Raw genomic sequence first — 288358 nt, forward strand, 5'->3', positions numbered from 1 at the left:
AAAAAGAGTCTGAGAATGTATTGTCTTGTTAATATGATGAAAATGAAGAATTTAAAGCCAGAAAACATATGCTCAAAAGCCTTTCATATAAGATACTTTGAAACGGAGTCATACTGCTTAATTCTAAAGTTAACTTGATTATTGACAGATTTTGGATGAAGATTTCCATCCTACATGCACTGACTACAGCAAGACTTGCTTTCAGTTTGAGCCTTGAAACTAATAAAGCAGACTGTTGCTATTCATTTCTATAGAAGCAAAAGTGAAGTAAAAAAGGTAAAGGGACCCCTGACCATTAGGTCCAGTTGTGGCCGACTCTGGGGTTGCGGCACTCATCTCGCTTTATTGGCCGAGGGAGCCGGTATACAGCTTCTGGGTCATGTGGCCAGCATGACTAAGCCGCTTCTGGTGAACCAGAGCAGCGCACGGAAACGCCGTTTACCTTACCGCTGGAGCGGTACCTATTTATCTACTTGCATTTTTGACGTGCTTTCGAACTGCTAGGTTGGCAGGAGCAGGGACCGAACAATGGGAGCTCACCCCGTTGCGGGGATTGAACCGCCAACCTTCTGACTGACAAGTCCTAGGCTCTGTGGTTTAACCCACAGTGCCACCCGTGTCCCTAAAAGTGAAGTACATTGACTTAATTGGGACTTTTCTCCAGGAAAATTCCATTCAATCCTTTCTTGGGTTAGAAGTCTAAGTGAAATTGGTGGGATTATCAACTGTATGGGATTATAACAGAGTTGTGTGTTATGGGGACATTAGCATTGAAATACAGTACAAATTCAGTTATCTTCCCAGTATTGCCAAATCAAGAAATTCAGTAGTTTTCTATTATGAAAAATACTTTCTAAAACCAGAACTGTTCCCAAACTACTTGTTTTGTTTATGAAGTTACTTATGTTTATAATTCTATTCATGTAGTGTTTTCTTAATTCTCAATATTCAAATACTGCACTACAAACAATCCCCAACCTTTTTTCAGTTCTACCTACTTTGTAGGACTAAGAGCACTGCTATGCCATTCGTTTGACCTGTTCCCCCCCAGGGCACAATAAATTGCTAAGTGATTTTAACACTAACCAGAAAATAAAGATAAATCTTTTCGTATACAGCACTCCTTACACACGCTTTCCTGGAGTAAGCCCCTTTAAACACTACATTTTCTTGACGAGAGCAGTAAGAGGTCGCTGTAGTGCCGCAGTCTCTTATCGGTGGATGGAGGGTACAATTCCGTTATATAAAAAGGCTTACAGTATATAATTGCGAATTTAATTCTCTCTAGTGCCTGCCCGTATGAAGCCGAAGCTACAAAAGAGAAAGGCGTGGGAAGACTCAGGGTTTGCAGAAGTGTGTGTATATATATATGAGGTTTGCAGATGTATAGACATATACATTATACGTATGTACGCCGGGACCCCAGGCTCCCACAAGGAACAGTCCGAGTGTGCACAGTGTATTTGGAACACCGAGCTTCGGAGGGAGATGAAAAGGAACGAACAGCCAACCGAACAAGACAACTGCCTTCAACTGCTCATGCGCAGGTGCTTCTTAGAAAGCTCGTCGCCGGATATCCGGCCCAGACGCTACGAGGCTTTTCGGGCAGCAGTAAGCGTGACTGTCAGGTGTCAGCTGGCAGCGCTTTGGGGGCGGGACTAAAACGGTGTCTTCGCAAAGGGAGGCTAAAGCAACAAGACTTTCCCGCCGCCATCATACTTCTGGTTTCTCAACGCAGTCTTTCGACTCCTTCGGCAGTAGGCGGGGCCGGATTTAGGTTTGACGAGGCCCTAAGCTACTGAAGGTAATGGGACCCTTTATATGTCCAGTTGCCTTTTGTCAACAACAAATTGTCGTTCTATTTTGTGTTGAATATATGCTATATGGTAATTTATGGACCTAATAGGTATCTAAAGCCATTTGCACATGCAGAATGTAGGCCCCCTATATATAGAAATGAGCAAACCAGTGATATTTTAGGAAGCAGGCTAGCAGGCAGGGGCCATTACTTACATCATACTACAGTACACAAAACACTGTTGCTGTATGTAGGTTTTATTTTTTACCTTATATTTTGGAAATGTACCTCCAGGATTTTTTTCCTTTACATTTTTTGGGGGCCTCCAAGTGAGTGGGGCCCTAAGCTATAGCTTGTTTAGCTTATACCTAAATCTGGCACTGGTTAGGGTAAGAATGATGGAGGTACACTCGGCAGCGGATGGTTGTGCTTAGGCAGCCATAACCCACTCCTCCACAACAAACAATACTTTTTCTTGATTGGTTACTCGAACAGAACTCTGGGGTTTGGAAATAGAATTGACTCTTGTCGGGTGCAGTAGAAGGCAGAGAAATGGTTTTTGCATGAATGCAGCTGGGTGGTTATTTCAAAAGAAATAAACATTTTACTTTTTCAAAAAAACAAAAACACTCAGTGCGCCTGGTTCTTGTGAGGCAGTTGGCGGAAATCAGTGGAACACTTTCGCCCGGCCTTCCTCTAAGCCGTTGCCCTTCAGTTGTTGCTTTTTGGCAAGGATGTAATCATTTGCCGGAGTCAAAGACAGAATTATTTCAAAGCAGTGCAGCGGAAAGGAAAGGAGGGCTCGTAACCTTTCACTCTTGAATGGGTTTTTCATAAGTAAATAGAAGTTTCGCTTCCTTGCCCCGCACATGGAGGATTGTGAGCGCTGTAATCGGGAACCGGAGATCCTCCTGGAAAGCCATTCTGCGAGCGCCCTTGGGCTGGCGTGATACCCGGATATGAGGAGGCGTTCTAGTCGCTTCCCTTTTCTCTCTCTCGCTCAGTGTTATTCGGCGCCGGCCGTGTGACATGAGGAACCTGCACGGGTGACACCGACGCTGCCTCGAGCGGAGCCCTCCCCCTCCCCCCCGCCACTTTGTTCGCGCGCGCCGCCGCCTCGCTCGCCCACCCGGCGCCACGGCCCCAAGGCGCCTCGTCCTGTGAGGGGGGCAACTTGGCCGACCTCCTCCTCCTCAAGAGGTAAATGACAATCCTCCTGCCCTTCCTCAAGCAGCCGGTGGGGAGGGGCGGGGATAAAACCAGAAAGAAATATACGGAGGCTGTGGCCTTTCCCCGCCTGAGTCTCCCTCTCCCCCTCCACCTCCCACCCCGAAGCCTAGTTCGGCTATCGGGACCCCGAGAGAGAAGGAAACCAACGGGGGTGCGCCGGTTTCTCGACTATGGGAATTTTGGCTTTGTTGTAAGCGCGAAACCGCCTTGGGGAAGAGGAGCAACGCCTCCCCCCACTTATTCCCCCCCCCCGCGCGCCTCAAAACACCCCTCACATTCTTTGTATTAACAAGCTCGACTCCCCTTTCTTTTCCCCGTGGAGCCCCAAAGCGGCGCATAGCGGATTAGGGATTTCTGGTGTCAGAGGCAACATGGGCTTGGGCTGCAGTCTTTTAACTACGTACTTAGGAGGGAGCCCCATTCAGTTCAATGGGGTTCGCTCGCAGGTAACATGGCCTCCCTCCAGCTCCCCGCCTCTCTCTCTTTCTCTCACGGGCAAATCTGGCTATTGTTCTGCTAGGTACTAGCCAGGTGAGGGGGAGGGGGAGAAGGGAAGTGGCACAAAGCCACTTCTTTGGATGTGTTAAACTTCTTTGGATGTGCTAAATCGTACCCATTGCATTGATAAAGGAACTGGTTTGGCAAGCTCCTCTTTACGGTCTACCATCGTAAGACAGCACAACCCAAGATTTTGTAGGAATTCAGGATATCACCTGAACTGACCACAAACAGTATCCGATGTTGTGTAAGTGGCACTTACTTCACACAACAAGATTTTGCCTTCCTCTTCTCGCAGCCCCCTCCCCCCATCCCTCTGGGTCAGATTTTAAGGGTTTGTGGGGAGATGAGGGAGAAATCATAGAATTGTAGAGTTGAAAGGGACCACAAGGTTCATCTAGTCCAGCCCCCTGCAATGCAGGGTTCTCTTTGCCCAACATGGGACTCAAATGCACAGCTCTGTGATTAAGTGTCTTGTGCTCTACCGAGTGAGGGAAGTTCCGTTGTACAAGCGGGGTGGCTGTGTTGAATACAAATCAAAGTGTGTGTATGAAAGATACAATATAATGTCCATATGAGGCACTTGATGATGAAAATGTTTATAATGGGCATAAATCTATGGCCTTGTGTACAAAACCTGGCCTTTGGTACAAGTCAGGTGGTCTCACAGTTGGGGTAGTGTGGGCTTTTGTGATAACAGGTAAAGGTAAAGGGACCCCTGACCATTAGGTCTGGTCGTGGCTGACTCTGGGATTGCAGTGCTCATCTCGCTTTATTGGCCGAGGGAGCCGGCGGACAGCTTCCGGGTCATGTGGCCAGCATGACAAAGCCGCTTCTGGCAAACCAGAGCAGTGCACGGAAACACCGTTTAGCTTCCTGTCAGAGTGGTACCTATTTATCTACTTGCACTTTGACGTGCTTTCGAACTGCTAGGTTGGCAAGAGCAGGGACCGAGCTCACCCCGTCATGGGGATTCGAACCGCCAATCTTCTGATCGGCAAGTCCTAGGCTCTGTGGTTTAACCCACAGCACCACCCACGTCCCTGTAGCCATAGGCAATATTGGAATCGCTAATGCTCCAGAGATAGCTTGATCCAGGACTTGAGAAGGAAGCTTTATGTGACTTACTTTTCAGTTCAATCTGAGATATGCTACAGATTTAATTACACAACAAAAACATTACTTCTTCTTGTTGTTGTTGCTCCCAGCACATACCTGTTTGCCATTGCTCTGTGCACTTACAGGAACTATTTGTTTCAACTATCAAATAAATACTTGCTATGAGAAAAAAACCAGATACATATTGCTATCTGTCTATCTTGATCCACCATGCTGCCAGATAGCTAAAGTAGCTCTAAAGATATTAGAGATAACCAATTAGGTTTCCCCTCAGTAGTACATATACCTCTCACATATCCTTTTTTTAAATAAAAATTTTTAAGGAAGTTTGTACTTGTTCTCATTTCTTGCTATTGTAATTAAGAGAAACTTACACAGGAGACAAATTATCAATTTTTCCTCTTAAATATGGTGACACTAATAGTTTGAGTCTATAGATTTGTTCCTGATCAATCAGTGGTAAGAAAAACATAGGTTTCAAAAGGAGACTTGATAACACACAGTATTCCCCCCCCCCAAAGCATGCGAAATGGCAAAAATAATAGAAATTTCAAAATAACTTGTGCACGGTAAAATGGCATTATTAGAACCTGAAGTAGGATAAGGCCGGGAGGAGTCTGAGATGGTTAGAAGGAATGCTTATTCTTAAATGTTGATGCTGTGCTCTTCAAGACAAATCCTGTTAAAATTTCATTTACTTTAGAATAATTAGAATCAAATCAAGAGTGCAACATACAGAGCAGCTTGAAGCTGAGTCAGGCAGGGGAAAGGAACCTGTGATCTCCAACTCCCATCAGCCTCAGCCAGCATGACCAGTGGGTCAGGGATGTTGGAACTGTAGTTTAACAACAGCTGGAAGGACAACAGCTCACCATCCCTGGAATAATTTTGTGCCCTATTTAATTTGCATAAAATGTGTATATTATTTATTACCTGAAACTCTTGCTTATTTGCTATATGGTTCACAAAATATCTGCAGCTTCCCATAGAATTAGAAAACTAGTTGAAAATTTGAACGCATGTTCTTGGAAATAAGTTTCACTACTGTAATGAAATACGACTGAGGGATAACTGTAAAACACTGTCATTTCCAATAATATTTTGTTGTTTCTGTGTTTATAGGAGATATGTAATGCTCTCCTTGGATGCAAATTTATAAGGAATGTGTTTTTCACAGATCAGCACATTTCTTCAGCTGAGACAGAGTTTATTTATAAAGGAGTACCTGTGAGTAAGCCAAGTCATCATGTTAAAATTTGCATTTAAGTTCTATTTTTTGCAGAAATAGTTGGAAATACTGCATAAATGACTTAATACTTGTCTTTTTCAGAAATGGCAGCACAGAAAAGAAAATCTGTGCTGGTAGAACCCCCTGCTAAGCGGCAGAAACTGGATAAGAATAGTAAATCAGTATCAACTAGCAAAGGAAAAAAAGTGCTTCATGCCAAATCAAATAAAAATACTGTGTTGAAGAAAGAAATGCACAAAGTCTCTACAAAAACTAACAGGACAGCTGTCAATAACTCCATCAACAGATCCTCTAAACCATCCCCCCAAACTAAACGAGCACAGAAGTATTCCAGACAGACTTCAAATGAATTAAAGAAGAAAAGTTGTAAAGCAGTACGTGTGAAACAAACTTCCCTAAAGCCTATAGGAAAATTATCTTCTACGAAAGCATCCCTAAAATCTTCCAAAATAAACCATGGTAACCATCTGAGCTGTACAAAGACTTCCTCCAAACGCACTTCTACAAGGAAGGAAAAATCCAGTGCTGTCAAAAGTAAGACTTCTCGTGAAACCAAGAAGCAAAAGAATTCATCTGCAGATATTAAAAAGTGTTCTACTGAAGCTCTGTGTAATAGACGTTTAGCATTGCACAATAGAGCTACTCATAAGAACTTGTCCTCTGAATCAAAATCGAGGGTAGAAAATTCCAAAAAGGGTAGAACTACTAAAGCCACTAAATTCCTTAAAAGTAACAAGGTTAACTTTGAGGTTCAGAATTCCAAAAAATCTTGTGCAAAAAAATCAGCTTCTCAAAGCATTGAACAGATGCGGACTAAAACTTTCAGTGATAAAAAAGCTTGTGAATCTGACAAAGGGAAAAAAACTACAAGGTCAACAGATACTAATTCTAAAAAAAGTACTGTTAGAAATACAGAAGAGCAGTTGCATGTCACAAAAGCTAAAGATGTGTCTTGGAAGGAGACTGTGCAGGATGTTCCTCAGTCACAACCTGCTGTTTCACATGATGAGCATCAAACTCGAAGATCACCAAGATTGCAGCAAGCATCTAATGTGCCTACCATATCTTTGCGCAGCAGAAAAATTGAAGGAGGACGTGCTTCTACTCGAAAGCAATGCACCCAGATGAAAAAACAGGTTCCATGTATTAAAAATGAAAAGCTGGACTCTGTCCAGCCAATAATGGAACAAAAAATCATGAAAAGCGATGAATATAATAATGGAGAAATAGAAATAACAAGTTTTGAGAAAATTGATTCTCTGAAACAGAAAAAACATGAGGTGGGTTCTAAAATCCGTGATTTGACCACATCTGAAGAGAAGGTAAGAGAATCAAGAAATAGTCCTGACTGTAGCCTTCAAGAATCTAATAATGGGTCTGTCAACACAACTTCCTGCTCTGTGACATCAACATGCAGGGTAATAAGTAAAGAAAAGGAATCTGTGCATAGAAATGGAAAAATCAGTGTAAAAGCAAAGAGAGGTTTTTCAGACTCTTTGAGTCAAAAGCCTGCTTATCAACCAGAGGATGTGATGAAGTCAAAAAAGATTAGCATTCTTGAGCTATGTGAGGAAATTGCAGGTGAGATTGAGTCAGACACTGTGGAAGTAAAAAGAGATCATCCTAATGCTGAATGTGGAAAAGAGGAAGAGAGAGATACTGTAGTGGAGTTGCCTCAAACTGCAGTATCTACTGAAGAGGAAACTAATCAGAACTCTCAGTGTAAGCGATTTTTCCCCAGCAAAAAAGGAATGTCTGTCAAATGTACTGTGAATGGCAGACATAGTACTGCAAACAAAAACTCTAAATGGACCAAAATAAAATTAGCAAAGGTTAATCACGTGAACCAAAGTCCTTCAAATTCCTCAAGTACACCAGCACTTGGTTTGTTAAAGTGCAATATTCCAGAGAAACAAAAAGAAGCAGTAGTTGTAGAAATGCACCTTCCAGAAGCCCAAAGGAAACAGGTACAATCAGAGGACAATGGCAACGCAGCACATGAGCAGAAGTTAAATATACCTTGCTCTAAAGGAATCCAGGCTAAAGACAGGGTGGCTATAGAAAATGGTCTCTCTACCCTGAGCCAACACCATTGCCCTGAGCCAGCCCCAGATGAGGTAATCAGTTTTTAATATTATTGTATGATGATTGCACACATTTATTATATTTCAGCGTCAGATTAGAAATGTTTTGTGAGGCAGTTTGTGCAGTTACTTTAATATACCATGGTGCAATCTGCTTAAAATGGGTCATTTCATCCCATTACTGCTACTTTTTCTAAATCATGTGAAAAAGCTATTCTGGTCAATTTCACTTTAAGCAGGTGTGCATGGTTGGCTGCCCATAAAATCTTCTAGCACATCCATTGTTGTTTTACAGTACAACAGAAGCTTTCCAAAGCTTCCCCTCAACAGCAAAACCAGACATCTCTGCAGTGTACCACAGCATAATAGCTTTCTGTGGTCAATAGAATCATGTGCAGGGCAGCACCAAGTGCAAAAAGTGATCCGCAATATTTTTGCCACTAGATTTTTAAAAGCTAATTTGTGTAATTCAGTTACTAAATTAAACAGGAATAAATAACGTGAATGATTGTTGTTTCCCAAGTGCTGTACTCTTTTTGTCAGTATTGGATCTATTGTCAGATTGCTAATATAGTCAATCCATATGGGTTTTTCTAATATGGTCAATTCATATGGGTTTTTTCTAAGTCTGGTTTGGCAAGACACATAGTGGAATAGTTTGTCTAAAATGCTATGTTTCAATATTTTCTTTAGGGCTTCAATTTACATTTGGACTCAAGTCCAGAAAGTACGCCAAGGAAAATAATTACAGCACAGTCACCAGTGAAGGAAGTAAAAAAAGAAAGAGCAGAAATAAAACCTCAAGGTGAATCTTAAAATACAAGTTCCATACAGTTTAACAACTTTATAACATTTGTGTGAATTATCAGTAGCTGAATTACAAGTTGTATTACAGGAAGCTTGACGGATTTGTTCATAAAACTGTAGAAGCAGGAATTGGAAAAGGCACCGTGTATCATCCATTCCAGCACTATGCCCTTGACAGGCTAAGCTGAAAGTATCATGGCAGCTGACTAGCTAGACCACAGCTCATGGGTCTCAGGCTCTCCTTGCAGGAATTACACGCAACTTTCCATGTAAATTGCTCTATATGTCCTGCAAGGGAGGCAAGTGCCCCAGATCCTTAGGGCTGGACCATCAACATGATCCAAGCACTGTTTGAGCCCTCAGCTGTGACTTTGTGGTGGTGGTGCAGAGATGGCAAGGAGCAGCGCATCTGGCCTCAACTAGGAAGGAGAGCTGTAGCACACCAGATTATTATTTATTAAATTTCTATACAGCCCTACACCTGCAGGTCTCAGGGTTGTTACAGCATAAAATCACAATATAAAAAAACAAATTAGGTAATAAAATAAAAACAACCCAATAAGCTCCAGTTGGCTTCACATTTTCAGGGCAGCTGGAGGGCCACAGTGGGTGTTGCAGAGAGAGACCTCTTGGTCAGCAAGACCCTCTGGCCTTTTGGCTCCCAGTTGCTGTTGAAAATAAAGAGGTGGAGTTCATCTAGTCCAGAAAGGAGCTCAGAACTGTGTAGCTAAGTGATAATGACTCGCTTGGAGGCAAAATGAGATTGGTGTCGTACCAAATAAACCTTAAGCCATTTATACGTGGAAGAGCAAGCCTAAACACAATCATGTGCTGTGTGCGTGAGAAAATATGAATGTATGTGTGAATGGCCCTACCAACCACTAGTCCAGGCCCTAACCATCACTGGCTTTGGGCATGCTGACTAGCATGTGATTGCCAACTGCACATCCACTGCTATATGTCCTTGGGAATGAAAGGGTTGCCCACCCTTCCAAATAATGACATGCAGCAGTTTATCCCATTGTTCTTATTTACCAAGTTCACATTTCTTTGAATGGACGCCCTGGTATGTTCAAAATTTGTTCGCCTCAGGCTATGCCATTGCTGACTAGACTACTGCTTTTACCTTAGTATATCACCTTAAGTATAATGCTGGTCTTAGTACTATATATTAAGTACTAAGCTCTTTGGCTACATGCTATATACTGCAATTCTTGAATCATTATTAGAAGTGCTGCTGTGTTGGTAGTTGTTCCTTAATGTTGAGTCATACAATAGTTCTGACTAGCTTAGTGTTCTCTGCTTTCACGGGAGCTTTTTTGGTGAAGCTTCGGATTAGGTCTTTCTTAGTCATGTTGCCTGGGATTCTTAAGATTGGAAATGCCAGGGATTGAATTTGGCATCCTCTACATGAAATCTCTCCCACTGAGTTGTGCCCTCTTCCATTTTTTTCCATATGCAGACCACACATAGCAGCTGTAATGGTTCCTATTGTGTTCAGTGTACAGTTTAAGGGATTGTGTTTGACTATTCTGAATCCAAAATTGCATTTGGTTACAAAAGTGGCCAGATATTAACCTTCAATAATATAAAACTGTATGTTGTAAGGCAAAGTTACACAGAAAATCAATTTATTTCAGGTTAATATTTGTGTTTTATTTCTGCATGTCTGTCATTCTCTGCCATCAAACAGATAAAATCTCAAATACTGGGTATACATGGGAAATTATATATATATATATATGTGTGTGTGTGTGTTCATGTAAGTAAAGTAACACATTTATTCCTTTATAGATGCAGCTCCCAAGCAGTTGGTTCGGACTCTGTTCACAAATAAAACCTCTGAGACAAATGAGATCAGGTATCAGTTAGTTGCATTGCTTGTTGCCTTTGTACCTGCAGTGAACCATTTAAAGCGTGCATTAAGCCCTTCTCACCACAACTAGTGAAATAGAATCATAGAATTGTAGAATAGTAGAGTTACCGGGGATCACAAGAGTCATCTCGTCCAACCCCCTGCGATGCAGGAATCTTTTTGCCCAGCGTGGGTCTCGGACCCACAACCCTAAGATTCTCATGCTCTACCGACAGAAGCTGTTGATGCAAGAATACCTTCCTTTTTGTATTGCCCTTGGTTTTGGAAAAGAAACTTTTAAGTGCCTGCAGATCCTGTATGTTCAGGCCTCTAAACTCATGGGTATTCTTTCCTCCTGGTATGATCAGGCTCTGCCAAAACTAGTACTTCCCCCTGACATTCCTATGAAGACTCTGAAACAAATATTGCTGCTCCCCATACTTTTTCTTATGCAAGCCTTGGTTCTTGCCATACGCTATTCTGTATATCAAGTAATTAGAGGTTTCAAATGCTAGAGGTTGCTATCTTTTTATTATTGAAGTATTAAACTTTTATAGACTTAGTTATGGCTTCCAATTAGCTTGTTAGCTTATTGAATATAAATGCAGTTATTCCTTGTGGGAGTTGTATGCAATTTGTATTGACTGAAGTCCCGAGTGATGATATAATTAAAAGATTGCTATTGAGAATTCAAATGTTCATAACTGTATGCAACCATATTGTTAGGATAAGCAGGACATGCTGAACGGTGCCCTCTCTAGATAGGCTCCACTATACTTCTTCATCATTCATAGTAAGGAAAGCCCCCCCCCCCATTTCCCATAGATATTTCTGATAGTCTGCCATGCAAATGACATATTGAAGAGAAATCATTCCTCCTTGCCTGAGTTTCATCCCACCCTTTGTCCATGTCTTTTTTCCTAAGGCTACATTTTCCACCACCCTTGAGGACAAATGGGAAGCTGCATAGAACAACCTCCATTAATGTTGTACTGCTTGCACAACCCACTGTGAAATCATAGCATGGTAGTAACAGACACTAGTGCAGCCTCCCAAACCCAGCAGGCTGGCTTCTCTCATTGAACTTTTAGAAAGCCAGTAAGTTCCTTAAGGCTCAAGGGAGAATCATGATGGGGTTGGTCAGTTGGGTGGTCACCTGGAAGCAATTCTTGGTTGGTCAAGCAAGTGGTTATTTACAATCCTGGTCTATCAGATGTGTAGGATTTGCACTTGTAGATTTTGCTTGTTCTTTAATATGAACCATATTTTTTCAACAAAGGATAGCTAAAGAACTTTGAACAATTAAAGATTTTTTTTGCATTAAAATAGGTTCCAGTCACTTCGGTTTAATATTTGCATTTTTAGCTGAATTTAAGTTCATATTAAAATATATAGAGAAATAGGCAACATTTTGTTCATTTGAACTGTTTTTATACTTAAAGGACATGTTTGCCAAAGATTGCATTAGCATCAAAATGTGGTGGTATCCTTTCATCTGAAGAACATATCCGAAAACCAAAAGATGTAGCAAAAGATAGCGATAAGCAGCTGATCATAGTAAGTATTGTGCATTGTAAGTATGTTATGTTGTTCTTGTGCATAATTTTAATCAAAGTACATCGCGTCCAACTAAGTTTCACACAGAGTAGACCCATTGAAATTAATGAACTTAAGTCTACTTTGCATAGGACTAGCGTTGGCTACAGCCCACTGACTAAATACCCACCCACCAATGTCATGGATGGCGCCCACTTTTATTCCTCCTAAATACATTGATGGTTATTATTTAATTATATAAGGAAATGTAAAGTGGAAATTTGGGGGTTTGGTCACAGAGAGGAAAATCGTGCCTTGTATTATTGACTCTGGGTGCCCAGATCACTACTGACAGGTATTGTTCCATGAGTGAACAAAAGAGAAACTCACCTCCATACTCTCTCTCACATTAGCATTTTGCTGGTTTGTGTATGAAATACAGAATTCAAACAAATCACTTGACTGAGAAAATCTTGTCCTCATACTAATGGAAAGTAGTGTAAATTTGAGCAACATGGAGTCAGCAGGGGTTCATGTTTTTGTAAACTGCCTATTGTGTTAAGAAACTTTGTTTAATGTGCATATTACTGCTCCTGAATGAGCACTATATTTACTTTTTAATATAGGACGCAGGACAAAAGCGATTTGGAGCCATTTCCTGCAACATTTGTGGGATGCTCTATAGTGCTTCAAATCCTGAGGATGAAACTCAACATCTACTCTTCCACAACCAGTTCATAAGTGCTGTAAAATATGTGGTAAGAACATTTCTTTCATATAACATTGTATGTTTTGGAGCTTTTGCTATGGATTAACCAGAACAGCGTTTACTGCTGGATACAGACTATTTAACAATTACCCTAAAAAGGTGTAGGAAAGTGTTAGATCCATTTAAATGTGTTTTTGAATGCTAGTCAGTTATTAATGTATCAATGCTAATTCATCATACCTTTTCAAGTGTTTTTTTCTGGTCCTGGTATTTTTTCCTATGCATCAATACAGTATTACAGTATATGACTTAGCACTCAAGAATGGACTAATCTAGTCAGTAGTTTCTCTATTTGCATAAAACTGTAAATATGTGTAAATTAGGTATGGCCATATTTTCAAGTAACTTGGCTAATAGGAAATGCTAAACTTTGCGTAGTCTGACTTTTAATTTCAAAAATTGCACACCAAACAAAACTGCTATTAGTCTAAATATAATATGCCCCTGTAACTTCCGTTAAAATCAGTGAAGTTTGTTTTCTTTATCACACATGTTACCTTCCGTACATTGACATTGATAAGACCTCCAGGACCACTGAACTGAATTCACCAAGCTACTTAATTTATATATGATACAAAATCAATCTTTGGTTCAAATCTAGCTTGGGATGTAAGAATCTTTTGTATATCATTATAGTTGTACAATTCGCAGTCATATAATTTTTAAAAGAAGTAATCATCCACAGATATATCACAACATTTATAGCTAAAAGAGAGGCTATCTGAAAACGATCGGACCCGTATTTGTTGCCTACACAAGGTAGTTAAGCCATTTTAGCTTTTTTTAAACTACTGCTCTCCAGGGTTGCCTTCAAAATGATCACAGCATAGCAATTGATATTACTAATAAGGCTCTTGTTTCTAGACTCTTTGATTGTATGAAAGTACAGGACTAAATTAGTTTTTTTAATGACTGATATAAACTGAAAGCTAAATTAAGGGTGCATGTTGGAGGTTTTGTGACCCAGAAATGGAGCAATAGCCCCTGAAGTTGGCAAAGCACTGGCTTCTGTGCTCATAATGCCTGGTCACAGCTAGCCACATTTTGAACTAACTGCAGTTCCCAAACTGTCTTTGGAGGTAGCCCAATATGTGATGCATTCCCTAGTCTAATCTTTTACAAATTCTACCCTCATTTTGTGATGCCCTGTATCGCTATTAGTAAGGGAGGAAAAATAAATCCAAAAATGGCGATGAGAATGCATATTAGTAGACTTTGAGGAAGTTTATTTTAATATTTCTGGGTTTCTAAAATTGAAACCTACCTTTTGAATAGGGTGGAATAGAAATCTAAATACCTTGATGAAATGAATTCTTACTGCTAGTGCTGAAAAGGATCTTCAGCACTAGCAGTAAGAATTAGTTGCTTTAGTACATTATTATTATTATTATTATTATTGTTATTATTATTATTATTATTATTATTATTTGTTTGAAAAAAGAGCATGTAGTACTGAAAACAACAGTTCCAGATTATTATTTTAAAGTAATGTTTTAAATTTAGAAGACAGCATATCTTCCAGGGAGTTCCCCTTTCTCCCTCCTTCAAAGTGTTTTGTGTTTCAGAGATACGTCACTTAGGCTAGTGAAATATACCATAACTTTCTGCATCCTTTCTGAGCAACTTAAACTCTAATTTCTGGCTAAGTCCCATCTTAATAGACTTAAGTGGCTTTTTGTTTTGTTTTTCCATGCAGGTACTGCTCATTAATCACCATCAGTGTGGATCTGAAGAAGACTTAATTACCTAATTTTTGAGTATGTTTAACTTCAGATACACACAGCATAGCAACTTATCCCTTTAGGTTCTTAGAAGGTAGTTATTCTTTTTATAGCCTCATTTTTGTGACTATGATCGTTATGACCAGTTACAAAATGAATGATTCCGTATTTGAACCATTGCATGCCACTCAGTTCATGGAAAACCTCCTGGAGGTCTTTTGCATGCCAAGATGTTAAAATGTAATATTTTGTATTTATGGAGGTAACAATGTTTGTTAAAGAAACTCAGTTTTTAAAATCTGCTCATTTCTGCTCACTAGAGACTAGAATGCACCCACCTGCACATATAGTTGCTCTACTTTGGTGTTTGGGCTATTGGCTCTGATAACCAAGTTGTACCAGTTCTCAGCTAATTTGTCTTAGAGTTGTTTGGGGCAGCCACAGAAAAAACGAGAGGAAATTCTGAAGTATTAAAACAGTGTTAATATGAATAAATTAAACCACAACCCAATTGGGTTTGTTGCCTACTAAACAAGATGCAGAATTTAAGGGTGTGCTGCGGTAGGGGAAAGTGAAGTCCTGTTGTACAAGCAGAAATCCATTCCTCTTACATATAGATCATTTTGCATAGTGCTACAAGGAATAATAGTTGCGAACATTGGGTTAAGCAATGTAAAAGTGTCTATTTAGTCAAGTATTTATTATGTGCTTTTTTAGGGCTGGAAAAAAGAGAGAATTTTGGCTGAGTATCCTGATGGCAAGATAATAATGGTACTTCCTGATGATCCAAAATATGCACTAAGAAAGGTAGAACAAACCGTTAAAAAAACCTCTATTCTCTTCTTTGTTTTTCACATGAGCAAATAGCTTAGTTAAGCATTTGTATGAACTTGGCTCATAATTTCAGGTGCATTTAACAGGTTGGTTCCTGTGTTAACATCAGCTGTCTGTCTCCTAATCAGCACACAAATCATCAACCAGAAAGACCTGTTACTAGAAGTGTTATTTTAGTGCTCTCTTTTTGGGTCTATATGTAGATTAGAGAAACTTGAAAATAAAGTGAATGCATAGGGGCTGACTGTTTATAAACCTTTCCCTGAGATTAAATATCTGCTGCCTTTGACTATCCACATGGACCTGTGGCATGTAAAGGTACAGATATAATAGATATGAATGGTCCAGGTATTTTTGATAACATCATGTTTGCTAAAGTGCCAGGCCAGAGCTTGTTATTGAATAGAAGTAGATAATTATCCTGACAGGCCACTGCTGACCTCTGGAAGGAAAAAATGTAGGGAAAAAATTCTAACTTACAAGGCCAAGCTGGAACTTGCTGTACTCTAATGTAGAGGCTACTTTTTTGATAATAGAAAGCAAAAACCTGCAATTGAGGTGTGATGTCTTTCCTCCATGGAAGAAAAACATGTCAGAACTTGCAGAGAAGATCTGAATGAGAAATAGACTCCGGAAATATAACCACTCTTAGTACTGATTCTGAGGAACTAGGTAGGAAAGCACATTAAACAGCCTTGTCATAGGCAATTATTTATTTCCTGAAACTTTTGCAAGTAGGAGGTTTACTAAGAGATGAAACAATAAAATCACAACCATACTTTAAAACCTACAAAAGTGAAAATACTAAAACAGATTAAAATTGCCTCATAGGAAATATGCAGGGTTTGTGCAGGCACAGTGCCTGAATGTAACAGGATCTCTATTGAGCGTAACTGAACCCTGTTCTTCTAAACCAGTCTTTCTCAACCTGTGGGTCCCCAGATGTTGTTGAACTACAACTCCCATCACCCCTAGCTAGCAAGGCCAGAGCTCAGGGATGATGGGAGTTGTAGTCCAACAACATCTGGGGACCCACAGGCTGAATCTAAACCATCTTTCTCACTGGTGTGTGTGAAGTGGTGTACACACAGGAACTGTACCAGGCCATGTCAGGAAATAGAAGGCACATCTGCCATATCCCCATCTAGCCCACCTCATTTGCCAAATCAAGGAAGGGGAAGCAGCAATATTGCTTTCCTTGACTGAACAGATTGGGTGGGAACGTGTGTCTAAGTATCCCTGTGTATGCATGCCAAAGAAAGGAGTGGGAAAACAGGGATCCTATGGCTTATAGCTGACTGTCTGTGAAAAGACAGCATTCCTGGTGGAGCACATTGAAGCTATTTCCTTTTTAAATCTTTAGATTCTTCCTAAACCTGTAGTTGAAGTTGTTATGTTTTGGAACTTTTTTTCTAGATGACATTATTCACTATATTAATCAGCTAAAGCTAATTGCTTGACTAGTGTGGCTCATTTTCATTTTGTTAATGGCATTTCATTGGCATTTCTGAGTTCAATATAACATATAATCACTTGATAAATATAAGTATTTATGTGGCAGGGCTGAAACTCAAATTCCCAGAACAATGAACAACTTGCTTTGGAGTTCTGTTGAGTTACTGTAACAGGGAACAAGGAAGAATTACTGTTGTTCATATGTCCAACTGTGGGTGGTTATTTTTAAAATAAAAAGTTTCCATAGTCCCTTTTAATATTTCAACAAAGACACAAATTGATTTTTTTGCGCAGTAACAGAAACAATCATTGTTCTTTTCCAAGATATTCATTGTTACACTTTTCTTCATTTCTTTACAGATTATTCAGTAGACCTAGAACTTATTTTTTAAAAACATTTTTCTTACTTGTGAATATACTGGGTATAATTATATTATGCAATTTTTGGCAGGTTGACGAAATCAGAGAGATGGTAGATAATGATCTGGGATTTCAACAAGCTCCTCTTACATGCTCCAGAACTAAGACACTGTTATTTATTTCTAATGATAAAAAAGTAACAGGATGCTTAATCGCCGAACATATCCAATGGGTGAGTAAGGCTGTGTCCAGAACAAGTTTCTTCTTCATTCATTGGGTGGTTTTTTAAAGCTCTCTTCATTTTTGTAGTATTTTCTGTGGGTAGGCTATACTATAAAGAGCATTATTTGCAAGTGGCTCAGTCTTCTGAGTTACGTTGAAGGCTGGTTTTTGGCTTTTGTTCTGTTTTTAAACTTCCATATGCTTCTTGACACAGCTGGCAGTAACCCTTTCTGTAATGGGCAATGTGAACTATTTGCGGAGGGAAGGAGTAGCATATGTGAACTGTTTTCCTTTATAAAATGAGCTGTTAGCTTTATGCCTGAAGCAATCTGGAATATCTTCTATAAGTGGGTTTACTCAGAATTCTGTCTGTCTGTTGCAAGCTCCAAGCTGTCTGAAGACAATGTTCTCTAGTTCTGCTCAGATATCATAAAGAACATAGCTGGAGGGTGTTTTTTTAATGAGGTATTTCCTTCTACCCCCAAAAAATACGTCCGAATGAGGGATACTGTCAAGATGAATTGTATGCTGGCCCAGCTGGTCAAAGGACAGACACACCCTGAAGGGGACTGGTGCAGACCATATACCCTAATTAACTTCTAAAGTTCCACATTGTAGGGAGTGACTGTTGACTCTAGCAGACGATTTCTCAGTTTGAAACACGAAAGCTGCCTGCTTTTTGTTCTTTTCCTTGCAATAAAAATGGCAACGGTGTGATTGAACAAAATTCTGAAAGGAGGTAGTGATGAAAACATCTATAATAGACAAGTTCACCTTACATTAGCTGTTTTAGTGCACTTTGCATTGGTAAAGTATGCTGAAGCTAGGTTTGTTCTCTAGGGATACAGAGTTATCGAAGAAAAGATACCAGAAGTTAGTTCAGAAAACGAGAAAGTCACATTTGAAAGGCAAAAGGCTTGGTGCTGCTCAACGTCTCCTGAGCCTGCTATCTGTGGAATTAGTCGCATCTGGGTGTTTAGCATGATGCGTCGGAAGAAAATTGCTTCTCGGATGTTAGAATGTTTGAGGTAAACATTTATATTATATTTTAGTATGAAATGTGTTAAGTATAGGACTGGAGTCCCCACCATGGTGCCAGCAGGCACACATACACCATCCCTGATACCCACGAGAGGATCTCAGTCCTTAGAAACAAACAAAAACTAGTTGGTTGAAGGCTTTTTCCACCTCTGCTGTCTGTTAAGAATAGTTCCACTTTCTTTGGCCTCTGTACAGAGTTTTTAAATGCCCTACAATCTTTGCCCTTCGCTTCTCAATTCTAGCCAGAGGTATGGAGAGAATGTGCTGCGATGGATGTGTCAATAAGGAACAAAAAGATAGAGTGTTTGTGAAAGGGAAGTGGCAAGGCACATTTTTAGCAGCAATAACCACAGGGTTCCCCCCCCTTCTGTGGGGAGGGAGTGGGAGCTTTTTCGATCTCCTCCCCAAAAAAAGTCCCACGAGAGAGGGCTGAATGACTGGGGAGCAATTCTGTAGTTCTCTCCATCCAAATAAGCCACAGGCCTCAACAGCACCCCACAGCTGTGGCTTTCCCAGTTGGGTGGACATATCTTATAGTACTGGATAGACTATTTTTACAGAGCAGTTCATGGACCCAAAGCCCAGTTCCTCATAATTTTCACAAGGTACCAGCTGAAAGCCAGCATCAAATCACAGATCGCATTGACGTCCACCAGATTTGTGGAACATGGCAGGTGCTGCAAGGGGTAGATTTTGGAGGAGAAAAGGGGGAATCTCATTCCTCTTGGGCAGGACACAGTTGAATAGTGCCCAAAATATTTAGCATTTTATACAGTCATCTGAATACTCTAAAGTGCTTCACAAATCATAATATTAATCTAAATATTTACTTTTTATGTTTGCAAGCATGCTTAGTCAGCCAGTCACATCTTTCACTTTATTTGCTATTATTGGAAGCCTTCTGTTTTATCGTAACTATGAGTCCAGAGAGTAGATAGTCATATTTCAAAAGTTGTGTGAACTGCTGTAATTTCTCTTCTTCTTACCCTCTCCTCTGGTCTTTAAAACTGCTTTTTCAAAAACATAGAATAGGGTAGCATTTGATGGTGCCAGTTGTTTCACTTGATTGATGGGGATTACGGTATTTGATCAAATAGCATGGTACCCGTATATGTTATGTTAACGCTATTCCTTTTTAAAATATCTTTAAACAGGAGTAACTTTATATATGGCTCATATTTGAGTAAAGAAGAAATCGCCTTTTCTGATCCTACCCCTGATGGAAAACTGTTTGCAACACGGTACTTTGGTACTAGTCAGTTCCTGGTATATAACTTTCTCAGTGGACAACAACCTGCTTAGAGTGGAAATTTTATAGCAAAATTATTGCCCAGCTGCAGACAGAGAATGGGGCACTTCCTAGCAGTTAACTCAGGAGTAGTAACAACCAAAATGTGGTTGCTGTATTTTGTTAACTGTAAACAGTACAAAAAGTAGGGTAATTTTTTTAAAGGCTATTTTTATATAAAGAATGTATTGTATCTATAGTAACTTAGTCATGTTTACATGCAGTATCTAATTGTTCATAGTGGACTGTCAACTAGTGCAAGAACTGTGGTCGCCTTTAAAGTACATTTTGAAGTTCACAATGAAGTAATATACCAGGGCAGTGACAGCATTTCTTTTCAATAAGAGCCTATACATACATATCACCGCTAAAAGATGTTCTACAGCATGACATTGTTTAGTTTCCGTATACACTTTGAATGGAAAACAATGTTTAAAAAAAGACAGTGTTGAATAGATTAGCCTGAGAAGAAGGAAGCCCTGACTTTTTTCAGCAATAGCATACTTTTTTTGTGGACTTCACTTTGATACTTTATCCAAAATCCCTCCAATTTCAGAGGGTGCATATGTTGAAAAACTGCTGTGGCCTTTCTTGACCTGTATATAATGTAGATTAAAAGTAAAGTATTTGATAATTTTAAAATAATGTACTAATGCTCAGTAAATTTAATCAATGCCTTTGATATGGTTGAATATTAAAAGTTGATTGAAACACTAGTCTGATTATTATATCAAAATGATGGGGTGATTACCAACTATGCTAGCTAAATTTTGAAGACCTAATATATCAGGTTCCTAGTGTCACTATGGAAATTTTCAGTCTAAAATGAGACTGACTGACAAGAGTCTATCTCATTTCCAATAGTAGCTGGTGAACTACCTCTAGGAAGCCCTACAACATGTAGGTGTCGCAGCTCAAAACACCACTTACCTTTACATTGTTAGTGTAACACTGGAAACACAGATTTAAAAAGTGCTGCTTTTTCACCAAATAAAAGTTTGATGGCAGGAGATTTTCCACAATTTTAAGAATAAGACAGACTCTTGAATGGTAATGTGATAACATTAATTGAATTTAATGAAAGAACATTATAAACATACTATAGCCACAATTGCAGACAATTTCAATTCAAACAATAAAATGTGAGGTAGACTGGCTAGTGAAGCTAAATTCACCAAGCTTTGGTTAAGAGAATTTTACATCAAGGATTGCTTCAGACCTGATGAACTTCTTACACAGAGAGACTATGTACCCCTACATAGAGAAAAAGCAGGCAGACAATGCAGAGCAACATATATGATGCCTACAACACAGATTTGTTATATATACATATATTGTAACAAATCTGACATGGGATAATCACACTTATGGATTTACAGTTTGCATTCCTTTCACCCTAGAAATAAAAATTACCAGTATAGGAAATTGGTCAGGAGTGAAGCAGTCCTAAGAAAAATATTTAAACCCTTTTCAGAGGTAACACAAAACAACTGCATAAATTACAGATATGAGTGATTTGTTTTATAATTACAGATTACATTCAATATTAACCGGTGTCTTAACTACTTATATTTGACAAGTCTACCGGTAAAATAATGCTGGCCTCTTTTAATACATTCATGTCACTGCCTTGCTGGCAAGGCTTGTAACCAAAATATTAGATTGTAGCATCTGGTATCTTTTTCTGATGTACTGTCCTGTAAAATCATTTAGAGAGCTTGCATTATTAAAGCATATGGATGTCAGTAATTAATTTCCGAATACATTTCAGCTGGAATTCAACCAAAACTCTTATTTCTTTGCCTAAGTGACAATGCTTTGAATGTGCTCTTGTCCAATACAGAAAGAAAATAGATGTAACCAGAATCTTTCTACACAAAGCATTCCCCAATATAACAGAGTAGTTGAGCTTCTTTACTTCCAAAAATGATTTAAAATATTTCTGCACGTGTTGGTCAGTGGAGTGCACTAGTAAAAACCCTAACCAAAAACTGCGTAAGTGGGGTAGCAATGTGAGGGGCAAGAGCTTCACGCAGTTACTTTGAACTAATACTACTGAAAACCATGTTCAGAAAGCAGTGTATCAAGTAAGGATAAGAATATGCTGTCAAGGAGATAGTACATTTTTCTAGGTAGAGAATATAGTGCTTAGAAACTGATACCCATAAACACAAACTGTTCTGAGATGGTATGTAGACAGTCTGCTACAAATATGGCCAAAAAACCCTGATTGTGTGAAAAGGCGCTTAGCCTCCTCCAAGTTCTCAACTTACACATATTCTTGTACCTCTTTACCAAGGGTATAATCACTCTCAGCACATGGAATTTTAAGAACTTAGTGCAAACATCATATATACAAAGATTTTTTAAAAGATTTTTTATCTGCAAAGTTTGCATTAAAATGGAAACTTTCACAAATTCACCTTATGCGGGTATTAAGTTCAGCCAACGAAACCAGAACAAGACCCTAAAATGCCAGTAATTCTACATGTGTCTTAATAGGCTACACAGTGAATACACCAGCCTTGTAGTTCCTAACTGCAGTTCTTACATAACCTCCTACCAAACAAAAATTAAGGTACTCATTAAGTATAAGGCAGATTTTTTATGGGTACAAAAAATCCCAAATAACCTACACTAAAGTAAACAATCGTTCATTTGAAACATGCTACATTTACATAAAGCTATAATAAAATGAACAGGTATGAAAACCATTATTTTCCTTTTCAACTTCAATCAATATATTATGCTTTTCATTATTTGTAAACAGCTTTTTCACAAGGTTAAAAAGTTGTACAATTAACACTTTTGTTCTAAATGCAGTTTGGCAGGTGCTTCTTAATCGACTTTTTGTGTTCTTAATTATATTTAGATCATAATAAGTGTAATGCACTGAATGAAATTCTCACTAACAAGATGAAAACGGGCTGCATATAAAATATTGGTGTGACAAGAAAAAGTGTAAGAATAGCAGTGAAGGAAGAACCACCACCACAAAGCGTAACAGTAGGAAAAGCTGGAAAAAGCAGAGTAGGAAAAAGGAAGTGAATTCTATCCATAAATGTTAACTGCATTATGAAGCCCTGATTGTACCGTACTCATTTAAACTCTCAGCATATTTCACAGCACAAAGTGCTGGTATAAAGAAACCCACTCTTAAAACAATTCACAGCCTATTTAAAAATAGTGTTATTTTAACACCTCTCTAATTCAAACAAAGCACAGAGCTTGATCCAGTTAAGCACACGCATTCAGTACCTACAGATGAAAGAATTCTACGGACCCCAGCTGAGTTCTGCTGTATCTGTTTCCATCAAAACAAGCATGTACTGAGGCATTACAAGGGCACTTCCAGCGACAGGAGATCTGTGCCCACCTCCTGTACCACCCCCTTCTATTTCTGTGCCTTGTATGCTACTTATGTTTAGGACCAAAAGGAACTTGTATGGTGCAACAGTAAGAATATGGAAAGTGCTCTCAGACTTTCCATTCCTTCCACTGTCTTTTCATGCTACCTGTTTATGCCGTTTATGCCCATGTGCTTGCATTGGGGAGTTGGAAAAAAACAGCTCTATTGAACTCAGTCGAACACAGGTGCTGGAGTTGTGCTCCATTAGATCAAGCCCTAAATAGTTAAAATGACCTGGCCAACTTTTCCAGGTGTGCTTAAGACCTTTATTTATATGTATGTATGTATGTATGTATGTATGTATGTATGTATGTATATAAACACACAGCTCCTGCTGTTGGTCCCAATTCAGTTAGAAGTTATTTTAATGGACTTTATGGCTCTCAGAACTTGTGGCTCAGCTTGCTTCAGCCATTAAATACTTCACGCTTCTGGCCTATGGTTCATCTGTTTTTCATGGGTTAGTAAATGCTCTCCATAAAAGCACACATATAGCATTTTCTACCCAAAAAACTATAGAGAAAGTTGAAGCAAGCGAGACACCGACTGCAAAAAGAAATAAAGGAACTTCTGCTGTGTGAGAACAAGCTAGAAGGCTGATTTGTCACCTCAAAATGATTTCTGATAGTACTGAGGATTACATCATTTTGGTGGAGTTTAAGCACACCGATGAGACAATATGAATAAGCAGGCTGGTTGTCAAGATTGATCCATGTGCAAAAATAGGTTCTTGCACATGGCTTGGCATGCTACCAAAGAGAAAAGGCTGATCACCTACTGAGTTGAAGATCTTTCCATTCAGACCAATATTTCACCCCAAAAGGTGAAATAACAGCTGTTCTGACAAACCAGCATGTGCACACAATGCCTGCCTTACATTCATCAATTTGTTCAGGCTTATGTAGTAAACTTTAACTTTTGTGGAAATTTTGCCAAAAGTTTCAATACATATAAAATTACAAACCTTAAGCTAACACTGCACAGAAAGTGAACAAAAAATAATCTTTCAAACACACAATTCTAGGTTACTTTTTGTCTTTTCAAACCCCTGAGTTATACCGTACCAAAAGTACAGATATGAAGAGAAATGGACAGCATTCCTCAGCATATTATCTTCAAATAATTCCACATTCTTACTGTGAACCGCATGTAACACATTCAAGCTGATAGATGCCAAAAGTCTGTTTAATTCTCCTTTAGCATAGTATAAAGCGATCAGGAGAACTTGCCATCTGCCAAAATGTTATTCTCCACATCATGGGTCATCATGGGTATGCCATTACGTAACAGTGACTCACGAGGAATCAACTTGAATCAATTCACTTTTCAGTCATAAAAAATAAAGTCTGGGTTAGAAATTTGGGGGATCCTTAAGAGTAGTGAACATAAATATTGGTTGCACTTTGCTCCACAGTGATTGTACTTTCAAAGAAAGGGGGGAAAAGACACAATCCGACTTCTCAGGTTCTGTTCTTTTCCTTTGCCATTTGTTTCCTCTCAAACTTATATATGGCGCCCAGTCAGAAAATAGAGTGGCTTATCATCGCTACTATTAGCAGTCTGAAATTCATCTCTCAGACGAAACTGCCATTCATCTTCCAGCTCTAGACGGACTATTGTTTGCCGCAAGGAGCTCCTGTCTTGGCAAATGACACACAGGGTTGCACCTTAGGTTAAAAAACAAAGGACAGTTTATACCACCATTTCCATGTTTGTTTGTTTTGTTAATTTTCTTATATTTCTCCCTCCTCCTTGGAAATATTACATATACACAAGTAAGGTATGCACCTTTTCCAGCCTAATTTCACTGTATACAGTACACAGCACTCCCTCAACCCACGTTTTTCAGATTTCCACTATCCCCTTCAGGAAACAGCTTTCACTGTTTCTAAGAAAGCCAAAGCCACCACACCGTTAATCATAAGATTGCCCATAATATGCCACTAGTGATAATGTGATGTTTCTTCAAACACGGTCTGTCATCGTAACCTGTAAAACGATCAAGCTCCAACAAGGTGGAACTGCTTTTCCAGTTGCAACTGTAATGCCAAGTCTTAAATGGGAGTTAAGTAACCATATTATACCTAACATTAAAAGGCCTAACATGCATTTTTACTAATATTTTACCATATTTGTAAGAAGAATTCCCACTTCACCTTTAACCAGGCGTCAAAAGCAAGTGGAACAATCAAATGTTTTTTCTACCCTTAGAAAAAAGTACAAAAAAGTAGTTACAAGTAACGAAGCAACTCAAATTAACTAACTCACAAAAGGGATACTTCCTGAGTTGCCAGGAGATTGTGCTTCCCTAGATGTGTCTGCAATGGATTTGGCTTGCAGAGCCTCGATATTCCCACCAGTCTTTTAGGCTCCTGCCAACTACCATGGTTCCCAGTTCTAAAAGGCCCCAGAGAAAAAGGAAGCAGGCATGGATGGTGATATCACCTGCCATTACCCTGCAACGAGCTTTACAATTCCTGCATGTAAGGACAATGCCATCCCAATCTACTCTGCTAGAAAACCATTAAGCAAGCACTAGACACAAAAGGTCAGAACAGAAATCACATTACCTTTCAGGAACTTGAACCTCTTAAGAAAATCTGCTCCTACAAAGGAGTCGCAAAGATATAGAAGTAGTCCACTGAAAAATACCCCTTCACAGTTGACATTGACAGAGTGCGGCCGTGAACTGACATAGCAAAGAGCTACCTAAATCAGAAATGAGAAAAAATGGTTATATTTGTTTGAGTTGTTGTTTTTTCTTTAAAGTTTTATGCTCTAACTTACCAACAGGAACATCACCACAACAGTGAATAAATTGCAGTTACTACCCCCAACATCTAAACAGTCAACTCAGGAGTAACTGCATAAAATAAAATAAAATATTGAAGTAGTCCACAAAAAATGTAAAAGCATCATCCTGCCTACAAAAGGGCAGGAGTAGAAATGTATGAGCAACTAATGTCAGTTTTCATGGGTCCCCGGTTGTAGCAACTGAATACAACAGTATCAGTACATCAGCAACATAAACGGAAACTAATGACCTAAGAAAATCACGGCACAGTTGCCTTGCAATCTTTCGTTTTTTAAAGGACTGGAATCCCCCTTTCCAAAGTTGAGTATTGGTAAGATTCATAGATACATACTTCAGGCCCAATGTTCAGATAGCAGTCAATCGCTAATACAGGGTTTCTGAAGTTGTGGATAGCCTTTGGGAAAAGCTTGTATGTGGCATGTTGAAGAAACTTTTCCAGGAGAAACTGAGCTGGAGCTGCCAAGAGTGTGTGCTCACTGTCTGGAGCACAGACATACTGAAGAGGCATTATGGGAGTCAAGCTCTCAGATACCTGTGAAGGAAATATACATAAAAGTGAAATGTAATGAGCAGCATCTCAATCACCAGGCAGCTGCCTGAGGATAACGTGTGCCAATGCCAAACTTGAGAAGAATCATAAGACTTGAAGAACACTTACTCTCTGGAGTTTTAACAAGGTTTTCATTACTTCAAGAAAATACCGGCTAATACTAGAGGCCTCCATGCAGCTATATTATGCTCCTCAGAAGCATGTACTGACTGCTATGAACAGGTGCGAAGGCAGCACACAAAATATACACAGCTACAGTATACACTAAATATAATGAGTTGGATATTTTTGCATTTTGGTTATGTGCCCAACGACTGGCAGCAGAGCAATGGTTAAGATAGTACTTGGGTGCAAGGGTGGGAAGACTGTGGCCATGTCATTTGAGACCAGGCAAGGTAGAAAAGGCCAGAGTCAATTCTGAAGAGATTTCTTAACTTCTCTTATTGCCCTGCTATGCAATGAATGTTCTGCTACATATGACGACTACACAGATGGGAAGACTGCAGTAAGCTGTGTGCTGTTGGGGAATCAGGAAGTGAGTAAGGACAGCCTTGGAGAGCAAAAAGGAGGCTCAAGAAGCAATGGTTTAACAGGCATGGCCAAACTTGGCCTTCCAGATGTTTGGGGACCACAATTTTAATCATCCCTGACCACTGGTCCTGCTAGCTAGGGATGATGGGAGTTGTAGTCCCAAAACATCTGGAGAGCCAAGCTTGGCCATGCCTGGTTTAGGATGTATGGGGAACAGAGGTCTAGTATGCACACATAAAGGTCCTCAAAGGCTCACACCCCCTTGATGTATCCCATCTTTAGTAGCTTAACCCTGTTGACAGGGCCTTTGTTGTCTTTTAAGCCATTTGCTTAGCATTTTTTAAATTAACAGACTACAACATAAGAAGAGATGCCTCACTGTTAAATTATTCCCAGAGCCCCACTGGGAATGCCACTATTAATTAAAAAGAGAGAAAATAAAAAAATGAACAAATTTAGTTTCAGAATGAAACGTCACAAACTAAGGCCAATGGAAATATGTAAAGGTAAAGGACTCCTGGATGGTTAAGTCCAGTCAAAGGTGACTATGGGGTTGGGGCGCTCATTTTGCTTTCAAAATGAGCGCCCCAATGTGGCGTTTGTCCACAGGCAGCTTTCCGGGTCATGTGGCCAGCATGACGAAACCGCATCTGGCGCAACAAAACACCGTGACGGAAACCAGAGTGCATGGAAACACCATTTACCTTCCCGCTGCAGCGATACCTACTTATCTACTTGCACTGGCATGCTTTCAAACTGCTAGGTTGGCAGGAGCTGAAACAGAGCAATGGGGGCTCACCCCGTCGTGGGGATCTGTACCTTCCGATCAGCAAGCCCAAGAGGCTCAGTGGTTTAGACCAGTGTTCCCCAACCTTGGGCCTCCAGCTGTTTTTGGACTACAACTCCCATCATCCCTCGCTAGCAAGACCAGTGGTCAAGGATGATGGGAATTGTAGTCCAAAAACAGCTGGAGGCCCAAGGTTGGGGAACACTGGTTTAGACCACAGCACCACCCATGCCCCTAATATGTAGGAAAGGAGTGAAGAACCTAGGGTCTCCAGATATTGTTTGCCACCCCGATTTAGGGCTTATGACATGCCAGATATTGTTTGCCACCCCCAATTTATGGGCTTATGACATGCTATAAAGACACCTCCCCCCCACCGCCCTACAAAGGACCTTCCAATTAGCTTCTAGCACCACCAATGAGCTCACAGACAGAGCACAAGCAGTCAGGAGTCAGTGTTTGGGAGGACAGAAACATGCTCTTAAAACAATATGCCAACATGAAAGGAAACACCTTGAATCATCAAGTTTCCCCCAAACAGGTGTGTGCCTGCCTTTATCATTCACCTAAAACAGATAAAAAAGGTTATGACTGGAAGCCAGGATTTGTATGCAGACCTGGATTACAGTTTCAAGTATCAAATAGATTAGTATACATAGGAGTCAAATAATGCATTTTAATTCTTGCAAGTTATATTTGCTCCCCTGCAAACCCCTCAGAGTACATTATTAGGAGGCTCCAATAGCCAAAACAGCTTCCCCTTGAGATAGCTAATCACTCAGCTATTAAAAATCTTCTCCCTTCACCAGAGATTTCACCACAAGCAGGTCGTATGCCTCTGAAGGCCAGTTGTTAGGAATCACAAGTGGAGAGAGATCAATGTTGCTCTTGGGTCCTCCTGCTTGCGGGCTTCCCATAGGCATCTGGTTGGCTACTGTGAAAACAGGATACTGACCAAGATGGATCCTGTGCCTGATCCATCAGAGTTCTTCATTTCTTCTTATGAGGTAAAATGAAACTGTTGTCATTGAAGAAAGCAAAGGCACTGTTTTGTTTTCTTCTTATTGTTCAACGATGGTACTCACCATGATTTTAGGCTTAATGGCAAAGTCCTTTTGACCTCCAACCTGGATGTGTTTCTTCATGAGGCTGAAGTTGTTAAAGCAACAGATAAGCAGGCCGCTACTGTTTGTTCTCAGATTAAAATCTACATCTTCACAGAAATACCTAAAAAATGGATACAGATTTACTTAACCGGTCATGTATTTGTTCAAGTCACTGATCTCTAGTTCATGGTATGCACCTTCTGATTACTTACCATAAATTATATTGAAACCAACTCTCCTATAATCCTAAATTGTGACAAAAACACTTATCTGTAAGTGTTGTTCCTCATGAATGGCGTTTGCAGTCACACATATAGATGGTTCACCTGACTAGTGACTTGGAATTTCTTAAATGCAACAGCACACACTATATGGATTTTCCCTCCCCTACCAGGTGGTAGCCTGAGACAACGGAGGATTGTTATAGTAGGAAGGAATAACACGCTTTTGTCTCAGGTTACCACCTGGAAGCTGCCCAGTATGGAAAGTGGGAAGAATGGAGAAAGGGACAGCTCCACAGAAGCATGTCTGTAGGGGTTAAATTCACACTTTTCTTGAAAAAATGGCATTTCTGCACTAATATATTTATATTTAATGTATTACATCTAAAGTCCAATTTTCCTCCAATCAACTCAAGTCAACATACATAGTTCTTTATCCTTCCCTTTTATCTTCAGGCCAAAAGACAGTGACTGGTACCAGCTATATGGCTGAGTGGGGATTTGAAACTGGGCCTCCCCAAGGCTCCCCACAGACCATGCTGTGAGCCTGCCCTTTACAGGGAAATAGCTTAAGTCAAAGCTTTACAGTAACCATATTTCTGAATTCTAAATGTGTCTGTATAGGGCCAAATCAATAAAAAAATCATATTCACAGCGGTCAGAGGCTGCTCTTTCAATCACCAGTTGTTCTGTCCCTTCAGGTTCTAAATAGGTCAAACAAACATATTAAGACACTTGGCTAATCAGCTTAAGGCACATGTGCAAACTGTCCTTGATATGGCATTTTAAAATGTGATTATCTGTGCTCCTATTTCAGTGGGGATTGTGCTGGGAAAGGTCTCAAAGACTGTATACTTTGGTCCAACTGGAGTCCTACTAAAATGCCCTAAATGAAAAAAAAAACACAAAACACACACACACACACACACACACACACACACAGCCACCTCCATTTCTTGTTGGTTTCATATACAAGTGGTGGCCATTTCCATTCCTGCCTCCTGCCACCCCAACCCATTCTCCCCTTCCCATCCCTGTTCCGCCTTTGCTTTGACCTCGTTTTGCCTTCTTCCAGGTCCAAAAGGAACCACGCATTGCTGATCTCATGTCAATTGGACACACCTAAAATGGTCGACACCTGTATTATTTTCAATCTAGTGTTCAAGCCACCAACTTGTATATGGCAGAACTACAATCTCAGAAATAACTCAGCTTATTTTCTTTACTGGGTTGGCTTCCTTTAAGCCTCACTGACACCTGTACATTCAAAATTAGTATAGCATCTGACAGCAAAAGGGTTGCATTTTCCTACCTGTTTAGATCATATTGCACATTTTGGGTCAGGTCTACGTTGAGTAGTATAAAGTCATGTATGTGGCACCTGGAGAAAGGAGCTTTGGGAGCTCTGAAATTCAGTTTGCTGTTCCATTTCTGAATGCCCAGTATTGCATAATGGACAATTTTTGGTGTGGCTTCAATGTGCTGTAGAACGCTCTTCAGAGACACATTTTTACTCGTTGATCCTTGATCCATGGACTGACTATGAAACGCAAAATATTTTTTATTGTACTGCATCACAACTCCACTCAGAGGAACAAATTATGACCAAGCAATCTGACTCTACTGCAGCTTTGTACCTCACAGGGTTGTTTGGAAATTATTGTGCTTGCTTTAAGAGATATTAGGCTGCATGGAATTATCAGTCTTATACTCTTAGTCTCTTTTTCATGTTGCTCATCTTTAAAAAACTAGGTCTAGAACGTAGAAATACTAGATATATTAAAAGTACAGAGCAGTGTTGCAAATCAAATCAGCAAGAAACACACATGCTATCCAGTTACACGTGTGAGAAGGGGCAGTTTGGCCATGCTGCTGCTGGTCTTATCTCAACATCACCCAACACTGCTGCCCCGTCAAAGCATGGATAATGTGTGAAGGGGCTAACAGTGTAGTGATCCAAGATTCTGCTATAGTTCCTAGTCTCTAATTTTGAGACACTGACTTACCTGAACTGTTCTTGGATGACATGGCTGTTCCATAAGACACAAGAGTCATCCATAACCACAATGAATGGCCAGACACACTGACGCTTGACTCCTAGCTCCTCCAAGCGATTTCTCTCCAGCTCCAAGTTATGGTAAGAAAGCTCTTTAATAAGGAATCTGGCAGCACCTGAAAACATGTAGCATAGAACTTTACCATTTTGGGGGAAACAGAGACCTCTAAATTCCACATAACAGTTGGAAGTTTGTGAAAATAGACAGTATGGAGAATGGCTTTTATGAACACTAAGGGGTAGGAATCAAGTGCAATTATGCTTTATGAAATGGTCCAGAGACAGACTTTGAAGCTAGGACTAATGGGAAACTGGCCGACTATCCAATGAGTATTGGCTGCAGAGTCAATCATGTCTTCTAAGGTCAAAGAACCACCATATGGCATGGCATTGAAGAGGAAGTCACCATGCTAGGTCCACTAAATTCTAAAGCACTGCCAAAGCTTTAGCTATACTAATATATTTAAACAGTATTCGAATCTCTGAAAATATTCAGTGAAGCTGAATTATGGGATCTTATTCTTCATGTAGTCATGAATTAAACTGGGAGGCCCCAAGATGAACCTAGAAGAGTGGCCGGATTTTACTTCCAGATTTCTGGAATAAGCATTCTGCACAATTTCAGTTCTCCTAATGAAGCTCACAAGCTGAGCTTTAGTCAGTCACTATCTCTCAGCCTAAACTACCTCACAGAATTGTTGTGGGGATAAAATGGAGAAGCTGGGGTGGGGGGGTGGGAGGAGAAGTACTGTATGTATGCTACCATTATCTGTCTGGAGGAAATGCAGGAAATGTAACCAACAAACAAAAATATTATCAAAACTTCCTAACTTCCAAAATTCCCCCCACATTTTGCTAACTGCCAACAAACACCAAATACCCAATGTGAGCAAGACCATCTTAGATGTGTCCATTAACATGCCATACAGAACAGTACATGTAAGTGAAATTGTAGTGGAAATCAAAGAGAATAAAGGGAGGGAGGGAGGGAAAGTGCCTGCATGTGCATAGATAAGAGAAGAATTATAAACAACAAAGAAATCTCTTCACTACTTACCCATTTAATGCTAACTGGATACTGCTCCCTGTAATTATGTTTCCATGTCATTAACTGGTATGTTTAGAATCAAAAAGTTATAAGACTATATAAACGCTTACCAACTCCAGCATTGTTGAACATTCCTGGCAAAACCAGCATGATGTGGTTGGGCCAATATTTGCGATAAAGTGGCATTTCATATTCCTTCACCACAAGCAGATGGAGGTGGCTGATGCCTTCCATAGCATGATATAGATTCAAGAGGCCATGCTCATGGCGTCCACTTGAAGGAGTGAAAATAGGACTCTTTACTGTATTCATGTTCTGTTAGCAGCACAAGAGAAAAGAAGAGTTCATATATGTTGGGCACAACACATCTCTCTTTGCTTCTGAGGTGATATACCCAACTTTCTTGTAGGGAGAACATGCACACTGGTAGACCAAACTTTGCCAATCAGAGGGTTCTTCATATTTCTCACTTGTCCCATCCTCTTCCTACAGAAATTAATTACTCCAACTGACTTCTATAGCAAACAGTGATGGGTCTGCTAAGGCTGGGTAAAAAAAATTAGCCCGTTCCCTAAACTCTGCAGGCCACAACATAACAGAGAGAAAGTTGTTTTGCTCTCACTTCGTGCTTTCAATTAAAATGAAGTAGCTTGCTTCAATGACAACTAAAAAGAGCCACAGCATTCTGTAAAGGAATGGCAATCAATAACATTTGAGGGGTGTGTGTGTGTTAAAATAGTCTGTCATACTGATAGGCCTTTGCTAACATTAATAATAGTTTTCACTTGCAGCTGACATCTTACGTCAAAAAGAAGTGTTTCTTTACAAAGCCCAGTGTTGAACTATGGAAGATGTAGTGGTGGCTTTAAAAGGGGATTAGACAAATAGAGGGAGATTAAGGCTGTCAATGACTACTACCGTATTTTTCGCTCTATAACATGCACCCGACCATAACACGCACGTAGTTTTTAGAGGAGGAAAATCCGTAGGCATGCCACCCGTAGGCATTTCCTCCATAACACGCACAGACATTTCACCTTACTTTCTAGGAGGAAAAAAGTGAGTGTTATGGTGCAAAAAATACGGTAGTTATGATGAGTATGTTCTACCACCAGTCAGAGGCAGCATGCCACTGACTGCTAGTCACTGGGGAATAACAGCAGGAGAGAGCTATTGTCCTCATATCCTGCTTATGGGTTTCCCACAGGCATCTAGTTGAGCACTGTGGGAAACACATGCTGGACTAGGTAAGGTTCTCAGTGCTCCAAACCACAGTTTGGAAGCTTAGAAACAGGTGCTGGGCAAGCAAGCTCCCTTATCTGTCCTCTTTACCCCTTCTAGACATGGGACTCCTCTTCCCTTTCCTGGTTTGCATCCTCTAGTTTCTCACAATGAGATCCAAATTAGACAAGCTATGCTTAGAGCTAACAGGAATTACTTCCATACCTTGATGATGAAATGTATAGTTTAAAGCGGCTTTGGGGTCAATTTTGTTTACTATTAACCAGAATTTTCCTAATTTGGATGTCACAACAAACTATGGTCATGCAAACTAGGAAATGAAATGGAACCCATGCATGAGAGATTGTAAGAGAATGTTCATGAGCTAAGAGCATATTCCTAATCTTCCAATGCGCAGTTTGGGGCATTGGGAATGTGGCATATGAATTTATCCATGAAGCCAAAGATTGTGTGTGTGTGTGTGTGTGTATATATAATATAAAATTCACGACAGAACAACAAGCAGAAGATCAGCAAGCTTCTAACAATATGCAGCAAGAGTGAGGGGTGTGGATTCACTTGAGCACCTCTTGTAGCTTCGTTGGGTTGCGGTAACTCTACTGATGTGAAGACCTAGTCATCCATGGCCCATAGTAACTCAAGGCTTACATTATGGCCAGAGATGCTTGTGATTCTTGAGAGGGCGGAGCAATGTAGAGGGGAACTAACTTCAGACTCTAGATCAGTTTCTCAGAGCTGAGCTATACTGAAATATTATGCTACAACAGGGTGTGTTTTTACATAGCTAAGACAGATTTCACCCACCTTATCAGATACAAGAGGAAGCCGCATGCTTTCCAAATGCTTGCCCTGCTTGCTGAAGACAAAATAGCTCTCTTTGGATTTGGGAATGATAAAATGAAGCTGGATCTCTTCTCCTAACATTGAGGATGAGAATGTAAATGCATGTAGGGTGGAGTCAGACATCTGCATGCAAGGAAGAGAAAGAAATTGTAACCTACTAGAGAGGCCACATGCCAATGCAATTCCACAAGTGTGGGCAACACAGTTGGATAAATCTTGCACAGAAAATAATCTACTAAGTCTAGGAACACAGCTACAGTGGCTCAGTCTTCTACAGTTTTATTATTTGCAAGGTTACAGTATAGGGCATTTGTCATTCTCACTTCTTACATCAGGCTGCTTTAAAACTCCTGTTGTTTAGTACAAGTTGGTTACTCTACACATCGTTGCATACTAATGGAAAAAGAGAAGCACCACCACATTTTCTGAACTGAAGAAGGTTTTTTGTGTGAATGTTGCAGAGCAGATGGGCAAGGAAGCCAATGGACAAGGTACACCTTACACCTCTTGCACTGCATGTGTGCGATGGCAGAGTAATACATCTTACAGCTGAACAGATGGATCGGGTCCCAGAACACAATTCAGCAAACCTGCATGCCCTTTAAAGATCTACAATGTTATGTTGATTTTAAACCATTATGCATCATAGCTTCTCATTAAAAAATCCACAATTTGGGATTTGGTAAAGCTTTAAGGCATTTCTGCTAGATCAGATCTCTTTATCTCGCCCTCTGAACTCTCCCAAAGCTACCCTCCTGAGTCACACCCCTCTTTAGTCCTGCTGGAATGTGCCTGATAATGCTTCTTGCTTACCTGGATGGAGGACAGAGGCAGAAGGCTGAGTGTGATGGAATGTCAAGGGTGCTTCCCAGCCAGAGGAATGTACATGGCAGATAGTTAACTCTTTAGTGTCCAAGATAACACATACGGTCGCTCCTAAAGTTCTAGACCCACCCCCAATGTAGCATCTGGGCAGCAATTCCCAGGTCTGTGCTCTATGGAGCAGTTGCAGCAACAGGGGACCACTCCCCCTCAACCAGTTTATGTCCCTCCCCCTGATGGGCTGCGTGCATGCAGGCTGAGACATTGCCTGCATGGCAATGTCCTCTGCTCATCCCTTTTCAATCCCTTCCTGGTTTTGGGAGACAGTGGTGCAGAAAAGGGTGGGGAAGCACCTGGCCCTTCACTTGCCTGACCTGCCTCTTTCTCCTCTTCTTCCAACCCAACCTGTGCTCCACCTTCCAGCTCTGGAGCTTCCCCTACCTCTGACCCTTGCCTTGTGGCTGGAACAGTTCCCCACAAATCACTGACTCCCTCTTCCGAGTCATACTCCAGCCCTCCTTCAGCCCTGGTGCACACTCGTCCGCGTTCTGCCAGTCCCTGACACAGAACTAGCCTAGCAGATGAAGGAAAAATCCACATTTATTGTGCTGCCTACATTTGCCTCTGGTTCTGCCCACCCCTGGAGCATGTGGCCCTTAGGAGGCTGCCTTAGAATAGGGTGTGGACCTCAGGCTGGAAAAAGGTTCCCCACCCCTTGTACTAGAAGCATTCTTGTCTTCTACTCTGAAAGAGTGATCTAAAGCAAGGATTGGCAGAAGGTAGATCAGAAGGTCCACCAGCAGATCTCTGGGTGCTTTTCAGCAGATCTGTAGAGGTTTCTAACTTGTTCCCAAGATAAAATGAACGATTGTTAATGTGGTTGTGTGACTTGAAGCCCTGCGTACCGGAGCTGAAGGGTTTATGTCCATATATTGATGGCACTGTTCACAGTGATGGAAAGTATTGTAAGCTGCATACTTTGTCAACATCATAGACACAGTAGCCCGCTTTCTGTGTTCCTCAGCTTTGGTTTCTTTGCTTGGTTCTGTGGACGGAGACAATGAAGGAACAAAGGCAATTCCTGCTAGTTATTTAAATGTTCACAACAGAACTGAAAGATCAATTGCTTTCTAAAATGTTTCAAATGGCTAGGAAGAAGAAAGCAGCAAAATCAGTTTTCACTTGCCTTGTTTTATTCTTTGTAGCTGGTTTGTATATACCAGACTCATGAGGAAATATTTAGGATCATGCACACTGAGGTCAAAAGGCATTTTGCTGATTATTTCAACATCAGGCCACTGATCATTGCTAGGCTGGACAATTTCTTTGTCCTCTGTATGACCTGAAAAAGGAATCTTATGAATACTGATACCAAACAAAATCTTATTATTTATACAGTACTTTCCCACTACCTAAGTTCTCCAGGCACATCAACATACATTTCAGTATGCTGCTGTCACAACTGCTCTGACAACAACTCACAACTCGCTCCCATTTTTACAGATGAAGGTCTGGGGCTGAGAGGTTGCATGCACATTCCATCTTTAAAGCACATTCAAAGCACATTCTTTCCCTCAAAGTTATAATCCCCAGCACCCTAAACAAACTAGATAGTAGCTTTCCTAGGAGTAAAACAAGGCCAAGAATAGTTTTAAAACTCCAGAGCTTGGGCAGTTCAACTTAGCAACTTTAAAAGCTAGGCAATTGTGTCGAAAATATTCTTTATAGTTACATTATGTACATTATTTATGATGATCAAGGAGAATGTTGGACAAGGAGAATGCAAGTCTAACACACTCATGCATTTCTAGTCCAATATTCACTCATTTGTACAAATTGCAGAATGCACAAAAAGTATACATTTCCTACAGAAGGTACACAAATCTTTGATAGCAGTATTTAAAAAAATGATAATCCCTCTTCCCAGGGCACTCTGAAAGCTTCACCCCTTACAAAAAACTGGTCATAAGAAATTATAACTGGACCTTAGTACTTACTAGTATTAATATCTTCCTCATCATACACATCCACTTCCAACAACCTGATCAGCATGCGAAAGAGAATTCGTAGGAACTGCAAGTAAGAACCAGTTTTCCCAACCTAAACAAAGAGGGGAGGGAACTCTCAGAAAAATGTATAATCGGAGAAGTATTTTTGTCTGCTATGAACTTTCATTTGAAGATCTGCTAAAGTGGCCCAGCATGGCCCAAGAACCATCACCAGTCACTATGCAGTTTAAGTCCCCATTTTTGTATTTGTCCTTTTGCAGAGAGAGCATTATGTGATCCTATGTCACATAATGCAACATCATCTTATTGTGATCAAGGGGGAAAGAATTAGAATTAGATAGATATCTAATTCAAGAAGGCTGCCCTTCTGCAGCAACGCCGATACAGCAATACTGTGATACAATACTGGCCCTGTTCACAGTAAACCAGTTGGTGGCTTACCATATAGGCAGCTTACTGGGCTTTTTTGTCTCGCTATCACCTGCTTGAGGATGAAGCAAGCCATGATGCTTGAGGCTTAGCATTACATTTGAACCAGGAATCATAGTTTGTTTCACTCCAACAAACCACTGTAAGTAAATCTAGAGCAAACCTTTGCTACAATGATCACACTAGTAGTTACTTTGCTCAGTAGCAAAGTAAGGTCATATGCTACTGATATTAAGTCAACCCACAGATTTGCTCTCACTTTCCAAAGTGTTCTATGCAGTGGTTTGCAGGATTATGCAAGCACAGGAATAAGGAAGCATGGAAGTAAAACAGTTGACTTCTCTCACTGGCACACTTGTGTGTATCCTAACACGCCTTTCTATACCCTAAAGCCCAGCCCTTCTGAGCTGCTAAAACATTTTGACCCACCCCTAATGACCCTGAAATTTGAGAGCTGCCACAACAGTCCCAAAGAGGACATTACCTGCGGAGGTCCCGTTAGAAGCAGCCGCCGTGGGTGAAAGTTCCTGCCGCCGGTGGTATCCCCGTGATTATTGTAGTCCACATGGTGCTGTCGAGCTGCAGTCCACTGTCTGTAGTACAAAGACTGCTCTTCACTGGCCATATCCTTGTGTATCAAAGGCCTCAGAGAGCTCACCCAAGACACATCGGCATGAGGCAAGAGAGAAGAGGAGAAGGGATGCTGCCCACTCTTCTGTGCACCAAGAAGGCAGTAGGCGGCTTTGGATAAGATCACAGTCCGGGGCAAGGACACCCGCAAAGCCTTGCCTTCTTTCACAGACTGGCCTGGCCACCGGAATGACTGGCTGACGGAGGAGGTTGCTGCTGACAGTTTAGAAGTGGTGCTGCTTGCTACCTGGTTGCCAAGAGAGTCACATTCTTGTTTCAAGGTCTCCCCGGCAGCAAATCCTTCATCAACTGAACTCTGGGCCACATTCTGGAAGTTCAGGGGTGGCGGCAGCTTCTGAGACTTGTCCATAGCACTGGAGGAGCTCACACCATTTTCTGCTATAGAACCTGAAAGAAAGAAAGAAACTGAAAAACACTCAGTAAGCTAAAGTATGTCACACACGTTTTCTGCTTACAAGATTTATACAGTCACACCTCTGTTTACAGATGCTTCAGGTTGTGTTTTTTCAGGTTATGGACCAGCCAAAACCCGGAAGTACCAGAACGGGTTACTTCTAGGTTTCGGGGGTCGTGCATGCGCAGAAGCGCCGAATCGCAACCCGCGCGTGCACAGACGCGCCGCTGCGGATGGCGAACGTGCATCCCCCACGGATCACGTTCGCAACCCGAGCATCCACTGTACTGTAAATGACTTCATTCTGTTTATGGACACCACAAAAAGGCAGGAGATGAAATGGTTGGTGAGTTAGTGAATTAGACCTAACCAGCCAGATCTTCTTCTGCTACAAATCTGAGAATTATCATTTAAAAGTCTGATGACTGGCTGAAGTGTTAACAGGTGTGGCTGGCCCTATCACTGTATTCCTGACTGTCTTGACACAGGCAACAACCTACAGGGTCTAAGACGGGCCAACTCTGACAGATGAGCAGGACTGACTGATGGCACTAGGGAAGCCTTGAGGCAACATACACTTTTTTTGCCCACGTTGTCTGATTTAAAACCACACAGGTAAAAACGGGCCACCTGGCGTTACTATGCCCCATCCACCTATCAAACTCATCCCTCAAACTCATGGAGATTAGAATCCAAGCATGCTGGCTGGCTGTAGCTCCCTACCCCTGTGCTAAACCATGGTTTGGCGATATGTCCGAAGTATCTTTAATCTGCTCCTGATTATGATTAAAGGGATAGCCCACATTTGTCATTAACTGATCATAGTTAAAGGGTTCAAATGTCTCCATGAGTCCAGAAAGGAGCATCCTACCACGCACAGCTTCTCCTGTTTTTATATAGCACTATGATGGGAAAAGCCATTACATCAATCCTGGTACAACTGCACTGACTGCCAATTTGTTTCAAGTCCAAACTGGTTTTGACCTATAAAGCCTTAGGCAGTTCAGGAACACAATGCCTCAAGGACCACCTCTCTCCATATGAACCTAACCAGACTCTGCGATCATCATCTGAGGCCCTTCTTTGTGTGCCTCCTCCACCAGAGGTCCGTGACATGAGAATGGGCCTTTTCTGCAGTGGCTCCCCGCCTGTGGAATACTCTCTCCAGGATGGTTTGGCTGGTGCCTTCATTAAATACCTTTCAGAAGCAAGCAAACATGTTCCTCTTCAACCAGGCCTTGGGCTAATTAACATCCTATACCCTTTGAAATATGTTTGCAGAAGGGGTTGGGGAGAAGGAGCTTATTATTTTGTGTTGTTTTGTTTCTTCTTGTTTTTATTATGTAGTTTGTGTTTTTAGCTTGTATTTTTAATGTTGTGAACCCCCCTGAGCTCTACAGATGAATGGTGGTATACAAATCAAATCAAATCAATCAATAAATAAAAGTCTGATTTTACATCACTTCCTTTCCACTTCCCCTCTATACCATCTTCCCCTTGTCTTCCTTCCCACTCTGAGATCTATGCCTCATTCCCATTCTTCTATTTTCTCTTATAAAAACTGAAATTGCTTCTTACATTCCTGCTTGCTTAACTGCTGACTATTCAGCACCTCCACAAAGTCCAATGTCTAAGAAAAAGGACACTCATTCCCAAGCAAGGACCGTATGGAATGGTAAATACACAGCCAACCTGAAGTTCCAGTCACAGCACTGCTGTTACTCTGAGGTCTCTCCAAGTCAATCAGCAGCTCATCCGTATCATTCTCACTGACACTGGCCTTCTCCTGCTCCTTTTCACTAAGGTCTAGAGCTACAATGGGTCCTCGGATTGCTTCCTTTGAAACATAGCAGCATGCCAGGCCCACTTCTTGTTCTAAGGCAGTGCGAGTTAAATAGCTTGAGTCAATCAGCCGAAGATCACAATATTTCAGGGATCTGGAAAATCAATATATAAGGATTTAACAAGGGGTGCATTATTGCATTATTATTATTATTATTATTTCAATAAAACATTTTGGGCTGTGGTTTAAGCAATACACATGCACTCTGAAACGCATCAATAACCTGTACTGGAAAAAAGGAGATGCAGTTTTTAGTTCACAAGAAACATACTGCTTTCTCAAGTTACACTAGAAAGCAGATGACTGGAATGCGGGAACGAGGGAATCCATAGAACTATGGGATAGAGTCTTCATTTGATCTTTTATTTTTGGAAAAAGCTGCTGTTTCGGTCTTTTACTTTCTGATTTGACACAGCAAAATGTTTCCCCCTTTCTTGGTACCAACCCCCCTGGCCTCAAGAGAGCCAGTGTGGTGTAGTGGTTAAGAGCGGTGGACTCGTAATCTGGTGAACCGGGTTCGCGTCTCGGCTCCTCCACATGCAGCTGCTGGGTGACCTTGGGCCAGTCACACTTCTCTGAAGTCTCTCAGCCCCACTCACCTCACAGAGTGTTTGTTGTGGGGGAGGAAGGGAAAGGAGAATGTTAGCCGCTTTGAGACTCCTTTGGGTAGTGATAAAGCGGGATATCAAATCCAAACTTCTCTTCTTCTTCAAGGCCCCAGTGTTGGCCTGAGGAGGACTCCAATTCAGATGGCACCCCAACAGCTCCACTTGAGGAAGAGCCCTTAGCACCCTCCTTCTACACTGCCCCAGCTTGAGGATGTGGCTCTTCCATAATTCCCAGAGTCTGAGAATGATTCCGTTGCAGCTTCTCATGCTCCACAACCACACAAATCGGAATGTAAAAGACCAAAACAGCAGTTTTTCAAATATAAAAGTATGCAATCATGGTAATCAAACCCTCATATCAAAAGTAGAAAACCAAACCTAATTAACAGGAGCAGAACAACGGTTTGCAAAAATTCAACATAAAGCTTTGGCTACGGAGTCAAAGCCTTCATATACATTATAGTCTGTGTTTAAAAGCCTGACTGTGTCTATCCATGTATCCTGTGGCCTGCAGAAGAAGTAGCAATGAATAGTGGAGCCTCAGCCAGGCCAGGTGAATCATGACCCTGGTCTTTTCCCAGGCTGAGAGTTAAATAAAGCCTTAAGGCTAGCATGCCCCTGTTGAATTTTTTAAAACCGTTGTTCTGCTCCTGTTAATCAAGTGTGATTTTCTACTTTTGATATCAGTGTTTTATTACCATGATTGCTGTCAGGGAACTGCCATCGGAGCCAAGAGTGGATGTAAGGCTCCCCAACGATGCAGGAAGAGAGAGAACACTTCCTTTGGGGAAGGAAATCGGCGTGACACCAGGAAGAAAGGGGAGCAGGGAAGGACTTCGGAGAGATGGCTCCAAGACTCTTCCACAGAGACCAGCGGGGAGAGCCCAGGACCTCCGCTGGCCACGCCCACTCTGCGCAGAAGACTTCCGCGCAGGGAGGCTAGGCGGAGACTTGGCGTCAAAGAGCTTTTATGTTGGAAGAAGTTCAGGAAACGCCCACTGACGGATTCTGCCAGTGACTGACACAGCCACGGAGAAAGGGCTGTCCAGCCAGGGAAAGGTTTAGCCAGACAACGTTGCCTAGAGCAGCAGCCCCCTTACGCACGAGCAACCCCCAATTCCCTTTACAATTGCATACTGCCCTGATAACTCTGCTGAAAAGCAGAATAACTGCTTTTAAATAAAATAATTGTGAAACCCTTGAAATGAATAAGCAAATAAATAATTGAAATATTCATTTCAGTCAAGAACATATATTTTCACAATGAGATTGTGCATTTTACAATGAGGGTGTGCGAGAGACTAAAAAAGTGTTACCTTTGCAAATAATCACGTAAAATAAGTGGTTAGAAGTTATGCATATATTTTAAGATGCTTTTGAAATAACATTTGCACTGTAGAATTCGGAGCATACCTGGGAAACGTTTCCCCTAGCGGATCCTTGCCAGTTAAAACAACAATGCAAGGCAGACCTTCTAAATCCTGGTAAGTATGAGGAAGCCAATCCTCCCGCTCATTTCCTCTCCAGGCCTGTGAGAAAAGAACAAGAAAGCTTGGGATCCATTGCATATGTATTCAAATTAAGTCATTCTCTGAGGCCAGCTGAATGCTGACGGGTTTGTTGCATCTCTCTGAAGGACACCAGACTTGCAAAGCTCATTTTTTCTGGGATGACAGCAAGCCAGATTGGACTGTGGCTTTGTGGTATAGGTTAACCCTTTGCTGCAGTCCCAGCTGGAATGGGGGAGGGAGGAAGCTGTGTGTGCTATTTATTTTGTGAATAGCTGGCACGGGTGAGGAGCAATTCCTTTTTTTAAAAAAAAATATTCATTTTTATCTTTAACAACTATCATCACAAATAAATCATAATCATGTATACACAGGATTCTCTGAATAACTGGACTTCCCTCCACCCCTCCATGGTTTCCATCATTATTCTTTTCCAACTGCATCTTATAATGTTCACCATACTTTCTTACTACAGCGGTACCTTGGTTCTCAAACTTAATCCGTTCCAGGAGTCCGTTTGACTCCCGAAACTGTTCAAAAACCAAGGTGCAGCTTCTGAATGGCTGCAGGAGCTTCCTGCACTCAAGCGGAAGCCCCGTCGGACATTTGGCTTCCGAAAAACGCTCACAAACTGGAACACTTACTTCCGGGTTTGTGGCGTTCGGGAGCTGATATGTTCGAGAGCTAAGCCGTTTGAGTACTGAGGTACCACTGCCTATGAATTAAGCAGTAGACCACTTTCTTTCCTTGCAATTCAATGTGTTTAAAGCTGTATTGTGCTTCGTTACCTGTTCCAAATAACTGGGCAAGTTTTATTTGATATTTTGCTGCAAGAATGTACATTTTTATTTTTGAAATTTCCTGATTAAAACAATCCATATCTGCAATCCGTATGCATTTCCTCCTTCTCTGCTTGCTGAAGTATATGTGGCTTTGGAACTGTACAGTATTTTCAAGGAAATAACAAAATGCAGGACTCTCTCTGTCACATACTCTGTCCCAAGACACACCCCTCACCATCCCTAATTTATACCCTTGAGTGGTTTTGCCTGGCTGGAATGTGTCCTTGAATTCTGATAATGCTTCTTACTTGCCGGGATAGAGGGTAGAGTAGGATGAGGGATGTATGCTTGTGAAGGAAACAGGCTACTCTGCAAAGGTAAAATTCAATTCACTTTTACTACAGGCCCTGCCTGCATATGGTCTCAAGAAGCTTTCTCCAGAAGGTGGCCCTCAAGCTGGAAAAAAGCTTCCCTTTCCCTACTATAATGGCTAACATTTGCAGCTAAAGAATCTAACCATGACCATCTGAATGAAGAGGAGAAGTTGGGGCCAAACTAGGCTTTATTTCACCCAGTTTGGCACCTCCACAACATGCATTTGTGTACACACACACAAAGAGAGAGAGGCTTGGAGCCCCAATGGTGACCGGCTGGAGCATTGACCTGGGGCAAAAAAACCTGGCAAGCCCCCCAACCCACCCCGTAGCTACGGCTCTGAGAAGAACATATACTTTCAAATAAGAAGCAGAAACACAGCACAAACCAACAACACCCAGTGGTCAATAAAAATGAGGTGGAGTCTCTTTCAAGGGTGTTTATCTTAAGAAAAGCTGTCTTGAACATGTGTGCACAGTAAGGAAGAAACTTTCCACAACAGCTTCCCCTCTACTATTTGCTGCTCTCTATCCAATGTTTTTTACCTCTGCCTCCCTCATACATATTCTGCACACGAGTATTTTCGTTCGATGCAAAAGAATAGGTCAGAAATTAAAATACTTCAGTGGATAAGTGAGTCAATATGGGGCTCGGCTTTTTGGTAGTTTCCACTGTGAAAAGGCCTGTGACTAATTCCTTTCTCTGACCTGGGGCAGAAGCCATTTCTTCTATTAGAGATCTACTTCCTTTCTCCACACAATTCAGCCTCTGGTGCTATGCATAACTGGAAATAATATAGTTATGCGCAGCACATAACTGGAAATAATACAAATTGGGCCGTGCCCACTGGGGGAACTCACAAAGCTCCCTGCTCAAGAGCACATCACAAGCTTCTATTATTCTGCTCCATTGGCTGTGCTCAGGTGTATGAACTAAAATACAGTGGTACCTCGGGTTTCAAACTTAATTCGTTCCAGAGGTCCATTCTTAACTCAAAACAGTTCTTAACATGAGGTACCACTTTCGCTAATGGGGCCTCCCACTGCTGCCGCTGCCTCCGCTGTGCAATTTCTGTTCTCATCCTGAGGTAAAGTTCTTAACCAGAGGTACTCCTTCCGGGTTAGCGGAGTCTGTAAGCCGAAGTGTTTGTAACCCGAAGCGTTTGTAACCCAAGGTACCACTGTATAATCATCCTGAATGGCATGTATGTAACAGCAGGTTATCTGTCTCAAGTGCAGGCTGATGCATCACTTGAGACTGAAATGAGAGGAAAAGACATGAATAGGAGTTTTGGCTGCCAAATCACAGACTACTTTATCTTCAAACTGGCTTCTTCCCTAGTGATAAATTGATAATCCATCCACTCTTTGTACCTCATTACTTGCGAACACAGCATTTTGTTCTTCAGTGTTTTAAACACTGAATTATTTTGTTTTTAACAGAAAAAAGTAAGTTGCATAATGCTACTTGTTATGAACAGAAAGCTGCATGATGCATCCTGTTCTACTAAGAGTTTGATCCAATGAATGTCTACAAAAAGCCGTTATAGCACCAGCACTCGTACCAATGCAAGCTAGTTAGCAGTCCAGTTTGCACATAGCACTAAGCTAAGTGACAACATAGCACGAACGAGAAGGCTCCCAGTACTGCAGTCACTGCCTTTCTCTCCAGACTTCATTGCTACTGCTCTATTATTATTTATTGACTTTATATACCACCCTATACCCGGAGGTCTCAGCAGCTCACAGAATAAAATCAAAATAATAAAAACCACATAATACATAAAATAAAAACAACAACCCAATAACCCTACTCCAAAAAACCCCACATTTTAAAAGGGCATAGGATGTCATTCAAATCAACCAAAGGCCTGTTTAAAATGGAATGTGTTTGCCTGGCGCCTAAAGGTGCAAAATGAAGGTGTGGTTTTACCATTGCCTCCTTCCAACAGACATAACACTAAGCCAAACTATGGTTTAGCCCTCAGTAGCATAGCAGCCATAATCTTCAGTCCAGGAACCTACACATATGCTCATTTGCACTCAGCGACTAACCGGCTCAGGTGCCCGGTGTGGCGTGTGCGTCCTGCAGCCAGGGGTGGGGCGCGCTGCATGGAGCCTCTCCACCACCTCCCACTCAGCTGTAGGGCGGCTGAGGGAGAGGCGGTGGGCAGACACAAGCCCCACGTTGCCGTTTTAGGCAGCGCGACGCCTGCAGCGCCCAAGCCACCACATCACTCCCAGGAGAGTGTGTGACGCGCAGTGCCAGCTGTGTTTTGTTACGTTTGTTGACTGAACTAAAAAGTTTCGTGAGCCCAATTTTATTATTATTTTTTTAAAGTCATATTTTTATCATTTTGTCACACACACCCCAGTGATGCCACCCAGGGCGGCCCACACACACCTTCCTCTGCCACTGTTTGCACTAAGCCAGACATAGGTAAACTCAGCCCTCCAGATTTTTGGGATTACAACTCCCATGATCCCTAGCCCAGTGGTCAGGGTCGAAGTTGCCTATGCCTGCACTAAGCCATGGTTTGGCTTAATGTTATGTGCAAATAGGGTCAGTATCCTATTCCCAATACTGTGCCCTATCTGTACAATGGGTCTTCATGTTTGTAAGTTAACATTAGATTTTGTGTCTGCAACTGTGCAAGAGTACACAGCAGGGGAAGATCCTTGACTCTGTCACTATTTGTTGACTCTTGTCCACCATATCCCCTTTCTCCCCATGTTACTTCTCCCAAGACTTTCCATGGTCTCCTTTGCTAGCACAGTTGCACTGGTCTCATTTTGCAAAATCCTGAATGTTTTGATGTCTCAGCAAGTCCATGTATGACATGATAGCTCAAAACACCTGCAACTATGTATTTTTTTTCTTTGCAAGTGGACTGTATGAAATCATTCACCAATGACTTTCACATGAGTTCAATGGTAACGGGTCTGTTTTTGCTTACTCAGAACATTGTAAAGCACGGTACAGTAAGGCAGTATCTGAATGAGTCCGGTCAAAAGTAGCTTATTACATTGTCTCTTCTCCATGGGAAATTTAAACACACATCAACAAATGACCATGAGTACACTTATTGCATGCAAACCTGTAAGTTCTATGTAATATGTAACAAAAAAGCAAACAAGCCACCTAAGCTAACCTTTAATCGCTTCACAAAGTGCTTGGCAACAGTAAGTTCTGAAGCTGGGTTCCCCAAGATGATCTCAAACCGATACTGCAGGCCTAGTTTATCTCGAGCTTCTTGCAGCCTCTCTTTTGCCAGCATTGCCAGCTGCACAGAGGGAATCCTGATGACAAGCATGTGGCCACGGCCATTCTTATCCTTGCCGGGTGCAGTGATGATGTCATCCATTATGCTGAGAGTCTCAGGTGTGCTGTGGTCCCTGAGGGAGGCTATGGTGGTGAGGGCCATCAGTGCTTCCAAATACTGCTGAATAAGCAGATAGCAGCGAATCACCATGCTGTGCAGCCTGGGGTACCTTGAAAAGAGCACAGCTTAGTTTTAATTAGTCAAGTTAGTATGTGCTGGTCTGATGTTGGGTCCAAACATCAGACAAAAGAAAAGGAAGAGGCATAGCCTGGGACTCTTAAAAGTATTCTCATTTTAATTATATGATTAATCGTATAAGCGCTGTGTTTGCATACATTTCTATACTGCTAGCAGAATTATAGACAGACCCTAAACATCACAGTCTAATCCAATCCAATCCAATTCAGAGGTTAAGTCCCACTATGTTCAGTGGAGATTATTCCATAGCATGTATCTGAAGGAGTGTCTCCACCCTCATCGTTTTACCTGGACACTGAGGTCCAGCACCGAGGGCCTTCTGGCAGTTCCCTCACTGCAAGAAGCCAAGTTCCAGGGAACCAGGCAGAGGGCCTTCTCTGTAGTGGCACCCACCTGTGGGACGTCCTCCCACCAGACGTCAAAGAGAATAACAACTACCAGACTTTTAGAAGACATCTGAAGGCAGCCCTGTTTAGGGAAGCTTTTAATGTTTGATGCATTACTGTATTTTAATATTTTGCTGGAAGCCTCCCAGAATGGCTGGGGAAGCCCAGCCAGATGGGCGGGGTATAAATAATATATTATTAATATTATTATTAAGGACTGAATATCCTTTCCTGCTCACTGCTCATTAGGATGGGGAATTAGACATTCCTCTTTCTAGACAGGCATACTCATGGACTTAGCTAAATACTATTCCAAAAGCACTTACCTCTCTAACAGTGTATTCACCATTTTTTCAAAGGTTTCATCACATCTCAGAAGAGGGCTTGTGATTCCCCACTGCAGAGATTTGCTGTATTCATTCAAGCCAAAATACAGCTTCTCATCTTGGCTCAGTTCCTCCTGCTCCAAACAGAGATAAGTAATGTGCAAGTAATGTGATTCTTAAGAGTGTATACTTGTCCTATATACAAAACATGTGTTTTTCGCTTCCCCTTGAAAATTATCATTATGTTCATACATCTTATAAATGGCCTTTTCCCTTCATAAACAAGGTTTGAAATAACTTTTGTTCAATACAGCCACAACCATATTGCCCACAGATTCTGTAGCTGAATGAAGAACTATAATAGTCCCAAATAATGGATTATATAGATCTCCACATCAGTTAGTTTACCCTAAAATCCCTTTATGAGGGAATTAGTTTAATGTAGGGCTGTCTTCAAAGACAGACCCAAAGCTCAAATGATTTCAGAATGCAGCAAGTAGACTGCTAACATGGACCAGGAGATGGTCTCATATTGCACCTCTTTTGAAACAGCTTCACTGTCTTCCTTTTTGTTTTCTGGCTCAATTCAAAGTGCTGGTGCTTACTTCTAAAGTCTTACACGGCTTAGGACACAGGTATCTGCTGGACCATCTTCTCCTCTTACAAGTCACCTGAAATCTAGCTCTGAGGCTCTTTTCTGGGGGCTCCCAATATCAGCAGTAAGGCAGGTGGCAACCAGGGAGAGAGCTTTTTTGGAAATGGCACCCTATCTGTGAAGTGAGGCTTTCCCAGTGAGGATTTCTGCTCCCCACTTCATTATCATTTTTGGTGCAAGGCAAATACCTTTCTCTTTCCTCCCCCCTCCCCTGGCTTTTAAACACTGCTAACATTTAAAGTTATTAATTCATTTAAGTTGCTGTGAGCTCTTACTGGCTGGAGGTGGAGGTTTTTTATCCTACGTATAAAAAAACCCATTTATTATTATTCTAATGCAAATATTTAAGTGTCTTATGAATGGTGATATGTTTTGTACTATGATTAAATGCTTAATTCTAGTAGCTGTAGTTTATTTGTTCGGAGATGCCCTATTCCCCTTCCAGTGTGGTTTAAGAATCTCCTCACAGGGCACTCAGAATTGTAACTCTGTAAGTAGAATAGGGGACTCCTAACCATTCTCAGCACCTTTAATAAACTACAGTTCCCAAAACAGCCATGACTGTTTGAAGTGGTATCTTAGCACTTTAAATGTAAGGTGTGAATGTGGCCAAAGCTGGGAAGGAGGGAAACACCTTTGGCAGCTAGCAGTACTGTACTGGAAGAGAATGTCACTGGTGATCAGAGCCATTAGAAGGGGCTAATCCAATTGGTGTTTTGAGAGTTCTTGGGTAAAATCAAGGGGGTCCTGTGAGGTGGCCACAGGGGCTGTGGACAACAAAGCATAGAAAGCCAGATGAAGCGTCAAATAATTTGTTAGAGGTGGAGTCAAGCAGAGGACAGCTTAAAGGGGAAAGACAGAAGAGGAGGCATAACTGAAGAGACAGAGACTTCCAGAAGCTGAGGAGTCTGGTAAGCAGCTGAGTGTGAGAGGCTGAAGAAAGTTTAAAATGGGAAGGACCAGAAGTGCAATAAGGGGTGGAAGGTTCCAGAGTTGTGCTTAAGAAAGTAGAGAGACCAACAAGCAAGCAGCTGGAAAACTAAAGCCAGTCTTCAGGGTGGTGGTCCTGACCAAAGTGAAAGATTCTCTTCAGAAAGAAGTCTGCAATGTGGCTGAAGATCGATCAAGTCCATGAGAAGCAAAGCGAGGGCTGGGCCAGAGAGAAGACTTCAGTCCAGAAACCAACTGTATTCTGTGAGTACTAGCTGGGGTAAAGAGACAGAGGAATTAGGCCCTTAATTTAAATAGGGCAGTGGTGGGGTGTTTTAGTTGTTCTATAATATTTGTATTTTTGAAGTCTTTTGTAAGCACTCTATGGATGTCAATTGGCTGTTTAAAGATGGGCTATACATCACAGAAAATAAATGAAGTTGGCACCACTAACAACCAATTTCTGGGATTTACCAAAGCATATGAAGCAATTTGTAGGCGAGACAGCAACCAAGTTGAGCATTATATGAATCCTATCCCTTCTTAGATGCCATCAGAGCTTGACTTTAGACTTGATTAGATCAGCAGACGAAATCAATTCCCACTTTATGATAACAGCAGAGACAAAGACCAAAGATGCTCATAAAAGCACATAAAAGCTTCCTAAAAGCTATTATAACATTTAGACCTCTTACCATGTTGCCTAACTGTATCCAGTGTACCTCATTGGCGGAGCTGATTCTGGATTGCAGAGTTTGAAGAGCGTATGGGAAAGAACTCACTTGGAGGACAAGGAGGTTGAAAGCTTCAAGTACCTCTCTGCAATTTATCATTCTGTCAGCCAGTCCATGACTAGGCTCCCCATGGGATAGAGAACTTGAGATGGCACTAGGAAAAGCAACAAGACATTTCATTTTTAATGTCTGCTTCATGTTCTGTAGATCAAAACAAAAAGAAAAAGATTACAACAGGAGCTACAGAAGTCACTTAGGCCACAAAGAATCAGGAACTACTTAAACATGGGGTTGGTGTACAAATATTGGCTTTATGTCCCCTACTCCACTCTACAAATTAAGGTTTCACGTAAATATTTGTGGTGCAGTGCCTTTTTATAAAATTACTAATTGGTGGTACCAGTTATATAAAAAGTGGTTTTGTGTTTTTCAGGAGGTTGGGGAAGAAAAGAAAAAGCTAGTAAGTTTGAAGCAGAGGTGAGCAGCATGCAGGCCCCAAAGTGGGGAATTTAAAGTGTAGGTCATGCCATATCATATGGCCTATTCTGAATCTCTGGTACCCATTGTCAGCATCCTAATGCTATGAACACCATGACTCTGCCCATTTTGCAAAATCTGGTCTTAAGGCAGGCAGTCGCAACAAAACATAGTACAGATAGAACAGAGCATACCACTGTCACTGGGCAGGATTCTTGAAACCCATGGCGGTATAAATGAGGGAGCTGCTATGGAAGTGATCCAATTGCCATTTATCTACAATATTCCATAACACAAGCCTTTCACCATGTAGAGCCATAATCATTTTGGGTATTTTCCTGTGTCCTTAACAGCAGCATGTGGCAGGAAGGTGTCTGACAGATATGGTTCATTCTGTACTGCAGTGACGGGTGCACTTGTTTCAACTTACTAAAAACCTAAGAGCTGATACTTACACCTACAATTTGAATGAAAGCCTACAGTATAATATTAACTGTTAATATATGCTTTACTTTGAAGGAATTACCTTGTTAAATCCACATGGGCATTGTCATGCACCAGCACAAAAAGGGTATACGGATTCTGTTTTACCCGTCTCATGAAAACATCAAACTTGGTTTGAATATCATTGTCTAGCCGCACCACATATTTTTCAGCCCGTTGGTAAGCTGCTCCAGTTTCTTCAAGTCCCAAGTCTACAAGGACACCTGGAGGAAGAAACGGCAGAGACGGGAACTTTGCTTTTGCCCAGTAAACAAACAAATAAGTTCTGGAGTTGCCAAAAACAGGCTACAGAACAGATCAAATGCCAACTCAGCCATGAAACTCAACATACAGGAAAAACAATCTGTTAAGTGTTCACACGTCATGCATGGTAAGCTAGGATTCCTGGTTTAGCCTGGGTTGTTGTGACTAAGTAGCACACTGTCACACAGAGATAATTTTGTCCAAACCTCCCTTCATGTGAGTAAGTAAAACAAACCAGGAAGCAACAATTAACTTGGCTTCCTGTGATGTGCCCTGGGTTATTGCTCCCAAACAAACCAGGATTTGTAATTCAAAATTTGTTTTATGATCCTGCCTTGTTTGGGAGCATGATGCCAGAATGCTGGGTTTGCACATGGCGGGAAGCCAAGCCTAACTGAAGCTTCAGAACAAACTTTCTTCACTAACAATATTATCTATATATTAAATATGTGTAACTTCTGTCAAATGCCCTAGGCTACATTTCGGTGCCAGATTTGTCCAATGTCACTGTGTGTATTTTGTAAAACTATGAATGTCAGAAATTATACTGTGCACAAAATTCAGGAACCTAAAAGGCTAACAATGAAGACGAAATCTTAAATCCCAAAAGCAGAAGCAAAGAGACAGGCAAAGTTTCCATTGGGGCACTATATCAGTTCCATAAGAATCCATGTTCCAGCCAGTGAGTGATCAGGTGAAACAGAATTATGAAACAATAAGGAAATGCTTATCGAGATGCCTGATTTGCGTAAGATATATAAGAAATGGGCATAATCTTCTCTTTGATGCAGAATTCACAGGAATACAGCTACAGATTACATCATGATCTTTTGTATTTTGGTTTCATTATGAATTCAGTCCAGACATATATAAAACGCTTTGTTGGATTCAATATGCTGCTTTTTCCCTTGCTTTCTTTTACCTGATTGTCGAATCCGTTGAATGGTCTGTTGGACCAGCACCTCTGAACGAGGGACTACAACAATGAAATCTACTTTGCTGAAGTGACCGAGATCCAGGCTTTGGTTGCCACTGTCTGCAATGGCGCATACCTGTGACAAGAGCTTTCTGGCAATTGTGAGTTGTGGTTGATAAATTTGGAATGTTTCAGTGTCCAAATCTAGGAGAAAAAAGAACTATAATTTAGCTTCTGGGTGCCAGAAAATAGTCCAGAGATGCCCATTAATTATTTTCTGTTTCTGAAGCTAAACAGGCCTGGTCAGTACATGGAAGAGAGCTGAATGGAACTTAGTCTCAGGTGAAGTGTGTAGACCAGCAGTAGTGATTTGGATCTGGCAGGCAGGCCAGATCCTGGGTTCTGCCGCACTCAGTAGACCACTTTGACAAGTGGGCGTGTCAGTCACCTGGCACTGCCAGGACATCAGGTGACTCAAAGGAAAATCCATGTTGAGTCAAGCATGGCTTGAAGTCACCACCCATAAGTCAGTAAGTGCTGACTTTAAGCTCCCTTTTTTGTGAATTTTGCTACACTATGAAATTCCCTATGGGGAAACTGATAGCAGAGCTGACTCAAGCAAGCTCTCAGCTGATCAGGTGGGACAGCAAATCTGCCTTGCCATTGAACACTCTGGAGTGCACCTTAAGGCTCCTAATTGTGCACTGACAGCCTCACATATGATATCAGATACATGACAGGTGGGGTTGGTGTACATGAAAAGGCCTTGCAGGTCAAACTGGGACCCACAAGGTCAAACTGGGACCCACAAGCGGATGGTTCCTCATGCCTGGTAGATAAGCAGTAGGCTAATTACACAAATCATTTTTTAAATTTTCTGGAAGGAGAAATTCCATTTCTGTGTTGGGACAAGTGTAGCAATATAGACCTTGTGACCCAGCACTTTTTAATCCAGAAACAGTAGATGAATAAATATTAAAAAATTAGTAATATTACATAGTGACTGCGACTTTTTTAAAAAGCAGCTTCATTCAAGTGTTTGTAGCTGTTTTGGTTGCTAACGCATAAAACTGCAGTAGATGTGGGCTGTAACACATTCTGAATCACTTTTTAAATACCCTCCCTGGACCCAAACCACACAGGAAACTTTTTTAACACCCTTCTCGCTTCATTCATACCACACTGGAAACACCTTTCTAAGATTACAATAGGTGGTTACTGTTATAGCATTTTGTTATCAGCAGCCTGCTATGAATTTATTTGTCATACTTGGTTTATTTCATTTTTTGGTGATTCTTCGAAAGAGCTTACAGTTAACAGAAAATAGTTGTTAGCTTTACTCGCTAGGGCCCCAATAATGGGCAGAAGACCTGGTAGTTGTCTGGACCCTCTCAGCATTATTGAGCCCATTCCTTGTCCTCCACAGGTACACACACACACACACACACACACACACACCCCACCCTGCACATTAGTGCAGCCAGCCAACTATTCGCAAATTCAGTATAAACCTGGTAGAAGATACTACAACTGTGGAACTACTGACACCACTTCTCCTTGGTTTTCCCCCCCAGAATTAGGATGCGGTGGCAATATTTCTATGCCGAGCAAATACCATGTTTTCTGTGGCTTCATAGTCTGGGCCAGTGTAATGAGAGCAGGATAGAATCTTAATAGAGCAATCTTTTATATTCTCCAATTCCCAGGTGAAGGCTAACATTTGGTTTCCACATAAAGTGTTTTGTTTTTCATAAGGAAGCCCTTACCTAATTCTTGGGTGGAAACCATGGCAGCTGCTTCTTGAGATGAAACACATTCATTGACATCCCCATTGAATGGGATTACGACGTTATCTCCTCGTCTCTGTTGTATTGTCTCTAACAACTTGTCCAGTTCATCGCCTAGTAAAGAACTTTCTTTTAGAATAAGGTAGATTAAAAGGTATACCACATCCCTATGAAATCTTTCCAAGAAACGGTGTAAGGAAACACCATGCCACTATTGAACACCTATCCAGCATTTCCCCATCCAAATACTGCTGAACAAATGAAGATTAACAAAAAGGTTAAAAGGCAACCAGAGCTGTCCAATCTGCTCTTTTAACATCAGTGGTTAGGTCATATAATAAGTAACATTTGCAATGGAATTGATGGAATTGCTTTGTGATGGTTCTGTTTCTTCTTCACAAGCAGGTTCCAGAATTAGTGCTGAGAAGACTGCTCCCACTCTGAGTTATACCCTACATATTTCCACTAGGTTCAAGCTTATATTCTATGCTTTTTAAAATCCCAACAAAACCACTGGGAGAGTTCATCCAGATGGAGGCATCACAAAAATGCAGATTATGCTAAATTCTATTTCCCCTTTTCACTAATGGGCTGAATGATGGTTCAGTCAAGACAAGAGAAAGCTATTTACAGTGGAGGACTTGAGAGAATGGCTAGCTGGTGAAGTCCTTGCGGTAGACTGGCTCATTCTCTCCACTAAGGAAAAGAATCTTCTCTACACTTCTCTAAAGATGTCTGTTCCCACATGAACCTGCTGAAATGCTGAGATCAACTTCAAGAGCCCATCTCCAAGGACTGCCCACCTCTGGAACTGAGGCAAGTGACAACAGGAGAAAGGGTATTTTTAGAAATCCTGAAATGAATCGGTTTCTTTTATTTGTATAGGACTTTTAACTTGTTTCAGTGCTGTTTCTTTCTAGGCTTTTAGTTGTTCTTGTTTGTAGCTGCTGATTTTTCTATTGGTTTTACTTATAAACTGTGAGTTGCTCTGAAAATGTTAAATATTTTTAAATCAAACAAAACAAATTAAGCAAACTATTGGGCTTGACATCGCTCTAAAGTGTCTCAGTTTGCTTCCATGACACAGAATGCCTTTTATAAGCTTTGGTTGATTGACGGTTGTGCTAGAAGAGAGAGACCTGGGTATTGGCCTTGGAGACCAGACTCTATACAGGGCATTCTTTGAAAACTGTCCAGAAACTTCAACCGATGCCCATTTGTTAATAGGTGTGAGCTATTGAGAACTTCTCACGCTAGCTCTGAAAAATTTCCATTTGCTACCAGTTTATTTCCAATCACCATTCAAAGTGCTGATTTTGCTCAGTTAAACCCAACATGGCTTGGGGCCTCAGCTATCTCAGGAAATTTAGTTTCCCATATGAAGCCCACAATTTAGCATTTTTAAGAACTGCCAATGAGGCTCTGCTCCAAATGCCTTATTTCCAAGGACTGGGACTTACTTCCACTAAGAGCAATTATTTTTGTTTGTGGCTCCTGAGCTGTAGAACATATTTCCTGGAGAGATCTTCTATATGTTCTTCCTTGGACTCATTTTGAAACAAAGTGAAAGCGTTTTTTTTCTTCCAGCCACTTGGGATTTCCCTGGAAGTATGCTTTTAATGTTGGCTTCTCCACCCCCACTAAACCATTTTATAATGTTAAATTTTCAAATTGCCTTAAAATGGCTCTAATTGCTTTAAAATTTGCCTTGGGGACATATGATGTAGAAATGTGGTAAACAAACGAAACTCAACCCCTCTAATGTTGTGGTTGCTCCAGTCTAGAAAGCGGCAGTGAATGCCAATGATTAATGTTAAATGAAACAGGAGGGGGAGCCCTCACTTCATAAAACAAGCATTAGGAGGCAAGAGATGCTTTTAAGCTGAGGATGGGGAATAATATTATCTGCTCGCTTCCTTGTATGTTGGCCTCCTATATTATACATCTACCTCCTATACTAAACGTTGAGCTTTCCTGACTCAAGAGATCTCAAAAACTCTACTATTATTATCTTATATGAGAGAGAGAAATGGACAGATCTTTAAATCAAAGAAGTAACAACAGGAATTTTAATTCACTCACCTAAAGATGTGTTTTTGAAATGTGACGCCAGATAACTAACTTTTCCCGTAATGAGCTCATAACTGATTTCCTTTAGAAACTCACTGGTAGTAAGCATACTCTCTGCTAGAGCTCTAGACTGATACTGACCTAGAGAACAGAAAGGGAAGAATCACAGGATGTTGTTTGATACAATGGTACTGCCTTCATAAAGAACATTGTGTGTCACAGCTCCAGTCTTAATGATCTATAAGCAGTTTTAGCCTAGAACGTTTTAGCCTAGAACCCCAAATGCATGACCTTCAATGACTCCCCTTCATGTATTTAGATCCTTGTGCATCTGTCTGAACTTCTATCCAAGCATTTAAAAAGCCCCTGTACATAAGAATAAAAACAGTTGTACATCATTTTACTACACAATAAGTGGCCTGGGTAGCTCAGTCAGTACAGCATGAGAGTCTTAATCTCACGGTCATGGGTTTGAGTCTCATCCTGGGGAAAAGATTCCTGCATTGCAGAGTGCTGGACTAGATGACCCTTGTGGTCTCCTCCAACTCTATTATTCAATGGCAGGAGCTGATACGCAAATGTTGTTTTTAACAGGTATCCGTCATACCTAATGGTAGTTCATATTTTGAAACAGAAAAAATCTCATTAGTAAGAAATATTTCCTGATGTGCAAATGGTGGTCTCAGTCCCACAACTACTCTCAACTTATTCAGATCTTCTTCTTTGTACTTTTTTGTGCTTTGGAAATGTTATGTACTAAGCTTGGCTCCTAGAACAATAGGCAGGTAGGATCCTAGAATGCAACAACTGATTGGCTTGCAGGAGAAGACCAATCAGGCTCCAGGAGGGAAGCAGAATCAGCCAATCAGACGGGACTCATTGTGTAAATAATGTATATAAAAGCCTGAGGTTTGTGGGGAAATTCAATCACTGTTTTACAAGCTGCAATAAAGAGCATGAAATCACTTCAGGACTCTGAGTATATTTCAGGAAATATTTGTATTTCTGGAGTTGGAGCCATAGAAATGTCTGCAGAAGTGGGTGGGAATAATTTGATTGGCATGAGAGTGCTGAGGAGGACAGAAGCCCTGAAAATCAGACATGGTATTCCACCCCTTCTGCAAGCCCTAAAACACAGAGTCTTTAAAACAGAGAAGAAAAAAGAAAAAAAGGCACATAGGGTGTACTTTCCCAATATTGCTGGAATGTGTACATGCAAGAATTAGACTGCAAGTGTTAAGAGCACTCACATTAGTATTAGAAAAGTGCATTTCTGAATATCCACGTCTGGAATGCAAATATAACAACAAGGGCTGGAATATGCAGTCAATTAAAAAATTAGTTCACTCCTACATTAACAGCAATCATACATGCACATATTTAGTGTAAGGGAGGTTCAAAGGTGCATTTAATGCCATGTGAAAAAGGCTGCATATCTGCCAAAAACAGCATTTTAAGTTCCAGAGATAACAGCACAATATCCCGTCACAAATTTAGTATTATGTGAGCAAGTGCTTCCCTCCACTGAGAGGGGAAGGGAGCATTGAGTAGAAGGAGCAACAAGAGAGTGCATTTTCACATCAATTCAGCACATCATTTGCCTGCTGTTCCTCAAGGTCAGGCTGGCCCCTGAATCCTGTGAGTGCTCTTCTTGTTAAAAGAAGTCACACAGAGGAATAACTTGCTCATAAAGAGCAGAGAAGCCAAGTAAACACAAAAGAATAACTATGTATATAACCGTAATGTCAGACAAAATTGTCTGCATTAAAAAGGTGGGCTTTTTTTAAGGGTACAAATTAATCTCTCTCAAACTGGAATTTCTCTTAAACAAGACATTTATGGAAGATATTTGCCTGGCATTCAGTATTATGCAAGGAAATAAATAAATAACCTTAACCTATTATCAGAGCTGAGCTGAAACTCTATAACCAGTTTTGGTTTAGATTTTGTTTTGTTTTGTTTTCAAAAAGCACCTCTGATTTTCATCAACATTTTAAATAGATTTTAAAATTGTGTTACATAATTTCCAAGCAAGTATCATTCCTAAAAAAGGTGCCCAATCTTATAATATTTAAAGGCTATTCTGTAGGATGTTCCCAAGTTCTGGAAAATGATACTGTATTCCAGTGGTTGCTGCCACGATACCCACAAAGATTTTCATAGATACCCCAGTCTCTCAGCTTTCATTTTTTAAAAAGGCAAGTCTCTAGCCCTCCTAGAAACAAGGTTATGGGGCAAAATGTGCTGGTACCTTCTCTATTTTTCTAGAAAAAGAGGTGCCAAAACTCACCATTAACACCTCCCTTGTTCTCTTATAATGGCAATGGCGCCCACCTGAGAGGTGCAACATGCTGATGACTTCACTAATACCGTTTTTGGGTGGCTGTGCACAAATCAATATATACCGCAAATGAATTAAAGACAAACTTATCTGGCTCAAAATGGAAGTGGTTACAACCCAAGGGTGAGAAACACCCCAATTCCAAAGATTAAAGAGATACACACTAACAAAAGGGATACTGAAATTGAGAATGCTGGGTAGAAATACTATCAATGAATAAATAAGCCAAACAGTGCATGTTTATCCATGTTAACATTGTGCCTGTGTCTTCACTCTTCAAGAGATCTCCAAGAAACACCTGCATTCCGTTTTGCCAGTGAAATCCGGTTGTTAACAAGGCATCACCTTACCAAAGTTGTATCTATATTGTTTTATGGGGGAAAGGTACCCACCTAAAACTACCACACAGAATTCGTTCCCTCTGGTCTTTGATGCGCAGATGGCAACAACATAATCTGGCAGCCTTTGTTGGTGTTTCATTTCACTGAGAGATCGCAGTGTTTCTGAAATACCTTCGGCCAGGGAATTCTGAGTAACCACTACATGCACCATTTCCTGGGAGACGCTGGCAATTAGCCTGGCAAGCCACGGGAGTTGAGCTGGCAACAAGATGCCCTGAGCACTCGTTTGTTGGGACTGCTCTCTCACAGTAAACTCTTGCATAGCTTTCAGTACGATCTGTTCAAATTCTTCCCTGAGTGGTATTTTATCAGGACCTGTAATTTTTGATAAATTAAATGATCAAAATAGGTAATCAAAAAGTCTCTTCCTGTGGTAGGAGGAGAGGATATATTGTTTTGATATTATCCCTCCTCACTCACGCTAGTGAGGAAACAGCAGAGCACATTCCCTTTGCAACTTATTGGAAGCAAGTTGATTATTCGTTAGAATCCTTTAATTAAGCAATCCAGTCTGGCTTGTCCTGTCTAGATTGTTCCTGGTGAGTTTCCCCTTTTATTTCCATCTTAAAACAATAATAACACAACACAGTCATCTTTAAAAGTAAGAATAAAGTTTTACTCACATTCAGTTCACAGCAGTAAGCTGAAGGCAGGCTTTATCTTGTGGTTACAGTGAAAAGAAGTCTGAGTTACATCTCAGACTTCCTGCTTGTGAAGATTGAGCTATGCGCTGGCTAAGAGCCAGGAGAGAGAGTGAGAGAGTCCAAGAGAGAGATGGTTGCTGGGCCAGCCCTTTTATCTGGTCAGCTTGGGTCACGTCCATCTACCTGGTCACACACAGAGGTAAGAAGCTCCAGAGCAGGTATATCAGTAAGTCCTCCCTCTCTGGAGCCACATTCCCCTGTGTGTCCTTTCTAGGCAACAGAAAAATGTTGTACCTGACTGCTCTAGTAATCATACATCCCACACTTCCATCAGACTGTCTCATTCAATTACTAGGGAAGTGTGCTGAGATATCTAAAAGCACAGGACTCAAAGCACAAAGTTGGCCACAGCAAACATCTCCAGTTTTGTTTTGTTTTTTAAAGAACATGGATACAATAAAATTAAAGGCAAAAAGTGGCTGGCACAGATTATTACCTCAGTGGGGGGAAATATGCAGACTTCTCTCCTGCAACCTGTAGCTTGGCTTTGATTGCAACAGTTTCAAAAGGACCTTTTTATGCAAGCCCCTTTAAGCAGGTGGCACAAAGCAGTTTGGGTTGCAAGGGGTGATAACGACCTCTAATGAGTGCAGAATTGCTTGGTGGATGGTTAGAGCAGAAGGCCTTTCACTTCCTTCAATTTTGTCAACTCTATGACAATGTTATTTTAGGCACCAGAGACAAGGCAGTTGGAGATCGTGAGGGAAGCAAGCAACTGTTCCACAGGCCTAAAGCATTAGCACTAATCAGAAGTGGGATTCTGTAGTGCTCACATTTTTGTTGCTGATGCGCTGAAGGATGGAGGAGGCAACCACATTCTCTTTTCATCTCATTCAACATTCACTCAAAAGAAAAGCAAGAGATGTAAGAGGGAAAGACACACTTTCCTCAGCCGATCTGTTTGTCTGTCAGGAGACTTGCCTCATGCTTGACAGTCATACATTACAGCCATTACAGCCTCCATGTGGAACTGGGCAAAACTCATACAAGTGTGCTTCATGTAGGGGTTGTTTGGCTCATTAGCTTCTTACAGCACTGAGGTCCAGTAAGGTATTAGGGTTGATAGCATTGAAAGCAGAAGGATTAATAGAGTTGTACTCCCCCTGTCTGACAGAGGTGATCCATCAGGGCAGGCATGTCCCAAGTCATGTGCTCCTTCGGGGGGGGGGCTGTGCTGCTTTGCTGGTAGCCTCCCCCCTTCCTTGACACCTCAGGGAAGGCTTGGGAGTTCTCGGGCTGCTTGTGGGGGGGGGGAGCCACAGTGCTTTGCTGGCAGCCTCCCCCCCTTCCCCTTTTGTTTTGACAGCTCAGGGAGGCTTGGGAGTCTTGTGGGGAGGGGGGACAGCACGCCATTGTCACGCACCCACAATGGTTCTCCTGGGCATCTGTTTCAGCAGCAATACCGCAAGGTTCCAAATATAAGCCGCACTTTAACTTTTCACAATCGGAATTTGGGGGGAAAGTGTGGCTTATATTTGGGGCAATATGGTAGTAAGCAGCTGTATTGGATTCTTACCTTACAAATTCTGAACATTTCATAAGGACAGTAAGTTGCACTGACACAGGAGAAGCATGTGCTTGTCTTAGTCCATCCTGTTTTCCTACCTTCCCTCTCTCCAAAATCCCTATGTGACTACATAGGAATGGCAGGAGATAGAGAAGATTCTTAATCTTCCCATAGTTAATTGTGCGTTGCTTACTATTTAAACAATAGGTGTTGCTTTCACATAAATGGTTGTTTGCTGTTCCTAAAACAATAGCTACAAACTACAGCTATAAGCCTTTCTGAATGAAAAGGATTTGCTGTAACTGAAGGTTTAACCAAAGCAAATGTGAGATTTTAATAGCAGGATAAAAAAGGGAGGTACTCTGAAAAGGGTAGCAGAGTGACCAACTTCTAAAGATCCAGCAATTTTAAATTTACTTTTTGGAGCACTGAGCATAGAAGTCTTTTAACATACAAAAACAAGTAGCAGAAGGTTTATCACTAGCAAAAACAGTGATTTGTTACACACACACACACACAGACACTTGTAATGACTTACCTAGTCGGACAAGATACTGTATTGTTAAAATAATCATGTTTTCCACACTTAGTAACTGACTCCCAGTCAAACCAAAAAGTTCCAAATCTTTGCTTTCCAGCTGAGGCATCTTGTAGCAATTCACTAGCAAGGGGCTTACTACAATATCTCCAACATTCCCATAGAAATAAGGTAAAGTGCCATAACCTTAAAAAAAAAAAAAAACAAAGACAAAAACTCTAATCAAGTTGTTTCAAAACAATTTTGCAATAACGGAAATTTATTCAAAGCGATATTATTATAACTAATAAAAGAAGGGATGATGGCCTAGTGGCCCTCTGGATCCCTCCAATGTGGTGAAGAGGCTTTAAACTTGGTGAGAAAAGTCTTTGAATCCTTGCATCTCAGGGCCAAACTCCACATTTTTTAAAGTAAGATAAGCCATAAAGTGTGGGAGGTTTTGGGGTTTTTTTAAACACAACTTGCCAGTGTGGGAGTTAGGGGCTTTTTACGTCTGTGGTTAGCATGGGGGGGGGGAGTGCGCTTCCATCAAGGTGACTGGGTTCCCTCCCCCCAATGCAAATTTCAGTCATAGAGTCCGATTTGGATTGGGTCTACAGCAAGAAGTAAGGCTCTTACCCTGCATGTGAAGGTCCCAATTCAGATCAAGGGCCCCATGCTAGCAATTTGTAAAAAACAAATTGCTGTACTTAAAGGCGGAGCTATGTAGCTAATGTAATATGAAGTTTAGCCCTTAGAATATGCACAATGAATGCAGTGTCCTACTGAATAAGCCAAAGGCCTATTTAATCCACTCTCCCCCCCCCCCCACTGGGCAATCAGATGTCATGGTACACCCAGTAGAGCAACAGCACTCTACTTCTCGCAGGAAGAGAGACACATATCATTATTTTGCCCCAAAACAAAATGTGCTTAACCATAGGCGTAGCCAGTATTTTTGTTAGGGAGGGCCAGGATTTTTGTTATAGAGGGGGCAGAACTGATGTGATTGGTCAAGTTAGTTAAGTATTTCTACTGTTTTACTTGATCTGTGGGGGCAACTGCCCCCCTGCCCATCCTTGACTATGCCCATGTGCTTGACAGTCCTTCTGAAACCACATTTTAAGCCTTTTAACATGTGCCTAATTCTTCCAGAAGTGTTGTGGGAATGTCGCCAAAAATGCAGTATGGAAAAAAATGAATATATGTAACTAGTGGACAAACTACACCTTATATGCCAGCATATGTGAGGAAGCCCCTCAGTGCAGCTTTGAGAAGGTGCAGTTTAACTTTTTCGCAGCTGTCTCCCACCCCTGCAATATGAGGGAAGGGAACTCAGATGTTGGCATCCATCTGTCATGAGAGGCAATGGAATGAATGCGCCTCTGGGGGCGAAGTCAAATCACGGCATTAGCAGAACCAAAGTGATCTCCTTGGGGAGCAAGCCTGGGCAGTGTGTCTGGAGGTTCTGGGCTGCCCAGATGACAAGACCCCAGTCTCGGCCTTACTGAAACTGGTCAGGCCCAACACAACTGAAGGCTTGCCTCATTTAAAAGGTAAAGGAAAAGGACCCCTGACAGTTAAGTCCAGTCGCAGACGACTCTGGGGTTGCAGCGCTCATCTCACTTTACAGGCCGAGGGAGCTGGCGTTTGTCCACAGACCGTTTTTCCGGGTCATGTGGCCAGCATGACTAAGCCGCTTCTGGCGAACCAGAGCAGTGCACGGAAACGCCACTTACCTTCCCGCCAGAGAGGTACCTATTTATCTACTTGCACTTTTTGGCGTGCTTTCGAACTGCTAGGTTGGGAGGAGCTGGGACCGAGCAATGGGAGCTCACTCCGTCGCGGGGATTTGAACCACCAACCTTCTGATCAGCAAGCCCAAGAGGCCCAGTGGTTTAGACCACAGCGCCACCCGCGTCCCTGCCTCATTTAAAAACATGAGTTAAAATATTGTAACAGCAGTATTGGTACTGTTCTGTTGGTTACTATTTCTATGCCCAAGCCTGGAATCCTAGCTCCATAAACTTCCCATGCTAACAGTAGAGCTCAGTCTGCAGGGTCACAACACACCCAGAAGGCCTCAAGCTCAGTGGTAGAACCCATGATTTGTCTGTACAAGATCCCAGATTTGATCCCCAGCATTCCCAGATAGATTCAACACTGAGCTAGATGTACTAATGATTTGATGTAGAGATGTGACCCACTGTGAGACAATTTCCTATACTCCTATGCCACACCTAATTCTTTTTCAGAATATTTCTTGGTGCAGAGTGTGCTTCTTTGGTTCTTTAATGGCCATAATTTTTGACATAGGGTACGCCTTTATTCCTTTATTCCTGTTGTGACTATTTTGCTCAAGGAAAACACCGCATTGCTCAGCTGAAAGCTGGAATGGCAAGTTTTAGGCAAAGTTTTGACAGCCCTCAGGTGCTTACTTATAACCTCTTCCAGTGTTGGCAAGTTTCTATAGTTCTCTTTGCACTCTACAGGGCCAAGTCAACATCAATGTCTTGCCAATAAGTGTTCCAGCCTAACAGGGGTTGCCCATGTCTGCCATTTGATGTGTCAAAGTGAAACCCCACAGGCAAGAAGCAAGCAACTGGTTTGTCCACTTGGCTCTTAAAAGAAAATAAGTAACTAGAGGAAATTTTTATCTTCACCCTCACCCAATTTAGCAATGAAACTGACTAAACACAGAAGCTGCCAGCCAGGTTCTGCTTGCAACCAAGGACCCTAGCCTTGGAAGAGCTCCCGCCACTTCATGGGAGACGTTTGCTTGGGCAATGACCAAGCAATGTTTGCTCAGGCATACTGCCAGGGGAAAATCAGTTATAATGAGGTGCTCCCTCTCTAGCTTGCAAAACCCAGAAGCAGAGCTCTGATCAAGGATATCAGTGGGAATGTGATGCAGGATGCATGCAACAGCATGCCAGAAAAAACAGTTGGCATGGACACACTTTTAAGAAGTTTAACAAGTGAGAAACCTGGACATAATTTTGAACAACCTAATTCACAACTGCAAAAAAGAAAGAAAAAACCACCACCAGAAAGATAACAGGGCCATTAAACTAATCACATTTAAAAGGACTACATTTCCCCTGAAGTAAAGAGGGGAGGAAGGGATGTGAGTGAGCCGAAGACACTTTGCAGTTGACATTTCCAAATTAAATAATACAACAAAGTGGGCCCAATAGGGTCACATGCACAATGTATAAAGTACATGGCTTCCACTGAAGAATTCTGGGAAACGTAATTAACCTTATGCATAACTACAATTTACAGCACCCTTAAAAACTGCAGTTCCAAGGATTCTTTGTAGGAAGCCATATGCTTTAAATGTATGGCATGAATGTAAAAGGTATTAAACTCTTAATGGCAGTCATCTACATTTAACTAGGCAACATCCTATAAGAAGGAGTTGGAGTATTTTATACAAGTACACTTTTTAAAAAATATCAATTTTTTCATTTAGTTGTTTTCAATTTTTTCATTTAGCAAATTAAGGTTTGAGAGCATCAAAAAGTAAGAGTTGGGTTTAAGTTAGTTCCTCTTTTGATTCTTACGTTGCAGCTTAATGCTGCTTTTCAATTATTAAATTATCTGCTAATTAAAGCACAGTTCTGATGTCAAGGATAAATTATCTCACAGGCTACACAAATAGCTTATTTCCTTTAGTTCCTCACTCAAGAGCCAAATATGACGCACAGATAGCCTCTTTCACGTTAGGCTTCAGCAATGGGTTTCAAATGATAAAACATTCTTCAGTTAACACAGAACATCCCTGGGATGACACATTTGGAATCCTTGGAAATGGTCTGGCTCCTTTCCAGCAAGAAAAAGGAGTGAACTGGATTCTTACTGTGTTTCACAGATGAATAACTGCAATATTTAGATTTCAAAAGTGTGTGTTTTTAATAAACAAAAAACCCCAAAACATAACATCAGATGGTTTTATTTCATATTCTGAGCTTACCTATCAGTATTACTGGCCTGACTCCTGAGTTATTCAGCAGATTTTCAGGAACTATTACAGTCTCCCCTGCAGGGATGGGCTGAGGCTGTAAAATTCCAGTTAACATTGATTGAGGAACTGGGACTGACAAAAGAGGCTCTATAAAATACAGAAGGGGAAAGAAAACTCCCATTACTAAAAGACTCATACTGTGATTTGGCCCTACGAACAATTTAAGGGGAAAGAAAACCCCTCCCATTTCCACTGATCATTAATCACAATAAAATTCAAAACACTTCTGCGTTTCCTCTAGCAGCTATAACAAATTTAAATAAAGAACCAAATACCCTTCCTTAACTCCACCCCATAAAACAAATGACCGTTTTCTATATATATAAAAAAGGAGTTAGTGTATTGTTTGTAGCTAAGGGTGAGGGGGGGACTAAAGGGGCCAAAGAGGAATATGCATCTTCTTACAAAGCCAGGTGCTGGGCTAGGAGCTGTTCACTGGGGCCACCTTTTACGGCTACCTGTCAGCATAAAGAAAGGATGAGAGTCCATGCTAACCTATGACTGATGACATGCTGATTAGAGAACTAAACACAGTCTGCCAATTGAATATTGGTTTACATTATTCTGAAATCACAAACATTAAAATTAAGCTTTCCTCAGGAAGGAGCCACAGTGGTTTTTAAAGTAAAAGAAGACCCCAAATGCATCTTAAGAACTAGATATAATCCTTATATTTTATGTAATTGTAAGGCTTCCCTAATGATCTGCAGTAATCTAGAAGTTGCTCAAAGGTAAAACAAGGTTGCTGTTTTGAAGCTACAGGTATCTTCCTTGATTTATACAAGGGTTTTTAATCAACCAGGAAATGGATTATTTAAAATTAATACCCTCTTAGTATGGACTAGTGTTATCCATTATCAACATACTTCAAAGTTATCCCACAGAAATGAGGGAATGGCTTGAGCCTTCTCATTTTCTCTGTATAGCAGAATTTAAATCCCATGTGTGCCCATAAGGTGCATGATATTCAACTAAGTCCTACTCAGAGTAGACCCATTGCAATTAATGGACCTAAGTTAGCTATGTTGGTTAACTTCACTGGATCCATTTGGAGTACAACTAACACTGATGATCACCCACTATATTTCCAAACCACAATACATGATTTGAAAAATACATATGCAATTTTACGTACATGTCAATTATGTGCAATCTGAATTTTAATATTCTAATAGAGAGAAGTGTCATTATAGAAACTCAGACTTTAAAATTACCAGCAAAAAATGGCACATGGAGCACATTTCATAGATGCACATGCATACTGGTTTTTGGAGCTGCTGAGTTGTGAATGGATTTGTACGTTGCCCCTTAGGAAGAGAAGCATGGAACTTAAACCCATATTTCCATCCAGAATGTGACTGCAACGTTCTGTTATAAAAATGCTCTTGTTAAATCAGACTGTGGTCCAGAGTACATATAAGGGTTAATAATTTTTAAATATGCCACAGATCAGAAAAACTCAAAAGACAGGGAATGCACAAGTACTAGTAATAAGTAGTGGCAGATGATGGGTGAATGACTGCATTAAAATACTGGAAGGCAGGACTATGAGACAGCTGATGTGTGCAAATATGCATGTAATTTTGCATTGGATTCAAATGGAGTATTTGACTTATAAATGCATTTAGCTTTATTGATAGCACAGTAAAGTAGTAACTACACAGAGAGGAATGCAATTTTAAAGTAATGGGCTACATCCAACTAACAAATTCATGGAATCATAGAGTTGGAAGGGACGCTGAGGGTTATCTAGTCCAAACCCCTGCAACGCAGGAATCTCAACACACAGTCCCCCATCCAATTTAAAACCATACTGGACCCTGCTTAGCTTTGCAAAGTTTTACTACTGCACTATGGAGCTAAGTTAATTGTGTCCATGGATTTCAGTGGGTCTACTCTGAACGCAAAAGACAACTGAACTTCGCCAATTATGAAGTGTTGACATTTGGGAGTAAAGTTTTCCACGTCATGGAGAAGAGGGCACGCTGACATACAGCTGGACATTGGGGGTACCCAATTATCTCATCTAATTCAATAATGTATTTGTAAATGCATTTGAAAACACTTAGTGATGGGTTTAAGCCAGGTGGGTCACAGTGCTATTAGTTCTTTTGGTTGCAGAGAAGTGAGACAAATCTAGTGTGGACAAAGGCACATCTTAGGATCTTGCCTGATCTCGGAAGAGGTCGAATGGCAGGAACAGGCACAACTAAGCCAGGAGGAGGAGGCGGCGGCGGCGGAGGAGGAGGAGCAGCTGGTGATCCAGGGGACCATCCCCGGTGTCGTTTCTTGGGGGGCCCAGAACTGGACATGGATGCTAGGTTGAAACAATGCACAAACGAAACAAAGAAGAGAGAGAGATGAGAGCTTGCGCTAATTTAAACAGAAACCCAAACAAATGTGCAACGGGAGCTTGACAATAGGTGATTTGCCCAGTAAGGTCCAGTGATCCCTTAACACTTTTAATTGCCTCAGAAATGAGCAAGTGTTCCAGTTACGGGGAACCCACAATCAGGCAAGGAGGAAAAGACAGAGCAATCCTAATTCTCACCTGGGTTTGCTCAAAGCAACAGAATCACCGCCATATATGAATGTATTTCCTGTCAGGGAAGAAGGAAGTGGAGAGTTTTTGCTCCCTTTTAAAATTTTTGCTGTGTCAGCTGTAGGCTAGCGCAGCAGAGGGACCTCAACTCTTGTTCAGAAAATGAGGTGACTTAAAAATCCGGCTGATCTTGGACTGACGCACTTTGCTTCTGAAAGGCTCCCATTTCAGGGCCTTTTACTGGTTACCACTAGAAAGAACATTGTTCATGCAAATCAGCTCAAGTCTTCTGCAGGTACAGCAGGGGCTTCCACAGCACCAGTATCCAGAGGAGGGACACTTCCACACCACTCCCTCAGCATTGCAGATCAGGGATTAGGATCACCATTAATTTATTAAATTTACATCCTGCCTTCCCACTCAAAAGCAGCCCCCCATGAAAAACATACCAAAGTGATAAAACAACCAAAGCATCTACAAACACAAAAACATTTAAGAAGCAATTCCAATACAGGTGCAGACTGGGAATGATCTGAACTTAAAGGCTTGTTGAAAAAGGAAGGCCCTCAGTAGGCACCAAAAGGACAAGCAGAGACGATGCCTGTCTAATATTTAGCAGGAGGGAATTCCAAAGGGCAGTTGCCACTTCCTGTATTGTGCTGAATGACTTCCTGATCAGGTACCATCTGGAGGCCCACTCCTGCAGAGTGTAGTGATCAGCTGGGCTTATAAGGAAAGCAACCCTCTTTTTGGATCATGCAAGGCTGGGAGGTGTGGCCACTGTAAGTGGGAGCATTGAGGGGCAGCCCAGAACATTATTACAGGCACTAAATGTCTGAAATGCCTCTTGTTTCATCCAAACAGTGTTTCTTTTGCACTCCATTCCAATATGGTGCAGCACTCTTATTCATTCAAAACTCTGATTATTTGAATGTTAACCACAGACCCACTGAGGCTATATTGAAATAATTACAAATTCAGAGGGTTTTGTGTTGTTGCTGTTTACCTGGCTCCCCAGCCGCATTGCTAGGGCCAGGAGACATCGAGTGAGGCACAGGTCGGGAGACTGTAGAGCTTATCACATTAGTCCTTCCTCCATGGTTGTTTCCACTAGCAACATCAGTGGCACGCAGAGACAGGGGAGCTGAATGTAACAAAATACAGAGTACCCATTAGGTGACTGTTGGCAAATGAACATGCATATTGAAGAACCTAGAAAGGCTACAATAAGCTGATAAAAGCAATGTGTGCACAAATTGCGCCCTATGCATTTGAACCGTTGTGTAGGGCTTCTATATTTTCTAGCATAAACTATAAAGTTAAGAACAAAGTGGGATCAGCACAATCCTATACAAGTCTACCCAAAAGTGAAATCCCACTCGGTTCAGTGGAGCTTACTCTCAGGTAAATCTGTTGGCAGTCCTAGTAAAAAGGCATCTGATCATTTTAGTTTGCCTTGACTAGATCCCCCAAGAATTGTTAGTTTTTTAAAGTGTTTTAGTCTCTTTTTATGAAACACAACTATATTTAGAGCCTTAATGACTGAAACACTATTTTCCCAGAAGGTACATTAAGTACCTGGACAAAATGCTCAGATATGAATTTGGATACACAAAAGAAATCTATGTACTAGGAAGGGGTGAAATTCATCAAGCACAGTTCTATACAGTCTTTGTTCATGTCAGAGTGCCCTGAGCAGCTAGATGCAAAAGAGGACAACACTCCTGTACCTTTAATAGTTGCCTAGGAGGAGGAATTTTCACAAGCCCTACGTGAGATTATTTATATCCATCATTTTTATCATGGGAGGGGGGTATGTCGAAGGGGAAACAGCATGGGCGTAGCCAAAGCAGCTGCCACCCTCCCCTAGATCAAGTAAAACAATATAAGTACTTAACTGACCAATCAAATTGGTTCTGCTCCCACAACAAAAATCCTGGCTACACCCATGGTAGCCTTGCATGTTTCTAGTAGGAGTAGGGCTTGATGGAGGGAGTCTGATCTCCCCACTCCTCTTTGGGATGACAGCAGTTGTTGGATGTGAAACTACGGCTTCACAAATCAGAAGGTTTTCCAACCACTGAACATTTTGGAAAGAGGGGCGATCCCGACGTGCTAATATTCTTCCAGTCATAGGATTCTGGAAGGGTCCCCTATTACAAGAATTAGCAAGCCTGATTACCAACTAAAGGTAAAGGTAAAGGTACCCCTGCCCATACGGGCCAGTTGTGTCCGACTCTAGGGTTGTGCGCCCATCTCACTTAAGAGGCCGGGGGCCAGCGCTGTCCGGAGACACTTCCGGGTCACATGGCCAGCGTGACGAAGCTGCTCTGGCGAGCGAACACCAGAGCAGCACACGGAAACGCTGTTTACCTTCCCGCTATAAAGCGGTACCTATTTATCTACTTGCACTTAGGGGTGCTTTCAAACTGCTAGGTGGGCAGGAGCTGGGACCGAAAGACGGGTGCTCACCCCGCCGCGGGGATTCAAACCGCCGACCATACGATCGGCAAGTCCTAGGCACTGAGGTTTTACCCACAGCGCCACCCGCATCCCTGATTACCAACTACTACAAACCAATTGTGGAAACCAGGTGTTTGGGCAGTGCCCATGCTGCTTTGACTTTGTGTTTTAGTTAATTTATTATTTACTAAATGAATAAATTGGTGCACAGCACTGTTAATCTGTTGATGATGAGAGTCAGATTATCAGACTAGAACTGGGAAGACCCAGGTTCAAATTCCCACTGTGATATGAAGCTCACTGAGTGGCAGTGGGCAATTCACTATGACCTGGTTCGCATGTCATGCTAAACCACATTCTGGTTCAGCAGCTTAGCCATGGTGTATTAACCATGAACAAACCATGTTTTTAAGTCACAATATGTTGTTAGTTTCTAAACATTGGCTAATGTTAACCATGGCTTAGTGTTATGTGCAAACCCGGCCACTATCTCAGCCCAACCTACATCATAGGACATTAAGATAAAAAGGGGAGATATGACACCTTCATCTCCTTGGAGGAAATGTAAATCACTGTGATCTGTATGCAGTATATAACTATTTTTGTAAACAAATACATAAACAGAATAAATAAAGGTCTCACACACATCAGTATGATTATTATGAAAATAATGTGTGGATAACAGCAACCTTTAGAGAGATATCAAACATTTGACTGTTGTGGCATCTTGTTTCAGAAAGAAAATTGCATAGCTAATAGATCTATGTTTTGAGAAAATTAACATACAACTTTATAAATTTAGGTGAATGCAAGCTGACTCCGTTTCCTCACACAGATAACTTTATATCAGCCCTCCTGAACTCAGGGAAAGACATGTTACCTGTTGCAAATGTGTTTCCTACAAGTTGTACCGGCAAAGCAAGTGGTTTCACTATGTTCTTATTCCGAGACAAATCTTGAATTCCACTTAAATTAGCAGACGAAGAGGGTGCTGGACTGAACACTGAGGAGTCTGTCAAAGAGATTGTTGAAACTACTTTACAAAATCTACATTATCTTTGAATTTTCCTAAGATGTCACTTACATGAGCTCATTGCAAATGCTGATTATTTACAAACATATCATATACTTACCGCTTATAGCACATTCAAGGCAATTGTAAACTTATAACACATTCAAGGCATTTATATTTTTTAATACTTACTATGAAAGTGGTTTAAATCCTGGAACAAGTTACTAATACATACTCTCATGTATGCAACTAAGGTTACTTCCAAGTAAGCAGTTTCATCTTTTACGAGACTTACATACAAGTCTGTATATTTCTACTCGAAAATAAGCCCCATTGCGTTAAATGGAGTTTACTCCTAGGTAAGTGGATACAAGCCTGTAAATTAAACTCATAGAGCTTGCAAGTAGGTACACTTTCCATTTATCAGATATGCAAAGCAGAAATAAATCACGAACGGCCCAATTAAATAAAGCCAAGATCAGAACTGAGTGACTCATGATCCTATAGATTTGTTGTTGTACTTGACCATAGCATATACTAACCATCTGAAAGAAAAAAATAGCTTCCAGAAACCAGAGAATTTCAGAAATAACTACCGGTATTTGCCAAAAATTACACTAGACACAGGTGTCAGATATGGTATGATATAGAGAAGGAGCACTGCCCAGGGAATGGGTGCTTATCCCACATACTTTATTCTTTGGTAGTATAGTTGCTTGTGGTGTTTCAAAAGCCTCTCTGACCAGACTAGGGTAGAACGAAAAGTTTATACAATGCTCAAAGCTACCAGAATTCAACAACTGCTGCATAAGCACAGAAAATCAACTATGAAAGCTGCACAGAAGATAAAGAGAACCTGATTCAGGAGAGTACGGAAGATTTTCATTAGTATTTGCTAGGGCCAGTAGCTTAGCTCACCCAAGTTATTTCACCAGGTTTTGGGGACATGTGCATTCCATCGAGTTCTGAACGTCAATTTAATCCCAGGATAAGCTCCTTTTAGCTTCTCTTCCCTACTGCCAGCTAGGGTTGCCATATGTCTTCTTTTCCCAGGACATGTCCTCTTTTGCATGGGTATGTAAAATGAGAGTCTGCATAGCGATTCATAATTAAAAGTAGAAGTTGGCAAATGTGTCCTCTTTTCTGCTCTTTGAAATATGGCAACCCTATCACGCACGCACCAGATTACTAGTGGTTGCTGCTGCCTCACTTGCCATAGGGGATGTCTTAGGTCATCAAGCTCAGAATCACGAAGTTGGTTCTGGGGGACTGGGAAAGCTCCAAGTTAGAGTCCACAATTATGCTGGCCATGGAGAGGGGTCTACCACCTTCTGGCAAATATGATAAACACACCCTTCCTTTCAACCTAGGAACTTAGGAGGGATCTTCCCAGGGTTGCACTAGATTTGGAGGCACTTGGGAAGCCGAAGTTGCAGCACAACTGTGTGAGGATGATTTCACACCTAGGCAGGCTTCATTTCCAAGGCGTAGTGTCACTGCAAGAACAGTCTCCAACCCAGAGAGCCACCCCTGACTTCATGATCAATTTTAGAGGTGCATTACTTGATACCAGGACTCTTATGTGGATATAAAGCACCTCAGGCAATATCCTGTTGCCCCATTTTCTCCTTTTAAAGTAAGTGATGAGCTCAATAATGCTTAGTTATCATTCAGAAGGGTGCCCCATTAACAGCAGGTAAACTGAGACATGCTCCCATTTCACGGTGATAGCCCATAATTCTTCTCCAGTCCTCTGAGTCCTTGTCAGACTCATAAGCCATCAGCAACAGAATGATTCAGTCTAATCATGATTTCCACATGGAAAGCCCTGGATAATTACGACCATAGCCTCCCCATAATTAACAGAAGCAAAACAGATTACGCAACATGCATTTAATTGGAGTGGACTTTTCCTTGAAAACAAAGCATGCTGGATTTCACTGTGCAGATGAAGAAAGTAAACAGGGCCTGTTTGTTTCAGCCTACATCAGCCCCAGTGAAAATAACCACTTAGAAAAAGCAGAAGGCAGAAATTAAATACCCCAGAGATAACACAACACTCTGAGAACAACCAGTGCAGTGCTGGGGAGGGGAAGAGAGGTAGAAGGGGGCTGTTTGCCAGCTGGAATAATGACGGTGAGGAATAGACACAGGAATTTAATATCATTTGCCAAAAGCCTGACTGCGCTATAAAACACTGATGCTTTTTGAGAACGATCAGTGCAGGGAAGCATGGCAAAGAAATTTGGAAGAGCACCCTCTTGCACTACCATATCTTCCAGAGTCACTCAATTGTGGGCTAGTATAGGGGCTTGATGGGCTGGATATATCCCATTCTGCTTGGAAAAACTAACAGCAGCATGACAAAGATCTACATATCATGGTTCCAGTCACCAAGGTAGCTAGACGCTGCAATATAAGGCAAACCAGTGGTCATATTTTTTCATATACTATACAGACTTATATAGAGAAAGTGACTAAAACGACAACAATAATCTCTGCGGGTTAGTTATATTCAGGCAACAGTCTTAACTCTGTAGCTACAAAGAAACACAACAGGAATTATGTGTAAATATAAAGCCCAATACGAAACATTTCTAAAACAGAAGCTCTCAACTTATTTTTCACTTCCCTGCCCTTCCCCTATTTCCTTTTCTGCTATGCGTTTTAGAGCGCAAGCCTTTGGGCAGAGGCCGCCTTGTTCTCAATTTCCACATTTAGTAAATTTTAGGAGCGTTAACATATAAGTGATAAAATTAAATAAATAAGAACTACAATGTTAAAAATATACAATGCTTAGAAGTTGGTTAGAAAAACAACCCTAACACACACACTGATGCACAAGCACTTGGTGTGAGGACCCCAAAAGAAAATGGTGGTTTTCATTTGAAAACATGAGTAATGTATCCAGATTCAGGGACCGGATGTTTTCATAGGACTCCTGTGCATTTTATAGTTATGTAGAAGAGGCAACAGGAACAGTTTTCTTACCCCTGCATGACAAGTTGCACCTCCAGAAATCCCCAACTGTTGGAGGAACAGGAGCCTTGTCATCTTGTACATCCTACATATATATACGTTTGCCAACCTGGTTCCCTTCAGATGTTTTGGACAACAATTCCCATCAGCCAGCTATATATCACTGTCAAAAACGAAAGTTGCAAAGTGGTATTCTGTGTACTCCAGTTCCTCCTCCTTCCTAACAGACTCATCTTGTGTATTTTCTAATCCCATTGGCCTTGTCTACAATGAGCATAGTAGAATGCACCTGAAAAAGGGAATTGATTTCAACACATGGAATCTATGAACTAGTCACCCTCCAAGTGGCCTTTTTTGTTTCTGTACTCCATTTTTTTGAATGACAAGGAACTGGCCTGAGACATTGTTAAATTCTCTTTTAGGCACCAGGCAAAGACAACTCAAACATTTGTCACTTAACTTTCTTATTCTTCTGGTCTGCTTTTGGTGAAGCTTTGATCTGACTGGCCTGGTGTGCTGGTAAAAGTGAGCTGAATTGTTTTTAAATGTGCTGTAGCTTGTTTTTTCCAGTTATGTACTGTGAGATAACATTTTTCTGTCTGTTTCCTTCAGTTTCATTTCTGCGATTGATTTAATGGTATTTTAACAAGTTATTGTTAGCTGCCTTCTGTGGCTTACTGGGGAGAAAATCAGCATACAAATGTTCTAAATAAACAAATATAAATCTCATATCCTATCAAAAGCCATGGCTCCTCAGGATTGGTGTATATAATAAAACTTGCATTTTTATTATATTAGGTGGCATTTGTATTTATTGATGAAGGTAACATGATAAGTGTCTTCATTTAAAGATTATAACTCTGGCAGGAGGTAAAAAGGGTTTGACAGCTATGACCTGACAAACAAACAGTGATCTGGAAGAACAAACCAAATGAAAATCATGAAGAGCTGATAAGGCAAAAGAAGAGCATAGAAGGTATGTTTATTGACTTGGCAGGTGTAATAAGATTACTCATTATTCTAGGTCAAGCACGTCCAACAGGTAGATCGTGATCTACTGGTAGATCACTGGACATCTGTGGTAGATCACTGGCTCCCCCCAAAGAAGCTCAACAAGTTTGACCTGAACCCCTAAAAAATAGGCTTTCCTCCTCCCCCCAAAAATCTCACCAACTTCTGCCAGAACCGCAAGAAAACGGGGCTTTCCTCCTCCCTAAAAAAAGCTGAACAACTTTGACTTGAACCCCCCAAAAAGGGGGTAGATCACTGCCAGTTGTTAACTCTGTGAGTAGACCGCAGTCTCTTGGGAGTTGGTCACCTCTGTTCTAGGTAGAATAGCTTCTCCTATGACTACATATTTCTATGCCAAGAAGCCTCAAAGCCAATATTTCTCTCTCCCTTCCCCCTGCTCTCTCTTCTCTCACACACAAAACACAGAGAAAACCTTCTTTGCATTGGGTTTGGGGCTTCTTACAGTAGAGTCACCCAGAAATAATTCCCACTGAAATCAATGGGTCTTGTTCCCAGAAAAGTGTGGACAGGGCTGTAGCCTTAATAATCTGGTCTAGAAGTTTCAAACACAATGTAAGAATGATTTACATTGCTTTAAGTGTGTCAAAATACAGACTCTTGAACCCAGTATTTTTTTATTGTTGACATCACTGGAGAAAAAATGAAGTACAGTTGTACCTCGGAAGTCGAATGGAATCCGTTCCGGAAGTCCGTTTGACTTCCAAAACTTTTGAAAACCAAATTGCGGCTTCTGATTGGCTGCAGGAAGCTGCGGAAGCCCGTCAGATGTTCGGCTTCCAAAAATAGTTCACAAACCGGAACAGTCACTTCCAGGCTTGTGACATTTGGAAGCCAAAATGTTCAGGAACTAAGCTGTTTGAAAACCAAGGTACAACTATCTTGGTTTCTGATCTTTTTGTTGGATACAGGCACAGTTACAATGTAAACCTTTATGGCCAGTGTTGTCATTGGCCCAAACCAGTCTTCCCAGGTCAGCAGGCTGGGACTGATGGGAGTTGTAGTTCCAAACATCTGGAGGGAACCAGGTTGGTTTCCTGCCATGTGGTCCCAGAACTCCTATTTGGCCAAGACATATGGTGTAGTAGGAGAAAACAAACTTTCCAGTGATTAAAAACGCCCCCTCTTCATCAGGATTCTGGCCAATAAAGAATTCAATTTACCTTCAGAGCTTATATAAATTCTACATAGACTTCAGACAATTCAATAGAACGTACCAACTCTGTTCTACCACTTAATGTTGAACTATAGGTACCCCAAAAAATAAATACATTTATATTTATTTATTGAAGCATGCCATTTAAAAATATGAGCCTGTGCAAAAGAACTCTTAACCATGGCTAACAGTTGCAGTCACTTAAATACCATTAAAGCAGGTGGGTAAAATTTGAGCTCAATAATGGAGAGGGGGAATGATGTGTGTGACCCCTTGGCCTGCTCTCAGTCTTTTAACCAAAGTTAAATGAATCATCTGCATTGGCTATATGTGGTCTTTTTAGGATAACTGAGGCTACATATACTATTTTTTATGAGACGCTGGACTCAGACACACCTTCTTCATCCTGTCTCTTTCGCCCCACACTGCATGTCAACTTTGGTGCAAAGATCCTGGCTTTTATTAAACTAGAGTTTAATACAACCAGAGGCTTAAGATTAGAGGCTGAATGCTGGTTAACCAGCACATGACAGGAGCATGGAGAGGCAGGCCAGGAGGGTAAGTGCACAACTCCAGTGCTCATTCGTAGCATTATAAAACAGTTTATGAAGCATCAGATTGTCATCCAAACAAAGCCTGCAACTCACTTTCTTTAAGACACCACTGGCAATTTAAAGGAGCCTATGAATTTATTAAACACAACATAACCAAAAATAAAACAAGAGTTTTCATCCAAACAGCTGTTCATTGAGATCCTAACTGAAGTGTTACCTAAACGATGGACCATTTAAATGCTGGAAAAACATTTCTTCCCAGTTGATCTGTCTTTGGCATGAGAAACACATAAGCTGGAATCTCCAAAGCACAACCTTGATTCATTTCAGGGGGGCTTTAGAAGGTCTTCTGCACAAGCCACAGTGAGATGCATTGTGTGCTGAAGACTCCTCACACTTGGATGGCTTGTGGCTTTGGCTTCCGGCAAACCCCCAGCCATATGATGTGAGTCATAACAGACAGCACAGTCACTGCTTCATCAAGTGTCAGCTCTAGGATACAATTAACTCATAGTGTTTACCTGTCTGAGTGAACCCTGGCTTGTATCCATTAGCTGTTCCACTCTCAGGGGTCACAGATGGAGACGCTGAAGAACTAGGTTTAGCAGAATGGCTAGCAGAAGAAGATGGCCTGCTTCTACATTCTGCAAGTGAAGTAGCTACAATACATATTAAGGCAGCCAGGTTTCACAATTCAGCAAAAAAAGGAAGTTTGTAAACATCAACAAATCTTTTTAAACATTTTTGAAATGCTAGATATAAAAATTCATTCAAAAGCAACACTTGGAATTTTGTAAAAAAAAAGGGCTGTTTTCAGCTAAGAAAGCTGTTAAATTCCGTGCAGCAAATATGAGCCTTCTGCTTTGTTAGGGAAACTCAAGAGTGATTTAAGAGAGAGAACATCTTCAATCAAAGAGAGCTCAATACACGTGGAGTATGTGAGCCCAGGGAGAACATTGTTCCAGCATGTGCACATCACAGTAAACCATGTCAATGTGGCTACTCTCTCTCAGCCTAACCTACCACACAGGGTTGTTGTGAGAATAAAGAAAGGAAACCATGTTAGCTGCTCTGAATGCTTTGTTGGAAGGGTGAGATATAAACATAATAAATATTTATGAACAGGTATCATAAAAGGTGTTGTTGTTGTTAACATGGTGCTCTACTTCCTTTAAACTGAGCTCTAAACTCTAACCTGAGCTGAAGTTGTAGCTCAGTCTTCCTCAACTTGGTGCCCCTCATATGTTCTGGCCAATAGATCCCCATCGACCATGCTGGCTGGGAGTGATAGAAATTGCATTCCAAAACATCTGGATCATACCAGGTTAGGAAATATTGAACTAGTCTATCAAATACTTTCACTTACTACATTGTCATCAATTGTTCTGAATATTTCTGCAGCAGTTGTTCATGGACGTATGCAAACAATCATGCAGGGATAGCGAACTTTCAGGGCATCTTATTATGTTTCTGGGTCTTCACCCAGAAATGTTAAGTGTGAATTTGTTTAGTATCATGATAGGAACCTTCTCTTAAAAAAGGGGGGGGGTTTCCAGCAACTTACTATTTAGTCAAGCTGCATTTAAAGTTCTCTAAACCAAAATAAAGGGTATGTATCTAACAGGATGCTTGTTACCTTTCCAGCATATTAAAGGTCCCTTTGACAGCACACCTTGGGAGCTCCTTACTAGGTAGTACTTTAAGTGCTTCTGCTTCTTTGGCTGAGTGGTGAGCTTCAAGTTAATGTGGTTGGAAAATTCAGTGAAATATCGAAATCCTCTTTCTCCACAGCCTATACAGTTCCCAGAAAAACCTGAGGAGCGGTGGGGAAAGAAAATACAAATCAAATCCTTCCCAATATATTCTGTGAAGTAAAACAATTCCATCCCAACTCTTCATTTTGCTTCTACTAACTGTATGCACCAGATTCCTGCTTGGAAACAAATATATTCCCAGTTGCACACAAATAGCTTGAAGAACAAACAAAAGATAAGAGAGACATCTAGCTTCATCATTACTCCCCAGGTATCACCAGCCTTGATTCCACCTGTTCTTGTACATTCTAGAACATCAACACTACAGTATTAGGAGGAGCAGATAGTTCTATTAAGATCCTCAGTATCCTTCCACAAAACAATATTTCTTTGCCAGCTTTAGAATGCAAAGATCATATTTTCTACCCAGAACCCAATGTTCATCTCAAGTTTTCTGTTAATGCTGCCTTGGTTTCCCTTGGATTTATTTTATGTGGAAAAAGGATTTAAAGTAGTTACAGTGGATGGGAGAGAGAAATCAATATTCTCTAGTCCACAGAATTCCCTGATGTAAGAAGTAATGTTTTCACAGCAGACTTTTCCCTTTTACAGGGGGTTCTGACAGGACATAAATAAGTAAATATTTGAGGCAAGGCACTTAGTACCATTGAAACAGAAGTTGAAAGCTCAGCACTCCAAAGAGTACTGTAATCTCTTCTAAACATAAAAGACTTGGGAAGAAAGGTCATAAGGTCAAACTAGTTTCGCAAGGTGGCCTAAATTACATCTTTAATTGGGCTCTACTGGATAAAGTTAGGGCTATATATTATCCTTGACCCATTGTAGATTTCCTACTGATTTCAAAGAGGACTTTGCATGACGACAGAAGGCAAATGACAATCGGCCAGTGAGGTGTAACAAAACCATCTCCTAAACATTGTCCCCTGGTGATTATAATCTGCATTTAGACAACGTGTTCAACAGCAGGACCCACACAACACATGAGCCATGAGCTAGTGACTCAGCTAGGGTTGTTTTAGCTGCCTAATCAACAGTTCATTTTTTATTTCTTGAATCTGACAGAAGGCAAGCTACAATGACCACAACTAATGTATTCAGCAGTATTATTATTTGAAAATATTACACTATTATGCTCCCAGATGTAGAAAAAATTGGTTCAGAACTTGAAATCGTGAACCACATTTGTGTGGGGATACTCTTCCATCCTTGCTTGCATCCAGTTCTTGGGAATTTGTACCACCACCATGTCAAACCTAATTCTTCTGTAACGACTAGAAATTCACTTTTTGTTGAATTAAACAGAAAATTTATGAGGTTTCTAAAACCCCACAGCCCAATCAGAAGGGTCCAGTGAATTGCTCAGCCCTGTTATCTATAAGCTATTCAAGAAGTAATATTTATAATTTATGTAAGGATACTTGGAAAACATTGCCAAACCAGCTCACACATTCATTGTGGGTTTCAATATAGAAAATTGAAGCTTGGTGCATATGAAATGTAAGAAAACTCTGGAAACAGCCAATTTCTTGCCTCCATTCCTCAAAATGATTGGACATGGAGTGCCTTATAAGAACATCCAGCACTCCAGCTCAGAGCAAGCCAAGGCACAGATAGGATGGAATTTAGGGCTGTAGGATTTCCAAACCACCCCCAGACAAGCTGATGTAGGGGGAACCAAGAATGTAGTTCTGAAAATGGGACAGGCCACACATGTGGAATTTGTCTTTACATGTTTTAATAAAACCTCAAGATGCTGGTGAGGGGAGAAACTCAAGTGACAGCTTAAAATGCATGTAGGATGCATTTGCTTCTGATTTCCACTAAACTCAGTCTAGCATGTTATCTGAACCCCGATCTGTGGTTAATATTTGTATGGTTTATTTAAACAAACCAGCCTCATAAACCATGGTTTGAAGTAGGCACCTTGTGGGGAGCTGCAGTCCAACAATATCTGGAGAGATATTTTGTCACCCCTGGTGTAAGAAATTAAAAGCTGGTGGTTTCTGAGTCAGCAAAAAGTAGGCACCACCACCACCCAGATTCCAACCACATGCAATTCTTCTCTGTATAACTGATGTCCCAGTCTGAGCAACTTGTCATGAAGACCTGGAGCTCCTCTGTTATGATCCAGGCATCATCTTTCCCAGGGGTCAAAATACTTGTCCAGCGTGTTCCAGACTCCAGAGCCCTTGTCTTCCCTCTGTGTCCAGCAAACCAAATTCCTGCCTCTGGCCTTGGACTATCTCAGATTCTACATTCCTGTCACAAATAGGCTCTACTGAATCACGCCTATCCTCACTTGATAAACCTGATCCAAGCCTAGAGAAACTCCACCCAAGAGCTGAAACACTCATCTGGGGCAATTGCTTGCTGCCCCTATTAAGCAGAAAGTGGTTATTTAAACCTCTGGTCAACAGACAATGGGCTGCACATAATGGGGCATGGACTTCTATGGCAAGTATGAGAAACAATCAGGGCAATCGTTTACATATGTGCTCAAAAGTCAGTCCCACTGATTTCCATGGGCTTAAAACCAGGTTAAGTAGGTACAGGACTCCAGAATATTTTGAGGATTTGGGAAATCTTACACAAGTGTAAGAAACCTCTTATCTTCCAGATGTTGGTGGACTACAACTCTCATCATACCTGTCCATTGGCCATGCTGGCTAGGGCTGATGGGAGTTGGTCTAATGACATCTGGATAGTTAGAGGCTCCCCACCCTTGCTTTAATGATATTAAAATTGAAAAACTGGATTCATGCTTTGTTTATAAAAAGCTTTAAAAACGAATGTCTGCATATTCCGGTGAGAAATCCATGTACTGAATTGGCCTAGCCTACCATTAACCCAAACCTTTGGTCAATTATACATTTATGATAACATGAAGAATAATTAATGAAAACCTTTTACCTAAAAGTGCATTTTTTCCATGGTCATCTGGCAAAAACCTCTTGTCAACAGCACAGACTAGAATGTGCTCGGGAAGGTTTGGAGACTTGGCTCCTACTAACAGGAATCCTGCTGGGATATCGATCTGTTCCATACACAGCGAAACTAACCTCAAATCTTTGCCTGCTTGACAAAAACCTGAAAAGAAAGAATACATCATGAAATATCTACAAGTGATTTACTGTCATCTTGTTCCACTTACTCAGAGCAACTAAGGAGAACAACTAAGCCTAATACTGCCACACCCTCCATGCAAAAGATCTCATGAAACAATTGCCTGCCCTGGTTCAATATTTCACCAAGCCCTATAAAGTCTATGGACAAAGGGCACTAGACAAATTAGTAATTTATGAAACAAATGTAGACCTATGACAGAAGATAGCAGTTTGTGTGTTAAGCATCTACCATGAAATACAGTAATATTTGTGCTATTAAATTTTATTCCACATTTTTGTGAAAAACCTGTTGATCAATTAACAGTGAGGCTTTCTCAGAGTATCTCAGAGGAAGGCAAGGCAGGCGCAAAGAAAGAGTACAGGCCCCTTTCTCTCTCCCTTTACAATTCAGTCTGACCCACTGAACTGTAGGGTGATAGCTCCTGGCATGAAGCAGACTTGTTTTGCCTTTTAAACCAATATTTATACTGGAAATTTTAGCAATATTGAAATATTTCCCCAGGTTTTTATTTCCCATAAATTGGGGTTACAAACCTGAATATTTATTATTTGCAACTATCATCTTTCCGAAGGACACGATTTTTTAAAATCCATTTTTCCGGAGGAGGGAATCAAACTGACTATAGTGTTAGTTACAGATAGGTAGCCGTGTTGGTCTGCCATAGTCAAAACAAAAAAATTTTTTTCCTTCCAGTAGCACCTTAAAGACCAACTAAGTTAGTTGTTGGTATGAGCTTTCATGTGCATGCACACTTCTTCAGATGACTATAGTGTTGTTTATATTTAACTCTCTTATGTTTTTATATATTGTAAGTTGCCTCAAAGTTTTGCGATGAGTTGGGATATAAATATCTCAAGTTAAATAAAGTTATGCACACATTCAGAGTTATCTTTGACAGCTGTTATTGAAGATACTGTCTCAGCATTCTTGCTGGGACTTACAGTAGTGATTACTGCTGTGTTATATAAAGAGCATTGCCATGGCCAGAATTACCCAGAGATGACTGATAAGGGAAACAAATACCACAAGTGATAAGCAAGCAGCTTTGATGTCTTATTTGCTATCATCATTATTCCACGGTATGTGGGTGTGCCTGAATGAGTATTAACTCTTGAAAGTTCAAATACTGTATTGCATTTGACATTACTAAAGCCATCTGGTTTGAGTAAATTTTAAGCATAGTATGTGAACAAAGGCTCCCTGAACCTGTCTGCAAGAAGCTTTTATCAGCACAAAAGACTCTCTCGGCTATTATGATCAGCAGTAGGGGTGAGGAGAGCTGCTCCTAGTTCCACGGCTCTCAGAAGTTCAGGGTTGTGTATGACCAAGGCCCTAACCTGTGGAATATCTCCCCTCCCCACGGATGTGCATCTGGCACCTTCATTATGCACTTTTTGGCCTATGCTGAAGATGTTCCCTCTTTACCCTGGGACTTTGTCTCCTGATGTTTATTTTTTAGGATATACACTATTCTGTTGATTGTGGTTTTACCTGATTTTATTATTGTACTCTTAAATTGTTGTAGCCTATTCTGGATGAAGAGTAGGTAAGTAGGTAAGAAATAACAACAACCACCACCACCACCACCACCACCACCTGATTTTAAAATGTTGATTCTATTCTATTACATAGAATCACAGAATCATAGAATCATAGAGTTGGAAGAGACCACAAGGGCCATCGAGTCGAACCCCCTGCCAAGCAGGAAACACCATCAGAGCACTCCTGACATATGGTTGTCAAGCCTCTGCTTAAAGACCTCCAAAGAAGGAGACTCCACCACACTCCTTGGCAGCAAATTCCACTGTCGAACAGCTCTTACTGTCAGGAAGTTCTTCCTAATGTTTAGGTAGAATCTTCTTTCTTGTAGTTTGGATCCATTGCTCTGTGTCCGCTTCTCTGGAGCAGCAGAAAACAACCTTTCTCCTTCCTCTATGTGACATCCTTTTATATATTTGAACATGGCTATCATATCACCCCTTAACCTCCTCTTCTCCAGGCTAAACATGCCCAGCTCCCTTAGCCGTTCCTCATAAGGCATCGTTTCCAGGCCTTTGACCATTTTGGTTGCCCTCCTCTCGACACGTTCCAGTTTGTCAGTGTCCTTCTTGAACTGTGGTGCCCAGAACTGGACACAGTACTCCAGGTGAGGTCTGACCAGAGCAGAGAATACAGTGGCACTATTACTTCCCTTGATCTAGATGCTATACTCCTATTGATGCAGCCCAGAATTGCATTGGCTTTTTTAGCTGCCGCGTCACACTGTTGGCTCATGTCAAGTTTGTGGTCAACCAAGACTCCTAGATCCTTTTCACATGTAGTGCTCTCAAGCCAGGTGTCACCCATCTTGTATTTGTGCCTCTCATTTTTTTTGCCCAAGTGCAATACTTTACATTTCTCCCTGTTAAAATTCATCTTGTTTGTTTTGGCCCAGTTCTCTAATCTGTCAAGGTCGTTTTGAACAGTTACAACATCTACAACAGTTAAGTATTGTTAATTTTGTGGTTTAAAAACCCCCAAAAACTCATCCTGCCAACAATTTCTTCTCCATTTAGGAAAGAATAGTAATACATGTTTACTTGTGTAAGCTCTACTAATACTAGATTTTCATTGCAACTCTCAGCAGCTCCAATCAGAAAAGCTAATGGTCAGGGATTATGGGTGCTGTAGTCCAGTAACAGCTAAAAGGTAGCTTTTTGCTACCCCATTAGAAGGTAGAAGCAGCTGAAAAACAGCTTCTGGTCTTCCTGGTCAGAAGAAGCTGTAAATTTATTCCCATTGGTAGATTTAATTTATCTAAGGGCAGATTAAAACTTTCACATGAAGAATCAGCAAAGAGAATAGCGCAGGACTTAAAACAGTTGACAATCCACCATGGGCGTAGCCAGGATTTATGACAGGCATAGGCAAACTCAGCCCTCCAGATGTTTTGTGACTACAATTCCCATCATCCCTAGCTAACAAGATCAGTGGTCAGGGATGATGGGAGTTGTAGTCACAAAACATCTGGAGGGCCAGACGCAACTCTTTACAATGGGTAGATATCCCTTCCTACTTGGGACATTTTAGGTAAGAGGGAGGGGAAATATGGAATAGAAAGAAAAATAAGCATGTTCAAATTAAATGCATCATTCCAAGAGAAAATACACCAAATATATTTATTACTTTACTCAAAGCATTCTTACTCTGCTCTGCGGTCAATAAAAAGCTCCCAGACAAGCTCACATATATTTATATAACTAGAAATTAAAGATTAAATATATGTGAGCTGCTGTTTATTTTGTATCTACAGCTGAAGCTTAAACTTGGCCTCTGAACTCCCAAGAATATAAGAGTTACAGCATTTAATGATATTCTTAACATTTGAAAAGTTCTGAAGCTAGGCAACCTGTTCCATTTTAGCTGACACAAACCATTAGTGGTTGTTGTTTTAACACAGAGTTCATTGTTATTTTCCTTAAGTACTCAAGAGTTTGTTTGCACTTCTGGTATTGTCTCAGCAAAGACAATAGCATTTTGGACCAGGAATGTCAGTGTTAGCTCAAAGCAAGAAATCATTAAGGAATGCAAATCTACTTCTCTGAAGTAAAAAAAATCTTACATTTTCTTCTAAAGAAATGCAGATGGGGTTGCCCCAAGAGCAACTGAATCAACATCCCCCACAGTTTAACAAGAGTAATCTCAAATTGTGTGTAAAACTATGGCCAGGCTATCTATCTTTATTAGGCCTGAACATGGATTTTTTTCCTTACGGATCAACACAACCACCTTTCCTTTCTGTTTCACAAATTATTTAATCTAAGACATCTGAAGGCAGCCCTATTTAAGGAAGTTTTTAATGTTTAATGCTATATTGTTTTTGGCACTTGATTGGGAGCCACCCAGAGTGGCTGTGGAAGCTCAGCCAGATGGGCGGGGTATTAATAATAAATTATTATTAGTAGTATAAATTATTATCTGAAAAAGTGCCCCTCCCCCTTTCCCCCAAATGCAAGATATCTATGACAACAAAGTATCTCACTAAATGGAAACGAACTTTGAAAAAGACAATGAATTGAAAGTAGAGAGTGTAGATACACTTTTCTCTGTTTACCCGTTTGTTTTGCAGCACAAAAAAGTTTAATAAAAACTATATTAAAAATGTATCTTAAAAAAATTTTCTTGCTTAAAACCTATTGAAGTTGATGGGACACAGTTTGATTTGAATCCCAGTGACCTAAGGAGTATGCTATTGGAGTGAACTTTTGCTAGATCGCAAACAATGTAACTGACAGCAGGTGTTTATTACCTATTTTGTCCAATATAACTGACTGGTGGCAATATGCTTACATTCACAAGGGGCATACACATTTATACTATCCATGGTTACATTGAATGCATGTACACCATCTAGACCAGTGGTTCCAAATTGGTTGTCCATGGACCCCTGGAAGTCTGCATAACCGTCTCAGGGGTTTGAACCACCATTCACATAACAAAAACTACAACAGAGATATTGAAAATTTCAAAAGTAGGGGGTCCATTGCTTGACTTTTGAAAAACAGGGGGGTTGCAGTACTCAGCTAATTGTGAACCACTAAACTAGACCAATCATGATATCCAGAATGTAAGGTTAAGGGCTCTCTGTCATTAACAAGTCCTCTCTGTCATTAACAAACTTCTTTTGAAAAGACAAGCATTGGTTCTTGAATGTTTACATTTGTTGGTCGACTTTAAAGGCATGGAATATAGAATTTAAAATTAACTTGTAAGCAACTGAATAATTAAACTTCCACATGGTTACAGTTACCATTATATAGCCATATCCATTGTCAAATACCTTAAATTTTACTACTGGTATATATATTGATTTTATTATTTGTTCTTGTTTTAAAGATTCCTCCGCCTTTTTGGATATTGCTTTGCCATCCCTAATGTAAAACAATTAATAAATTCTATAATAAATGAATTCAAATGGGAATTATTATTATTTTAAACACTTTACAATACACAATGTACTTGAACTTTGCCACTTATTTCATGGGGACTTGATACACACACAAAAATCTGTGGAGGGATGATGAAGTGAAGTAGCACCTTATGTAAATTTCAAGGGGTCACCACTCAATGTATGAATCTTTGCCTCCAGTGTGGAGCACTGAAATACTAAATCCCTCAGTGTATTCTGCAAACATGACTGTTACTTCCCCAGGCCTTGAGAAAACACACCGGAAAAGTTTGCTGAACACTTCAGTAATGCAAAGCAACACGTTAATGATAAAGCAAAATGATAAAGACATTAAGAATGAACAAATTGCTAAAATATTTCTGTCTTTCCAAAAAAAGTCAGTGCCTGTTTTTTAGCCAATGAGAGACTGCATTCTACAATCACCTCATCTAAAATAAAATAAAAACCTCACAGAACTCATATGCTAAAAGGAAAGGAGTTTGGCCAACACAGCTGTGAAAATAAAACAAAAGCTCTGATGCTGTATAAAGCAAAGATTGCATCCCTTTCTCCACTCCCCACTCCTCTTTTCTTAACACTAACAATTAACATCCCCTCTGTGGGGTACAGACCTGTTATTGTGCTGCTTTAAGATAAGGCATAAGAAAAAACCCACCAAGATCTGCATAAGAATTGCAATTCACAGTCTCTTCCACTTTTAACTTCACAGCAGCTGATCAGGTATTAAATACCTGGCTACTTAATTGGTGCTGAAATTAAGGTGTCAGCTCTCACACAGTGCAGAAAAATGGCAGTTTACAACCAAACAACTTGACTGCTATTATTTGTGCTTGACACATATCCTGGATGCTCTGTTAAGGACACTAATCATGAAACCAGCAGCTATTAAGGTGATGGGAAACTGAACAAAGGTGTGTGGGTAAGGGAAAAAAACAGCATTTGCCCACATCTTATTGCAACACTCCAGAAAGTCACAAACTAAGGCAGCCTTGGTTATAAAGAAGCTGTCCATAGATATTAATTTCATTTATAATTTTATAGGAATATTACAAATGCTCACTATAGCCTATTAAAGTCTTCTTGTTAAAGCATTTCCCAGCTTTAATATAAAATTTTGGATTTAAATAGCAATACATTCCTTGGAAACGGATTTGCTCCACCTGCAGATCCTGCCACCTCACCTTGCCTCATGGGCAGGCTGGCCCTGCTACTATGGACACTAAAATAGCCTCAAGCAATACAGCGTTAACTATCACAATTATTGCTTGCAATTCAAAGTCGTATGAATTACAAAAAGATCAAAACATTTTGCATCTACTTTACATACAGTGGTACCTCGGGTTACATACGCTTCAGGTTACAGACTCCGCTAACCCAGAAATAGTACCTCGGGTTAAGAACTTTGCTTCAGGATGAGAACAGAAATCGGGCTCCGGAGGCGTGGCTGCAGCAGGAGGCCCCATTAGCTAAAGTGGTGCTTCAGGTTAAGAACAGTTTCAGGTTAAGAACGGACCTCCGGAATGAATTAAGTACGTAACCAGAGGTACCATTGTACAACAAAAGCTCATTCACACTGAATGGAAAGCCACTGACAATTAACTGAGCACAGAATCATAGCTGCATACATTAAATTAATGCAATTCAGAGTTTTGTGGCAACTTGAAGACTAAGAAAATTATTATGCAAGATGGAAATCCTATATCTATTTACTCAGGAGTAAGCCTGTTGAACTTAGTAGAACTTTGAAGTAGACATTTACATAATTGCATTGCTAACTCCAAGATGACACACAACTCTGTTGCTTTTGCTGTAACAGACTAATATGGCTATCCTTCGGGAAAATGCTATACATTAATGCTATCATAACTGCCTATGTGTAGCCTTTTGCAAAAGAAACATTCTAATTCAAGTTAAGTCTTAGATAAGTAAGGCTTAAACCAACCATCAGTAGTGCAAGACCCTTCTGGGGCAGGTTTTTGTGAATATGGGATTGGTGGACTATTGGAATCAGACATGTCTTCATCCTCCTCATCTTCTTCCATTTCATTAATTATTTGGCTAGTAGAAAAATCCAAAATTCCATTCTGGGTGTAACGTTGCATCAATTCTTTGTCCAGCTCTTCCACTTTTGGTTTAATGTCTAGAAAGCATTATTTCAAAAAAGACAAGAGGCCTGCATTTAAGTGACGGTAGAAGATATTTAGGCAGTTATTTTCAACGAAAAATATGCAACGTTTTATCCAGGATAAGAAGGGCAACTAAAATATGCCATACTTGCTTGGTTACCTTCCGGCAAAATAGGCTGCTCAGCGTCAAGATACAGCTGAGAGAAGATGGGGCGAGGAACCACACTATTGCATCTTAGAGAGGCCTCTATCGAGTTGTGCAGGGCTTCTTCAAAACGGGCAGATTTCAGTTGCCCTGCATACGAATTCCCCATGTTCTGAAAAACAAATTTAAAGGGTTAGTAAGAGAGATTTAGGGTTAAATATGCAGACACACATCCCAGAATTACAGGAAACAAGAAGTGATGAATGAACAAATGTTTTGCATAGTGCACACATGAAGGATAAAATATTAGCAGTGGCAAAGAAAACCATAAAAACAACATAATGGAAAGCACAGACTGTTCTTGTTTTTGTTCAAGCCGGCCAATCTGCCTTTCACTGATAGAGTTCTTCCTGTCACTGAAAAGTGCTGCAATATATCGGCTTGTACATCAGTCTCCATGTAAAAAAAGAAAGAAAAGAAAACTGCCATTTCCAATTTCACCTGGGGTAGAGGGAGTGTTCAGCAAAAGATCAAGGCCAGCTTTATCTTATTTATTTATTTAATTTATTTATTTATATCCCGCCCGTCTCTCAAACTGGGATTCAACCTTTAAAAACATAATTATAGAATACAAAGTAACAAAAACCAAATAAGTTAACAACAACAGTTAAAATGCAATGACACACACATTTAAAACCAGCATCCAAACACAGTTTGCCCTGATAGCAGCTCAGTTGTAAACAACACCTGCCCCTTCGTTTCCAAAGGCCTGAATAGGAAGCTTATACAGTAGATATATTCAAGGTTAAATAGTGAAAACAATGTATTTCGGGAACACTTCTTGTTTTATTATTTTCTATCCTTCCATAGCCTAACAAAACTTGATTAGAATTCTGTTTTGACAGGAATGGCTTGCTGTGCAAAAGGAAGCGCGGCAGAAATATCTATGAGAGAGAGGTTAAGCAGGTGATGTGTCTGGCAAAGTACAAGCTATAGGTCCTGTTTAATTCTCCATCCTCACTTATGTGCCCAAGTAGGAGGTGCTCTTGCCTCCCTCCTTATGAAGTAGAAAGAAATGCGAAAGAGAAAAAAATGGGCGGAGGAAGGTGAAGATGTCAAATAAGCCAGGAACCATGAAGCACGTCCCTAGGATAGATTGTCAGACAACTCCCAGTGCAGAGCCAATTTCTAGTGCCAATATCTTAACCCAGAGATCTGTATTTTTTGAAGTTCCTCCCCATTAATATTACCTGATCGACTTTGAAAATATGCATTAAGGGTAGGCTCAATGTCATGCAAAGTGAGCTAAATCAGGTCTAAGCACAGAAGCCAGCAAAATTGTGCTTGCAGGGTTCTTACTGTTTTGAAGCAGAGGCAATCAGTGAATTAGAATGAAATACATAGATAGTGGCCTAAAACTGATTCCTGCACTGCTCTAATTATCATCTAAACTTAGGAAAATTGGTGTTAAGGCATTGGCTTGCTAGTAATTCTGGATATGATCATGATAATTTAGTTTATTTTAACAGAAGTACTACAAGCACCTGCTTAACTTGAAAATTTTAAAATAACTTAGCTTAGGCTGGCTTTTCTGCCCAAATTGCCATTATTAAACATTCAGCAACTTTGGAACAGGAATGCTTCTGCTGTTTTTCAAAGATCTAAGTGGAATGCAAACTGTTAATGTTTTGGCTACAACTGTATCAGGTTGATAAGAAAAAACTAAATTTAAACCCAAGGAATTTTTTTAAACTATACATATCATACTTTCATGGTACTAAGGAAACAACATGAATTATGGATTTTGATGTGTATACAGTATATACACACATAAAGGATTTATGTAATAATTTATGCAATAACTTATACCTTTAGCCTTCCACTAATGAAGGCTTCGCCTTTACAAAACAACTTGCTTTGCATTTCTAAATAGCCAACTTTGAAGATAGGATCTACTGCACCTCCTGTGATAATTAATAGGTAAAGCCTAGTAAGTCTTCACAATGTTACTAGAGATGACAGCATACTGAAAATAATTTATTAGTATCTGATTCATCTACTGAAATATACTATACGTATTCCAGCAAAATACTGTAACTGTAAACCTCAGGCAGGTTTTTTCCCCAAGTGCTCTGCCAGACTGCCATGGCAAGACCCATTTGTTTTAATCAGACACAGGATTATTAGATAACATGGGTGGGTCATTTTTTCACTCCCAGCAAATTTACAGTAGGTTAGCCTTTGTCTTCAATATAACAGAAAGTACAGTTTTTATCATGGACAACAATAATCTTGTATCCAGCTTAATGCAACTGTGATCAGAATTTACAAGGATTTTCTATGCCTTGTGAAACCCAACAAACCTTACAGATCCACCTGCCTGGCATCTACACCTGAGGAATTAGTTCTTCCCCAGCTTCCCAGATGCTAAATCCTCGATATGATTCCCACATGCTTCTCTCACACCATTTAAGCTCTAACTTGAGGCTCAATCCTTCCATTTGGCAAACTGAGGCCCAAGCTTCAGGCTGTGTGAGTGTCTGGAATACCCTGTTCTGAGGAACACACACACACACACAAACACACACACACACACACACACACACAGGGTCCTCACCATTAACACTGCAACATAATGGCCACATTCACAGAAAACACTGAAAGCTCTATGATGCTACTTTAAACAGTACAGTGGTACCTCGGGTTACATACGCTTCAGGTTACACACTCCACTAAGCCAGAAATAGTGCTTCAGGTTAAGAACTTTGCTCCAGGATAAGAACAGAAATTGGGCTTCGGCAGTGCGGTGGCAGCAGGAGGCCCCATTAGCTAAAGTGGTGCTTTAGGTTAAGAACAGTTTCAGGTTAAGTACGGACCTCCGGAACGAATTAAGTACTTAACCCGAGGTACCACTGTATTGGCTTCCCCCAAAGAATTCTGGGAGCTGTAGTTTGTTACGGGTCTGAGAGTTGTTAGGAGGCCCCTATTCCCTTCACAAAGCTACAATTTTTAAGAGTTCCCCGTCATGAAGGATTGATTGTTAAAATATTACGGGAAGGGTAGCTCTGGAAGGGGAATAGGGGTCTCCTAACAACTCTCAGCACCCTGAAACTACTATTCCCATAATTCTTTGGGGAAAGCTATCACTGTTTAAAGTGGTATCACTATGCTTTAAAAGTACAGTATGAATGTGGACAGTGCAAGCTGGGTTCTGCCTGCTTTTGAAGCAGCAGCAAAGGAAACAACAAGCTAAAATGTAAGCCAAGGAAGAAAAAGAGGAGTGCCGCAACTGCTACCACCACAGCAGTAATTCTGAGGAGGGGAAACAGAGTTCGGGGCAATAAAAAGCAGTAGGGGTGGCAGCAGATTGGACAGCAGTTCAGGGGGTGCAATGTATTGCAGTCATCCTGAATGTATGCAACTGAGCTTGCATCACACAGAGATCCACAACCTTTCAGAAACCCCAGTGAACCCTACTTTGCAGAGAGTATGAAAACTTTACCAATAAAAACAAAAGAACCATTTTACTGACTCACATCATAGGTCCCTCTAGCCCAGATATCCATCTCCAGCATTATCCAGACAGAAGGCTCTGGGGAGTTCTCTAGCAGGCCATAATCATATTAGTCTTGCTTGTCCTCAGGAGCTGATACTCAGAGGGATAGCGACTCTCAACATAAATGTTCAATTTTTTTTAGTTTACATGCTGATAACTCAATAAAGCTCTCCACCATGCTTCTGTCTAACCACTTTATTTAAAAAAACCACTGTAATGTGCCAGTTTCTGGTAACAAATTTTGAAAATTACTTTTTCGATTTAATGATTTAGAAGATTTACAAACTGCATTTAAGAGCAACTGTCCTCATGGAGTAAGCTTTAATACGGTATTAATATATATACTTTAAAAAATTAGACACATTAAAATACCATCCTACAGTACAAGAAAAATAAATGATAAAATGAGCCATAGTAAAAGACCTAATCAAAATAGCATAATATAATTTTAAAACAGCTAACACTTAAAAGGGCTTACTCTTGATAGTTCCACAACCTTCAGAAGAGTGGGGAATAGCAGCCAAGAGAGGGCATTCTCTGTGACAGTCCCTAAGTTGTGGAACTCCCTCCCCAGATGTCTGGCATCTTCACTGCACAGCTTTCACCATATGCTGAAGTCGCCCCTCCTTACCCTGGGCCTTTGTTTTAGGACAGTGGTGTCCAAACCTTTTTCAGAAAGGGCCAGATTTGATGAAGTGAACATGCGTGAGGGCCAACCATTTTGCCTGATGTTCTTTGAACCATTAAAATTAAATGCAAGTTAAATGCAAATTAAATTAAATGCAAATTAAATTAAGATGGGGGGGAAAATCCAGGAAGCTGAAATAGGTCAGGAACATTGTAAAGTACATTACATATTAGTGGTAATAAAGGTTGTCTGTCAACCTTTAAGTTCAAAAAATATGAACAGGAACATAACACCAAGTTGGCACAAACCTCTTGATGAGGGTAGTAAACAAACCAGCAAGAAAAGGTTAAAGGAAGTGTTTGTGTTTGTGTGTATGTGTTTGTCTCCCCCTTTTTCTTCCCTCCCTCCATTGCTGGGGGAAAGACAGTATCTGTATGTGTCTGTATGTGCATGTTATAGTTTGCAACACACTGTATTAAGCTCAGTTTGGGTACCCCTGTCCTAGACACATTAGGAGCCAATTATGCAGAAGGTTCATTGACCTGAAATCTGCTTTGCTACAATACACTGTGAATGTGGGCTCAACTGGCATCTACAACCATGGATAAAAGGCAGTTCTTTTAATTAAAAAGCTTTATACTGAAACTTCACTTCATGTTTGTTGTGGCATAGATGGGTGTGTGGCCACCCCAGTTAGTGCTTCTCAGGGCACAAGGCTCTATACTGGCACAGAGCCTTTTTAATTTGCATACTAATGATCTAGTGCCAGCTCTTGTAGTAGTTGCTCCTCCTAAAATTGCATCTAAACATGCTCATCATGCAGTCTTGCTCTCAGGGACGTGGCTTGGCCTGAAAAGGCTATTGCAAGACATTTCAACTTCTTGTATTAGCAGTGTTTCAACAACTATGATAAAACTAAAAAAAAATGAACTCCTCCAAAAGGAATTTGGTTTATAAATAGGTTTTTAAATAAAACGAGATCAAGCAAATTAAAATTGTTAAAAGCCACAGGTTTTAGTTCCACAGGCTCCAGGATGTCGTAAATATGTTTTAGTTTGCGGAGAGGAATGTCGTGCTATGCCGGGCTACTCTGGAGTCACCCCTTGCCCACCTCCCTCCATCCGTGGCTGTTCACCATGGGCCTGGGCTGCTCCCACTGCTGTCTGGGGAGCACAGCACGCTGAGCAAGGAGCAAGCAAGCACTGGCCTGCGAGGGGGCAGGGCTCAGTGCAGCCTGGCCTGGAGACTGAAGGGCGGCCTGGCCTCAGGAATGTACCCTTGAGAGTACAAGGAAGGGCCTGCATGGAGCCTCTGTGGCCAGGGCATGAAGGCCAGGCCAGGCTCTGGGTCCAAAGACGCCCAGTGGCAGGCAGGCAAGGGGGCCGCCAGGACATGCCTGTGTGGCGATGGGAGCAGCCTCCTGACAGGCTGTTCTGCCACCTCCACCAGGGCAGAGCAGGGGTCCCTGAGGGAGCGAGCACCTGCATAGGGGTGCTTGGTTGCACCCCCTCGGAATTTTTGCCCAGGGCCACGGCTCCCCTGCCCTCCACGCTACACCACTTAGTAGATGAGAAACTTACTTCACAAAGAGAATAAAGCAGACAATTCAATGGCTATTTCCTAAGACCAGGAATGGGATGCTTCAGGCCTTCAGACGTTGGGCCATGCTGGCCAGAGTTTATGGAAGTTATAGTCCAACAACATCTGGAGAGCCACATGTTCCCCCATCCTTGCTCTAGATAATGGGAAATGATTATTTTCCTTAGACTCACACATACCCTTGCACTATACAAAACTGTAGCCAATTTATTATAATAAACTGATCATGTAACTGCACGTGCATAGTGATTAATTACTCCATAGGCTGCTCTATCAATTATGTAACTATTTTTGCAAACATATCCTCCTTACATGTACAAACATGTAGCACTCATAACCTAGTTTTCCATTAGTCTAGAATGAAGTCTAGAATGAGATCGTCCTTCTACAACATTTGATAATTATTTGTTGCACAGAAATTTTAAAGTCGTGGAAGCCATGCTTAATTTAATTCATGTAATCTACTTCTTATTTACCTCAGTTATGGAAAACTCTTAGTTATTCACAGAAACCGCAGGCAAATCAGTGCTGCTCTATCATCAACATAGGGATTTCTGGCTTACATGCTGTAGCCGTTTTGTAATGTAGTAAAGACGGGCGCAGGTGGCACTGAGGTCTAAACAACAGAGCCTAGGGCTTGCCGAACAGAAGGTCAGCGGTTCGAATCCCCGCAACGGGGTGAGCTTCCATTGTTCGGTCCCTGCTCCTGCCAACCTAGCAGTTCAAAGGCATGTTCAAAAAGTGCAAAGTGCAAGTAGATAAATAGGAACCGCTCCAGGGGGAAGGTAAACGGCGTTTCCGTGTGCTGCTCTGGTTTGCCAGAAGCGGCTTAGTCATGCTGGCCACATGACCCGGAAGCTGTACACCGGCTCCCTCGGCCAGTAAAGCGAGATGAGCACCGCAACCCCAGAGTCGTCCGTGACTGGTCCTAACGGCCAGGGGTCCCTTTACCTTTAAAGACTGACCATTTGCATCGAGCAGTGCCTTACTCTTGCATGTCAAATAATGAAGTCAACTTACCATACTTTAACTTACTAATTGAGCTTATTGGGGCTTTACCACAAAGGCCCTAGTAAACAGAGGGCTAGGAAAAGTCCTAGGCCCATTTCAAAATGAATTTTCACTGGGGGGTAGGGGAACTCAAAAGGACATTTTAAAATCATGCAAAAAAAGAAGAAGGCATTTTTAATCTTCAATTAAAAATAATTAAACACATATTTATACAGGATTGCAGCCTGAATTGGTTAAAGGTGCTCACAAGGGACCTCATAAATTTCCAGGCGTATTAGAAAAGTTTGTCCCATTCTCCTAGGCTTGACAAGATCAGAGGAGCCGCAGGGGTTTCCCAGTTTCTCTCCATAAGCTCAAGTAGAACAAAGGAAAGAATGGAACAACTCTATATCTTAGGTTAAAGGGAGACACGAAACAGAGGAAGGATGTTCCCTCTTATTTATCTTATTCAAATATTTATAGGCATAAAGTAGTAAGTGGTTTGCAACATAACATCAATATAAGTGACAAAAGATTACTAAAAATATTTGAATAACAAAAATACCATGGCTAGCCAAAATTCCTAATAGAGGCAGCACTAAAAATCAGTGTTCCAGAGTTCCGTTGTCAAAACTTCTTTAGATAACCATGTTTTGTAACCAAATGTACGTATCTCTTAATTTTCTCTCATCTGCCTCCAGCACCAAAATAAAACCCACCAGAAACTGCTGGTTTTAAAACCACCACTCTCTTATTTTCTAAATGTTAATATTTTCCAATGCAACTGAGCACTTGTGCAAAACGACAAGCAAGGCACAGGACTTATTTGGCTGCTATAGGTGGTGAACATGTCAGGCAAATAGTTTGATTCCAGATAAAGCTATCGTTCTCATTGATGAGCACATTTCAACATTTTGGGGCAAATGTCAATAACTTAACCCCCTTGCCTTCCTCTTGGTCTTAGCACTCTTCGCTTATATACTGTACATACAAAAGCTTAGTTGTAAATTGAAGAAAAAATGGCTATTTGGCGGTCCAAATGCAGCACTCTGAGGAAAAGAGCATTTTTCTTTTAGAAATGCAAGCTCTTCCTTTCAACATCTTCTCAATGAGCACAATCTAGCCATAGCCAGTTCCATTCATGTCAACTGAGAGAAGCAAGCATATTCTCAACTCTCCCATTGAACTCAATTGAGTTTAAAGTGCTTAATTAATCTGGACTGCAGAGTGTCCCAAGTCGTTATGAGAAGGAGGGGAAAACCAACTTGAAAGTAAAACTTTAGGAAGTGAAAGTGAATGTCCTTCAATTCTGTAATCATGCTTTCCATTCCTACATCGACTGCACTACCACAGCTGCAAACATTTAGGAAGGATTATCCTTTAATTTAGACAAAAGCAAGCATTCCTTAGGTAAATCAGCACTTCTTCTTTTCCACCATCAGACCCATAAAACCTTTTCACGACACAGATTTCAAGAGAACCCTTTAAGGTTTTAGGATGTCTCCCCTTTTACTAAGTAACAAAATACACCCCATGGTGTCTCATTGACCCCACTCAGCTGTCCTTTGACCTCTTCAATTGTTGTAACCTAACTTCAGGGGCCACAGAACTTGCCTCCCATATCCAAAAAGGCTAATGTTGCTTCCTCCTAGCACCTGGTGAAACAAAATGCAGGGAGCCTTTCTCCCCACCCCCCACCCCACACCACAGCTACTATGCTCCAGATGTTCGCTTCTAAAATCTTTCTGAGAGTTGGCTTGCTGTCTGTGTGGTAACCAAGAAGCAACAATTAAGACCTGGACTATGGCAATGACCCTCTTGTTCATTTGGGCCTGAATACTCTGTTGGGCCTCCTGCCCCTAAGGATACAACAGGTCATAAAACAGGAATAGATCTTTGGCCTCTTGGAAATACTAGGGTATTTAAGTACAACAAGAGACAATAGGAGTCCAATGTTCCATATAAACGAAATCAAGCCTCTTCAACTGACCCATAACAAGGAAGAGGTCAGTGGATTCCTCTTTATTTTCCTTCCACATATTAAAATATCAATCACATACTTTCCCTTCCGCTTCTTTTACCCAGCTCCCCATATCTTTACATATTTTATATTTCTGAGAGAGCAGAACATAAATCTTGTTTTCATTAAACATTGGGCTGAAAGAACCCACAGCTTATGGATTATAGCATGAATTTCTAGATAGAAGGAACAAGTGGTGATCTCTATCACAGAATCTCCCATCCTCTTAATACACTAAAAAAAGCCTACCAATGTAGCGTTTGCAGTTGAAAGAATATATCTGATTTCAATTTGCAAAAATGCAGTTACAGTTTTCAAATACCATGCCAACTGTTTTTAATTCTTTTCTCGTAGTGTAGCAGACTAGACATAAGTAAACAAAATGGAACTTAAACTAGACAGGAGAGCAGTGCTTCTAGTCAGAAAGCTTGCTGACTCAGGCTCAGCCCATTCTGGGTGGAGCTGCACTCACCTTGAAGAAGCAGGTTAGTTCAGGACATCTCTCAGATAAAGCTATAGTGTTGGATGCTAAGGGAGTGGTAGTGTTTTTGTCCCGCTTCAGCTGATGTGCCAACTATGCCCATTACTGGGGAAGGCAGACCCAGCCATGGTCTTACAAGACCTGGTTGCAGCAAGATTGGATTACTGGAATGTGTTTTACATAGGGTTGCCTCTGAAAACTGTAGGTGGTACAAAAGATGGTGGCTGAACTGTTGATGGAGACTATCTTTTCGGAGCAAATCAAGTGCACTGGCTGTCAGTTTGTTCCCAGGCCTGGTTCAAAGGACTGAACATATATCTTATTTTATTCCTGTAAATCAATTTGGGGCACCTCTGGATGCATGAAGAGATCTATAAATACAATGGGTTGTACAACTAAGTTTTACTCAGAGTAGGTGCACTGAAATTAATCAACCTAAGTTAGTCATGTTTAATAATTTCAATGAGACTGAGTAGGACTAGAATTGGACAAAATCTAATCTTCCCTAAACTCAGCTTGACATTTTTAAACAAATACCTTTGGACTTGTATAGAAGAGCAGGCCTGTATATTCCTGCTCAGATTCTGAGAGCATCAGGATATGCCCTTTTAGCTGCCCAGCTCCCATCTGAAGCACAGTGGGGCATTCTCAAGGGCAGCACTCAAATTGTAGAACTCGATTTTACTCTAATACTCCCTCATCTATGGCACCTCTCTCCGCTGAAAACATTTTGAGTTTGGCAGGACTTTTTTTGAATGCTAGTTCTCCATTTTGTTACTATTTTCTTAGTTTGCTTCTGTAATGATGGTTTGGGGTTTTTTATATATGTATGTGTGGTAATAGTTCCCCTTTTGCACTAGGAAGGCAGCATATAAATGTTTATACAGTGGTGCCCCGCAAGACGAACGCCTCGCAAGACGGAAAACTCGCTAGACGAAAGAGTTTTCCATTTTCGAGTTGCTTCAACCATCGGGACCATCCTGAAGATGAGGGAGAAGATCATGGCGACTGATGCAGCCAAGGGAGTCACCAGGATTGTGAAGAACCGCCCAGCTGTTCTGGAGGAGGTCGAGAAGTTGCTGCTCATCTGGTTAGAAGAGAAGCAGCGTGCAGGGGACACAGTGACTGAGGCCGTCATTTGTGAGAAGGCCAAGGCCTTGCATGCAGACCTCGTCCGGGAACAGCCAGGAACCTCAGGCGAGCCAGAAGTCTTCAAGGCAAGCAGAGGTTGGTTTGACCGGTTCAAGACAATATCTGGAATCCACAGCGTGGTCAGGCATGGAGATGCTGCCAGTTCTGATGTTCCTGCGGCTGAAGACTTTGCAGCAGAGTTCCTGGAGGTTGTGAAGATGGAGGGCTACGTTCCACAGCAGGTATTCAACTGCAATGAGACCGGCCTGTTTTGGAAGAGGATGCCCAAAAGGACTTTCATCACTCAGGAGGAGGCCAAGTTGCCTGGCCACAAGCCCATGAAGGACCGTCTGACCCTGCTCTTCTGTGCCAACGCAAGCGGCGACCTGAAGATCAAGCCCCTGCTGGTGTACCACTCGGAGAACCCACGGGCCTTCAAGAGACACAAGATCGACAAGGAGCAGCTGAGTGTCATGTGGCGATCCAACAGTAAGGCTTGGGTCACACGTGTGCTGTTTGTGGACTGGGTCAATCTTGCTTTTGGCCCTGCTGTCAAACAGTACCTGCTGGACAACGACCTGCCGCTGAAGGCTTTGCTTCTGATGGACAATGCTCCTGCTCATCCTAAAGGCCTTGAGGTGGACTTGTTGGAGGAGTTCAGCTTCATCAACATCATGTTCCTGCCGCCTAACACCACGCCACTGCTCCAGCCGATGGATCAGCAGGTCATCGCCAATTTCAAAAAACTCTACACCAAGGAGCTTTTCAGGCGATGCTTCGAGGTGACTGATTGCACCACCATCACCCTGCGGGAATTCTGGAAGGACCACTTCGACATCGTCACCTGCTTGAAGATGATCACCACGGCCTGGAACGGGGTCAGCCAGAGAAATTTGAATTGCGCTTGGCGCAGCCTGTGGCCGGACTGTGTGGCACCAAGTGACTCTGATGCACCAGAGTCAACAGTGGTGCAGGACATTGTTGCCTTGGGGAGGACCATGGGCCTGGAGGTCACAGAGGAGGACATCTGCGAGCTGGTGGAGGAGCACGACCACAAGCTGACCACCCAGGAGCTGGTCGAACTGCAGGCAGAGGCTGCGCAGGAGCGGGCCTCGCTGGAAGAGGAGGAAGCAACTGAGGAACGGCTGTCCTCCAAAGAACTGAGGGACATTTGCCTGAAGTGGAAGGAGGTGCAGGCTTTTGCAGAGCGGCACCACCCTGACAAGCACGTGGCACATGACCTTTGGAACACTTATGATACGACGGTCATGTCGCCTTTCAGGGAGGTGCTGAAAAGGCGGATGAAGCAGCAGACTATGGACAGGTTCTTGAGCAAGAAGCAGAGTGGAAGAGGAGCCTTCTTCGAGTGGTCCCCCAGAGTCTTAGAAAATGTACTGTACACTTTGTTGATTTTTAAATGTTTTTCTGTCATGTTTATAAACTTAATTTATTGTTCCTTCAATTTTCGAAATGCTCTTTACAGTATGTGTGACTTTAAGGAGCAGTTAATAAACTCTTGTTGCACCAAATTTGGCTTTGTTTGGACTTTTTTTGACCATAGGAACGCATTAATTGATTTTCAATGCATTCCTATGGGATTTCGTGCTTCGCAAGACGAAAAATTCGCTAGACGAAAAAACTTGCGGAACGAATTAATTTCGTCTTGCGAGGCACCACTGTACAAAATAACTGAACCAATATTAAGATAAAGACTAATAATATACAGTGGTACCTCTAGTTGTGGACTTAATCCATTTCGGGGTGCCATTCACACTCCGAAAAGTCCACAACTAGAGCGCCTCTTCTGCGCATGTGCGCAGCGCAATTAAGCGCTTCTGCGCATAGCATGCAGATGGCGTCTGCGCATGTGCGGGCGACGAACCCGGAAGTAAACATTTCCGGGGTTGCAGTGTTCGTAAGCTGAAAGTCCGTAACAAGAGCGGAACACAACACAAGGTATGACTGTATATTGTGTGATAGCAAACATTACTCATACGCAGAATACTCACCAGAGACCCACTGAAATCAATGGCCTTAGGTCCTTAAATCCATTCATTTGTGTGGGTCTGCTTTATAACTAACAATGGATACGAACTGTATCTTGCTTAGTATTGGTATTACACATGATTAAAAATATACAAAGCCCATGTTTACTGTCTTTTGTCTAGTAGTTTTGAAATATAAAATGAAAGTTTTGTGTGCAAGACAAAAAAAACACCTTTTAGTTTGACATTTCAGCAAAAATATTTATGCTTTTTTTAAAAAAAACCCCAGCATATTCAAAGTTTCAAGACATTTATTGCAACAAATAAGTAACTTGATTCAATGACTAATGGTTTTTACCAGAGTGTAAAGTAACTAGGAATGATACAAAGTTCCACAAGGTCATAAATAGTGATGTTTATGCTCATGTTACAATAACGTCATAGAGGCACACACTAACCTAAGAGGTATGAATTCATGTGCAAATTAAAACTTTGAAATTGATGACTTCCGGGTTAGCGCCATCGGCGAATGGCGGATTCCCTCCGAGCTCCGGAGGGAATCGGCTCCGCAGGATTTGGGTCTTCCCGCTGCGGCGATGCCTGTGAACCTGGTGACTCGGCGGGCACCATTTGCGCCCCCCCGACCTGTGAAGGAGCCTTTTTAAAGGCTTCAGAACAGGGGACGGGGTGAGCGGCACGGTGCTGAGAGTCGACTGCTTCTCCTGCGGAGTGAAGCCGCATTGCCATGGCCGGAGAGCGCTGACTTCTTCTTGTGAGTAATTGGACTTTAAAGCAACAACCCGTGAGTAGTACGGAAATTGGATTTGCAAAGAAAATTTTTTTTTTGAATTAGGCACGATCGGGGAAGGCGCAAACAGGAAGTCCGTCTCCCCGTCTTGTAAATAATCTAAAGCAAGGACCTGCTAACTAAGGTCGATAGAATCTTTTCTTTTTTATTGGGTAAAAGACATTAATTTCACGATTTGGCAGTATAAGAAATCATACTGGAGGATAAGAGCTAATTTTGGGAGCTGAAGTGCCACCCCCCCGGACCCGGGAGTGATCCGCGAGAGAGCCTGTTGAAGAGGTATTGAAGAGTTTGACAGCTGTCAAATTAGTTGTCAAGACTGAAAAAGAGAACTTTGTTTCTGTTGTCTCTGCTGGTTATATTTATTACAATTTGGTTATAATTTGTTGAAAATAAGGAAGAACTGATACAAACTAACTTGACTTTTGGATTTGAACTGGAAGGAATATTAAGTAACCAAAATCCCTCTAGAGGGGTTTTTGGGACATTACAAGAATGGCTGAAGGAGGGAAAATACAAGCTAAATTGGACAGAGTTTTTGTTCTCTTGGGAAAGTTACAAGGCCAAATTGATGTTTTGGCTACAAATGTTGCAACTCTGGATTTAACAGTAAATAAACTCATTGAATTTGATAAGGACTTGACTCAGGAAGTCCATGCAGCCGGACAAGAAGAGAAACTTCAGAGCTTTGAGAGTGTGGAGAAAGAGATATATGTTGTTCCTGAGGAAAAGGAAGGAGGAGCTGTAATGCTGCAGATGACAAAGGAGAGCCAGAGGCCTGACATGATGGCTACAAAGGAAAATAAGAACTGGATGTCGAAAATCTGGTTTGAATTGGAGATTGAAGAATGGAGAGATCTCCTTATGTGGAGATCTGAAGATCCAAGGATTACAAATCTGATTAAGGTGGAAGTTGGAGCTTTGGGGACATTTGGACTTGAAAGGAGTAAGAAACAAGATTCGGGCTCCACTTTTAAGTATGGAGGTCTGGCTGGAAGAAACATGGATCCCATTGGGCTAGAGCTTCTCCGAGATCTGGTGTTTAATATTAAGGACCATCAAAAAAACCGGCAGAGAGGAATTAAGAGAGAATTAAGAGCCTCGGACGTGAGATCTCCAGGCTGATAGTAGATTAAGACTGATGGACATTTGTTGGGGATTGAAACCGGGAAAGGGGGGGTGGAGTTTGGGAATCTAAAGGGTGCATAATTATAATCTGTTTTTGTTTTTATTCTGTTTTGTTATTTATATGAAGATTGGGGAAGTCGTGGAAGGGAATTTGGGTCGACTTTAGAAAAAGGTTTTAAGAATGAGTACTGATGTATAAATATTGATGTTTATAAGGTAAAATTGGCTTTTTAAAAATGAACTAAATAGAAAAAGGCAAAAAATTAGGGATAAGAACTTGCTGAACAAACAATTTGAATTGGAATATAAGAAGGGGAGGTGTGGGGAAGTCAGGGAAATATGTTATAGAAAAATAAGGATTGTGAACTCTATGTGTTTTTAAACTTTTTTGTTTTTTCTTTTTGATTTTTTTTAATGTATTAAAGTGGAAAACTTCAATAAATATCTTTAAAAAAAAACTTTGAAATTGATAATGTAATTGAATGCTTCTGAGGAAAATGTCTATGTTAGAAGGCTGAGGAAAAATACATCTTTGTACTTCTCTCGCTGCTATTGAAGACGATGAAGTCACCAATGATAAATGCATAATTATACAAGCTGCATTCTGAATGTGAAAATAACACTACCTTTTTGTATTCCTTTCAACCTTTTCTAAATGTATTCATGATGGACGATTGTTCAAAGGTATTCTGCCACTTGATCCAGATTGGCGAAAGTTTTAAAAATCTGTAAAATAAAATAAAAATAGTTTAAAATCATTGAAAATGGCAGAGAACGAATAATATTATTTGTAGCAACAAACAAGCCTGAAAACAAAATTCTCATATGGCAAACCCACTTAGTAGTTGCTCAATTTTTTTGCTATAGATCTAATTATAGTATAGATCAAACACATTTCTGAGAAACAGCAAAACTCCAGAAACTGCTGCTATCATAAAATATTGCAATCTCTCACGTTTGAAAACTACTGAAAACACTGAAAAACCAAATATCAAATAAACCACTTCATATAGTAACACAATGGATCATCAAGCAGTCTCCAGGCCGTTTGTATTTCAATTGAATACAATATGGATACTCCCTTGTGTCAATTTGGCCTAACACAGGGGTGAGTGGTTCTAAATCTAAAGTTAAGAAATATGAAATGTGTGTTTTCTTTTGGAATCAAATAAAAAGTTTTCATTCTCCAGATTTGCTATAGTGAAGACATTTGCTTAAAACATTTTCTAACACTGATGAGCAGGAGAACAGTTTTAATATTTGAGGAGTTACTTTGCTTTCTAATACACATTCGTAGTTATAATTCCATTTGCTACAGCAAAATCTGTTACTTGAAATAAAACCACCTAATTTTACTCATAGAACTAAAGTTCTGTGCCACTAGCAGAGATGCCTGGGTTAAGGTGCATATTATATGCATATTAGGATGATTGAGAGCAGAGTGAAATTTTATAAATATTTTAACTTTAGTACGCTCAAAAGATTTGTCAGGCAACATTTCCCCTTCATAAAAATACCCAAATTTTGGGAGCATAGGCCCAGATTCGGCACCCTCTGTCCACCAGTGCAAGGGCTGTTGCACTAGCATAAGGGCAAAAATTAAGGTTGCACGATATCAAATACAGCACCACAGTTGTAGTACCAGAAGCTTGTTGAGCAACAGAAAGGACTGGTACTACAGCAACAATCTGTTATGGAACCAGAGCAAGAACCATAGAGGCGGCTTCCTGAGGCTTCTCTAGGGCAACTAGTATACTGCTAAGTGACCTTAGTGTGACATCCATTTTCTCCCATAGTTTTACAGAAAGAATATTGTTATTTGTGATAAAAAGGCAACCACTAATTTAAACAATGTCAAAAAACACAACATTCAAGACCTGTATACAGCTGTCATACTGATGCCACTGTTGTACTGTTTTCACATGCCATGAGTAGAAACTCTGCGTAAGAGAAGCTTTTCATTTAAGAGAGAATACTAGAACCTGGAAATCAAATGCTGAATACCAGTGACAAGTTCTAAGAAGTGTGCCACAGAGTGAAACTTGCTTTGGAAAAGCCAGTGTGGTGTAGGGGTTAAAGTGTCAGGACCTGGGAGACCAGAGTTCAAATCCCCACTCAGCTATGAAGCTCATTGGGTGACCTTCAACCAGTCACTCTTTCTCTGTCTAATCAACCCCACAGTGTTATTGAGAGAATGAAATGGAAAGGAGGTGAGTCAATGCTACTCCTTGTGCTTCTTGCAGAAAAGGTTGGATGAAAACTCAGTAATGAAAGAAAAAAAAATAGAAGTCCATCACTAATCTGCATTCATAGACTGCCGACACAAGCGTAAGCATACTTGCATTAAAATGACTCTGATTAAATCCTTGGGAGTGGGATATCACATAACCATCTATCATGTGGTAACATAGAAACTCCCTGCGTGGATGGTTTTAACCACATGGAGAACCAATTGTCTGTAGAAATCAGCTACACTCTCTGCAAAGCTTTGCCAAGATTTCTGAGTGGTTGCAGAAGTGTGGGAAAACCCAGCTTAAAAGTGTGGCCAGCCTACATGGTTCAAGCCATTAAACAATCCATTTTTAAGTCACCATCACCATGTGGTCATGTAATTTCCCCCTCCTTTCCATGAAGCATGGCATATTGGGAACATTATTATTATTATTATTATTATTATTATTATTATTATTATTATTATTAAAATTTGTATACTGCCCTTCATCCAAAGATCACAGGGTGTTTCACAACATAAAAATACAAAATGAGAATACAAAATACATAATAAAACAAACACCAACCAATAACACCCTCCCACAAACACTATTTATTATCTAATCGAGCAACGTACAGCTGTCTCCAGGAGTCCAAACACATTTCCTTTTGTCTTTCAAAGTAGTTGCTGACAATGGAACATGACCTTGAGATGCAGTTCCATTAATTATATCTTATTGGGTAGGTTTTCTATAATTATTATTTTTGGGTGGACTGTGTCCTATAAGCAGAACAACTTGATTTTCAAGCAGCACACAATTTAAAAATCATACCAATAGTATAGTGCTGAGGAACTGGAAGCAGAATACTGTAAAATCAGATACTTTAACTGCTTTCCACAGCTTCCCAAAAAGTATGGTGCTAAGAATAATTTAAGACTCTAGCTTCCCAGTAGAGTAGGAGACAGGTCTGCCACTATCACACAAAAGAGCCTGGGATCAAGTCAGTCACACTAAACTCTTTATTTGCCCCATTTCCCATTTGCAGCACTCTCTCTCTCTTGCTCTCTCTTGCTCTTTCTAAGGTGTACCAACTTTCCACACTGCCAGTTTTTAAAACTACTGCAAATGCGAGACGGACATCGAAGTCAAGCTACATGGTTTTTGACCAAACTGCAGAACCCTGCAAAGACTTTACTTATTATTATTTACTATTTTTGAAGTCCACAATACAGTTTCTTCAGGACAGAAATCACTATTTTTGGGGCCACGTGCTGAACATTTCACCTGCTAGTAATGACATCTTTGTATTTTCTTCTAATTACACTCAAAGCTAAGACCTTTGGCCCTGGGCCACAGACCTCTATTCAAGCTGCACACATTCTCTTAAGCACCCTGATCCTTTGTTGTCATTCTCTGTCTTTCATCTATTATTTACATCCATTGAGAAGGGAGCTACTCTACCATTTGTGAAGCTTTAAAGCTTCTAATCATCTTAATTTCTTTGCCTTTTCTACCCCTGCTTCCCCCACCCCACAACACAGCAAGCAATTTGACAGAGTCGTTTATTCAAGCCAACAGTTTTGACACCTCTGAAAGCTTGTCAAAAGCAGAAGAGCACTCTCATCTGTATAAGTCTGCTCTTATGAGACAGCTTCAGCACCAGCAGTTAAAAAAATAAATAAAATCATTTTCATTCCGTAAGACATATCAAACACAATTAAGCTTCACTAAGAAATCATGGAGCTAGCTTTTGAATTGAAACAACGGGGAGTAATTCCAAATGTTTACAATTTAAATGCTTTCTTTCTTCTGAAAGCACGAGTGCTAATGATATAATCAGGCAAAACTTCCTATTAAACTAAGCAACTAACAAAACCTGATCGCTTTTTTCACGAGGAAGGAAGAAAATCAGGCAACAACAGTTTGAACCACAAAGTAGAGCTGTCTGGGCTCTTTCTTTCCTTCTTTTTTTTTTGGAAAGGGCTTGAAGAGTATGGCCTAATGCATATCACACATGCACAAAACACAACATTAAAAAATACCATGCTGTTTCAGTGCTACAGAATAAAGAGGCTATTTTCCTATACAGAGAGACAATCACCGTTCTGACTCTCCTGCTGATGGCAAAATACAAATAAAAAAGCTGATGAGATGTGTTTTACCATGATTTTGATGACCAGCTCTGATTCTTACACCTACTAAAAAGTCTTGATGACAACAAATGATCCATCTTGGTGCTTTCTTTTGGTACTGCCTTCCTTCCTAACTGTGCTTCCTTGTTGCTCTGAAAGCCTCCAGCCCCTTTGTCTTTTCTTATTTTCACCATTTGCTTCAACTAGCAGTCCACTTGAGACTCATCCATCTTATACATCCTCAAGTGACAGATGCTCTTAGAAATGACCATACTGCTGCATGAACAAAAGATAACATCACCTCTAGGAACTCAAGGGAGAAATACAACAGCAACCTTAACACTGCGTTCTTCTGAGGGTTGCCACATCGTAAACCTCTCTGATGTGAAACAAGAAAAGCAGTTACAGAGAAAACAATTTAGTAATAATTTGAATGACACTTTCGAACTTTGCATTTTTCATACACTTATGTTGTGCAGTTTATAAGCTAAAGGCTGAGACCCATGCAATTCATCCACTCTGTGAATTGAACTTTAAAACAGAGAACAACCTTAATAGGAACCCAAATACACATTTTCAGGTAATCACTTTGTTTCAATGCAAGAAGTAATGAAGAATGATGTGTATTTACTAATATGCACACAAAGTATGGAGATTAATAGTAAAAAAACCAAACTTTAAAATAAAATTTATTTTTATTTAAGAGCTAGAACTGTTAAATACGTTTGCAGTATGGTTCAGCTGACATTTTAGAGCAGATTTGTTTGTTTTTGTTTGTTTGTTTGTTTGAAATTAAAGGGACAACAGCAGACCCAGAACATAATAATACCATGTACATTCACTCTAGTCTTTAAACGTTTACTCATAAGTGCAATTAGTCATTACACAATGTGTAGCTTGGGATGCAAAAAAGAAAGATAAAAGAAAGAAAAGGATGCTGTGAATAGCTATAAATCACTTCTCTAACAAAGGAAGGTCATATTAAGATCTCCCAGCAACAAACTAATGAGACGCCACATATGAAAACAGTCATTCCTCTCTACTAAGAGAAAACTATGGACTGAAAGTACTCATTTCTTCCTAGGGAAAGGGTAAATTTTATTTCCTCCCAATCAAATTATAAGTGCAGAACAACCTTTGCTAGATAACAGGGTTACTTACTCCTCAAAACAACAAAGGGGAAAAAATCAATATTGATTATGATGAGGAAACAAGGGGAAAACAGTATTGTTGAAAGGAATGGATCAATTGGTCCAACATTTTTAATGAATTATACATTTGTGTGATTCCAACATACCATTTGGCACCATATGCATTAGTTAAGTCCCTAATGAGTTACAAACAGATAGCAAAGTAAGAGCCCTAAACACATGGTCAAATATTAGCCTTCTTCAGACATAATGCTAAACCATAGGCTTGTTAACTCTTCCTCCCCTGCCAGTGCTCCTATGAGGGAGTTTGGAAGTCCCCCCCCCAACGTAGATTAGCTGCACGTAGTTTATCATGACATCCAGAGCTCAACAAAATGCAGTGTGTTCAAGTAAGCAAACTTCAAAGTATTAGTTATGAAGCTGTCTTGTCTCAACAAACTATAGTTAAGATTAACCATAGTTTAGGGTCCAGATGATATGATAAACTGTGGTTAATCTAAAAGAGAAACAGAAACTTCTAGTCTCCTCCTTGCATCCTGAAGAGGGAAGGGTGGCTTGCATGAATCTGAGGCACACTTGATGCTAATTTTTATTACATCTCAATGCAGCCACTAAATTTAAAGATTTCTTTCATTCCAAGCCTTATAAAGAACAAGTATAACAGCAAATTACACGTTCATAAATGTTTTGGGGATCAAAAACATCTGCAACTTAAGCGAATTGCAAAGTAAAGTAGGAGTGGAGGGTATTATGAAAACTGTAATTTTTAAATGAATTTTTATTAAACTTTCCAAAAGAGAGAGAAAATAATATCAGCAAAAAAAACCAAGGAAGCATATATCAGTAACATATGCTAACATATACAACTACATTAATGGAGTCATTGAACACTGAACACTAAGGAATTGGACCAACCAGGTAAGGACTAAATAAGCAAAGAAAGACATACAAGACATGATCTCCATATTCCATCTTTTAGCCTGGCAGCACCTACACTTTGCAATTCCCTGCCTATTGATATCAGGAAGGGGCCCCTGCTTCAATCAAGGCTTCAAGCAATACTAGGGAGTTAAATATCACTAAGTATTTTGAGTGAGTTCCCTTCCCCTTATATATGCACCAACAGAGGAATTAGCAAATTATGTCCAATTATGTGCTATATAGACCTTTGTAGGCCTGCTTCCCATGCAGAGATAGCATGGCATCCTTCAAAAGCAGAGGTAGAAGAACTTGTTCCCTTAAAATAAACAAGGCAGCCTTTGGTTGACAGAGTGCAAATATCCAAACATTTTAGATTAATCCAGAGAAATTGTAGAAACTAAGTGGTCACTGGCCAGTTACTGACATGTTCAGATTAGACTGCCATGCAGAGCAAGTTTACTCAGAAGTAAGTATGAGGTTCAATGAGATTTTTCCCCTAGTAAATGTGATTAGGTTGAAGCTGAAGTTTGCCAGTAATTATATGGGTAAGTAGAGAGACTGGTTCAGCTTCTTTCTGAAAGTAATCACAGCAGATTAGCACTTCTTGGTCTAAAAAGTCCACCTTTTATGTATTATCATGATCCAACATAGGTAGAAAACTTTAGGGTTGTTTCATGACAACAGAGGCATAGTAAACACTCAGTATCAGTAGCAAGAGACCCAGGCTAAATTAGTTTCTCCAGGCAAGTGAAAAGCCTTTAAATTAACTTCCCCAGGCAACAAATATTTAATTAGACACTCTTTGAAACAGGAGAGGTTCTGAAACAGAACCCCCCCCCCAAAAAAAAACTTTGACCAGCTATGGTGGTTTAATATTTTAAAACAGATTTAAAACCGTACACTGTACAACATAATCCTATGCACATTTGCATGGAAGTAGCTTCCCTTATGTGCCCTATTAGTGTGCACAGAATTCTTCAAAACATAAATTATGTTATTTGCATTTTAGTTTATTTTTATAGTTTACGTCATAAACTACCATTGCTTTCCAGTTAAGTCATACACTACTATCTCTGCAGAGGGAGGTGAGAAGAAATTTGATTCAGTTCACATTTCACACTGTTTGAAAGAATATTTGAACTGAAACACAGCCAGTCTTGGAAAGTCACATTTCTCTGAACTTTGCAATGCAGCTTTCCAGCCATGTAATGTGTACAAAAAGCAACGTCCAGGGTGAAGTGTGCATACAAATGTGTATGTTAGTGAAAACAACATACATTAACTTACCGCTTTAAAAAATGCATATTAGTCAAAACTGCATATAAAATGTGCAGATTTTGACACATGTGTATGGATAAATTTGTACTAAAATGTTGATGGATTTTCATGATGATTTTTTAAAAACAAATAAATTCCACCTTGTTGCAAAATTTAAGACTGAAAAATGAGAACTGAAAAGGAACAGGTTTGTTCATTCCTCCTGGGGGACTTTGGTGTGTACATGATGCTCTATGGAAAGCTGAGACTTCCTCATTTCCTTTGATATCAAGGAATACTCTGCAGAATATATAGGACTTAGTAATCACTGACATTGAAGAGAATGGGTCAGCCGTTTCTTGCACATAGTTCAGGGTGCACCTTTGAAGTCCCACATTAAGGATAATGTTAACTTACGAACCTTTAAGAAATACTACTCTATCCGCAAGTGCCTCTTCCTCAATATCACAGAAGTCTACAATTAACATGGGTATCTTTTTTAAAAAAAGAAAGATGTTAGTATCTATTTTGTTATAAGGTCAACAATGGCGTAATATTTTACTATGCTATTCTTACAAACAACTCGGCTTAAAGTTAGTTTTGTCCTGATTAAAGTTTCCCATTTCTTTGGTGCCCACTGTAACCCTAACCCTAACCCTATTTCTGGTGTTCATAGTATTTTATTGCATTTGCAACAGCTTCTCAACATATATTCAAAACATGGATATTGATTAATTATCCCCACAGCCAAAGAAGGCACAATCAGCAGGCTGAACCAAACTCATTTCTTTATTCTACAGGAACCTTTTATTCAAAAAAAAGAAGTTGCCAGAACTGGAACATGACCTTGAAACGACAACTTCCATTAACCGATGTCTTATTCGGTGGTTTTTTAAAAAAAATACACCACACACCCAACAACAGCCCATTAAATTAACTACTTTTAAACACAATAGGATCAATATGAATGCAGAAAAAGTACACCCCATGGCAAGTTCTTATTGCATGATTGATCAAAAACAAAATAAAAACACCCTGTAGCTTTCCAGATCACAGTCAGTGCCAAAAAATCCACCCAGGAAAAAAATCCATCAAAATGAAACTCTGAAAGGGCTTTCCCTTCACCAACGTATTTGCACTTCAAAAACTCCTTAAGTCCCTTCAGCTAAACCCCAGGGTTTAAAACATTGCAAAAATACAAGAGGGTTTGGTGTCATTTATCTTCCTTTTGGCCTCTGGTCAGAGCTGTAAAGTCTGCCAACTTCGGAAAAGAAAAGAGAGAGAGAGAGAGAGAGAGAGAGAGAGAGAGAGAGAGAACAACAGTCTTTGTATATAACCCATTTTGTTTCAAAGAAAAGTTCCAGACTAGAGTCTTGCACAATTTGTCTCTTTAAATCTAATCTACAATTAAGAGCTATTTGTAAACCAGAATGTTCCTAATTAAGCACTGGAAACCCATAGAATTAAAATTGTGTAACATTTGTATACGTGAGAACAGATTCTTTCCATGTCCTACATATTATGTTGTTCTTGTTTAGTCGTTTAGTCCGACTCTTCGTGACCCCCAGTGCTTTTTTTTTCTGGGGGGATGCAGGGGTATGCATACCCCTAAACATTTTGTGAATCTAAGTTTGGCTTCATTGAGGGGCAGTATTTCAATATGAGTAGGAAAATGAGAGTATCCCTAAACATTTCTTTAAGAAAAAAAGCACTGATTATATCGTAGAATGAATCAGATTTTTAGTACATACAAAGTCACTTAAACTAACAACATGCCCTATACTAGGCAATGCACAGAATGCATTTCAAATTTTTGCTAAGATGCACATACAATTTCAAGGGAAATGGAAATTTTATGCACCGCAGGCATCTTCTTAAACAACTGTCAGGGCACAACAACTCTATTTATATGTCTTACCCATATTATCAAATATATCCTATAACTGAATTCTTTAGAGTGGTTTTCAAAGCAAAGCACTGTGGTTTGACCAAAATCTAGCTCTAGTGATTAATGATGATGCCCAGTAAATACAGTGAATATCAAAGTTACATTCTTTCCAATATGAGAATTAAAACAAGCAACAGCAAACCTTAAAGTTTATTTTCACTGAAGCCACCACTTTGCTGTAATTAACCCCCCCAACTCTTGAACCACCTTAACCTGGAAGTAAGACCCGCTGATTTCAATAGAATTTGCTTTCAAGTAAACACAGTTTGAATCAGTTTTGCGTTAGACAAAAGTAATTCCCAGTGTGATCAGTGGTCTTACTCCTTAGTACACAGGATTGCAGCTTCAGTATGTGATCCAAAGGTCACAAGAGTCAAATTCAAAGTTTGCCGCTGCTAAAAACACCAAACTGGCATCAATAAAAGAGTAAAATGATTCATTTTATCCATCTTGCTGTAAAAGTGCTTTGAATGGCTGATTATTCTCAAGATTATTTTCAAACTGGATTGCTACATTCACCTTCTTTTAAAAAGACCACATTTCACAACCAATGTCCCTTATTTCAGAAAGCCACAGCCTGACAAGGGTCCTAATTTTTGAAAGGGAAAAAATCCTATTGATTGCAAATGTGCAGTGTAATTACATATAAAACAAGATTCTCAAAACAATGACAAATCTCTATACAGGAAAAGTGCCCCAACTTGTAGGAATAATAACTCAGAGACAGAACCACATAAACTGTGGTGCTGTGGAAATTTCCTCAGTTTTAGAGGTATGCCTTTTGGCTAATAAATTCTAAAGAGTTGAGAATCAAACACAATGAGAAGGAACACACAGTGTTTAAGTTCATGTTTTTCAAAATGTGGCAAAGAAAACACACAAAAAGCTATCCTGCAGATTCACCAGCGACTAGGGTGGCAGGCCCTGGTCTAATTCCCTAATAAAAGCTCATGACAACCTGCAGAGCCCAGGAGTGCAAATCACATTAGTAGGAGATACCAGATGACCAAAGAAAAGCACTGGGGGCCTGGTAAAACTAGTAAACAAAAGGCAACATTCCAGATAAATACCATTGCTAGAATTAGCATTGTGAGATCCCTGAATCTGATAATACAAAAACAGATTAGGTGCTGGCAACAAAAGAATAAAATTGGGAACAAAGGGGTCATTCTGACACATCAAGAAATGATCTTCATTAACCCAGCGCACATTTACTGTGCAGCATTAGAAGCAATGAAACTGTGATGACACCAAGACTCATGAGACATTACTGGAGGTAACACTTTCTTTACTGCATCCAATTTACCAGGCAATTTGGTCCCTTTCCCTTTTAAACTTTGTGACAATTTAAAGACCTGTAATGATTTTAAGATTTGCTGTCCAGCTCATTGCAATTTACTGTCTGACACTCAACTGTGCAGTTCCAGAATGAGGTGATTTACAAGTCTCACAAATAAACCTTTTGCCATCTTACAGTATAAGTTAATAACACTGGTTGTTGTTATATAAGCAAATTATCCTTCTACCATTCATGGGGCATTTATGTTTGACTCCTATAGAAATCAAGCATGCTTAACCAAGCCTTCTTCTTCTTTGGTGATCACTCGTAGCTGAGTAAGATTGTCTTCCATAAACACGGTTTTAACAATGAGTCTGTAAGTGACTGTGGAGGCCAGTTCTGGATCCACACGTCCTTCCACAGTGGGGACATTGGTTTCCAGACAGAAGTTTATCATGGTGTGGATTTGCCAAGCGTGCCTTCCTCTTACCACGTTTCTCGCTTGTGTCCTGAGTTCAAGTGTCTTCAAAGCCCATGACACCTTTGGTAAAGGCTGTTCTCCAACTGGAGCACTCGCAGGCCAGTGTTTCCCAGTTGTCAGTGTTTATACTACTTTTTATATATCTATAGATTTGCCTTGAGACAGTCTTTAAACCTCTTTTGTTGACCACCAGCATTACACTTTCCATTTTTAAGTTTGAAATAGAGTAGTTGCTTTGGAAGACGATCATGCATCCACACAACATGACCAGTCCAACGAAGTTGATGTTGAAGAATCATTGCTTCAACACTGGTGATCTTTGCTTCTTCCAGTACAGTGTCTCCCAGCCTTTTAGACATAACCAAAATGGCTTGTTGTGGTGTGACGCATAAGAGTTATTGTCGCTAGAAATACAGACCTTAGGTCTTTGGCTGCCATCAGTTTCATACATTTTAATGGCAAAAATTTGCTCCAGACCACTATTCATGTGGACCTCTTCACCGTTTTGCTTATGGGAATGCAAGAACACCAACTGTCTGTTTTCAGAATATTGCTTTATAAGCGATAAAATATATTATAAAACATATTGTAAAAACGCATGGAGACACAAGTGTGTAGTTTGTGAAAGGTTCGTAGAGTTGTTAGGAGAGCCCTATTTCCCCTCACAGAGCTACAATTCCCAAAGGGGTTTAACAACCTCTCTTCCCAGGGAACTCTGGGAATTGTAGCTCTGTGAGAAGAAATAGGGCTCTCCTAACAAGGGATGCGGGTGGCGCTGTGGGTTAAACCACAGAGCCTAGAACTTGCCAATCAGAAGGTCGGTGGTTCAAATCCCTGCGACGGGGTGAGCTCCCGTTGCTCAGTCCCTGCTCCTGCCAACCTAGCAGTTCGAAAGCACGTCAAAGTGCAAGTAGATAAATAGGTACCACTCCGGCAGGAAGGTAAACAGCGTTTCCGTGCGCTGCTCTGGTTCGCCAGAAGTGGCTTAGTCATGCTGGCCACATGACCCGGAAGCTGTACGCCGGCTCCCTCGGCTAATAAAGCGAGATGAGCGCCGCAACCCAAGAGTCGGCCACAACTGGACCTAATGGTCAGGGGTCCCTATACCTTTACGTTTAACAATCATTATAGCACGCCAACGAAAGTTGTCAGAGGTATTCACCATACCAGTTAAGGACTAAAAGTTATAATTATTTTGGGTTTACTTATAAAGCCAATGACCCACTTGAACAGGCTTTGCAACTCATTTGTGGATCACGACACATAGGTTGGAAAACACTGCCTTAGGGTGTAGTAATAATTTATGTAGCAATCAGGGCCAACCTACGCATGAAGTGGAAGTGGGGTGAAACAGCTGCCTCTGGTGGTGGAAGCCCACAAGGCCCACAAGCCCCACCTGCCCTTCTGCTTCTGCTGCCAGAAGCAGCGTTGGCACCAATTTCCAGAGCTATCTTGCTCAAATCTTATGAGAGGTCATGCAGCGCGAGAGATCTTGCAAGATTTTGGCAAATTCACTCACATTAGGAATTAATATTTTATATGTCAGCAATATTTGCAATAGAATGTATAATTTTTCATTTCAGGGAAACTTGAGATAGATTTTGTTTTGGGCTTTTAAAAATTGCCACAAGGACATAAATCACCTATTCCTGTTAAACTAATTAAAAGCAATTAAACTCTAACAGTGTGTTCCTAAAGAAGTAACTTGAGGAAGCAGCCATATCTCAATGGTAGAACACATGCTTGGCATGCAAGCAGGGCCAGTCAAAGACAGTTTGGTGCCCAAGGTGAAACATAAAATGACATCCCCCTTCCAGGGAAAACGGGGTGAGTGAAGATCTATATCAGGAACAAGGTAGAACTAAAGATCTACACAGGGAACAAGGGTGGGAAGAGACCAGCAATGCCCCCTATTCGCTGAAAGGCTGCTGTAAAGGCGGCGGCAGCAGCGGCAGCGGCAGCAGCAGCAGCAGCAGGCAATGCATTCCTCAGAGAACAGCTCTGCTGCCCCTATGAATCCTGCCACCCGAGACAGGTGCCTCATCTTGCCTCATGTGTGAGCCGGCCCTACATTCAAGTCCAAGGAAAATCCCTGATATCTCCAGATAAGGTTATTGGCAATCAGCATAGAGCCTTCTGCAGATAATACTTAGCTAGATGAACCAGGGGTCTGATTCAGTATAAAGGCAGCTTCCTGGATCTCTTGTGTTATTCCTTGTGTAAGTACCAAGGATGTCTATTCTTAGGTAAATTGATATAGGATTGCAACCCAAGTGGCTTATTTTAAGCATATAGCAATCTTTTTCTTAAAAAGTTAGTTCAATATTTCTTAATATAGAATTGGATTTTTCTAAATAGCTAAACCAAAATCAATACATAGGACTACAACAGCTGAACTCAACTGCTAACATCCTTAGACGAAGCTGGATCTGCTTCTAATTTAATTTGCGGGATAAAAATAGACAAGCATAAATATTTTGCATCTATATACCCATACTATATATCCAACCCACATCCTGTCTGTCCTTACAATATGAAATACAAGCTGTCCTAATATTCAGAGATGCAGCTGGTTGTGGGGCAGAAATGGAAGCCAAGAGAATATAATTGTTTATGTTGTTAGCACCAGCAACCTTCCCTTTCAGATGTTTGCTGGCAATGTTTGCTGGCGCTCACCTTAGCTTGGAAGCAATTGTTCCAAAAGTAATATCAACCTTAACTGCAGAACCACCCACTGTGTTGAGAGTGCCATTTTTGCTGGGCTGGCGGCGGGAGGAGGGCAGGTAGTGAAGAAAAAATAGTGTATTCCATATCTAAAGCAAGGAAGAGAAACTTCCTTCAATTCAAAGTCAAACTTTTCAAGTTGGTGACACACTTTTTGGACATGCATTATTTCACGATACAGTAATTCAGTTTTGCATCATTTAGCGACACAGTAATTCAGCTTTACTAGCAAACCAGAAGTTAACCTAACCCTTTCCAGCCCCAGGAAGAGTGTGGGGAGCATTTGTCCGACACATCTACACACTGCAGCCGACACACTAACGTGTCACAACAGACAGTTTGGAAAGCTCTTGCTGTAGCCTGATCTAATATGGCCTCTAAGAAGCTGCTATTGGTTAGTCCAGGTACCTTAGTGCCTTGTTAAAGCTACTGAAACATCAATAAGGTTCAAAACAATTCATTCTCCTCTCAGACAGCAAATGGAATTGACATTATTTTGTTGTAAAATTGTTGCATTCCGTGGCCTGGTAAACACATAATGGTAAGCTAAACTATGGCTTACTGGGCCTGTGTAAAGGGGCCATTTCCTCAGATAGGAGCTCTTACCCACTTTGCGCCTCCCTGGTTCTTTATGCATGGCAGCTAAACCAAGGTTTGCCTAAGCATCTTGTCCGAACCAGATCATCATCATTTTTCACCATCATCATTTTATTTGTATACCGCCTTTCCATATTTAAAACAATGCTCAAGGCAGCTTACAACATTACAGGATTTACATAATTACCAATATAACAAAAGTCATAAGCAATAACTAAAACACATCAAAAAGTACACAACCAAATGGAAAACAATTTCCACATAAATCATAAAATCTAAAACTAATACAGCATTAAGATCAATCACAATTTAAAATGACATAGATAAAAAAATAAAAGCAATTTAAAAAACAAAAACGGAGCCCTCTCTGCCCAGCAGCAGCAGCAGCAGTCCTTTATGGAGCCTGTGAGGCCCCACCGCAAGCCAGGTGGAGAGATGCAGGTCAGGGCCTTCAGGCTCCCAGCAGGTCAGTCCTCTACTCTGTAACCCAAGGTTCATCCTATGGTTTCAGATCTTGCTTAAGAATGTAAGATCTTTAACCACAATCTCAGGTTTGGACAACAGCAGCCAACTGTTATGCTTTCTATAACCATCCAGTGTTTACCGACTCTCTAGACTTGCACAGTTGACACAGTAAAGCAGGCAGTGCTCAGGAGAGAGCTGGCACTCAGGAACTGCCAAAGGTCTATCAACGGAGTAAGTGGGTGCAGCCAAGTGCTATCCCGGTTGCCTCAGGCTTGATTTATGAAACAGAGCTGCCTCCAGAGCCAATTGCTGCTGCTGCTGCCTTCCTGCGGCTCACAGTGCTTCTCAACCATCAGTTTGTGTAAACATGACCTAACATGCCTGCTTTGACACACATTAATATTTTAATTGCACCATTGAAGCTAAAAAGCCCTGAGCGCTCCTTAGGTATCCTGTTCAAAAGGTATCAGCTACTGGAAGTTACAATAAAACACAATTTTACACATGACTGGTTTGTTTGTATGTTTATATAATGTATCATTAAAATATATCAATATTTTTAAATAAGTAAAACAAAACATAAAGCAATATAATAAAATGCAATAAAATACAAAAATGCCATGAAAACCGCAAAAGGTTTAAAATAGGCATCAATTAACTATTGTGGAAGGATGTACGCATATTTGCCTGTGTAGACCTGTTGGAATAGAAAAGTTTCCAGCAGGCATTTAAAAGTTGGCACAGAAGGCACCTTCTGAATCTATTCCACAGGACTGGGCCAATGACAGTAAAGGTTCAGTTTTTGCTGTTGTCAAATGAGCCTCACCAACTCAGGTGACCAATGACACTCCTGCATATGATCTCAGGGATCGAGCTGGAATATAAGGAATCAGGAGGCTCCTGAAGTACCCTGGACCTAAGTTGTTCGGGGCTTTAGAAATTTAATACAAGAACCTTCAACCTGGGTCTGTATTGCTAGGCAGCCAGCACAGCTGTTTTCAACAAAGTCTGACTGCCTCATTTTGCACCAGCTGGAGTTTCTGAAACAGACTCAATGGCAGCCATAGAGGCCAGAGCTCATTATTGTAATCTAGCTTCCAAGTGACCAATGCGTGGACTTAACAGTGGTCAGGATATCTCTGTCTAGGAATGGCCGTAAATGGAGAGCCAGATGAAGCTCATTAAAGGCATTCCTAGCCACAGAGGACACTTGGACTTCTAGTAACAAAGAAGTCAAGCCAAGCACCTGCTCCTTCGGAAGAAATACAAATTCAGCAAATAATAAAACAAAAATCATTACTACACTAGCAAAAGAGTGAACATTCTCTCCCTCTTAACTCAATGGACACCAAAACTGTTCTAACTCTTTATCTCCATCATGGACTATAGCCTTCTTACTAACTTTGCTAAATCGGGTCACAATCTCATCAATTTTTTCTTAATTCAACATTCCTGAAAACACACACCACTGCTTATAGGCGCCCCAATGGAGAACATGAACCCCACCACACAATGGGAAATCCCAGGCTGTTGCAAATCCAACTCTCATGTTCTCTTCCTGAGCCACTTCAGTACTAAAAGTTCTGGGAGAACCACAGGGTTTCCCAGTCAATGAATCCAGATGCAGCTGCTTGGCCCCTTATGCCAAAGTCTTTCACTGGCAGCACACACAAAAATTGGGGGGCAAGGGGATAGTGCAATAAAATAATCATAATAAAATTGAAAGGGGAGGGAGATTTTAAAAATGCTATTTGTGTGTCCTTTGGTGAGTACAGGTCCCTCTTCTCTCTTTTTCTGCTCAATTTGTCCCTGGTACAACTGACACCCATTTTTTAAAGTGAAAAAGTAGAAAGCAGGAAGGCAACGGCAGGAGGCCCCTGCCAAAGAGAGCACTCCTGGATATTGCAAACTGCAGTGTGGTTTGGGAAAATGCCAGTGTGCAACTGACTACATTTCTACCACAGTTAGTTTAACCTTTGAAACATGTCAGTCAGTGGACAGACCTCTAGGTAAGGTCAACACAACCTTGCCCATGCCAGCATTCTCTCTGTATTTGCTTGGGAAACGGTAGTGTGTTCAGTAACTTGTTCTCCATGAATTCAGAATGTAGCCAGCAGATCACAGTCAATCACCATTCTCCCTGTAGGAAGCAGCCACAAATGGTTTTTCAAAGATACATATGCATTAAAACTCTAGCCCATTTTTAAGATGACGGCCCTTTATTCAGTGACACCACTGCTATTCAGGCCAAGATTTATTAAAATAGCAGGTTTTTATTTACTGTTTGCTTATTAATACATTTCTTAGCTGCTTTTCAGCCTCGGTGCTTGGAGTGGTGTACAGTACTGCATGATGCAAGAAATACAACACATACCATACACCGACAAGAACAAATTGTAGCAGCAGCAGCAGCTAAAGTCCGAAATAACATTTTCAAGACAACAGGAAATAACTTTCCGCCTATTTTTTTATTTCTCATATTCAAATGGTTTTTGTTTGCTTTAAAGCACATACAAATAAACTTCTGCATAGCACACAATCCCTCTGCCTAAATAATTCTGAGATAGCAACAGCCCTGCACAGAATCCACAGCAACTGCAGCTTTGAGGAAGGAAATGTGGGTCTTGGGGAGCACTAATTTTCTGGGGCTGAGCCCCTGCTACATGAGGCAATTGCCCCAGTTTGCCTTACGGAAGGACCGGCCCTGTTGAGACACCTCCGTACACAAGCAAGCTAAACTAAGAGTTGGTTTATATGTGACACTGATCAGGGAAAGTTTATTCACACACCTCAGCTTTCTGTCCATGACAGGCAATCCTGGTGGTTCACAATATGAATACAAAAGCACATAGCGGACACATAAAATGGCACACTAGCCAACAACAGTAGTCAATAAAAACAGCGGCACCTGAGAACAAAACAGCAGCAATAAACTGGAATAAGAATAAAAGAGCCAGAACTTTCAGCCACCACTCAGGTCAGCAGCTCACTTAAAAACAACAGCATCTTAACCTGGTGCCTAAAAAGAAACAAGCAGATTTTATATCTCAAAGATATAAAATCCACACCAGGGCACTTCTGTGGAAGAGACCCTTCCTTGTGTCCAGCAAACTTGAGATATGGAAGAAAGGTTCACTTAGGGATCTTGTAGGTGGAAACTCCATATCCTCTTCCTGCATTGCACAAAAATCCCGCTTGACTGCATCCTGAGCCAGCAATTCAGGAGAGGACCATATAAAGGAGGCTCTGAGGCTAAGACACAGTGAGGTCATCCCATCCCACCCCCAGTCCTACGGCTCAATACTCATTTTTACATTTGCTGTAAACACAGTGGGGGATATCTTCACCCAATCTGTATTATGTGTTTGTTTTCCTGCCCCTGCAACCCTCAAACCCCAATTCAATGAAGCTGTCAGCTGCGCATGTGCTATGGCTGTCTGAAATGTCTACACTTCAGCTTAACTTCGCATTCTGTTCTCAAATGGGATAACACAGCTGGTTTAGAGGGGAAATGTATCGAACAAGATTCTACAGGATAGATATGGATTGCGGATAACGTCATGTGTGCATGACTTCAAATGCCAGTTGGTGGGAGCTCACTCAAGCCAGAGTAAACAGTAATGTGTACATAGCCTTAGTCTCCTCTGGACCTTCACTGGGTTAGTGAGCTCCAAAGTGAGCTGTTTATCTCCAGCTCTTTCTGCTTCAGCTCTAGCTCTGTTTCTGGCTCCAGATTCCATGCCAGATGTGGGCCGAAAACAAGTGCATTTCCTCTACATCCCAGGTTCCAGATTTATGTTTGTTATGGAAACAGGGTCTAGAATCTGGGGCAGAGAAAGAGAAGCAACAGAAAAAAGAAGCAGTTGTTACAGTAATGGTGTAATCACCTTCTACCTTTAGACATCTAGACAGAAAGCCAGCTGACAGACGAACCCAGAAACTGGGGGATCTGTATGTCTGCTCATTCAGTTACTATGTTTCTGTGTCTAAGCCCAAAAACAGGACTAGAAACTAGAATTTTTTAATCAATATAATTAGTTGTTGATGGATAAGATAGAAAAGAAAAACTGAAATAATTTTAAGGTATAGTTTTATTCTTCACAGGACAAAATTTGTATCTGAAGCTTTCAGACAAGTTGGTCAAGCCAATGTACTTCAGATGCAATTAAGGGCCTACCAAATTGAACCTACTCACATGGCATTTAGTGCTTGCCTATCGAAGTTGAGAGGTGGAGAAAATCAAGCGCAGCAAGATCATGCTAGTAAAAGGTAAAGGTAAAGGAACCCCTGACCATTAGGTCGAGTCGTGACTGACTCTGGGGTTGCAGCGCTCATCTCGCTTTACTGGCCGAGGGAGCCGGCGTACAGCTTCCAGGTCATGTGGCCAGCATGACTAAGCCGCTTCTGGCAAACCAGAGTAGTGCACGGAAACGCCGTTTACCTTCCCGCCGGAGTGGTACCTATTTATCTACTTGCACTTTGATGTGCTTTCGAACTGCTAGGTTGGCAGGAGCAGGGACCGAGCAACGGGAGCTCCTGTTCCTCGGTCATGCTACCCTTTCCTATTTCCATAATGCATATATAGTACTTTTTAAAAGTTTAATTGTTAAAGAAAACAGTACTTATTTAAAATGTGCTACTTTCAAAGGTTTTTGATTCAACAGGTACATTTCCATGATTTCAGACTTCTCACCAATATAAAGCAAACCTGCTTTTAAAAAAGTAAATGTTGAGAATAAGAGAGTGTTAGGGAAAGATTCCAAGTGGCCTGCAGCAACACAAGATTCAACAACAAAGTTATCAATGTTCTTTTTGTATATATCTGAAGAGCGTACACTGAACACATCCTAGAGATTGTTCTCATTAAATTGGGAAGTGTGCAGTTGAAAACAGACACAGTGTACTTGGGATGAAGAGTGCAGGAGTACTGTATGTGTTTCAGAACTAGCAGGAGGTGAATGGGAGGTCAGCTCAACAGAAGCAATTTCTTGTGGTTTTCCGAGAAGAACCTACGCTTAGCTGAGCTCTACTTCTGATGAGAAAAAAAATCTAAATATTACTTTTTAAAAGAAATTCTCAGTTTTAATTTATTTTACAGCTATACTTGAGATCAAACTTTCCTATTTGCAACCTGGGTAACTTGAACTCAGCTCCATAACTGATTTTGCTTTGGTGTTATTTCCTCCCTGTCTTTTGGTCACAGCCCACAGTCAAATGCTGATAAGGGAGAAAATCTGAATTTCCCTGGAGCACAGTACTGTTTTACAAGAAAAGCCGTCCATATTTCAGGATCATTATCACACACTCCAAAGAGTGATGTTTTCTGTTTTTCAAGAAGTAAAGAACTCAGTGCTTCTAAAGAAGCCTAGAACAGCAAGTGCTCAGGAATGCTCCTTGGAATCAGGTCCATGGGGCAACAACTTTGAACAGCCACTGCTTGACCTAGGGGTATACTCCAAAGCTTGCACTGAAAGCAGCAAGGTAATGACGGTAAAACCTTTTAAGGTTTTTTCCCCCTTGCAAAGCCTGTCCTGCCACAGATCAGAAGGAAGACATCCTAGTCCATCAAAGTGGAGGAAACACTGCTGTGTGCCATGAACACAATTAATCTTTGGAACCCTTGACAAAGAAGTTCCTTGAGAGAGGAGTTTTTCTTATTTCCTCGGGGGCAGGACAGAAGATTGTTTTGATCCATCATTCCCACTTCCTTATCTCTTTTTGCCAACTATCAACATCAGCAGAACTGCCTATCAGTAGAGACAGCAGGAGGGGAAGACCTAAATGATGGATGGGGGCACCAGTCCTCTTCCACTGCTATTTAAGTGTAAGAATCTATTGTTAGGAACTTACTTTACAGCAGTTAAACAAATATAATGGTTACCAGATCAACCATTGTGTTTCTAGAGTTAACCTAAAAGCACCACGAAGAAGTTAGCTAATTACACTAAACCGGATCTTAAACCCAGATGAGTTTTATTGACAAGGGACTTTGAATATACACACGCTGAAAGGGGATTTTATATTTTAGATATACACACAAGAGAAACTTAAGCAAATAGCCAGTGATCTCCTGTTTCCACTTGAGTAGCATACCCAGCACTAATTCATACACAACACTCTTGAAAACGCCACTAAGTTTGGCTTAAAAACAAACACGCCCACCACCACATAGCAAATTTGTGGACCAGCAGTGGATAGATTATAAAGCAGAAACAGAGGCAGGGAAACCAACAGATGTGTATGTTTGTCTTCCACATATTCTTTGCTCAGTTGGCTTTCTTTAACTCATGCAACCCCCCATGAAAGGGAATGGTAGATAAATTCAGCATGACCTCCTCTGCTAGAGTGTGGTGCCACTTCTTAGACACCACCTGTTTCTTAACACAATATGCTTCCATAGACAACAGCCTACTGAACTTCAACTACATCTGGAAGCACATGCCATAACAAGTCAATAGAGCTGTGAGGAGGGGAGGGGATTTCTGGCCAACAGGTCAAATTTAGCCTAGAATGGGTCTCAGTTGGGCCCATGAGGGAGTTTGCCCTGAACCATGCCCAAATGCCCCACATCTGGCATCATATATGACATCATGTGTGGTGCAGGTAGAGATGTAACTGGATCTGCCATGCAGCCAAGTTTCCTGTGGGGAACACAATTGTGTAGCCGATCCCTGCAGAAGCAGGGATGAACACAATGCCCAGCTGTTAGAGAGTTCACCCTGCCCTTCACATCTTCCTTTCTTTTTTGAGGCTGCTCTGCCAGCGGCTTAGCATGGGTTGATAGTGCCCGGAGCCATATAGAGGGGGACAGAGGGAAACAGAGTATGCATGTGCATTCAATTGCCTAATAGCATCTTCATTACCCAAGAGATTGCAGCCACATTGATAAGAAAATAAAAAGATTTGTTCTGTTGTCTGGAGAGGTCACTTCCTGGAGAAGACACTTTCAATGGAAGTGCTGTATTCAGGCAACACCAGGTACGGAAATGTTGTGCCCCTGACAATTTTGTGCCTGCAGCGACCACCCCTATGCCATCCCCACTATGCTCTGCACATTTTGTGTTGCTAGAATATTTCTTCGTGTGTCACAGATGTATTTGCTAGAACACACATTATACCAGAGCTAACAAAATAGACTTCACCACCACTGACACTGGTGCTTCCATCACCTACTCAGTGCAATGCTTGCATTGCCTTTTTGTGACAATCCTGGAAATGTAATTAATGGGTAGTACAAAAATATAGTAAGTCTATAAAAGAAAATGTTCTGCAGTCTGTAGAACAGATTTTAAGTGCTAAAGGATGGACATTTCTGTAAGAATGTGGAAATTGCAAAGCTGGAAAGCATAATCATGCCAAAGGCCATTGGTACCAATGTGTTCACCGGCAAGAGAGAGAAAGGGGGAGAGAAAAGTAGATATTCACTTACAACATAAATGTTTTAAGTATCAGGAGGAGTTACTACCACCCATTCTGTATAATTGCATACAAGATACCTTGCATAGTTGACAGAAATGAGCCAACGAATGAGAATAAGGCAAGAATATGCCAGAAGGTGAACTAAGCTACGAAACAGGGGAAATACAATGCAGGGAAAAATTACCAGGTGTCTGTTGTGTGTACAATGAAGAATATTCCAGAGCCATAAAAACCTAGTAAATACAATCTGAGCAGTTACTGAGCAGTAAATAAGATCTGAGCAGTTGTTCAGGTCCTCGAAGCTGTAAATCCTGCCTTATACAGTGGTACCTCGGGTTAAGTACTTAATTCTTTCCGGAGGTCTGTACTTAACCTGAAACTGTTCTTAACCTGAAGCACCACTTTAGGTAATAGGGCCTCCTGCTGCTGCCGAGCCACCAGAGCACGATTTCTGTTCTTATCCTGAAGCAAAGTTCTTAACCTGAAGCACTATTTCTGGGTTAGCGGAGTCTGTAACCTGAAGCATATGTAACCTGAAGCGTATGTAACCCAAGGTACCACTGTATTACAATTATCTCTAGATAATTACCTTGATGAGCAACATCTCATTTTTGTTTGAAAATAGTACAGGCCCTTCAGCAATATTAAAATTGCTCAAGTGCTTTCAGCAGCCTTTGCCAGCATGGTGCTATCCAGATGTTTTGAATTAAAATTCACAGCCAGCTAATGGGAGCCTCAGCCAACTAATGGGATTTGTAGTCCAAAACATTTGGAGGGCACCAGGTTGGCAAAGGCATTTACAGGAATGGAAAGACTGTCAAAATTGTCATTTTACTTCATGAAGTATTCAAAACTATAGTACTTTGTTCAATTGAAGCTGTATGGTAGGCAGTTTTCAAATACAAATGAAGTACTACCCTGGTATTAAGTGAAAAGAGTTTTTAGGCACATTTTATAAAAATGAAAATAACCGTTTTCATCTTACAGAAAGGTAGCCGTGTTGGTCTGCCATAGTCAAAACAAAAAATTTTTTTCCTTCCAGTAGCACCTTAAAGACCAACTAAGTTAGTTCTTGGTATGAGCTTTCGTGTGCAATGCACACTTCTTCAGATACACTTTCATCTTAAATGAGATAGAATGTGGCTTTCACTGATCTATGAATATGAATCTATGGAATCAGGCTGACTGTCTTGTTCTTCTTGACAGTGACTGGCTATTTGGATAGAAAAGGTTGTGAATTCTGCCTTGAGTGATGAGGTGAACTTTGTAGGTTACTTTTTCAGGCTGTGATGAGATAGTTTATGAACGAGTTAAATAAATATAATTTTAAAGAAGTTTTTCCCCAGGAACTATCTAGAGTTAGGGGTTAGGAGTGAGCAGTCAGGTTTGCGGATGATACCTAATTAATTTCTCAGTGTGGTTGAAACAAAAATGGATTTCAAATAGCTGCAAAAGGATATGTCTAAACAGGGTGAATAGGGAGTAAAATGGCACATGCGATTCAATATAAGCAAGTGTAAAAGAGGAAAAAACTAACAGTTACTGTCCAGAAATGAACTTGATGAAGACATTGACCCATAGTGTGGCAGTTGATAAAAAGGTTAATTCCAAGTTAGGGATAACTAGGAATGGGCTTGAAAATAAAACTGCCTGCATACAAATCTATGGTGTGATTGCACTTGTTCACCACAAAAACGGATATTGTAAAGGTGGGTAAGATTCAGAAAATGGCAAACAAAATGATCACGAGGCTGGAGAAATTCCTCTATGAGGAAGGGTTACAACCTTTGGACTTCTTAGTTTAGAGAAAAGGGGGGTAAGGAGGATCCCTGATAGAGGTACATAAGATTTTGTATGGGGTGGAGAAAGTAGATACGAGTACTCCAAATCCACCGGCTACAGATAATTATTTCTAATAAATAAAAATATGTTGCAACGCTTTAATACTATAAAGCATCACTCATTCTAGTCATGCTGACTGGTGAGGCATTGCATGCATGTTCAATTAGGATGACTGCTATTACACATATGCAAATTGACAAGATATAGATGATAGATAGATATATAGATATAGATATAGATATAGATATAGATATAGATATAGATATAGATATAGATATATGCTTCTATGTTCCCCTCGTTCTTTGGTATACTCTGTGTACAAGCAGGGAAAGAAACAGAACTCGTGTGGATTTCTTATTTATATCAATTATTTCTTCCTGAACCAAATCACCAAAATCAGAGCAGGACAGAGGCTGCTAGGAACAGGGAGGGCAGGATGAACATCTTTCAGTTCTCTTAGTGACCTGTGTTCAGTTCTCTTGGTGACCTGCTTGCGGAGGAAGCTAGACTAGAGCCTTTAGAGAGCTGTACCAGAACAGCAAAAGGTTATGGCATCCTGTATACCCTTTTGTTGAGACTGCCAAGAAAAGCAGCCGCACACAAGATACGAGAACTCAGCGAACTTTTCAAGTTTATCTGTACCGCTATAACCTTGACTGTTTGGTTCTGGGCTTGCATCATAGAAATATTTGTTTGCACTGTCTGGTGTAGAATGTTCTAAAGATTAGCCTTCTCCAAGAACTAGAAAAAAGCAGGCTAATGAAACCCCATAAAAAGCAGAACCAAGCAGTTTATCTACCAATTTTCCTGAAAAGTTTCAACTGTCCCTATCAAACATCCCATGGTTAACGTGCTCTGCTTTCTTTCCTAAGCTGAACTACAGTGTAGAAAACCAAGAGTACATCCCTAGGGATCCTGAATGATTGCAGAGCGCTCAGTTTGCAAAGGGAGCCAGCACTTCAGCAAGTGGGGCAAGAGCCTCGGCTAATGCATATCTTCTAGAGGCGTGACCGATGCTCCTTGAATTGTGCCACATCTGCATTCAGACTTTCCTGTCTAATTGCATTTAGAAATTATGGTTGGACTTGTTCCCAACCCTCTGGGGCAAGACAGGAAAGCAACCAGAGCCCTCTTCAGCTATTCTTTATGTGTGTGAAGGGGGAGACTCGTTTTAGAAGGGTTAATTAAATAAACAGTTTGCCAGGGCCCAGGATGGTACACTTTGGCAACCGCTGCATTTAAAAGAATCAAAATATTAATCGCTGCAGCATATTTATGTGATGACACACAGTTAACATTTAAGGCTCTGGGGATAACAAAGGGCATAAAGTAGTCATATTGCTCACTTGACGTCCCTTCTGATGTTACTTTAGCAGCCTGGAAACAACTTCAATACAGTCGTACCTTGGTTCTCGAACGCCTTGCAACTCGAATGATTTGGCTCCCGAACACCGCTAACCAGAAAGTGACTGTTCTGGTTTGAGAACGTTTTTTGGAAGCCGAACATCTGATGGGGCTTCCACGGCTTCCGATTGAGTGCAGGAAGCTCCTGCAGCCAATTGGAAGCCACACCTTGGTTTTTGAATGTTTTCAGAAGTCGCACGGACTTCTGGAAAGGTTTCCATTCGAGAACCAAGGTACGACTGTATCTCTTCTTCCTCTATGGCACTGCTCTGGGTAATGATGGGAAAACTAGGCCATGTGGAATGACCTGATGATGTGATTCCTTTTCTGATAGCACCATCACCCCTCCCCAGACAGTTCTCACTGCACAAAGCCAGAACTGAAGTATCCATGCTATGGGATCCTTCCACATGATCCCAAGTGTGGGAAACCTGCATCTCACCAGAAGTTGCTGGACTACAACTTCCTGAATACTGGCTACAGGTTTGGGTTAATGGGAGCTGGGAGTGCAACATCATCTGCTAGGAGCAGGGGTCTCCCAACTCTAGTGCTTTCAGCACTATCAGTACTTGGTGGCTACCACACCACTAATGTAAATCAAACTGTGTGTGTATTTAAATAGCAGCTGTGGACAGAGGTGGATCAGGACTACAGGTGCAGGAGGGTTAACCATTCCATATTTGCCTCAAAAGGTGCTACATTCACATTTATATTAAATGCAGAACATATACTTTGGCCCTTTGCATATGCTTCTTCACTTTAGAGAAGAAGTGATGAAAACATTTTTGAAAAGACATTGCCCAGTACTACTATACAAGGATTTCTTTCTGAAATCTTAGTGAACTTTTGAACATATGTGATGATGCAATAGGTAACACAGGCAAAAGAGAGAGAGAGAGAGAGAGAGAGGCTTGCATAACCTTATGAAGCAACAATTAGTGTTAGCAACTTAAAATCGAATGAGTTGATTACTCAACTCAAACCCTCCCTCACATACTTGAATACAGACCCAAACTTCTGAAATGTCCATTCTCCCCAGATGATTGACACACTTGTTCCTCATTGCCCAACACATTCTAATTCCATGCCTCCTTTTTTTTAAGACTGCAGACAATAGGATTTCATGTCTACATCACACCAGCTGCATGGCACCCCCTGCAAAATTCACGATAGTCCACAGGGAAGACCATGGGAAACTGTGGAGTCAGCACAATGGGTGAATTTATACAACTGAAAGGTACGCAAATTCCATGCAATGAATACCTATTTTATCTTGGTATATAATCCTATACACTAGAAATCAGTCAGAACAAAAGACGACCACAAAGTAGACATGCCTTAATGAAAACTAAAGCTTCTGCCACAAGATTTTAAGAACCAAAGTCACATACTGAAGAGTGTTGTAAAAAAAGAGAAGGAAAATTAACAACAGAACCTCTTTGCTGCACTTCCTATCAGGAGTCCCCTTAAGAAGGCCAGAGAGGGACAACCTGCAGCCCTCCAGATGTTGCTGGACTACAACTTGACCTCTGGAAATGTTGGCTGGGACTAAAGGGACTCCAGAGTTCAATCACATCTGAAGGGTCAAAGTTCCTTAATCCCTTTAGGGATTAGAAATTGTGTCCGGTGAAGTAGGTGGTAAAGTGTAAGCGAGAGGACTGCCATTGGAACTAGTCCCCCACCCCTATTATTATTATTATTATTATTATTATTATTATTATTATTATTCCTGGTTTTCCCCCCAGCTTCTCTGGGCAGTTTTCAACAGAACATTAAAAACAGAATAAAACTTCAAACATTAAAAACTTCCCTAAACAGGGCTGCCTTCAGATGTTTGATAGTTGTTTATTTCCTTGACATCTCATGGGGGGGTGCGTTCCACAGGGCAGGAAGGCCCTCTGTCTGGTTCCCTGTAACTTGGCTTCTCGCAGTGAGGGAACCGCCAGAAGGCCCTCAGCGCTGGACCTGCGTGTCCGGGCTGAACGATGGGGGAGGAGACGCTCCTTCAGGTATACTGGGCCAAGGCCGTTTAGGGCTTTAAAGGTCAGCACCAACACTTTGACTTGTGCTCAGAAACCTACTGGGAGCCAATGTAGGTCTTTCAGGATCAGTGTTATATGGTCTCGGCGGCCACTCCCAGTCACCAGTCTAGCTGCCGCATTCTGGATTAGTTGCAGTTTTCGGGTCACCTTCAAAGGTAGCCCCACGTAGAGCGCATTGCAGTAATCTAAGCGGGAGATAACTAGAGTATGCACCACTCTGGGGAGACAGTCTGCAGGCAGGTAGGGTCTCAGCCTGCGTACCAGATGGAGCTGGTAGACAGTTGCCCTGGACACAGAATTGACCTGCGCCGCCATGGACAGCTGTGCATACAGAACCATTAAGTGGCTGGCCTTTCAGATACAGGCCTACCATTAGACAATGTGAGGCAGCTGATTCACAGTATCTTGAAAGGGCAGAACATTTTTAATTACAGTGGTACCTTGGGTTACATACGCTTCAGGTTACAGATTCTGCTAACCCAGAAATAGTGCTTCAGGTTAAGAACTCTGCTTCAGGATGAGAACAGAAATCGTGCTCCGGCGGCGCGGCAGCAGCAGCAGGCCCCATTAGCTAAAGTGGTGCTTTAGGTTAAGAACAGTTTCAGGTTAAGTACGGACCTCCAGAACGAATTAAGTACTTACCCGAGGTACCACTGTACTTAGATTGCAATCCTATGCACTCTTACCGGGGAGTAAATCCCTCTGAACTCTGTGAGACTTACTACTGAGAAGATATGTGTGAACTGTTTAATTTATTACTACTATTTTTACTCCCAGGGAGGTGGGAATTTTCTTGCTCTGGTGGAAAAACATAAAACCCTGGACCAGCTTTGCCCCAGACTGGAACCTTGACTGGGGAAGGGAACAGAAGCGTCATTTTGTGGTGTGCCTCAGGCACACAAACTTTATTCAGCTGGCCCCAAAGACAAAGAATACATCTTTAGACAAAAGGGTTCCCTTTCCATCTGGAACAAGGGCTGAGGGGAAAGCAGCAGGCAGAAGAAGGGTTAAGTGTCCTTCTCCTGTTCTCTCCCAGAAACAGTGCTCCCCTGGCCCTAAAGGAGAGGGCAACTGAAGGACAATGGAGGCATGTGAAAGAAAACTAAAATGCAATGAAACACTGTCATATCTACAGTATAAATCACAGCCACTGAAGTTCATGGCTAGTCTACACTGCTGGTTCACAGCAAAAGTATGTCTCATCGCAAAAGACTCTTAGACTAACTGCAGCAACTCTTCAAAGATAAAAAATAGAACTCCACTTTCACTGCACATTAGCAACACAGATTTTAAAAGTATTTGTATTCTCCAAAATACTTCTTACAGTAGTGACATTCTTTTGGAGTGAAGACATCTCACATAATTTCCCAGCATTAGAGGGGCCTTAACTTGAGGAGCACTCCCTTCGGGGTTATATAGCTCTTTATTAAAATAAATCATTACTAGTGGCCAATTAAAGTGCTGTTTTCCTATTATTGCAGTTCAGCATATTTTCCACATCCCACAAAATCATTTCCGTTTATGCGCGTGTTATAAAGATAAACAAAAAAATAATGGAGCTTCAACCACCCTTATTACATGAGGGGAAAGGAAGGAGGAATCCATATTGAGGAGGAAAGTTCCATCCTGCCAAAAATTCCATTAAACAGCTTTGAATTGCTTAAATTAATTTATATATACGCATGTACATGTCACTTGTTTAAGAAACATATTAAAAAGCAAATAAAAATAAAAATGGAGTGCTCTCCCTAGAGCCCACATTTTGGCACCAGGTAAAGGCTTTTCTCCACCAACCCACCCTGCTTTTCAGCAGTTTTCCAGTAATAATAATAATAATAATAATAATAATAATAATAATAATAATAATTTATTTATTTATACCCTGCCCATCTGGCTGGGCTTCCACAGCCACTCTGGGCAGCTTCCAAAAAAATATTAAAATACTGTAATACATCAAACATTAAAAGCTTCCCTAAACAGGGCTGCCTTCAGATGTCTTCTAAAGTAGTAGTTTCAGTAGTTTGGTAGCATTTATGGTAGCAACACTTTTACCATTGTAAGAGTTTTTACATATTTTCTCAGCTGGTGGCTTAATATGGTTTATTGAGGTTGTTTCTTGAACAGGGATTCTGGTGTTACACTTTTACAGTTGGGTTTTGTGGTTGGTATTGGTTTTATGATGTTTACACATCTGAATTTGTGGCATTCCATGTTTAGAATTTTAATTGTAAGTTGCCTGGGGACATTTTGAATGAATGCTATTTAGAAACACACATCTTACTACTGTACACTAATTTCAAAATGGTAAGCCACGAGACTATTCTCCTGTGAAAATTAAAGATCCTGCGAGCCTAAAATGCTAAGCCCACAGAGAAGACTGCTTCTTTCATGTCTCCATCTCACTGTTCTGGATTTCCTTCCTTCCAATTACATACATGGTACACTTGGAAACACTGGGAGTCCACGAGAATCAGGGTTCTTCTGTGGAGAGTAGACAGTTCTTACTCTTGCACTTCAAAAGGAAACTTTTTTTGATTCAAAGATGGGACTGGGTCTTCAATTTTTAAATTTGGGGAGGGAGAAGAGAATTGTGCCTAGATACTTGCCTTCTGTTATACTTGTCTTGAGGTCCTGTCTCTCTTATTTCACAAAGGTCTAAGACTCTAATCTTGACAAAGTGTTTCGTATATGTGAAAAACAAAACACACACCTTTTATGATCTATTTTCTACTCTTTCCTACTCACCCATAGTTGAAGTTTTGCCTCCATTTTGTAAGGTTGGCTCAAACAGAAGCCTCATCCAACCTTTGTGGTTGCTGCCAATATTCCTGTAAAGTTTGGACTTGTCTCTCAAATATGTTAACTGGTATCAACTGGAGAACTGAGCAAATGGGTAGCTCTTTTAAATAATATATTTGCTTTAGCCTACAATCCTGCACCTACTTACCCAGGGACTAAGTCCAGATGTACTCAATGGAACTTACTCCCAAGTACAGTCGTACCTCAGGTTAAGTACTTAATTCATTCTGGAGGTCCGTACTTAACCTGAAACTGTTCTTAACCTGAGGTACCGCTTTAGCTAATGGGGCCTCCTGCTGCTGCTGCGTCGCAGAAACACGATTTCTGGGTCATCCTGAAGCAAAGTTCTTAACCTGAAGCACTATTTCTGGGTTAGGGGAGTCTGGAACCTGAAGCGTATGTAACCCAAGGTACCACTGTATACATTTTGGAATTGCTGGTTGATCTGCTTTTCAAGCTGCCATGATTTCCAACCCGGCAGACTGGATCAGGTTGCACATAGCAACAGAATCAGCACCAGCACCTAGAAAATCTGGTCCAGGGTGTTTGGAGACCCTCTATAACCATGTGGGAGGTGGAAAAGGGGCTGTTGGAAAGGGCAGAGTGAAAATTATCTTCCCTGTCCATTTGCAGCAGGCCTCCTCCACTGGATGAAACCTCTTTCCATGGACAGAAGGGGCCCTTCTGCAAAACACAAGTTATCTCAGGATCAATCCTAGAAAATATTCCCTCCCATAAAAAAAATTACAGATATACCTCGGGTTACATACGCTTCAGGTTACATTCGCTTCAGGTTACACACTCCGCTAACCCAGAAATATTACCTCAGGTTAATAACTTTGCTTCAGGATGAGAACAGAAATCGGGCTCCGGCGGTGTGGCAGCAGCAGGAGGCCCCATTAGCTAAAGTGGTGCTTCAGGTTAAGAACAGTTTCAGGTTAAGAACGGACCTCCGGAACGAATTAAGTACTTAACCTGAGGTACCACTGTAGATATGTAAATAATACTTGTATATATAACACATACATACAAATGCAAAAGACTTCAATCTGATAATGATTAAAATGCATCTGAATAACTTTTCTTCAGTGCATGCTGTTCTCACCAACATAGACATTTACAACAATTCTTATCTTCAAGGGGTACATTTTGTTCAGTGTTGTTCCACCATGTACTCCAAATCATAAATTACAAATAAATGCCAATATACTGAAAAGATTTGTGGACATTTTTATGCAGATTCACTTTAGTAGTGGAAGTCTGTTTCTACGTATTTATCTGCTTTCATATCGAACATAATCATTTATTATTTACTTTCTGAGTATCTTGGCTCCCTTATTACTTACAGTGCTTAATAAACTTCATAACACATTTCTTAATGCATAACAGAGTGTGAGACCATTTTATTTATTGACAGCACCTCAATATGTAAATCATTTTACTCTACTACAGGAATAACCCATGTAGTACCCTTCAGATTGCAGGCGAGCTCAGAGTGTGTTTGGACCCTGGGTAAGAGCCAGGAGGTTGAGAGGGAAGGTGTGTCCAAAGGTGAAAGAAATGATACTGGTTTATATTTATTATTAATTTTGTCCAATGTAACATTTTTATATGATATCTGCGTATTTCTGTAACATCTGTTGTTTAAGTTGTCTGATGTTGCTTGAGTTTTCTATACATCACTTAGAGATTATATATATATAGAAATGTTGTAAATAAAATGCTGCTGGACAGATCATAACTCCCATCAGCCACAGCAACCATGGCCAAGGAATTATGGAAGTTATAATCCAGAAACATCTGGGATGACACCACAGTAGCTACCCTTGTTCTATAGCATTACTCATTATGCACAATAGCCTGGGAGTGGAAAATAGCATCTTGATTATAGCACAGAACAATTTTAAGAGGACTACAGTTTTTCCTTCCACTGTTGATCTAAACCGTGGCTATCCAGGTTCTCTGGTGCCATTTTATGTTTTAGAAAGGCCAGACACAGTGTCCAGAGTCATACTGAATGTGTGTCTTAATACTGGTGCCATTTTTTAAGTCTATAAGCATTCTTATTATTTATTAAATTTATTCTTGGAATTGTGATTAGCTGTGTTGACGTTTGCGTGTTTGCCAAAATTCCAATTCAAGTGCACAATGAGTAAGATACCTACTTAAAAGGCTTGTTTGAAGAGGAAAGTCTGCAGTAGGTGCTGAAAAGACAACTGAGACAGTATCTGTTTCTTGCCTAAAGGGGGGGGGGATTCCAAAAGGTAGGTGCTTCAACACTAAAGGTCTGATTCCTATATTGCGGTAGAATGGACCTCCTGTAAGATGGTATCTGCAGGAGGCCCTCAAGAGTGAGATGGTCTTTCAGGTATTCTTCAGCTAGTACCCCTCTGGTGATGGTGACACCATCCTCCTGCCACTATGGCCTGTCTGCTGCTCATCCAGCTACACTGTTTTCAGGGCTCATCTGCCATACTCCTGTGCAGCTGCTGCCACGGATTACCTGCCACATGCTGGCCACTGCTACCACAGATGCTAGAAGGCAAAGAAGTGAGTCCATACCAGCCCATCAGCACAGCACCTTCAGAGAGGCAGCCACATTGCAGATGTTTGTCTGGAAAGCAATCTGCATGAACTGAAAAGTGTGCTGCGTGCTCACATGAATTGCCAGCACATAGTGGCTCCTATGGCTGAAGATGCTCTGGGCCAGATTTACTTTCCCCATGCAACTAAGTCTTCAGGCCACTCAACATGGAGAGATTTTTCAAGTCTGATCTGTTCCACAGAAATGAAAAGCAAATGCAGAATTTGATTACACGAATCTTCAAAAGAAGAGGAAGAATGACAAGAGATATCAAAACTTTATAGACTTGCAGGTCTGAAGGATTTATACTTGTGTTCATTACCATATGGTTTTAAAACAAGGAATCCTTTTAAGTATATAACAATTAAACAGGAAATAGCAAAGTCATAACCAGCAAGCTTAGATCTTTTTGAAGTGCAAAGAAGCCGAGTGACAGCCTACTGAGTAAAACAACATCACACCTTTACAGAAGTGACTGATGAGAGAAAAATCATTAAACAGTCATGCTAAAGTACAGTGAGAACTTAGAAACCAATTACACTTAAGTGAGTAGAATCAAACACACTTACTCTACCATTTATTTTACCATGCATTTCACTTGCGTTTGGAAACTTGAGCTGCAGGACAGGAACTTCAACAGAGAAACTGAAAGATTTTTCAGTAACTCTGCTCCACCAGAAGCCAATATCTAGATTATTTAAACCCAGTAAGCATGTTAATATGTTAACACTATGCACAGCATTGTCAAAAAGTGTTAAATGACCTGCTATGTAGAATCAGATGTGACCCCAGATTTTTTGGAGGGGAGGGGTCATAGGAGATTTAAAAGTAACATTTGAAATGAGTAAAGAATATGTAAATTCACACCGTGAATTTCATCAGTTCCTTGATTATTGCAATAAGATTGTAGAGGTTAATGTGGAGAAATATGAAACAGGGTATGATGTGATTATTGTAACATCCTCAAATGTCTCCTGCTGTCCAAAACATCAATAGAGTAACAAATAAAGGATCACAATGAAAGGTTTCATTGCAGAACAAAGTGAAACCGTTTGAAATAAAAGAACGGGGTGGGAGGTTGGAAATCAAAGATGGTGTAGCATCTTTGGTGTAGCACACAGCCAAGAAAACAAACTAAGGTATAAAGAAGATGACCTCCTATAATCTTTACCTCTGCTCTAGCAAACACATGATAAACATAAATTCACAGCTTACAAAAATTATGTCAACTTCAAAATCAACTCCATGTTTATCTTTGGTTCTTCTACCCACTTTTTCTGGTGTGAAAGAAGAGGAAATCAGATGAGGAAGCATCACTCAAAGTGAACCATTTATTGTGCACCCGAAAGGGTAAGTGCCTCATAAACCGCAGTGATCCATTTCCAATTACCATCACACAACAGAAGGCAACATCATTTGCATTAACAATTTTTATAGCCTCCATAGGTAAAAAGGGCAAGTTTAGGAAATTACTTATTTCTTTTTGCTGCTATAAAATGTCTTGGGACAGGATTTTGAGGCTCCTGTCATTGGGTGTGGAAACCACATTACCCCCTTGCCGTTTTTAAGATATTGAAATGAGCAACAAAGTATTTTAAAATTATAGCAACGCCTGAAAAGACAAGCATCATCACCTATTCTTAAAAAATAACTGGGTTTGCAACAACAACAAAGATCCACAAGGAAGAAAGGAACGTACAGTATACAGGAACATTCAAAGTGCAGACACAAAAGAAAAAAACCTCTGAAGCTCATAACAATTATATAGCACCCCACCATATTACACAGAAATAGCACAATTTCATGTACAGTGGTACCTTGGGTTAAGAACTTAATTCGTTCTGGAGGTCCGTTCTTAACCTGAAACTGTTCTTAACCTGAGGTACCACTTTAGCTAATGGGGCCTCCTGCTGCTGCCGCACGATTTCTGTTCTCATCCTCAGGCAAAGTTCTTAACCCGAGGTAATATTTCTGGGTTAGTGGAGTCTGTAACCTGAAGCGTCTGTAACCTGAAGTGTCTGTAACCCGAAGTACCACTGTGATTACTGTAAAGCAGAGGAAGAGAAAGCCCTGGACTTTCCTTCTTCTGGTATTATATTTTACTACATATATCCTGAAAAAGAATTGCAGGGAAGGGACCAAGAAATAGCTGCAGATCTGTCTCTCTAACTGAAGAGGAGCACAAGATGGCAGAAAAGGGTGCTGGAGGCAACTTAAGAAGAGCCTGCTGGATCAGGCCAATGGCCTGTGTAGTCCAGCATCCTGTTCTTATAGTGGCCGACCAGATGCCTGTACTTTGCCCATCTGTGATTCCCAGCAACTGGTCAGAGGCATAATGCCTCCAACAGTGAAGAAGAAAAAAGCCATTATGGCTAATAGTTGTTGCTAGCGTTGTCTCTCAAAACAGCACAAAATTACAAAATAAAAATAAAAATGCATGCCTATGGCCATTTTCTGTCTGCTCCCTTTACATGTTTTAAGCATCTGACATGAGAAAACATATTGTTGAAAGCAGTCCCAAAGCTAACATTAATTGGATGCAAAGGAGAACAGGTCTCCCATCACAGATTGTTATGCTGTGGTGACAATGTAGGATGTTGCCTTCAGCCAAGTCAAAACATTAATCCATCCAGCTGAGTCTTATCTGCAACAATGGAAGAGAACCTCAAGCCCAGGAGCCCAAAGCAGCCTGCCAGGCCTCTCTAGGCCTTGGAACTCTCCATAGCAACGCCTCCAATTCTTTTGCCTCGCTAGAATACGTCCTTGAATGGCAACAATGCGTCATGCTTGCCTAGATGGAGAGAGATACGCATTGGAAAAACAGACCTTGTGTGTGGCTTAACTGTAGCCTGATGTACAAAGATAAGACCCACATCCATTGCCCCACCTGCCACTGGCATATGGTCCCAAGGATGCTGACTGCAAGGAAATGCAGTCCTTAGGCGGTAAAAGGTTCGCTGGCTGCTGCCTACAATGACTAGCAATAGCTTTTAGGGATCTGAGACAGAGCCTTTTCTGAGATACCAGGGACTGAACCCGGGACTTTTTGCTAGCAGCGCATGTGCTTCTGCTGAAAGCTCTCTTCTACACAACGAGTAAGAGGTGGCTCTCATGAAACATGGGGTGGGATGTTTTCTGCTATGTCCAAACAAAGAAACTGGATTAGCAATTTCCTCTCCCTCCCATGTGACATAAGCAGTAGAAGGATCATTAATGGGATCCAAGGACCCCCTTTGGCTAAAATGTTGTCCTGGCATTTGCTCGGAAAAGGTGTGCTGTGGCTGCCACTGTTATCTTGTGATATGCACTCAGCTTCTTGGCCTGTATTTTTCTGGGGAGGGGAGAGTGGGAGAGATTTTTGACAAATCCTCCTGAGAAATACAAGAACAAACACTTCACAATTTCACACAACAAAGGATCAATCACTTTGACACAAGTGGTGTTCCCCACACCCCCGCAAAAAATAAAGCCTTTATAAAACACACAGTAAACCTGGATACAGAATCAGAAAAGGAGTCCAGTGGCAGCTTCCCGTTATGCCTACTGGCAGTTTCCCCAATATACCTGTATTAAAATGTACAGGGACAAAAACACTTCAAACAACATAGGATCATTGTTCTGCATTAAAGGACTAGCAGGGCAAAATACTTTCACTATGAATGGGATAGCTAATTTCCACACCCATAAGGACAGGTAGTCCCTGCAGCAAAATTTATGCTTATGGATTTGCAAACCAAGAGTTTAGCAAAGTGTCAAGTTTCTGAAATATGTGCAAACACAATGGAGGAGCCACACAGAAATCGTCAATAAAGCTTAGCTGTGGACATTTTTAAAATGAGAGAGAACGTTTGGTTTCCTCTGCAAAGAATCCATTGGCAACCACAAAACCGAGTTAGCAGACCTGCTTGCCTAAGCCACAGCTAGTTTTGTTAGATGCCAGTAAAATTTAATAAAATTCAGCGGCCATGACCCATGCATTTCTACAACCACAGGCCATAATCATGAATTAGACTCTTTGCCCTCACAATTCACATGTTCCTAGTAATCACAAAGAGCACAGCATGTTGCAGCAGTAATCCAAGTAAACAGATGGAAAAACTCCTGTACTGCACACTGCTTAGAGGAAGACAGACTCTCAAAACCATACCTAATCTGCAACAACGATTGAATTACATTAATTCCCCAGTGGGAATGCTATTGAATCTTACACATTCTATTACGAGAAATCAAATGTACTTATGAGAAGTCAAATGTATCAATGGCAAAGAGTTTTTCCTTGACCAAAATCAATCAATCAATCAATCAATCAATCAATCTTGATTTGTTCCACAAAGAGGTTCTCTTACCTTCCACAGAGTATCTCTACACAAGGACTTTTTTACGGCGTCATAAATTATAGAAAGTGCAGCAAAAGAACCATGTCAAAGGAACACCAAGCACTGGGAGTGCCAACTTCTTAGGGAAAATGCAAGCATGCCAAAGGCCCAACTTCAAATTATGCCAAGATATTAGCATGATTCTTGAGAGCTCTAGAGGTGCTGACAGCTCTAGTGCCTAGGCCCTTCTTTGCCAACTGCAGGGCCATTCTATCCTATCCTCATTTACGAGGCTCTGATGGAAAGCTCCTATGTATTTTCCCCACATATACAATTTTTTCCAATTCACCTGTTACAAAGGAAATGGTTGATAAGCGTGTCCTGAAGTTCCTAAACACCTCATTCTCTTCCAGAAGTAGCAAACTGGGCAGCTGATAAGAGCTAAAGTCTAAAAATTTAGGAAACTGTATTTTTGCACTGCTATGCTCACAGCCTGGAACACAAGGAAAGTGCATTGTGTTGATTCACATTATTGTGTACACTCATTACTGTGTACACTGACTTTCAGAAAGGGGACATTTCCAGCCCAACCTGGAGAAGGGCAAAAATGGAACCTGGGACTTTCTGCGTGTAAAGCAAATGCTCTACTACTGAGCTACAGCCCTTCCCTTCAGCTGCATCTGTTTACATATTTGTTAAAATAACACGTGTATGGTATCCTACTACTACTCTAGATCTTACATGTTCACACTAATTATAAAGCCATATTATGCAAAGCTAATTTTTAGTCTCAAGTACAACCCCTGTAAAGGTAGAAACCAGTGATGTGCAGTGAAATTTTTCATAGGGGAACAGTTAGGGCCAGAGACATGAGTATGCAAAGGCGATTCCGGCGGGGGGGACGGGACGTCCCAATGTCCTGTGCATGAGCATCGCCCTTCCTCCCTAAGCCAGGCAGAAGCTTCCTGGGCTTTGGAAAGGAGGCATCGGGCTTTAAATACTTTAATACTCTAATTTACCAGGAACATTTAGTGGACTAGCCTAGTCTCCTTAGTCCAGTGACCACAAACCACTGGTAGGAACTAAGGTACACCATTAGACATTCTCATTTATGTTCAAGGTGACAATAACATGAATAAATCTAAAAACATCTAACTCATACGGTTTATCCACATTTACCTTTTGCCCTGCTCCTTTCAGACAGCAGAGGTCCACACTTTAATGCTCCAAGTGTGTTTTGTGTGTGTGTGTTTTTGCCCCAAGCTTTCCTTGTGAAAACCCGCTCTTTAAAGATGAATTGGAGCAAATGTCAATTCGGGATTTCCATGGGTTTTAAAGACAGAGTTTTCACAAGGAAAGCTCCAGAGCAACCACAACAGAAGGGGCACTTGGACACGAAGCTTTAAATCACGGACCATGCCTAAAAAGAGTGGAGGAAAGGTAAGTGTGGATAAGCCCTTAATGGAACAAAAGTTAATAGGGAAACGAACATCCAGAATTTGAAATGGGCCTTCTCAGCATGAAATAGGTGGTGTTGCAAAACCAGATGTGATTACACAGAGTGTTTTACTGCCAAAAGTTAAATACCAGGAAAATACGCTTATAACATTTAAAAATTATTACACACTGAAAACTTTCCGAATGAACAAGCAATAGATTAACCATTTTTTATAAGGCAGCCAGATATATTTATTTTTTAAGTTAATGGAATAATTCATCCCAAATACAGTGGTACCTCGGGTTGCAGACGCTTCAGGTTACAGACGCTTCAGGTTACAGACTCCTCTAACCCAGAAATAATACCTCGGGTTAAGAACTTTGCTTCAGGATGAGAACAGAAATTGTGCAGTGCAGCGGCAGCTGGAGGCCCCATTAGCTAAAGTGGTGCTTCAGGTTAAGAATAGTTTCAGGTTAAGAACGGACCTCCAGAACAAATTAAGTTCTTAACCTGAGGTACCGCACTGCTATCAATTAATTTCAATGTTTCTCACAAGCTGGAGTTTCAGAGAAGAGAATCATTCCTGATTCTGAATTCTGTTCCTACAAACTATAGTCTGAAGTGAGAAGAATATAGCTCTCACCAACAATTGGAAGTGCATGTAAAATGATTTCTAGAATACTACAGACAACATGCAGATATCCTCACTGCAAATTTACCACCTTGGCAAGAATTCAGGAACCAATATCAGATCAGCACTTAAGACCACAAGACCACCCTGATTAATTCTGCAAGATGATATGCAGACAAACACAGGCAGAAAGAACAATACAGCTGAAGGAAATAAACATCACCTCTGTCGTGGGCAACATATGGCAATGTGTCAGATGCTGTCTGCCTTTCACGCAACCCCCCAGCACAATCTGTGCAACACTACTGAGTGCAAACACACATTGTTAGCATCCCACACAGCTAGTGCTATTTGGGCCCAGTGGTGTCATCCTGTCTCACAAACTAGTTAGAGCTGATTGCCAAAAGTGGGAAATGCCAAGACAACCTAAAAATGAATAAATAAATGTGTCAGAGCTGTATGGAGGAGAGTTGAAAGTCAGTACTGTCTTCTGAAGGGGTTGCTCATTACTTGGAATTGAAGCTAAACTTTGAAAGAGATCATTTGCACAGATAGAACTCGCCTCTATGAACTGTTTCAGTGGTAAGGGATGATGGGAGCTGTAGTGCAAAAAGAACTGAAGGGCTGCAGCCTTCCCACCCCAACTTAACCATGGTTTAGCCTAGGAGTGGGAAACTTCCTGCATCCCATTTCCTCATGGACCATCTTCTGGGGGTTGCTTGCCAGTGGTGGGTAGGGTCAGAAAGAAAAGTGGGCATGGCAATGCATGTTACTCTTACCTTTCTACAGTTACATTTTGACCACATAAAAGTCAGAGGATTCTATACACACACACACAACTCTTTATCCTTCATCCATCCAAGAAAGAGGCATTATCACAGCTCAACAGATTCCAACCACACAAAAGCACCTGATGGGTGTGTGGCTGAGGGATGTGGCCTGGGACTAGTTCTGAGGGCTGGGTGGAGAGGACTGCATTCAGCCCTTGGGCCTGAGGTTCCCCACTCCTGATTTAGGAAATCACAAAAAAGCCCTGCACAAACATTGGCTCATCACTCTTCTCTTTAAGTAAAAAGGAGGATGAATCTTCCCATCCCTTCCACATTGATCATTATGAGAAGGAATGTCTGCTGCGAATTTGACAGGATGGTAGCATTACTAGTAGTCTTCTACGCAGCATTTAAGAAATTTTAAGAAACCAAAAAACCAGTGCCATTTGAAAGATTCAGTCTGCCACTTTGATTCAGATTGCCATCCAATTGTACCCAAACATATATGAAAACCTGCTGCTTTATCTCCTTGATATCATGCAAAATTTGGTTGCAATAGCTTAAGAAGTGTCCAAATGCATAGCAAACAGACAACATAATAGATTAACTGTGTTTTCTTCCCAATACAGAAGCCACTTCTTTGTTTCCAGAATTTGGATGTTTAGTATATCCTGATGGAAAAGCTTTGAAGACGACATTAACACATTTAAAAGTTTCTAAAGTTACAAAGTAATAAAGGCAGTTATAACATTGCTGTTAGAAGTTACATAACTGAAAGCAAACAGGAAAACAATATAATTTTATCACAGAACTGTGTTCAACTTGACTACCATAAGCATTGACAATTTTGGTACCTAATGCTGAGCTTCAAGGATGCTCACTCTGATGAGTCCTTGGAAACCAGCTGGCACAGTTGCAAGATGCATCTGTCTCAAATGTCAGCTTATGTGAGGAAGTAAGGCCATTCCCAATTGCAAGGTTTTTAAAACAATATCACATGAAAAAAGCTGGAAGAGTTTTTTCTTACCAAAAAAAGATCTAGAAATGACTCTCAAGTAAATACCATGAAAAATGTAAGGGCATTACTTAAGAAGACAGATTAAGTCAGAAGAGCAATCAGAATTCCATATCTATCCCACTTCTATGCACTGCACAAAGACCACCTTCTTTCAGCTTAGATTTGGATCTTTGTGTGGGCAATCTTGATCTATCTGAAGTGCCTGCTACCAGAAACGAACTCAAGCGCAGCAGGAGCATAAGTATTCATACCAAGATACTGGAAACCAATTGTCTTTCTGCCCCCTTCTACTTTGAGCAGGAGTGCCCATTATGAAATAGTCTACCGTCTCTTGCTTGATCACTATTTGCCACATAAAGGGGCACAATCCAAAAGATAACCCTCCACTGACCACAGAAATCAGCAGGCTGACCTCTTAATCTACACAGAACTAGTGCTGGCTCCATGTTTTGAAAGGCCTGATGGCAAGACACCCTCCATAAGCCCCTGAGTCTACATCTTCATTACAGCAGCCATGTTGCTCACCAGCTCAAGACTGTTTGCACATATAACATCAATCCTGAACTACCTGCCAGTCAGTTTCCGGGCCCAAATCTAAGTGCTGGTTTTGACCTATAAAACCTGCTCAGGGCCACAATATCTCAAGGACCACCTCCTCCCATATGAACCGACCCAGATCCTGTGACTGTCATCTGAGGCACTTCTTTATGTACCTCCTCCATGAGAGATTCAGAGAGTGACAACACAAGAAAGAGGTCTTTTTTGCGGTGATGCCCCATTTGTGGAACGCTCTCCCCAAGGTGGCTCACCTGGCACCTTCATTACATATCTATAGGCACCAGGCAAAAATGTTTCTCTATACATCCAGGCCTTTGGCTGATTAAACAACGTATGGCCTTTTAATTGTGTTTGTGGGAGGAAGGGTGTTATTGATTTGCTATTGGTTTTCTTGTTATGTATTTTGTGTTCTCATTTTGATTTTTATGTTGTGAATCGCCCTGTGATCTTTAGATGAAGGGTGTTATATAAATATATATAAATTTAAAAAATAATAATTAAGAAATCATGATCATAAATGATCCCTGTCCCTTCCAAGGTATGGTCTCAATCTGCTCCCTTTACCATAGGTAAAGGTAAAAGGACCCCTGACCATTAGGTCCAGTTGTGACCGACTCTGGGGTTGCGGCGCTCATCTCGCTCTATTGGCCGAGGGAGCCGGCGTTTGTCCGCAGACAGCTTCCGGGTCATGTGGCCAGCATGACTAAGCCGCTTCTGGCGAACCAGAGCAGAGCACGGAAACGCCGTTTACCTTCCCGCCCGAGTGGTACCTATTTATCTACTTGCACTTTGACATGCTTTCGAACTGCTAGGTTGGCAGGAGCCTTTTACTATACTAAAGGGGAAGAGGTGTTAGTAGTCAGATCTTGGGCACAATCATTTTAGCTACCAATAAAAAATATCTCCTAACAACTAACAGACAAGTTTTAGCAGCCACCTCTCTCCCTAAGTAAAGTAAACTTTGTAAGAGATAAAAACAAACTTTTATCAAATTTCCGTGTGAAAATCTGCCTTTTCATAGTAAGTGTATGAGCCATTTACAAATTACCAGTAATTCCATGCCAGCATGAAAAGCTTCAAGTGACATGCACTGGTTCCACTTTCATAAACCATGATACTTTTCCAGTAGTGCAGGCGTGCGTGTTAGAAGAACAAATGTTTACTTTCAGGATGAAAGTTATAGGACATTGATGGGTGGGGGGAGGCCTAACATAGCAATGATCAGAGCTTTCAGCTTATAAACCTATGTTACAGTCTTTGTATGGGTCAGAGAAGGGTTCAGGTTTGGTATCAACCTGTAAACTGGAACTGGAACTTTACAAGCTCATAAACAAGCCATGCATTTATAAAATGCAGCCCATATTATTATTTGGTTGCAGTTATAAAGAAGTTTAATAACTTTTTTATTTGCTGAAGGTGGTGGCATCTTGTTTGGAATTTAAGAAGTGAGTCAAAAGCTCTCAAATGAGAAGTTCCGGCTCAACTTTCAGGAGGGAAAGGGTGATGGCTCATAAAGTCCTTCAATAAATTTGATAAATGAACTAATAACCCAAGTGAAAAGTTCAGAGGGAGAAATTTACCAGTGGCCACTCTTCCTTTAGTTGTTGCTCTTATTCTGCTGCCATCTCTGTGGTAGCAGGACTCCGTCCTAGAATCTTTCAGCCAGTCCTCCAAATTTCTGAAATTGCCTCCTAAGTTTTCCACCTGTGAATGATGTGAGAGAGAGAGTGAGAAGTGAGAGGAGTGTGTGTGCGTGTGAGAGAGAAGAGGTATGTTGCCACTAGGAAGAGAGAATAATTCTGTTTTAGATGGGTTTATGAAAAGATTATGTTTGTGACCCCATCACACCAGACTGCCTCTTGCACCACGTGCCCTCTCATGTCAGAGTTGTTGTCGCACTCTTTTTTTTTAAGCCCAACTAATTATATGATACATATATTTGCCTGTTATACATTTAATATGTATAAAAAAAGGTTAAGCCCCATGAGGTAATGTTTCTGCAGCATAGTTTTGTAAGTATATTTATACAGTTATGTGCAGTTTTATACAATTTTACACAGTTATATATTTGCTGCTTATATCTGTTTAAGCTCTGGATACTTTAGGAAGCTTATATTTGCAAATAATAATGCACATATAATAATGAAAGAATTGTTCACATTTTAGCAGAACTGGAGGGAGGAAAATTGCTTCTTGTCAAGATTAAGGAGTGAGATAGGAATTAGAAAAAAAACAATTGTGTGTGAATAAGCTTGACATCAAGATTTGCAGAAAATTCCATCCCTATTTGTCACAGCCCTGGTTTATATTACGAAGGGCAAACTGGCAGCCCAAAGACCAGATCCAGACCCTGAGGCAACTTTAGCTGGCAGCCTGCCAAATTTTAAATCAAGGTGTGGTAAAATGTTTCCTCACAGTGTCATTTGTGAGGGAAAGTAATAAGAAACCTCTGTGTGTATTTCATATAAATGCCATTGTCTACTACATACTGTGAAAGGAGTTTGTCCATTTGTCCATGCGCTGTCTCTCAAGGCAGATGGATGCCAACAACAGCAATGCCCATGTGTTCTCTATAGGTTCGACCACCTCTCAAGATATAACCTCCAAATTTGGCACAAGGGCTCCCAAAGTGGGAGTGAAAGTCTTCATTGATGTTTGGATACCCAGCAGCCATTCTAAATCAAGATGGTGGAGCGAAAAGTGATTTTGACTTGACTTTATCCAATTTGGGGCAGGATGGACACCTCATCTGGCAGGACTTTATCAAATTTGGTGGGATGGTGCCAACCTAAGCCAATTTGGACAGCTCTGAATGTTCAGGGTGGGGCAGAGGCAGAATGGAATGTTTACAGGCTTTTTCGATGGTGTCTCAAATATACACAATTTCACTTGTCGTATTTTTCCATGTATAAGACTAGGTTCCCCCCCCCAAAAAAGTAATGTCAAAAATTAGGGGACGTCTTATGCATGGATATATCTCCCCCGTTTTCTTAAATCTGAATCCCCCAAAATAGGGGGCGTCTTATAGGCGGAAAAATACGGTAAATACACATTGCCTTGGAACGTAACCCCCACGTAAATTGAGGATGAGTGGGTTGCCTGTAGTTTACCAATCAATTCTTCTTCCCAGGGAACTATGGCAATTGTATCTCTTTGAGGGGAATAAGGGGCCTCCTAACAACTCTCACCACCCCTAACAAACTACATTCCCCAGGATGCTTTGGGGGAAGCTAAGACTGTTTAAAGTGGTATAATGCTGTTCCAAATACCTGGTGTGGCTGTGGTCTAAGTCAGACCATTACAGTATTGTCTATATCAGTGGTAGAGAAACCTCGCATCCTGGGACCAAATGCAGCCTTCCAAACCCTCAGAATTTTGCCTCAGAAGTTGACTCCATTAATATTGTAAAAATAAACTTTTTGTGGGACTACAGTACCTTATTCCACAATTCATAGGACAACTCTGTAGTTGGTAAGAATCCCAATTATTTAGATGGCATGTATAGCTCATTGCTAATGCAACGGGGCTTCCACTATTCCTCCCTTTTCTTAAAAAGGTAAAGGGACCCCTGACCATTAGGTCCAGTCGTGATCGACTCTGGGGTTGCGGCGCTCATCTCGCTTTATTGGCCGAGGGAGCCGGTGTACAGCTTCCAGGTCATGTGGCCAGCATGACTAAGCCACTTCTGGCGAACCAGAGCAGTGCACGGAAACGCCGTTTACCTTCCTGCCGGAGCGGTATCTATTTATCTACTTGCACTTTGACGTGCTTTTGAACTGCTAGGTTGGCAGGAGCAGGGACCAAGCAACAGGATCTCAACCTGTCACGGGGATTCAAACCACCGACCTTCTGATCGGCAAGTCCTAGGCTTTGTGGTTTAACCCACAGCGCCACCCGCGTCCCCTCCCTTTTCTTACATTCCCCCTAATCTGCTCCAGAGGTTTCACCAATCCTCTGGAGCATATTTTTCAGGAGCACAGAGGGCTGAAGGGGAAGATCAGACTCTGTTAGATTTCACCCAGTTTGAGCAGGGGTTACCAAATTATGTCTAGCTCAGGATCTCTCACTGATAAATATTGTGGGCTGGATCCAGACATATCATACTTCACATATAGACCCATTGAAATCAATAAAATGTAAATGAATCACAACTAACTTCAGCCCCATTAAATGTCAGTGGGTCTGTTCTAACACAATGTATAAATCCTGGATCAAACTCAATTTTAAAATTCATACTATAGTAACTGTAACACTTATGCCAGTAAGCTTTATTTATTATGCCTGTCTCTTCACGGAATATCTGAGCTCAGGAGAGCACAAACCATACCAACATAGGTTAAGACAGAGTCAATAATTTTTCAGCTTCTTTTAAAAATGCTTAATGTGAAGTATCCACCTCCCAATCTGCAATTATCAATAGGTATATCAGAGGATTGAGTTATTAGCTAGCACACACTATTGCAGCATACACGTTTCAAAAGTAATTACTACTCCATCCTGATTGCCTCCTGTAGAAAAAAAGACAAGGAAGACACAGGGCTTCTTCTTTTTTTTTTTACCTTTTTCTACAAAAAGTACTATAGTTGATAAAAAGAGAATGCAACTGATTCATTACATCAATTAACATTTGATTCCCCTTTTTGTTCTCATTCAAAAAAAGCATTGTTCAAATTGCCCTAATTTGAAAACAGTAACAGTAAGAGTAGGAAATACTTGACAATGAAGATGTGAAACCTCTAAAAACCAGTTACCTTAGTAACCATTAGAATGTAGAAGAATAAGAATACACCAACAGATAGGACTTCATTTCAGATTCTGCGGGGTTTAGGCTGGAATACAGTCAGCTTTCATTAGCTTTTTGTTTTTCTCAGCGGGTCCTTGGACTTTGAAAGGAAACCTGAATGACAGCTAAGAGCAATTCCAGCCTTACTCTTGATTACCCATGCCAAATAGGACTGCTTTCTCCAGTGTAAACTTCCCAAGCAAACCACAGTGAGCTAGCCCTGAATGGTATTGTGAGTTATAGTCCTGAACCCCAAATCATAATCCAGGTAGTTTAGTGCTCTCTCATGTGTGGAATAAAATGGCATACTTTTGTAGGTATACCAAGTTAACCTTTAACCAACAAAGGGTAAAAAACTTTTTTTTTAAACCCACAAAAACACACACTCTCTCTCCACCCTTATAAATGGTGGAGGGGAACATGAAGCTTCACAACTATAAGCAACTACAGTGGTACCTCGGGTGACATACGCTTCAGGTTACATATGCTTCAAGTTACAGACTCTGCTAACCCAGAAATATTACCTCAGATTAAGAACTTTGCTTCAGGATGAGAACAGAAATAGTGTTCCGGCGGCGAGGCAGCAGCAGGAAGCCCCATTAGCTAAAGTGGTGCTTCAGGTTAAGAACAGTTTCAGGTTAAAAACGGACCTCCAGAATGAATTAAGTACTTAACCCGAGGTACCACTGTATGTTTACTACCATTTTAGAGACTGGGAAATAGAGACTAGAAGTAGAGGCTCAGAAAGTTTAAAGAAACCTGCCAATGCCACTCGTGATCTGTGTCAGAAGCAGAAACAAAGTATGTTATAGATCATGGTACTGTAATGTGGGAAAGTAGTGGCCAATTTTATTCTGTTTTGGGTATACTACTATTTTTGGCAGAATGTTCTTTTTAAAAAACAAAAACAAAACCTTATCTATGAGTTGCCACTTGATCCTAAATATTTCTTCTTAGTCTTTTAAACTGAGCAGTAGGAAAAGTAAACTTTCCAACAGTAAAGTTTGGAAATCTAGTGCTTCCTTCTTTATGAAGAACATAGTAACACAAAGTATCTGGTTAGGATACAAGTAGGATAGTAAATGAAATATTTTTGTCAGTTCTCCCAAATATATACATTATCAGAGGAATTGTTTCGGTAGGCTAGAGACAATACAAAATGTTACTTTAAATGTTAGTTTGAACCGTAAGTATTATGATGCTTAAGAGCATAACTTATTTGTTCTGCTTACATGAAGTAGAATAACTTGTCAACATAAGGAAAGAAAACACCTTGAATATGCTGCTATCTACCATTAGAAAATAATAAAAAGAAAATTATGCTTATGAACAGCTCTACTTGTTTAATGCTTAAAAATGTGCGCCTTCAAATAAGTATTGTGTTTTAGCAGGGATCTCTCAGTTTCTTAGCAGAAATTAGGTGTTTCAGTCTCTGAAGCTAATGAGATCTGTCCCTAGTCAGTACTGGGATATCTTATGAACATTGTTTAAGATTGTCCTGAACCACACCATCTATGACTGTGGTGGCCAACTGAATTTATTGAAGAGTTGAAAAATATAATGACAACCACTTAAATATTGGTGACTAGGCCACACATACAGTAGTACACTCAACATGCCTAAGCGCCGAAATAGAATGTAGATGCCCTTTTGCTCACCTGGAGTTCTTGTACCTACAGATAAACTTGAATCAAGGCCAGAGCACAGATAAATTCAGGACCATTTTCAATCTCTAGCTTGTCACTTTTAAAGAAGTATAAAACAGCTAGCCTTATATAATTATTTAAATCCAATTCTAAAACCAAATGTTGGAAATGCCAATGCATTCTACTTGTATTGTTTTGCAAATACTGTATACAAACTAAAATTATAATAAGTGTTTTGGGTTTTTTTAACAGAGAACACCAATTGGCTCCCCTGCTCTTTTTTTTTTTTTTTACACAAAGGCATCAGCCCTTAAAGCTTTAGCACAATTATTCAATCAGTGATATTACCTCCTGTAATTCCAGAGTGTCTGTTATTACTATCAGTTAAACTACAGCTATCCAGTGTTAAAATACAGCTATCCAGTGTTTACAAATGACGGGATTCGGGAGGGAAGAGATGCCACCAGTGGTATTTGGGATTGTATATGGGCCCTAAAGAGAACCAATTGTTTGAGAGAGACAAAAGCTAATTCAATAGGAAGCCAACCATCTCAGGACAGATGGTCACTGATTCAGGTTTCACCCCTCCCCACAACAAAAATAAGCTTAGGAGGTATTTTCTGTTACTAAGCAACAAGCTGAAGAAGGCATAAGTCTTTTACTACATGTTATTTCCCCTGCTCATTTCTGATTTAATGTAAGAAAACAATGTCGTTCTCCAAAACGGTGAGTTTTAAAGAGGGGCTGAAATCAGCTCAGCTGTGAATGTTTCCGCTAAAGCTGGCGTTTTAAACCTTGAAAGCACATGATTAAAGTGGTTAAAGTTACTAGCTTTAAAAAAATCACGCTTTCCAGGCTTTGATCACTTAGCTCTTTAAAAATAATCTAGATCTCTCAGAGAGGGATCCTAACTCCCCCATTTCTTTTTAAAAAAGAAAGCAAAAGCAGCAATGCAATTCTCCTTTGCCACATAAGGAAATGATTAGATTCACATGTGCCTGGAACCTGCCAGAGTTCAAGGCTTTCTGCCTTATTTTTCCTAAGTGCTTCAGCCCCAGACCACAAACCTGACATACAGTGCCTTTAAAAACAACAACCCAGCAACATAAAACCATGACAATGTATAGCTGCAACCATAGGGTCTGTTTTTGTCTGTGTGGTATCTATGCACATAAGTAGAACTATATGCATGCCGAGAGACCTTGGGGAGGGGGGAGGGGGAAATACAGACTTTGACATAGGGAATTAACAGTAATAAACGTCACAAGAAAGCTTGCAACCTCGCCTAGCAAGTTTACTTTTTTGCAAGGATTGCAAAGATTACAACACAGCCATCTAAACCAGCCTGCAAAACACTAGAAGATACTGCTAGATTATATACACAGTAGTAAAGGCAACTCAGTTAATGAAGGTATCTTGATTAAAGAGGGGGGGGGTGATTCTCCCACACCCTTTACCAGTATAATTGTATTAGATTTGTGTTTAAGCTCCAGAACAAACAAACAAACAAAATATTCCTTTGCATCCTTTACATTTCTAATTTATTTAAGTAAAGCCTAAATGGCTCCAAAATGTCTGCAAGTTTCACCAATCAAGAATAAACACTGGAAACTGGGGGGGGGGGGATGCAAGGAGTAGAGAGAGAGAGAAGATCTAAAGGGATTCCAAAATGCTATCAACATTTGTATCCCAGAGGGAAATCTGGTGAAGGACTGTCCTGGCTGTGGAGAAGGGGAAGAAAGAATGAAGAATGAGACAAGTACAGGGAGGAGAGGGAAGGAGCCCTTTGGCTCAATTCAGATTAGGATCAAGAAAGAACAAACAGGTTTGTTTGACCCCATTTCATGCAAGTGGGTTACCAGAGGCCTAGCTACAAAGAGACAGAGTTAAAATTATCCACACGAGTGACCTGCAATAAAACAAGATTTACAGTTATGATCTTCTTTACCCCAAAAAATGTGATGGAAAGATACTAACTTCTCAAGACAGTAGCTGATCATCTGTTTAAAGTAGGGGGCCCCTTGATCTGTTACCAACACATTCTTAAGCTGTTTTCACAAGGGATGCCAAATAGGTTTTGCACTTCCTGTTTCGCCAACTCAATGCAGTACCTACAGTGTGTGCTTGAATTCAGTCCGCACAGTGTACATACACTTAAAAACAAAACAAAAAAGTAAAGAAGAAGAGGCCACCTTCTGCCTTCTAACTCACATTAACAACATTTACACATTCCAGACGAAAAGGCGTCAGCAGTACTAGGTGGAAAAAAAACCCTGTAGACTACAAAACATATGGTCAAATAAAAAAAGGAAGAGGGGGAAAGCTGTCCACAGCATGTGGTCTACAAATGCTTTAGCTTGTGTGTCCATCACTGACTGCGCTGTGCCTTTCCCAAGAAGGACTCATCTGTTTGACTCCTAAGCTTTGGGGGACACAGCCCATAGACTCTCTCATATGCCAAACTCAGCTAACAACCTTGACTAAAGAGTCCATTTCCACCAATCCTCACCTCCAAAGAAAACCAGTACCAATTGGGAAAGCAGCCAGGTCCTGGTCTTCTTATTCCACAATGATGTTGTCACTTAAAGCATTGCTACATTTGTCCCCTGTGCTTATAATCAAATAGGCATGATGCAAGAAGCAAATTGGATAGGGGGATAGCACAGGAAAACAAATAAATACAGGCACTACAATGGGCAATAACTGAGGAAAAGGAGGAGCAAAATGGCAGCAGGCAGTGCTTTTTTCTGGGGGGGGGTGCAGGGGTGCGCATGCCCTTAAACATTTTGTGAATCTAAGTTTGGCCTCATTGAGGGGCAGTATTTCAATATGAGTAGGAAAATGAGAGTACCCCTAAAGTTTTGTTTTGTTTTTTGAAAAAAGCACCGGCAGTGGGTACCAGTAGAACCAACTGTGCATAGACCATGCTTGTCTCATTTCTCCCTGTGATGCTAACCAAAATATAAAGCCGTATCAGAGGCCAGAATGGGTGTAGTCAGACAACAAGGTTTAGTCTCACTTTATTCTTGACTAGCCAGTACTGAAATTCATAGAATTGTAGATTTGGAAGGGACCCTGAGGATCATCTAGTCCAACTGCCTGCAATGCAGGAATATGCAGCTGTCCCATATGGGGATCGAACCTACGACCTTGCTGTTGCCAGCACCACACTCTAACCAAGTATTCTTCCAAAAAAAATGGAAGACATTTTTGTTTCAACAAGCTTTCCCCTCTGGATGAAAACACCTCTGCCAAACAATTTTGCATTGTTTTAAATATATCTCATGACTAAACGACTAAACAACAACAAAATATATCTTTTATCTATTTTTAAGGTATGTCTGTAAATTGCCTTAAGACCTGGGTCACAACTACACCATACATTTAAAGCACATGGCCTCCCAAGAAGAATGCAGGGAACTATAGTTTACCCCTCACAGAGCTAGTATTCCCAGCACAAATAATAAACAAAAGTTCTCAGGCTTCTTTGAGGGGAGCCATGCACTTAAAATGTGTTTTAAATGTATGGTGTTGATGTCACACACACAGAGAGAGAGAGGGGGGGAGAGAGAGATTCAGAACAATAGTCAGACCTCATCTGGACTACATACAGTGCTTTGAGGAGAAAGTATATTTGGGGTGGGAGGAGAACCTCAGGCCCAGGAGCAAAATGAAGCCTCATGACTATCTATAGCCCTCAGGACTGTCTCTAGGCCAAGCCCCCCCTTCCTCAGCCCCCCCCTTCACTGCCCCTGATCTGCTCCCACCTTGAGTGCTTTTTCCTAGTTGGAATGTGTTCTTGAACTGTGATTATGCCTCTTGCTTGCCTGGGTGGATGATATACAGGGTGTGGGGGTGTATAAGCCTCTGGGTTTCACATGCCTGGAATGTAGTCTTGCAAAGGTAAGAGTTGCATCCTTTGCTCTGTCCACCTTTTGCCTCTGGCTACCACTCTCCATTGGAATCCAACCACAAGGGATTGCAGCCCTCTGGCTCAAAGGAGCTCTCTACCCCAGAGGATGACAAATTGGAAAGGGTTCCGGGAAGGGCAAGGACGATGGTCAAAGGTATGGCAAACAAGGAAAGGTTGAAGTATATTGGGTATGTTTCAGCTAGAAAACAGAATTTGTGAGAGGTCTTTAGAGCACTCTACTTCAAAACATTTGACAGGCCATGTATTTTCTGCTGCCCCAAAGGGAAGGACTACAACTAGGAAGAAAGTTACAGGAATGAAGATGTTGACTGACTACTAGGAGAAATGCCTTGATGTTAGGGCAGTTCAATAATTGAACTACAGTGGTACCTCGGGTTACAGACACTTCAGGTTACATACGCTTCAGGTTACAGACTCCGCTAACCCAGAAACAGTGCCTCAGGTAAAGAACTTTGTTTCAGGATGAGAACAGAAATTACGCGGCAGCAGTGCGGCAGCAGCAGGAGGCCCCATGAGCTAAAGTTGCACCTCAGGTTAAGAACAGTTTCAGGTTAAGAACAGATCTCCAGAACAAATTAAGTTCTTAACCCGAGATACCACTGTATTTACCTAGAGGGGTAGTGGGCCAACCCTCACTAGAGGTCTTTAAGCATATGTTGAACACCCATCTTTTAGGGACTCTCTAGCACTAGATCTCAGTCCTCAACCATAGGGCTGGACTAGAAAGGCCGCCCCCGACTCTAGGATTCTATAATCAGTCTTATTTTAGCCCAGAAATGTATTTTTGATATTTATATCCTGCCTTTCAATGTCAAAGATATCTACTATAAAATGCAACAAAACAAGTGTAGTGGTTAAGAGTGGTGGACTCGTAATCTGGTGAACCGGGTTCGATTCCCTGCTCCTCCACATGCAGCTGCTGGGTGACCTTGGGCTAGTCACACTTCTTTGAAGTCTCTCAGCCCCACTCACCTCACAGAGTGCTTGTTGTGGGGGAGGAAGGGAAAGGAGAATGTTAGCCGCTTTGAGACTCCTTTGGGTAGTGATAAAGCGGGATATCAAATCCAAACTCTTCTTCTAATAAATGATGGAAGAAATCCACAGCTTGACCATCGAGCCTTTCTGTGCCTTTACTAATTGAAGTTTGTATAGTTCCAAGCAGACAAAGGGCAGGACAAGTCATGCACAGGTGGTAAGGGTACTTTCGCTGTACTGGATGTGGCAACAAGTCACTGTTTCTGGTGCATATATTCTAGGGTTCCAGAAATGGGTCAAACCCTCCGTCTCTCATTGTGTGGGTGCGCGCATGCACGCACACATACATGTAGACTCACAGAGATGAAGTGGCAAATACTACATGTACACATTGTTCACTACTGTACTCTACCCAAGGTTCATCCCCCACCATGAAAGCTAAATGAAACCTCCAGGTATAGAGTAGCATAACTCTGCATGCCAGCTCCTGGGGAGAAACAACAGAGCATAGCTATCATCCTCCTGTCCCGGCTGTGAGTTTCCTGCAGGTCTGACTGGCCCATGGTAGAAACACACAATACAGAACTAGATAGACCTTGGTCTGATCAAACAATAAAGTTCTCACTGAGGGTATTAGATAACTATTAAGAGAGACCACTCTTCTCATCAGTTGTCTGCAGTCAATGAGCACTGCTTTGCAATCTGATTTTTCCACATCGTTACACACCCACTTTTGCACACAGCAGCTGCAGCAACGTACTTTGGCAAGTGCCAGTGAAATGAAGACGCTAAGCAAGCAACTCCTAACAGTTTATTGTCAAATAATAAAGCATTTTATGCAAAGCAAACCACTCTACTTCTTAAATAAACTATCTAAATAAACCCATGGTTATTTCTAAACAGCCAAATCCCAGATAAGAACAGCATGCAGAAAAAGCCTCAAATATGACAACATAGCCTAAGTAACAATGTGTTCAAACACTATGACTGGGTTCCTATACATTCCATATTTGGAACTAAATTCCTCCAAGCCCAGTGAGGCTTGCTCCTGAGTACACATGACCAAAGGCATAGTTTGGGGAGGGGGGACGGGGCGCACTGGGTGCCACATTGCAGGGGGCAGCACTTACCACAGGGCCTGCAGCTTGCCCGAGCCACACATCTCTTCTGGGACTGGCATGGTGGCTCGGGTGACTGAATGCTCTGCCCGAAACGGTAGCGTGGGGCTTGCGTCTGCCCATTGCCTCCCCCTCAGCCGCCCTACAGCTGAGGGGGAGTCTCTGGATTGCACCCTGCCCAGGTCACCCCACCCCATGGGCAGCTTGCTCTGCCACCGGGCACAGGGTGCACGCATCGCCCCAGGCAACCAGACAGCTAGCTATGCTGCTGCATACGCCTAGGTTCAGGCTGCATAAAAGTAATAAGTGAGCTTTGCTTCACAAGCATTGACTGTCTTATGCAGTTGGTAAGGCAACTTGCAGATCAGCCTCCCCGAGTCTGGTGCCCTCTGGTGTTTTGGAGTACATCTCCCATCAGTCACAGCCAGCACTGTAGTCCAAAACATCAGGAGGGCACCAGGTTGGGGGAGGCTGCTGTAGACCCACACAGGAGTATCCATGTGTTTCTTTGTGATGTGTAAGAGGCATAATCACAGTACCCCACTAAGCATGGGCTAGCCACAGTAAACTTGTGGATTCCCGTATTCATATTTTATCTGTTTTGATCCAAACTGTTGTTCATTTGGGAGGGGTTGGTCCCCTTCCTTAGTTAACCAGCTACAACTATGTCCGAGAGTGGGAGGTAATTCTGCACTAAAAGAGAGGTTGTTTCATTCTGTGTTCTGAGTAGTACAGTGGTACCTTGGTTTACGAACTTAATCCGTTCTGGAAGTCCGTTCTTAAACCAAAGCGTTCTTAAACCAAGGCATGCTTTCCCATAGCAGCGGGGGACTCAATTTACAAATGGAACAGACTCAACAGGAAGCGAAACATGTTCTGCTTCCAAGGCAAAGTTCACAAACCAAAACACCTACTTCCGGGTTTGCAGCGTTCTTAATCCAAGTTGTTCATAAACTAAGCTGTTCTTAAACTAAGGTACCACTGTAGTAGAAACAGGCTCTTTCCTGTTGGCTCTCCCAGTAACTGTACAGAAGGGAACTTTCACAATAAGACTATTTTCCTTTTCTTTCTATATGTTACTCCAGCCCACTTCCTGACTTCCTGTGTTTGATGATGCTGCGAGCAGCATGAGATGCCTTCTCGCCACATTTGAATAGTTTCCAAGCCTCATGTCAACTTAAACGGGTGATTTCCCAAAACAACTCCAAGCACATACTCCTCTGCCAACTTTGATCTGCAGCAGCTGTGCAAATTGCAATTCAGCAAGTGGCAGAGGAAATTTCAGTGAAGAATTACGTTTAAAACGAGCTATAATCTTGACTCCACAGAAATATTATAGGGAATATGTAATCTAACCACTGGTTCACATTGCCTCCCACACATTGCAGCAGCACCAGATACAGCTGGAGGGGGGAAGGGGGCAGGGAGAAGCTGTCACACATTCAAAACCACTATATAAGAAAGTCATTATGAAAAAATCAGTTTGACAAGGCTTTTATATCATCATATAATGCAACTTCTTTCACATCTCAAAAAAGGGACCTTCAAAGCACCGGGCAATCATAAAAGACACCCAACAAAGCAATATAAAAAAATAAATAAAACACAGCTAAAAACAAAGCAGGAGCAATTATCACTCCAATCAACAAAGAGAGCATAGAAGTCATTAAATTTAAACTAATTCCTAAGAAGGCTCTACATTTAGAAACAAACAATGAACCAATACCCACATGGACAGCAGCATCTTCACTTCCCATTGAAAGGCAAAAAGGAGATTAGTTGCCTCTCCAGGGATTTCCAAAGCCATGGTATCAGCACTGAAAAGGCCCTCTTGCATGCCCACTCACTGTGCCCCAGCTGGGGATGGGAAGGTCTTTGCTGCCAATTGAAGCATTTGGGCGAGTTCATATAACAAGAGACAGTGTTTTAAACTGCCTGGTCTCAACTCATTTAGGGCTTCTTAAAGGTAAAGGACTCCTGACAGTTAAGTCCAGTCACGAACAACTCTGGGGTTGCGGCACTCATCTCGCTTTACTGGCCGAGGGAGCCAATGTTTGTCCGCAGACAGTTTTTCCGGGTCATGTGGCCAGCCCCCCCTTTTTAAGGTGAGAAACAGAAACAAAAGGCAAAGCAAACAAACCATGAACTGTATATATGCTATTGTGTCAACCAATTTATAGACTAAACCTGGTGGCTATAAGGCCTACGAGTGTTTATGGAATACAAACAATTCAAAAAAGTTGAACCGTATGATAAAAAAATTAAAAAGATACAATTAAAAAACAACTAAGGATGTACAACTTTTAAACAAAATCTATAGGAAACAAATTTCAGATTGCTAAAAAGATGAACTGTAAAAATATAATAATAATGTAATCACAGCATGTGCAAAAAACATATAATGACAGGACTAAGACGGAAAAACTCAGCATAGCTTGTTAATTTTCTCAATATTCTTCAATGATGTTTGTTGAATACCTGGAATGTCAGATGTGTTTCAGCTTGGTCTGTTTCTCTCAGTGGCATGTATTCCTGTACAGCAGTTCCTTATGCATAAGTTCTATATACAAAAATAAATAAACAGTTGTATTAAAAAATATAATGAACAAATTGACCATTTATCTTCACAATACTTAAAACTTAAAATAATAATGTGCTCACCATTTATCTCAAGATAGCCAGTGTCTTCAGCTTGCAATAATTTACAGAATCACCAGTTAAGAAAAGTATATTAAAATCATATTTAAAAGAATCATTTTTTGTATACACACATATTCACAACACACTCAGCAATGTAGAAACATGGAATTTGATAGGTCCTGTAAGATTGTGCAAAGGTTCTACTGAGGTTATTATACCTAACACAACATGCATACCTGATTTCACAATTGTAATCAGGTGTACAATTGCATTGCTTAGCCATTCCATGGCTTCTGAAAAAACTTACATTAACTTGTATTCTGTGAACATATGTATTAATACAGCATAAAACCAACAATGGCAAGACATTTACTAAGATTATTCTTAATAAGCATACATCTTCAGTTTCCTACATAACAATCATCCATTCTAATTTTTTCATTAAATCCATCTAGAACTACTGCATTTAATTTATAGACCCACCTGACTTACTTCCTTTTTAATTGTGTAATGGTTTCCCTGAACCACATGCTTTCTCAACACAGGTTCTCCAGCACTTTGAACTGATCCCAAATAAGAGTTAAAACCATGAGCACAAACCACAATTATAAATGTGTATTGTGATATGGCCCTGATTGCATACATATTAAGGAAAGAAACTGCACTCAAACTGATACAGACTTCTGAACCTAAGAAATATTATTTTCTTAAAACACTCACTCACAAGGAATATTTTTTTTGGTACAACTCCCTTCCTCCTTTCTTTTTCCTAAAAGGCACAAAAATCTCATTATTCAAGCTTGTCTAACCCATGTTCTGGCCTATGAGGGAGGGAACTGTCTATTCATTCATTCATTCATTTAAAATATTTGCATGCTGCTTTTAATTAAAAAATATATAAACAGTTTGCAACAACCATACACATATACAATAGAAAGCATGTAAAATTTAAAATCTGAGATCAGCTGGCATTACAGTAATTCCTTAATTGAGTGCAGAAGCTAGGTGGCATACAAATGTTTTCTGCAGACATTTAAAGGCCAAAACAGGAAGTGACTGCTGAATCTCTACTGGCACAACATTCCCCAGGACCAGGCCGACAACATTAAAGGCTTGGTTTCCTGCTGCAGTCAGATGAACCTCGCCAACTCAAGGTTTCCTATGTACCATGTAGCCAGTCTTTGGGAAATCCAAAATATGGCATCCTACATGGATTTCCAAGTTAATGACCCAAATCACCAGTGTATCTTCTTATTTCATTTGGAAAAGAGCTGGTGCCTAACAGCTTCATGATGCAAAACTTACTCTATACGTTTCTTCTACTTTGCTCCTAAACCACAGAAAGAAAATGTTCTGCTGTTCTCATTAAATGTATCATTACGTATTCTTTTTTGTCTCTGTGTCTTGAGAAGTCATGCCACCTCCAATTTCTTTCACCAAGTTACTTTTCCTGCTAAATGGGTTCCCTCAACGAAAAAGGGTTGAAAACCACTGGTTTCAACAACAGAATGTAACCTGTTGAGACAGGTTTGTCTGCAGCAATCTGCCTGCTGCTGAAAACTATAAACTAGGGTCAAGTTTGCCTCTCTCTTGAAGAAAATGATGAAGCAGACAGTACAAGTAATCCTCGTATTGGATGGATTTTCTACACTCAGTCCAGTCAGGGTTTAGAACTGAGCTAAAGTGAGAAGCCACATTGTTTTGTCCCTATGCACAAACTGGTGTGTGTGTGAGAGAGGGGGGGGGAGAGAGAGAGAGGGAGAGAAGAGAACAGAAGAGAAGAGAAGAGAAGAGAAGAGAAGAGAAGAGACAGAAGCAGAGGGAAATAAACTGTTCACTCTTCTGGACCTTTCAGTGGCTTTTGATGAAATTGATCATCAGATTCTTCAGGAGTATATGGCACTGTCTGGCAGTCCATCGGTTCCCAATTGCTGGACTGCTACCAAAAGAGAGCACTTTAGGATGGCAGCTCCACCCCACTGGTCTTTGTCTTGTGTGGCACAGCAAGGGTTTGACCTTATCTCCTGTGCTTTTCAATATCAACACCTGCTCTTAAAAAACAATGTTTTTCAGTTTACTTGTGAAGTTTTATTGCTTGTTGAAAGTGGGGGTTTTTTTCCAATTATTGTTGCAGCTTTCATATTTTGAGCAGCACTTGGATTTTCCTTTGAAAACTGCAGATAAATGGTACAGAAATGCTAAATAAACAAAATAAGCATTCTTGCAGTTATAAAGACTCTTTGGATCCCATCCAATGTGTCCTTAGATGTCGTCATTTAATTGCCACAGCAGTAATTTACTCACCATTACCATTTGTATTGTAACAGTTACAACCTGGATGGGGAATTAGAAGTCTTTTATATATATTTCCCCAAATCTCATCAGCAAACTACACTAATTTTCCCTCCATATGCTCTTTTTTATGTCATTAATGGCTGAAGGCAACCTCCCACTCACCTATTTCAATGTCGCACATGTAATCCAATTCTCCTGATAAGCAGCTGTTCTCTTTCCTGACATTATACAGAGTTACTCAGAACTCACAATTTGCGCTCGGAAATGGTGAAGGTCAGTCTCAGAACTGAGGATAGGGAGCAAGGCAGTCAGCTAAGGCTGCAGTCTTAAGGATGCTTACTTGGAGATAAGTGCGGCTGACATCAAAAGGGCTGGCCTCCACACAAGAACCTTCAGAATCAGCTTGTAAAACTGAACATATATTCATGTTTTGGATGCAGTTCACAGTAAGCAGATAAGAATTAACCACGCACAGAACCAAGAACCGTGGAAGGAGAGAGTATGGAGCATCTGGAAATCCCTTCACTGCCGTAGCAATTTGGCAACTATCCTGGTTTAAAGACAACTGCAGATCTGTGTGGAGACTGCGGTAAGCAGAATCATAGAGTTGGAAGAGACCACAAGGGCCATCGAGTCCAACCCCCTGCCAAGCAGGAAACATGCTTGGAACAGAACATGCCCCAACTATGCAGCAGACTCCTCCTTCTCAAGAAACATATGCAGATAATAAAAAGAGGCTTTGTTTCATTAATAAAAAGAGGTCACTACTATTGTCAAACACTAGAATATTTTTAGTACAGTGGTACCTCTGGTTAGGCACTTAATTCGTTCCGGAGGTCCGTTCTTAACCTGAAACTGTTCTTAACCTGAGGTACCACTTTAGCTAATGGGGCCTCCCACTGTCACTGCACGATTTCTGTTCTCATCCTGAAGCAAAGTTCTTAACCCGAGGTACTATTTCTGGGTTAGCAGAGTCTGTAACCTGAAGCGTATGTAACCCGATGTACCACTGTACTAGAGAATAGGGAATTCAGTATGAGAATAGGGAAAACATAAAATAGATGAGTGCTGATGAAACGTGCATACTGTATTGCATTTTTTCTCTCCATTGTAACCCATACCTGGAATTATCACCCAGGTCCTCTAGGTCACCTCCCCCCAATATGGTGTGCTCAAGTTATGGACTTCAACTCCCAGTTTTCCAAGCTGGCTGGAGCTGATGGGAGTACAAAACACATGAAGGACACCATGTTGAGGGATATGGATTTTTGTACTCTTTACTTGGCTGCATTGCAAAATTCAGAGAAGTGCAAATTTAGAAGGATGCCTGTGTTCCAGACTGCGTATTTGTTTCAGAAAGTGCAGATTAGGTAGGTTCACCTTTAAATGTGAATTGTATTCGATTTCTCCCCCAACCCTAGCTTCTGTTAAAGGAAGAGGCCCAGCAACAAAGTTGGCAAACCCTAGATCTCTAGAATATACAGAACGTACAGTACTGCTGCACAAAATTTAGGGGTAGCCCAGTCTGAATAAATGCAAAACAGGGAAACATCATCACTGGGACTAACCAAAGCATAACAAAATAGCTTTCAGGTTTTTGTAACATTTCGGTCGGTCCCAATATATTGCCGTATTGTGGGTTACTTCTGTCACTCAATATGGTTATCTATGGTTTTGGGGTTTTTTGCATGAATTAAGATGAGACTAGATATTCTTTTTCTTTAGCAAGCATAATACTGGTGCAAATAACAGTAACTCACCTTATATAAGGCAGAGCTCAACCTGGCACTAAACACAGGTCCTAGCTGTTGCAACAGCTATTACTTACTATGCACCCTGGGGTTGCTGCTTCTTCCCTGGTGGAGCCACTGTGATTTTAACACACGTGGAACAGGCAGATATTCAATAGGTGCGGATTTATCCATAAAAGTGAGTCAAAGTTATTTCCTAACTTTGGGCTATGCTTCTCACAAATGCCTAGTTCAAGTTATTAAGCCCTTTACTGACATATATTTATATACCGCTTGATTGTAACAAAACAAAACAAAACCAAAACCTCAAAGCAATTTACAAAAAGATAAATACAAAATTACGGTACCTATGTCCGTCAATTTTTTTTTTAATCACACAGCTGTTGTTTAAAAAGCGTCTCTATTGGAAAAAGAGAGAGAACACTTTAAATTGGTCCCAGGCATTGCCTCTCATGGGTGTAATCTAAGCAAGCACTTAGATTAACACCAATAATCAAGAAAATCTCCATGAAACTGCTGGATGATCTTGGTGGTGACTGGTTGTGGTGGAGGGACCATCCTCTTTATCAAGGCCTTCTATATTTTAGAAATTGCACCTTTTCTTTGTGTGAGGAGTACAACGTGCACCTTTCTCTTTGCAAGGAATATAATGGATACCAGATCTCAGTCTGATGGCAGAATACAGAGCACAAAAGGGCAACATCACAGCTATGCCCAATCCTGAACCCATCAAAAGGTTGTTGTGACTGTGTCCAACAATAAAAAGCTGAGTGCCAAAGCAGCTGCTAGTCTCAGAACCAGGAAATGAGGGTGAAACTTACCATATTTGCCCAAATATAAGCCTCACTTTTTTTTCCAAATTCCAACTGTGAAAATTTAAAGTGTGGCTTAAATTCGCAACCTTAACAAAAACTGGCTTTTATGAAACAGACACATGGTAAAACGGAACGGGTGTGAGTGCCTGCGGAATTTTAAGCGAATGGTTTATATTCAGGTATTGCCTTTTTTTCTCCCCTCCCCCCCCCCGAATTTTAAAGGTGCAGCTTATATTCGGGCAAATACGGCAAATGGGGGGGGTATGAGATCCCTTAAAATAATTCTTCTTCTTTTCCTTTCCAATCCTTTCATGCATGGCTACTGACGATATATGCAGTGGGGGCCTTCATATACAGTGGTACCTCGGGTTAAGTACTTAATTCGTTCCGGAAGTCCGTTCTTAACCTGAAACTGTTCTTAACCTGAAGCACCACTTTAGCTAATGGGGCCTCCTGCTGCTGCCACGCCGCCGGAGCACAATTTCTGTTCTCATCCTGAAGCAAAGTTCTTAACCCGAGGTACTATTTCTGGGTTAGCGGAGTCTGTAACCTGAAGCGTATGTAACCCGAGGTACCACTGTATAGGTAGTGGTAGGAATCTTGTTTTCTACTAGCTCCCTGCCAGCAGGTACCAACAGAAAGAAAGACAGAAAGGGGAGTTTCAGTGACCAAACTTACACAATAGCGTCACAAAACAGCTCCTAGGTCGACAGCATTAAAGCCACATTTGTTCCTCATCACAAGGGGCTATTAGTACCAAAAGGTGTTTGGCAGGTGTGGCTAATACTGACTAATGATGTGCATGCATTCTGTTTAGTTTTATATTGTGAATTTTTGGGTTTAGTACATGTATGTATTCTCTGCCCTGGGACCATCAGGTGAAGGTGCACATAATAAATAAAATAAAAATTTCTGCTGCTATTTTTATCTACAATGCTGCTTTTAGATTGCATGGTTTTAAGTTTGCATATAGATTGTATTTGTTATATGCTACTCCCTGAGCAGAAGACTGGGTAACAGGACCACTTCACTACACATGAATCAGGAGGACAGCTGCTTCTTACCATCTTCTGATAAAGTGGAGCTGTGGGTGGGAGTTTCCATCCCAACAGGAGTGTTGCAGACAGTAGTGTAGAGGCAAATGCAAAGTTCAGGGTCCCTTCATGACTGTCACACCCATTCTAAGATTATACAATCATCTGATAATTATACAATAACAATTAGGGATGCATCACTGTGATCAATGTTGCCTTTCAGCAATATCTACTATTTTCTGTGCACATACAAGGGCAATTTCCTTGGAGTGCTCCAATAACATATTTCAGAGTGACTTAAGTTGTGTTTTCCATGAAGTTCCATTGTACATAATAGAACCCACACCCTTGGCAAGGAGCTGCATTGGCTCCTCCAAAGCTTGGAGAGACCATGGACCAGAAATTCCAAAAGTTTGTGCTATGGCACCTTTCCTCTGCAGCCATCAGGGTCACGTCTGCTCTGCTCCGTCTCTCCTTCCCCTTGTCCTCCTCCTCCTCCTCCATTGATCCTTCTGCCTGGGTGAGTGGGCAGGCTCAAAGCAACTCTGAGCCAGAGTGGAGAGGTGAGATTTTTGCACCCCCTTGGGCTTGCACCCTTGGCAGGGGCCAACCTAGCCAACCCCTAGGTACACTGCTGCCTTCATGCTATTCTCTTGAAACTCAAGTGCCTTGTGTTTTCATTTTTCTTACAATCTTTGGAGCATACTGTGGCTAAAAAGCTCCCCTGCTAATTAGGCAGCTCTAGAATGCTGGAGACAGGACTCTGCTACATAAATAATAGCAGGTCTTTGACCCCTCCAAACCCCAAACCACCAGAGGTACCAGAATCCCAGCAATGCATGACCTCCTCCCCAGTAACTCTTCCACATCCTCAAGGGTCTCCTTAACCCTCTGTGAAGATTGAGTGCCTATCCTTTTACGTGAATGAAATATTTATTCCAAACTCAGAAATTAAGTTCTTTGTGTAGCCCATCATCACCCTGAGGCAAGTTGTAAATAGCATTCGCTAGACATTCCAGGAGAACAGCTGGCTCGCAAGTTGCTTTATCCTTTCACCCCTTACCTTTATTCCCAGAGTCGGCCCCCTCCCCTTATCCCCATTTGGCATCAGTGGCAGTAGCAACACTACAGCTAGTTGCGAATCACACTGAGGTTATGAACACAGACTTATCAGCTAGTGTGCAAGACAGTGTTTGTAAGGGAGACAGGAGCCATCTGTGAATTTGGATCTCTTCAGGATGGGGTGAGGTGACAAATTAAATAAACAAGGAAACATTTACAGGCAGGCTGCCCTTGTCTTTTAGCTTGCAAAGGTTCACCAGGAAGAAGAATAAGAGTGGGTAAGAATACATTAAGGTCTGTATTAGAGGTGTTTTTTCCAGGTGATTCCACCTCCAGAAGGGAAGACACCCTAGTGATAACCTTTATTTAAAATTTCTTAGATCCCAATTGCTCTATGTAGATTATGTATTAAATGCAAGGTATTGCACTAAATTTCAGCAAAGCCTGCCTTTTGTTGCTGTGTCGCATAGATTAAACAGATTCCAGACTCAAATGCAAAACAAAGCCCAAGCCAGATAATGCTATTTCAATCAGCTCTCTCGGTTGTCCTTAACATTGGGGGTGGGGGGTGGGGAATTGTTAAAGAGTCACGATCAATCACAGAGAACTTTCGGGTAGGGTGGGGAGGGGAAACTGAAACAAAATTCCTGAATTGCACTCAGAAACCAATGTTCTGGTTTTCAAAGAACTGGTAGAATGTGTTCCTGGTCACAAGCTGTGCCAAGTAGACAGACAGCTGGATTCTGTTCCAAGACACAAAACGTTCTATTCAAAGTGTATGCTGCTAGAATAACCAGCCATCAAAATGACTTTTGTAACAGCTTTCTCCACTATCAGTCTCAGGCGGGGGTGGTGGGAGGGAATTATTTCACAGCAGTGGACTGATCACTTAATGTGAAAGAATTTGGGGTGATTTTTTTTTTAAAAAAGATCAAATGGATGTACAATGCATATCAAAGAAAGACTCAACGAATTATCACCAGGTAAGTACACAGTTCGCTCCACAACTGGAGTAGCATGCAATCTTCATTGCATTGAAGCAAACCCATTCCAGAGTTGGAAAGATGCCTTCTTTCGCTACTGTGCTTTAAAATTATACCTATGTGAGATCTGCAACCAAATGTTGCAATGTCTACTTGTCCCCTAGCAGGAGTAGTCCTTATTGGGGTTCCAGCTGGCCATGGCCACCCCCAGGAGACCATTCCATGCCCTCTCCCTTCATTTTATATTTTTATTCTTTCTTTTCCACTGTTACAACACTGAACCACCTGTGGCCATTAAGTCTGCTCAGTACTCAGTGGGCTTTTCCCTTTTAGTTGCAGTTCTCCTCTTAGGTTTTGGGGGTTCCTAAAACCATCTTTGTGCTTCTGCAAACCCCGTAGTTCCCCTGGACATACTGATATCACCCTTCTTATTTCCTAGTTTTCCTGTTTTGGCTCCACTTCCATCAGCAGTCAACACTCGAGGGACTGATTGATAGCATCATTTTGCAATCTAGCTAGTACATCGTCTCCAGTGGGGAAAAGTTACATGCCATATTTCTCATGCAGCCCCAGCAGTTGGTACAAGTATCTCGTAAAGCTGTAAACAGACAGTCAAGGGCACAGTCCTAAAAACATTAACTAGGGAACTTAGTGGGAATGACAACAGGAAAAAAATGGAGAATTGGAGAAAGCAAGATCCCATCTCTACTTAAGCTAAAGGGCTTTAGGGGATAACTATAGCATATAACAAGGGGAGGAGTGCCAATTCCAGCTTGTGGGGGGTATCCCCAGGCAAGACCCATCAGTTCCCGCCACCTTGAATGGACCCACCTTGCCTCTATCTCCATTGCCTATTCTCTTGGACTCTTCTTCTGGGTCCAATATGCAGAGCAGTCCAAAGGAAGAGGATAATGTAAGCAGAAGTTCCTCCTCCTCCTCCTCCTCCTCCTCCTGCTGCTGCTGTCATAGCTCCCTCACTTACAGAGCACAGATAAACAGGCTTTTGAGAGCAATTGAGGGTCAAGGGGTTCTCTGTTGAGACACAGGCCTTGGCAGGTCTCCAGCAATGTTCATCCCTGATGCTTGTTGTGATGGAGAGAGACAACAGCTACCCAAGTTAAAAACAACAACTGTGTGGACGTTTTTAGTATGCATTTTGACTGGGGCCAACAACATTTGGTTGGTATTACCTAGGCAACTGATTTATACCAAGTCAGATCATTTGTCCACGTAGCTCAGGATTGTCTACATTGGCTGGGTGCAGCTCCAGGGTTTTAAACAAGGATCTTTCTCTCCTCTACCAGGAGAGACTGGGAATTGAATCTGGTACCTTTAAAGGCAAGTGCTTTAAGATGAAGCTATGACTCCCTTCTTTCTTTTTAATCTTCACCATATGGTTTGTTTGTTTTTAATGGCCCCAATTAATCAGGCACTACAGTGCCTGGTAACCAGGCAAAAAGTAGAGACATTCAATTAAATCATGCTGTATTATGGAGCTGTGCTGCTCCTACTTCATTTCAGCCAGTCAAAATGGGGAAAAAATTCATTGCGGTGCAGGGCTTAGTGCAGGCATAGGCAAACTCGGCCCTCCAGATGTTTTGGAACTACAATTCCCATCATCCCTGACCACTGGTCCTGTTAGCTAGGGATCATGGGAGTCTGGAGGGATGAGTTTGGGGATGCCTGGCTTAACGTAACGCTGCCTTCGCACCAAGGCACACTCTAGGACAGGCAACCTTCTAATCTCTACCTCATGAAAGAAGCTCCTCAAGGGGAGGGAGAGGGAGCCCTAGTTAGGGCAGTGAGGGAGAAGAGTAGTGGGCCAGGAATGGGCAGGCCCTTCTTGCAGAACCTTTGAAGTGTGCATATCATGTAGGGAGCAGAGTTTGTTGCCTCTTTTCACCAACATCTAGAAGCGGTTCCAAAGGTTCAGAAGGGAAGGATCCCTGAATTAGCAAAAGCATGGACTCGGCAAATATGATAACACCATCTGACTGCACTCTGCTTTCTACTTGAGAACAAAAGGAAAGCCTACTGAATCAAGCCAATGACCCATCCAGTCCAGCATCTTCACAGTGGCTAGCAAGATGCCTGTGGGAAGTCTGAAAGCAGGGCTTGAGTGCAACAGTACTCTGCCCACTCTTTCTGTCTTTTTTTAAGGCAATGGCTTGTTTAGGTGGGCTAAAAGGAAGAAAACAGGAAGTATGTTCTATTTCCATCAGAATCTTTGGTTTTAGGTAAAGGTAAAGGGACCCCTGACCATTAGGTCCAGTCGTGACCGAGTCTGGGGTTGCGACGCTCATCTCGCTTTATTGGCCGAGGGAGCCGGTGTACAGCCAGCAAGACTAAGCCGCTTCTGGCGAACCAGAGCAGTGCACGGAAACGCCGTTTACCTTCCCGCCGGAGCGGTACCTATTTATCTACTTGCACTTTGACATGCTTTCGAACTGCTAGGTTGGCAGGAGCAGGAACCGAGCAACGGGAGCTCACCCTGTCGCGGGGATTCGAAATGGCACTCCTAGTTTGGGGTTTTTTAAAGTTAAAATATGGTTTGACATTTAAAGCATTGCTTATATAAATGTTTCTAAAGAAAACATTGAAAGGAAAATATAGGATCTCATTGTAGGGTCCCTACTGTAACCCAGAGGACTTTTATTCACTGAAGTCAGTGGGACTTAGACTTGAATAAACATGCCTACAATTGCATTGTTACAGTTTTCACCCAACACTTTCTATAGCTAAACTCAGTTGAGATTTATTCATGGAACTACCATGACAGATGTCTTGGGAAGCAGCACACTCAGTCTGCATACTGGTTGTAGCTGGATGTTTTCCAGATTTACCAACTGCTTGCAGTGGTGGAAAGTAGGCGGGGGTAGGGCACGCCGTCTGCAGGGGTGTGGCCCCCAGTGAGGGCGGGGGGCAGCTGCGATGGCACCCTACCGGGATCACGTGTGCTCCCCCCACACTCCTCTTCCTCCGCTAACGACTGCTTGCCAAGCTTTCCTTTCAGAAACAGTGTCAGTGTACCTAAGTATCACCAGCTGTGGCCCACCAATACTTTGAGGGTCACAGGTTTCCTACCCATCATTATATACGACACTGAGCAAAATGACATGGATTGGGGACAATGCATGAAGCCGCATAGAGGGGCAGATTCCACTAGGTACTTTTTCCCTTTCACTACGATTCCATGATGAGAAAAGTGGTAAAATTAACTCTACACATTGAACCAAACAGCCTAAACTATAAACAAATTGACCACCAGCAGTCCATAGAAACACACAGACTTTACCTGACATCTAAAAGATAACAGATGAGGCAGATATAAGTTTGACTGTGTTCAAAGTGCCATAACACTTACTTGAAAGGCTTCTGTTGTAGAATACATTGATTTCTAATGTTGCTGTTTTTTAAAACTTTAGTTCAGGGTTTTTTTAATTAAAAATATTTCATTTATTAATACTCTCATGAAGGTGTGACAGTGGTCGACAAGATTTTAAGCAACTGATCATCATTTGCTCCAGGATTTATGTTACGGGGCAGGACTTTGGTTTTGGGGGGGCAGAACTGAGCTATCTGTGACCTGGTTGGTTGGTTGGTTGGTTAGTTAGTTAAGTATTTTTATTTATTTACTTGATTTAGGTGGGCAGCTGCCCCCCCCCGCACCCTCTGGCTATGCCTATGCATTTGATGCACATAGATATAAAAAAGCAAGGCACCATAATGTGGTTGGGCAACCCTAGTGGGCAGGGGTTAGATCCAAAAGGGTGACACCAAAGGGGATAATCCTTTTTGGGGTTTCACTTTGGGGTTGTCATAAGAGCAAGGGTACTACCCTCTTCTGTGTTGTTCTTAGAGTATTATTATTCTTGAAGGGAGTTTGTTTTTATATTTATCTGACAGGGATGCCCCCTGCAAGGTGGTAAGCATTAGGCATGCTAGTGGCTGTGCCAGACTCCCTGCAGGGAGAGAGTCTGTTTATGGGGAAGGTCCTTAACTCCCTAGGCGAAAAGAGAGGCATTTCCTTGGTGAAAAACTGGGTGGAAACGGTGCTTGGAAAGTTCACTCCAAAAGAGCTGGTTCCAGATTAAGTTTGTCCTTCTACAAAATGAACTACTGTATTTTTCCATTTATAAGACACTCCCATGTATAAGATGCTCCCTATTTTGGGGGACTCCAAATTAAGAAAACACCCCTCAGCACTACCCATGTATAAGACGAGCCCCAATTTTAAACCTAAAAAACCCTAGTCTTATACACTGAAAAATACGGTAGTTCAGTTCAAGTTTATCCAAATTAACTTTTTATTTCATAAAAAGTTTGTCTTGCGCATTCAGAATGTTACAAGCTGCTGTGATAAAGTAAAGGGTCTAAAAGTAAATTGGGACCATAATCATATAATAAAATGTTTGACAGACAGAATATTAACAGGTGATGCTTCCCCTAAAATTGTATTTCCATGCCAGAAAAGGCTAACCCTGTTTAATTTTTGCTTGCCACACAGCTGTTAATGGCACAAGGCATCATGCACTTGGTTCCTGCACTTTGTACCAGTATTGGAGGACAGCAAAATTCTTCAGCAAGGAAAATACAGGAAATGCCTCATGTTCCTTCCTGTTGGTTGCTTAACCATGGTGATTAAGTCGCTAAGGAACCTTAGCAACAGCAGCACCTCCATATCAACCTAATAAGCCTTAGAACATTTATTCCACAGTTTACTAACTTTTTTATATATGTCTGATTGACTTACTTTTTGTTTTAAATGAAATCTAGGATAGGAGGGAGGGAACAAACATGAATTGTTCATAATTTTACACCAAAATGAACCTTTCATTCACCCAGCAATTATTGGAACTACTTTCAAGTGAAGTTCAGAGATGTTTAAAGTATGTAGTGAACTTTGTTCAAATAAACTAGTTAATTCCAAGAACTGGATGGAAATTAGTGGTTTTGGGATGGGGAGTTGTTGTTGCATTGCTCTTATTTGATTGATTTGTTTTTCTACATCTGCTTATTGGTTAGTTAATTTTTTTAAAAAAAATTGAAGTAAGAATTGTGTGCCTAGAGTGATATGGTGAGTGTAGGGAGAGTGTGATTGCAGTTCGTATTTATTTTACTATGTACTATGTACATTGTTCGAGATATTTATCGTTACTTAATTGTGTTACTTGAAATGTGGGAGTAGTAGTATGTGGAATTATGAATGTGGAATTCGTATTATATTTTATATTTGTTTTTTGTTGTCGTTGGGATATGTTAAACCACTTAGAGGTTTCTGTTGAAATATGAAGGAGTATATAAGCTAAATCAATCAACCTTTCAATCCATAAATCCGAAATTCTGGTTGCTAAATTGGCTGGCAAACAATAGCATGTGCTCCTGCTTCTGAATTGAACTAATGACAAAAGTAAAACGCAAGTCACTTATTTGAAGTACATGTACTTAACCATTTTGTCCCACTGACCTCTATGCAATGGGACAGAACTAGATTGTGTAACCTGCAGCTTGAACTACAAAGGATTTCAGGTTGGGTGTTGTTGTGTTTTTTTAAAAAAAAAAACACTGTATGAACTGTTTGCCTGCCCTTCACCCCATTAAGATTGCATTATTGTTCACTAGGCTACTTTTAAAGTCAAGTGCAAGATCCCAGTTGTTTATCAGATCATCCAAATAAACTACCTACATATTTTCACACATGATTTAGTCTTACCACAATTTAACTAGAGATTATACATTTAAACACAAGTAAACCCCTTGTTTATGACTAGAGCCTCAAGCTATGCTCTCTAAGCATACTCAGTTGGCAGTACATTCCACAAAATTCATTGGAACTTAATACTAAAGAAATGTGTTTAGAATTGGAGTATTATGTTGCAGTCCATTATTTGTATTCTGAATTTTACACTTGCCTTAAGGCTCCCAAGCAAACCACATAGAAATAAAACAAAACAAATCGCATAAAAATAAAATAGTAAAAACACTTCTAAAGAAACAAGTAAAGTAGCAGATTAAAATTGACAAGTCAATGAGTTGAAAAAGAAGAATGGTCCATAATTCAGGCCCCTCTCTACATTAACCATCCACCTAGCCTCAGAAGGTGGGGAAGTATCAGATAAAAGTATTGGACTAAGACCTTAATTGCTCAAAAAAAGTGAAGCTGGAGGGGCTCTCCAGAAATAACTCCATGACCACCCCACTCAACGAAGCGAGAAAAACTTGCTCCAACCTCCAAAGGTACCTCCCAGACCCCCCCACCTGCTTCCTCTCAGCTACTTTTTGTAAGCCATAATGGGCAAGAGTTAGGGGGATAGGTGAGAGCCAGTATCTCTTCAAGCATGCCTTGTACATCCATAACGTAAATGTATCCATACGATACTAGCCAGCTAGATATATAGGCTTATTCCTGTAACCGAATAACTGGAGATAGGGCATAAGCAAATTATTTTATCTGAAAAATGTCTACCAAGGGTGCTGCAATTGGTTTTTGAAGATAATCTGCCCAAGGGTCGAGATGGAGAAAATGTATTATAATTTAGATAAGCTCCACTAGGCTAAGGCAGCACAGGTGCAATATTAGCAGAGAACAGAAAAGTATTTCTTTTTCCACACTACCTTTACCACCAAGTAGGCCTTCAAATGGTTCTAGCCAGTGTTTCATCAGACTTCTTATCAGCTTCTACTCCATCTGTATCCCAGTTAATCCACCAGCTGATTCCCAAGCTCCCTGGAAAACAAGGAAGCTGATATGGTTCTAACCAGTAGGACAGAACACCTAGGAAAGCCTGGGTTGATTACCCAGATTAACTCCAAATTCCAGAGACTGACCAGGGTATCAGCAAAAATGCAATCCATGTCAGCAAGAAAATCTCCCAGGGCACTTTGAAAACCATTGGATCCATCAGATGCCAAAGGTAATCTGAACAAGGCCTTCAGCTCCCAAAACATTAAGGTCATCAATAGCCTAAAAATTACTGCAGAGGGGAGTGACCTATGGCCCTCAAGATGTCCCTGAGTTTAACAACATCTGGAAGGCCCAATGTTCCCCATTCCAGTTTTACCAGATAACCATGACAAGGAAATAGTAAAAAATGTGCATACACACACACACACACACACACACACACACTATACAACTGATCACAACCACTGAGCGTGTGCCCTACTACATGTGAAAGGGCCCAGATGACTTGTAACAACCCCATGATTGTCTGGGTGACAATGAAGTCCTGACCTATATCTATCAGGAGGGCCCAAAGGCCATTTTTATCACCTGTGGCAGGGATACTGTTGGGCAGCAGGATCAATGATACACCAAAAAGGGTCCCTAAAAACTGTCATTCTGTCCAGCTCGGTGAGACGGTATCAAAAATAGACTATGGCAATGGTAGTCAATGTGGTACCCTCTAGATGTTGGAAGCCGGGGCAACCCAGTCAGATGAGTGATATATATATATATATATATATATATATATATATATATATATATATATCTGCAACCCTGATCATTGGTGATGCTGGATGGGGCTGATGACAGTTGGGTTCCAACAGCATCTGGAGAGTGCTGTGTTGACTATCCTAGACAAAAGAGAGAGGTCTCCAATTTCCAGCAAGATCAACAGCCTCATCCAGGCTCAGGTCCTGGGTGGCATTCAAGAACAGCAGTACCAGGCATAAAGGTTTGCTGACAACACAATCTGGGTTTCTTTGGGAGGGAAACAGAACAAATAAGGGGAAAGCTCTTAAATATCTAACCCTTACTCCTTCAACAGACCATCTGTCTTGCATCACAATATATCTCCTTACTCATAATATTGGAAATGGGGTACCTACATCCTATAACCCATGCACAACTCATTAAAACACAAATAAAAAGGAAGCACAACTGTGATATTTAAAACATGAATTGACAAACAGTAAGCAGCAAAAATTGGATGTTTAAAAATATCAGCTGTTAAAATTAGCAACAGAAATAAATTTGATGGCAAAACAAATACAAGTCATTTACTAGAAAGTAAATAATCTGAACTCCATGACTTTTTCCATGAGACTGTTTTTTATTAAGGGGCATTGACGCATGGTTACTGAGAACCATTGGGCTCAAGCAGATTCACTCCTGAATAAGTATGCATAGGATTACAGCTCTATTTTGCATTTTTCACATCTGTAAATCTGTATAAAAAAATCAAAAAAATGATGCAGGCAAATCAGTTCAACTGCAGCTCTCTTCTGGTTTTTATCCTACACTATCAGCATTATGAAGGGATGAGTTCCAGACCAAGGCAGCAGACCCACACAAGTTTTCCTGGAAGCAAGTACCATTAAACCCTGTGGATGGAATTTACTTCCAAGAAAATATGCAAAGTATTGCACTGATTAAGGCATTCTCAGGATAAGTGCTCTCAGCCAGCCATCCTTAATTCAGTCCTAGAGACTGGAACCCTACTACTTGGAATTTTGTCCCACTGAAATCCACGGAGTAAATCTGCATAGAATCTGTCTATATTACTAGAGAACAAACAGGGTACTGCATGTATTATTAAGTCCAGTAAAATTTGTGGAGCCCGGGTATCTATTCAGGATAGGAATGTTGTTCTGGAACAATTCCCTAGTTCCCGGCAAGTACAATACTGTACAGACTTTGGCACTTCTGCAACCACCTTCCTCCTACTTCAAATTTACACCCGTAAATTTAGGACCCAGCAGCGATATCATGCAGTCCTGTGTTGTTGTTGTTTGTTTGTTTGTTTGTTTGTTTGTTTGTTTGTTTGTTTTACACTAAATATACTTCTTTCTCCCTCACATCTGTACTTGGTAGTTTGCATCTTGGGGGAAAGCAACCCAATTGGTACCGTAAAAGCCATCCTCATTCACCCACCCACCCACCCACCCACCCACCAAAGAACCATGAACCCCAAAGAGCGCCAAGAGCAAAAATGTTGCAGGAAGGGGCGGAGGAGGAATACCCTCCTGCCGATTCCCTTTATTTATATTTTAATTCCCCCTGTCCGCCTCCCGCCGGAGAGAAGCGCCTGTCACCTCCAACTGTCACCACAGCTGCGTGTCTCCGAAAGGGATCCCAAAACTTTCCAGCGACACGGAAGAAGACTATCCGGGAGCGCGAGGTAAGGCAAGTCCAAAGAAACACGCGCGAGTCACTATCTATTGTTTCCAACCCACTTCCTCCCGCGTGGGTTTAATTCATTCGCCTCCGATGGATCGATTCGCCCCACTCGGAGCGCGTTGATCAGTGTCTCGCGGCCAGAGGCTCGTCGCTCCGCGCGAAGCCTCCTGTTGGCAGAGGGCTGGCCTAGCAAGTTTGGGGGGAAGCGAAGGGCTCGGGCCAGGCGCACCGTCTGTTGGCGAATCTGACACCCACATGCAGCCTTCTTCGGGGGGGGGGGGACGACCAAGGCTCGGGGCAGGCCACGATCTCCCGCCCGGGTCCTCTCTCCCTCCGCCCCCCGCTTTTGCAATCTCCCTTCTCTCCAACTGGGTCAAAAGTGGACTTTGCTGGGTCCCTCAGCCCAAAGCAGCCCGATCACCCCAGCCCAAGGAAGAGCGTTTTGCACCCAAAGTAGTGACGTTTACTGGGAATGTAGAACTGACCCCCCCCCCGCAGCCCTCAACAAGCCCTTCCAAGCGCAGCCCCTTCCTCTCCTGGTGCAGCCCGACCCGGCCTGCCGTTCCCGGGAGACGAGCGAGGGACGAACCCCCCCTCCTTCCCCGCCCCTGCTTCCCTTCCCCGCCCCGGCCGCTTTTTATTAATTATTGTCGCTGTTATTATTGCAACATCCCACCAGAGCAAAGGCAAGCGAAGCCCCCCCCCCCTTGCGGGAAGTGAGGTCGCTTCTGTTTCCTTACCGTGCGAGGAGCAGGAGAAGGAGCGCAGGGTCTCGGGGGTCTCGCCGGACCCCCGTCTCTGCCTTCCGTGCCGCCCGCCCCCTCCCGCACAGCTGCTCCGCGAAACTCTCCGAAGGCGATCGGCTTGGCGCTCTCCGGCTGCCTCTCTGGCGCTGGCGCTGAGGAGGAGGAGCGGCCCAGCCGAGGGGCGGAGACAGGGGGCTGGCATGGCCGGGGCCGCCCCTCTTGGCTCGCCGGGCGGGAGGGGCAGAGACCCAGGGGCGTCCGAGCCGCGCTCTCGGGCTCCGCGTCCATTCGGCCCTTCGAGCTCTTTCCAGGGGGCTCTGACAGGGAGGGAGGGAGGCAGGAGAGGCGCCTTCCTTGCTTCGTACTGACTGGGGGGGAGGAAAGGGCGTTTTGAGGCGCTCGTGGTCGGAAACGTCCCACTCGCCTCAGTGGGGTTTGGTGGCGCGTCGCCTTTCCGCCTTAGGAAGAGTCCCGGAGAGGGGGGAAAAGAAGTAGGGCAAAGAGTCGTGGTTCTCGCGCGGATTCCGGCCACGTTTGAGGGGTGGCTGTGCGCGCGTGTGGCTTGGGGGGTGCGCGGACACGAGCACAATAGCGCAACCTTGTACTCTGGAATACGCTATCGCCACCAGATTCCGCACGGACCACAATCCTAACTTAGATTAGGAGAGGCTTTCTGACCACAAGGCACTCGTGAAGTGATGTTGAATTTGATGTTGTAAACGGACAGAACAAATACCTTCCTTGCGTTTGTTTGCTTTGCTCCGCACCTAGGAAAATGGGCAGAGGCTTTGCTATGCAGTGCAGTGGGATCCCCTCTGCATATTTACTCAGCAGGAAATGTTGACTTCAATGGGCTTATTCCCAAATAAACGTGCCCAGGATTGCAGCTTTCCCGTGCGATTCTATGGGACGGCACCACCCCTTTTTCGGGTTGCCGTATTTCAAGAAGTAAAATTCCTGACACCCGCAAAGCTGAGCTTTTTTTTTTAGAAAACCACCAAAATTGTTGCTCTTTTTTGGGGGAAACATTTTGCCACTTTGGCAAAATTCCCCCCACGCCATTTTTGCACCTGAAAACCAGGACATGTCAGTACAGTGGTACCTCAGGTTACAGACGCTTCAGGTTACAGACTCCACTAACTCCACTAATATTACCTCAGGTTAAGAACTTTGCTTCAGGATGAGAACAGAAATCGTGCTCCAGTGGCACGGCGGCAGCAGGGGGCCCCATTAGCTAAAGTGGTGCTTCAGGTTAAGAACAGTTTCAGGTTAAGAACAAACCTCCGGAACGAATTAAGTTCTCAACCTGAGGTACCACTGTAATTTTCCTGGCATGTGGCAAGCCTACCTTTGCTGAAGCTTAAGTAGGCCTTGGTCTGGTCTGGAAACCACACTTATGCATGCCTTAGCTTGGCATGATGGACAAATGAGAGGATATAGCTGTAACGTTTTCTTGGAAGTAGGCCCTACCTTCTTCAGTAGGGATTACTCCCTAGTTAAATTTGTTGAGGGTTTCGCAACAGTGGTAGAAATTGAACCGAGAATGTTGCCAGAGAGTTCCTCTCAGATAGACTTGGCCTAGAGCTGGGGGGTCAAAGGGCAGGGACGGAGTATAGAAGAAAGCAAAGCAGTGAGAGTCAGAAGAGGCCGCCGTGAAGGCTTATTTGAAGCTGAAGAGGAAGGAAGGAGGGAAAGATGGGCTTTTGTTCAGTTGGACCACCCACCTCATACCCATTCCTCCTCCTCCTCCCCCCACCCTCACCTTCCTGCTTGTCCTTCAGAAGGGGAGCGCCTCTAGCCTTGGAGATTGAGATATCAAGAGCTTAGCCAGAAATGATCCCTTGGCTTGTTTCTCTCCTTGGGGCTGAGAATGACATAAGTAGCTCTTTTTCTTACATGATAGAGCAATAACTTTGCTGGCAGTTGCAGAGTAGGATGCCAGGGAGGGGAGTCAAGAAGAACAAATTAAAACATTCCATTACCTAAAGCAGAGGCATCCTTGCACCCAAAGTTCAGAGGCTGTGCTGGTGTAAACTAAAATAACGCATAATTACAGTCTGGTAGGTTTTTGAAAATTCTTGATGCACTTGGTATACTTTATATTATTTGGATTGCAAGCTACAATAGAGTTCATTGTATAAACCCATCTTATCCTGACACTTTTTCTCCCTCTCTGAAGTGCTGACCACATTGCAATTTTATCACACCCCAGCCTACAGATGTTGTTGGACTACAATTCTCATCATCCCTGACCATCTCTTCATTCCTGATCGTTGGTTGTGGTGCTTGGGATGATGTAGCCCAACAACAACTGTACACCAGGGGTCACCAACGTGGTGCCTGTGGGTGCACATGTATCCACATAAATCTTCCCAGATGCCCACAGGTTCCTTCTAAAGTCACAATTATTCTGCACAGATAAGACTGCATCTAGAGTACTGGGCTCAGTTCTGGGTTCCACAACTGCATAGGTGTCCACAGTTGGAGGAGACCTAGAGAGGATGCTTGACCACCACCCCCTCCCTGGAATTCTAAGTGTACTGATGATTTTAATACATGGGAATGAAAGACCTCTAGTACACTTCACTAAACAATCAAAGGCCTAGAGAGATCTCAATTCCCAGTTGCAAGGCTGCCAGACTCTTGGTACTTTTCTGAAGGAGGGCCCAAGCTAGCAGCTCACTGTTCAGATCAATGTGGCTTGTTCATCTCTGCTGATGCTGCTTTCGATTAGCCTTTGCAAATCTTATGTCATCCATTACATTAGCATCAATTCCACCCCCCTCTTATTGCAATAGACTTTATTATAATAGCCTTACGCAGGCTTCCGGGGCCCCTAGAGGGGAGGAAGATGGTGATAATTGGGTTCAAACTGGAGGGATTCAGGCAGGAGTATGGAACATCCTTAACTGAAGACACCGTTCCCATCTCAACATACCCCCCTCCCATGATAAAAATTATGGATGTAAATAATCTCATGTTGCTTGGAGAAGTTTTCACAAAAAAGACCCACTTCATATACAGTCACCTGTTCTAGCACTGATCACCACAAGGTCCTTGAAGTGCAAGTAAGCTGTTACATTTGTGCAAAACGTTGTTGAAAAACCTAAACCACTTTGGCAGCGCAATGCCCCCTTTTCTGCAGAGCCAGTGGTGCTAGTGAAGCTAGAGCAGAAGGTTAAAGCAAAGACGGGGGGAGGGAAGTATCACTCTTTCGTTGATGCAAGATTGAGACACAGAAGTTAGCAGGCTCACTGAAGGTCATGAAGCCTCTGCAGCAAGATCAACAACAAAAAAACCCCTCTGAATTCTGTTCCTTGTGGCCATGTCCGTCTTTTTATCTTATTGTGTCTGAGATGACGGAGGATAATCTGACAGATACACACTTCATAACAGTACTGGAGTGTGCATCAAGTTCTTGGGTTTCATAATTCAAGACCACTGCCACAGAGAAAAGAAGTAGATCCAGGAGATAAGGTTTTCAGGGAGATGAAAGTTGAAAGAAGGTTTCTTACAACCAGTGTTGACATACTTTCTTTATCTTTCCTCCCACTGAGTCACTCTCCCAACAGACCTAAGTTGAGCAACTGGCATGCAACCACTTCTGCAGATAGTTCAAAGGCATACATCTCCTGTGAGGGATTTCTTAGAAAGAGAGAGAGAGAGAGAGCAGGTTGCTTATTTAGGACAGCATCACAATTGCTATGAGTACACGTGTTTTCATTAAGAGTGTGGGTTTCATATAGCTGTGTGCAGAGATCTTTAAATATCTGAACACATGCATCTGGGAACTCCGTATGGACACAGAAAAACAAACTTGGAAGGAACCCTGTGGCATCTTAGTCGCTCTTCACATGGAAATATTAGGATAACTTAAGTGTATACACAACACTTGTGGCTGCTGCTTAATTGCCCCCAACAAAAAGCAAAACAATGGTTTGGATCCAGACTGCATTAGTTTAACTTGGTTCCGTCCCATTGAAATCAATCCCACTGAAATCAACAGTCATGACTTGACAATTAATGTAAACAGGAACTAAGCTCACCCAACAGTCTGGCTTCAACCTTGCTTGCTTTTCATAGATTGTAATCAAAAGACAGAAATGCTCTGGGAGAACATGATGAAATTCAGCCTTGACATTTACTGAACAGTGAGTTTAATATCTTTGGGCTCCATGGGTTCATAAACAGGAGCAAGCAGCTATCATATTGCCTGCATGCTAGTTTCCACAATCCTTGCTGCACTTTTTTTTTAATGGCAAATCACAAGCCTCATAAGTCACCAGCCTCATAAAAATCACAAGCCTCATAAGTCCCTCCTGGCTTTCAGGATCTAATCATCATGGCCCAAGGAGGCAGTGAAGACCTTTTCAACTGCATCACAACAGGCCCAGAACAGGTATTCATTGTGTAAGCTGCGTGGCCACACCCCAACACCAAATTGGAGCATTACCAGGCCAGGTCCAAGGCAGCAATTGGTTTCTGCCATAAGTGCCCAGCCTTTCCCAACCCACACCCTGAACCTGCAGAGCCTCCATGGTCTTTGGAAGCAGCTATGTGGAGCACAGGGAACAGGCCATGCACCAAGGGACAGGACAGACACCCGTCCCCTACATTACACATTTTTTAATTCTCTTCCATCCCACACCTCCTGCAGATGAAGAAAATTGGCCAACTCTACCTGTGCAAGTAGCATCCAGCTGAGCTCAGGAATGGTTGAATCTGACCATTTTGGTTTCTCTAATCTTAAATTTAGTTCTCTGCCTCTCCTGATACCGATGGAACAGAGAGACAGAGATGGGTGCCATCAATATACTGATGACACTTAGTTCCAAATCCTGAATGATCCCAGTGATTGTATTGTTTATATGTGAGTGTGACCTGTCCTGCAGTCACTTGTGTTAAAGGCTGGGGTATCAATTTTACATAAATAAAATAAATAAGTATAATATGCAGTTTGGTGCTAATGAAGCATTCAGCCAGAGCAGGATACAATGGTGTCCATCTTTCGGACAAAATTTTTGGTCCAAATAATCCTTCCACTGCATAGCTAACCATGGTATGCTATATTGAAAATGTAGGCCCATGAAAATATTGAGAGTAGTTTGATTTCAGATGAATAGTAATAATGAAGTATAGTTACTAAAATTCTCAATGCATTTTCTATGCAATGCATTTCCCACCCCATTTTCTATACCACCCTGCCATGGGATACCTTAAATGACATTCAATTCCTTTTAATAGATGTTGGCCTAAAATACATTCTGAGTTCTGAATTTCTTTACACAGGTTTTTGGTGGTGGTTCTGAAATGGGCTAATTCAAACAGGCAAATTAAAATGGTGTGTTGCAGCCCCCCCCCGATAATTTGCACCTTGTTGTACTTTCTTATTTAAACAAACTGCAGTGGATCGGCAGTTCTAGAAAAAAACACACTACGAAATAAACGCAAAGATTGTGACACCTAGTGCCAATGAGCCCACATTGCAGAAAGGCTTAATGCTGGATTTAGCCCAAATGCAGAACGAAGGAAAGTGTCAGAAAAATAAATAAACCAGTGAAAAACAGTAATAATGACAGAAGGGGAAGGCCAGCATGGCTATAACAACATTTCAATAAAACACAGGCTGTTTCAGAGCCACGGTGCAGCAGGGAGTGCTTGGAAATAAAATACATTGATTATGTTCTCTAGAATGGTGATAATTAGGAACAGAAAAGGTCAAATCCCATCCCTCAGACACCTACCAAGCTCTTACTTGTTAGTTAAGGCAGTCCAGGATGTCTTGGGAGGAGAGGCACTACGAAGACAAGGTTGCCCACTGTCCCCTTAACCATTTTTTAAATCTTTATTTATTTGATTGTTTTTATTTCTGAGAGTCCTCATGGATGGAAGGCACCCGCCTCAAAAAAAGGGGGGGGGAATAATTCCCAATTTGGCAAGCTGCTACTGAGTTCCGTGTAACTCATTCATGGCCTCTATATTAATTTTATTTTTAAATGAGGAGCCCCATCCTGGCATCCCTTGCATTGGCTGCTATGGAAATGTTTCCTGCTCATCTTTCTCTGTTCTTTGTTGAGGCCTTAACATATTTGATAAAGAAGAAGAGAAGAAGAGTTTGGATTTTATATCCCGCTTTATCACTACCCGAAGGAGTCTCAAAGCGGCTAACATTCTCCTTTCCCTTCCTCCCTCACAACAAACACTCTGTGAGGTGAGTGGGGCTGAGAGACTTCGAACCCGGGAATCGAACCCGGTTCACCAGATTACGAGTCTACTGCTCTTAACCACTACACCCCACTGGCTCTAACTTAACCTCAGAGAATCCTCATGCTGGGTTACCCTGTCTGCTGGGCAGTATGACATCTGTCTGGATTTTATTTCAGATAGACTTATCCTGAAGAACTGCAGAATGATTGCCCGCATGAGTTCTCAGTTTACCTTACAGCAATTGACAATAGTGGTACCACATTCCCTGTTAGGCTCCCATCATGGATAATACAATGGTGCCACAATCCTATACACGTCTACTCAGAATCATAGAATTGTAGAGCTGGAAGGGACTCTGAGGGTCATCTAGTCCAACCCCCTGAAATACAGGAATCTCAACTAAATGATACATGGCAGGTGGCTATCCAAGCTCTGCTTAATAACCTCCAAGCAAGGAGGGTCCCACCACCTTCCAAGGGAATCTGTTCCACTGCCTAACAGCTCTTACTGTCAGAAAGATCTTCCTGATGTTTAGCTGGAATCTATGGTAATTTCTTGTAATTTGATGCCATTGGTTCAGGTCTTAGCTTCCAGAGCAGGAGAAAGCAAGCTTGCTCCATCCTCCATGTGCCAACTTTATAGATATTTGAAGATGGCTATCATATCTCCTCTCAGTCTCCTTTTTTCCAGGCTAAACATACCCAATTTCCTCAAGTGTTCCTTATAAGGCTTGGATTCCAGACTCTTGATAATCTTGGTCATGCTCCTCTGTACATGTTCTCGCTTGTTACTATCCTTCTTAAATTGTGGTGCCCAGAATGGTGTGCTCCAGGTGTGGTCTGACCAAGGCAGAATAGAGTGGTACTATTACCTCCCTCGATCAGGACACTAGATGTCTGTTGATGCAGCCCAGAATAATATTAGTGTTGTTGTTGTTTTGCTGCTGCATCACACTGTTGACTTTTCTTAAGCTTGTAGTCTACTAAGACCCTAGATTCTTTTCATATGTACTACTGGCAATCTAGGTGTCCCTCATCTTATATTTGTGCAGCTGGTTCTTCCTGCCTAAGTGCAGAGCCTTATGTTTGTCTCTATTGAAATTCATTTTGTTGGTTTGGTCCCTGTTCTCCAGTCTATTGAGGTCATCTTAAATCCTGATTTTGTCTACCCCTCCCAGTTTGGTGTCATCTGCAAATTTGATGAGCATCTTCTCATTACCTTTATTCATGTCGTTTATAAAGCTGTTGAACAACAAGGGGCCCGGGAAAATAACCCTGTGGTACCCCACTTGTCACCTTTTTCCAGGATGATGAGGGACATTAAGTCCCCATATGGTACGATGGCCGCCCGGATATTGCTAGCCCAAAGATGGAAAGAGGAAGCAGTCCTAACCAAAGAAGATTGGCAAACCAAGTTAATGGACTATGCTGAAATAGTGAAATTAACTGGAAAGCTCAGAAACCAAGATGACGAGAAATTTAAAAAAGAATGGGAAATGTTTATTATATATTTATACTATATTACAGTATATTATGTTACAGTATATTATATATACTGTAAACATCTTAATACATTGGCAGGATTTTAAAAACACTTGTAATTTTAGAGATGGTACAGTAAACTTGAGGTTAAAATAGAAATTTGGAGTAGAAATGATATGTAGTTAAAAAAGAAATGTAAGGAACCAGAGGAGGGGGGAGGAGGGAAGTAATGGGATTAGAATAATCCCATTTTATGGATATGTTACTGTTTTGATGCAAACCTTTTTTATTTTATTTTTCTCCTTATTTTTTAGTTTGTTGTTATAGTATTTATTCTCTTTTGTTTATTTGTGATGTTTGTTACACTTGCAGAAAACCCAATAAAAATATTATATTAAAAAAAGGAACGTAAGTCCCATTGGGTTTAGTGGGACTTACTACCAGGTAAGGTATAGAGAAGTATAGTATATTATGGTCACAGACCAATAAATTTTAGTACAAAAATAAAAGATACATTCGAACAATAAAAACACATATAAATATACGTTTTTCTTCTGAAGAAGCCAGCAAAAGAATTTCCTAATCTGCACTGAGATCAGAAAAACTTGGGCAACCCTCTCAGTGATATAGGATGACACATGCTGTAAATAGAATGCCAAGTTTTCAGAAGATATTCTCAGATCAATTTTTAGCAGAGGGGAAATCAGCCTCTTTCTTGACTCACCATACAGGTTAAATACAGAGGGACATGTTCAAAAGATTGCAATGCTCCCGCTCCACAGAGACCCAGCTGTTCATTAACTGAGGATCTATTGAATCATCTACTTAACCGTGCTGAAGGCAGCATGTCAAAGCGAGCCAGAATAAATGCTCTCCTTTGAAATGGTTAGTGTTTACAAGTATAGAGCTGTGGTGATCTCATAATTTGAAGAGTAATGACGAACAAGAGATATTAGCTGCAGTTCTCGGATACTGTGGATCTGAGCCTACTAGGTCTTTCGACAACAATAATTTGGGTCTTCTTTCTTCATATATAGAAAGCCCCCTTTGGGGGATTTGTAGTGCCTCTTCACAATCTTGGTCAGGGTGGGGGAGCAAAGGCGAAGGCAGGTTGCATAACAGTAATGGTCATGGCACTGGAGCAAGAAAGGAGAGACACTGAGGAGAAAATGGCAGACATTGGCAGGTATTCAATGCTAGCCGTACTCAGTGCGTAGACCCATTGGAGGTAATTAATATGACTAACTTTGGTTCATTAATTTCAGTGGGTGTACTCTGAGTAGGATTTAGCTGAATATAACCCTTTGACTTGGGAGGAGCCATTTGCTACTGTGCCTCAGGCAGCAAAATGCCTGCAGGCAGCCCTTAATTGTTTGCATATTGATCATGGCGATTCATTCATAAAAGGATGTCACATAGAGGAGGGAGAAAGGTTGTTTTCTGCTGCTCCAGAGAAGCGGACACGGAGCAATGGATCCAAACTACAAGAAAGAAGATTCCACCTAAACATTAGGAAGAACTTCCTGACAGTAAGAGCTGTTCGACAGTGGAATTTGCTGCCAAGGAGTGTGGTGGAGTCTCCTTCTTTGGAGGTCTTTAAGCAGAGGCTTGACAACCATATGTCAGGAGTGTTCTGATGGTGTTTCCTGCTTGGCAGGGGGTTGGACTCGATGGCCCTTGTGGTCTCTTCCAACTCTATGATTCTGTGATTCTATGTGCTGTAGCCAGATGAACTCCACTTCAGCAGGATGACAATAACATTACTATACTTCAATATTTACAGTGGAAGCAAGTGACATAGATCTGTTTGACCTGTGTTGATACAGTAAGGATTTGTGAGGCCCTGGGGACAAAATGTCCTGCTTGTGAGCATCTCTTAGGCATCTGGTTAGCCACTGTGGGAACTGAATGGGCCTCTAGTCTTATCCGGCAGCATTTTTCTTATGTTCCTTATTTATTTTTTACTTCCTCATTGATGCCCTCCTCAGAGCCAATGTCCTTCTTGTCCTGGCAAGGTGCAGCTTCAAAAATAAGCTGAATTTTGGGGTACACTACTAGCTGAGCCTGCAGTAAGTTGCAAAAGCAGATGTAGGGAAGCACAACCGGTGCCATTGCACCAGGCACAGAGCTTCTGGGGCGCCACAGGGGGCGCCACAACTATGTCACCCAACGGAAGGTGAGAGGCAGCTGGGGCACCACATTTTGGCATCACACAGGGTGCCACTGAAATTTGAGGTGCCAGGGTCTGCCACTAAGCTTCACCACCAGATCCTCACCGCTCAATATTTGTGGGAGCTTGCTGTGGTTAATCAGTGGAGAGGGAAGTGTAGTCTTTTCCTTAGTATTACATATCCAATTATCTAGAATTTAAATAGACTCCAGGGCTGAAGGTTGGCTCAGTTATGCCCAACTCAGATTAAGCCCTGATCATGGCAATGATTCAAGATAACAGAATGTTCCCCCAAAGTTGTAAACCTAAGGACAATAGGCGGAGTCAAGTAATTAATGTTTAAAATGGAGACAGGGATGCACAGAACAGGGAGAAAGCTATAAATGGCTTTGCAGTTGTTATGTAAAAATAACATAAGATGACAACTTCATTTATATAAAACAGTCTGCTAAATCAGTGGCCAAACCTATGTGTTTAGGTAGTTTAGTTTGCACAGACAAATAGGCAGTTTACAGGGAGTTTGGTCTGCAAAGCTGAATCACTAAATCACTAAAACCTACAAAGGGACAATGGTTCAGGTTGTCTCCGCCCTCGGCAATGTAGTATATGGCATGCTAGTGCCATCTACTGAATTTTGCAGGGAGTGGCAGGATAAAACTTGAGAATGTGGAAATTTGGCCAAGAGCCAGCGAGAAGGAAAGGGAGGAGAGGCCTCCAACCATACCTCAAAATGGGGATAAAAGTTCAAACCTCAGTGGAGAGCTTTGGAAATTATGATGCAGCTGTATTAACTGGAATAACAGTACCTAGGGCTATCATGAAAGGATCCACAGCACTGCTGAAACAGTCTCATCTATTCCCAGGGCCATTGTTAAAAAGAGTATAAGGAGTATGTAGTGAAAAAAGTTGCCTCAGACACATTTTCTTTGCACTGAAAGTTGCACATGTCCTTTGTGGAACTAGCATTCCTTGGTACAAGCCCAAGGATTCCATATGCCTAGTCCTAACTGTTCTGCCAGTTTTCTTATGAGAGATCTTTTATTAGTTGACCTAAGAGCGAACTTTATATGTTAAGCAACTGTCTCCATTATTTAAACCTGGAACTTTCCTGAAGATTTAAAAAAACAAAACAAAACAAAACCCTACTTGGAAGGGATGAATAAGTGTTGTTGTTATTGTTTGTTTTGCTTTATTTCTGATTTTGCAATGCCAGCAGTTGACAAGAAGGGATACCCATTAAGGGCCTGCTATTAGCTCCAAAACACATGAGTTTAAAAATATTAAAGATGCACTATTTCCGCCCTCTTTTTAAATCCTCATAATTAAAGCACACATACATACAAGCTCTCCTAGCTTTTAAGAAGAAGACATTACCGTATTTTTTTCATTTTGGAAACACATTAAAGATACATGCAATTTTTTTGTGTTTTATATATGAAATGCTTCTTGGCTAAAGCAGTTTTTATTAAATATTTATAATAGATTTGAATAGATTATTTTGTAATAATTACTTTTAAAAAGATGTGAATTTCATACATTCTGTATACAACAGATGCAAATGTAAAATTACTGGAGATATAATCTTATTTCAGACATAATAGGAAATGATGGCTTCTTGTATGCATGAGTCATTGTGACCCTCAGGCTTCTACCTTCCTCTTCATGTGTTTTGCATGTCAGAGGACAATACAAAAATCTTCTGCTTGGTTTTAAACAAACCCTGTGACATCTGAACACAGCAAATTATGCTTTGTTTAAACTCTGGCTTCAGAACTGAAACGTTGGTTAGAGCCTACCTTTAATCAATAACCATAATTTAAAGCATTGATAGCAAATGTGGTACCTGCCAGGCATTGTGGGACTATAGATCCCATCATTCCTGACCATTGGCTACCCAAGGCTAATGGGAAGCTGTAGTCCAATAACATCTTGAAGGCACCATGTTGACTACCCCTGGTTTAGATGTCATGGGGAACTGTGGTCACTTTAAAATAAGAACAACAAGACTGATTCTTTCTATATCATCCCCTGAAGTGCACAAATGAGGAGAAGTGGGAAGTATTTGACACAGAGACTTCTGCAGTAATAGACAATTTAAGACCACTGAGCAGACTGGAAACCAATCACTACAGATATGGAAAAGATAGCTTTCTAATTGCCAGAAGACGTCATCAAGAACATGAGCACAATGTTGGTGACACCAGTATTGCAGCCTGAGTCAATGGTTGCTATCAGTGATATGTATTGTTTTACTTATCAAAGGCTATAAGCGTAGTACCGCATTTGTCTGTGTACAGTATAAGACAATGTTTTTTTGCTTTAAAAAAAGATTGGGGGTCATTTTCAATATGGTTGGTGAATGCAAAGAAGAGAATTAGCTGGAGCGTCGGAACCACTTTGCCTCCCAGGTGCCCAGCATTGGTGATCTGCTAAAAAAAAATGCTCAACAACTTTGGGCCATCTCGGGTGTTGGTGGCGTGCGTACACCCTCTGATGTTTAAAATATTGTTGGGTTCAAAAAAATAGGGGTCATCTTATACATGGAAAAATATGGTATTCATGCTACCGCTGTCCATGGTACTCATTACATTAGGGAAGCAAGCAGGGGTCTTGCTACTTACTTTTGGCAGAGGCCGAAGACATAAAATTGTCACTGGATGAAATAAGTTGGGTGGTAGCTGGGGTTTCACAAGCACCACACTTTGCAGCATGCCCAGCCACCCTGTAAGGAAAGTGTTTCTGCTCTTTTTTAAAAGGTTAACCAAGGGAGGGGCAGGACATCCAGGGCCCAGTTGAGCAGACCCAGGGTTTGGGGCTATGAGATGACTGGCTTACAATATTATTGGAAGCAAGGGCATTTCTGTCTGAGGCTTGAATTGATTTATTCCATCCAGAAGATAAGGTCAGTGGTAGAGCAGATTATATGCATGCAGAAGGTCCCAGGGAGAAGTGGGGGACTTTCCTGTCCCATACTCTGCAGAACTGCTGCCAGTCAGTCTAGCTAGTACTGAACTAGATGGACCAATGGCCTGATTCAGTATTAAGCAGTTTCCTATGTTTTTGGATCTCTCCCTTTCTCAATGTGTGTTCCTAAGAGCAGCGTGTGTGGACCTGTAGGCGATGCATCCTTTCACTTGATCTATAGTTTATGCAGAGGGAAAACAGGATGCCACCAGGTTTTCATAAGATTTTAACTTCCTCAAAGTTGCTAGTTGTGAAACCCTCAAATATGCTGTAGTGTGTCTTCACCTTTTCACCACTGCTACTCAGAATGTGATTCATACACCTCTCCCCTTTGGATTATTGAGGGGATAGGTCCCCTGTCTGGCCTTGTTGATTTCATCACCTACATTTCAAAATATAATTTCTCAGGCTGGCCTCCTGTGCACATTTACATGGGAGTAAACTCCATGGCCTCAGTGGGACTTTATTCTGAATAAGCATGCGTAGGACTGCACTGTCAGAGTCACATTAGCAATACCCTGATGGGGTCAATAGTTTGAGATGCCCCTTGTTCCCTTGGTGAGCCCAAGTAATTGGACCCTGATGGACTTTGTTGTTCATTCATGCCTCATCTCAGAGGTGGTGAATTACCCAGGGCCAGAACAGGTGTGTCAAGGGAGATTCATGAATAGGATCTCCTATGGCTTTTCTTTTGAAGAACAGGAATGTTGTGCTTGGAGAGAGGGTGTTCAGTCCTCACCTCCCAAGCCCTTTCACCCCTTAGCTCTGGTGGGAGAGAGACAGGAATGGCATTTGAACCTGTCTTCTCTTACCCCGCTTTACCCCAACCCCAGCTAATTGGGTGATTTACATCAGAGAAAGGGCATGGAAGGAAAGAGTTAAATACCCCAGAGCACCACTGCCCCAATTTTTATGCAGTCCTATGGAACACTAAGTACCAAAACCAAAAACAAAGGAGATCCTAGCATCTCACTTGAACCTCATTGTTAGAGGTATCGGTTGGTTGCTCGAGAGCAATCAGGCAATATGCCTCAATAGTCTGTTCTAAAGCTTTCTTATTAGTGATAAAAACCTTTAGAATGCAGAGCGCCTCTATTCCGTGTCTTGCTCATTCACTGGCAGAATCTGAGTGTGGGCGGTCCTTAAACCTTCCCCAGCAGAGTAGTTTCTTGACGCCCAGTCTGCGCCTCCCCTCTCTGCACGGAAGCCTACTGCGCAAGGATGGCTTGGGTAATGGGGGACCTCCCTCTTCCCCTCTTTGCTCAGGCAAGGTGTCCTGGCACTGCCTTGCCTCCCCCTGAGCCCTACATCTCTTCTCCACTAGAGGCGTGGCTTCCTTCCTCTGCTGAGGAAGTGCTGCTTCCCATGATCTTTGGGGGCTCTCTGTAATCCATCCGGCTTTTCCCCTCTTGCCCCGATGGCAGTTCCCTGACACTCATACTCCAATTTCAGAGGCTCACCCTCCCTTGCCTCTTTCAACAAGAGGTCTTCCATCTTCTTTAGCTCCTACTATTCCCAATAAGCACAGTAATCAAGGTGGCACTGAAAGGGGCATGTAATTCCCCTGTCCCTTGGTGTACTTTGGCTGGATTCTTTTGCACAACTTTATTTTTGAGCAACCTACCTGCTCTGGTTAAACCATTTGGTAGCAACATAAACAGGACATTGCTAGATTTAAGTTTACAGAGTAGACATAATTCTGCTATATTATTTAACCTTAAAGTATGGCAATATTGAACTGTTTTTGTTTTTGCTTTCAGACAGTATAAATGAAAAATATGGCACAAATTATTGTGAATATGAAGATAGGTAACAGATGAACCTAATGAGTCTAAATCTCCCTCTTCGAAACAGTTATAATGGGGGAGGTTTAAGCAAATGTTGTTGTTGTTGTTGTTGTTGACACAATTCTGCCAGTAAAGACTGTAAAGGTAAAGGGACCCCTGACCATTAGGTCCAGTCGTGACCGACTCTGGGGTTGCGGCGCTCATCTCGCTTTATTGGCTGAGGGAGCCGGCGTACAACTTCCGGATCATGTGGCCAGCATGACTAAGCCACTTCTGGTGAACCAGAGCAGCGCACGGAAACGCCGTTTACCTTCCCACCGGAGCGGTACCTATTTATCTACTTGCACTTTGACGTGCTTTCGAACTGCTAGGTTGGCAGGAGAAGGGACCGAGCAACGGGAGCTCACCCCGTTGCAGGGATTCAAACCGCCGACCTTCTGATCGGCAGGTCCTAGGCTCTGTGGTTTAACCCACAGCGCCACCCTAGTAAAGACTGTATAAGGGCTCAAACACACATCTGCTTGCCTGTGATTTCTAGGCGTGGATCCTAGAGGTTTTTCTTTTGTACCTCTGCTTTCCCTGAGAAAACCCATTGTTTACTGCTGAATCTGAATGTGAACAAACATAAATCTGCAGAAAACCCAGTTGACGTTTCTTCCGATTCAGCCGTAAACAGTGGGTTTCCCTGGGGAAAGTGGTGGGACAAAAGAAAAACCACTCTAGGGCCTGTGCCTAGAAATAATGGGACAAACAGAAGTGTGGAAGAGCCCTAATAAGTCCCACGGTTTAAATGGAAGCGTCAACCTGACTGGATCATCTCTCTTTAAAAAAATAATAAAATCAATAGATCTTAGAAATGCCAAGCTTTGGCTGGATCATGCCTTTAATTCTCTATACTGCCAGAATTATTAACTTCCTGTGCCATAGAAGTTTTTAAAAAGCAAATAGGTTACATTTGTCTCTTAAGTTACACAGTTTAAAACTGCTTTTAATACTAATGTGTTCTTACCAAGAAAAGCCCTACGCGGTTAATTTTTGCTGGCTGACCCAATCTGACCTCTTGTTCTTTCTGCTACTTTTGAAATTGCTGCACTCTGTTCAGCCTGGAAACAAACAAAAAAAACCCCCCCAATCATAGAAAAGCTTGTGCTTCAAGGTTATATTTTTTAAAAGCTAAAGTTCTTATTTTAAAAATAGAAGCACCAGTTTCTCTGTAAGTACGACATCAGTTCAAGTATGTTGATGCAGTTTCCAAAGCAATAAGAAATGCCTTAGGTCACATTTCAGTCAGGTCAGCCAAATCCACCATCAGTGATTAAAAAAAATAAAGCGGAGGGAAGGGGGAGGCCCTTTATGGTCCATGTTCTGGAATTATATCTCTCTTCACATTCCTATTTTTGAAAATACTTTTGGTTTTGTTCAGAACTATATTTAACTTTGCTTTGACGAATACTCTATCTGAGCACATCTGAGTGAAAGCATTGGATAATTTACCAGTATTGTATGCATTGCCTGCAAATGCATTTTTCTGGAATAGCTCTCTCAGTTCTTTATCTGAGATGCTAGAAATGGAATCTAAAACCTTATGCATGTCAAACAGAGACTCCATCACTGAGCTGTGGGCAATCTATGTTTTAGTAAATATAATCAAGTCCTCACAGCCCATTATCTGAAATAACAATAATTGAAGAAGAAGAAGAAGAAGAGGAATTTTACCTTCACAACCTTAACCCTAACAAAACATGTTTATTTATGGTTTACAGATGCAGAGTTACTGCTGATATAGTGATGTCCCAAAAAGCAACTAGCAGCCTTCTGTCTCACTAGGGGTTTGAACTCAGCTTCTTAAATTCATATCAGTGCTCTAACATGGTGGGTGTTACCCGTGGAATCGTGCAGCCATGGGAGCAAGGAAGTTAAATTACTGTGTGCTTTTTGGGTGCCATGTTCTTTCATATCAAACCAAGGTTTGTAATAAATTTGAATGGCAAAAAGGCATATTGAATAGAAATCTGAATATGTTGAAACAGATGCTTTGAATATGAACAGCAGGATGAGCAGGTAAGGGCAGGTGATTAAATATGTATCTGACCAGCGAAGAAGTAGTTAGAAATGCTATAAGAGTTTTGTTTAACTTGAAAGCTTTCAACAACTTCTTTGAAATAGTGACTGGCCCGGTAAAAGAGGTCATCTCATAAATCCTGCCATGGTTTCTGGGCACCAGATTATTCTGAATGGTGAAGATGAAACCAGACTATGGAGAGCTTCAATAGGAGTTTTTAAAACTTGGTTAATGGATGACAAAATAGACACAAATTAGCTAAATAATATGATACACACCAGGGTAAATAATCTTGACTTTAGTTATATTGATGGGATTTGAAGTGGCTGCTGCATCTGAGGTCATGATACAGTGGTACCTCGGGTTACATATGCTTCAGGTTACAGACTCTGCTAACCCAGAAATATTACCTCAGGTTAAGAACTTTGCTTCAGGATGAGAACAGAAATCGTGCTCCGGCGGCACAGCAGTAGCAGGAGGCCCCATTAGCTAAAGTGGTGCTTCAGGTTAAGAACAGTTTCAGGCCTACAGAACGAATTAAGTTCTTAACCCGAGGTACCACTGTATTGAATTACAGTTCCTTATTTTTATTTTTACTAGAGGAAGAAAGGGGGTTGCAATAATCTCATTAAAATTTGATATGACCTAGACCTGTATGTAGCTCAGTTCTAGTTTTTGCAATACTTGGCAGTGCAACATGCATCTGTTTGGAAGTAAATCCCACTATGTTAGATGAGGCTTACTCACAGGTAAGTATGCAAGTCTTAAACTTGTTACTGATCAAGGGTTGCATCTCTTCCTGGTAACAATCTTGAGATAGAATCTTTATTTCTAGGAAGCAAGATATATTTTTAGACACATAAAAATGGTCATGTAGCAGCTGTTTAGAAACTGTGTAGAAGTCTGGAATGCAACAAGTGATCTCTGTGGGAATGTAGCTCTGACTACAGGCTCTGATATAATACTCAGTGGATAAGTGCAATTAATCACTGAGTTATCACCACAAAATACATCCTGAGATTATTATACCCCACCACAGTTCTCACACGATGAGGGGGGTCTTTCCTAAATAAGTGCAAATATCTGCAAACCCACACCAGGATTTTGTGTATTTTTGTGTTTTTGCAGTGTCATTCATTCTAGTGTCCTTTTGTCTCTGTGAATTAATGATCCATTCTGGCAAATTCTATTTTCTGAGAGAGATTTAAGCAAATCCTATGGACTTAGCAGAATGATACAGAAAAAGCTGATATATGAGATACAGCCTCCAAATCTCAATCTTTGTACTGTATCTCTCATTGTAGGAGACATTTTTACCTTGTCCCATGAAAGTAAACACTGAACAAATGCAAAATACACCATATCATGTCTACACAATTTTGTACAGTATAGTAGGATTTTATCTTTTCAAGCTTAAAGTAAGGTAGGAATTAATTTAGCTTTGACACAATTAACACAGCAATGCATTGTTTTTTATTTAGAAATTGCTATTCACGCCAGGACAGTCTCCCTCCCTTTTTTAAAAAAAGATAACAGTGTAGTGTCATGTTCAAAATAAAGTGCAAAGATGGTTTGGAAGTACAGTACAAGTGAACTGCTTTGAGGTTGCTGTTTTGTAACAATCAAGTGGGGGTGGGGGTGTGTGCATGCACGTGCGCGCGCACACACACACATACACACCCCAGTGCTTTTTCTAGAAAAATAGGTGCTGGTACTCGCCATGAAGTTGTTACAGTAAGTGCCACACTTTTTAACAAAAAGAAGAGAGAGAGAGAGAGAGAGAGAGAGAGAGAGAGAGAGAGAGAGAGAGAGGAGAGGGAGAGGGAGAGAGAGAGAGAGAGAGAGAGAGAGAGAGAGAGATGCCAGTATAGTTTCCAGGAAAGCAGAAGTTATTTTTGATGTGTCAAAGGGATCAGGAATTCAGACTCTAACTTATTAAGTTTTTTTTTTTACAGAAAGTATGAACCTGCTGACTGAAAGCTGCATTCATCTTCAATTGAGCATTTTATATCACAATCCTATATATGTCTACTCCCAAGTAATCCTTAGACTGCAACCCAATGCAGACCTAACTGGAAGTATGCTCCAGTTGTTGTTTAGTCATGTCCGACTCTTCGTGACCCCATGGACCAGAGCAAGCCAGGCACTCCTGTCTTCCACTGCCTCCCACAGTTTGGTCAAACTCATGCTGGTAGCTTCGAGAACACTGTCCAACCATCTCGTCCTCTGTCGTCCCCTTCTCCTTGTGCCTCAATCTTTCCCAACATCAGGGTCTACCCCTTCATGGATCACTGCCTTGCTGTGGCGAAGGGGCTTGAATAACTCAGAGAATCTATGAGCTATGCCGTGCAGGGCCACCCAAGATGGACAGGTCATAGTGGAGAGTTTTGACCAAACGTGATCCACCTGGAGGAGGAACCGGCAAGCCACTCCAGTATCCCTGCCAAGAAAACTCCATGGACAAAGACAACAGGCATGCTCCAGTAGGCACCTATAAGCTCACACTATTAAAAGACCAATTAAATTTAAATAGAGAGATTTCACCACAAGCTTAAGTGTCCAACTGAAAGTGGGAATTACAAGTCCTTCACTTTCACTAGGCTGTGGCTTCTGGCAATGAGTTGGTTTCATAATGAAAATGATGGGGCATCACTTTGGCCCTGTGGTATTTGTCTGGTTTCATAATGAAAATGATGAAATGAACCTAATAGAAGTGAGACGAAAGTACTTAGGGTGCCTTGTGGAGAGGAAGGCCCATTTAACACACTGAGGAAACATGCGGTGGATCAGGCTGTACACAGGAAGACCCTGATAACACGTGTGTGTGTGTGTGTGTACACACACACACACACTTATAACCACTTTAATTAAAATATATTTGAGAATATAAATTTCCATTTTCATAAAGTCTTGTTGCAAAATATGTTTCAGCTTCAGTTTCATGCTCATAAAGGTAAAGGTAAAGGGACCCCTGACCATTAGGTCCAGTTGTGGATGACTCTGGGGTTGCAGCGCTCATCTCGCTTTATTGGCTGAGGGAGCTGGTGTACAGCTTCCGGGTCATGTGGCCAGCATGACTAAGCCACTTCTGGAGAACCAGAGCAGCACACGGAAACGCTGAAGCGGTACCTATTTATCTATTTGCACTGTGTGCTTTCGAACTGCTGGGTTGGCAGGAGCAGGGACCGAGCAATGGGAGCTCACCCCATTGTGGGTATTCGAACCGCCAACCTTCTGATCGGCAAGCGCTAGGCTCTGTGGTTTAACCCACAGCACCACCCGCATCCCTTTCATGGTCTTAGATACACCTTATGTTGTTTTCATCGAACCATAGAGTTGGGAGGGCCCACATGGATAATTTAGTCCAACTCCCTGCAATGCAGGAATCTTTTACCCAATGTGAGATTTGAAAATATGCTCAATCCCTCAACAGAAAATATTTTTAATTCTAATATTCTTTTATATTACTGGTTCAAAGGATGAAGGAAAAACAACTAATGACAAGAGCAAATGTATCAGAACAAAAGCTACACTCACACATAATTGCTTTTAGACATTTTACTTCAAACATCGCATCCTGTGCTTGCTGCCAGGTCTTTTTAAGACAAGAAAAAAACTGTAGCTAGTTATTTAGTAAGAGTCTCCTTTGCCACCCTGTTTTCTCTATCCTTTGACTTCTCTGTGGTCACTCCATGGGCTGAGCCAGGAAACAATTTTGCAAGCACTTATATGGCTATGAGCCACGTATGAGTCAACCATTTTGCATATTAAGAAAGTTCCTCTCCATTTCCTTTCAGCAGTCTAAAACCTTCCTATGTCTACACACTGTGCTGTGTTTCTCGGATTATATATTTGTTAACACAAAAATATTGTGAACATTTTAGATCCCACTACAAGAGATCGGCCGGGGGGGGGGGAGAGTGAGACCTTTATTTTCAGTCTGCTTAATAAAAAGTAAAATAAAATCCCTTCTCTTACTTTGTGCTTGTCCCTGTGAAAAACATTGACAAGCAGGGAGTCCAAATTATAAGAACTTGCAATTTCTGTGAAATTATGCAAATGAAGACTTTTGCTTAGATTGTCCCGATATTTTTGTGTGCAGCAAGGCATCTTGATGCCTGAGGCAAAACAGTCAATGGCTCTTCCTGCAGTCCCCTCACTCAAAGTAGACAGTACTCAAGGCTGGACCTGAGGCAGAAAATCTTACAAGCATCCCTCCCACTCTGAGGCAGTAAATATATAAAACTTTTAAATTAAATAACCAACAACTTGCTGCCCTTTTATTAGATCCCAGATCTGCTGCTTCGGGCAGCTGCTTCACCCTACCTAATGGTAACATGCAACAAACATTAATGCTGCAATCCTTATCTGAGAGGAAGCCCCACTCAATATACTGGGACTTGCCTCTAGTAAATATGCTTAGGGTCATGCTATACAATGTATACAGCATTAGAAGAGGGAGTGGAAGAGGGAAGACCTAGGAGATGTATTGCACATGAAATCCAATCCTGACCATGAAAGCTCTGCTTTGTTTGCTGACAGAGTTGCAAGTTGCCAAGTCTTTAGCAAATAGGCATGCAGTATCTTTTCAGTTGTACTCTGCAACCTTACCAGTACAATGAGAGCCGGCCCAAGACATTTTGGCACCTGAGGCAAATCACAAAATGGTGCCTCACCTCCTTGCCAGGGAACAAGGGGAGGGGGAATTAAGACCTGCATTGGAATCTGCTGCCCCTGTGGATCCTGCCACCTGAGGTGGTTGCCTCGCCTTGCCTCATGGGGGGCCCGACGTACAATCTTATATATTTTTATCATTAAGAAAACTGCACCAGGCCCAGTGATGCTTCCCTTCCTGCAGCGGGAAGGTAAACGGCGTTTCTGTGCACTCTGGCACCAGTCACAGCCCTCCATGCGCCAGTAGCGGTATAGTCATGCTGGCCACATGACTCGGAAAGCTTTCTGAGGACAAACGCTGGCTCTCTCAGCCTGAAGCAAGATGAGTGCCGCACCCCATAGTCACCTTTGGTTGGACTTAACCATTTACCTTTACTTTTTACTATTTAGTAATGCGTTTTTAGGATTGGAGCTTAAAGGCTAGAAACTTTCTCATGTTTCTGAACTGAGAATCAAAATGTTTGTGCAACGTGCACCTACTTGCTTTGCAACAAAGGCCACCATTTAATGTTTTAAAGGCTAAGCACAAGGGTCAGGCAATTGAATTTAAAATATCGGAGCCCTTAACGATGGTTCAAGAGAAAGGCTCTTAGAAGACTAAAGACATTAGCACAGTAGATAACTGAGTTGCTGGGAAGATGATAATTGGAATTAATGTTGAGTCAGATTTACTGTCTAACACAGATATGTATGAAGTGCAATCTAGAATAAGTGTGGAGGGGATTCTAAGATGGTATTACCTGATATCATTCTTATATTTCATTTGTTATCAAGACAACCTTCTTTGAAGTGTATCAGACTAATAGGTGCTAATGCTGGATTCAGTAACTGCTCATGGCAATACAGTGTGTTTCTATATTTCTGGGACCAGAAGCACGGCCACAGAACTAATAGGATTACGAGAGAAAAACTGAGACTGAATTATTGAGTAAATATATTTTCTAAGCAGTTTAACTCTGGAAAACATAATCTTATTGTTATGGATATGCTTCTTTATATGAACAGCTACAATGGAGTAGTTTTCAATTTTTGTCCAGCATCACAAAAATTATGTGCAGTTTGTCCAGACAGCCATTCAAAACTGCATGGCAACATTTGTCCGTAGACTGGAGATCTGTTTACTGAGGAGTTATAGGGTCTCATGGAAACTCTGCTATGGTGGTGGAACAGAAGATCTACCATCACAACACATACACCTAAGATATGCTGGTAGAACACTCTGTAGACAGATCTGTACTACAGCTGGAGACAGGGCAGCAGAATGACTAAAACAGTTATGGGTGGTACACAGACAGCACAAGGAAGGAGCAGACTTAAGCCATATCCTAAGCTGTATTGTGGTCGTGTGCAGTGCTTTAAAAAAAAAGAAGGGGGAAAAGGTGCTGGTACTCACCATGAAGCTGTTACAGTAAGTGTCACACTTTTACCATTGGGGGTTGGGGGTAAGGTGCCAATACCGTATACCCTTGAGCATCCCCGAAAAAAAGCACTGGTTGTATTCCTGTATATACTCCAACTGAGAAGAATTTCCCTCTCATTGGCTTCAGGGGGAAGGGAGAATATACCGGTATTTTAAAAGGTGCCTCTGTGAAAATGAGCACACTGCCCATCTCACCATGACAGAGCAGAGGATGTGGTGTAATCAATACACAATCACAGCACACCACCATCAGTAAAGAATAGGCACAGGCAAACTCGGCCCTCCAGATGTTTTGGGACTACAGTTCCCATAATCCCTGACCACTGGTCCTCTTAGCTAGGGATGATGGGAGTTGTAGTCCCAAAACATCTGGAGGGCCAAGTTTGCCTATGCCTGGTATAGAAACTCCACACAGGGCAATCCCAAATAATGTGGCAGAGATGCAACAGGTCACACACTCCTAGGAGGAACGCTCTGGAGATGATAAACTACAATGGTACTTTGCAAAAAAAACAGCCCGGCCTCAGGGCACAGATCAGGAATTGAGCATATTGGTAGTACTTCTCTTCCTTGCAGACTCAGGACTCCAGACGCAAATACCTATCAGCAAACCCCACTCCACTCCTACTCCTACATAAAGAGAGAGAGAGAGAGAGACAGACAGAGAGAGAACAGGAGCTATGGGTTGTAATCTTGAACCTGTTGACAGTGACACACTGACTGCTTTGTTTCTTAAGAATTTAACAGTCTATAATGCAGAGCATGAGTTAGAGAGACAGTATGAAAGCGCATACTCAAAAACACCAGCACCACTTTCCTTTGCGGCATCAGCGATTTCTATGAGGAAGAAACATGCAGGGTGCTGAGACAGAGAACTTTATTTACTTATTTATAAAACTGATGTATCACCTTTCTCTCATTTTGGCATCCATGATGATGAATGAAATATTAATGAAACATAACGATAACAGTAATTAAAAATCACAAACCTTAATATAGGCAGGTGTTATATTTTTAAAAGACAGCAAAGAAGTATAATTAAAAACACCAGTGCACAGCAAATGAAATATAGCTATCTTTTTCAAGCCCGATAGAAGAAGAGACTTTGCTTGTTGCTAAAAAAATAAGAGTGAAGGTGCTGGGCAGATTGCCTAGCCCAGAGCTTCATAAATGAAGGGCAGCCAGAGAAACGGCCCTCCTTGTTTGATACCTTCCACAGGTGGGGACACTGGTCATCCAAGCTACTTGGGCAGGCTCATAGTGGGGTTAGTGGTCCTTTGGTTAAACAGGGGCCAAACTATTTAGGACAGGGATACTTAACACCCTCCAGATGTTTTCAGGCAGCCTCTATAACCTGTGACCACTGACCATGCTGGCAGGTGCTAATGGCAGTAGGGATCCGATACTGGGAGGGAAACATGTTAGGACCCTTAACTGTGCCTAGAAACAAACTGGAAGTCACTGAAGCTCCTTATGTATTGGTATGAAATTATCATACTCTGTCCCAAACCTCGCTGTCTGGTTTTTTAAAAGGTGGGCTATAAATAAATCAATTGTTCAGGGTGATGGTGGAGGAAAGTCATTAAAGTCTATGTGAGGGATGATTTTATAAATATTTCTGATTTGGATCTTAGCAGTCAGTGGCTCCACAAAAAACTTTAATAAAGTAATATTTTTCTAGCAGGGGAGAGGTGATGAGAGACTGGGCAACTCAAACTGAAATGAGGCTACAAACACATTAGAAAAGAGCTATAGCTGTAATATGTGTTAACTAAATTAGAGTCTCTTCAGCTATTGGCCTGCCCAGTGAGTAGATAACAGTTTACATTCGCTTACTCGATTGTTCCAAACATTTTTTTGACAACCCAATTCTGGTCTTGTCCATCCAAGTACTTATATGCCCTCTGAAGAGAGTCTCCCCTGAACTGTTCAGCACAGCAGCAGCTGGCAGTAAGGCGGCAATGCGAACCATGCCTACTCAGAAGTCCCATTGAAGTAAATGGGCTTTACTCCCAGGTAACTGCGCGAAAACAGTATTCAGGGAGAGAAGGGAGACAGAACCACCCGCAGGATGTACTGAGTTTCCGTATTTCACTCCTAGGAGCAGCATGAAATATGACTACGCCATGCAATCAAGGAACTTAAGCCAGGGAGTCCTTAGTTACTTGACGGGTCCCCCGCAAGGCACCGAAAAGAGCAACCTCAGCTTCTAATCCCCAGTCCGCAAACCACCTCTGCCTGGTGCAGCCCAGGACCGGAACGGACTTGCTGCTGGGATGTCTTACACACCCATCCTTTCGTGCGGTCTGCAGGCAGCACACGGCACTCGGGCTTCAGGAGATTGTGGCTTGTTGCGACAGCAAAGGCTGCGCCAGCAACTCAAAGCTGCCGCCGCCGCTGCAGCAAGCAAGCAGCTCGCGGCTGCCTGGCGTTATTACCTCAGCACTTCACGAGCACAGACCGGCCGCCACGCTCGCGCTCACAGGCGGCGGCACAAGCGGAGAAGAATCTAGACAGGAGAACCCGGGGCGGGGGGGGGGGGGGGAAGAGAAGAGAAGAAAGGAGGCGCGCGCGCGCACGCGCTCAGATGCCAAGTAAAGTCGCCGCGCGCTGGCTTTCCGCCCCCGTCCTCCGGCGCATGCGCTCCCGCTTCGTTCCCCTCAGTCTGTTTGAACAGGAAGGCGGACATATTTGTGAGAGTCTGCCCTCCTTGACTAGCTGCTGAGGCAGCGGCGGGGCCTCGCCGTTCTTCTCTTCGCCTCCTTCGGTCCGGCTTCCCTCACGACTTGGGAGCAGCGGCTCCTTCTCCGCCGGTCGCAGCTGCGGAACGGGGGCAGCAGCAGCAGGGTCGAACGGCGTCGGGAGTCCAGCGGCCCCACCAGCTTCTCTCCCCCCCGCCCCACCCCCATCGCCCGCCCGCCCCGCGAGAGAGAGACGTGAAGCCCGGCGGAGTGTGAGGAGCGCGGCTGCTGTCGGGAAAGAAAGAGCGGGGAGGAGGTGAAGAGAGAGAGAGCGGCGCAGAGGCGACGAGCGGAGGACCCGAGGAGGGGGGAAAGGAGGCGCGGGAAGGGAAGATGCCTTAGCCGTTACGCGGCCGTTGCTGGAGCCGCGCGTGTCCAGAGGGCAAGGCGGAGGCGACCGCCCTTCTCTTTCTCTCTCCCCACCCCCACCGCCGTGTCGCGGCCTATTCTGCAGCTGGCAGCCTCCCCCCGCTGCTGCAGCTCGGGCAAGGGAGGCCAAGCCGTGCCCTACTTCTCTCTCAGGCCCGCGTCTCCACGGAGGGAGCTGCCCCGCCGCCGGTGACGCTCTGCTGAGAAAGTTTCCTGTTTTCATGCTAGGCCTCTCCTCTCTCTTTTTTCCTCTTTCCTCCCCTTGTTTCAAAGAAGTTGCTGCTGGGTAGCTGGCATCGGAGAGGAGGAGGAGGAACCGCTACGCTGGCTGCCAGGGCGGCTGGGAAAATGTGGCTGCAGAGGCACGGGGGCCCAGGCTGGAGGCGAGAGGAGACTGGCAGGGCTGTGGCTGCAGCCTAGGCGCTGAAGAAGAAGGGGCAGCGGGGAAGGACTGCTCCGCACCCCCCAGTCCCCCTACGGGAGGGGGTAGCGCCTTCGCTCCCGTTTTCGGCTTTAGCTCTCTGGCGCGAGGATGTGTGGCAGGGAGAGCATGAGGGACAACCCCAGCGCATCCCCAGACCTCCTTTGAGAAAGGAGGACTAGGAGAGCAAGCTCAGGGAGCACTCCTATTTCGTTTTTTTCTTTTCTTTTTTTTTCTGTGGATTAATAAAGCGATCACCTCTTCAGCACCATGTCGACGGGAGAAAGCTTTGACTCTCGGTTTGAGAAAATCGGGATGATGATAAAGGATCCCAAATCTGAAGTGAACTCGGACTGCTTATTGGTGAGTTGCATGTACTACTGTTTTTGATAAACGAACATTACTCTGACTCCTCCTTAGAGAAGAGAGCTTCCTCCTAAAGGTTTTGTTTTTTTAAAGCTTACTGACGTTTGCCTTCTAATGAAGAGGAATAAATGTATTCTGTGTGCTATGTGAGATCTGTTTTTCCAAGAGGCTGCTGCTCATCTTATGTCTTTCTTTAAGCTGCTGCTTTGCTTTCACTATTTGATAGGCTGCAGTAGTATTCAAAGATTTGAGTTAATATGCTGCAATAAAAAATGTTGTTAGGTGGAGATCTGCTTTTATGCTGCAGCTGTAACCCAGGAAATCCTGTTGTGTGAAGATTTGTACTTCTAAGGGATATGTTAAGAGTTTTTGTTTTTGTTCCCACCCACCATATTCTCGAAAATGTGGCTAATTAATTACTCATCTAGTGTATTACCTCTGCTGAATAGTGCACAGTTAAACTGTGGGTTTCTAAATCTGAAAGTAAATCAAAATATTATTTCATTCATACATGTGAAAGTAAACAAATACCTTAATTCAAGACATGGTAGAAAAGTGGCAGGAATGGTGGCATCAAAAGTAAGCACAGAGTTGTACACACAATTTTTATTTGGCTTGTTCAGAGTACATTTAAGAGTCTTTCAGCATGGTTCTATGCATGCCTACTCAAAAGTAAGCTCCAGTGAAGAGCTTACTTCCCATGCAAGCAAAGGCTTTGCTTTTGAATGAAAGTGAGTATCTTTGATTTAGTAGGCAGTTCATTGTAAAATTTCTTCTCTGAAGCAGACTGTTTTTAAAGCATTTTGACAAAACTTTTTAATACTCTACCGAAGAAGAAGCAGTAGGACTTCTCCTTAGTGCATATAAATTTTCTAGTGATTTTTTTGTTAAGAATTGCTCAGTGTTTCATTCGTGTCATTTAAGGGCTTCATTAAGCTAGAATACAACTTTATCATAGCTTCCCAGAGCCAACTAGTGTGGGAAGCTTATATGCACAGCAGTGGTTGTTGGGTGTATGGTATAGCTATATAAAGGACTCAGGGGATTTCAATATTGTGACTGACTTGGGTCCTAAATAAAGACAGGATTCCACTAGCGAGTTTTCTTAAATGAAAAAAATTGGCAACCCATGCCAGTCAGAGGGTTGTAATATGTAAAAATTTAAGAGATCAATTTTTGGGGGGCCATTATATGCATGACATACATTTTATAATGTATATAATATAATAAACTGGAACAGAGGTAGGCAGGTATGTCAGCTGGTATTGAAACATGGTTCTCCAAGTAGAAGTTACACTATGTGGACTAAACACATACTGAGGTTGGCCTAAGAAACTTCTGTATAGACTCTAGAATCCAGTGGTTAACTTCCTGTTAGGGCCTATTGACATGATCCTTTCAGCCTAGGGAAGCTGCACTTTTGTATTGGTTCAGATTGATACTTAGCTACATGAGCTGAGCCCAATTGTATAATAAACATCAGTGGCTATGTTTGTACATCTCTATAAGCCATAAGCCATGGTTTACCATGCATAAGCAAATTGTGCCAGCTTCACTCTTCCTGTTTTTGCCAAAAGGAAAAAAACCCATGCAGACATGACAATAGTGTGATGTATTGAACTTGGGATAGATCAGTTTGAGTACTTAATCATAACTGCAGCTTTTCAACTTAGTTTGTGTGAACAGTTTCTGTTATAGTTCTAGAATATGTAGGCATGGGACTCTCAAGGCATGGTGAGGTATGTGATATTAAGGTGTAGGAGAGCATTTTCAATGTTTGTTTGAGATAAAGCTAGAACTGATAGAAACAGTGTAATTCACACTGAACCTTATCTATATTTTGTAGTCATCTTATAACATTTGTGTAGTGATTATAGACCTATAATTTAATTATAATAGACAAAGTGGGATCCATAATCTTTGAAAAAACATTAAGGGAATTATGTAAGAAATAGTAGATCAAATATTTAAGTAGAGCCCCTCCCTACAGTGGCCCCCTCTTCCTTCCTTCTTAAATAAGGCCTCTGATAGCTGTGGATTAACCTCCAGACATGGTAAATGGGTGGGAGAGATTTGGAATCTGTTGCATAATATTGGCCTTTGCTGTGCTACTTTTTCTGGTTAACTTTGAAGCAGCTACACGGCTGACTGTTGTTGCTAAGCAACAGTCCTACATATCTTCATATATTTTTTCTTTTCTTATAAGGCAGGGCACTTTTACATACTTCATCCATGGGTGTTGTATGGGCAATTCATGTGGCAGTACGTGGCAACTAAATGCCCCTATTGCATGCTTGTGGATAAAGGCAATGAATGTTTTCATGTTTGTGATAAAAACATTTAAAACAGGCTTCCTCAACCTCGGCCCTCCAGATGTTTTTGGCCTACAACTCCCATGATCCCTAGCTAGCAGGACCAGTGGTCAGGGATTATGGGAATTGTAGTCTCAAAACATCTGGAGGGCCGAGGTTGAGGAAGCCTGATTTAAAACATTATTCTGAATCAAGTAGATAGCCTTCATGGAAAAACATTTTCTAGCATTAACCACAGATTGGTAATATGTAAACTAGGCCTCAGTATTTAATTTTTGGGCAATGGCAGGAAATGCGTATGGGACATACTGAATATAGGAAGTTGAGTCAAACTATTAGTCCATCTTATTTAGTATTGTCTACACTGACTTGACAGCCATTCTCTAGGGTTTCACACAGCAGCCTTCTTCAGCCGTACTGAGAGATAACAAGGGATTGAATCTGGGAGCTTCTATATGCAAAACATGTGTTCTACCCCTCCATTACAGTCCTGAGTGGTACAGGTATGTCCAAAGTCTGTTTCGGGGGTTAAATCCTAAAAAACCCCTCAGCTCAACAAAACAAATTCAACCCTAAAAAACGGTCAACAACTTTGGTTGGCCCTTTGATTGGCCCTCACGGCCCTTCACTTCATCAAATCTGGCCCTCTTTGAAAAAAGTTTGGACACCACAGTACTCTTTCTTATTCGTGCCACCTTTTGTTCCCTTGTTTGCCTTCCCTTTTTGACTCCTGCATCATCTTCCCTTTCCTGTAGGAAACCCCAGTGCATTAGTCTAATATACATAGGTAGTTCTATATTTTTCAAAAATGTTTTAATTACGCTTCAACTCTGCAACCTATCCTTAGTTCACAGAAAATAATTGATGCTTCTCTAGGTGTGTGTACTGTGATGTTGATTTCCTACTTAGCCAAATGCCAGATGTGAGGTGGCAAGGATAGTGATCTCACCCATTATTGTATCTAAGCCTGGTTAGGTAAGCATCTACATTTATTCCTCAGCAAGTATGTAATGCTTCTGTGGACAGAGCTGGATTTAACATTAGTCCAAGTAGGAAATCTTCAGCATTTACCTTTAGATACCATTCCCTTTGACAGTTTCCCTTTAAGATCAGGTCTGAAAGAATTTTGCTGAACAAACAATGTGTTATAGACTTGTTCATTTGTTCAGGAATGCAGATATATTTGTCCATGAATTTATATAATCTAGTACATTACTACAGGTCTGAGATACTAAATGAAGAAACCTATGGGCTTCATGTAGCCCTCAGCTACCTTGTGAAGTTAATGGTGTTGTCTTGAATTCCTATATTTATTTTTATCATCAAATGTTGTGGAACTTAAGATTGTAGAAAATACAATGATAAAAACCTAATTCATGAAAATTTAAAATAAAAATTCCTTAATTTTATTAAAATATTTATAAGTTTATCCAGTGTTAGGGATGGATGTGCAAGCTGCTGAACTGTTAGGTACCCAAGTATATTATTTTTGCCAGTTGGAGAAAATAGAGGCGTTGTTTGGAAAGAAACAGTGTAGTAAACAAAATTAAGGATTCAGTATTTGGGATATATGCATTGTCCATATTTCGTGTTATAGTTGGAATACAGCTCCATTTCCCTTGACCATTGGCCATGTTTGCTGGGGCAGCTGGGAATTAGCATCTAATAACATTTGGTGGGCTGCATATTCCCTGCCCCTGTGGTAAACACAGTTAATGGTTTACTATGGACATAGAGATAATTTCCACTTGATCCTTACCAGTGGCTTAGCATTATATCCAAATCAGGAAGAAAAAAGGCATCATCAGGAAGCCATGAACAAATCTTTGTTTCAAATCATGGTTTGCTTGGAGCCAAACAAGGTACTATCTTTGGTTTTGGTATAATTAAACCAGGGATTGTGGTTTCAGTGTTCCCACAGGGAGGAGCAATGCAGAAGCCATCTATGCATACTTGATAAACTATTAACATGCAAACTGAGCAAATATGTAGATAATTCTTATGTAGAATTGTTATTCAGAAATGGGAAAAATTTAATTTATTCCGAAAAAGCTCATAAAATATCTCTAGAATGTAATAAAGTTATAGCAGTACATTTGGTGCTCAGTTACTCCTTAATACTATTGGTTGAACATTTTATCCTGTACGGTGGTGTTTTATTAATTCATCTGATTTGGTTGTCACAGCAAACTATAACATAGCATGACAAGAATGAACCTTAGCCTTGCTTCCCCCCACCAAATCCCAGACACAAGGAATTCAGAAGTGTTCACTTCCCTTGTCATGCTGTCCAACCTACAAACTGGTTAATGTTAACATTAGCTATGGTTTGTTTGAAACATGCCAACTTTATGCCATGGGTACAAAGATAACTTGTTTCCTTCTGTGGTTAATGCTAACCACAATTTGCTTCTTACTTTGTCCAAAGCTTGAAGTGATGCAGAAGCAGACCTCTTCACTTCCATAACGACAGCTTATCATGTGCAGCGAAAGCCAGCCAAAATTTGTGGTCCTCTGGCAGAATGCATCATCTATCTGTGTCTATCAAAAGGCTCTAAAATAGTTGTGTGTACCTTGACATTAGCTGACCATGTATCTTGGGTACATAATTATAAGTTTTTACCCCTAGTTCTCTGCTGATTGGGCCTAGATCCTCAAACCCTCAGTCAAATTGGAGTAAGCAAATGGCAACAAGAAGGTCCTGATTTGCCAGGCACCATTCTCTCTCTCTCATACACACCCACACGTGTGTGTGTGTGTGTGTGATGATGCTGTTGCTGTGGGGCTGCCTGGTCTGGTAGGGGGGCGGGGGGGGGAGGAGCCTAGACAGTTTGTTTTGGTGCCCACAACCTAGGTCCGAGGAGCCACATGGCTCCTAGCATTGCAATCTCAGTTTTTATCACTGGCTCCTGCTTGTGCGATGGGGCTTTCCTCCTCTTTGCCTCACATGTACCCCTGAGATTGATTTTGGGGCTCAAGAGAACCTCCCAGAACACCATGCAGGGGGGAAGGGGGATTATTTTGTCTGGCAAGCTGCTAGGCTCACACAGACGGCACTTTTGTGATAGTGCAATTTTATTTCTGCACTGTGTACTTAAACTTCCAAAAATATTTAGATAAAACCACTTACCAATGATTCCTGAGTAAACATAGCAGTCATGGGATAAGAGAACAGGTCCTCTTATGCATCAGTTATTTGTTAAAGAACAGGAAGTGGAGAATAGAAATAAGTGGACAGTTCTCACAATGAAGAGGTGTAAGAAATGGGCACATTCAAGGGGACCCATGCTTTAAAACTTGTTCTTGTAAATGACTTTGAGTTAGAGGTGAGCAGTGAGGCTGCCAAGTTTTCTGATGACATCCAATTGTTCAGGCTAGTAAAGGCTATAAGAGTTTGCAAGGAGCTCCAAGAGGATCTCTAAACTGTAGGAACAAATAACTCTATATAAGCAAATGTGGTACAGTGTAAGTAAATGTAACATGATGCACAACAAATCCTAACCACTTACACATGGCTGAAGTGGCAGTGACTGACCAGGAAAGAAATCTTGAGGTTGTGATATACAGTAGTTCAGTGAAAAGGTTGAATCAGTATGCAGCAACTGTGAATAATGGGAATTCCATGTTGGGGATAATTAATAAAGAGATTGATAATAAAACTGTCAATATCATGATGTCTTTTTAAAAAACAAATGTATGACCACATTTGGAATATTTTGTACAGTTCTGATCACTGCACCTCAAAACAAAACTATGAATTTCATTAACATATGATACAGTTACAGCCACTAACTTGGGACAGCTTGAAAAGAGGTTAGACAAATTCACAGAGGAAAAGGCTATGGCTGCTAGCCATGACTGCAATATTTTATTTATTTAAACCATTTATACACGGCTTAATATTTTAAAAATCTCTAAGCAGTAATAAGAAAATAAGTGGTAGGATACCTTTGAATCCCAGTCAGTGGGGAACAATAGCAGGAGAGGGCTATTGTGTTCATATCCTACCTGTGGCCTTCCTATAGGCATCTGGTTAGTCACTGTGGAAACAGAGATGTTAGATTAGATAGGCCCTTAGTCTGATTCAGTAGGCTTTTATGTTCTTATTTATAACAAAATTGCAGAACACCTAGCTAAACAACTAAGGAAAAAAATATTCAGTTACTGCAGCTTTTGGTGTCTGTTTACGAACAGCTTTGTGTGCTGGAAGGAAGAATTGGATTTTACAGAAAGTTAAACTCATAATAGATTATCAGTGTTTATTGCAGTGTTGTAAACTGAATGTTCAGAATCTTAATGATGAATTGAAAAGGGAATTAGTGTTCTGTACAGCCTAATCAACGACAAGTTCCTTTTGAGAGAGAGAGAGAGAGAGAATAATGTTTAAGATTTAAAATTGAGATTGATTCAACAATAATGGATCTTTCAGGTATATGGGATTCCACAGCACATTTATCTCTCAGACAGATGCTGTCAGTGTAAAGATGATAATTCCTTTTGAGGCATATGATGTGGGTGTGTCCTGTGGTGGTATATTTTTCATCAGAAATTGTAGTACTTTGTTTTGGAAAAAATCCTTGATATTTGCAAATGTTGTTGTGTTGTGGGGTTGAACTATAAAGACGTGCATTGTCCACAGGCAGACAGTCAATGGACCCTGCAAGTCATTAGTTTCAAACGGATATAAATGGATAAACATCTACCATCCATTGCTCAATGGGTTGAAAATCTTACATCACTTTCCAATTTGAATTTTGGACATATGGACTTTCCCCCCGCTGGTTCAGAGATCAAGGGTCCATCTAGGCCAGTCTCTTCCCTTTTTTTCTTTAGAAGTATTCTTTTCATGCACTGCAGGGGGTTGGATGAGATGACCCTCACAGTCCCTTCCAACTCTACAATTTTATTATTATGATTCTATATGTGTTTAAACTAGGATTGATGGATCATTCTTAATGTGGGCTGACATTTCTTTCATCATGTTTTTAAAAAGATAGCTGCAATGATTTACCATACCTGATCTTAAAACGTTCAGGTGAAAGAGTTCCCAGTCTCTAATATCAATTTTGGTCTTAAATTTGATCTTTTATTAAAAATGAATACTGTTAATTTGAAGCAAACTTATTTGTGTGGATATATATTCTTGCAAACAGTGTCCTTAAGGAAAGAGTGCTCCCAACCTCTAATACTCTAAGAGAGTAAGAAACCTATTAACATGGATGCCAATTTTTTTATTTTATCTCCCTTGGAATGAAATGTTAGTTAAGATGAAAGTATGGAGACACCAGACATTGCTTTTGCAGACCATCAGAATAAAACTACTATTTTTTCTATTATGTACAATCACTTAATCCCATTTAAAATAGTGTGTCTGATCATGTACCGTATTTTTCGTTCTATAGGGCGCACCGGCCCATAGGACGCACCTCGTTTTTTTGGGGGGGGGAAATGAATAAAAAAAATTTATTCCCCCCCCAGCCGCGGCTGCCGCCCCAAGCCTTGCGCACACCTGCTCCGCATGCTTCGGGGTGCAGGCTGCCGCCCCAAGTCTTGCGCGCCCGGCGGGAGCTCCCGCCGGGCGCGCAAAGCTTGCAGACACTCGCCCGAAGCTTCGGGTGACAGGCTGCCGCCCCAAGCCTCGCGCGCCCGTCGGGACCTCCCGCCGGGCGCGCAAGGCTTGCAGACACTCGCCCGAAGCACGGAGAGCCCTCCGGAGGCCTCCCCGTGCTTCGGGTGACAGGCTGCCACCCCAAGCCTCGCGCGCCCGTCGGGACCTCCCGCCGGGCGCGCAAGGCTTGCAGACACTCGCCCGAAGCACGGAGAGCCCTCCGGAGGCCTCCCCGTGCTTCGGGCGACAGGCTGCCGCCCCAAGCCTCGCGCGCCCGTCGGGACCTCCCGCCGGGCGCGCAAGGCTTGCAGACACTCGCCCGAAGCACGGAGAGCCCTCGGGGGGCTCCCCGTGCTTCGGGTGACAGGCTGCCGCCCCAAGCCTCGCGCGCCCGTCGGGACCTCCCGCCGGGCGCGCAAGGCTTGCAGACACTCGCCCGAAGCTTCGGGTGACAGGCTGCCGCCCCAAGCCTCGCGCGCCCGTCGGGACCTCCCGCCGGGCGCGCAAGGCTTGCAGCCTGTCGCCCCAAGCACGGAGAGCCCTCGGGGGGCTCCCCGTGCTTCGGGTGACAGGCTGCCGCCCCAAGCCTCGCGCGCCCGTCGGGACCTCCCGCCGGGCGCGCAAGGCTTGCAGCCTGTCGCCCCAAGCACGGAGAGCCCTCCGGAGGCCTCCCCGTGCTTCGGGCGACAGGCTGCCGCCCCAAGCCTCGCGCGCTCGGCGGGACCTCCCGCCGGCACGCAAGGCTTGCGGACACTTGCCGGGGCTGCAGGCTGCTGCCCGCAAGCCTTGTGAGCCCGCGGGAACTCCCGCCGGGCTTGCAAGGCTTGCGGATAGCTTCCTAAAGCCTGGAGAGCGAGAGGGGTCGGTGTGCACCGATGCCTCTCGCTCTCCAGGCTTCAGCGAAAGCCTGCATTCGCACCATAGGACGCACACACATTTCCCCTTCATTTTTGGAGGGGGAAAAGTGCGTCCTATGGTGCGAAAAATACGGTATTTAAAGCCTGGGGGAAAATATTCTTCCACTCCATTCTAATTGTGTCCACAAAAGTTTATAGTTAAAGTGTGTTTAGGGGAAAAATAATCTGTGTTAAGTGATCTTGAGTGTACACTTTAGAGACAGCTGATGTGTGTTTGGTTTACTTCTTGGCACGCTTCAGAAAGGGAGAGGAATACTATTTCTTTATACCCCATATTAGTGAGGGAAGAAAATGGTATGTCAACACAGTGAATTGATTTAGAAGAAAAGGGCAATTTAAATGAAGTTTTCTAATGAAAATTGTTCATTTGTTTCCTAACATGACTACTAAACCATGTTAATTTACAACTAGATGGGGTATTACTTGAAATTTCATTCTACCAACCAGGTCTTGCATTTCTTTGTTGCACTTTGTCTTTAAAGTATTTCCATATAGGGTCTGCCTTACTACCAGCTTCTGACTGTTTATAATGTCAGCAGTGCAACCCTATAAAAAAAGGTGGGCAACTTTTCTTTTTCTTTTCAGGACTGCATTTTCTTGGGGAGTAATCTCTTCCAGGGGCAGAATGCCAGCAGTGGGTTGACCCAGAGCTGATGTTGGAGAATCAGAGTGTTCTAGATTAATTCATTAACACCACCTTGTTTCAGATTTCATCATAGCTACCTCAGATTCCCAATTCTATGCAGGTTTACTAAAAAGTAGTGCTCAAATAGGTATACAAAGGATTTTGTTTTTGTTGTTACATCAGACCAACGCAGCCACTGTTCTTGAAAGAATGTGAAAACAATTCTTTTCTGATTAATGCTCTCTGCACACTCAAAACACATGTGGCAGAAACTACCAGTTTGTTGCTGCACAGCTGGTGCTATACAACTGTAGAAAAAGTTAATCATGTCAATTTTTGAAACAAAATATTGTGCTTCTGTTATTTAAGACACTGTTTTTTTCCTCGCTTTTTGAAGTTCGCTTTCCTTCTACGTAGTGTCATAACAAACAACAGTTTGTTTTTCTCTTTTGTATTTTCTTTTGTTTTGATTATGTATGTATTTTAACTTGTATTGAATAAAATTATCTATTAAAATTTAAAAACACACACACACACACACACACACACACACACAAAACAATTAAGGAATGGGTTAGAGAAGTGGGATAGTTTCAGGAAATATCTAGGAATGCATAAAGTGAGGCTTTGGTTCCCAAGCTGTAGATTGTCCATTTATGCTGCAGTTTTATACTGAGAAATATGTCTCATTGACTCAGTGGGGCTTTCTTCCAGATAAGTTGGCATAGCATTGCAACTACATCATAAATATGGTAATATAGGAACCCATTCAGACCATCAGAATAAAACTACTATTTAGGAACCCCCCAAGCCCGCTATGACCTTCTCTGGGTCTGGCTTCCCTAACTCCCTGATGTCCTCCCACTCCTCCTCCTTGTTTGACCACCCTCTCATGACATGCATGTGCATGTGTACATCTGGGGAAGAGCCAACTATGCATTTTTACTCAGAGGAACCCCATCGTGTTCCTTAAAGCTTGCTCCTTAGTAAGTGTTTTTAGGGAAGCCTGTTTTGTGGTACAAATGACCCACCCAAGCAGTTCCATACATTGTGGGAGAGGGAGAAGTACCATAAATAAACCCTCTTGCCTTCCTCTTCATCACTCAGGTTCAGGACTTGATGAGCAGTTCTCAACCTCAATAGTGATACATAATGCCAATTGTGTAGCAGTGCTAGACTCCTGAGGTTCAGGATTAGGTGAGAGGGAAATTACTCCACTGAGCTCCAGCAGTCTTATAAACTGTGGGGAGAATTTACCTGCCGTTCTCTTGCCCACTGCTGTTTCCAGACCTTTAGCTTATTAGCTGAAAGAACCATTCACATGAAGAGGCAGTATGTTTCTGCATACCAAAACAGGAGAAGGCCATGCATTTAAGAACAAGAGCAGAACAAAGACCCATCTAACCCAGCATCCTGTTCTCCTAGTTGCTGACCAGATGTCTACATTAAGAATACTAAAAAAGGCTGTTGCTTTGCCTTTCTTGTCTGTTGTGTAAGCTTTCTGGAGGCATTTAGCTTTCCACTACTGAAAACAAAATGGTGTACTTGATTAACTTTTGGATTGATCTAACAGGGCTTTCCTTGTGTTATTATCACATTCCCATTTGTTCTCAGATATCTGGCTCCTTCCAATATCTGAGCTATATATTTGCATAGTTTAGTCATGTCTTGATTTAATAGACAAAATATCTGGGACAAAGGACACTAAAGCAATTAGACTTTCAAAACCAAATTTCACAAGCTGAGAAATAAAATAATTAATGAAAATTAGGCTTATGGGCAATCAAAATTATCAAGGAACTCGAGCAACTCCTCTGTGAGGAAAGAACACATTTTGGTCCTTAGTTTAAAGCAGGGGTGGGAAGTCTTTTTGGCTTCTTGGGCCAGATTCTTTATCAGGATCAGCCTTACGGATGGGGTCACCCATCTGTCAGTTGCTTGATATCACAGTGATGGCGAGTGATTTGGTACTTGAATGTCCTGAAGTTGGGACTTCAAAGTGCATTGCAGGTAGCAAAGCGCTGCTAAAACAAAGGTGTTTTCCTCCATTTACATTTAGTCCTGCCAAGCTGGTAGGATTCAACTGCTGCTCATCAGTTGATGTATGGGGGTTAAATCCTGCTATATTATTGAGTGTTCCAGTTCTCTGCAGGATTGAACCCCACCTCTCTGGCAGAGAGTGACATCAGTTGGTTGACAGGGATGTGCCGTTTTGGGGAAATGGCTCTGTGAACCAAAGTGGACCCACTGAGGGGCCAAGATTTGCTGCCATCCATGGTTTAAAGAAGAGGCAAGTGAGAGGGCACATTATAAAGATTTGTGAAATTATGCATGGTGCAGAGAAATTGGATAGGGAAAAGTCTTTCTTTCCCTCTCATAACACTACAACTCACTGAATCCAATGAAGCTGAATGTTGGAAGATTCAGGGCAGATAAAAGAAAGTACATCTTAAAAAACAATTTGCTCTTACAAGAGGTAGTGACAGCTACCAATCTGAAAGCCTTTAAAACAGTGGCTCCTAATTGGCTGGGGCAACCCAGTTAGATAGGCGGCAAATAAATATAAATATTATTATTATTAGCTAGACGGATTCAGACGATTAGAGGATAAGACTTTCAACTTCTACTGGCCATGATGGCTCTGTTTTGCTTCCACTGTTCAAAGTATGCCTCTGAATTCAAGTTGCTGGGAACTGCAAGTGAGAAGAGTATTTCTGTGCTCAGTTTCTGCTTGCGGGCTTCCCATGGGCATTTGGTTGGTCGAGCAGGACTCTTATGTTCTTATGACTGCTCAATGAAAGCAGTTTGTCATAATTCCTTACTAATAGGAGTAAGACATGCTGCATGTGAGAGTCTATGTATTGGGGTAATTATCCAGCCCCGGCATTGGAAGAGAAATAACACATCTCTGACCTTCCTTCACCTAAATCTCACATGGGGACCTAGTCTTAGATCAAAAATAGTTTTTACCAAATGTTTTTCCAATACTATTTGGATGATATATGTTTGGGGGAACCTTTGAGGTAGGCATTGGTTGACGGGGTAGTGATGGAATCTTCACTGGATTCAAGCCCTATATGCCCTTGGAACTTTACTAAGTGGAATGCTAAGAAGAGAGTTTGTATTTGGGGTCCCTTCTACACACATTGTTTCTTAAATATGAAACTTAAACTAGACATTATTTTGATGGGGCATCAAGTAGGTCCATTTGACAAAGTTCAATATACTTGTGCTCCCTCAAACTTTAGCTCTTGCCCTACAAGTGCTTTTTCTCTCCTGGATTCAGAGTCAAGCTCCTCTGCCCCATTTGTGACCAAGTTTTTACTTTTTTATATATCTCATTTTGTAGACAGTAATGTGATGAATTATTTACACTTCATGTATTCTTTAAACATTTTAAAGCCTGAGAAGTTGTATACAGCATAGCTAATACATACAAATTGTGTTCTAAAGAAAACATCACTTTTGTTCTTCAGGATGGATTAGATGCATTGGTGTACGATTTGGACTTTCCTGCCTTAAGAAAAAATAAAAACATAGACACCTTTTTAAACAAATGTAAGTATATGTCTTTGTATATATGTTTACAGAATTTCTGGTGTTGATAATGTTCCAATATGCAGCTTTTTTATTTTTTAAAAAAGGAATTTTATGTGGTTAGCAGTTTGCATGGAAATATCTTTTTCTCACCTATATATGCATTATCACAGTTGTTACTGCCATGAACTTGTTGGAGGAAGCATGGGCTAAAAATTAAAGCAAAGCTGGGAAAAGAGAGGCAGATGTAGCAATTCATGCTGTGCATGTAATGAATAGGCAATGTATCAATTCACTGCCTGAAAATGGTTTAAAGTTTAAAGTTAAAATTGCAAGAGCAATTTCAGACTTTTGGAAGAGACAATGTATTGTGAATCCCCACTCACTTCCAGCTGCAGTCAGCATCGTGCTCTTCAATCCAGAGAGCCCAGCCAGGCTGCCTGGTGCTCACCCACTTCCTCCCTCCCTTCCTCCGCAGCCCAGCTGCCGGCGCCTGGAGCCTGAGACAAGAGTGGGGCTTGCCAGCCTGCACCTTAATTTGTTTCTCTGGCTGTGTGAGTGCCAGCAGGCTGTTTCCTCCCTCCCTTCCTTCTTGTGATGATCACTGAGCAGAATGGAGCCACCTCCCGTGACTCGCGTAGCACTCCAGAGGGTGGCTCCCAGTAGCTGTGGTTTCAGGGTGAGCCGTGGCTCGTACCTGCGGGGAAGCTAGTGGCTTATCTGTGGCAGTTCCAAGGCTTTGGAAGGCCCTCTCTGTGGAAATCCACCTGGCTTCTTCTGTGTTGCCTATTTCTATAGAAATAGAAAATGATTTTAAACAAACAAACTTTAAATATGTTGTTATTTTTATTGCTTGTTTTTCATAACTAAGTTTTTGTTCTGTGGCTATTCGTATTGTAGCAACATTGCATGTTTATTTAGGATGTACTGCTGGATTAAATTGGCCATGTGTTGGATGTGTTGGGTTCTCAGTATAGAGGCATTGTGGAAAAATAAAATCCAGTGCACATATGCTCAGTGTGGGGATTTGTAGGACTTGAAAAATTGCATAGGGCTTTGATTTGAAATATTTCTAAAATTATTGCACTACAGAAATGCTGGTATGCCTACTATCTGAATGGCTGAGAGTTTTTTATATTAAACAGTCTATAAATTAATAAAAGAGAGATAAATAAAAACACTTTCCCACAATGCTTCTTAATGAAAATGATGACTTATTATGGCAATAAACCAGAGGACTCTTTCTTATTTTCACATTTGCTTATCATCCTAGTATGCAACTTGGTAGTCTAATTGCTTAACTTTTTAAACATTATAATTTTGGATTTCCTCTTCATATATGCCAAAATATTTATCATTTTATGGTCTAGCCACTATTCCCCCCCCCCATTTAAATGTCCTATCTGGGAGAATGGGAGAATGATAGCATACAGTCAATTTAATGGATGATTGTAAAGATGATGTTTTTGATGCATTAAGTTGTCTAAGTGTTACCTTATGTGTTTGAATAGTAAGAGATCAGAGGTTTCATACTTGCTAAGTTCATTCCTTTGGAACATAGGAAGTTGCCTTATACTGTACTGTGTTGGACCATTGGTCCATCTACCTCAGTATCTTCTACACTGATAGGCAACACCTCTCCAGGGTTTCAGACAAGGTACATTCTGAGCCCCACTTGTACATGATTGTGATTGTACCTGGAACTTCTTCCATGCAAAGCAGGTTCTCTGCCACTGATCTACAACCCTTTTACCTTCCCAGCACTAAAAATTTACAATCTGTGGCTCGGGGAGGCACACTCTATATGTATATCTTAATAAGGATTGTAATTGGTCAGTATTCTAGTATGTAAATATTGTTCCTTTGAACATTTCATTAGAAAAGTCTGTTTCGGTTGCTGTGTTCTGCAACCACAGAACTGAAATACTTTTTATATAATCTCATGCCAGTCTTGACCCATGTAGATTAAAATAGCATGTTACCAAATTTGGAGTTAGACTATTTGACCACTGGGAATTTAAATTATTGCAGTTTATTGGATGATGATTTTTAAAAATGCAGACTTCCTGCTTATATTTTCATGGTAAAGTTGTTTTTTAACATGAAAAAATAATAAAAAGGCCAAACACTGGAATCTTATTTTAGTATCTAATTTGTAACCTAAATAGCTGATATGTTGTGATGAATGCAGATTTGTCTGGTCTAATTACTAGTTTCATATATTTGCGTATAAGTTGAATTAAAATTGAACTTCTCTCCTGACCTGTTCCTACAGTGAGTTGTTTTATTGTGCATTTGGCATTTATATGTTGCCATAGGAATGAAAGTAACTTCGAAAGGAGATACTTGCAGTAAAGAAAAAAGATCTTAAAAAGAGCAAACTCTAGTCTTTAAACAATTTGTGTATTTAACAGGCAACAGATGTTGCAAGAAATTACCAACAAATGAAGTATGAATAGAATGAGATGTTTACCCAGTACATTTTTCTTATATGAAAGTTTATTTTTAAGATTGTGTGTGTGCTTATGTCTCATGGTGTAGTTTTTTTAATTTATATTTTCATCACAGATAAAGACACAATAAACAAAATCAGAGATCTGCGTATGAAGGCTGAAGATTATGAAGTGGTGAAAGTGATTGGCAGAGGTGCATTTGGTGAAGTTCAGTTGGTAGGTTTACTTTTTGTGTATGAATAAGGCTAGCATTTATAAAAGAGGAAGCTGCAATTGTAACAAAAAGCCATCTTTTATATGTGCACCATATATTTGTGGTGATTCCCCACCTGCCCCCATGACACTTCATGCATTTTTAAAAAGAGTTACTTGTAAGCAATCGCAAAGCTGTTTTGATGAACAAGCATAACAGGACCAAAACAGTAAAAAATGGCCCTGATTTTAAAGACACCTATTAATCACTAATTGCTTGCCCTGGGAGTATCAGGCTTTTGGGGGTGCAATGGTGCCTGCTAGTGCTGGGTTAGTGACATCTACTGTGTTGTCTTCAACCAGGTGCACCAGACCAAGCACATTACAGTACCTTTCAATCATAAAATCATTCAGCATTTCCCATAGCGATATGTCAAGCCATGTCATGACCTTGGTGCTTTTTCCAGGATCACAATGCTAAGGTTTTTCAGGTTTACAAATGCATTGACTATGCTCCGGAGAGCTTGAGAAGATCAGGGATGCTGTCTGTCTTTATGTGAAATGCAGAAGGACCTGCCATGCAATACGTGGGTATTGCACATTGATTGATGCAAGGCGTGTGTATCATATTCATGTAGACTAGGCTTTGCCTTAAATTTTAATTTACAGTAACATTTTCTTCATCTTAAAATTTGTTTTTAAAGGTAAGACACAAGTCATCACGAAAGGTTTATGCCATGAAGCTTTTGAGCAAGTTTGAAATGATAAAAAGATCAGATTCTGCATTCTTTTGGGAAGAAAGAGATATCATGGCATTTGCAAATAGCCCTTGGGTTGTGCAGGTATAGTGACTAATTTTTGATGTGTTTATACCATTAGTTTTGCTGAGTAAGGAAAAGTTCATTTTTCAATAAAAGTGCTAATTTAGAGATTTTAGCAACTTTAAGTCTTAAGTATGTTTGCATTTGCTGTTCCAAGTTTTGCATTGCATATAAATGTGATGATTACTAAAAATAGAAAACCTGGGTGAATAATTTTTAAGTATCTTGGGCAGAATCCAAAGATGCAGGAGTGGACTTGTGCTCATAATGCTTCATTCTCATCTCCTTGCCCTGCAGCTTCCTGTGTGTCCCCAAAATCTGTTCCAGAGACTTCCCAATTCTTTACAGCAGATTTTGAGGGTGTGTGGAGGGTTGCAGAGGAGAGGTAGTGAAGTCTGTTCCACTTGCCTGTGGACAGGGAAGATACAAACTCTTTTCTATTAATTCAGTAGTAATGTATTTACTCACCTAGCATCTTTGTTTACCGTTGAAAGTCTATGGCTACTCAGATCAAGGAAATGCAAATCTGGAGTGGTGGGAGTGAACATGTTGGATTGGGCTTCAGTTTTGAGGTGGGGACTGAAGCCCAATTAAGCAGTTTTACTAACTCTACAGTTCAGGTAGGGACAACGTTCTTTCACACAGTAGGCTTCCAACTTTATTAGGAACTATGTGCACAAGTAGTCAGTAAGAGGCTGTGCACATAATTCCTGTGTCTGAATCTGGAGGGACACTTGCCCCAGTTAGAATATGCATTACTTTGTCTTGGACATGGATGGATTGAACATACCTTCCTCTGAACAATTAGCTAGTAGTGTTGAGCTGGCAGCAGCAAATATTTGATTGAATGTACATAGGGAAGTACAGCAGTGTCCTGGTTAGCCCACTCTTGCACATGTGAATATTTTATTTGTGGCTGATTTTTTCACTTGTCTTGCTGAAGCTCATATTTGTCTAAACACTATGTGTCATTGGTTTAGCAAGTTTTGTTGCTTTGGACATCTGAGCATTTTAAACTCAAACAATTGTGTGTATAATTGACGCAATGAAATAATTGAAGTCACTATTAACTTTAATGCAAGAAAGTGATGACTAATGACTAGTTTTCTCCAATATAACAATTAAGTAATCTTTATAAAGAAGATTTCCTTATCTATAGTTTTTTCTTGAATGCTAATCATGCCTTTGTGTTTTGAACACTGTTACTAAAAATGGCAATATTTGACTATGAATGGCCTGGTTCTGTAGACCATTGCTTGGCTTACTGAACCAAGAAATGTAGTTTGAAATCCAGTTTGAAAATGGATTAATATCCTGTCCTGTTTATTCTGAGGCTGGTAACCATCATTTCCTTGTTCAAATGAAACAAGGACACTATGGTTAAGTAAATCCTTCCTGGTTTAATTGCAGCTTGCTGCAAGTGTATTTTCAGATAAATAAGGCATTGTACTTAGATGGTAAACTGGTTCTTCCTTTTGGTTGATACAAATACTGAACAGCAATGAATTGCTAATACTTTAAATGTTAACAAATAATTCTAATTGAGTGAGAGGAAGGCAATAATGATGAACTGAACACACAGTAATCTTAGTTTTATTTCCTTTTATAGTTATTTTATGCATTCCAAGATGACCGCTACCTTTACATGGTGATGGAATACATGCCTGGTGGGGACCTAGTGAATTTAATGAGCAACTATGATGTTCCTGAGAAATGGGCAAGATTTTATACTGCAGAAGTTGTTCTTGCATTAGATGCCATTCACTCAATGGGCTTTATTCACAGGTGTATATGCTATTTTTCTTAATATCTGAATACCTCAGTATTCTATCTGGAGTGCGTTACAGTATAATCAGTTGCATGTTTAAAATATTTTTTGAATATTTATTGTAAATAGCCAGAATTTGCCCACTTCCTTACATGTTTGGGCTGGTCAGTCGCAGCCATTTTGGGCAGAAACCATGAAAGGAAGGAGGAACGGAGGCAGGGAGAGAAATTGAACAAATCAAGAAGCAGGAAAGACTGGACAGGCAGAAGCTTTTTCTGTTGGTTGTCTTTTGCTGGTTGGCTGCAGACGTTTGTGGTGGAAACCAGGGAGGGAGAGATTTATGCCAGTATAGATTAGAAATTCCAAATTCTGCCAAATCCAAACTCTCCCCCACCCCGCCCCAGTGGATCTTGGATTTGGATTACACAAGTAGGCTTCTGGTTATGTTGCCACTACTGTAAATAAGTTAAGGTGAGGCTCTACCATATGCTGAGAGAGAGAGGGAGGGAGGGGGAAAGAGAGAGAGAGTAGTGGGGAAATTAAAATGTGTAGTTCTGCAATGTGCTTTGTGTTAAGAGATACAGAGGCAGCTTCATCATATTGAACATAAGTGAAGTTTAAGAAATACTAAGGTGGCACTGGAACCTTAGCCTCTTCCTGAAGAAAATTTCTGTCCTCTGTCTCATTTTTAATGGTGCTATGCTAATGGTAAATTACCGGTATGCTGCCAGTGGACTTTTAAAGGGGTCAGGCAGCTGGTGATTGGAAAGACCTCTGCCTGAGATCCAGGAGAGCCACTCCCAGTTGTGTAAAGCAGTTTCATTTGTTTGTGTGTTTAAATCACAGTTAGAGGAGGAATTTGCTCAAGGAAGAGGATAAACTATGACAACAGTAATGGCCAAAGGTTGGCTCTAAGTTTGTTAGGTGTTAGTTGTTAACCATCTTATGTGGCAAGACGGGTATGTAGCATAAATGATTTTTTAAAAAATAAATAAAACCTAGATTGATTTGCTTTCTTTTCAGAGATGTAAAGCCTGATAATATGCTGCTAGATAAATCTGGTCATTTAAAACTAGCAGATTTTGGTACCTGTATGAAGATGAATAAGGTTGGTATGCTTTTTAAAAAAAATCTGAATTAACTTCCATGCTTTTGGAAGTAATATTTTTCTGGAAGAATGTTACTTGAATATCAATTTTGCCTAAATTTTAGATACTTGGAATACTGGTGTGGTTTTTTTTAGTTTCTTGCTCGTTTAATTTTTTTTTGCATGTTTTAAAGTGTTGCTTAAATTGTTTTTACCAGTAATTGTATTGTTTTATTATTTTTGTAAACTAAAGAAATTTTATGAAAGAAATAAAATTCTTAGGAGTTAAATGAAGTTTAGCTTATATCTTTGACACATTTTCCCAAGGAAATCTAGGAAAATGTTTTGCTTCAAGACACTTTAAAGATCCTAGGTGAATTCTACAGAGTGCCTGTTTTAAATAGCCCCTCTCTTTTCTTTATAGGAAGGCATGGTACGATGTGATACAGCTGTTGGAACACCAGACTATATATCCCCAGAAGTATTAAAATCTCAAGGTGGTGATGGTTACTATGGACGAGAATGTGACTGGTGGTCAGTTGGTGTCTTTTTGTATGAAATGCTTGTGGGTGAGCATCAAAATAATCAGTGTTCTGCAAATGAAATTAACTGCATTTACTGTTGAATAAAAATGCCTTTTATTTTAACTGTTGCTTAAGGTTTACATGGAAGCAGGCCCCATGGAGTTCAATGGCTGCCTTTTACAAAGGTCATAAGATTGTAGTCTTCTATACTTCAATGCTACATCCTTCCAGATCTTATGCTGTTGCTAAACATCAAGTCAGGGAGCAGAAAGACTTCAGCTATGCAGGGTTTGATCTCAGATGAGCAGGCTGACCCTTGTGTTCAGTAGAGACCTAGCTAGATAATGGGAAGACTTAATCTTATCCAACTCTTACTGAGGGATTGCATGTTGCCTTTCAATGTAGAGTTTAGGATTTCAGCCTCCTTTATTTAAGGCTCCCACCTGGTGCTCTCTTTATTGTCTCTGGATGTCACTTTCTTTATTTTATGAATTGACAGTATTATAACATTAATTGTTACACCTGTCAAAACACTTGCATATGTAAAAACTATCTTATCTATAACAAAAAACGTTTTAAAACAACACATACATAAAAACTATTCAAATCCAAGACATATACCAATGGAAAGGATAGATGCTGCTACACTAAATGTCTGATTTTGATGATGTTGATGATGATGATGATGATGATAACAATAATAATAATAATAATAATTTATTTCTACCCCACCCACCTGCCATTCAGAACACTGCACAGTGATTGGTTTTGTATGTAGAACACATTGTAGAGGTTTTTGGCTCATAGATGACAATGGTCAGGCTGTTGTTGTTGTTTAGTCGTTTAGTCGTGTCCGACTCTTCGTGTACCCATGGACCAGAGCACGCCAGGCTATCCGAATCCAAAAATGGCCATAGTTGTCTTACCAGCTAAAACTAGTACAAGGCACTCCTAGCCACTAAACTTAGAATCATGTGATGTGAAAATGCTTCTACCACATACTTGTCAGAACATGAGCTTCTTAGATCTTCAGTACAACTGGAGTAATGCTTTCTAATTTGATTTTTATGTTAAGTGATAAGGTGAATTCTTTTATTTTTTTAAAAAAAATTTTATTGTTAAAATAGTTCATCATTGATACACATATATTACAGATATGCAAGCATACAAACATACATTTCATACAATCCTTAAAAGTAAGGTGAATCCTGACTACTTAAAATCATGGCATGAGAAGTAGGAATCATTTGCTTTCTACATCCAGTATTTAGCCTAGTTCTGACACAATGTTTCCTTGGAATTTTATTGTCTTCAGCTATTGTGTGACATTTTTTCCACTTTCATTCTTTTTAATTTTAGGGGATACACCTTTTTATGCAGATTCTTTGGTTGGAACATACAGTAAAATTATGAACCATAAGAATTCTCTTAGCTTTCCTGATGATAATGATATTTCGAAAGATGCAAAAAATCTTATTTGTGGCTTCTTAACTGACAGGTAATATTTTACAGCAAAATGAAAGTTTTTGGTTTAGAGGTTTTTCTGTAGTAAACTTCATCACCTGGTGATAAACTAGTGTTTATGAATTTTACATATGTTTTAATAAACTTTTTAATCCTATTAGGTCTTGTCCTGATAATAAAATATAGTGTTGCTGCTGTAAAACCACTCTGTATATGAGAGCTTTTAAGTCAGTCTGACAATTCAAGAGCTTGAAATCAGTTTCCTAGTATTTTTATTTGTTGAATAATAATCTTATGTTAAATGTTTTGGGCTTGCATTGCAACAGGGACTTGCGTGTGAATGGGCATGAATGCGCCTGATCATTTTGTCTACTTTGACATAACTCTAGATACATTGTTGTGTGAAAACTTTCTCTAGCACTTATACAGCAGCTTACAGAAACAGTGACAATTCAGTTCATAGTCTGTAGCAGTCCAGGAACATATATCAAAAGGGGGGAGGGGGAATGCTGCAGTGTGTTTTGTTGAGGAAAACCCCCACTTTGGGTGGGGGTAAAGTGAATGGGAGGAGTGGTTAATATTTTTTATACACATTATTTCAGTCTACCCCATAGTTTCAAGACAATGTTATGAGGTAGCATAAGTTTGAACCACAGGAGGTGTGAAACTGCTCCCTCACCTCAGATTCCGAGTGGATAAGCAGTTGGTGATTTTCTTCTGAGCTCTTCTCAGCTCCTAATCACCCCTTTCTAAAAGTGACTTATTGAGCTACTGTTGCAGATGTTTGCATGCTTTATGTATTTTGATCTTCAGAGCTTGCATATTTAATTGTTTCAAAATTTCCCTTCAACAGGGAAGTCAGATTAGGCCGAAATGGTGTGGAAGAAATCAAGCGACACCCTTTCTTCAAAAATGACCAGTGGTCTTGGGAAAACCTTAGAGACAGTAAGTATCGCTTTTTACCACGCATGAAGCTATCTGCATTGAGGCCCATATCACATCTTTTAAAAATCAGTAGTATAAATTGGTTTGGTGTCTGGACTTGTATATACTGTATTTTTGCTCTATAAGACTCACTTTTTCCCTCCTAAAAAGTAAGGGGAAATGTGTGTGCGTCTTATGGAGCAGGCTGCACAGCTATCCCAGAAGCCAGAACAGCAAGAGGGATTGCTGCTTTCACTGCGCAGCAATCCCTCTTGCTGTTCTGGCTTATGAGATTCAGAATTTTTTTTCTTGTTTTTCTCCTCCAAAAACTAGGCGTGTCTTGTGGTCTGGTGTGTCTTATAGAGCGAAAAATACAGTGCACAAAGTTGCGTATGTATATATAGATTGGGAGCCTACTCCAGGCATAGAATTCACCACTTAGGACACTGCAGAAATTAAATAGCAATCAATTTTTAGTATTTGTGAAAATATATTGCTCAAGAGATCCCTATTTCATTGCTAATGTGAGGTCTCTTGAGTGACCAATGGGTGTGAGGTTTTTAAATTGGCAGCTGTCTGGGAACCTCAGGAGCAATCTGTTCTGTTTAGTAATTACAACTATATTTAAGTTTTGAAGCTTTGATTTTTTAATAATAATATTTTTTTCTATTGCATGTGCTGCTCAATGTAGAATAAAGAGTTAAATCTTGCCATGTCTCCTTGTGATTCTTTCATGCCTCTTCTCCATTCCAATTGTAACATTTTTAATATATTAGTTTCAATAAAGATTTTAGTAATCCTTTTTTTTTGTTTATATTGATAGCTGTAGCACCTGTTGTGCCTGATTTAAGTAGTGATATTGATACTAGTAACTTTGACGATTTGGAGGAAGATAAAGGAGAAGAAGAAACGTTTCCTATACCAAAAGCATTTGTTGGCAACCAGCTGCCTTTTGTAGGATTTACTTACTACAGTAACCATCAGTAAGTATACATGTGCTACTGAAAATGCAGGGATGTGAGCTTAAGTTGTGAGAACAAGATTTGAGAGCAATGTCACAAAAGCAACTTAATTCTGGGTTTAAATGACACTTTAAAAAATCTGTCTTGCCATATCATCCTGAAATGTGCAACACTTACTATAGCAGTTTTGAACTTATGGTACGGGCAGCAATTTTGTACATCTAATTTTGGTTCCTCTTGATGTGACATCATACCATATCTCTGATTTTTGTGTTGTTCTCAAGCAATGTCAGAAGGCCAGGCTTTTAAGTGATTATTACTTCCAGTGCATGCTTACCTGGGATAAAGTCTCATTGAACTCCAGTGTGGTTTATTTCTGAGTAGACGTTCATAGAATTCCACTGTTAAGGGTCAAATTATTCTATGTAGTCTGCTCATTAATGTGCCTTTGAATTTGTTTGCTTACTAGCTATGGAGAATAGCAACAATGCCTAGTGAGCAAACAAGGAGAAACCATGCAAAAGGTTGATCCATTTAATTATTTGGTAATATAATTTGCAAAGAGCTCATGGATTCTTACTAGGATTGCGAAAAATGTCAGATTTCATCTAGAGAAATTTTAACTCTTAAAGACCATTCAAAATATGATAGTAATACATCCTACAGGTTAGAAATACATAGTCAGATATGTATTTCACATTTACACAGCTAATTTCATGATTTTTGAGGAACTGTCCAGCGTTTGGAGTAGTAAAGCTTTTTACTACCGCAGACAGAGGTTGTCCAATCTTCCTTATAAGTTAAGATTTTTCATCAGCTGCAAAACTCTGCAGAAAAGAAAATGTTATAAAGCAAAACAGTATGTGATATTTGAAGGAAAGATGTATAAATAGGGTGTTCATGTTGTGTCTTTTCAGAAGATGTGTATTCTCACGTTCAAATTTTAGTTAACGGCAGAGACTCAAAAATGTCAAAATACACCTTTAGAATTGCATGCACCCAGCCTACTATATAATGTGGGCATTTAAGTTTCAGGTATATGGGTTGCAGAAATGTACAAGCAAAGTGATCAGGGGGCTGGAGTACTTTCACTATGAGGGAAAGCTAAAATGTCGGGGGGGGTGAGTTTTAAAAAGGGTAACTAAGGATAGAAATGAGAGAATTTCTAGTATGTAGAAAGTGGGGAGAAAAAAGTTGTTCTCTCATCATATTGCTATAACTTATTGTGTGCTTACAGGTATTTATCTAGCTGTACAGCAAACTCTAATGACAACAGAGCAAGCACCAACGTAGATAAAAGTTTGGTATGTCTTTTTTTCTTCTTTTTAAATTTACCCCCTTTGTTAGGACCTCAAATAAGTGCTATTAGCTAATTAAATATTTTGTTGATTAATCCTTTGTATTGATAACTTGATTTGAATAAATGTAAATTACCAAGACATCCATATATACACAGGTCCCTCTTTCCGAACACAGTATATTCCCAGGAAATTGTTTGTTAGGCAATCATTTGCATAAAGAGCTGATGATTGCTATTAGTTCCTATGGGAACATTTTTCTGGCTCTCTTTCCATGCTTTCTGCCTGAGTCTGATGCAACCAATCAACAAAAGCAAAACAAAGGAAAAGCTGATTTGTCCGATCTCCTTTCTTCCCTCCCTGCTTCCCTCCATCCCTCCCACCCTCTCTCCATGCTTTCTGCCCAAAATGGCAACACCAACCAGCAAAGCACAAGTAGGGAAGTGGGTGAGCTCCAGCTGTTCCGATATGTGAATCAGCCCTTTGTGTAGTGAGGGTTGGGTATAATTCTTTGTATTTGGATAACTGAGATTTCATGTAACAAGCATTCTGATAGTGGGACCTATCAGAAGATTTGTTTTCAAGATATTGAAGGAAGTGTAACGTAAAGATTAATAACCAATATTTGCACTCATGTAAGAATGAAAATGAGTCTACAGTTCTTTTTCTTTCTCATTATTGCAGCACAGCGGAGCTAAAATGTCACCAAAAATTAAATCGATTTTTAATTTACAATGTTTATATACTACTTGATTATAATAAGACCTCAAAGTGGTTTACAAATGTGTCTTAATTTCTGGTCCCATTTATAAGAATGTGCCTATGTTTATTAATCTGTTAAAGCAGTAATCTCCTAGCTGAAACTTGCTGTTCCAATTTTTAAAAATAAGATACTGAGAACCATTCAAAGCAAGTTTAGATAGTTGTTCTAAAATTCATTATAATTTAGATAGTCCCATAAGATCCTGTCAAGTATGACTTTTATTTTCATTCTGTATTTTATATTTAAAGCTGGAATCTCTGCAGAAAACTATCTATCAACTTGAAGAACAGCTACATAATGAAATGGAACTGAAAGATGAAATGGAACAAAAATTCAGGTGACTCATTTCATTCTTTGTTATCTGTTATTCTTCATTCTTTGTTATTTGTTATTCTTCAGAAACACCTGTTTTATGAATTTTATAATGGGGAATTATGATGGTATTAACATTTTATATGTGTAGACCAAGAGATTTGTAGCCCACCTCCAAAACTGAGTATCAGGGTCTTAGGAGCCAATTAATGGCACCAATTCTGAAAGTGATATTTTTTAAGAGTTGCTGGTAGCAAAAAGGATGCTTTTGCTTGCTGGCATTACTAAGAGCAAGACTAAGCACTCTTAGGTGAATGTGCATCAGTTACCTTGGGAGTGAAGAATTTGAAAGGTAGGGATATAGTTACTTTGAATCTCCCATTTACCAGCTTTTTGGTTTAGTTTCCTTCCCTCTTAGAGCTCACCCTGGTTCTTCTCAGATTATGTTCTGGCTGCTATAAAATATTTCATATTCCTTAGTGGCAGCTTCAGATTTTTGGAGCTAGTTTAAGATCTAAGGTGCTAGTTCTACACAGAAATAGTTAAGTAAAATTCTTAGGTTACTAGGATATCAGTGTTAGACATAATGCGTATTCAACATAGCACTAATTTGCTGGTTTCGTCAGCACAGGCATTTTTCCTTATGGATTGTTTCCCCCTCTGGAGCAGATTGGAGATGGCATGGAGCACTCACAGTGAGGAAGAGGGTGAAAAGTCCTGTTTTCCTAGTGCTATTTAGTTGAATACTTCCCACTCTGTATGACATTGGGCTATACCCATTAACAGGTTGGTGGTAGCCTATTCCGTACACCACTGTCAGCCTTTTGGTCACTTGGATGTAGATTACACAGCCATGATGATGTGAGTTATTACAGTGTAATTGAGTTAAATTGGGTTGTTTGCAGAGCAGTTGTAGAGCAGTGTCCAAAAACAAAAAAGTGTTACTAAGATAATTTTATTTTTTCTAGAACGTCAAACATTAAATTAGACAAGATAATGAAGGAATTAGATGAAGAGGTAAGTGATTGTTTTTGTGTGTGGTTGGAATTAGTTTTCCCCATTTTTAAAAATAATGGTGTTAGAATTTTACTTGCATACATGTGATTTCTTTCTTCAATCATTTATTACAAATAAAACAAATCTCTCTCTGAAGGATTTCTTTCCTTTTGGGAGAATGAGGAAAGTCAAGACTTGCACCATGGATTGCTTGTACAGAGAGACTTTTGCCAAGGTCTTGATTCATTTATTTTAATCTCTACTCTTGGAACGCCATCTCTCTAGCCCAAGCATGTCCAAACTTGGCCCTCCAGATGTTTTGGGACTACAACTCCCCTCATCTCTAGCTAACAGGACCAGTGGTCAGGGATGATGGGAACTGAGGTCCCAAAACATCTGGAGGGCCAAGTTTGGCCATGCCTGCTCTAGCCTGTCAAGTTGATGGGCGTGTGGCTAGTGACTCTAAAAAAGCCAATACTGTATACAGATAACTCATATCAGTTTAATACAGTATTTTTAAAAAATCTAACACAATTATGATATTTATTATTCTCTTATTCTAAAACATGAGAATATTTTCTTTCAAAGATGGATTATGAATTTCCTAAATAAAATAATTTGGACCAGTTTCAGCTAAATAGTTGTCTGAGTGGGAGCCAGTGCAGTGAGTCCTTCTAGCGCAACAGGGTTTCCCCTCCTCTCCCTATGACCCACTCAGATCGGCTCCCAGAACAGTGGGCAGGGAGAGATATATTGTTCTGTCTGGCAAGCAGAAATGCTTATGCTGATCATATTAGCACAACGTTGAATTCCACTGACAGCTTCATCGGGATGATTAGAACTTACATTTTCTACTAAATTTAAATGGTGAAAAATTAAATGGCAGTATATAACTTGCAGGGCAGTCAGAGAAAAAATTTGGAATCAACAGTTACTCAGGTTGAAAAGGAAAATATGCTTCTGCAACATAGAATAAATGAATATCAAAGAAAAATTGAGCAGGAGAATGAAAAACGTCGAAATGTGGAAAATGAAGGTAAGCTATATTTCCTTTCAGGAAGCACCTTTCAGGTAAGACTGATGGTCTCTTTTGTAGGATATTTTTTGAACAGCATGAATATCTTAGTATTCTTTTCAGTATTATGACTGGGCATATTTGTGTTTGAATATGCCTCAGAGCAGTGGTGGCTTGTTTTTTTTCTTGCTGTATAGAAATATTAGAAAAAATACCTCCAAGAGATATGCATGTTTATTTACATTTAACATTTCCCCTTTGCATCTAGTGTCAACGCTAAAAGATCAGTTGGAAGACTTAAAAAAAATCACTCAGCATTCACATATTACAAATGAAAAAATAACGCAGTTGCAAAAGCAAGTAAGCAATTTTCTATGCCTATATCTGCTTTTCCTCCAAAATGTATCAATTTAGGGTAAATGCATCAGAGCTGGATGTATTTGTTATATGATACCCACTGCTACCTTTTCTTAACTCCCCCTTCCCCTCCCAACAGCTTGAAGAGGCCAATGATTTACTGAGGACGGAGTCAGATACCGCAGCAAGGTTGAGAAAGAGTCACACAGAAATGAGCAAGTCAGTAAGTCAGTTTGAAGCCCTAAACAGAGAACTGCAAGAGAGATGCAGAATCCTGGAAAGCACAAAATTACAAGTGGAAAAAGACTATTACCAACTTCAAGCTGCATTGGAAGTAGAAAGAAGGGATAGGAGTCATGGATCAGAAATTATTGGAGAGCTACAAGGTAATAATTTAAGCCAAAGTAAATCTAATACAGTGGTACCTTGGTTTAAGAACTTAATCCGTTCTGGAAGTCCATTCTTAAACCAAAGCATTCTTAAACCAAGGCGTGCTTTCCCATAGCAGCAAGGGACTCAATTTACAAATGGAAGACACTCAACAGGAAGCAAAACATGTTCTTATTCCAAGGCAAAGTTCACAAACCCAAACACCTACTTCCAGGTTTGCAGCGTTCTTAATCCAAGTTGTTCATAAACTAAGCTGTTCTTAAACCAAGGTACCACTGTAGTGCCTTCATTTTTGTTTTGATCAAATATATGTATGAATTCAGTGTGCTTTCAATACAGTGGTACCTCGGTTTACGAACTTAATCTGTTCCGGAAGTCCGTTCTTTAACCAAAGCCGTTCTTAAACCGAAGTGCGCTTTCCCTAATGAGGCCTCCCGCCGCCGGTGCCCTTCCACTGTTCGGCTTCCGTTCGTAGACAGAGGTGAAGGTAAAGTTCCCTAACTGGAACACTACTTCCTGTTTTGCGGAGTTCGTATACCGAATAGTTCGTAAACAGGACTGCTCTTAAACAGAGGTAGCACTGTACTGAATTTTAATCCACGTTGAGAGCGTAACACTAACATTAGAAACACTGTCTCTTTTTTAATTAACCAACGACCTCTGATGTATGTTAGGAGCTTTATGTGGGTAAATCATAGTTTCGGTTTTGTGTGCAAGTACTGTGGCAGATTATACTATTTAATTGTTTATGTAGCTCGGGTTACATCTTTACAAGAAGAAATCAAAGGTTTAAAGAACAATCTTGAAAGAGTGGAAGAAGAAAGAAAGCAGGCCCAGGACATGCTTAATCATTCTGAAAAGGTAAGATCATTAAAACAATGAGGCATAAATTTCTTGTTTCTTGGAATACAGATGCATATTTCTAAAAATCTATAAAAAGCAGCATGCGAATGTGATTGATAGGATGATTTTATAAGATCTAAATTAAGCCGCTGTGTTTGAATTTGTTTGTTTAATTCAGTTGATGTGAGTGGGAATACGTTGGCTCATGTAATATTTTTTATATAGTTGTGGATCAAGCTTTTAAGGGTGATAGAAATGTGGCATTGATACCAATGCATCTATTGTTGTTTTTATTGCTATGATACCATCAATGTATATATATTTTCACCAAGTATTATAGGGAAAAAGGACAGACTGTGACCCTAAAGGACTTTAAGTCTGTATCTTGATAGTTAGAGGTAGGGAAAAGCGAATGTTTGATTCATTTATGGGTGAGGATTAAAGGATTAAACCAAAAGCTTTCTGCAAAAAGTGGAGTAAGATGAGAGATGTTACAGCAAGAGTTTTTGGGTGGCTAAGCATAGCAGAATTGAAGAGGCAAAGTCCTAGGAGTAAAATTACTTGGGGTGCATCTTGAATCAGTGCTTGTGGTTGTCAATATATATATATTAACCAAATGCAGATGAAGTGATCCCAATTCCTATCAGAACTTGTAATATAGGTGGTTTAACCCTTCCTCCGCTGCCATCAGTGCACTGAAAAATCACCCCACCAAAGCTTCTAGGGACAAAGTAGGTTTAGTGGGGAAACGGTGCATGGGGAAAGGGTAAAACATCCTTTCATGAGCTGTGGTCCCCAGATGGATTGTGGGAAGCCCATGGCTACACTTTGGGGGAGGATAATACAGAGAAACTCAAGCATGGCATTCAAAAATACATTTACAAATAACTTGTGACTTGACTGCAGATAAAGAGACACCAGCACAGGGCAGAGCTGTTAATCATTTGTGAAATTCTAAGTGTCCTCAGTCATAAATATTTGTGGATTGTGTGTGCTAAAAGTATGTGTGTGTATCACTTTGTCACTCGCTTTCAATGTAGCAGTTCATTATCATATTTTCAGTTAAAAAAAAAGAAAGCTGAGGCAGATGGGATGACAAAAAGCTATTGAGTGTCATGAAATCTGAAAATTTTTTTAGATTAAGGATGGTATGGTGTTCTTAACCTAACTTCAGCTTATAAAAATATCTTACAGGAAAAGAATAATTTAGAAATTGATCTAAACTACAAACTCAAAATATTACAGCAGCGTTTAGAGCAAGAAGTAAATGAGCATAATATAAATAAAGCTCGTTTAACTGACAAGCACCAGTCAATAGAAGAGGCCAAGTCAGTTGCAATGTGTGGTAAGTTTTTATAGCATTTGTTTGTTCATATAGCATGTATATACTGTCTTCCTCCCAAGGCATGTTTACAGTTTTAAAATACTAAAACAAATAAGTAACTAGAGTCCAACTGGAGCAGGCCATGATGTTGACTTAACCTGCCTCCTTCACTCTTTTCTTCCTTCTCACAGGGAAGATCATGTCCAAGGTTAAATTACTGTTAATTGTTTGTATATTTTTCCTTTGGATAATTACAGGATAAACATGCCAGTTACGTATATAATAAAGAAACAACAGCTGCAATGTTACTTGTAAGTCAGTAGGAGAAAGGCACAAATTGGACTTGTGTGCCTTCAAATGTCTCTTTCCTATCCAATCATTAAACAAAATGCTGCCTGTGGAAGTAGTCCTAGTGAAATGCTCAATAAAACAGTGCTGAAATGGAAAGTATGTTTCTAACAGTATTAGCACACAAGTATTACTTGTTTTTTCCTCACAGTCATCACTAGTTTTATCATTATACAAATTACACACACACACACACACACACACACGTGTATATATATATATATAGAGAGAGAGAGAGAGAGAGAGAGAGAGACACAAACAAATTTTATTACACAAACATAATAAATAAATTAATAAAATAATAAAAATAAAATATCTACTTAGGGCCCCTTTGAATAGATAAAGAACACTATGAATGAGACATACAGTGATTCTCCATAAACTGTCTTAAGTTAAATTACATAATTCACAATTACAATATGTGGTATAGCCAGCAATGCAGCTGGATCATAAGGGACTCACAAATGGGGATAGTGCTGTTGCACTCAGATCCTGCTTGTGGAGTTCCCATAGAAATTTGGTTGGCCATTGTAAGAACAGGATGCTGGAGTGGATGAGCTTCTACTGGTGGCCATTCTTATGTTATTAAGGGGAATAGACAAATTCATGGAAGATAAATCTGTAAGTGGCTACAAGTCATTTAGTCATTGCATGCTAAGTCCAGGATTAGAGGCAGCATGTCTTTAAATACCAGTTGCCAGGGAACAACACGGGGAGAGGGCTCTTGCTCTCATGGTGCTTCTGATTGGCTAGTGTGGGAAACAGGATGCTAGGCTAGATGAACTTCTGGTCTAATTCAGCACACCTCCACTCACATTCAAACATTTGGCAATTTTTTGTAGATTACTAAGATGTCTTGTCAGTCGGGTATCTTCACTGTCCTCATGAGTGTTGAAATAGTTTATTATTCCTCACTACTTGCAGATAGTTTTGAGTGCTAAGTCTTACTGCCCATGGTAGTACAGAAGCGGTGATGGGGCTAATAGTCAAGGAAGAAACTGCCAGTACATATAATAATTCTGGACAGTTTTAGTATCTGCTTATACCACCTAAGTCTCGCCTCCCCACCACCGCCCACATCAGATTATTGTAACTAATTGGCCAATGTCTGTAGACAGTGTAGGGTGTCTGGTCAGGTACCACTGCAAATGTGGAAGCTCTGCCCATTTAGTATGCAGAGCAGCCTGCGTAAAATTCTTTTATTGGAATTTTTTTAATGATGTACTATTTTTGGTCCTTTAGAAATTGAAAAAAAGGTGAAAGAAGAGCGATCAGCAAGAGAGAAGGCAGAAAATCGAATAGTCCAGATTGAAAAGCAATGTTCCATGCTAGACTTTGACTTGAAGCAATCTCAACAGAAGCTGGAGCACCTTAGTGAACAGAAAGAGAGACTAGAAGATGAGGTAATAAAATGTGCTTTAGTTGCTATAAGTTTGAAGTACTTAAGAAAACTTAACTTTCTTCATATCCCTTTAAGCAGGAAACTCCTCAAACCTCCGCTTTTGCATGTGGATGCAAATCCAATTTCTGAATTCATTTCCCCCCAAATTAGTGTTGTAATTTGAAATGTTTTCTCAGTTCATACAATTTGGATTCAACGTGCCATGTATTTTGCACTACAAAGCTTTGCTACAAAATATGCTAATGAAATTGGAAATACATAGAGAAATGATTATTATAAAATTAGTAGGACCTTTCTTTTGCTGTATTGTGGGGGAAATCATGGGGAAATCATGGGGTTTTTCCTCAATTTAGAATTGAGGAAGATGGCCTTCTTTGTAAAGAAATTCTGTATGTTGCTGTACATTCTGTTGTACATGGACATAAAGGCAGCTTAGGCAACCACACAACTTGTTTTGCATGATCAAGGCAGTTTGTGTGTGCGTGCAGAGGCTTGTGTAGTGTTCAAGTCTTGTGTGTGTGATGGCAAACTGCTTTCAAACCTGAACACACTTTCAAAAGCAGCTTTTGATACTGCATTGAATGCTGCTGTATAAAGAAAAAAACATGTTTAAATGCTGACATTAACTTATTTATGAAATATTACTACTTTTAAAGAAACCAGAAAGCCTTTTCTATTGGCTAAAATATTTTATTGTGCGGTTAGGTTAAGAATATCACACTTCAGCTGGAGCATGAGATTAATAAGAGAGTGATGGCACAGAATGACCTGAAGATTCATGCTATAGAGGCAGATAACTTAAAAAGTTCTGAGAAGCAGCTAAAACAGGAGATCAACACATTGTTGGAAGCGAAGAGATTAGCAGAATTTGAGTTGGCTCAACTGGCAAAGTAAGTAAACTCAATTTAGAATCAGCTGCTTCACCCCATAATGTTACAAATCTTACTGAGTGCTTTTCTGTATTCAAATATGCATTCATTTCAGTACATGAAAATCTTTGTTTAGTAATATCTGTTTATATGATCACAGGAGCATCATGCTCATATGCAGAGCTCTTTCTGTGTGATAGGGTCTGATTAAAGTACATTCTGTACAGGTTAATGCTATAAAAGTAGATGCCACAGGGATTGTTTGTCTTTTAGGCAGAAGTGCACTGCTTATTTTCTAGTTGTCTTGCAAATGAACTAATCAAAACGAAGCACTTGTTCCAGTTTGAAGTTTCAGCTGAAATTGATTTGCGGGAACGTATAACCTTAAATTAAAACCTTGGAGTAAGACAAACCCCTTCAGAAGTTTAAGCTGTCTAAAGGCTTATTTCCTACTTCATGCACAACTTGGATGTTTAGTTACTTGATTAACCAGCACTTGATGATTGATAGTTTATTGTATAAACTCCTTCAGTTGAGAAGTATTTTATTTGAATGTGTATTAGGAATTTGAATGTAATGTCAAAAATGAGAGATTTTTTTAATTTGGTGGTGGTGAGCAGAAGTCTGCTGATTGACTAGCTAATGTGGGGATGGGATAGAGAGGGTTGTGTGGGTTAAAATTTACCAGCTAATATGTTGCCAGCAGGTCTTTGGTTAATATGTACAATGCTCTTAATTATTTTTCTCCTCTCAAAGGCAGTACAGAGGGAATGAAGGCCAGATGCGTGAACTGCAAGATCAACTAGAAGCCGAACAGTACTTTTCTGTAAGCTGTCCACTTGTACATTACACAAGCAATTTTTCTGAGTGATGATATGGTAACATTGTATAATCCCAATAGTAGTGACTTTCTATATTAGCTTCATATAATGTTTGTGCCTGGGTGTCAGGCCTGGGGAGGGAAAATGGGTAAAGAGGTAATGATAAGGACAGGAAAAACAGACAGAAGTGGAAGACAATGTGCAGATAGTGCTAGCAACCCTCAAGGGCCACAGTTTTGTAGTCAATGCAACAAAAAGCAACTACATCCCTTGGGATGTAGCACTTGGGAGCCATCAAAATCAGGGTGGTCATTTGCTGACTTCTGCTAAGGATATCATATGTAATGATGTTAGCTCAGCTGTTGAGTTTGATGGCATTAGTTATAGGGATCACACCATGGGCCAGACACCACTCCTGACCCTCCTACTATACAAAGACATCATAGCCAATTGTAGACATTGTCAGATCCTCCTGGTGGCCTACATCAAATGGCCCTTTGGGTGGTGGGGCAACTCCAGTGCACCTGATAGCAGGGGTTCCCCTAAAGAACCTACCACCCCTATCACAATGGATGCTAGCCCCAGGAACTGGAAAACCCACTAGGGGGCCAGCATATCCAGAGCAGGAGGACCAGGCCAGAAGCCCAGCATTCTTGTCAAGTGACTGGAGCTGTGAGTTGCCCACCTGATGCTGAAACACCTCACCCACACATTGCTCATCTCTGATGTTCAAATATGGATAGACAACACAACCATGGAAGTCCACATTACAGGTAGGAAGGAACCAGATTGTTGCCCCTTCACCTGGAAGCCTTCCATGCACTAGACTGGGCAGTGATGCATCTGACTTAACTCACATTGGAGCATATCATTGTAGTTTCTGGTGAAGGTTATGATTTTATAGGAATTTATAGACTTGTTCTGTGTTGCTTGCTTTATTGCTTTGTTTAATCATATTTTAAACCTCTCTGAGATATTGCCTATACCTGTCAGGGTGCTGTCAGCGACTCCCAGCTGATTGCTTAGAGAAGGATGAAGACAAGGAGAAGTTTTTTAAAAGCCCTTTTTTATTTCAAACTTTACAGAGGGAGGCTATAGAACCCAGCCTCTTGGATAATGGTATTGTCCCGAAGGAATCTCCACCCACCTTCTCTCCCACTTCCTCATTCTTCGTCATCATCATCATCTCCTCTACGGGTGTCGCTATGTGCCCTTTGTCTTTGAGCTCTTTGCTCTCCTACTTTTAAGGCTTGCTGGGGTCTTTGAGATGGTGGGTCTAGAATGCTTTCTAGTGACGTGTCAGCCAGCTGCCTGCTTCTCCTCTCCCATTATTTCCCAACTCCCGCCCCCCCATCTGTCCCTGAGCTATGACCTCCTGCAAACCACAGTTGTAAATCTACAGTGTCTTCCTCTTCCTCCTCCCTGGAAGGGTCAGGATGGGGAGGCGGTTTCCACCACTACTCCTCCTCTGCCCAAATCCCTGACAATACCTGAAAAGTGTTTAATAAATGTTCAGAATGATAGAAAAATATGCAGCAAGTAGAAAATAATGTGCCAGTATTTTCTATTACACATGCAACATTGTGTCCTGTAATAAAGAATGTCTGAATGGTTAGACATATTATTGAGCACAATATGATAGATTTGGGTTTGATTTTTTAATTTGCAGACTCTATACAAAACTCAGGTTAAAGAACTTAAAGAAGAAATTGAGGAGAAGAATAAAGAAACCCAGAAAAAAATACAGGAATTACAAAATGAAAAGTAAGTAAATGATAGAAGCACAATCTCTCCATTATTAAGCACCTGCTTATTTTAATTAGAAAGTGAAGCATGTACTCAGCCCCTCTAATTGTGGAGACATTTCTGCTTCATGTTTCTCACGAGAATGCATACAGTGTGTTTTTAATTTTGCCTAGAAATAAAATGTTATCTTCATAAAATAGTAGGACATTACATATGCTAGAAGTGTAGGTATACAAGGTTGTACTTGAGTAAAAACTGTACATTTTTATTTGTTTTTACTCCCAAGTTAGTAGAGCAGAACAGCATATTCTAGAATACTGTGGACACAGTATATGTTGACACAAATTTTAGTTCTGCAAGCAAATAAAAAATACAAGTATCTAATGATTGTAACATACAGAGGGACATGAGAAAAAGACCTTGCTCTTTCCCCCTGCAATAGGACCTATGTTGTCTGGAACAGACTTTTTGTTTTATTGTGTTTTATTAAAAAGACAACATGGCTCATATTTTGTTTGGAAAAAGTATGTATAATTTATATGCTACATTTATTCCATACCTTTCCATCAAGGAGCTCAAGGTAGCAAATATAATTCCACCCCATTTTGTTTTCACAACAACTCTATGAGATAGGTTAGCCTGGGAGATAGTGACTGGTTCTCTGCAATCTTAGTCTTTAAACACTACACATTACTACTTTGGAAAAAATATTAACTTTTTGTTGTAGAGAAACTCTTGCTGCACAGTTAGATCTGGCTGAAACAAAAGCTGAATCTGAGCAGTTGGCCCGAGCTCTCCTTGAGGAGCAGTATTTTGAATTGACTCAGGAGAGCAAGAAAGCCGCATCACGAAACAGACAAGAAATTGCCGACAAGGATAATATTGTAAGCCGAGTAAGTTACTGTGCAATAAACACATTACAACATATCTTGCTATCTTGTATCAAAAACATATTTGAATCCTCTATTTTATACTGCTTTAAAATATTATTCCAGAGGTATGTATTGCTCTGATGTGCACTGGAAGTTCTGTTTTCCGTAGTGGAGAATGGAGAACACATAACAGGGTTAACTCCCTTCCAGCCAGCCAGTAGTGCTTTTCAAGTCTTGACCCTGCCTCAGAGAGAATTAACCCCTTCATGTGTGCTTCCATTTCCCACTGAACATAAGGGCACTTCATGGTAAGGCTAACTTTCTGATTTCAGTAAAGGGAGCTGAGGCATACATACAAAGGGCTACATATGCAAACTGGTTCCTTCATTGAAATTATAGGAAAAGCCATTCCATGCTTTACATATGTGTCCGAGCTGTCAGGGGTGCTCCTCAGTCATAAAAAGTACCGTATTTTTCCATCTATAAGCCCCCCCCATGTATAAGACTCCCCCTATTTTGGGGAACTTCGATTTAAGAAAATGGGGGGAGATGGCCTCCGTGTATAAGATGCCCCCACATTTTTGACATTATTTTTAAGGGGGGGAAACATAGTCTTATACATGGAAAAATATGGTACATGACACACCTGTTTAGTGTCTAGGCAGCTATTCCCAGGTCTGTGCCTTGTGGAGCAGTTGCAGCAAGAGGGACCATGCCTCTTCCACCAGCTTATTTATCTTCCCCAACAGGCTATGCACACACTACTGGATACTATACCTGTGTGTGAGCTGCCTCTGCTCTTCCTGCTTCAGTTCTCTCCTGGTTTGGGGAGACATTGGTGCAGAAGAGGGTGGGAAGCACCCAGCCCTTCACTTGCCTGACCTGTCTTTTCTTCCTCTCCCTCTAGCTCTGAAGCTTCCTCTGCCTTTGACTCTTTCTTCCTGGTTGGTACAGGTCCCCACAAATAACTTTCCCCTTTGCCCTAGTCAGACTCCATCCACTCCCCCCTCCCCCGCCCAGTGCACACTTGTCCGCATCCTGCTAGTTCCTGGCAGTTCCCTTGCCTTGACATACAGTAGTACCTCGGTTTTTGACTGTCTCCGTTGACTAACATTTTGGAACTCGAACGCCGTAAACGCGTAAATGCTGCTGCCCAGAAGTAAAGGCTTCTGTTTTTGAACACACCTTGGAAGTCGAACGGGAAATGCAGCTTCCGTCTTGAGTTTTCTGTTTTGAGGCTTCCATTTTGAGTTTTGAGAACTCGTGTGGTCTTCCAGAACGGATTAGGTTCGAAAACCAAGGTACCACTGTATTTGAATCAGTGTTAAGTTTTCTAAAGTTTCTTTACATAGCAAAGCACTGTATGTGATCTTTTCGCACATCACAAAATATGTCTAGTAGAGAAAAGATCTGCAGAAACTAGTCCAGATTTTTAAAAGGATAAATTATGAGATGACAAATTGTTACCGGTCAAGTGTTTGTAATATTGATGTCAGTGGTTTAACAAAGCCTTCCCCCTGTCTTGCTTAGCTTGAAGAAACAAATAATACATTAACCAAGGATGTGGCATTTCTAACAAAAGAAAATTCTGAACTAAATGAGAAGATTAAGAAACTGGAGGAAGGTATGTGATAATTTCCATATCAATGGCCATAAAAGATTAATTTTGAAATATATCAAAGTCTTTTAGACATGGAGAGCAGTTCTTTTTTCAGTGGGTTAGGTCCAAACATCTCTTTCCACAAACAGAAGGGCTCCTAGTGTCTGAAGGCAGGAAATGCACCAAGTTGAGGAAGTACTGTAAGTGACTTGAAGTCCTCAACTCCAGTCTATTTCCTGCCTTTGTCCGAGGTGGTCTTTGGTGTTAGCCAGGGGTTGGCAAGGTTTACCTCACCTGGGCCAGTTCACTCCAGTGGAGATCCCTCTGTGGGCTGGATCGCGCACACGCATGAGAGTGCGCCCGTGATTTTCGGTGCCTGTGTCTGTGCAGATGTGATTCCGGCGCTGCGGAAGCGAGTCCTTGCGGCTCGGTTCAGGGGCAGCTTGTGGGCCAGTTAAACGACCCCCTTGGGCCGCTTGTGGCCCATGGGCCTTAGGTTGCAGACCCCTGGTGTTAGCTGTTGCTCTTGACCTTTGTGAGATGGCTGTATTCTGTTGTTTGTGTCCCTTTTTGCTGGTGGACTTCTTCTGTAGGCAAGTCTAGAACTGGCCTGGTATGTCCTCTGCAGTAAAGTATACAGTTTAACAATCTCTGTTCTGCTAGAACATGAGCTAAAAGTTGGAAATCTAACTGTTAGAGTTTGAGGTATGGAGGAGCCATGCTCTTTATTATAAATGAAGATGTTTAAGAAGAATTATTGGCAGTATCATTTAAATCAGGGGTGGCTAACCTTTTGCCCTCCAAATATGGCTGGACTAAAACTCCCATGAGCCCCTGTCAGCATGGGTAACATTCAGGAGGTTACAGGTTACCCACCCCTGATCTAAATTGTTTCTATTAAAAAGATTTTGAGTTATGAAAAAAGTGTACTTAAATTTCTCAATTACCATCCTAGATGGTAATTTTCTGAGGTCTTAGTTTTTATATAATATCTAGAATAGTTTCTTCTAATTTCATTTAGGCACCATACCAATCCATAATTTGATTGTGTTCTGCCTTTTTGTAATTGAAATTTGTTTTTTTTTTATTGATTGCTTTGTTTTTATGTGACTCATCTTAGTGGAAAGGTGGGATATAAAGCTTCTCATAAAACAATAAATAGGGTGGTGTCTGACTAAATCATCCTAAGAGTACAAATATTGAATCATTCCAGAATGAATATGCACTGGCATAACCATTTGGTTACATTAATAAAAATTAAATAATGATTGATGGGGGAGGGAACCAAGTAAGGTGCAGTTATTTCGATGTCATAAAAGGCCTTGCTTAACCTTAATTCTGAATATTGTCAACAGATTATATATTGAAGAAAGAAGAAGAAATAAATACCATAAAAATGCAGTATGAAAAGAACTTGAACACTGAAAGAACCCTTAAAACACAGGTATTTGTCTTTTCTTTTGATGCTGTGTTAAACTACATTCTGAAAGATTTTATTAGCCCTTCATATGTTTTGCTGTTTTCACTACAAACAAGGATGAAAGGTTTCAGTTATGATTATACACCCACAGCATTTCCCCATTCGTCTTAGCTGTGGTCCTACAAAATGTGTTATCAAGGTTAAACTTTGTCCAAAATATAAAAATCATAAGCAATCATCACAATAAGACAATTACATAAAATATCAAATAAATGAACATTTTAACAACCAGTATGAAAAGTAACAATCGGAACCAGAGTTCCTCAGTTCCTTTTCTGTATCTGTAAAATGGAGCTTAGGCAAATCTCTCTGGGCATCAAAATAAACCACAAGGCTGGCTGCTTTGTGGCATTGTAAAGCACAGACTTTAGTTCTCTGTTCCTGCAGAACTGAACTGGTTAAAGGGTCTCTGGTAGTAAAGCTGGGAAGTGCTGTAGACAATGTTGGATTAAATGGACCAATGGGCTAGTTCAGCATAAGGCAACCACTTATGTTTATAGGGTCATGCTATGGTAGGATTTCCCTACATAGTTCGAGAAGAATAATGGGTTAAATGGCTTAGACCCATAGAAATATATGAGATCCATATATTTATTTCACTAATTGATAATGCTTTATAAAATGTTTAATTTGTGAGCAAGACTCAAATGTTATCATTGGTTAGAATAATTCCAAGAGGTTGGGGACCATATATGTGCTTATTTTTTTATGTCTATTCAAATTTCTGCATATTTGTTTGATACATAACAGGCTGTCAACAAACTGGCTGAAATTATGAATCGCAAAGATTTTAAGCTAGATAGAAAGAAAGTAAACATGCAAGACTACAAGAAAAAAGAGAAGGAAAATCGGAAGTTACAGTTGGAACTTAACCAAGAAAAAGAGAAATTTAATCAGATGGTAATAAAATACCAGAAGGAGCTTAATGAAATTCAAGCGGTAAGAATTTTTCATTTGGGTTTATATAGTCCTGTCAAATACATTCACTGATGGTTTTCTGCTTAAAAGCTAACATATATGAGAATAAAATGGTGTTCAGGACTCCGCTTGTCTGTCTAAACTCTTCTGTGGAGTACATTGTTCAACTAAAGAGTTTTCAAATGATTACTGTCATGCACGAGGAAGTAGCAGGACAAAGTTAATCTAACAGAGCAACCAAGGCAGTTTATATGCCAAAACTGGTGTTAAACCTGACCAAAAACTGGAAAATCTCTCATTTAAGAGACTGAAACTGGCCAGTGATGATATTGTATACTAGTAAATAATTTTGTTTCTGCAAGGTTGTGATGATAGATCTGCAAGTAATGAACATTTTGTTTGGCTCAGTTTGAATTTTAATATCTCATGTTCTTAACAAATTAGTTCATACAAATAATATTCCCCACATTTTCTACTGAATACAGCAAATTGCGGAAGAGTCTGCCCATAAGAATGAACTTCAGATGCAGTTGGATAGCAAGGAAAGTGATATAGAACAACTGCGCAGTAAAATTAATGACTTACAACTAGGCATGGACTCAACTAGTGTTGCCAGCCTTCCGCCAGATGACACTGATGGGAATGTTATAGGTAAGAGGCATAGATGTTTTGCTTACTATTTATGCATCTTGTTCACCAGGCTTTCTTCTCTATACAGATAAGCTATCACCTTTTTTAAAAAAACAAAAAACCTTTGGCTTTATTATTTTACATTTCTTTTGTAGATAGAGGATAATATGGTTTAAAGGCAGGATGCAGAATTCTCTGCATACTTCTCTATAGAGAAAATTTAAAAGCTTGAATTCCCATTTAGATAATTCTTTAGTATGCAGCTTGCAAGTTGTCATTTTTTTATACAGTGGTTGTAGATGTGATATCTGCATTTACCATCATTGTTTAGTTAGAGTAGATTTACTGTGGATTATATTTCATTGCACAAATAATTAACAAGTTCACTTCCCTACATGTACTGTTGCAGTAGAAAAAAAAGTAGCTACAGGTCTTTTAATACTATGTTTTGTGATATGGATTTTAACAAAATCTTAATTATATTTATATGTATGATCTAACTACTGCAAAGTATAAAGCCCCTGACAATTGTAAAGCACCTGTTTCTTAGCTCCCCTTTTACAATTACTGTATATCAAAATAACTGACACATCAAGATTGAATTGTTTTCTGATTCTTGATAACAAAATTAATTGGGGTCAGTTTATATTATTTTATGCTTTTAAGATGTCTTTTAACTGATTGTTTAAATTAATTAATTAAATTAAGTCTGCATCACAATAGCAGACTTCCACTCATTTTCATTTCTCTTCTTACGCTGCATGCCCCCAAAATCTGCTCTGGAGGATCTCCCAACTCTCTGGAGCAGACTTTGAGGGGGTACAGAGGGCTGCAGGGTGGAGAACAGGAAGGTGAAGTCACATTGCAAGTCTTTTCTGCTCACTCACAGACAAAAAATAATAATACTAAAAATGAAACATCTTAATTAATAGACAGAATGGCCGAGGGATTAATTACCATTTATTACTTGGTTGACAGTTCTATTTAAAAAGTATTAAATGGGAAAACCTATATAACAGGAACCCGGAGGTAAGGAAAGATAGGAAAAACAATATATAGATTATAATTTCACATCAAAATCTGTAATGTGAACAGTTCAAGTTTTAAAATGTAACAGTTATTCTGCTCATTTACATGTGATTCACCGCATCTGGTCAGATTCTATATCTCTAGTCTCCAGTGAAGTGCATTTAGGATTGGATTCCTAGAGACTGAACACACAGCTATCTTTTCTGACTCCTCCACCAGATTGTTTATCTTCTTTAGCCCTTTTCAGAAGTTAGACATGTGCAGTGCTTTATTTGAAAAAAACGAATTGCCGGTACACCCACCCCTCACCCCTTTGCCTGCCTCCTCCTTCTCCGCCACTGCTTCCCACCCACTGCCACCCCCAGAGGCATTTTGGCGTGACCTACCAAAGCAGGTCTACCACAAAATGGTGCGGCTAGAGTGGCCCACACAGCAAGGAAAGGAGGAAAAAGAGGTGTAGGTTGTTCTAGCCATGCCACTTTGTAGTAGAGCACAGCAGTCCTCCTCTACCACAAAGTGGCATGCCTGGAGCGGCCCACTAGTCAAGGAATGGAGGGGTCAGAAATTCAGCCGCTCTTGCCATGCCACTTTGTGGTAGACCCACTTTGGTCCAAAATGGCTGTGGGGAAGTGGTGGAGGAGGAGACGAAAAAGAGGTGGCGGTACAATGTACTGCCGCATACCGCCTAAAAAAACCAACCTTGACATGTGAATGGGAAGCAAGGTCGTGCTGAATATCTGAAAAGCTCATGCACCAACTTGGTGTATGCTGAGTATTCCTGCCTCCTGGTGTCTGAGCATACAGTGTAAATATATGTTGAGACAAAGCCTTTGTGTGTACAGTTGTACGTGCAAAGAATTCAGCACAATCTTGAACCTCAGTTATGAGGGGTTCCAGACCACATGGAAGTCAGTTGTGTGCACAAAGGCTCCATCCACACAGATATTTGTGCTGTATGTGCAGATGCCAGAGGGCAGGGCTAGTTGGCGCACATGATGTTGAGGGGCACAGCTACTTGGCACAGCCCTGCTCATGCGCTGGTTTCATGTGTGAGCAGAATTTATGAATAGTGTTAGTATTGTGTTCTTTAATGGACTTCATATTGAAAAGCAGCAGCTTTCATTCCTAACTGCGGCTTGCTATCTCTTCCTGTCTTCCTATCGTGATATATAAGCATCTTTCCAGATAGTGGTTCTGCATACTAAGAATTAATTCAGATTGGAATCGGTGTTCATTTCTTTTGTTTATAATGTGTTGAGAGTTTCAGTGGGGAGTACAGCTGAAAGTAAAGAACCTCAGCCTGGGCTTAAAAGTCCCACTTTAGCCTAGACTCACTGTGTAATCAGAGGTCACTGGCTCTCAGCCCCAGTACCCTTTCATTAAAATTGTATCCAGTAAAAAATTATTTTTTTACTGCTAGGAGCCAGGTGAAAACATTCTTCTTTAACCAGGCCTTTGGCTGTTAAAAAATCTATGGACTTTTAAATGTGTTTGCCTGTGTGAAGATGATGATGATTAGTATTTTGTGTTTTTATGTTGTCAACCACCCCCCCTATAATCTGTGGATGAAGGGCGGAATATAAATTTAATAGTAATAATATTTTTCAGTCAACACTTGGTTCTGAAACAGTACCCTGAATTTGGGATACATGTGGCAGGGTTCTCTCTCCCTGCCCCAGGTTAGAATATCACCAGCTGGCAGTTACTTGTAATGAAATTTGGCGTTACAAACATCAGTCCTTTTTATAAGCATTTAGAGAACCTTTATTTAGCCTTTTATATGATTATGTAGGAATCTTACCACAGACTAAAAACTGTTGTATGAAAACTAAATAAACTGCTTCTCTCTTATTCTTTATATCTAGCTGATTCTTCCTGCATTCCTTATTTATTTCTCTTCTATTCTTACCTTCTGTGAGTAATGGGACAAGTGGGTACTTTGTGTTTGCTCTCCTGCTTTTTTTGTTTATTGTGAACTGTGGCTTTCAGTTACTATACGTTTATGCTTAGTATTTCATCTTCCCTTTCCTAGTGTTACATTATATTTATGTTAAAAATATTAATAATACTATGATTCATGCTATACCACCATTTTCAGACCAAAGTCTGGTCTGGCTGTTTCAAAACTTTGCCATTGAAACAGTATTTGATGTTACCCTTGTAAACCCTTTTGCTGCTTATCATGCAATAGGTTTATTGCCATGGAAAATGAATTTGTGACTAAGCATGAAAAATGCTTCAATCCTGTTTTTTATTTAGCTGTGGCTTTTATTCCTGCTTCAGCAGTCTATTTGGTAATTGCTAATGGCTGCATGAAATTTATTTTCTTATAGTTCTCTGTTATTAAAGTGTTGCCTAATATGTCCCCCAACAGAGTCAAGAATGGAGGGCTGGCTTTCAATACCAAACAAAGGAAATATAAAACGTCATGGATGGAAGAAGCAGGTATATAAGATTTCTATTTTCTTTTGAAGCATAAGCCAAATCAAATATTAAATTATACCGCTTACATCCAACACATGGGTAGAAAATGTTTGATGCTTACTAAGACACACACACATGCTGAAAAATAATTGGTTATGTAAAACCATTTATGCACAAAAAAACAACAACCCAGGCCATCTAGTTATCATTTATTCTATCTGCATATTTTTGAAAACAATTTAAACTGAGTAAAAATCAGTATATATGCATCATCGGTTTTCATCCTAATTTATTAGTGATTAACTAATGTTGTCTCTGGGGTTGTTCACATGTCACCCCCCAATTTCAGGCTTGTGTACTCCATGCTCCCTATCTTCCATCCTTCCCTTGTGTTCATAGTTATCTGAGTTTGAGTGAGATATGGCAACTTATCCTTTGCGCCAACTAGGATCAGAAGTCAAGCTATGATTTTGCATTACACCTGAACAGCCTCTCTTTTTATCCAGAGAAATGACGAGGTGGATAGAATTGCCTTTTATGTATTAACAGTCTTTTTCCTTTCCCTCTTTTTCAGTATGTTGTGGTCAGCAGCAGAAAGATTTTGTTCTATAACGACGAACAGGACAGAGAACATTCTAATCCATCCATGGTATTAGATATAGAGTACGTACTTCTATTATCAGTTTGAGATAACAGAAGGGAATTTTCTAATTTAAAAGGTTTAATTTTTATGGGTCTTTAGATACAGAGATACATTTTAGTTTTTGTCAGACTGGATAGGCTCAACTATTCAGAAGAATGGTTCACTTGAGCATGTTGAATCCTTTAGTGAATAGAGTGGCTCCATCATTTCTACAACTTTTATATGTTCACATGTCACACCACATTTTCCTGCAGCAAAGATGTATGTGTGAACATTAGATGAACACCTATTAACACCACTGGATACACTTCTGTGATCCCTGATTCAGCTGCATCTTCCTGTTACCTATACTCTGTTACATATACGCACACTTCTCAATAATTCTTTATTTTGTAGGAAATGCAATAATGTTATGTACTTGTAGCAAAATGGATACTGATGTTAAACAGTAGGGAAATTAATTATAATCTAATATCTGCTTAGTTGTGATATAATTATTAAAACAATGCAATGTTTATTTGATTTCAGAAAATTGTTCCATGTGCGACCAGTAACACAGGGAGATGTCTATAGAGCGGAAACTGAGGAAATTCCTAAAATATTCCAGGTAACAGCAACTGTCATATATTGATTTGAACATACCGTATTTTTTGCACCATAACACGCACTTTTTTCCTCCTAGAAAGTAAGGGGAAATGTCTGTGCGTGTTATGGAGGGAATGCCTACGGGTGGCATGCCTGCGGATTTTCCTCCTCTAAAAACTATGTGCGTGCTATGGTCGGGTGCGTGTTATAGAGCGAAAAATACGGTAGTTTCTTTAAAAAACTTTATCAACTTTGAAGAAAAATGTATGAAATACTACTATATGCCTTTCTTGTTCTGCTCAGATTCTATATGCCAATGAGGGTGAGTGCCGAAAAGATTTGGAAGCAGAACCAGTTCAGCCACCAGAGAAGACAACCTTTCTGAATCATAAAGGTCATGAATTCATCCCAACATTATACCACTTTCCAGCCAACTGTGAGGCTTGTGCCAAGCCCCTCTGGCATGTATTTAAGCCACCACCTGCAGTAGAATGTAGGCGATGCCATGTTAAGTGCCATAGAGATCACTTGGATAAAAAGGAAGAATTAATTGCACCATGTAAAGGTAAGGTGACTATATTTATATTCGAATTCAGTGCAGTTCTATTACAGGGGCAATGCAAACTAGGTTGATTAGATTAAGGGTTGTATCTGGTGCTCTTCATGTGGAATTCCACTGGCTGAATGGGTCTTCCATTTTTTCTTCTCATCTTGTGCCCCCACCCTCAAATCTGTTCTGGAGGGTCTCCCAAACCCCCACAGCTGATTTTGAGGACACCCAAGTGCTTGTGTTTATATGAAGTTTTATTAAAAGTAATTTGAAAATATATTGAAATATGCTGAGTGACTGTGTAACTTTTAAATCAGTAATCTGTTTTAAATTGATTAACCAATTAAGCAACTAAGTAAAGATAAAGGGACCCCTGACTGTTAAGTCCAATTGCGGGTGACTCTGGGGTCATGTGGCCAGCATGACTAAGCCGCTTCTGGCAAACCAGAGCAACACACGGAAACACCGTTTACCTACCCGCCGGAGTGGTACCTATTTATCCACTTGTACTTTGACGTGCTTTCGAACTGCTAGGTTGGCAGGAGCAGGGACCGAGCAACGGGAGCTCACCCTGTTGCGGGGATTCGAACCGCCGATCTTCTGATCGGCAAGCCCTAGGCTCTGTGGTTTAGACCACAGCGCCACCCACGTCCCTAAGCAACTAAGTAGTGCAGTTTTAATTTTGAAAGATATGAATTTCTTTGCTGTAAAGTATGTATCTAAGTGCTACCAACCATAATACATTATTAAAATCATATAATTGTAGAGTTGGAACAAACCCTGAGGGTCATCTAGTCCAACCCCCTGCAATGCAGGAATCTCAACTAAAGTATCTATGACAAATAACCACCCAATCTCTTATTAAAAACCTCCAATGAATGAGAGTTGTTTGTTCAATACTTTCATTAGCCAATCAGTGGTGATGTTTGTTATTATATCTTGGTTTTATTTAACAGTATTCTTTTTTCTCATTAATAGTGAGTTATGATGTAACTTCAGCAAGAGATATGTTGTTGTTAGCTCCCTGTCAAGAAGATCAAAAGAAATGGGTTTCTCATTTAGTAAAGAAGATCCCCAAGACACCACCATCCAGTTTTGTTCGTGCTTCCCCCAGAACTCTTTCCACAAGGTCCTCAGCAAATCAGTCATTCAGAAAAGTTAAGAATGCGTCTGGAAAAGCTAGGTGAGATGTGAATGGACAAAGTTTAAATCTTTCTTTTTTAAGAAGGAGGGTCTGCATATGAAATAACTCACCTATCCAAAGATTACTGTGTTGACTAGATTCACCGCTTACAAATCTGATTAAATCTGGTTCCTAGTTAAGGGTATTTACTAACTTGAGATACTGTCTTTTTAAATGCAGCAAATCTTACTTTATTTTCGTTTAACAAGCAGCAGGAATTCATATCGATGTAGAATGATTTATTGAAGTCATTTGAAAATCCTAATGCATTTTGAGCAAATTGTTCTACGATGGGATTTAATTTTTAAAATAAACATTCAATTTGTGAACATAACATACTTATAATTTTTATATTTGTAAATATAATTAATATAAAAAATTCAACGCACTAAAACAATTTTAAGTCTTTAAAATAGACATAACAAATCTACCTTACCTTTCCATCTATGCCTTTCTAGCTGATTGTAACTTGCTGTCATATCAACAAAGGAACTGGTGGAGGTTGGGGAGGTTCAGAGTCTTATATAAACATCTATTTTTCAGTATAATCAACTGGAATTCTTCATGTACCTATGGTGATGTTCATTTTTACACAAACTTCTCTTAAAAAGAGTAATGCACATGTTAGTAGTACCCTTAAAATGCATTGCTACTTTGTTTCACCAGGTTTTTGCTTTATTGTTGCCTTATATTTTGCCTTGTATTTGGTTACTAATGGAAGTTTGATCTTCAGTATTATATAACTCTGTGCTCCTCTTTGCTGCATTATTCCACATTCTGATCAAAGTTCTCAGCAAAGTATCCTGATAATAAGTCATATCATTGATGTTGGTAAATATCCCTCCATGTAATGCTTAATACACTGTGTTTTATTTCTAGCATGCACAAGCCATTTATTTAGCCCTTTGTGTGAAAGTGCTTTCCAATCTTTAATACTTTGCTCTTTTTTATGGCAAAAAATATTTTATGTAGATTTTTAAAACCATAGGTACATTCTTAAAATGGTATTACACTGAAGAAGGCAACACATTTAAATGGGGATAATATTGGGGATGTGCACTGACCAGAGGATTTGTTCAGACCCTGATTCAGCACTTCAGAAAACGTCCACCTAAGTCCAAAGTACTTTGGAGGGTGCCCAATTTGTGTCAGTTCCAAGTCTGCGCCAGAAAAAAAGGCTTCATCACCTCTCCCATTTGCTACTGAGAACTCAGAAAAGAGTTCTAAACTGGGCAGAATTTAATAAAGGTTTTAGGTGTGCATTCCTAAAATCCTTTGGCAGAAACAATCCTGCAAAATCTTGTGAGGATAACTGTAGTGGTTTTCCTACAGGAGGAATCATTACATTTTTGAGGTGGTGTAAGAAAGCGATCACATTAGTCTTCCCTACTGTGGTGGACACCCAGGGGTGTATTTATCAATCCTTTAGAGTTGATTTTGGAGTGGGGGTAGGGACTACAGGGGATTTCCTTTCCTCCCTGTGGTTTTGTTTGTGGACGCTACTTCAGTGCTCATAGGTGATACTGCACACAGAGCTGTAATCAAAATGCTTGGTTTAATTGTGTGCCTGCCCAGTATGCTGGGATATTGTACTTTCCCCACCCCAAGCCCTCCATTGTTGCCTCCTAAGCTGCTATTGTGTATCTTCTTCCAGCAAGAGGAACGGGAGCTGTCTGCTGTAATGCCCTTGAAACTTGCCCCCACTTAGCTTTTTTTTTGCAGTACAGGCAGATGGCCTAGCTGGGATCCAGCGTCATCTCAAAACTATCCCAGATTATGCTCTGCTACTTTCTCCTTCTTATGGTTCTGCCAGCCTTGGAGAGGGTGGGGGAGAATTTGCATCTGCTGTGTATGTTGTCACTGCTCCTGCCTGCAAAAGTTTCAGCTTCGTGGGAGAATAATTTTTCTAGGCAGCACTGCCTCTACCTCTTCCTCTACCCCAGTGGGAATCACCATGTGGTTTTCTGCCAGCACCAAGTACGGGCCTGCTGATCAGACATGTAAGGGTGTGGCTATGTTAAATGTGTCTATTGTTCTGCTTCTTTGCTACCTATAACCTTTAGCCCAGTAACACACAACAGTATGTCTGTAGAAAAGAAGCACATAAAAATGGAAAGCACAGAGTGAATTGAATCCAACTAACATTAAATCCATTGAAATAAATGGACATGAATAATGTAAATCCATTTATTTGAATGAATTGGTTGGATATGGCTTGTGGTGATACAGTGTGTACTTCTGGAAATCACTAGTACGTATGATGAAAACAGGCTCAAAAGGACAGGAAGCAACCATTAACAAATATGGAAAAACAGGGGAAATCACTTGAAGATGGGCACATACGGGAGGGGGGGGGGAGGGGGAGGGAGAGAGAGACAGAGAGGTTGAGTGATACTTAAATAAAATTACTGTGACTTAAAAGGAACTGCTTTTCTCATCTTTTGAGTGACTGAAAGTGTTCAAGTGGGTTTGGCTCCCCCTACTGCTCAAAGGCAGGGAACATTGAACTTTAGAGAAAGTAGATGGTTTTCTCCTTAGGCTTCAGTTTGCTTCATGTGCAAGCTTAAAAAACACACACAAATTATACAACAACAAACCACTGCACCAGAAAAAGCTCACTGAGTACACAGCAGAGCATAAGACCAACCTTAGGAACAAGGAAACCTAGTATGGCAGCTGAAAAAAACATTTTTAAAAGGGAATGGCACCTTGAAAACTTTAGATCATCCAAGGACAAATACCTTTCAGGTGAGAACAATTGTTCCTTCTCCCTTGGGTATTTAAGGTCTTCAAGTAGGATGTTGCTGTTCATGCCCTTTGACCACAAGGTGGCACTAAACTCTCAGACCTGTCATTCAGGTAGGAACCAAGAATTCTCTCTCTCATTCCATCTCTTTTATCTTTGTGTTACAGCAGGTTTGCTTCATGAGTGCCTCATGCAGGCATTAAGTTGTGATTGTCGTAACTCATCTGCTCATTTTGCCGCCTAAACATTAGAAATCATATGATCTCAGTTAAATTTAATTATGAGTTTCAATGTTAACTTTTTCATTTAAGTTTCAAGCCATCTTTCTTCTAGGACCAAATATGTTCGCCCTACTCATTTGTCTCCTTCATTTCTGACACTTTCTTATATACATCTTCATTTGCGCTTCCCTACATTGTACTAAAGGGTGGCACTGTGGGTAAAACCTCAGCGCCTAGGGCTTGCCGATCGCATGGTTGGTGGTTCGAATCCCCGCGGCAGGGTGAGCTCCCGTCTTTCGGTCCCAGCTCCTGCCCACCTAGCAGTTCGAAAGCACCCCTAAGTGCAAGTAGATAAATAGGTACCGCTTTATAGCGGGAAGGTAAACGGCGTTTCCGTGTGCTGCACTGGTGCTGGCTCGCCAGAGCAGCTTCGTCACGCTGGCCACGTGACCCGGAAGTGTCTCCGGACAGCGCTGGCCCCCGGCCTCTTAAGTGAGATGGGCGCACAACCCTAGAGTCGGACACGACTGGCCCGTACGGGCAGGGGTACCTTTACCTTTTACATTGTACTAGAGGTTTTGTATTCTTTAGCTAAGCTCCCATATGTGGATGGCATGCCTGGGAGCATGTATGATTTATATATGATTACATTAATGCTGAAAAATATAGCTCTATTTCAATATAAAATATATCATAGAAGATACGTTTTCTGATTTCTGGGAGAGAGAAAACAATAAAGATGTGATTTGGAAGCAAAAATATATCAGCTAAATATACTGCTGACTGCTGAGTCAACCACTGGAGTAATATAAACATAGATGCTAAGTTGTGCCAGGATCAATGCTGGCATTCTGTATAATTTTTGCACATTCGTTCTAGTTTTACATCTTTTCTTCATTATGTATCCTGAATACTTATCTTCATCTTTCTATATGTACCTGTGAGTACATATATGTCATATACATCATTTAGCCAGATAAAGAGCTACGTAGCTTCACTTTGTCAATTCATATTCATAGCTGTTTCTCCCTTATCACCATTGTCTTCGGAGGAAATTCAGAATGTTGATTCATTTTAATTAGAGAACTTTGTGTTGTCCTCACCATTTCTTTATAAGTATTTCTTGTCCTATTTCACTGGGATTCACAGTCTTTCTAGTCTTGGACAAGGGTCTTCAAGCATGAAATCATCTGGCACTGACCCTAGAGATAAGCTTAGCTTGCTTGTTTCATCTCTTAACTCTGATTGCTATTAAACTAGTTTTAACTGTAGTAGAAATTATCAGAAAGGGCAGAAATATATTTGAAGTTTAGAGACCATTTTCATATTTTCACATTCGGTTAGGTTGGTGTTTATCAACATCCATTCAGACAACTTGAAACATTCAGAAAATCACTAGTAGAATAAATTGAACAGAAATGCTCTGATCTTGCTCCATGAGCACTTCAGTATTGCTCAAGTCAGCAAGATAGATTTAAATGCATATTTGTTTGGAACTAGGGACTAAGATACACAAATACTGGATGGAAATATGAGGCTGTATGTTAATTTTAAAAATAAGACCTCTAAAACGTTTTTCTTGATGGTTGCTCCTATTGAACATCCCAGAATATACTAGGCTGGGGGTGGGGTTTATTTTATTAGCATTGTGTTATGATGCTTCTGGTTGTACAATTTTGTTATGGCTGCCTGAAGTTTAGGCTATCTTGAGCATTTTGAGAGCAGGGGAAGAAATAAATACATGTTTAGAGCTAGTTAATACATTTTAGTTTTGTAAAATTAATTTCATTCCTCCTGGAGCTATTTTAATATCTGTTTATTTCCTTGTCAGTGATTTTTATTTTCTGATGGATATTTCATTCCTTATTTCATTTATTTAGCATGATGTTATAATTTGATTATAAATACTAAATATGTGAACAGTAAGAAAATATACACTGTGTATCATTTATCAGAAATGCATATATTTAAATAGAAGTTATGCAGTGAACAGTTGACTCAGACAGAAAATAATATCTCTTTCTTCAAAAACAACCATGATCTATAGTTTTAGAAATGCCAGTTCTTTTAAAGATTTTCTTTTATTGCAAAGTAACTTGGCTATACTTTTTGAGCCTTCATCTGTGAATTTCATTGCTTGGGTCCTGAACATTTAGAAAGTAGAGTCTCTTTAATCCTTAATTGAGAGGCATAAAATTTCCATTTAAGTAGAAAAAGGGGAATTTTCTTCTTGTTAAAGCAATTCATTTCCCCCCTCTTTCTTTCCACTGTTTTATTAGAAACTTTGGTCTAGGTCTTCCCTTTTATTTGCTATTAGCATTCAGATCACTTCTCCTAGAGTGCACAGTGAGCCCTCAGCGCATCGAAATAGTCGTGAAATGTTCATTTCTAAATTTCAATAGGTCAAAGGAGTATGGATCTGTGGGGGACATTACCCATTCAGAAAACTCAAGTTACTGGTGAGTAGCCTTTGCTTTTGAACCCACTGCTACTTGTCATGTGACAGTAGTAAGAAAGCAGAATTGCTTTCTTCTAGTAATGAAGAAGGAGCTTTCTTAGAATGAGAAAACTATATTATTTCTCAGAGTGTCATTTTCGACATGTCTGTGGCTTTCTTTCTTTGATCTTGGATAACATTTGCTCGGATTCTTTGTCAGCTCTATGCTTTCTGCTCTTGATACTGTTGGTAACAAAACAGTATGCATATCCTCATAACACAATTATGTTGTGTAGAATATGCCATGGTGGTGGAATCCATTCTTGGAATAAGTACATTTCCCTCATGTGCTCTCTAACACTTCTCTATTCTGATGGTGAAGGTGTACACTTTATTATCCACAACAGCCTAATTTGAGAAAAGTCTGTGTTAACTTTGGACAGTGCTAAATATATTCATTTCCTAGGTAACAAAAAATCTTCAAAACAAGGGATTGGTGAAAATATTCTCATTTGATGGCAGTTTCACAAGATTTCTTTTAATTTTACTGCCCTAATATATTTCCTAGAGAGAACAAGTAAAAAGTATATTCTGCTACATCTTTATTTATTATTTGTTAGTCTTATTTAGCCTGCTTTTCTTAAGGAAGGCCAGAGCAACTTACGTGGGGTTCCTAAGCATTCTCCCATCCAAGTACTAGACTTGTGCATCTTTATCAATTTTGCATCCTCATGTCACTTGTTGGATCCAATATTTTATAACCATAGATGTCCTTGACATTTATTTCACATTCTTGACGTTAAGTAAGTTTGCATTATAACTACTGCTCTACAAATCAGGCCATCCCCAATTCAGATCTTATCCCAGTAGCAACAGAGGTAATTCAGTTGGTAGAGGATGAGACTCTTAATCTCAGAGCCCCACATTGGGCAAAAGATTCCTGCATTGCAGGGTTTGGACTAAATGGCCCTTGTGGTCCCTTCCAACTCTACAATTCTATGGTTCTATGGATCTTCCATGAATTCACTAGGTGGCCTGAAGAAAGATACTCTTGAGTCTTATTGCAGGGCTGTTGTAAGGATTAGAAATGATAAGTAAGCAGGCGCTGTAACTCTTCCAACGGTTTGGCTTCAACCCCAAAGGCGCAATCCTCCATTGTCTCCTGATAAGACAAATGCCAACAACCAGCAAAATTATAAGTATTGTTACTTGCCTTCTGCTAGCTGGGTTATGGCTTCTGGTCAAGGCAGGAACAAAAGCTTTGGAAATAGGCTTTTGCTGCCATGATTCTATACTCCAGTTTGTTTCCTGCCTTCCTCGAGTTCAGTACGGTTTATTGTTGCTCCCGCTTATCCTTCTCAGGCTAGTGTCTGTGTTTTCCCCCTTCTTATTGCCCTTTCCCACCAGCCTCTGTTTTTCAAGATCTTTCCCTCTCTCCCATCAGCTTTGTTTCTGGTGGCTTAACATCTATGAAGCTGCTGTGGTCATCAGGGGATTTGGAGCGAAGTGTCTCTTTTTATGTAACATCTGAATCAGGAGTGACTGTAGAGGCTCTGGACCGCTGTTTGGGTGCAGTGGGGGACTGGATGAGGGCCAATAATAATGTGTGAGAGTGGTTTCTGTGTTTGGGTTTCCTTTTCTGGATGGGATTACACTTCTGAAGGAACAGGTATGTAGTTTGGGGGTACTCCTGGATCTTTCTGTGTTACTTGAGGCACAGGTGGCTTCAATGGTAAGACAGATGCACCTGTTTCCAGACCTAGATAGCTTGGCAGCTGTGATCTTGACATTGGTAATCTCAGATTATTGGAATGTGCTCTATGAGGTTTCTCTTGGGCTTAGTCTGGAAGCTGCAACTAGTGAATGCAGCGACTAGGTTGTTGACTGGGGCACACCACCAACACAATAGAACGTATTTGCTGAGGGAGATGCACTGGCTGCCAGTATCCTACAAACTGAACTTCCAAGGTTTTGCTTTTAGTATTTAAAGCCCTAAACAGCATGGGACCAGGTTACTTAAGGGACTGCCTTGCCCTATATATCCCTGCCTGGTAACTGGGTTCCTGAAATGGAGCACTCCTGAGAATACTGCATGCCCCAGAAATGTGCGTAGTGTGTACTAAGAACTGGGCTTTTGGTGTTGCAGCTCTAGCCCTCTGTAATGAGTTACAAACAGAAATTAGACAAGCACCTACCACCTTGATATCTATTCATATATTTTGATTTAACAAGGCTTTCCTTGAAGTGTGACCCAGTCAGTTTATGGAATATTGATTGTATAATGGTAGAACTGGTTTAAATTGTTTTTAGTTTACCAATACCATATGTTCTATTTTATCTTACTGTACACTATTTTGGTAGCTTTTCATTTTGAAGCAGTATAGAAATGCTATTAAAAACACACCCCAAAACAAACTTTGATCCTAGATTAGGCACAGCTCTGTGAGTTGCACTAATGAATAAAGCATATATAAACATATTCAGGATTCTGTATTATTTCATTTATGTTGTGATATTACCAGAAATACTAATTATATTTGAATATCTGAATCTACAGAATGTATAGTGAGGTTTGGGTATAATTCTTTACATCCAGATAAGTGAATTTTCACATAGCAAGTGGGTGGATAGTGGGACCTGTGTGTGGTTTGCAATTGATAGCAAAGTTTACATTTTTACCATCATACCGTGGGAATCTGCTGCCAGTTGCAGCTTCTCAATACAAATGCACACAGTAAAAAAAACAAAAACATAAAACCCCCCAAAATGTTCAGTATGTACATAGGATAGTCTCCACTAATGTTCCATTGTATACAGAATATCGAATGTAACACTGCTCTAACGTGCCTCTGGTTCATTAACTCCTGAACAATATTTTAAATATTGTTGACCTGTTAAACTAAAAACAACATAATGAAAAATGAGGCAATTCTAATGGTGTCTTTTTCTTTTTTTCTTTCCAGTTAACAATATATGCCACACTCCATGGAATCTGGCTGAGTCTGAGAAAGCTGTGCTTTTTTCCACCATACAGGGCAGTGCAGACTGGTTGTTTGTTACAATGCAATTATCACAGGCTTCAGGGCTAAGACTGCTATTACTCTCTCCTCCTTGCTTTGGCACAAAAAGCACGCTGAGGGTGTCTTATTGCGGGTTTGCCTTAAGGTAGATTAGATTAATTATTACTATGTAATGCAAGTAAAAGCAAATAAAGCTTAGCTAGAAATAAGTTTAAACTGCTGCCTTTTTGGATTTCTAAACAATAAAACCGCCAGCTAATCATGATGGAATGCAGTGAGCTTTTCTTGTATCAATGAGAATAAGAGGACTATTTACCCTGTGGGAAGGATATTTATATCAAGATAAGCACACAAATATGAGTATAGAAAGAAGGTATCTCAAACTGAGAAGGACTGAATTTTCTTTGAAGACTCGAAGTTGTGCAGAAAACAGCAAAATTTGCTTGAAAACAAATATAATCACTTGTGCCTTTTCTGCATTGTTGTTAATGCTAATAATTCATCATGACAGCTCAAGGTGTTAAATATTTTGCTTTACAAAATACTGATTCTGCATATTTGTAAAGGGGGAGAAAATGAGTAATTGCATGTAATCTATGCATTGTTGCCAAGCCATACAGAATTTTACTTCTAGAGGCATTAGAAACGTAAGTTAAAACAACCAAGTTTGGAAGCATATTTTGGTACATATTTTTTTCTATAATTTGTATAACATATTGCATTAACAATTTGAAGTGCTAATTATAGCAAATACACACACCCCACAAAATGTATGCACTGTTTGAAATGTAAATTATTGTTAGAACACTTTTAATGGATGTTGCCCTTTTAGTGCCTTAATCTGTTTTACTGCCATGTCAAATAAGTGTAGAAATCTCAAATACCTATTATGTGTCAGTGGTTTTATTGATCAAAGTATTGTAGAAGCTAGTTCCATTTTCATGTGTACAATTTTAAATGAAATTGCCTGTTACCAAGAGAGATTTTAATCATAAATACAAAAAGTAACAAATGCTTGTACCACGAATTTGAAACACCTAGAACACTTTAAAATTCCAGATAATACAGGAATTGAGTACATTTTAAGCTCTTGCTTTGTAGCAGGAATATTATTGTGGTATGAACAGTATGGCTTATTTTATTTTTTAACCAAATACCTCTTCAGTAACTTATAACAGCTTTGCAGTTGTGTATTAAATAAGAAGCACTGGAAAACTGATTCGTCTACATGACGATTTGCATGTTTAAAGTGGTATTGAAAGCCACACTAATAGATATGTAATAAGCATATCTGTTATTACTATGGTAATGACTCGTGCTCATTTAATACAAAATAAAACTAATTTATGGAAGAACTATTTTGAAAATGACTGTGGTATTTTTCTCCAGAATACACTTCTTAGGAAGTTTGGGAAATTATGATGCTTTACAAACAGATAACTGTCAACATATTTAAATCTGATACAAACTTGATAAATTTTTTAAATTACATTTTTATAATGTCATACTACATTTTAATACAGGGTAAAGTAGAAAAAAAATTCATAGGACTTTGAAGAATTTATTTTGATATGTGAATTGTTAAATCCCATTTAGTAAGCACATAATGACTTTCATCAAAAGGAAATTATACCAGGTACACAGCTCTTAAAAGAGAATATTTACATATATTTTAATTTATAATTAAGTCATGATGAGTAGTAAAAACCTGTCAAGCTTATTCTGCACTCTTTGGAAGTCAGTGATACTGTGCTATCCCTAAACAGAAGTAGCATGGACTCTTAATTAGATGATGAGATGGGGGTGGCCAGAGAAAACTGACAACAAATTAAGAGTTGGGTTGTAGCAGGGGAGACCATGAGGAAGGTCAGAATTGTTCAGGGACAGATTTTCTTAAATCGGGCCTTGAGGAAGGAGAGAAAAATGGTTTGAGGAAGGAAAAGGAAAGACGGAATGGAGGGCAGCATGGCATAAGCTGCCAAAAGCAGCAACTGGGAGGGAGAGAGAAAGGAGAGAAGGCAATAGGGGAGCTTGTGACAGCCACGGAGTAAGAATTGGTGTGAGAGGGAACATGCAAGAAGAGGTGGAGCAGAGAGGTTGACCACTGTAAGTTCTTAAAACTGAACAGGGAAGCAACACTGGAAATAAGTGGGGGCTGATATGGCCAAAGTGAAGAAAGGATGAACCCACCTTAAGGAGAGGAAAATGGAGAAAGGCCAGCAAGTGATTTGGGCAGATAGTGATTTTGGTGCTTGCTTCCCCTGGTTCAAAAGGTGCGGGTTTTTTATTCTGTTTTCTTGATTAAAGTTGTATAATTGTACACTGTTTCCATGAAGATGGATAGAAAATAAATGTTTATTTACAGATGGGTATAAGCATTACCTGTAAATGTGCAATTTACAGCCTTTTTGCCAGATTAAAAATTTTGGTAGAGGGGATGAGGGTGCCTAGGAGGGAGGATAAGAGAGTACTCACAACCATATATACATATGGTAGCTTAATAGCAACAGAACTAACATAGAATTTGATAGGAGAGGGAGAAGGGTATTGATGCAGAACAATACTGATCCTTGCTGAAAGCTATGTGGTGACATTTCATGTGTGTTCACCTGTTACATTCTGGAGAATTATGCCTAAGCCCCAAATTTAGGGTGCCCAATTGGTTTCATCTCCAGGGCATATTGCTATATTCAGGAATCAGTTCCTATGGTGGGTAGATGAACCTGTTAAAATACTGATTCCTGCTCAGTTCTGAATTTGGTATCAGGCCTCTCCGCCACGCAATGTCATTATATTGTGAGTTAATGTTCCCATTTAAGTTATGTATTGTATCAAGATCTGATATATTTTCTCAGTATTCTGTTTTCACTGTGCTGTTTTGTTCTCTGGTGTTCCTCAACCCATATGTATATATCTTCTACCTTATCAGTCCACTTCATGAATCATTTGGAGTAGCTGTTGCCTGTAAAACATTATGCTGCAATAAACCAATGAGTCTGTAAAATGTCACACAAGTTCATTATCGTTTCTTTAGAATGCTATGGTTACTATTCTGAATGAAGTGTGTTCTCAATAATCGGAACAATAAACATCTGCTACATATATGGTAATTCTTAGAATATAAATTTTGTAGGGGAAAAGAAAGTATGGAATGAAGAGAACAATTGGAAAAATCACCTATTGATAAATATTCATTGCACCTAATAGTGTGTAGACTTTTCTCAACCCTCTGGAGACAGAAGGAAGAGATGGACTAGAGGAAATTCTTATCTTGAGAGAAGGCTGTCGGAAGATTTAAAGCTGGCAGTTCAGTGACTCCAAGACTTACTGTGCTACCTACTCACAGCCAGGTGCATGAGGTGGTCATAGGATTACTCAGTGCTCTTTTTCTGGAGGGGTACACGGGGGTATGCATACCCCTAAACATTTTGTGAATCTTTGTACTTTTGTCCATTTACAGTGGTACCTCGGGTTAAGAACTTAATTCATTCCGGAGGTCCATTCTTAACCTGAAACTGTTCTTAACCTGAAGCACCACTTTAGCTAATGGGGCCTCCTGCTGCCGCCGCACCGCTGCTGCGTGATTTCTGTTCTCATCCTGAAGCAAAGTTCTTAACCCAAGGTAATATTTCTGGGTTAGCGGAGTCTGTAACCTGAAGTGTATGTAACCCGAGGTACCACTGTACTGTATTTATTTCCCCCGATTTGAACTATAAAATGGTGATTTTCTTGAGTCAAAATAAGAGTACCCCTAATCTTTGTTTTAGAAAAAAAGCATTGGAGTTACTGCCAATAGACTAGAATCCCTCTTCCAATATGTGGCATGCAAATAATTTGACACTGTCGCGCAGGCCAATGTGATGCCCTCTAGATGTTGGACTACAGTTCTGATCTTCACTGACCATTGGCTATGCTGGTTGGGGTGGGAAGTTGCATTCTAACAATATCTAGGAGGATACCATGTTGACTTTCCCCTGCTGTAAATGATCTGGATTCTTCTCTGTGGGAGGCAAATCTGGACGTTGACTGTACGGTCATACCTTGGAATATATGTGCTTCAAGTTAAGTATTTTCGGGTTGCGCTCCACGGTGACCCGGAAGTAACGGAGCGCGTTACTTCTGGGTTTTGCTGTGCGCGCATGCGCAGATGGTCAAAATGTCACGCGCATGCGTGGAAGTGGCAAAATGTGACCCACAGACGCGGGTTGCGTTCGCTTCAGGATGCGAACGGAGCTCCGGAACGGATTCCATTCGCATCGCGGGGTACCACTGTATTGAAGCTACTCTAGGAAGCTTTCCCTTATATTCAGATCTGATGGCAATTCAAGCCCAGCCAGTTATTGGCATGGTTCAAGTCCCTACTGGCAAGGGAAGTCAAGAGAGTGGTGCCCGAGTTGTCCCAAGTGTAAGCTGCTCTCCGTCAAGCCACACAAAGGCAAAAGGGGCCAAGCAGCTCTAAGGAGAAGGCTGCAGCCCAAAGCCTGCTCTAAACAGAGTAGCCACTGAAGGAGTGGCTGGGTTACCTTATGTACATATGTTCTCATAGGGCTTATGTTCTCATAGGGCTGACAAATTGAACCAGATGCTTCATTCAACATTGGCAATTTTGAATGGCACATTTGGGTTGTGCTTTCTTTGATGTGGCTCCTCAACTCTGAAAGTTTAGACAATGAGTTTCTGCTGACAAAACATTTCCATTAGGCACTGGGAGTACATTAATGATTGCTCTGGTGTAATCGTTCTCATGCTGCTCTATTAATTGGGCTTAAAAAGAATAACAGTTCTGTATTGCATTCTGTGTACTGTTGGAAATTGCACTAGAATCAGATTGACCTGATGAGTAGTCTACAAATTGGAGGAATATTAAATCACAGATCAAGCACTATAGACAGAACCATCACATTGCCTCAAAGACAATGCTTTTTCATCAAAGCTGTGAATATATACAGCTTTATTTAATAAGGATGCCCTTAAATCAACCTAGAATTCAGGAGCCTTGGTAATGAGGGAGCTTAGTGTAAAAATATATCCATTTCTGGTTGCAGATTGCAGGTGGAAGTCATATAGGTATGGAAATTTGCAGATGAGCTGGGAGATGCACTTTCACACAACTCAAGTGAAGTGTGACACTTTCCAAAACGACCCTAGAATGCAGCACATCTAAGCAATTTATCAAAGAAACCAGATATGTATCTTTAATGATCAGGGCTAATAATTTGTTGGATAAATTACTAAGACTTCTTGCCACAATCATAATCTACTTTAATAGTTAGTAAATTGGGTACTTGACTACCTAACAGTTTGCAAGCAAAATGGGGCCAGCCAAATATAAAGCAGTAATTTCTGTATACTTGGGGGATTCCTTAGGTATGCAGGAATATATAAATGTATAAATTAGAAACACGTCTTTAAAAAAACAACCACCTCAAAAACCGCCCAACGAAGTTGTGTTGTCAAATCTATGGCTGAGCAGTTGCGAAAGAGAACATCAATTAAAGTATCGTTTGAGATAAAGGAGAGGTGGGGGGAAAGAAACGAAAGGAACTAAAGAATGAATTGACCTGCTGAAGGCCCTGACTATTTCATTCCGATACTAGACGGGGATAATTCAGTGATAACGGGGGGAAAAGAATGCATGCAGAGTGCGATATCAAACGAAGTCAGCAGGACACACTGGGAACAGGCCCCTCCCTCCACCGGCCAGGATCCTTTTGCACGAGCACTTGCCGGGCAAATCTTATTACATCCAGCGGGGCTTACATCTGAGTAACTAACGGGACATACCGGGTCCGATCACGAGGCTAAGCAGGCGGAAGCAGCGCGACTGACGGCGAAGCTACCTCACGCGGCTCCCTTCCGAAGCCGCCGCCGCGGCCACTGGGGGCAGCAGCGAGGCGGCCTTTCCGGAGTTGCGCGCGCACCCGTCCGCGCTTGCAGCGTCATCCTGAGGGGCCGGTTTGAATGAGACCCCGAGGAAAGGAAGCGCCGCGCCGCCAGAGCTCCTTCTCGCTTCCTCTGCGCGCCCTGAGCTGCCGCTGCCGCCGCTCCTCCCGCCTTCTTCCTGCAGGCTGCTCTCGCTCGCCGCCATGCCGCTGTTCACAGGTGAGCCTGCTCCGCCTCCCGCCACCAGCGCCGCGCAGGGGCCTAGTGCGGCTTCTCCTTCGTAGGCCTTGCTGGGGTCCTCCCGCTCCCCGGCCCGGCCCGGGGCTCGCTTGCACGGGACTGCGTGGGCTGCCTTCTCCGAAGGGCCTTCCTGCCCACCAGAGACAGGGGGAAGGAGGGAAGGCGGTTTTTATCAGGTGCGAAGTTGGCTTGGCATTATGGAGACACCTGGCCTGGTGAGGGAGGAAGAACTAGGGGTCGCTTATTGTTTGCAAGGGTCCCCTTCCTCTCCAGGAAAATGGGGTTGCTGCACAGTAAGCTTTCCTCTTGTTTTCTCATGCACTGCGTAAGCCACCCATCCTGGATGATTTCGAGTGGCAATCTTCAACCTTGTCAGAATCTGGGCCCCTTTTGATCACAACATGGAATACGTGACCTTATTCATAAGTTATTTTATGCGCACACACACACACACACACACACACATCTTCCTTCCTTTTCCCCAGTGGTGATATGTGTCGCAAAGGAGAATATAGTGGGCTCCTGTGTGGGAGTGTGAGAATTTTGTTGAATGCTGCTGGTCATGCAGTAGTGACGGGAGGTTTCCCTCTAGAAATCACCTTTGCATACAGCTGTTAAGACGGAGTCCTTGTTCTCCTTTTCATCTAGTAGCTTTCTGTCTAGCCTTCTTTTTTGTCTTTTAAAGTGAACAACAAAATGATGGTTGGTGTTGATGCCATTGGTGTGATCCATAAAGATCAGGACGTGATGCATTGGGAGGTACTGAGGACTTTTGGGTCTTCTGAAGACCAGTGGTTTACATGATGAATAACACCGGGGATGAATGTCTCAGCTTGCACATGTGAAAGCTTTGGTGGAGGTTCAAATAATGACCTAGTTTGCAAGTAATGCTAAGCCAACCCATGGCTAACCATATAAGATTCATTATTCTGCAAAGTTCTTGACTGCAGAATCCTTTGTGCTTGAATAGCGAATCTTTCCTTTAAATTTGTGCTTTACAATATTTCATTGTAAAATGAAATATAAACCTCTATAAACCTTTTCAGTGTACACAGCATGTAAGAACGCACAGCACTGTACCATAACTTGACGGTCCTATTTTTCTTTCTTCCCCCTTGCAGTTAACGTAAAGTGGGGCAAGGAGAAATTTGATGGAGTGGAGCTGAATACAGATGAACCTCCAATGGTATTCAAAGCGCAGCTTTTTGCTTTGACTGGAGTTCAGCCTGACAGACAAAAAGTGATGGTGAAAGGTGGAACTTTAAAGGTATAGTTTGAGAATAATTTTGCCATACTTTTGTCATTGTGTGTTTTATAAATTTAGTGGATTGTTGCAGTTCTTAGCAGGAGAAAACAGATTGAGTTTGGCTTGTTGGATACAGGTAGAGAAGCACCAAAAAATTAAACAAAGCAGGTAACCATAAAGTGGTGCTTCCCTTTAGGTACTTAAGTTTTGGGTATGGTAAGCTACATGGCTGAAAGGAAGATTACTTCCTGTGTGTAATGTGATAACTAAAACTAGCATATTGATGCAAACCAAAGAGAGCTGGTCTGCTTTTGTGATGTTTTAGAGAATGTGTGTGCAACCCACCAAGCATTGCTTCCAGATGTGCCCTGTTTAAATGAACTAGAACTCAGTAGTGCTTGGTGGGTTGCAAGTGGTCTATGCATGCAAATACATAGATACACATAGACACTTGTTGCTTTCCTTTTAGTTTGATGCAGCAAGCTGATATGGTAAAAACTATCAAATCACTCAAACTTTAATCTTAGGCAATTTGATGCCATGAGTACTGCAGGAAAAATCAGTCCTGCGTCTAGGATATTGAAACACTATAATATGTCCTAAACAGGGCAGCCATTGAGTAATGGTTGAAAAGCCTGGGTATGTTTTGCCTGGAGAAGATTAAAGCAAGATGTGAGAGCTGATACATGTTACATGTTGAAGATGGAGCAGACTTATTGTCTGTTGCTTCAGAGCGCAAGACTGAAAGTGATGCTTGGAATTGCAAAGAAACAGATTTTGGCTAAAATTATGTGAATACAGTGGTACCTCCGGTTATGAACTTAATTCGTTCCGGAGGTCCGTTCTTAATCCAAAACCATTCTTAACATGAGGTGCGCTTTCGCTAATGGGGCTTCCCGCTGCTCCTATGCGACTTCCACTCGCATCCCGGGGCAAAGTTTGCAACAAGGGTTAGCGGAGCTCGTTACCCAAAGTGTTCGTAAGGAGGACAGTACGTAACCCGAGGTTCCTCTCTACTTCCTAATGCGTGAACTGTTCAGCAGTTCTTGTAGGAGGTGCCCATGTCTTCTTTGCTAGAGGTATTTAAAGAGAAGAGGGATCTGTCAAGGATTGAGCAAGAATAAACCTTGAGGAAGCAACATGCACATACTTGTCTCTAATATGTAAACACTTTTCTAGTTGCCTTAGCAGGTAGCTGTCAGTAAATAATTCCTTCCTGACTAGCCTGAGAGCTTGCTTATTTTTGCAGGTAAATAACATGAAGCACCTGCTATTTTATGGCAACGTATGCTTGTATATAGTTGGGAATATTTTCATATATAACTGGAAAACCTATAAAACATGAAGCAGTCTTAGATATTACACTGCTTATTATATAGTTAATGGCTTGCACAAAGAATGGCATTAACAAATACAGTGGTACCTCAGTTTACAAACTTAATCCGTTCCGGAAGTCGGTTCTTAAACCAAAACCGTTCTTAAACGGAGGCACACTTTCCCTAATGAGGCCTCTCGCCGCCAGTGCCCTTTCATAGTTCGGATTCCGTTCTTAGACCGAGGTACCACTGTATTCACAATCTTCTGAGTCTGTGGCTTGGACTCTAGCTTCCATCCTTTGAATGGAAAGGTACTCCATTTGTGGGATTAGACTTCCCACCTCTTCCTTAGTGGCCCTCTGCCTTCACATAGTTTTGAAGGTTAGGGGACCATCAGGAATTGAATGTCAGGAGGACTGCAGCAGCAAGAAGGAATTGCTGAAAATTAGGGGGTCCACCTTGTGAGAGTGGAAGTGCTGATACAACACTTTGGGGAACAAGCCCATGTTGGCAGTTCAGAGTGGCTGCAAGTGTACTCCCCATCCATTATACTTCACATTTTCAGTCTGTTCTGTGATAAAGGAATGCTCTGTGTGCACATAGGCTTTCCCTGTTTCATGTATTAAGTCTTTCTAATGGTTGAGAGTGAGAGCTTTTACATAGGTGGGGCTCTATGTGTGTTCTTGAAGCTACTGCACTGCAGTTCACATTGGTGCAATCTGCATAAAGTTATTCATGTTTTTGTTCTGTTGGAATGAATAGCACTTAACTACGTCTTTCTGGGGATTGTGCCTTGGGTTTTGCAGCTACTAGATCTGCTGACTCATCTTAATATTATTGCAGGCACTTAAATTTGTTTTGTTTTGTTCAATAGGATGATGATTGGGGCAACATCAAAATAAAAAATGTAAGTATTGCTCAGTGACTATATTGGGCTGGATGTCTTGGATCCTAATTTTTCTTCAGTGAATGGGGCAGAGCTCATAGAGTGAGACTTTTCTGCCTCCCCCTTCTCTCTACACTTTTGTGCCCCTGTCTTCTGTGCTTCTTTGGGGTGGGAGACCCTTGGTAATGGTGTGGGATACAGTGTGTAAGCTGCAGGTGGAGGGGGCTTGGGCAGAAATCCTCCCTTTTATGTGAATTGTTAAAACCTTGTTCTGTATTTGCTACAAATATTCAGCTGTGAATGTGGTAGTCGGGGTTTTGTTTGTTTTTTAAAGAAGAAGCAAGCATAAAGGTAGTAATTGAAAGTCAGACTTAATGGCTGATACCATTACTTAGCAATCTTGGTAAAAAATTTCCTGAATGCTTAGTAAATAAAAGCATCACTGGAAAGAAGAGAGGCAAGGTTAATTAAGAATATGACAGAGCCTACATTTTAAAAAAATGAACTGGAATATACTGATAGTGCTCAAATATTATTTTTGAAAGATATTCCCTAACGTGCACAAGTAACCAAAGTGTTAAAGGGTCTAAACCACCATGCATTTTATTTCTTAATTGTCTAATTATAGTCATTGTTCCTTTTTTGAACAGGGCATGACCTTATTAATGATGGGTTCTGCTGAGGCGCTTCCTGAAGAACCAATTGCTCGGCCTGTCTTTGTGGAAGATATGACAGAAGAACAGTTAGCCTCAGCTGTAAGCATATTTTTTCATCCCTTTGCAGAAGTCTGAATGTACTTCCTCATATTGCCACAAGTTTAACTTAATAGTGTGTTGTGAACTTGCTTCATTCTCAGAGAGAAGTCTGGATGTATAAGAGCTGCAAACCTAGTTTTGTATGCCTGAGAAGGGTGTTTGAGAAAGTCTAACAGTCAACTGCTTATTGCCTATTAAGCTAGGAAAATTTCAAAAGCAGTTTGTGGCATGGTGGTGGGGTAGCTGTTTAAAGGAAAGAAATTGGATTCATTGGACTACAGCAAGCCTTTGCATGAGTCTTAAGGTTGCAATACTATACTTGCTAGAAGTCAGCTCCATTGAACTCAATGGAACTGTTGAGTAGACTTGTATAGAATTGCACTTTGGATCCATAGTGGTGCCTTAGTTAAAAGTGTAAAAGCTTTTCTTTTTTTGTTTGTTTGAACAAACCACTTAATTTTGTCCACAGAAAAGTAATAGCTGTTCATGTACTAGCCTTAGCTGTGCAAAAGTGCTATAGAACTAAATGTTGATAGTGCTTTCCTGGAAATCACTCAGGAAAAACTGCTCTAAAATATTCAAGCACTCTTATATTTTTGTGGTAGATGGAGTTACCATGCGGCTTAACAAATCTTGGGAATACGTGTTATATGAATGCTACAGTTCAGTGTATTCGCTCTGTGCCAGAACTGAAAGAGGCCCTTAAAAGGTAGGTTTCATATTTTATTCAATTATGTTCAAAATCATTATTAAATATTGTGGCTTTGGGGGATGGGCTTCAGTATGAGCACCTTATTGTTTTTAACATTCAACTTCTCTTCTTAATGGGTACTAAATATATTGATGCTTACAATTTGGTGGTAGAATTCAGATCCAGTTAGTGATCTGCTTTTCTGCAAGTAGACTTAAACGCTATTATGAATTATTTTAAAATTTGATTTCTATTCCTATCCAATTTATTCCAGATTTTTTTCTGTGCCTTGTTTGCCTAGTGTAGCATATTCAGTATAATAGCTTCTATGTTGGCTTTTAAGAATACTTCTCAGGTTGCCAAATCCTAGAGTACTGTGATTTGAGATGCGATTAAGACTGATATATTAATGCTTTCATATTAAGTAGTTGGTGCAAAATTAATTTACCATGCCTTTAAAATAGTGTTTTCATGCTTAATGTTACTTCTGTGTGTTCTTTACTGCCACTTTGCTCCCGCTCTTTGTGAATTCATCAAGAAGCAGAATAGGCAAAGGTTAGTCTTGTTAGCACTTTGGGAGGTAGGAATCAAATGAATGACTTGTATAACTTGCATATAAAACAGAGATTAATAGAAGTCATAACATTCTGAAGCATTCCAGATGGGTGAACAGTTCGGCTAAGCAACTCTTTATGGACTCGTTGCCCTTTTAAGGCCTTGATTTGGATCTTGTGCAATTGAAAGGCAGCTTTGCCTATGCAAGGTGGCTTTCTGTACTTTCTTTCTTTTCTGCTCTTTCGCTGCAGTCCTCTGTGCCACACTCACATGTTCTCCCAGAGGGTTCCTTAACCCTTGGGTGTAGCTTGTCAGTGGGCATAGGAGACTGGTAGGGAGAGGAAGGGATTGGAAAGCCATATTGCACAAGTGAAGTTCTGATTGCTCATGTTTGGGCCCAAGCGCTTGGCTTTTAAACAATAACTTCATTTTTAGTATATCCTGAGATGGTAATGATAAATATGGAAGCCATGGTAGGTGATGGTTGTGCCGTAACTCAGTGAACTCAATGTGTATAGAAATGCGGTTATTGGAAGGCAGAATCTGGAACTCTGCAGAATAGAGAACTGATTTTATCTTGTGTTGTTGGGGAGATTCTGCTTTGGAGTAAATTTGTGGCCTCAGTTCATTTCTGTGTACAGTGAAAGGAGCAAGACAAGGAGCCTAACGCTGTCCCAATGTCAGTGGGAGTAGAATTTCTGGGGTGGGATGGAGGAACAAATAATGAGTAATCCAGACTTGGGGACAGAAGGATCCTGGAAACCTTGTGCTGACTGTTCTGCAGACACTAGAGGACACGTTTTCATTATTATTTTAAATGGAAGCTGACTCTCAATTTCTACACTTTCATTAGATAAGTTTTGCTCCAAGTAACACAGTCCTGATAAAAGTCCGCCTCAGCATTATTTTTGTGGGGGCTGCATTGATTCCAAGGCCAAATTAAATAACATGTTTTAAACATCTCTTTAGATATGCTGGTGCCTTAAGAGCTTCAGGAGAAATGGCCTCTGCTCAGTACATCACAGCAGGTTTGTATTTGACCATCAATGTAGAGCTTTCTGCTGCTTAAAAAAACCCTCTTCTCTTTGTAACAGAATTTTAAGGATTCTGTTCACTAGATTATAACTGAGTGGAAACCAACAGGCAAAGAAACACATCTCACTGTCTTATTTTTTGTACTTCTGAAATGTCTAGGGTTGTCCCCACCCCAAATCAACTACTGTCGTTTTGTTGAAGACCCTTACAAATCTCCAATTCTATAATTCTATCAACAGTTAATAATGTTTCTTGAGTTTTCAAAGAATCTGAAATGTAACTCATGATTTCCAAGTGTGAAGTTTTATAATTGTGTTTAAAGAGCAAAAATATCCTTATTCAGAGATGCTCTTGAGGAGCTTCTGATAAATTTCGTAGTAACAATTGGCTTTGGGTGCTGTCAGATGGTGTGGTGGTTGCTTGTGAGTAACCAGGCAGGACTCCGACCTGTCCTTTATAGGTTTTCTTGTGCGAACTATTTACAGTGCAGAGCCATAAAGTTCATGTCCGACTTAGTCACTTGCAGAATCTGGGAGTGGCCCCTTCCGGCTTCTTCCCCAACATAAGAACTTTGGCACCCCAAGGCTCCGCCTCCCCTCCTTGCGTTTCACCCCTCTGCGCAAGGTGGGCGACGGAAGTGGCGTGCTTCCCTCCTGGCCAGGTGAGGCGCTGGAGCTCTCTGCAGCATCCTCAAGCCCTTTCCTCGCTTGGCTGGCCCCTTCCCTCTCTACTCCACTGGAGGTGTGGCTTCCCCCACCACTGGAAGAGGAACTGCTCCTCAGGATTTTTGCAGGCTCTCTGTATGCCAATGGCCCCTCTGCCTCCCTCCCCTGTTCCGATGGCAGTCCCCTGACATGTGCCATTCAGGATTCTCAATCACTGAATCTCCACATGCAGCAGTTTAGTCTGTTACAAGGGTGTGATGTGTTTAGTCCTGTTTTGCAGGAAGATTGTTGGGGCATATGATGTAAAGAATTAAGTAGCCCTGCACTAAAAGCAATACTACGGTATACAATAAAAAGGGAAATATTTATTTGAACTATATTGTGTTTATTGTATCTATCCTTTAGTACTTAACAGTTTAATGTTTATTCACTTTTAAAAACAACTCTGTTTTATTTTTAAGCTCTTAGAGATTTATTTGATTCCATGGATAAAACCTCCTCTAGTATCCCTCCCATCATTCTCCTCCAGTTTTTACATATGGCCTTTCCCCAGTTTGCGGAGAAAGGGGATCAAGGCCAATATCTTCAACAGGTAAATGCTTTTATTTTACTTTCTAATATTCAGGCAGCATAAGTCTCCCCAAATTACATTTATTGTTCAATGAATCTCATATGTTTCAGTTGTGAGGCAATAATTAAGTACAAACCTACATACAGTTTGTGTAAACTTGAATTTAATAATTGTATTTATATGATTCTGTAGCAACTATGAAGAAAAGCACTTTTGAAGTAATGTTAATACTTCAGATTTATGATGTTTGCAGTAAACTCAAATTAGTATATTCATTGCAACTTCTTTCCTCAAACTCGAGCTATCACTGTGCCAAACATTTGCTTTTCTCTGCTTCTTTCGTAGGATGCCAATGAATGCTGGGTTCAGATGATGCGGGTCCTGCAGCAGAAGTTAGAAGGAATCGAAGATGACACAGTTATGGAAGTAAGTGGTCTTAGTCTTACAGTCCTGGAGAAAATGGCATTAACTCTATGCTCAGCCAAAAACAGCAACAACTTTTGATTTTGACACACACGAAAAACCATATGCTGACTGTGTGCAAGTTTTGGGGTAAACCTTAAGGACTGTGACCTATAGTACATAATATTTTAATACGCTTATTATACTGCTGCAGAGCTTCATTTCCAGAGACTTTCCGAATGTGTCTCCTCCCCCCCCCCAATACTTGAACAACTGACTGTAGTGGCAACAGAAACCTGTCCACATTTTTAACTTAGAATTGAAGTCTCAAATATTAGCACTGTGTAGAAAAAACCTTGAGTAGCAACTACAGAAATAAGAAACTCAAGCTGTTGAATACGCCACCATCAATAAAAAGTTGCTTTGATGGAGTATATCTGAGGTACATATACCTAGAGATTTCAGAGAGCACAGCTGTCCTCATTTATCCAGTGTTAAGGAACAGCTTTAAGCTCACACAATGGGTTTGTCCATGCAGAGCTCTCCTTCATATTGAAGAGGATGGGGATCGTTAGAGCTCTCCTGTTCACTAAGAGCTCCTGACCGAGCTAATGTAGATTCTGAACGTGCTGGAAGCCGTCAGTCAGTGGCTTCCACATGTGGAGTACCCACTCAACCTGGTCTCACTTCCACTCCCTGCCTTCCTCCTTCCATGTCCTGCAGCTGCTTTAAGCAATTTCACATAGGGAGAGGAAGTGTTCCACTTTTCAACAGCTGTCAAAGCTCAGTTCTGTACCCAGTCTTAATAAGCGCAGTAATACTGAAGGTCAGGCATAACATTGTAAGAGTAAAGGAACTGGGAAGATGTAATGTGGCTTAAAGAAGCTCGGAATGAGAAGTCTGTTTCAGAGCACAGTTCAAAGTTGTTGGTATTGACCTTTAAAGCCCTAAATAGCTTTGGCCCTGTATACCTGCAGGAGCGTCTCCACTTCCATTGTTCAGCTTGGACACAGATCCAGCTCCGAGGGTCTTCTGACGGTTCTCTCACTGCGAGAAGTGAAGTTGTAGGGAACCAGGCAGAGGGCCTTCTCGGTAGTGGCACCCGCCCTGTGGAATGCCCTCCCATCAGATGTCAATGAAATGAACAACTGTATGACTTTTAGAAGACATCTGAAGACAGCCCTGTATAGGGAAGTTTTTAATGTGTGATGTGTTACTGTGGTTTTACATTTTGCCAGAAGCAAATGGGCGACATATAAATAATAAATTGTATTATTATATTACTTCTTTGTTTTTACAGACTGACTCTGGAGCTTCAGGAGCAGCAGCAGCACCTCCTAAAAAGAAGAGCTTAATTGACCAGTTTTTCAGTATTGAGTTTGAAACTGTGTATCCTAAACGTTACTGGCAATACATGGGGGATGATGTTCATGGTAATAGCAACATGGGCAGGGTTGGGATTTTACTGACACAGGAGGAAACATTTTTTTTTATTGGATGGGTGATTTTTATTAACATAGAATAGAAATAAGGAATGGCAAGTGGATAGAGGGAAATGAAAATCTAAGTTTGGGAAATCTCCCAAAGTGGGAGCTACACAAACTTTGTTTGTTTGTTAGTGAATCTGGGGCAGGGGTGAGGAATCTGGGGCCTTTCAGATGTTGGACTTCAAGACTCATCCACCCCAGGCAGCATGGCCAGTGGTCACAGGCAATGGGAGTTATAGTCCAGCAGTCTCTGGATGGTCACAGGTTCCTCATCCTTGATGTGATGTAGCAAGGTTTCAAATCAAATAAAAACACAGCCAGCTGTTTTTGTTAAACAGTTCCAAAGTTGCAAGGGGCGGGTGGCAGGTGAAGTTCATGCCAGGATGTGCAAATGTGTCATGTACCGTTTGTTAGCAAAAGAATTGGTCACTGCTATCAAAACAGCTTTCCTTGAAATAAGCACCATTGTTTCACAGCAAATTAAAACATGCTGAAATGAAGAGTAAGTATTGACTGGCACTCGTTTTAACTGTTTCATTAAGCTCAGCAGTGTTGAAATAGAGCAGCACTTCAAGTCTTTGCATAAATATATATTTGTCCTTAACATTACGCAAAGCATGAAATGCACAGAAGCAGAAGAGGAGGATGTCACAAAAGGAAGAGAGAATCAACTCCAGCTTAGTTGTTTTATCAATCAAGAAGTAAAATATCTTTTCACGGGTCTTAAACTGGTGAGCAACTTCACTTCATTGTCTCTGGAAGTTGCTTTCTTTCTGTAGCACAGTGCTTGAAAGACCTTGCTTACTTTTGGCTGGCTTGAAAACAAGCCACAAGAAGATGGTGGGGATAGGGAGAAAAAATTGTTGTGTGGGTTGTTTGGACACAAAATGCAGATTTGTGTCCTGAACATGCACTCCCAACTTTTAGGTGTCTTAATCTGTAAAGCAGAATTGCATTGCAAGTTATGTTTTGCATTTTGCCTTCTCTATCCCATCCGATTGCTATGTATATACCATTTCTTTAGTAGCTTAATTTTTTCTATGCTAATAAAGCAGAGAATTCAAGAGGACTCTCCTCCTTCTTGGTCTCCTTCAAAACCGATATGGTGTTAAGGTAGAAGGCTGAGCATGAAATGTAGACTAGTATCCTAAGTGTGACCACAGGATTAAGAACGCAGAACAGATGGGGAGACTCCAGACTAGATTGGGTTGTATGAGCAGATGTCTGATTGTACAGTGTGGAATGTCACCCTTTGCTTTTTAGTTCAGACTTTAAAATGCAAACTCAAAATGTCACCAGCTGATAGGCATTTCAAAGACATCTCCGACTGTTCCATATCTCCCTATTCTTGGTGATTGCTTGAAAGTGCTCCAGAGATTACTGCATTTAAGACCCATCCATTGATATAGGCTGTATCTTATTTTGGCAGAAACCAAAATAAAAGCAGGGAGAGGGCAAGTTAAGACACCAAAGCAGGGGTTTTGGAATGATTTTGTATGATGTGATGTAGTATTATGTTTCTGTTTCAGCGTCTTCAAGAAGAAATTACCAAGCTGTCTCCAACATTGCAAAGAAATGCACTCTACATAAAATCTGTGAGTAAAATTTGTAGCCATAAAACCGTTTATGTTGACATTTTAGAGGTGTAGAAAGTAATAAAGTTCAAAGACCCTACAATATCAGTAGATTGGATTTTGTTGTGCTGCATAAATTGGAGAAGTACGCAGTATAATTCTAAGTATTGTAATCTGATACCCCATTCCAATACTGTAACAAGTAGTTTATGGGAGTAACTTGTATCACCTGCACAATGTGCATGTACCTTGCTGGGAGTGGGGGTAGTGTGGGGCTGGGTAAATAGTGCAAGCCAAATATGGGAACCTGATACTACTTGTACCAAAAGGTGTGTATTTTGTTTGTGGATTTTGCACATAATCCAGTTACAGTGGTACCTCAGGTTACAGACGTTTTAGGTTACAGACTCTTCAGGTTACAGACTCCGCTAACCCAGAAATAGTATCTCGGGTTATGAACTTTGCTTCAGGATGAGAACAGAAATTGCAGCGCAGTAGCAGCGGGAGGCCCCATTAGCTAAAGTGGTGCTTCATGTTAAGAACAGTTTCAGATTAAGAATGGACCTCCAGAACGAATTAAGTTCTTAACCCGAGGTACCACTGTATATGGAATTCAGTGTTCTTATTTTCAGTGAAATTTCTTCTTGTAATCCAGGGTCGTACAGGATATAAAGTTTAAAATGAATGCATACTTCATTTGCTTCCACTTGCAGCTAAGTAGTTACTGCTGTGAATATTTTGCTTGTTTTAGTCCAAGATAAGTCGCTTGCCTGCCTACCTGACTATTCAGATGGTTCGTTTCTTTTACAAAGAGAAAGAATCTGTGAATGCCAAAGTTCTTAAGGTAGGTGTTTCATACATTATTATTATAATTATTTAAATTTGCATATAGTTCTTCATCCAGAAGATCCCAGGGCGGTTCAAAACACCACTACAGTTCTGCTTTTTGATCCACCTGGTGGTCAACAAGCTGCTAAGTGAATTTGGGTGCTTCCATGTCAAATGTTAAGGCTAGGCTATAGAAAGGGCTATTAGCTCCAGCATATACTTTATGTGCAAAAAGTTCCAGATTCAGTAACTAGAGTCTCCAGGTAGAAACTTGGGAGTTGCTGCCAGTCAGGAGACAGTTCTGAGCTAGATGGCAGCTTGCTATGTTCGTAAGTGTTTTTTAAGTAAATCCTGAGTTTTAAGTGAAAAGGCAACTTTAAATGTGTTAACTGCATTTAAAGCAGTCCTGGGAAATGGTGTCTGTGGTGGTCAGTTAGCTTCATATGATGCTTTACAGAGATGTTAAGCAAGCCTTTCTTCTAACTGCTCCTAGGATGTTAAATTCCCTCTTATGTTGGATGTATTTGAGCTATGTACATCAGAACTGCAAGAAAAGATGACCCCGTATCGATCAAAATTCAAGGAACTAGAAGACAAAAAAGCGAATCAGCAGCCAAAGAACGTAGGTGACCTATTAAGATTGGTTTAGCAGTGTACCTAATTTTATTTTATGCGCAGGCCTTAAATAAGAGCCAGCATTGGGCAAGTGAACCATTATGACCCAAACATCATTTAGATGCTTTATAATAATGCTATATTTTCAAAAATTTAAGGTTTGAGTATCAACATTTGCTGTTGAATTTCATTAATTTCTAGACCTAGTAATTGTATTAGCCACAATTTTTTAAAATAAGTATGCAGCTGCCATTTCCCTCTTGCTGACAAAGACTTCCCTTTAATTTTATTAGTGGGGAAAGCAGAGTGGCCAGTTCTTCACTGGTTGTGCTTCTTACTCTGGCTGTGATACTTTTGGAGCTTCTGTAATGCTTTGACACACCATGGAATTTGCTCCAAAGACTTTTAACTTTTATTTAGAAATCGTTTCTCATTGATAAAGGTAATCAGTGATCATTTATTAAGATGATATAAGTTATTTTATTTTTTAAATGTATTTCTCTTTTGCCTTATATGAACATAACTCATGTAAACCATAAACATGTTTATTTTTTAAGTCTAGTAAAGGTGATGGTGCACAGAAGGAAGTTAAATACGAGCCATTTTCCTTTGCTGATGGTAAGTGGAAATTGAAAGGACTTTGGATACATTTAAAACTCTACTGATTTTTTTCATCTTAGATTACCATAAGGCATTTAGGTATTGAAAATGGACAAAACACATAAGCATTTTTATTATTTCCTTGTCTGAATATCTGAAGATATATTTAACCAAGCGAGTGAAGGGTGTAAGAGGTGTCTGATAAATTGCACAGCTTAATATTTGAATGGCACTTGATTGCAGTATCTATGGTACAAAAACTAAAGCTCACAACTGCTACAGAAATATAACAAGAAATCAGGTGAGATCATGTCTTTGCATCAGACAAGCATTTGATCTTCTACGCTCTTTTTTGTTGTTAAAGTAGATGATTTTTAAATTTATTTTGGCTTGCACTTGTTAAAATGGAACTGCATGGTTTTTCTACGCATGTTGTTTGCAGTCTGCCACAGGTAACAAGTCTGGACAAAAATAACACAGGTTGCAAAGCTGATTTCTTCCCAAGCCTGTTACATGTAGTTCTGCTATTCGCTCTATGTGTCTACAAATTTCCTTAACCCCAGACACTGCTTAATTTTGCAGGCAGTCTCTTCCTTCACATGCTTAATTTGGTGTCCTTGGGTGTGTGCTTATGTGGAGAGAATGCATTCATGAATAAACCTTACTTGAACCCAACTTTAATCCAAATGGCTTAAAATATATTTTGTATTAAATGGCTTAGTTGCATTTCCCCAGAGCAGGGATGGGGAATCCGTGGTCCTTCAAATGGATTAAAGATCATAGGAGCTGTAATCTAGCAGCATCTGGAGGGCTATAGGTTCCCCATCCCCACCCTAAAGCAGGGGTTAGGAGCCTTTTTGACTCAGTGGGCACGCCAGTTCCAATTCTCATGGGTCAACTTTGGCAGGTCTAGACCTCTTGTCCGTGCTGGGTGTCAAGTATTTTTGCAGCACTGGGTGGTAAAGCTGCTTTCTGCAGGAATCCACTGTGCAATCAAGTACCCATGAGAAACTCGAGCTGCACAGCTGATTTAGCTGCTTCAGTATCTGCCTGGCATGGGATGTGGGTGGTGCTGTGGGTAAAACCTCAGCGCCTAGGACTTGCCGATCGCATGGTCGGCGGTTCGAATCCCCGCGGCGGGGTGCGTTCCCGTCGTTCGTTCCCAGCGCCTGCCAACCTAGCAGTTCGAAAGCACCTCCGAGTGCAAGTAGATAAATAGGGACCGCTTACCAGCGGGAAGGTAAACGGCGTTCCGTGTGCTGCGCTGGCTCGCCAGATGCAGCTTGTCACGCTGGCCACGTGACCCAGAAGTGTCTGCGGACAGCGCTGGCTCCCGGCCTCTAGAGTGAGATGAGCGCACAACCCTAGAGTCTGGCAAGACTGGCCCGTACGGGCAGGGGTGCCTTTACCTTTATCTGCCTGGCACTTGACACCACATGGACAAGGTTTGGGGAAAGTAGGCTTGTGGGCCAAATTTGTGGGATGGAAGTTCCCCATGCCTGCTGTAAAGATTCCTGTGGCAATCACAAAGAGACATGGGTAAGTGTGCGGATTGTTTACTGTAGTGTTACATTATGATCTTTCTCCCCCAGATATTGGCTCCAACAACTGTGGATATTATGACCTACAGGCAGTGCTAACACATCAGGGAAGATCTAGTTCTTCTGGACATTACGTATCTTGGGTTAAAAGAAAACAAGGTACTGAGGCAATTTTAGACACTAGCAAAATAATAGTACATGAGGGCTGGCTGCTTTTATTGAACGATAAATTGGAAATCCTAGCTCTGAATAGTTCATGTAATATGTGGTATTAATTTACTATTTCTTTTTCTTCACAGATGAGTGGATTAAATTTGATGACGACAAAGTCAGCATTGTTACACCTGAAGATATTTTGAGGCTATCAGGGGGTGGAGACTGGCATATAGCTTACGTTCTACTTTATGGGCCACGCAGAATTGAAGTAGTGGAAGCGGAAGCGGAAGCTGATCAATAGACTTCATTTTTACCATTTCTGCCTAGGTGTGAAATAAATTTCTTAACTCCAGAGCTTCACAGAGGCTGCAAAATTGGTTCCTTCAGTCTACTGTCATTTGGAGCGGCAAGGAAGCAAATCAGGTTTTGAAACTGACCTCTGCACTAAAGTCACTACTACAGTCACTCAATAGTTGTTATATTTGAAATTGATTTTAGTTTTCGGGTTGCAAAAAAAGGCCATTTTAAAACAACTAAATTTTAACAAAATTAAGCAGACCTCCTGCCCTTTCCTCTAATGTTATCAGAAAGATATTTATTACACACCTATTCATGGATCATTTTGTTGTTAATTCTTGCATGGTTTCTACCAGTTCAGTAGCTGTCGATCCTTTCTATTGTGTCTTGACAGCTTTGTCAAGTGGAATATCAATTGTTGCCTCAACATGTAACACAGTGCTGCTGCCCATAGCCTATGGAAATATGGCTACAATCACGTATTTGTCCAGCCTGATGTGCCAACCTGGTCTGTTCTGTTGCTGGCATTCCATGACTTTGAATAAATGGTGATCAGTAATGATGGTGCTTCTTACATAAATGTTTGGTGTTTTGTCTTCTTGCTAGAGCTTAATCGTATACCTCTTGGCTTGTATCCAGTGCAGGGCTAAGTAAGTATCCCATCCAGCTTCGACAGGAAACCAAAGAATACAGTTTAGCAGAACTGTGATAGAGTGGTTTAAATTGAGGTAAAGGGGACAGTTTTGGGAAATAGTTCTTATTAAAAACGTACTTGAAGAGGAGCAATCTACCTTCTTATACTGCATGTTGATGTTATATGCTTTTAAATGGGTTTAAATACTATGATGGGTTTCTTTAAGTTGGTGCTCTGTATAGAAGTCAATGTGTAAGCAGTCACTTCTCTTCCACCATATTCTTTCATCCTGTTCCTCCTAGAAATCTTACAGGCTTAATAGTTGGTACACTTCCCTAGTCCACTCTTGTCTCCATGGAACGTATATTTTGTTGGACCTGCCACAGAAGGCCAGTTTTCCTGCTACAAAGTCTTCAGTAGTAATTAGTTAAGTACCTAGTAATAGCAGTACATTATAAGCATGAAAAATGGTGTAGTGGAGTTTCTGGCAACAGAAACCAACAGTGCCCAGCAAACCTAGGTCTGACAACTTTCTAGGATTTCAATTGATTCAATGTGTTTGGTGAACAGTAAGGGATCTACAAGAAGCCACCAATTTAAAGTAGGCAGTATTGGTCTGTTTGTGTGTAGCTGGCTTCTTGTTTGATCATGGTCAGGCCCAAACTTGATTAGCTACAGCAATGGCACTGTATTGGTCAGGTATATAAGCATACCTAGGGAATGATGTGAAAGCAAATACATTCCTTATAAGAAAGCACACTTTATAATTTATGCACAGATAGGCGCTATGATACTTAGAGTAATATGAACATATTAAGTGTGGTATTTCACAACTTCAGCAGGGCAAGAGCAAGCATTTTCTGGGAAAGTGCATCGACTTTACCCATAAGAACATTTCATGCTTAAATCCCGGGGGTTCTTCCATAGCTCAGCTCATCTTTTCACACTGCATCACAAAAGGCAGGACAAAATGATCTGCTAAAGCACTAATTTGGTAAGCTTAAAGGGGAATCCTAATCAGCCTCTTCATATTGTGATCCTTTCTGGGCATATTTTAATTTTTGTTGCAATGACAAGGCCTAGTAGCTCTGAAGTCAGAATATCTACAGCTGGAACAGAAACTAACAAAATGCCAGTTACCAGGAATTGACAAACCTTAATGAGCCAGACCCATAAATATATGTATTGCCCTTCACGGTACATCTATACTGTATCCTATATCCCACAGAGACTTTGTAGGACCTAGCACTCTAAAACAGCACTACAAAAGCCCAAGCCAAAACTGAACATCTAGTTATAACACTGCTATCAACAGGAGAGACTTCCACTACAATGAAGTACCTTACGACACTTGCTGTACATAAAATAGGTCTTCAAACGGTCATATTTTCATGCATAAAACACTACAAGCATAGAAAGATCATTCATTAAGATTATTAAAAAGGTCTTTCCATGCCCTTAATAAGTAACCAGAGTGATTCAGCATGCTGCTCTCCTACTGTTTTGGCTTACACTTATCAAGCCCAGCCAACAAAGCTCTCAAGAGGTAGTGAGAATTTTAGTCTACACATCTGAAGGGCACCAGGTTTGCAAAGAATGACCTAGAGGCAGCTTTCTCTTGTGCATCATTTCCATACAGAACTAGGGGCAAGGGCAAGGAAGATACCATTCTATCAGTATTATATTGGGACCACTTTGTAACAGCAGTACAGTTCTGTTCAGTGGTTTCCCATTTGCTATAATACTAACACAAATTTACTGAACAGGCACCTAATTTTCACTAAAGGACTTTACAACATTTTTAGCCACATGTAAATTGGGGAGGAATCCCTAACCAAGAGCAATAGTTCTCCAATCTTCATAGAATTTGAGCACTTAAGGCATCTCAAATTATGTAAGGACTATTTGTGTACTATGTCCCTTCACCACATTCCATGGAAAAAGTCAGTAACCTTCCTATCTGCTTTTGAACAGCTCTAACAATTCATTTATTCCTGGAATTTCTAGACAGAAGGTTACTTTAAAATGTTTTATTGCTTACCAAATTAAACTGATCTATCAAATGTTGGGTTGTTACTTAGCAACAACAGCTTCTTTTTCCTTGTTTAACACCTATTTTAGCTATTGTTTTCGCTATCATTTGTTAGGCTTTCTGCAAGGTCATTTAATCCAGCTTTGTTCAATGCAGTAATCAGATTTTCCATTGTAGCGTGGATCCCTTCTTGGTCTTGCCAAGTAACAAGCAGCTGCTTAGCTCTCATCTTCACATCTTCACTATCTGATTCAATTTGCCTTATATCAGTGTCTTTCATTTCCAAATATGGGGCCAGAACATTCCAGTATTCCCCAAGCTTGTTAGCAAGCAACTCTATTTGTTCTCCTGTTACAAGTTTATCCCGTTGAGCATCTGGACCTAAAATCAAACATAAAAAAGAATATTTAGAGAATAGCATTGTATAATGCAGCACTCAACAAACCTGTTTCTGAAAATTAACAGCTTGTTAGGATTGTCCAGTTTCAGTAAAGAATTATCCTTTTACATTCATGCTTCCAAGTTTTATTTAAATTCTACTATCTTAAAATCATATTACAGAAGGTGCATTTGTGACTATAGACAGATCACTTGTTAGGCTACTTTTATACTCCCTGAAAGTGCAAACCTCAACCATTACTTTTAAGTGATTTTAGAAAGTTGTCTTCATTTACTAAACATTGAAATTGCCCAGCTGATTTGCATTTGTTTTGCAAGTTCGAAAGGAATCCCTAACTGCTCCAAAAGAAAGCCGCCTGTTCCCCAGTGTTAATGACTATTGTTTATTGGTCACGTTCATTTACAATATATTTCAGAAACAGCCCTCAATGAAATGAAAACTGGATGGCCAAGGAGCGGGAAAAGGTTCACATGTAGCTGGTAAGAGACATTGTCAGGAAGGGGGTATTTGAACTTTTAAAAAGAAGTAGGAGTGAGATACAGCAAAGGGAAAGGCAGATTTCTGCTGAAGTAGAGAGGATGGGAAGTAAAATTAGTAAACAAAAGAACAAAAGCTACTAAAATGAGAGAATGCAATAGAGCAGGTAAGTAGCATAAGCAGGATTCCATTGAGGGAACTAAAGCAAGGCTGACTTTTCAGTACTATTGTGGAGGGTGGGGAGGCACTGATGAATAAGCATAGAAGACTTGCATGAATTTATAGCATGAATCAGAGAGCAAACTGGATATGAAGTGATCACATGAGGAAGGAAGACATCATGCAAATGAATTTAATAAGAAACACAAAAAATAAGCAGACCAAAAGGTATGGAAAGGAACGATCAAGGACATGCCAAGTTTAGGGACAGACACTGATTCACAAATTGTGAGGCAGGAGATGGAACTGGAATGATGGTCTTTGAAAACTAGCTTTAGAAGAAGAGGACAAATTCTCAAACTGACTTGCTTCAGGTGGAAATATATACCAATAGTTTTCATAGAACATAGCCGATGAGCGAGTGCAACTGTTGACAAGGTGATGCTGTTTTGGAAGAACAGAGTTTGCACAAAGGAGCTATGATAGACTTCCGGGTTAGCGCCATCGGCTAATGGCGGATTCCCTCCGAGCTCTGGAGGGAATCGGCTCCGCAGGATCCGGGTCTTGCCGCTGCGGCGACACGGGGACCCTTAGAAATCACAGGCGCTGAAGCCTGTGAACTTGGTGACTCGGCGGGCACCATTTGCGCCCCCCCGACCCACGAAGGAGCCTTTTTAAAGGCTTCGGAATGGGGGACGGGGTAAGCGACGCGGTGCTGAGAGTCGACTGCTTCTCCTGCGGAATGAAGCCGCATGCCATGGTCGGAGAGCGCTGACTTCTTCTTGTGAACAATTGGACTCTAAAAGCAACAACCCGTGAGTAATACGGAAATTGGATTTGTAAAGGAATTTTTTTTTTAATTAGGCACGATCGGGGAAGGCGCAAACAGGAAGTCCGTCTCCCCGTCTTATAAATAATCTAAAGCAAGGACTAGCTAACTAAGGTCGAGAGAATTTCTTCTTCTTTATTGGGTAAAAGACATTAATTTCACAATTTGGCAGTATAAGTAATTTCACTGGAGGATAAGAGCTAATTTTGAGAGCTGAAGTGCCACCCCCCCCCCCGGACCCGGGAGTGATCCGCGAGAGAGCCTGTTAAGGAGATATAGAAGTGTTTGACAGCTGTCAAATTAGCTGTCAAGAAGGAAAAAGAGAACTTTGTTTCTGCTATCTCTGCTGGATATATTTGCTACAATTTGGTTATATTTTGTTGAAAACAAGGAAGAACTGATACAAACTAACTTGATTTTTGGATTTGAACTGGAAGGAAGATAAAGTAACCAAAATCCCTCTAGAGGGGATTTTGGGACATTACAAGAATGGCTGAAGGAGGAAAATTCAAGCTAAATTGGACAGAGTGTTTCTTCTCTTGGGAAAGTTACAAAACCAAATTGATGTTTTGGCTACAAATGTTGCAACTCTGGACTTAACAGTAAACAAATCCATTGAATTTGATAAGGACTTGACTCATGAAGTCCATGCAGCTGGACAAGAAGAGAAACTTGAAAGATTTGAGAGTGTGGAGAAAGAGATATATGTTGTTTCTGAGGAAAAGGAAGGAGGAGATGTAATGTTGCAGATGACAAAGGAGAGTCAGAGGCCTGACATGATGGCTACAAA

General features: G+C 40.9%; 5 protein-coding genes across 7 annotated transcripts in view; 3 read left to right on the forward strand and 2 right to left on the reverse strand.

Annotated features, from left to right (window-relative positions):
• The first annotated feature begins 5241 nt into the window (after positions 1 to 5241).
• ESCO1 (establishment of sister chromatid cohesion N-acetyltransferase 1) lies at positions 5242 to 20577 on the forward strand. Of its 2 annotated transcripts, XM_053396414.1 has the most exons (10): positions 5245 to 5872; positions 5976 to 8011; positions 8672 to 8783; positions 10580 to 10646; positions 12083 to 12197; positions 12803 to 12934; positions 15384 to 15473; positions 17407 to 17547; positions 18378 to 18565; positions 19733 to 20577. In XM_053396414.1, the coding sequence occupies exons 2-10, from the start codon at positions 5978 to 5980 to the stop codon at positions 19878 to 19880; spliced, it is 3027 nt and encodes a 1008-aa protein (XP_053252389.1). In that variant the 5' UTR covers positions 5245 to 5872; positions 5976 to 5977; the 3' UTR covers positions 19881 to 20577. The 2 variants fall into 2 exon arrangements, 1 of the variants encoding a protein (XP_053252389.1); XR_008331493.1 differs by lacking the exons at positions 17407 to 17547; positions 18378 to 18565; positions 19733 to 20577 and adding an exon at positions 14642 to 14760 and having other exon boundaries at positions 5242 to 5872.
• A 340-nt stretch (positions 20578 to 20917) lies between these two features.
• On the reverse strand, positions 20918 to 179173 carry GREB1L (GREB1 like retinoic acid receptor coactivator). The gene is made up of 35 exons (XM_053396415.1): positions 179011 to 179173; positions 161045 to 161126; positions 104748 to 104847; positions 89811 to 89967; positions 89467 to 89664; positions 82361 to 82537; positions 79312 to 79488; positions 78197 to 78319; positions 71826 to 71957; positions 69489 to 69626; positions 68111 to 68257; positions 65890 to 66027; positions 61935 to 62120; positions 59177 to 59500; positions 56456 to 56584; positions 54353 to 54487; positions 52593 to 52790; positions 51450 to 51630; positions 50408 to 50600; positions 48128 to 48261; positions 47047 to 47386; positions 42644 to 42759; positions 40472 to 40716; positions 38219 to 38772; positions 37294 to 37396; positions 36483 to 36638; positions 36202 to 36341; positions 34436 to 34597; positions 32500 to 32704; positions 31292 to 31457; positions 30598 to 30825; positions 29044 to 29185; positions 26422 to 26622; positions 25846 to 25984; positions 20918 to 24942 (listed from the first exon to the last, which is right to left on the reverse strand). Exons 4-35 carry the CDS (start codon positions 89962 to 89964, stop codon positions 24779 to 24781), a joined length of 5925 nt encoding a protein of 1974 aa, XP_053252390.1. The 5' UTR covers positions 89965 to 89967; positions 104748 to 104847; positions 161045 to 161126; positions 179011 to 179173; the 3' UTR covers positions 20918 to 24778.
• Positions 179174 to 204663: 25490 nt separating this feature from the next.
• Positions 204664 to 264703, forward strand: ROCK1 (Rho associated coiled-coil containing protein kinase 1). Of its 2 annotated transcripts, XM_053396416.1 has the most exons (34): positions 204664 to 205675; positions 218617 to 218698; positions 221246 to 221346; positions 222027 to 222164; positions 223753 to 223928; positions 224935 to 225019; positions 225423 to 225567; positions 226882 to 227020; positions 227840 to 227931; positions 228734 to 228893; positions 230110 to 230176; positions 231182 to 231270; positions 232214 to 232262; positions 233142 to 233277; positions 233525 to 233616; positions 233753 to 233999; positions 234758 to 234864; positions 236041 to 236191; positions 237761 to 237921; positions 238626 to 238810; positions 239546 to 239615; positions 241280 to 241374; positions 242084 to 242249; positions 243759 to 243852; positions 245184 to 245272; positions 246059 to 246247; positions 246712 to 246877; positions 250260 to 250330; positions 250884 to 250972; positions 251481 to 251559; positions 251841 to 252102; positions 253066 to 253270; positions 258640 to 258696; positions 261638 to 264703. In XM_053396416.1, the coding sequence occupies exons 1-34, from the start codon at positions 205583 to 205585 to the stop codon at positions 261639 to 261641; spliced, it is 4131 nt and encodes a 1376-aa protein (XP_053252391.1). In that variant the 5' UTR covers positions 204664 to 205582; the 3' UTR covers positions 261642 to 264703. The 2 variants fall into 2 exon arrangements, with proteins under 2 accessions (XP_053252391.1, XP_053252392.1); XM_053396417.1 differs by lacking the exon at positions 258640 to 258696.
• Positions 264704 to 267614: 2911 nt separating this feature from the next.
• USP14 (ubiquitin specific peptidase 14) lies at positions 267615 to 283617 on the forward strand. Its single transcript, XM_053396419.1, has 16 exons — positions 267615 to 267796; positions 268939 to 269084; positions 271254 to 271286; positions 271916 to 272020; positions 272626 to 272729; positions 274236 to 274294; positions 275428 to 275558; positions 275883 to 275963; positions 277240 to 277328; positions 278043 to 278157; positions 278956 to 279021; positions 279752 to 279844; positions 280322 to 280450; positions 281001 to 281061; positions 282636 to 282743; positions 282884 to 283617. The coding sequence occupies exons 1-16, from the start codon at positions 267781 to 267783 to the stop codon at positions 283039 to 283041; spliced, it is 1494 nt and encodes a 497-aa protein (XP_053252394.1). The 5' UTR covers positions 267615 to 267780; the 3' UTR covers positions 283042 to 283617.
• Positions 283618 to 284415: 798 nt separating this feature from the next.
• THOC1 (THO complex subunit 1) overlaps positions 284416 to 288358 on the reverse strand; it is a 21692-nt gene continuing 17749 nt past the window's right edge. Inside the window, exon 21 of the mRNA XM_053396418.1 lies at positions 284416 to 286084. Coding sequence (XP_053252393.1) covers positions 285789 to 286084 — 296 coding nt within the window. The 3' untranslated portion in view covers positions 284416 to 285788. The remainder of the gene's footprint in view (positions 286085 to 288358) is intronic.

The sequence above is a fragment of the Podarcis raffonei genome, chromosome 7, assembly GCF_027172205.1.
Source record: "Podarcis raffonei isolate rPodRaf1 chromosome 7, rPodRaf1.pri, whole genome shotgun sequence".
In the NCBI taxonomy this organism is placed as follows: Eukaryota; Metazoa; Chordata; class Lepidosauria; order Squamata; family Lacertidae; genus Podarcis; species Podarcis raffonei.

Excerpts from the sequence above, each read along its gene's own strand:
- USP14 (XM_053396419.1), top strand. Across the intron at positions 277,329-278,042 it reads AGTATTGAGTTTGAAACTGT|CATGAAATGCACAGAAGCAG; the intron begins GTATCCTAAACG and ends CATTACGCAAAG. Across the intron at positions 282,744-282,883 it reads TTGGGTTAAAAGAAAACAAG|ATGAGTGGATTAAATTTGAT; the intron begins GTACTGAGGCAA and ends TTTTCTTCACAG.
- GREB1L (XM_053396415.1), bottom strand. The coding sequence starts at position 89,964 with ATGGGGAATTCGTATGCAGGGCAACTGAAATCTGCCCGTTTTGAAGAA. Across the intron at positions 54,488-56,455 it reads TTTCAAAAACACATCTTTAG|GCGATGAACTGGACAAGTTG; the intron begins GTGAGTGAATTA and ends GTTCTTTACTAG. Across the intron at positions 50,601-51,449 it reads GCCCATGTGGATTTAACAAG|TGCCATCTCAAGTTCTCTAT; the intron begins GTAATTCCTTCA and ends TGCTTTTCCTAG.
- ROCK1 (XM_053396416.1), top strand. The coding sequence starts at position 205,583 with ATGTCGACGGGAGAAAGCTTTGACTCTCGGTTTGAGAAAATCGGGATG. Across the intron at positions 242,250-243,758 it reads AGGATAATATTGTAAGCCGA|CTTGAAGAAACAAATAATAC; the intron begins GTAAGTTACTGT and ends TGTCTTGCTTAG. Across the intron at positions 245,273-246,058 it reads AAAGAACCCTTAAAACACAG|GCTGTCAACAAACTGGCTGA; the intron begins GTATTTGTCTTT and ends GATACATAACAG.
- ESCO1 (XM_053396414.1), top strand. The coding sequence starts at position 5,978 with ATGGCAGCACAGAAAAGAAAATCTGTGCTGGTAGAACCCCCTGCTAAG. Across the intron at positions 12,935-15,383 it reads TAAGTGCTGTAAAATATGTG|GGCTGGAAAAAAGAGAGAAT; the intron begins GTAAGAACATTT and ends GTGCTTTTTTAG. Across the intron at positions 17,548-18,377 it reads TCGCCGAACATATCCAATGG|GGATACAGAGTTATCGAAGA; the intron begins GTGAGTAAGGCT and ends TTTGTTCTCTAG.